Source organism: Pecten maximus, chromosome 3 (genome assembly GCF_902652985.1).
Source record: "Pecten maximus chromosome 3, xPecMax1.1, whole genome shotgun sequence".
NCBI lineage: Eukaryota > Metazoa > Mollusca > Bivalvia > Pectinida > Pectinidae > Pecten > Pecten maximus.
In genome coordinates this window covers 13,951,253-14,225,925 of record NC_047017.1, presented here as the reverse complement: position 1 = coordinate 14,225,925, position 274,673 = coordinate 13,951,253, and the positions used below count along the sequence as shown (strand labels likewise).

At 34.4% G+C, this 274,673-nt stretch overlaps 5 protein-coding genes and 1 non-coding gene across 19 annotated transcripts; 2 read left to right on the top strand and 4 right to left on the bottom strand.

Moving 5' to 3' along the window:
• Nucleotides 1–72,299: 72,299 nt before the first annotated feature.
• Nucleotides 72,300–80,047, bottom strand: LOC117323288 (paired box protein Pax-1-like). Its single transcript, XM_033878421.1, has 2 exons — nucleotides 79,897–80,047; nucleotides 72,300–73,877 (listed from the first exon to the last, which is right to left on the bottom strand). The coding sequence occupies exons 1-2, from the start codon at nucleotides 79,898–79,900 to the stop codon at nucleotides 73,072–73,074; spliced, it is 810 nt and encodes a 269-aa protein (XP_033734312.1). The 5' UTR covers nucleotides 79,901–80,047; the 3' UTR covers nucleotides 72,300–73,071.
• Nucleotides 80,048–119,277: 39,230 nt separating this feature from the next.
• On the bottom strand, nucleotides 119,278–128,735 carry LOC117323286 (solute carrier family 46 member 3-like). Of its 2 annotated transcripts, none has more exons than XM_033878420.1 (5): nucleotides 128,684–128,735; nucleotides 126,702–127,857; nucleotides 123,247–123,330; nucleotides 122,302–122,458; nucleotides 119,278–120,456 (listed from the first exon to the last, which is right to left on the bottom strand). In XM_033878420.1, exons 2-5 carry the CDS (start codon nucleotides 127,849–127,851, stop codon nucleotides 120,387–120,389), a joined length of 1,461 nt encoding a protein of 486 aa, XP_033734311.1. In that variant the 5' UTR covers nucleotides 127,852–127,857; nucleotides 128,684–128,735; the 3' UTR covers nucleotides 119,278–120,386. The 2 variants fall into 2 exon arrangements, with proteins under 2 accessions (XP_033734311.1, XP_033734310.1); XM_033878419.1 differs by lacking the exon at nucleotides 128,684–128,735 and adding an exon at nucleotides 128,158–128,270.
• Nucleotides 128,736–138,479: 9,744 nt separating this feature from the next.
• On the bottom strand, nucleotides 138,480–182,824 carry LOC117323284 (nephrocystin-1-like). Of its 10 annotated transcripts, none has more exons than XM_033878413.1 (34): nucleotides 182,696–182,824; nucleotides 181,481–181,569; nucleotides 181,086–181,146; nucleotides 177,862–177,936; nucleotides 177,135–177,196; nucleotides 176,921–177,021; nucleotides 175,041–175,182; nucleotides 173,986–174,220; nucleotides 173,602–173,696; nucleotides 172,383–172,452; nucleotides 171,782–171,818; nucleotides 171,474–171,528; nucleotides 170,014–170,056; nucleotides 168,579–168,584; nucleotides 163,770–163,854; nucleotides 163,356–163,450; nucleotides 163,138–163,213; nucleotides 162,772–162,798; nucleotides 159,408–159,460; nucleotides 159,071–159,145; nucleotides 158,529–158,601; nucleotides 158,196–158,233; nucleotides 156,233–156,256; nucleotides 154,273–154,355; nucleotides 153,712–153,791; nucleotides 153,347–153,449; nucleotides 152,125–152,237; nucleotides 151,450–151,467; nucleotides 148,572–148,645; nucleotides 146,581–146,625; nucleotides 145,796–145,831; nucleotides 140,742–140,858; nucleotides 140,128–140,290; nucleotides 138,480–139,738 (listed from the first exon to the last, which is right to left on the bottom strand). In XM_033878413.1, exons 1-33 carry the CDS (start codon nucleotides 182,759–182,761, stop codon nucleotides 140,138–140,140), a joined length of 2,505 nt encoding a protein of 834 aa, XP_033734304.1. In that variant the 5' UTR covers nucleotides 182,762–182,824; the 3' UTR covers nucleotides 138,480–139,738; nucleotides 140,128–140,137. The 10 variants fall into 10 exon arrangements, with proteins under 10 accessions (XP_033734304.1, XP_033734300.1, XP_033734306.1 ...); XM_033878409.1 differs by lacking the exon at nucleotides 168,579–168,584 and adding an exon at nucleotides 166,728–166,760; XM_033878415.1 differs by lacking the exons at nucleotides 145,796–145,831; nucleotides 168,579–168,584 and adding an exon at nucleotides 166,728–166,760.
• On the bottom strand, nucleotides 147,608–147,679 carry Trnat-ggu. The gene has a single exon. It is a non-coding gene; the product is annotated as a tRNA-Thr (tRNA).
• Nucleotides 182,825–187,753: 4,929 nt separating the features above from the next.
• On the top strand, nucleotides 187,754–264,298 carry LOC117323283 (HEAT repeat-containing protein 5B-like). Of its 4 annotated transcripts, none has more exons than XM_033878407.1 (39): nucleotides 187,754–187,846; nucleotides 203,126–203,280; nucleotides 208,209–208,420; nucleotides 210,953–211,061; nucleotides 228,363–228,512; nucleotides 232,097–232,268; nucleotides 236,600–236,754; nucleotides 237,158–237,407; nucleotides 237,634–237,786; nucleotides 238,144–238,394; nucleotides 238,856–238,967; nucleotides 239,840–239,992; nucleotides 240,322–240,421; nucleotides 241,051–241,160; nucleotides 241,734–241,897; nucleotides 242,406–242,438; nucleotides 244,737–244,811; nucleotides 245,265–245,471; nucleotides 247,215–247,283; nucleotides 247,480–247,601; nucleotides 247,805–247,964; nucleotides 248,313–248,502; nucleotides 248,716–248,885; nucleotides 249,209–249,536; nucleotides 249,879–250,011; nucleotides 250,294–250,412; nucleotides 251,537–251,640; nucleotides 252,173–252,250; nucleotides 254,798–254,866; nucleotides 255,191–255,367; nucleotides 255,726–255,906; nucleotides 256,444–256,716; nucleotides 257,191–257,353; nucleotides 257,771–257,883; nucleotides 258,041–258,349; nucleotides 258,873–259,097; nucleotides 259,779–259,930; nucleotides 260,277–260,490; nucleotides 260,851–264,298. In XM_033878407.1, the coding sequence occupies exons 2-39, from the start codon at nucleotides 203,152–203,154 to the stop codon at nucleotides 261,177–261,179; spliced, it is 6,213 nt and encodes a 2,070-aa protein (XP_033734298.1). In that variant the 5' UTR covers nucleotides 187,754–187,846; nucleotides 203,126–203,151; the 3' UTR covers nucleotides 261,180–264,298. The 4 variants fall into 4 exon arrangements, with proteins under 4 accessions (XP_033734298.1, XP_033734296.1, XP_033734297.1 ...); XM_033878405.1 differs by lacking the exon at nucleotides 187,754–187,846 and adding an exon at nucleotides 198,389–198,669; XM_033878406.1 differs by lacking the exons at nucleotides 187,754–187,846; nucleotides 242,406–242,438 and adding an exon at nucleotides 198,389–198,669.
• Nucleotides 264,299–269,963: 5,665 nt separating this feature from the next.
• Nucleotides 269,964–272,930, top strand: LOC117323282 (protein SPATA45 homolog). The gene is made up of 2 exons (XM_033878404.1): nucleotides 269,964–270,269; nucleotides 272,157–272,930. Exons 1-2 carry the CDS (start codon nucleotides 270,026–270,028, stop codon nucleotides 272,177–272,179), a joined length of 267 nt encoding a protein of 88 aa, XP_033734295.1. The 5' UTR covers nucleotides 269,964–270,025; the 3' UTR covers nucleotides 272,180–272,930.
• Nucleotides 272,931–274,673: the final 1,743 nt, after the last annotated feature.

Sequence of the window (274,673 nt, the reverse complement as noted above, 5' to 3'; positions counted from 1 at the left end):
GGTGATTTAAAAAGTTTAGTTAATTCATCTTAAATGATTGGTTAATTTAGTGTAGGGTTTTAAAAGTCATTTTCAAGAGGAGTTGAAAGACTTGATCAGAAGTTTAAATTGATGGTTTTAGAAGGAGTCAAAATTTATTGAAATTAATTAAATTTTTGGGGAAAACTTGGGATTTGGGTTTGTTGGGTGGGGGGGGGGTGTGGTTGGGAGGTTGGGTATTTCGGTTTACGTTTAAGAAAAGTTCAAAGTTTAGTCGTTAATTCAGGTTAGGTTTTCAGGGTTTAAATTTTTTGGGTTATCTTTTTAAAATATTTTGTTTTTTTGAATTTTTCCGATGATTAAATTTCGGTCTGTTGGGTTCCTAAATTTTTATTTTGTTGCTAACCGGTTTGAAATTTTGGGTGCTTGGTTTTATTGATCACATTGGATAAAAAAGGAAAATGTTGAAAGTAAAGGTAAGTGGAGGCGGCAGTTGCAATGTTATTGAAAGGGGGACGATGGAGTTTTGGGGGTGGTTAACATGGAATTTTTTGAGTGGTGGGGAATAGTTATGGTTAAGTCATTATTTTGAGTGTCTTAACGGAGTTTCAGTTTAATTTTAATTGATTATTTATAATTGAAAACCTCTTGGTTATTTTTTAAAAACAAGTTTGTAATTTATATTTTTAATTAATTTAAATTTTATTTCGTAAGTTCTATGATTTAACTTGTTCAAAAGTTTTATGATTTCGCCCTTTTTATATTTTTTTTACTATTTAAAATAAATTTTTATTTAAAATCTATTAAATTTATTTACAATTTAAATTACAATTGTTTAGATTTAATATTAGGGAATATCGAATTTATTTGTAGTTAGGGGTTTAAAATTTTTTAGGGGTTTTTTAATGATAACTTTTTTATTTATTGGGTGTTGACAGTATTTTCTTTTTATTTTTTATATAAAAATTTACATGGTGGTTGTAACTTTGAATAAATTATATAAGATATTGTAATTTTTTGAGTATTAAGTAATATAAATTTTCAAACGATTTTTTTGTCTAATAAGATATTTATAATTCAATTTTCATTAAACGAATATTAAATTATGAAAATAATCTTTAAAGTATATTGATATGAATTCAGAGGCCAGAAAACCTGGGTGTTTGAATGGGTATAAATAATGGGTTTTGAATGATACAGTTAAAAAATTAAATACAAATATTGAATTATGTTGTGGTTTTTGGGGCTGAGAGGAAAGAAGAAAGTTTAACGTACTGCCGGGGGGCTTAATTAAGGAATTTGTTGAAAAAACCCTTTCAATTTCTTGGGTGGCCGTGCGATGACGTGCAGGATTTTATTTATCGGTTTTGCATCGGGGAGTTAAGATTTTGATTTTTTATTTTTGAGAATGACTTAGAAAATGTTAATTTGTGATTAAATTAAAAATTGTATGGTAATCTGCTATTTTAGGGGCATTATTAAAGTTAATACGAATTTTAGATAATAATCGGAAGGAAATTAAAAGTTATTAATGCATTATTAAAATTTGAAAAAAAGTTGTTTAAAATTTAACTTCAATTTCCATTTAATCTCAAAATTAAGGGATTAATTAAAACAATTAAATATTTTATTTTGTAATCTAAAAAATTAATGTTTGCAATAACAAAATAATCATTAATGGAATTTTTGCTTTAAAAATGTTTATTGTACCCCATTCGTAGATTTACTTGTGGTTCACTTTATTTAATTATGTTTAGTACATTTTACATTTTCATATTAAATTTTTTCGCCACATTATCATTTTATTGGAAATTTTTGGTTTTACTATTTTTAAAAAACAGTACTCAAAATTTTATAAATTTTCAAAACATAAAATTTGGTACTGACTATTCAAAAAATAATGTTTTCGTAAATTACACTTTTTTGGATAAAATTACAATTCAAGTATGACGCATTCAATTAGTTATATTTTGAATTTTAATTTTAAAATTTTGAATGGAATTTAAATAATTATAATTAACATTATAAGAGGGTGGTATATAAAAAATTTAGTTCAATTTAGTCGTATGGGAAAATTTTTTGTTGTTAAAAAGCGGTAAGTCAGAATTAATCAGGAGGTTCTTGTACAAGTTTAAGCATTAATTAATTAATATTGTTACACGTATTGACATGTTTCCCTATCCTTAATTAAACGGAGGTTTCCAACGTAGATGTTATTTTAATTTAATAATTAATTTATAATGAAATTGAATTGGTTAACAGATGTTGTACTTTAAATTAATTTGTTTGGGAAATTAGAAGATATTTCATTTTTCCTTGTATTCATTACGCATATGAAAGTTCACCAGTATGAAAAATCGTCAAAGTTACGAAATTTTAAGGTGTTGTAAATAGCCCTGTTGGAAACCTTTTGGGATGAATTCGATGTTTTTTCCGGTTAACATTCCTTTTAAAGAAATTACAAAAATGAATGAAACCGTTTTACTTTAATTAAAAATTCTAGAGTTAAACTGGGAGAAAAAGATTTAAACCCATTAGAAGTTTGACTGGTTTTAAAAAAATTTTAATCAATTTAAGATTTAAATGAATAGACCCTTTTCAAGTTATCATTGTGTACATTAAAATATTTTAGAGTGGGAAAATTTTAAAACTTTCTCTTTTATGAGACACGCCAATAGTTTTTGGTTAAATTTTTAATAAAAATAGTTCATGGAGAGTACTTTTGATGTTCTAGTAACCATAGTAAATTACATCGTTTAGAGGTGGGTAAAAAATAATTTTTGAAATTCCTTTGATTTTTATAAATTTGTAAGTAATATGGTAAAATTCAAATTTCATTTTTTGTACAGGCGTAAATTAAAAAATTGAAATAAATATTAACTTTTGTCTTCGTTTAAAAAATCAAATGATTTGACATTAAATAAATTAAACATTAAGGAATTTCAGTTGGGGGAGGGGGGATTTTAAATAGATTCAGTTTTGAATAGTTGTATAAGTTAAGGTATGAATAGCTATTTTATAGGGGCAGGTAATTAAAATGTCTTTTTTTAACCAATTCAAAATTAAAAAATATTTTGATTAATTTACTTTTGCATGAAACACTGGACAATGTTAAATTTCAATAAACATATTATTCCTTGTACGCTTAGAAAGAATAAGTTTGGTAAGTAACAAAGTTTGGTGATATGGGAAGGTGCGACTTTTTTATTAACGATGAAAATTTTTAATTTTTTAAACTTAAAAGAAATGATTGTTGAAAAATTATAATTGGAAACCTATATTTAAGCATAATTGTAGGACATGTTTTTTGGGCATTAGTGGATAACACGTTTATTGGAGCAGTTAAAGGCCGAAGTTAACTCTTGGAACGTTTGGCATGTGAAATGGGGAAAACCTTAGTCATCAGGTTGACAACGTACTTAACATGCTATAATCAGTCTTCATTTACCTCAAATGTCAACCGAAGTGTAATTTTTTAAGTAATTTGAAATTTCAAAGGGGAAAGACGTATATTGGGTTTATTAAATTGTACAATTCAAAATTAGATTTTGTTTGGAAAAGTTTAATATTCATTTCAATCCATTTCACGGAGTAGTTAACAACGTTTGAACAAATCTGAAATTAATTCTCGATTTCCATGTTAATCAAACTCAATGTTGTATTTTAAATAATTGTTTCGAAGGGTTTTTTTAAGATTCATTTTCAATAAAGTAAAAATTCGTGAGCGGGGAACCTTTTGAAATTTTTATAATCTTTAGAATTAGAACATTTAAGGAGGTGTGGCTAAAACTCAGTAAAACAATTACGACTATTGCTAAAATTTTATTAATTTAAGAATTTAAATTAAAATTAGAATACCCAATTTACTAGTTTATTACTTTTGTAACTGAAGATATGCATTATTCCCATTGCTGAAAAATTAATTATCTTTCTCACTTTAAGCAATGGTCATGAAGATGTTTGTTAAAATTTGGAATAAATTATTTTTATGATTTTATATGTTATTACATTTAAATAAGATTATCCCGGGTTATAGAAGCTTCTAAAAAGTTATATATTCAATTAGTTATGTTAAATAGTATAATTTTCAAATTGTATGTTGGCTGTCGAAATCCCTTTATCAAGAACGAATGTTTAAATTACTTATAATTGATTATTTTGAATTACGTTTACTGATAAAATTAAAAAATGATGGACTTTTAAACAGTATATGCATTGTAAATTTTTGTAAAAGAGGGGGTGGGGTATATAGAGCAAAAAGTTAATTAATGGCCAATTTAAATTTAAAAGAATTTAAAGTTGTTAACGATTCCGGAATTAATGTTGTTAAACCGATTGTAACAGTTAGATGAATTTGTATTTATCATTGCAGTTTTAAACGTTCAATTTAAATTGAATTAAAAATTAGTAATTTTGGTTCGATGTTAGAAAACAAGTTTAATCGTTAGGTAACCACTTGGTATCGTTTGAAGCAGTATTTAAGTCATGTTAGATTTTATTTAGAAAGGGTTTGGACATAGTTAGTTTTCTGAAAATCTAATGAAATTTTCATACCAGTCTATAATATACATAATTGTTCTAGAAAAATAAGATATGCAACGATTTCATGTTAGCAGAAGGGAGGGTCGAGGTATGACTATGGAGCTTGTTCATTGTTAAATGGATCAGTAAATAGCTAACTTGTTGAAATGCCTGTACCTTAATTTATCAGCCTGTACATTTAAGTCATAAATTACAACCCCCGAGGGAGGTAAATTAATTAAAATTATAATTTAAAATTGCAAACCAAAAGAATATATGGTGTATTCAGATTTGAATTCAAAATAAATTTTCTGTGTGTGTTTAAGAAGATTTTATTATATTTTATTCATTGCATACGCAGAGTAAGTTACCAACGTTTAAAGAAACCTGTCCTTAATAATTATTAATTAAATTATTGTCCGAAATTAAGAGATGTAATCAAGTTTGTATTTGTCCATAGCATAACAAATCGTATGGGTTGTGAATTTTAACTTTTTTTAAATTAAAAGAAATAACCCGGCCGTATAATTACGTAATAGTAAACCTTTTGAAACCTAAAGGGAAGGGGGCAGAACAGATGAAAAAATTTAAATAACTATCCAAAATTTAATACTTTAAAAAAGGAAAAATTGAAATTAGAAATAAAATTTTAATATTGATTATTCTTTTTAGGAAATTTTTTTTTTAAAAAAAATTTTACTTTTTTACTTGTGAAGGAGCCGGAAAATTGTTTTTGGTTTTAAATTTTAAAATTTTTTTGTTTAAATTTTAATTTCCCCCATTTTTTTTGGATTTATTTTTTTAAAAATAAAATTTTTTTTTTTTGTGCATTAAAAAAAAAAATAACTTAAAATTTCGTTGTTTAAATTTTTAAGTAAAGTTCAAAGCTTGTGAAAAAATTTTTTTAAAAAAAAAAAATAATTTAATTTCTAAAGAAAAATTTTTTAATGTCTCTAAATCAAAGTAAAAACATGTAATTGGAACAATTAAAACAAAAGTATATGCATTGTAAAAGGGATTGGTAGGGGGGGGGGGGGGGGGGGGGGGGGGATAAATAGAGGCTTGGGAGTTTGAAGATAGTGGTATACAGTTAAGTGTATGGACACTTTAAGCCTATCGTTTAACGATGTCCAGGTAGTTAAAATGTCCTGTTTCAAACGCCGAGCCATGTACAGCATTTAGAATGATGATTTGGGTTAACTTTACCTCATTTTGCACGCTTGAAACACGTTGACATAATGTTAATATTTGTTCAATAACCATACGTACATTCTCCTGGTCCGTCGGACTGTTCTAGAAAGAAATCAATGATTTAAGTCGCGTTACAGTAACACGACGCTTTCGGGATGATCATTGGGACAAGGGGCGACGTGTTATGACGGCATGTGGAGATGATTTATTTATAAATGGATTTAGACATCATTTAAAGTAGTAGTTCTAAAAAATCTAATTGAAACCCTTTCATCTGTACCGATGGTCATAATATAGCAGGACATGTGTTCTAGAGTTCAGATATTAGTCGGAATAGCAACGATTATCATTGTACGCAGAAGGGGTCAGAGGTCAGAAGCTTAACTCTTAGGGAGCTTTGTTCATGTGACAACCTAGGCAAGCCAGGAAAATCACACTTGGTCTCGTGGTGGACACGTACCTTGACCACTGTCTATCAGTCAGTCTTCACATATAACGCAAAAGTTTCGCCACGGCGGAGGTGGTGTAAACCTTTTGAATTAAAAATTCAATAATTTACAAATTGCATGGAAAATCTGACAGATGATATAGGTGTAATATCAAGATTTGTACAATTCAAAATTAGATTTCTGTGTCTGTGTGCGTTAAGAAAGATATGTTTCATTATATTCAATGTTATTCATTCGCATACGCAGAGTAACGTTCACCTAACGTTTGAAAGCAAACACTGTCCTTGAAAATATTAATTGATATCTGCATCTTCCCAAATGTCAGATAGTCAGAAAAACTCCAGTGTTGTACTTTGTACTCTATGCGTATAAAAAAATCCGAATGCGGTTTTTTGGTGAAGATTTTACACTTATTTTCAAATAAAAATTTAAAAAATATGCAAATGAGCCCGTAACCAATTTATCGATTGATAGTAATCCCTTATGAGAAAAACACTGAAGGGAGGATGGTGGGCTAGAACAGACTCCAGAAAAAGATTTTAGACGTAACTATGCCAAAATTTTATATCACATTTAAATAAGGAATTTAAATATGTAAATTAGATAATATCCACAATTTTCACTAGTTGTTTATTCATTGCGTGTACGTGGAGCAGGATATGCTTTATTCGATTTGTTGAATCGAGGAAGTATTAAATTATCTTTTCTCTACGTTTGATGCAATCGGAGCCTCATGAAAGATGTTTTTGCTGTATAATTATTGTAATGGAATGAGTATATGTTTAATTTCATGGCGTATTGTTTTGTGGCATGTTACTATGTTATATCCCATTAATAAGATTATACATCGGTTATGATGTAGCAGTCTAAAAAAAGTTATATAGCTTCAATTCAGCTCGATTGTTAATATAGTATTTGGTTAAGTGAGATATGTGTCAGGAGCTTGTCAGAAATTCCATTTAATCCTCAAGAAAGGAGCTGAAATTTACTCTTACATCAGATAGTATTAACATTTTGTACATGTACGTCTAACTGCAACAAAGTAAAAACATGTAATTGGAACAATTAAAACAAAAGTATATGCATTGTAAAAGGGATTGGTAGGGGGGAGGGGGGGGGGGGGATAAATAGAGGCTTGGGAGTTTGAAGATAGTGGTATACAGTTAAGTGTATGGACACTTTAAGCCTATCGTTTAACGATGTCCAGGTAGTTAAAATGTCCTGTTTCAAACGCCGAGCCATGTACAGCATTTAGAATGATGATTTGGGTTAACTTTACCTCATTTTGCACGCTTGAAACACGTTGACATAATGTTAATATTTGTTCAATAACCATACGTACATTCTCCTGGTCCGTCGGACTGTTCTAGAAAGAAATCAATGATTTAAGTCGCGTTACAGTAACACGACGCTTTCGGGATGATCATTGGGACAAGGGGCGACGTGTTATGACGGCATGTGGAGATGATTTATTTATAAATGGATTTAGACATCATTTAAAGTAGTAGTTCTAAAAAATCTAATTGAAACCCTTTCATCTGTACCGATGGTCATAATATAGCAGGACATGTGTTCTAGAGTTCAGATATTAGTCGGAATAGCAACGATTATCATTGTACGCAGAAGGGGTCAGAGGTCAGAAGCTTAACTCTTAGGGAGCTTTGTTCATGTGACAACCTAGGCAAGCCAGGAAAATCACACTTGGTCTCGTGGTGGACACGTACCTTGACCACTGTCTATCAGTCAGTCTTCACATATAACGCAAAAGTTTCGCCACGGCGGAGGTGGTGTAAACCTTTTGAATTAAAAATTCAATAATTTACAAATTGCATGGAAAATCTGACAGATGATATAGGTGTAATATCAAGATTTGTACAATTCAAAATTAGATTTCTGTGTCTGTGTGCGTTAAGAAAGATATGTTTCATTATATTCAATGTTATTCATTCGCATACGCAGAGTAACGTTCACCTAACGTTTGAAAGCAAACACTGTCCTTGAAAATATTAATTGATATCTGCATCTTCCCAAATGTCAGATAGTCAGAAAAACTCCAGTGTTGTACTTTGTACTCTATGCGTATAAAAAAATCCGAATGCGGTTTTTTGGTGAAGATTTTACACTTATTTTCAAATAAAAATTAAAAAAATATGCAAATGAGCCCGTAACCAATTTATCGATTGATAGTAATCCTTTATGAGAAAAACACTGAAGGGAGGATGGTGGGCTAGAACAGACTCCAGAAAAAGAATTTAGACGTAACTATGCCAAAATTTTATATCACATTTAAATAAGGAATTTAAATATGTAAATTAGATAATATCCACAATTTTCACTAGTTGTTTATTCATTGCGTGTACGTGGAGCAGGATATGCTTTATTCGATTTGTTGAATCGAGGAAGTATTAAATTATCTTTTCTCTACGTTTGATGCAATCGGAGCCTCATGAAAGATGTTTTTGCTGTATAATTATTGTAATGGAATGAGTATATGTTTAATTTCATGGCGTATTGTTTTGTGGCATGTTACTATGTTATATCCCATTAATAAGATTATACATCGGTTATGATGTAGCAGTCTAAAAAAAAGTTATATAGCTTCAATTCAGCTCGATTGTTAATATAGTATTTGGTTAAGTGAGATATGTGTCAGGAGCTTGTCAGAAATTCCATTTAATCCTCAAGAAAGGAGCTGAAATTTACTCTTACATCAGATAGTATTAACATTTTGTACATGTACGTCTAACTGCAACAAAGTAAAAACATGTAATTGGAACAATTAAAACAAAAGTATATGCATTGTAAAAGGGATTGGTAGGGGGGAGGGGGGGGGGGGGGGGGGGATAAATAGAGGCTTGGGAGTTTGAAGATAGTGGTATACAGTTAAGTGTATGGACACTTTAAGCCTATCGTTTAACGATGTCCAGGTAGTTAAAATGTCCTGTTTCAAACGCCGAGCCATGTACAGCATTTAGAATGATGATTTGGGTTAACTTTACCTCATTTTGCACGCTTGAAACACGTTGACATAATGTTAATATTTGTTCAATAACCATACGTACATTCTCCTGGTCCGTCGGACTGTTCTAGAAAGAAATCAATGATTTAAGTCGCGTTACAGTAACACGACGCTTTCGGGATGATCATTGGGACAAGGGGCGACGTGTTATGACTGCATGTGGAGATGATTTATTTATAAATGGATTTAGACATCATTTAAAGTAGTAGTTCTAAAAAATCTAATTGAAACCCTTTCATCTGGACCGATGGTCATAATATAGCAGGACATGTGTTCTAGAGTTCAGATATTAGTCGGAATAGCAACGATTATCATTGTACGCAGAAGGGGTCAGAGGTCAGAAGCTTAACTCTTAGGGAGCTTTGTTCATGTGACAACCTAGGCAAGCCAGGAAAATCACACTTGGTCTCGTGGTGGACACGTACCTTGACCACTGTCTATCAGTCAGTCTTCACATATAACGCAAAAGTTTCGCCACGGCGGAGGTGGTGTAAACCTTTTGAATTAAAAATTCAATAATTTACAAATTGCATGGAAAATCTGACAGATGATATAGGTGTAATATCAAGATTTGTACAATTCAAAATTAGATTTCTGTGTCTGTGTGCGTTAAGAAAGATATGTTTCATTATATTCAATGTTATTCATTCGCATACGCAGAGTAACGTTCACCTAACGTTTGAAAGCAAACACTGTCCTTGAAAATATTAATTGATATCTGCATCTTCCCAAATGTCAGATAGTCAGAAAAACTCCAGTGTTGTACTTTGTACTCTATGCGTATAAAAAAATCCGAATGCGGTTTTTTGGTGAAGATTTTACACTTATTTTCAAATAAAAATTAAAAAAATATGCAAATGAGCCCGTAACCAATTTATCGATTGATAGTAATCCTTTATGAGAAAAACACTGAAGGGAGGATGGTGGGCTAGAACAGACTCCAGAAAAAGAATTTAGACGTAACTATGCCAAAATTTTATATCACATTTAAATAAGGAATTTAAATATGTAAATTAGATAATATCCACAATTTTCACTAGTTGTTTATTCATTGCGTGTACGTGGAGCAGGATATGCTTTATTCGATTTGTTGAATCGAGGAAGTATTAAATTATCTTTTCTCTACGTTTGATGCAATCGGAGCCTCATGAAAGATGTTTTTGCTGTATAATTATTGTAATGGAATGAGTATATGTTTAATTTCATGGCGTATTGTTTTGTGGCATGTTACTATGTTATATCCCATTAATAAGATTATACATCGGTTATGATGTAGCAGTCTAAAAAAAGTTATATAGCTTCAATTCAGCTCGATTGTTAATATAGTATTTGGTTAAGTGAGATATGTGTCAGGAGCTTGTCAGAAATTCCATTTAATCCTCAAGAAAGGAGCTGAAATTTACTCTTACATCAGATAGTATTAACATTTTGTACATGTACGTCTAACTGCAACAAAGTAAAAACATGTAATTGGAACAATTAAAACAAAAGTATATGCATTGTAAAAGGGATTGGTAGGGGGGGGGGGGGGGGGGGGGGGGGATAAATAGAGGCTTGGGAGTTTGAAGATAGTGGTATACAGTTAAGTGTATGGACACTTTAAGCCTATCGTTTAACGATGTCCAGGTAGTTAAAATGTCCTGTTTCAAACGCCGAGCCATGTACAGCATTTAGAATGATGATTTGGGTTAACTTTACCTCATTTTGCACGCTTGAAACACGTTGACATAATGTTAATATTTGTTCAATAACCATACGTACATTCTCCTGGTCCGTCGGACTGTTCTAGAAAGAAATCAATGATTTAAGTCGCGTTACAGTAACACGACGCTTTCGGGATGATCATTGGGACAAGGGGCGACGTGTTATGACGGCATGTGGAGATGATTTATTTATAAATGGATTTAGACATCATTTAAAGTAGTAGTTCTAAAAAATCTAATTGAAACCCTTTCATCTGTACCGATGGTCATAATATAGCAGGACATGTGTTCTAGAGTTCAGATATTAGTCGGAATAGCAACGATTATCATTGTACGCAGAAGGGGTCAGAGGTCAGAAGCTTAACTCTTAGGGAGCTTTGTTCATGTGACAACCTAGGCAAGCCAGGAAAATCACACTTGGTCTCGTGGTGGACACGTACCTTGACCACTGTCTATCAGTCAGTCTTCACATATAACGCAAAAGTTTCGCCACGGCGGAGGTGGTGTAAACCTTTTGAATTAAAAATTCAATAATTTACAAATTGCATGGAAAATCTGACAGATGATATAGGTGTAATATCAAGATTTGTACAATTCAAAATTAGATTTCTGTGTCTGTGTGCGTTAAGAAAGATATGTTTCATTATATTCAATGTTATTCATTCGCATACGCAGAGTAACGTTCACCTAACGTTTGAAAGCAAACACTGTCCTTGAAAATATTAATTGATATCTGCATCTTCCCAAATGTCAGATAGTCAGAAAAACTCCAGTGTTGTACTTTGTACTCTATGCGTATAAAAAAATCCGAATGCGGTTTTTTGGTGAAGATTTTACACTTATTTTCAAATAAAAATTAAAAAAATATGCAAATGAGCCCGTAACCAATTTATCGATTGATAGTAATCCTTTATGAGAAAAACACTGAAGGGAGGATGGTGGGCTAGAACAGACTCCAGAAAAAGAATTTAGACGTAACTATGCCAAAATTTTATATCACATTTAAATAAGGAATTTAAATATGTAAATTAGATAATATCCACAATTTTCACTAGTTGTTTATTCATTGCGTGTACGTGGAGCAGGATATGCTTTATTCGATTTGTTGAATCGAGGAAGTATTAAATTATCTTTTCTCTACGTTTGATGCAATCGGAGCCTCATGAAAGATGTTTTTGCTGTATAATTATTGTAATGGAATGAGTATATGTTTAATTTCATGGCGTATTGTTTTGTGGCATGTTACTATGTTATATCCCATTAATAAGATTATACATCGGTTATGATGTAGCAGTCTAAAAAAAGTTATATAGCTTCAATTCAGCTCGATTGTTAATATAGTATTTGGTTAAGTGAGATATGTGTCAGGAGCTTGTCAGAAATTCCATTTAATCCTCAAGAAAGGAGCTGAAATTTACTCTTACATCAGATAGTATTAACATTTTGTACATGTACGTCTAACTGCAACAAAGTAAAAACATGTAATTGGAACAATTAAAACAAAAGTATATGCATTGTAAAAGGGATTGGTAGGGGGGAGGGGGGGGGGGGGGATAAATAGAGGCTTGGGAGTTTGAAGATAGTGGTATACAGTTAAGTGTATGGACACTTTAAGCCTATCGTTTAACGATGTCCAGGTAGTTAAAATGTCCTGTTTCAAACGCCGAGCCATGTACAGCATTTAGAATGATGATTTGGGTTAACTTTACCTCATTTTGCACGCTTGAAACACGTTGACATAATGTTAATATTTGTTCAATAACCATACGTACATTCTCCTGGTCCGTCGGACTGTTCTAGAAAGAAATCAATGATTTAAGTCGCGTTACAGTAACACGACGCTTTCGGGATGATCATTGGGACAAGGGGCGACGTGTTATGACGGCATGTGGAGATGATTTATTTATAAATGGATTTAGACATCATTTAAAGTAGTAGTTCTAAAAAATCTAATTGAAACCCTTTCATCTGTACCGATGGTCATAATATAGCAGGACATGTGTTCTAGAGTTCAGATATTAGTCGGAATAGCAACGATTATCATTGTACGCAGAAGGGGTCAGAGGTCAGAAGCTTAACTCTTAGGGAGCTTTGTTCATGTGACAACCTAGGCAAGCCAGGAAAATCACACTTGGTCTCGTGGTGGACACGTACCTTGACCACTGTCTATCAGTCAGTCTTCACATATAACGCAAAAGTTTCGCCACGGCGGAGGTGGTGTAAACCTTTTGAATTAAAAATTCAATAATTTACAAATTGCATGGAAAATCTGACAGATGATATAGGTGTAATATCAAGATTTGTACAATTCAAAATTAGATTTCTGTGTCTGTGTGCGTTAAGAAAGATATGTTTCATTATATTCAATGTTATTCATTCGCATACGCAGAGTAACGTTCACCTAACGTTTGAAAGCAAACACTGTCCTTGAAAATATTAATTGATATCTGCATCTTCCCAAATGTCAGATAGTCAGAAAAACTCCAGTGTTGTACTTTGTACTCTATGCGTATAAAAAAATCCGAATGCGGTTTTTTGGTGAAGATTTTACACTTATTTTCAAATAAAAATTAAAAAAATATGCAAATGAGCCCGTAACCAATTTATCGATTGATAGTAATCCTTTATGAGAAAAACACTGAAGGGAGGATGGTGGGCTAGAACAGACTCCAGAAAAAGAATTTAGACGTAACTATGCCAAAATTTTATATCACATTTAAATAAGGAATTTAAATATGTAAATTAGATAATATCCACAATTTTCACTAGTTGTTTATTCATTGCGTGTACGTGGAGCAGGATATGCTTTATTCGATTTGTTGAATCGAGGAAGTATTAAATTATCTTTTCTCTACGTTTGATGCAATCGGAGCCTCATGAAAGATGTTTTTGCTGTATAATTATTGTAATGGAATGAGTATATGTTTAATTTCATGGCGTATTGTTTTGTGGCATGTTACTATGTTATATCCCATTAATAAGATTATACATCGGTTATGATGTAGCAGTCTAAAAAAAAGTTATATAGCTTCAATTCAGCTCGATTGTTAATATAGTATTTGGTTAAGTGAGATATGTGTCAGGAGCTTGTCAGAAATTCCATTTAATCCTCAAGAAAGGAGCTGAAATTTACTCTTACATCAGATAGTATTAACATTTTGTACATGTACGTCTAACTGCAACAAAGTAAAAACATGTAATTGGAACAATTAAAACAAAAGTATATGCATTGTAAAAGGGATTGGTAGGGGGGGGGGGGGGGGGGGGGGGGGATAAATAGAGGATTAGGAGTTTGAAGATAGTGGTATACAGTTAAGTGTATGGACACTTTAAGCCTATCATTTAACGATGCCCAGGTAGTTAAAATGTCCTGTTTCAAAAGACGAGCCATGTACAGCATTTAAAATGATGATTTGGGACTTTACATCATTTTGCACGCTTGAAACACGTTGACAAAATGTTAATATTTGTTCAATAACCATACGTACATTCTCCTGGTCCGTCGGACTGTTCTAGAAAGAAATCAATGATATTTAAGTCGCGTTACAGTAACACGACGCTTTCGGGATGATCATTGGGACAAGGGGCGACCTTTTATGACGGCGTGTGGAGATGATTTATTTATTATAAATGGATTTAGATATAATTAAAGTAGTAGTTATAAAGATTCTAATAAAAATCATTTGAAACCCTTTCATCTGTACCGATGGTTATAGTATAGCAGGACATGTGTTCTAGAGTTCAGATATCAGTCGGAATAGCAAGGATTATCATTGTACGCAGAAGGAGTCAGGGGTCAGGAGCTTAACTCTCAGGAAGCTTTGTTCATGTGACAACCTAGGCAAGCCAGGAAAATCACACTTGGTCTCGTGGTGGACACGTACCTTGACCACTGTCTATCAGTCAGTCTTTACATATAACGCAAAAGTTTCGCCACGGCGGAGGTGGTGTAAACCTTTTGAATTAAAAATTCAATAATTTACAAATTGCATGGAAAATCTGACAGATGATATAGGTGTAATATCAAGATTTGTACAATTCAAAATTAGATTTCTGTGTCTGTGTGCGTTAAGAAAGATATGTTTCATTATATTCAATGTTATTCATTCGCATACGCAGAGTAACGTTCACCTAACGTTTGAAAGCAAACACTGTCCTTGAAAATATTAATTGATATCTGCATCTTCCCAAATGTCAGATAGTCAGAAAAACTCCAGTGTTGTACTTTGTACTCTATGCGTATAAAAAAACTCCGAATGTGGTTTTTTGGTGAAGATTTTACACTTATTTTCAAATAAAAATTAAAAAAATATGGAAATGAGCCCGTAACCAATTTATCGATTGTTAGTAATCCTTTATGAGAAAAGCACTGAAGGGAGGATGGTGGGCTAGAACAGACTCCAGAAAAAGATTTTTTAGACGTAACTATGCCCAAATTTTATATCATATTTAAATAAGGAATTTAAATATGTAAATTAGATAGTATCCACGATTTTCACTATTTGTTTATTCACTACATGTACGTTTCACAGTAGGTGATTATTCAAATCGAGAAAATATCAGATTTTTTTTCTCTAAGTTTTATTTTCAACCTCGTGAAATACGCACATGTATGATAGGTATTTCGTCCTGTATAATTATTATAACGGAAATAGTTAATGTCTAATTTGATGGCGTTTTGGTTGTGGTATGTCATCATCGTAACATGTCCTATATGGGATAATACATCTGTAAAGGGGTAGCAGTTCTAAAAAGGCAGATGGTGGGTAGATCTTCGGTTTGGCGTCACAAAAAAAAAAAAAAACCTATCTCCATTACGACTGATCACTAGAACTTTATACTTGGGGTATGTGTTCACCTTATTCGATGGCACACAATTTCATATAACCTACCTTACTACCTTGAATATAAAATTCTTCTTCTGCATTGACGCTGTAGTCATATCGTGTGGGTTTGTGAATGACCGATCCCCCATAAAAAGATAGAAAGAAACACACACGCATAACAAGGTTCGTACAATGCTGTAAGAGTTGTCGCCCTTCTAACAATGTATTCTGCATACGTTTTGTTCATGTCTCATACGTTGTCTTAAACATTACCTAGGTTCTAAATAATATTCATCGTCTGATGAAAATAATAAAAACTGTATACATATAGTTTTACTTATGAGTTATTTAAAGACCGCTGTTAATAATTCATCATTAGATCACTGAGCGCGTGAGCGCGTGGTCGGTAGTCAATATCAAAGTGGATAGTAGTATGTCACTATTTAACATATAATATTCATAGTGTGATTGTCGACACAATTTAGTCAACAAACAGAAGACCTTATACCTCCGGGACACCTGGTGTTAAACTCATTAAATGTACCTTTACATGGCTCTCAGTGTAAATAATCTCATTCATTTTAAATTAGAACGGCTGTGATGTGTACAAGTTTTTTTTTTGTTTTTATTTTTTTTTCAGCATCGATTTAATGGATAATTATAATGTTATAAAGCTATAATCATATTGTGTCAATGATCTGTGCAAAAATCGCAAAATTAGATGACATGTAATCAAACAATATTATCGTCCATAACGGACAGTTGTTAATTTTGTTTCACAATCAAAAGGCGACACGCATAAACAATAGGCTTCTAAACAGATTTCCCACGTTGATATGTGACGTCATGCTTTGGCCTCCAGAAATGTTTTTCACATCCGCGTCTTTCAATTTGTCCCGTTGTTTCCAAGATTATTGTTGATGTCAGCTCCTATTCCGCTGTTGTCTTTCTGTGAAAAATGTGAATTGTGAATTTGTTCAAAGAACGATATTGACAATTCTATAATGAGTTTGATATAGGTACAATGAAATTAATATATACAGTTTATGATTAACAACGTACTGTTGAACTTTGTCCTTGTTCACTTCAAATTGAGAATGTTGGCCAATCATCATATCTTCATTCATTGTGAAATTTCTCGTATAAATGTAAAAAGTATATAAACAAGAGCTTGAACAAATATTCTGCACTGTTTGTTGGTTGGTTTTGTCGCCCCGTGAACAGCTATGGTCATTTTAGGGCCGGATAGTCTTGTAGTAGTTGGTGACTACCTCACTAAACATCCGACTGGATTGCCCGTCGCATGCCATCGATACAACATTTAGGGTAAACTATCTTGCTCAAGGACACAACCACGACAGCACAGACCGGCCCCTTTCTTGCGGTTACGAGGCCGGCGCTCTAACCGACTGAACTATCGCGGCCCCTATATTCTGTAAGGAATTACATAAGAGTAAAATCAAAACATTAAATGTTAAATTCTTAGCATAACTACAAAAAAGGGTATATTTGAATAGTTACCTGATATATACAATGTACCGCATAATCTTATGTCAGTTACAATATTATATGCATAGATTTTTTTTTGATAATGTTCATTCAAGTATGCATGTATAAAATGTGATTATTTGTTTTTAATTTAAAAAACAATTTATAAAACCCCTGGCGATAATATATCATATCAATATCATCAGATATGACAGACGCACGAGATAAAAACTATATATTACATAAAAACATACATTAAGTAAGTAACTATTAAAAAGCTTGATGCATGAAAAAGAACTTACGTATATTTTTGATGATTTCTTCGATAATGTTACGAACATTCAAAAAGTAGAGCTATTAAACTGAAGTAATAACAGTTTCACTGGTGTGTAGAATTGTGGTCAATTAGCCTTAAGTTTCTACTCTCAATGACCTTTAACCTTTGATTATCCTGACTTGACCTCACCCTGTCCCGACCTCCCCGCGCAGGGGCACCGGGTACAGAACGGTTAATTTGCCCCTATAGTGAAATACATATGTCGGTCCTGAGACAGGAAGTCTCATTATAAAATACAATGTACTGAAATATATACGCCATCTATCCTACGTTTGACTTCGAGTAGCTCTGAAAATGGAGAAGTTTTCAAACAAACACCGAAACATAATATTCTGCTTTGATATGGTTAAATACGGCTTGTCTTCCGTCTCGAAAAGGTCTCAAATGAGTACTTCTGTATTGTCATAGATATATGAACTTGTCACATCACTTGAAATATAAACATAAAGCTAACGAGTTTGAACTATGGCCAGGTCACGTGCTTAAATCTGAAAGTACGACTATGAATCTAGACCTTGCAGCTTTCGAGTGGCATACTACAGGTTCAAAATTGGTCATAAATCCATATTTCATGTTATAGTGTATAATTTGCAAGTGAACAAATATGCTTTCATTTTCAAATGTTAAACAGTAAAGAAACAGTTTTGTAAATTTTTATGGTTATCTGATTGGAATTTAATTTATATCTAACGGTTCTTAGTTTAAACAATATTTTATTCAAATACACTTACACGCTACAACACAATACAATTACATCTATCGATAGGATTGGAAAACAAGCTTTAAGCTTATACAAATTCGTCTGCTAAAATGATTCTTTATTGACCTTGGAAAATGAATGAGCATAATATGTGGGTCAATGATGCCAATTCTTTTATAATTATTAGAGATTGATTAAAAAACAAAAAACAAACAAACAAACAAACAAACAAACAAACAAAACAAAACAAAACAAAACAAATCTATAATCCTCAGTAAGTTGATGAGTCTTCACTAAAGATAGCTTCCGGTGTTTCCGATTATCTCGATAATGTGTTGTTATTCGAAAGCTGCTGCCGGTCAAGTTCATGTGTTGTTATTTTTCTCTTGTCACGTGACATATGACGTGTGATCTTTATCGTTGTTAGTGGTAGGTCTGTGGCCACTACTGTTTTCCCTATCTATCGCTATCTGTGTTTGTAATTGAATAATCTGACGGGATCAAGTATCTGGCCACATGCGATATCCGTTTTGTCTTATAATCCGCATAGAGACACCGCAATGGTGGACGGCAATAAAACTGTCGTGCTTCAGACACAACCTCATCACCGCCGACTACATCCGCCGGCCATTCACCGCCTGGGCTCCTGCCCCTATGCTCCATAATTTCAATCAAAATTAAGATAAAACTTACCAAAAGACAGGAATGTCAAAGGCGAAGTATATACAAATGAAGACAACTTTAAAAAGTACGGAAGTTTATTTACATAAATAATTTGACTTCTCTTTGAAACAGTTGGCGGCATGACTCACTGAAAAAATACTTAATAGAAGAAAAAGGGATTGTTTTTTGTCAGGACAATTAACAATATTATCTAAAAGTAACTTTAGAAAATTCCGCGCTTTATCGTCAGCTAAACAAAGGTAAATTAGTATAATAGGCTCTTATCAATGTTGACTTTGATAACGGACGTTTGGAACAATTATGTATCGTTTTCCTGCGCAAATTCTATACTATGACGTCATTGATGACAGTAAGCAGAATACTACGGACTTATACAATGAAAACTCACTATTATACTTGTACACAACCAAATGTGTTGTAATGCAATTTTAAAATACAGAGTGATTATCCAGTCTAGTATTGAGGATTTGCTATAAAAGCAATATTTCCTTTGTATAAAACACTTGTCTATGTCTCAGCGATAAACAGCCATTATCATAAAGACTGGCAATGCCATACATTAAACAGTAACTTTATATTAGATATTAAATAACATATAACTGATATAATGCTATACGATAATGGAATATTACATAGCAGATGATTAGGTTTTGGAACAGAATGTTAGATACCACAATATAAACAACGTTACATATCAAATTATAAATGTAATAACATTAAATATTAATATATAATATCAAAATAATATTCAATATAGTACTATGCTACGTACTACGATATTTTGTATTCGATAGCAGAAAACAACGAAGTTGCACCTTGCTTGTTGTATTGTTCAAAATATAACCGATAAACATTTCAACCTATATCAAATGTTTCTATATCATTGCATCAAGTTTAAATCCCAAATCTTAAGTAAATATTATAATACCAGATATTCATATCGAGCCCATGCGATATTGCTTATAAACAGCTTACTATGTTATATTTCAGAAGATAAAACATTTATTTTCCGTTATCGTTTTGTGTTAATTTGTCTGATCTGCATGTTGCCTCCCTTTTTATTTGTGTAAACCAACGCCTTTGTTTTAAATATGTGCATATACATATATAAAATATCGCAGACAATAGTAACATTTGGTAAACAACAATACACATGATAGGTACATATGTAATTGGTTATATACCGTTACATGATCTAAATTCGGTCACCTACACATCCCACTGAAGACCCTTGTAACAGGTGGCGAGCAGCCAATGGAAGCAGGTAAGGCTGTCACAAGAAAACACTATCCAGACGCCCTCGTTACTCAACAGTGCCCCGAGGGCGTCCTGCCGGATCCTCCTCCAATGGCCACACTCCTCTGCCGTCCCTGATACACAATAAAGAGAGTAAAGTCTGCCCATCTCTCGTCAGGGGTCAAAAGCTTTGATATTCCCTGCCACAAGAAAATACAGGATGCGTTTTTCACACAAGAACATTTTTAATCTTATACATAGCCATCTGAAATCTTATCATGATCTCCGAATCCCTGCGATTGGAGTTTGTTTTTCCCAGAAACTAGTGTTTTGCTATTCTGAATTTGGTATATAGATTGATCATTAGCGATGCTCTTTTTTTTTCTCCCACTGAAATGCTCACCCAAAGGGTTACTGGAGATAGATAACACACTCACGCGAAATGTTGTATATCAATCAGTGGGAAGGAGTTGTATAGCCGATAGATTGAGAATAAAGGACATTTTGTCCTGATGCCAACATATCACGTGACAAGAATTGTGTTTAGTGATGTATGTTAAATTATTTGTTTCCATTTAACACTTGCAGGCCCCAGTGGTTACAACGAAGGATGACGTCGGCTATGGGCCGTGTCTAGGTCTGCACGGGACCGCGCGCTGTACGGAGCGCGGCGTGACCCGGATAACGACTGCTGCGGTCCGGATCAGCGACAACAACGCTAGTTATGCTATTGATTCTAATAGGATACGATTTACATGTATACGGATCACAAATCTGCGTAATGTATTTCTTCCAAGATTCACCTGGGACAGAGATACTACTGTTAGCCTCAGGTGGTTAAATACCAAGTCTGTGGATGGGTTTGCGTACATAAGAACAAACATTGACCAAGTGGATAGCCTCTTAAATCTAAATCGTATTGGTGCATTTCCTTTCTAAACGGTAAACCAGAAGTATCAGGTAGTGATGATAATAAGATAAAGCTGTAATGTTAAATCATGATTACAATGAATTCTGGTAAAGATAGGTAGTGTAGTTGTGTTTGAAATTGCTTAAATAGTATAGTACACTTTATCAACTAGATATTGAACAAACGGCAAGCAATCCTTTGGTCATAGATTATTTGTCAACTTCACCACAGCATTTGGTGTTGTAAAATAAAGTATCACACAAAGTGTAAAATGAGTCTGTTCCAGTTGCATGAAAATGTATTAATTTCATGACTCGATAAGAGAAACTAGTTCATGGCTCAGTAAGAGAAAATATAAAATTCAAAACATTGAATAAATATTGAAGGTACTATTTTTGAATCCAGACTAATTTATATTCAGTTTCCAGATTTACTGCTTGTGGAATATACTATAGAAGAATAAAGAAAGTACCGGTATGAAACACATATACAGGAAAATGTATGTTTCAATATTCCGAAAAGAAAAGAAAAACAAAAACAAAAACAAAAAAACAAAAAACAAAAAGAACACACATTTGAGTGAGTTGACAAAAAACCTATATTAATATTTACAGGTTTTTGATAGCGTTATGCGTATAGAAGAACGCCGTTTATCTACTGAAATGCGCATACGCTGTCATATTCAAATGGTTGGTGGAAACTTGATGAGGTAAAATCACGACAAACTATCGTCACAGAGTGTAGATAGATAAATATTTGTTGTGTTCTTTGAATTAATTTCAGTTTATGCCAGGAAAAGACACATCTTTATTTGAAAACATTTCCTAATCGAAAAAGAATCATATCTCATTAAACGTCATCACTTTACGTAGCGTTACCACGCAACAAAATGACGTCATCAGTTTTGCCACACAAATTGCTGATGACGTGGTGCATTGGACTCACCATTACAACGTAGAAATAAAAAATAATCATTGTTGTTTAATGTAAACAATGTATGTATTTATATTATTGATTTTATGATTTGCCATGTTATATTCATACTGCTTTGATTCTAGTATTTTGTTTTATTTTTCGTATTGTCGTTGTTTTTTGTTTTTTTTGTGTTTTTTGTTTATTTGTTTTTTAATTTTCCTTTGTGTGTTGAGGCTTCGGTAATTTTTGTACTTATTGGGTACATATTGATTGCCATAAACAAATAAACATTTACACACATGTGTATTTTTGCCATCATTTATTCTTTATAATCATTATGTTGTGTAGATTAATATCTGATCATCTAAATGATATATGATTTTATTTAAGGAAGCACGATTAATTCATCCCATGTGATTAGTTACAAATATTTAAATCAATGTTGCTATTGAACTGTTACAGCAGTATGCGTGTTTTCCATATCGAATGGTATCCAGGATAAACCATGATTCGAAAGGATATTTTGATTATGACAAAAAATAAATAAATAAATAAATAAATAAAAAATGCCATTACATAACATGCGTATAAAAAAACCTCCAGGTTACCCTGGCATCCACGTAGGTGTTATGTCATCGAAATCGTCAATCCTAATTCGATTTTCCACTGACGTATCCAACAATTTAACGAAGTTAAATTTAGATAATGAGAGTAAAACTGCAACCAACAGAACATTTTATTCCAGTCTGCGTCTGTTGTTAAAGTCTAACCAGTATCATCTGTATATATGGCTTTAACACGTGGCAATAGCACATTGTGGTTTCATTAACGAACTCATTATGGTCGAGGTGGAATCGGCCTATTATTTTGTCAATATGTTTCATTTCGAGAATAGCAATAAAAACGTCATGTATCAAATGCTGATGTATGTGTAAGGAGCCTGATGAACGTCTGCAACCTTTTAGATGACTGAGCACAGATACTAGTATATGAATGGAAGCTATGAGAAATGTTCCTGCATTCTTAATACGTTCGACGCAAATGGTGTAGTTGGCATTTTTATTGTTCTTTAATAAGACGCTCAGAGCGTCTGTGTTTTGTAATACTAAATTAAGCATATAGCGTGGGTGTAAAAACAAAAGCTCTGAAACATGGATGATCGCTCTGTTTTAGAAACATTAATGACACCCAAGCAATGTTTTTATCTTAGAGAACTATTTCTGATTATCAAGAAATGCACATTTCACAGGCTCAAGGTTATGTGTGCATCCAACGTACTTGTAGATTACCATCGCCCCTCCCCCACAGTCTCAGAAATCTAAGTATCCAATCATGTTACGTAATCCTGCTCCCATGCTAGCTGATCGTGGCGCAGTAGATGCTTACTTCTGTGCTGCACATTTGGCCTTCAAATCACCCCAACCGTGACCTATATGTGCATATCGAATGTTGTTACTCTTCCACCATCGCCAAATGCTTAAGAGGGGCTACGGTCTTACTAGTTTACTCATTTAAACATTAAATGTACATCTTGGTATTACAAATATTCGGTAGATGCCCCGGTTTGATGTTCACCTGAAGGTAAGACGTACCATGTAATCAGTATGCACTCAAAATAGATCCGTTTTTACCAGGTGCTGGCGGTTCATGGCGAGCTAATACATCATAACATTTCGGTTGAAAAAAAAAGATTCATCTTATTTCCCCAGATTTCCCAGAAGCTGGGCTCAGATGTAAAGTAATTACATTTATGGTAAAAAATAAATATATTTAGGAAGATTGGAACTAAAACTTTGTTACTTTATTTTTAACAGAGAAGATTTATTTTCCAGAAAATATTTTTTTAGAATGGCCATATACTCTAGTTAAAAATGTATTTCTCTATTCCCTTTATGTTGGACAAAATAACGCATGTTAGTGACCATAGAAATGATTTCATTACTTTTATCGAATAAGAATAGGATTGAAAATATCTGATAAAATGGCATTTTCATGGTGAAAAAAAAATTACTATGATATAAATTGTTGCTACTAGCTACTATATTTGTCTTTATCATTGGTTTTAATACATAATTACATAATAATAATGATATAATATGCTTCATCACAAATTTCCAAGGTTTTCGGGACGGTAATGATTTTCCTTTATTCAAATACAAATATATTAAGATATAATGTTTCGATAATATACTTCAGCTAGGTATAAATACTAAATATATATATATATATTCTTCACTGACAAAAACGATTTTGAAAATATTCAAAATTGATATTCTCAAATTTTGAATTAAATGTGAATTTATTTGTTCTAATAGTATTGATAATTTAAACAGAGTCAATAGAAGGTTAAAACTTGTTTAAAATTAAAAATTTGAAAAGACAGGACAGAAAAAGAAAACATCAGATGTCTAAGCATTAATATAATTTATAAATATGTTAAATATTTCTTATTGATTAATGGTAGAAGAATAAATAACCTTAAAGCAGTTTTTTTAATTGTGAAAATGAATCATTATGCTAATGCAAAATTTATTTTACAAAATGGAAGGATATAAAAGAATTCATTCATATTTATTTAGCTTTTACTATGAATGGATTCACTTGGAAACTTTCCAAAATATTGTACGTTTATAAAGTTCATAAAGATATTATCCGTATAGCCCAGCTACGAAAATATCGAATTGGTTAAGTACAAACGATAACCTTTGATGTACGAGGGAAATCATTACCTGTATGCGCATTGGAGGAAGGAAACTGCACACAAATCTTCTCTCCGCTGACCGAATTATTTTTCATAGTACGTGCCCTGATGACTTTGCTGAGAGCGTTTTCCAGGGAAATTGCAATTATGATGGATTATATATTAATTCCGGTTGATATTCTAAGCAGTCTTCAGACTTTAACGTCATTAAGACATTGTTTATTACCATAAAGAAACATTTAAAAGAATTCAAAGGCTGAGACAAAGTAATCTGATCAATGATACAGTTTATGTTTGAGTCTGATGTTATTTCCTTGGAAATTTGACATTGTTTATAATTGCATGATCTCGTTGACCCCATTAAAAAAATGACGCGAGGTTCATCAGGTTCACGGGAAATGTGAGATCTGCATCTGTTGTTTTGTCCCTGTTTACTCCGTCCAATAGCATTGTTTATCTTTCTAGTAAACAACTCTAAAGCAATGTGAAAATGAAAGATAATTGACATGTCTGAAACTATTCATTTGCATTAGGTAAAAGACCTGCTCATAGAGTAACTTAGAACATAGTTCGGTCTGATTGTATCGTATCACACAATAGTCAGAGGCACATGATTTTCACATTCGCTTCTCGTTGTTCAACATCCATGGTATTTATTTAAGCTTTTGCTAAGGAAATGTCAAAACATGTTGATGTACTTTGTGTAACGACTTGGGTGTTTTTAGGAACGGTAAGTGTTAACGGACAGGACGCTCTTCTCATTTGTGTTGAAAACGAGTAAGCCACGCTAATGTTTACAAAATCCAGTGAATAATTTAGGGAACTATCTTCTAACGCTTTGCAACTAATATTTATGAAAACAATATAAACATGAACAATTCCGTCGGCAAATTAAAATGTTATAGTCACAATTTGTCATTTAAGATCTTAACAAATATGAATTCGAAATAAAATTAGAGTTTTGTTAAGTTTTCTTTTTTTTTATTAGAACGCATATTTAAAAGGAAATGCGAAGTATCACAGGAAAGATCTTTGTAGAATTTATCTCGGTTGATCGTATAATTTAAAACCAAATTTCTTCAGAAATGCCAACTTCAATGCATCAAATAGCAATTGTGGAACATTTGAAAGACGTTTTAAATCATTTTAATATATGAATTTGAAATTAGATGCAAGGCGAAAGAAATCAACTAGTTAACTAAATTTATTTTACTTCTCTTGAAACATATTATATTTACTCTAAGCTTTATTTTGATATATTTATATATCTATATATTGCTACCAAATGGAACTCTACATCCTTACACAATGCAGGTATTTTTCTTTGATTTTGCAATATATATATAATGTATAAAGATATAGATGGCTAATAATAGATTTAGGAAAATCTTTGACACAAATAAAACACGTTGATATAACATAGCTAACTAGACAATAAATCGAAAGAAAAATCAAATATCAAAAATAATTCCTCGTCGGAAATTTCAATATCGTTCATGAACATATGAAAGAGTATTGATAACGGTTACTATGATACTGAGTAAAAAAATATTACATCTTTAAATCAACTAGTATAGACAAGGCATTTCAGAGAAAGATATTTCTTTTAAAAACGCATAACCCATCAATGATTTTGAAGAACTTAAGTTTATTTTCTTGCAGGTAATAATAAGTTTGATTTCTTTAAAAAAGTTAACATGGTGCTAACAATGTTATGCTAAATGAATATTTTTGCACAATCGGATGCACAAATTATGAAAAAGAAAATTCAGTTAAACGGTTTATATATATATATGTATATTTAATAGACTGAGTTATGTTTCAAGTTAAAATGATTTAACGTCCTTGCAAATCCATTCATGTTTATGTAGATGAAGCTTAAGCAGTCACATTTGCAAATTTAGAAAAACAGATCGATTTCTCTATAATGAGATTCCTTTTGTCTAAGATATTACCATAAATGTAAGCATTAATTAAAATAATCTACCTTCCCTTTACTTTCTTCGCGAAATATTTATGTATATAATAAGTTGTATTACTATTCATATCACTTAATTCTTACATGTTTTAAGTATTGGTATGTTGTTGCATAGTTTTTGTTTACCTATATATGTTTTCAATTTCATTTCCTAGAAAATCTGTTTACTCGTATACATAGACTTTATCTCTTTTTGAATATTCACAATCGATCTAGACAGTGTAATATTTCATATGTATCAAATCTGTTCGTTAAATTTCACTGGGAAATAATAATGTTATGCATATCTGCCTAGTCTAAGAGTATTGTTTTATTTACTAGAATGCGTACAAATTTAAAATCATATCAAATGCAAAAATCAAAAGAAATTTAACAAATTTAAACAACCATTTGAAAGATGTCATTGTCAAAACACCAAGCACTCTTTCTCATTTTCATTTTATTTCGTTATACTTCGTATCTACAGGACATACAGATGTCTTATTGATTAATCAAGATTTATATCATCAATTATTCTGTGATAAAGCATTTGTTTAAAATTGATAAAGAACATGGATAACGGTATGTGATAATGTGAGATGAGACAAGTTTAAAACTAAATCTACCAATAAACAATATTGATCTAATTAAGAGAAGGCAAGCAAAAAATGCCTACAATGTTAGATATTCACTGGAATTCGACTGATTTATATTAAGTTCAATATTATTTTGTCTTCACATGCAATTCTTGACAGTATTATAGCAGGACTTTCAGAGAATCTTTTTTCTTCTTACTGGTTTTTTTTTGTGTGTTTGTATTTTGTTTGTTCTTCATTATGTTTTGATGATTTCCGGAAATATATTCACGGACTCTCTTTTTATATCTGGATCTCTGTTTTTCTTTTTTGTCTGATTTCCTTATATGCATTCATCGATTGCTTTTGTCTTGTACTTCCTTCGTTCTTCATTATGATTACATGACATCCATTCATGACTTACTTTTACACATCTGTTTTTCATTTATTTCACGTTTTCTGATTTTAATATATGATTCAATGATTTTTGCGTTTAGTGTTTGATCTTTTTGTTATTTTTATTTTCTTGATTTGATGATTTCCAGAAATGTATTCATCCATTGGTTTATTATAGTTTTTGACCGTCTTAGTGATTGAGTTTCCCTGTTTTCGTTTCCTTTCTGATGAGCATTCATTGTTATTGGATTGAATTGTTTGATGTGATTTCCTGATTTCCATAAATGATTTGATCATTGATTATTTTAATTTGAATCATCTATATTCTTCTATTTTTTCTGATTTCCTGATTTCTGGAGTAGCCCCTTCCATGATTTCCCCAATAAATCACCCTATCGCAATTTATAAAACAAAATATTTGATACAGTTGAGTTTGTAATACTTGGTAGTAATAAAACGACCGACATCATGACCGATTCCATATATTGTTTACACGTATATATGACCATACAAATACACATGGAATATGTAACTATTTGATTTGTATTTTTTTGGGGAAGTGCAGAATCGAGCTTAATGAAAATTGATGTTTCTGATTAGTTTTTTTTCTTTTCTTTATCTTTAGCTTAATACATACAATGCGTTACTAGGCGTTTGTTATGCTCTAACTTTGAATTTCAAACTAAAGCTGTTAACTCCAAACGATATTTGTGATGGAACCTTATGCGACACAAATGGAAAACACAATATATAATTAATCAATACTTTATGCTTTATTTGAAATTGATTAACTAAAAAAATAAATTGTAATTTTATTATAATTGTGGAATAGATTAAAGGGGGGGGGGGGGGGTGTTGTTATATTTGATAAAGCCGGAAAAGGGATATCAAGGTTGACGGAGACGGCATTGTTGAAAACTGAATGTGCTAACCATTGTGCCATCCGAGAATCCAAAGATCAACCAATTATAATTTGATAAACTCCTCCAAGGAAACAAAAGTACAAAAATTGTCTTTATATTTGAAAATTATTGAAATGATACTCAGTTAAACCATCATGTCGAAATTTATGATTTTTCAATATCTATATTTCTTACTATCAATCCAGATATGTAATATGATGAACAGATCTTCATGACATTGATGAGAATCAAGCTTACTTTTGTCTGATGTTTGTATATATACATATATATGTATAGTTTAAATTGATACAGTTTCCATCTGCAAGATGTAAAGGAGTGGCCCAAAAGTCATTTAAAACAAATTACTTAAAAAAATGATAACTCCACTTCAGTGAAACTCATCTAAAATGCATGAAATAATGTGAAAAGAAAGAAGAACTTTTGCCAAAAGTTAAAGTACAAATGTACATAACTTCTGAAGTATAGTTCATACAAAATATGACTTATTGTTCTGTACTTTTCAGTAAAGTCGTCTGCTTCGCTTATTTCTAGATACGTCAGACTGATGTCATTTCCATTATGACAAGAGTTTGACCTTGGCTTTAAGATTATTGATGTGGCTAGGGTCATTGGATCCCGCCCTTGGAAAACGTGAATAATATGTTTCGGAAGTATTAAGTAGAATAGAGGTGCTTAAATGTATAAAAACAAATGTTAATGATGAGATGATGATGCAGTTTGAGCCATTGCAGTGTTGGAAAGGTGACAAGCCACATGTTTAACTGTCACAAAGGTTCATACAACATTTGCTCCATGTTGTATCACTCCTAAGAGATACAATCCACTTTGAGAAGAACTTTGAGATCAAAGTCAACATCAAGGCGAACAAATCCATCTAGTCAGGAGTAAATCATACAACAGAAACCCAAAGCTCCTCTATCTCCCCAGAAACTGAGAGGACTCTGATTTACAGGCAAAAAATGAGTATGAAAATGAAATATTGTGGGTATATATTTATGTTTTGACGTGTGATGTGGCCCGTTTGTTCAGATGAGAGAACTCTACCTCACATCTCTTGCTAATGGCGGATTGTAGTGAGGGCTTGCTCCCAGGAAACACATCCGGGACACAGGTGGAAATGGGCTGAAACATACTCAAACAACAACTACCGACACGTTTCTATGGTAATATATTAATTTTCCAGAAGGAAACCCGTTCCGATTTAATAAGGCTTCTAAAGTATAACTATTTATTTCACCAAACGTTTTTCCAGCATATACGCAGAGATGTTATCACAAAGAAAACAGTTATGATGCTGGTGATAGATTTAGAAATTCGTCGGTAGGTCATTTTAATTTTCATACCAAATTCACAGTTTTTGAAAATAATGATTCAAGTAAAATTTAAATCATACGAAATGATATATTGTCTGTTTTCTTATATGTTTCTCTCGTTATGCATTCCTAGCCATTCGATGATTCCACTACAAATAACACAATTAATGTCAAATATTACGATGCCGTCATGATACATTTCAATTTCCACAACAATCTATCTATTAAAATGATTAGTTCTTTGTCAAATGCATTAGATATTTCTTTCAAAAAACTATACTTATATGTTGGTCACATGTACCTTGTGTTGTTTTGTTTGGCAAACGACAAACAATATTCTTTTAAGCATATAGAAAGTTGTGAAAGTTTATTCAATGTACTGACTATTGACTTGAATTTACTAGAAATGTTGTTTGTTTTCATTGAAACTCTCGTTATTTAGTTTCACCTTTATGTTTTGCGAAGAAAAAAATGAAGCATATAGATTGGAAAAAATAAGCAAACGAAATTGCATATATAAAATTTTACGTGTTAATACAAAGGAACCCACGCTTAGGTGGTAAAAACAATGCAATGAAGAGAAAATATAGTTTTAGCTTGTATATTGTTATCATTGATATTGCATTTTTCCTAGTTCAATCGTTTTTCAAATATCATTATTCATTCCTTATTAGTGCCTTTTTTGTACCATTGTTCACCATCTAAAAAGGTGTTTATTTTTTTATATTGTTGTTCATGATTGATCATCCTTTTAAATTTTTTTTCAATCCTGGAATATCCTAGAATCCTAGAATATGTTTAGGTTCTACTTTCGATTTTAAAGTAAAAATCATTTCAGCCCTTCTTAATAAGTTATGTAACCGCGATGGATTTTATTGTTTTCAACAATGTGGGCTTACAGAAATGGAATGATGACCACAATCAGTTTCTTCTTACATGATTAATTTGAATGCAAACTTATATTTTAAACAGAAAGAAAGGACCATAATGAGCTACAAAAACGTTTTCTATTTCTCGAAAGATCGACCCTAGATCAATAATAACGATTTTCTTGTTTTGTTTGAATTCCAAGGAAATCTTATGGTTTTGCGACATTTTTATCTTAGCATCATAAGGAGTGTTCAAATATCAAGTCTATGTTGATTTAACATGAATAAGAAATCAACATTAACCTTATTTCGTTGAAATTTAAAATATAATTGCATTTTGGTCATTTCTATATTTACGTCAATGTTAATATGCACATAGCGTTATCAATGAAGACACCTTTAAGTTATACAATGTAAGAGTGTCTTGTATATTTTTTCCAGAAACAACGAGGAGAATAAAATAAGTTGCCATGATTAACAAGTCTCGTTCACAATATCTGAAATTGTAGAACCAAATTTAGAGTTCATGCATAATGTACTTCAATGGAGAGTCAAAATTTCTTACACGACAAATACATTTGTACATTAGACGTTTATCCCTGAAACGTTTACTTATCATTTCGTCTTTTCGGGGTTTTATGTTGTCTGATGTTTGAAGAATCAAATTCGATTTGCAATTCGATTTATAGTAATGAATTATAATATTGAAACAATAGATCATGAATTTCATTTCCTTGTAGTGAAAATGAAAGTTATTTTTAGGATAAACCATTATAGAAACAAATTAATATCCAAAATTATCCTATACCATAAATAAGTACAGGGATCATAGTCCAGAAACATAGCGCCGATTTGAAAAATATTATAAGTTCACTTACTGTAACTTTCGAAATGTTAAATATGTATATTGCAAACAATATTCTGATTGACATCCAATATGTTAAGTTAATGAATAAAGGCATTTAAAATCAAAAACGATAAAAGATAAAATCAATAGAAAATAACTTTTACGGCGAACTTCTCATCCTTGCTTAATTCCAGATTGAGCGATAGGAACAAACTAACAAAATGATATATATATGCCACCAATCTACTGTATTTTTAAAATGGAATCAATGGTATATGAAATATGTTACTCCATTACCGTCAAAATAACGACGGTCAAACTATTCAAACTTAAAATAAATAAAACGAAGGCAACATATAAACAAAATTAGAAGTTTAAACCGAGTAAGGTGAAAATTTGTGTTTTCTTTCCATAATTGTTGATACTGTGTTATGTCACATCGGAGTAAGTGGTTTATTTTGAAAATTCGATGAAAACTGTGAATATGCTAAATGCAGATCTTTATGCAACAAAAATCGTAACTTTCATCAATCAGTCAGAAAATATGTATATTATCTCAAACTTACGCAATATGGAAATATTGTGCAGTTTCATTCGCTAAAACTAGAAATCAGTAGGCTTTTACTTCACAGAGAAGTATTGCTGTTCAAGGTTTATGATGCGCAGTAATAAATGGCAAGATATATTATAGAAAGAAGATATATTTCGTCTATAGAACTTATTTTAAGGATTTTAATTGGAATATGATATATATATATCATTTAAACAAATTCTAGACTAACTAGAGTGATGTTATAAAAGCTGAATTGGTATGATTTAAAACGAAACACTGATATGCGTTTTTGGGACATTCCTCACAAACTGTTGTCATCATTTCTTACAGAAAAAAAAATCTTAATGTAGTATTTTTTAATGACTTAGTTTGATCTTTATCTGTAAATATTGTTTTCTTAAAGCAAAATTGTCCCATGTATCTCATCGATAAAATAAGTGTCCTTCTAGAGAAATAAACCTATTTTGGTTAATAGCATGCCTTAATAATAATGCATTTATAATTGTGACTAAAAGTATCAAATATAAGATTGTATTGCTATCATCAAGTGCTGTATTGTGTATCAAAAATTTCTCTTCAGTCAAGTTTGATTTTTTACTTTCATTTAATTTATGCAATATCAAATTTAAATATACGTCTATACTTTCTGCTCTGTTCTAGCCATTGTCTTCATCAATCCATTACTGTCTACAATTAATTCAAATGGTACCAAAGGGAATCCTTGTCTAATACCAATGAATGCAATTTAATTGTATTTCGTAATAACCACACGAAACTACTAAAAGTACAATTCAATTCGCTTATTACGTGAAATTGAAACTTACATGTCAAATATTCTTTCTACGATTGTTGGCAGTTAATTAATGCAAATGAATAATAAACCGAAAGAGCATGTAATTTAAAGTTTATACTCAGAGATACAGGTTGATGTTGAGATTTGATGAGAAGCCAGGAAAAATTAAAAGAATGTTCCCAATTTGCCATACAGATATCAATCGGTATCATTGGGTAAATTACATTGTAACGTACTTTGAATGAACCTTAAAAATCATACGTGTCTGATGATTTAAAGCGATTTTGGAATATATTGTAATCGAATAATCAATGCAAATACGGAAAAACAGGATCAATATATTAAAAAAGAAAATGTATTAAGCTTTAGCACGTAACTTTCTTGCAGCTGAAACTATAAATAGTATAAATTTGATTCAAACGACGGTAAGATATATACAAATATAAAAAAATTTGAATAAAGAATTCTGAAAAAAATACCAGGAGAATATGACCAGGTGCTCTGAAAGAATAAGCGTCTTCTGCTTCATCAACGACACCCTCCATACAAATCTAGGTCAAATGATATTTAGGTAGGTAACAACGGGACCAATAGGCAAAGCAACAGGCAATCAACACGCCTGACTTCATATCGGATGAAGAATACAGAAACTTTCGAAAGAGTCGAGTACCATCCTGTTGACATTGTATTATCCACACATTACGTACCCTTGCCCTCTCGGAACACATTATCTTGTGTTTACATTGGTATCTATAACAAACTCTAGTTGTTGCCCTCCTTTTGTCGATATCAAGTTAGAAATACGGCTTCCTTTCAATGTCGGCATTATCTGTTGTTTTAAACATTTTTTTTGTGTACTCAACTCATATCAGTTCATGTAAATTCAAAACAAGTGCAATATCATCAGATTAACATTTTAATCTCAAAGGGAGAGTCTATCCTTTTTCACGGATATGTCCTATCCTTGTTGACTGATATGTCCTACCCTTGTTGACTGATATGTCCTACCCTTGTTAACTGATATGTCATACCCTTGTTGACTGATATGTCCTACCTTTGTTGACTGATATGTCCTACCCTTGTTAACTGATATGTCCTATCCTTGTTGACTGATATGTCCTATCCTTTTTGACTGATATGTCCTATCCTTTTTGACTGATATGTCCTGTCCTTGTTGACTGATATGTCCTACCCTTGTTGACTGATATGTCCTGTCCTTGTTGACTGATATGTCCTACCCTTGTTAACTGATATGTCATACCCTTGTTGACTGATATGTCCTACCCTTGTTGACTGATATGTCCTACCCTTGTTAACTGATATGTCCTATCCTTGTTGACTGATATGTCCTATCCTTTTTGACTGATATGTCCTATCCTTTTTGACTGATATGTCCTGTCCTTGTTGACTGATATGTCCTACCCTTGTTGACTGATATGTCCTGTCCTTGTTGACTGATATGTCCTACCCTTGTTGACTGGTATGTCCTATCCTTGTTGACTGATATGTCCTGTCCTTGTTGACTGATATGTCCTACCCTTGTTGGCTGATATGTCCTATCCTTTTTCACTGATATGTCCTACCCTTGTTGGCTGATATGTCCTGTCCTTGTTGACTGATATGTCCTGTCCTTGTTGACTGATATGTCCTACCCTTATTGACTGATATGTCCTATCCTTGTTGACGGATATGTCCTACCCTTGTTAACTGATATGTCCTACCCTTGTTAACTGATATGTCCTGTCCTTGTTGACTGATATGTCCTACCCTTGTTAACTGATATGTCCTACCCTTGTTAACTGATATGTCCTGTCCTTGTTGACTGATATGTCCTACCCTTGTTAACTGATATGTCCTACCCTTGTTAACTGATATGTCCTACCCTTGTTGACTGATATATCTTGTCCTTGTTGACTGATATGTCCTGTCCTTGTTGACTGATATGTCCTGTCCTTGTTCAATGATATGTCCTATCCTTGTTGACGGATATGTCCTATCCTTGTTCAATGATATGTCCTATTCTTGTTAAATGATATGTCCTATTCTTGTTAAATGATATGTCCTATTCTTGTTCATTGTTATGGCCCGCCTTCATTCTGACCAAAAAACCAACTTTAACAAGTTTCGTGATATTTTTTGAGAGGAATATTTCTTTGATACAATCACGATACCAAGAGAAATCAACCGTTCTCTTGTTGTCTTACTTTTGGTTATTCATTTTAGATTGTTGTATATTCTTTTCTTTTGTGAATTCGATTGCATCTTATGTCCACATTTAAGTTGATATTTTTTAATGATTGATATTTGGAAGATATTTTTCGACATGTGAAAAAAAATCAAGGCTACAATTTCATTGACAATGTCCTATAAATACTTTGTCTAGCAGTGTTCGTAAAAGCTCTTAAGAATAGTGAACTAATCAAAGCGACAGCACACATATGTTATTGATATTCTACCACAGAATGGCTTTAAAATCTACCCGAACTGATAACATAATATAAGTTGCCATAGTTGGATGATAAAACAAACCAGTATATATGCCTTCGCTCGCGCAACTATATTGGAAACTTTATTTAAGATGGCTTTTCCAATAGGTGGATACGAAAAGAAATTTTATATTATGATATTTAAATGAAATCGAACCTGTCGTATTTCACGGGATTTGCTTTTTAGTTAATACCTAATCTGAGGCATTTTGAAATTGATCATATTTTCATATAATGACAAATAAACCGATACAATAACATAAACAAGATTATTGACTGATGGAGGAATTATAGCCCAATACAAAATGTTGATAGACATAAAGACAGTGCACATATATCAAATTGAATATCTATTTGTCTGATGCGTCCTCCTATTGACATAATCAATAGACTATATTTGTATACAAGTGTGTTTTCAGCAATTTATCATCTAAGATAACAGTTGCATTATTTATCAGACACCTTGCGTCCTAAAGCGGATCTGTATTACATATCCAAAAGCTGAAATGATCATTAAATATGTGAACAGTTAAAGCTTTAAACCGTAAAATACAGCTGTGGCTATCATCCATAGTTATTTGCGGTCTATATCCAAGATAATAAATACATAACCTGTAATCATCCAACAAGTTACCTTTATATGTCTAATAAGTAAAGGAATGCATAGATAACTTATTTGACGGCTACATATAACTTATTGGACCACTTAATGTAAACGTTTTAATGACTACATAAATATGTTAGACAACAGAATAAACGTGAAAATACATATTTCTTAAATGTCACACAGAATTTAAGTATAGACATTGTTAAAGTACATCCAGTATTTACATTCCCATAGTCAGAGTTCGCATGCACAATAATTTTTGCTTTAACTGAATATTTGAATCACGGAACACTCTTTTTACATTAAATATACATACATGGTATACATGTAAATTTGCAATTTGTAATTTCCTTTGAATTCTTAATTTTGGCAATAATATTTTGCAGTTGAAAATTTTTCACAATTGCGGTGCACAAAAGTTCTTTCACATCATCCCTTGAGGTGTTCGTGAATAATCCCAGAAATATAGCTGTGATTTATACCCTTCATGAAAACAGTTTGCAGGTGATGTTGGAATATTTCTTTTTCACAGTTAAATTGTGTGATTTCTTTCATTTAATTCTTTCAGATATATAATCCCAGAAATACATTTTGTATACTGTAATCAGTTTCTTATATAAATCAATCACATTATTTAAATTTAATCCATTTCAATAATGAATGCTGGAGCTCAAAATGTACTGCACATGGACTTTGTTGGAAACGCCTCTTCACTTTTTGACATTATTCAGATGAGGCCAACTTCAACTGTATAATTCACTCTCCTGTGATGCATGCTGTTGTTCAAAATCATGCAATTGAAACTATCCAATATTAACACAGATAGGGATATATTTATAAGTAAGATATAAGCCCTAAACTGCCCATTGTGTAAAATACTGGCCAGACTTCGGCACTAAGCTTTTATCCTTTACATATTGGTTATGAAGCCAGTTATTTCATCTTTAATGTATATACATTAATAATCTTAAATAGTAAAAAATACTTCTATACCAGTGGAATATAAACGTCATAGGATCAGTCATAATGATAAAAATGAATTTTCAAAAGTAATGTTTGGGAATATTCTTTTGTTTTATTGTAAAAACATAATTGTATCAGTAAGTGGCAGGTTGCATGCTTAATAGAAGAGAAAGGAAAATGAACAAATTAAACAGGAGAAATAAAATTATATATTTTTTAGTTTTTCAAAACGTCCTTTTAATTGAACTCGTGTAAAAAAGCCAAGGCAAATCAGAAAACGCAATAATCATACATTTGTAATAATGGATTTTGAAATTTTGTAAATGTATACATATATATTGAGACCTAAAATTTACTCTATCATAACTATTTTGGAATATTCACATCACAGTTATGATTGTAACGAAACCCCTGTAAATGACGCATGGTGCTAAATCTATTATGTAAACGAACAGTACTGTAATTTTCAAAGACTACAAATCTTCAATTGTTTCCGTACATACGTACGTTAACATAATAATAATATACTCCACAGACAATGGCCTCATTAAGGTGTTCAACATGTGTATTTACATTTCTATGGGCTGATAAATATCCCTCCTTTTATTTAATATCTGCAAAATCCATGTTTTGTGGTCTAGGAATTGTCACGATATAAAATTATATTTCAATTTGCAGATTAAAAGTAAATAAGTATGCATATATCTTAGAAAGGAAAAAAAATATTTCTTTTCTGAATGCTTTATTCTTATAATCTTTGATAAGACTTAAATTGAACATACGGAATCCCCCTCCTAATCTCTTACACATTTAATAGATATCAGCGAGCTGTTGATATGGAGGTACATATGTAGGTGACATCCAGTATCCCATTAATACAAATAAAATTAAACACTGCCAAACCAAAGCAATGTGCTAAATAGTTGTTGTTTTAGATAAATCTAACAACACAATAGCTTACTACCTTTTGTTTATTAGAGATAAGAGAATACAATAATGATTTATCTAGATGTGAAGTAAATATGTTTCGATATTCAATGTATTTCAGATTTGTAATTAAGATTTCGTTTGCCAATAATTATTCTTTGCTTCTTATTGTTATTTGTAAATTATTACGCAGTTTGGTTTCGTTCCATCCGTACAAATAGTGTTGTTATCGTGTTTTAAAACCATATTTACTATATAGTCGACGGCTATGTCATGATCTACATATTTCTTAAGCAAATTATGTATAAAACCCCATTTCACAATATTTTTTATATTTTGTTCTATTCCTTTGTCATATATCTTTGCTGAACAACTGATGAAAAAACTAAAACAACAAAACAACAAAACAAAACAAAGCGTCCATGATGTTTATAGATCTATAATAATGCCCTGTCGACTTATATTACAATTACTACATCGAAATTCATTTCCGGCATTTTATGCCAAGAAATTTTAGAATGAATTATTTTTACTGTTCACTGTTTGTGGCAGTAGATACACAAAGGTTGAGAGCAATAAACAATGATAATTAATTGATTACCCTCACTTAGAGTTAAAACATATATTGATATGGCTACTTACCGTCTTGGAATTATTGATGACCCGTAATATATGCATTGATAGAGCTCGGATGAGTTTGAAAGTAAAAGAAAATAACATTTCAAAGCATTTTCTGTAACAAACATCACCGATGTAATTACTCAGGTAGTAAATTGTTTAATATAAACCGAAAATGACACCTTACAAGCATAAAGTCATTGTGTGTCAAGCAAACAAAAGTATCGCCCATAGGAAAACGCTACCACAATACGGTCATATCAGCATGAATGTATGTCGTTATTTTTTGACGTTATAATTTAAGATTGGATAAGAATGACCTTCTCTGAAAAATGAATGTGATCGGTTCATTAAACCAGCTACGCTCTAATGATCCAAACACCGAGCTGTTGACGTGTCAATCTTACTTGAAAGTCTATGAAATTAGAATATGTTAAAAATGGCATCAATATACAGTAAACTAAATGATCTACTTCATTCTGCATTTAGAGAAATTCGAATGTCATGCGATAGTTACCAATTCAAAATGAAAAACTAGAGAACTTCCTTCTTGGAATTCGTCATTTCAACGTGGCATCCATGATAACTGAAAACCAAAAGAATGAAACAAAATGTTTTAAAAGTGCATGCCAATACCGATACATCTACATTGCAGTTAACACATATGGTTTACATTAGACATATTTTATTAGAAATATTCAAAAGGAATCGGTCATTCTAGATACGGCCTTGCCATCAACATCAACATTGGTATCATTCGTACACTTGCTAGTGTATATGATATAATTATATAGTAATAATAATAAAAAAAAAACCCCAAAAAAACCCAAAAAAAAAAAAAAAAAAAGTATAAACATATAGATATACCTTTGGGGAGAAATCATATATGGTGGTGCAAGAAACTTCCATGCCAAATTTCCTGTTTATGTCTTAAGTCATGATATTGCGCGTTGTCCATTGTGTCGCTGGTGTGTTTTTTGATGATTTACCTTTCCACCTTTATCCACGTAGTTCCCGCCGTCCTACAACATTGTAGTCAATGAGATAACCACTACTATCATAGTGTTACGTGTACTTCAATCTAAATGATTGTGGATTCTAATTATAGCACTTATTGTGTGTGTGTGTGTCTGGTCACTGTCTGTCCAAACAACTAGTGCTCTGGGTTCAATAAGTAGTAAACACACTATCGGGTTTCTTTTTTCTGCATAACTCGATATATATCATAATATTAAAACCACAAGTGCGTGTCTTCAAAAACATTATCATTCATAATATTACGTCATCAAAATATTGATTCGATAAATACCACCATGCAGCCATAACATTTCTGCATAGGAAAAAGTACGTTTCTTTCAAAAAAAAAAAAAAAAAAAAAACCCAAAAAAATTAGCTGCTAACATTGTTATTATTACAATATCGATAGACAAAACATTTCTAGATACAAAAAATAAATCTGTTTCATATCAGTTACAAACATTGTATAAGAATAAGGGTATCTGGTATAGATTTGTAAACAATACACTACTTAGGTATATACCAACAGTGTCAATAACAACACGACCTGAGGAGAACCCCAGAACATCTACACACAAGATAAACAGGCCGGCGAACGAAAACAAACATGCAAGTGCATAAATTAGAAGCGATTCCATTAACGAGAGAACATGATTTAAGGGTTTACGATAACTGAATTACTACGCGTTTAACAAACTAAAAACTACATAGCTGTGCAATGCCTACAAAAATACACGTTTGAAATTTGACTTTTACTGAATGAGGAATAAAAAATATATTGTGTATGTGTGTATTGTCTTTGGGTATTCATGTAATAAAAATGTCTTAAAACATACAAATATATATATAAGAAATCTAATCAAAGTTAAGAAGATTTTTTTTATTTATCTGATCGATAGCTGTTAAACGTGGTCATACATCTGAAATGGTGTTTTAGAATGATTTCATAACACCATTATTATTGACATTGACACATTTTATTATCCTTGGAAATGGACAATAAATAAATATCTAAATTGGTAACTCTCGATATTTAAATATATCTATTTAATAGCATCTCTCATACCTACAAAGGATACCTTCATCAAGCCCGTACCATTGTTACAGCCAGTTCCTGTCAATCTTTTGTCAGACAGTCATCAACTTCATTTTATACTCTGTATGGTCCGAAAAAAATAATGAAAATTTTTACCCGTTTTTCATGCATTTGAGGGACATTTCTGTTGCAAACCTATATCTTTACTTTTATTCATTAATTCTTACTGTCGTATTACTTCTATCAAACAATTAGATTGATTCTTTAAAGTTGTCTCCATCTCTGATGTTTTCCGCAAAAGACAAAAACAAAGGGTTTTCAATTGTATTCAAAAGGAAAAATGACGCTGTCAAATATAACAAACACAACGCAAGGGCGATAGAAATTTGATAATTCAAATCAATCTGTGTATATCGAATCAATATATGAAAATGTAAGATATGTTATTACATGTTAATTGGACAAAATATACAACAGCAACGACAACACGTAATTACGACATGGAATCGGAAAGTAACCAAAGAGACATCAAATACCTGCAAAACAGGTCGCCATACTTCTCAGTGAAATGTTTGTAACCGACCAGTGTATATCATATCTTCTTAATCTTGAAAAACAGTTAAATCAACAATAGGGTTTAACAATTACGACGTTGAATCGGAAAGACGACAAAGAGTATTTTGGGAAAATTAACCAGAGACATCAAATCCCCGCAAAACAGGTCGGTATCCGCCCAGTGTATACTATATCTTTTATATCTTGAAAAACAGTTTAACCAACAATAGGGTTTGTGGAGTAACATTTATTTTCACGATATTATTTGTAGCATACGCTGACTAGCTTTTGTCCTTCACTTTGAACATTTTATTTTTGGTTGTAATACAAAAACTATTTGATACCTATTTAGGTAAAAACACATAAATAGTAAAACAATAGATTTGATATTTTTCGTTGTACAACCAAATACAGCAATATATGTATGAGTTGAACAATAGGAGATCACACCAAAAATACCAAAGTGAACAAGGGATATTTGATTTAGGAAGAAACACCTTAAAATGTCACTCAAAGTCACATTTAATTAGTAAATATCAATCAAAATTACAACACTGACAAAGCCACTACTGTAATGGGTTATCTCCCCTGTAGCTGCCTCTCCTATCTACGATGATGAAGTATATGGGGTATCGTTTTGCAGCAATTTGTCAAATAAGCAATGCCACTGTTTCTTCTGATTAGAAGCATGTGTTTCCCATAACTCTGACGATAAACATCTTTTTGAATGGAAACGGCGAACTACGGCAGTACGGGCACAAACTGGATACACTGACCGTCAGAATCAGAGTCAGCTGCTGAAACTGAGGAAAAGAAAACTGGAAACGTTAATTCTTGGAACTATTTGGACACCCAACACAGAAATATAATATATTAAAGGTATACTTATAGAGTTGAAACCACGCAATTTAATCTGATTATTAGCTAACCGTAGCTAACCGTTTATGTAGTTTGCGGAAGATCATGTAATATACAAATGGTGTTCAACTATCTTGGATTTACGTACTATAATTTTTTCTTCTTCAAAATATTGCTGCTTAATCCTGTAGCCTTAGAGTTAAGGATACATTATTCATGAATAATGATTTTGACCTTTTGACCTTGTGCCATAGCTATTTGTCGACCTATAGCAGGAAGTTCGTAAGATTTCTGACTTTCCCGATGTGAAATAGATGATCTACCTAAATATTTCTTTTAGATCAATTACTTTTTTTATTACTTTTCTTCCTCAAACACCTTGAGCCACAACTCGAAAGAAAATGCAGACTAAAACTACTTGAAAAAAACACCTACCGAACAGCAGGACAACGTGGCAGAAAACCTATCTAAAGACAAGTTCAGAATTAAACTTGATGAAAAGCAAATCTGACCATCTCTTCATACCAGATCTCCGACCACCGCGCAGGCACGTTGCAATTTATGATTGTTTACGAGGTTGCTACCGCAATGCTTGCCTATAATGCTGTGATATTTCCGAGAACAATAACATGCATGTGTGTACCATGTATACAAGTCGCCTAGGTTTATTGAGTCAATAGTTGAGGGCGAGATTTAGAGGAATGTTATGACGTTCTGACACCGAAGGTGGGGGAAACATGTGAATCTTAGGCAGACTAATGATAACAAATGGTGTAAACCTGGATAGTCAGATAAACGACCAGCTCAGAGGGGTAGTACCATATTGGTGATGGCGTGAGCCAGACAGAGACATTTAAACACCGTTAACTATGTAGAGGTCCTGATTGTTTCTGACAGTTAATTTTCTGCTGGGTGCTAAAAGTCTTTGTTTTAGACTCCATTTTCTACGACAGAGTGCTATTCAAACGACCCTTTCACTACAACCGTCTAATTAATTCTACTGCTCTATGTTGGTGTTCACGTCACCGGTTCGACTTACCCGACAAAATACAGTACCCGCACGTGAGGATAAATCAGCGGCTTGTACTGTTTTGTTTCTCTCAAATATCATATACACAGTTACAGAAAAGATATATGCACATATACACGTCATATCGGTTCTCACAACCCCAGCGCCACCTGTCAACGCCGGTAACCGGTATTATCACTCATGGCGACAATGGTGCGGATTAAAGCGGTGCGTGACGTCATAAGTCATGTACGTCATAACTTTGGTTTGGCTTTATTTAGCAAGTCTAGGTAACAAGCTGATGGATGGGGATCAACATTGTCGATACTAAACTGGCTCCGTTGCCTGCTAACATTGGATTGGCAAAAACAGTTGTGTGCACAACGGTATGATGCATACCGACTTTTATGTAAAAAGAATGAACCATGGGCTTGTTTTGTCAGTCCTGTTCGCGCATGATCACTGAGTAAATACGTGAACTGAAGTGAGACATTCATACATTTTTGTCTGTGTAACAAAACAACTATAATAACATAATTTCCCGTTTTAGTTTTCGGTAGGTCTTTGCATACAGTTTCCAATCATTCTACAGGTTGATTATTCAATGAAGATTTCAGTTCAACACGTCTTAATGAATTCTTGCGTTAGATATTTTGAAAATCACGATAATCTTTTTATTTCAATGACTTATAGAAATATGGACGATTATCATTGTCATCAGTTAAAAAAATGTTGGCTATTTAATACTACAGGCATATTGCTGGTCATTTTTAATATAGTTTTACGATACAATGCGGGGTGCGGGGATGGGGGTGGGGGCATGTTTACAAACCCACGGGGAGATAATAGCTGAAGCACCGGAACATGGTCAAATTCTAAACGCATGGTCTATATGATGTGATCTATATCTACATGTGATATATGTGGACAGTGGGTTGGGAATTTGTGCCAATTCCCTGTAGTGTGTGACGTATCCACGTTAACAAGTTGATGTGACATGCGTGACAGTATAATGTTGAAATTATTCAACGAGTTTGATAATTCAATATTTCATCGACACGAGTTTAAGAGTCTATCTATTACATTACTCACTATTTATGAAAAATACGCGAAAACCCGATTTCTTTCCCTGTAAAACTGTATAATTCTGACTCTAACGGTAATTGTTTTCCTCTAAATCGTTCATTTATGACGTCACAATAGTGTAATTATACGCATGTCTTACGATATTGACATGACAACAGGGCAGTTTTGTGATAAACAGGATTATCCGACATCGTTTACGGATTTCGCTGTAAAGCATAAACTGGATGGTGATATCCATTAGAACAGTAAAAAATAGTGTCCAGTCAACAAATCTATGTCACATCAATATATGTAGCCGATTGCCCTTGATTTAATGAAGCATTTAAAGGATTTAAGTAAAACCTATACTAACATGGATTTGTTATAAATATTAATTCATATCAGTCGGACACAATAATGAAACAGCTCCGTAACACCTATCAACAGGTGGCCATGTTACATCACCATGTGGATAGAGTCGAATATGACACGGGTCAAGCTTGACCATCACAAGGGTCAAGTCCCTTGCCCTCATCACTGCCCCATAAAGTTCGCCCAATTATCGCTAGATATGGCGGCGATGTGCCCTGGACGTGTAAGAGATAACACCTAGTCTTTGATATCCAACATTTACCCTGTATTACCAGTCTATTAAGGAAGAGACTTAGATAAGCCAAATTGCGGAATGGCATATAATGGTCAAGTCAATTGAGTCGGCGACGTATCAAAGTCCAGGGAGACTCATTCACAGATAAGAAATGCTCATTTTAAAATAGTATACATTGCTGATTTGCAGTTGTCGGTCATTTACTCTGAGCTTGATTATATTATTTGACTTTAACTCCAGACGACATATTTTTTCGTTAAAAAAGAATTCTGAAAATAATGTAGATCATTTGCCGCCAAACTCGTCAGCCCTGTCCATGCTCTGTTGAACCTAGAAACCAATTTAGATAATACTTATCGCTCCTCTATAATATGACTGACCATTTAATTGGCACCCTGCGTAATTCTGACATTTAATTTGAACGCTGAAGCAAAGTAGAGAAACTTAAAATTAAAAATACAGAATGTATAAAGTAAGCTATTTCTTCTTTAAAAACGAAAACGCATTTCAATTCATTACTGTCGTATTTACAATGCAAGACCTTAGAGTAACATATGAGGCGTTCCGATTGTCTTCGATAGCATGGCTATTTTGACATTACGGCACTATCGGACGGGAACACTGAAAAGCCCTGATCCGTGTCAGATTGGAAAACTGCGATAAGGCAGCTAGTTAGAAATATTCACGACAGGTGGCGCATGTCCATGGGTCCTCGACTCCTATTTGCGGCCGCCATGTTTGACAAACTATGAATGGGTACTGGCGTATCTAGAGGGACTCTGTCAAGCTCGACCCAAGTCAATATATCAACACTGATAACCGATATCTAACATCAATCTGACTAACCAATTAATCTACGCTCTATATTACCGTCCTTGATGTACAATCCGCATCACGGCTTAACATACAGGGTAGAAAACAAACCTAAAATTAACAAAGCAAATAAGTTCTCGCAGCTCTCTAACGCTTCCAATTGATATATTCATTTAATTATTAAAGAAATAAACAGTCTGAAGTGCTCCAACGATGGAGCGAAATCGCTAATTTGTGTCTGTGTCGGTTTTTACTATTGAATATATATAAAATGTAGATAGTAAAAGAATCTTTACCACATACTGCTGTTATAGTTATGTTTTGGTTCAAATTGTTTCGAAAAAAAATGTTGAATATTCAATAACGTAGGCATGTTGCTGGTAATTTTAAATAGAGTTTTACGATAAAAAGCAGAAAAAACATGTCCAAAGGAAATTAAGTTGTATTTTTTCGCGGATATTTTATTTGCTCTAATAATTTTATGTCGCTGATGACTTTTTCTCAAAAATAGTTAAAAATCAACCTTAACAATACACATTTTAACAGTATATATCAGGTTTAATGTCTAAGTCATCATTTTATTATTAACCTTCCCAAATTATTGTTTTGAACTTTGACATTTTCAGATGACAACTAATGTATATTAATAGTTCTCATAACTAACGAGAAACATAAGCACAATGTGTCCTATTCGCAATGATAAGTCTTCACGAAAACATCACTAATATCATTATAAAGCTGAGTTAACATATTTTGATTCATTGATGGTCAGTGAAATGACAGATGCACTCTGTCTCTAGCGTTCCATCCACTGACCAACGGTCAGGGTCCATCAGTCACGTGACCAATGGTCAGTCTGTCAGCGATTGTGGCCATGTTGTTGCCGTCCAGAGGACGTCTGTCGTCGGACAATCATGTCTGACACTGATCGTCTAACCAGACTGACCAACAGTGTCCGGTTAGGATAATCTGCCGTGTCCGTTCAGCCAACCGTCCTCGTCTGTAAAAAGGCCTTAGTAGAAACCAGCGATATAGAAAAACAAGTTTCCGTTCGATTCGCTCGAGCGTTCTGACACGAGCTCGCTGTGTCCCCATATGACACCAAACACCATGATATTTGGAATCACTTTTCTGGAGTTTGCCCGTGATTTATGTTTTATTGTTAACAAGCAATTCTAACTTGAGAATTCTACCCGCCACAGAGATAGACTGGAGTGGTTTATAAATTTAGATCCACAAAATTATGCGGACCATACAGCATAAACAAGTCCTAACAATCTAGAAATTTACTAAAAGAGTCGTTCGTCATCTGTTATAAACACGGAAATAAAAACAACAAAGAATATCAACATGACAACGAAAACAGGTAAAACTGAAAATGGAATTAACGATATTAAAAAAAATATATAAATAAAAGTACAGATTTGAGGGAGACTACTGAAACGTACAAGGACCAGGTGCCCCGGAAGAGTAAGCGCTCTGTTTCACTGACGACACCATATAGAACTGGCGAGATCTTTATTTAGTTGTGTTTAAATTACAATGCAAATATAATAAGGAATATCTTTATTTTGCGTTATTTTAGTTCCTCTAGGGTTGTTATGTAATTTATTGTTATTTACTTTTATTTATTGACATAATGTGTAAAAATGTGGATTACAGAATATCGAACAAATAAAACAAAAATCAATATCATATTTAAAGAGGCGTGCCCGCAGAGAGATCAGAAAAATTGGCTTATAGAAAAAGATTTTTTACACATGACAGATTGTTGGAATTGTTGAGTTTTTTATTTTATTTTCCTTATAAAACGCTGAAAAGTGATATTAAAACCTCATTTTCTAGGTATTATTTATTTAATCGCAACCCGCAATAAGTCCCCGCTATAAAGTGGAGTCTAATTTGATTGACACATCAAAGAAACAAGCACGTGCACAGTGCCGCACAGTGATAACTTCAAAGGCAGCGGCGATTTACAAAGAAGATTTGCCGTTATATTCCATACATTTCCCTCTCAGGTTGAGTTTTAAAACGTCTTTTAAATACATATTCTGTAATTGTTTTCAAGAAATAAAGTCGGAAAGCCTCTAATATTGTCACATAGAAACGTGTACTGAAGTTTATTTAGTGATTGGAGATGTGCCGTTTACCGGTCCGTCTGCGGGTAAGCCTCTTTAAATATGACACAAGTGCTATGTAAAACTGCAATACAGTTTAATCCTTCTAGGACTCTTTATTGATGTTAGGATCACTATACAGCTGTTTATTTCTTCTATGACTCGTCAGTAATGTCAGGGACACCATACAGTTGTTCAGTCCGGTCATTGATGCTATGGACACCATACAGTTGTCCAGTCTGGTCAGTGATGCCAGGGACACCATACAGCCAGGGACACCATACAGTTAGTTTTGTTTTAACTGATATCTTGTTAGTTTTTTGTACAATCTTTATACAGACCTGGAAACTTTTAACAGAACTAAAACATCACATAAACAGTTGTAATGAACCAGAACGAAGAAATGGTTGGAATTAGTTGTTCAATGTGTTACAAAAATAATAATTTCCTTCTTGATCGTCCATATTCTCTCACAATTATGTCTTCAAGATTCGCTCTTTGCTTCAAGTGGTAGCATTAGGGTGGCGTGTTAGAGTGTAACTTCCGAAAATAATAATCCCCTATGAAAATTAAAAACGCACTATGCTGAAGTTCAACACCTGTCAAGTATTTCCGTAACTAGGAAATCTTTTCATGTCATACCAGAAATGTGCATGCTGGACATTATGAATGAAGACCAGAGCGCTCCACTTTGACGTGGACTAAACGGCGGCAGCGATATCTTTTGGATGAAGGGGTCATAGCGTACAAACTGGGACGAAGGTCGTAAAATGTGAGGAACTATCTTCTCAGGTGTTCTGGCGTAATGGATGACAGGTGGCGCTGAAAGGGGGAGCAATCTGACACAACCGCTCCCATGACGTTGCACTAGGTAGGTCAAAGGTCAGAAAATGTTGTATCCGGGTTAAAGGTCATTCAAACCCCGATTGAAGCCCTTTACACATTCTTTATTTAGAACATTGGATTATCAACATTTGCGGTCTGATTCGCTCTGGGAACATAAAGATTGGTTGTTGTGGAGATATGTTTTGACTAGTCTATGACACGTTCACAGGTAAAGATACTCTAGGCCACTTTGCCACTTTGCGTCAAAGTTTAAATATAGGGGTTTCACAATCATTACTAATTCCGTCCAGTATTGTATAGGCAGATAAATTTAGTTTAGCAGCATGACATGTTAATGAAACACACGTATATAATATGAAAAGGGGGTGAGGTGCTATTCTACCACATGTTGAAGTAAAATATTTATTACCAATATAAAACCGTTGTCTTGCCTTGTCCTTCCTTAATTCTTAAATGTTATGTGAAATGTTTAAATACAGTACACCTTTATCTAATAGAAGGATGAGTTCATATAGTCATTGAATTTTTCTTACCCCCCCCCCCCCCCCCCCCCTCCCTCCCTCCCTCTTGGGTCATATCAAAATACATTTTTATTCATTATTTAGCTTAATACTGTTATTACATTTCAGTTTCATATTATATTTATTTGGACAACAATTGATGATAATGAAAAACACCATTGTAGTTAAACGGATTTATCACCTTAAGAAAATACATTTTACGGAAATTTGAACTGAGAGGGAATTTTCTACAATAATAGATTGTGTGTTACTTTTACGTCTCTGATAAAAATTCTTGAATAATTATGTTGAAAATGTTTGATTAATACGAGTTATGTCCTTCAATCTAATAGCAAAAATTGATATTGGTAATGAAGCACTGTTATAGTGAAGCCTTACCCTAAATCTATCAGGTTCATATTATATTTATTTGGACATTATATATATATATATTGACATATTACGGAAATTTTGACATATTATATATAATTGGACATATTGTATTTATGCATTGTTATATACATAGGAGGGTAAATAAATTGCCAGAGATAAATTAACAAAATGATTATAGGTAACGTGTTTTTGACCTGCATTTTTTATTAAAGCATTTTTAGGGTCATTTTATACTTCTGACTTCCCTTCTGACGAATCCTAAGAAACAAACAAAAACAAACAAAAACAAACAAAACAAAACGAAAAAAGAAAGAGAGAGAGAGAGAGCGAGAGAAAACAAAAACAACTACAACAACAACAACAAAACCCAATTGTACGACACAGATTTGTTTTCATTAATCATTCATTATTTCTTGTTCTGTATACATTACTATAATATTCATTTTATCTAAATTTGTTTGTCCTTTATGCAGAGTATTTATTTACGATGTAGGACAATTTCTACTTTTATGCATGATTATATAAAACGTAGTATAAACTTATTTAGAGAAAATATTTTTTTTTATAATTTAAACCCTACGCTTTAACTATTTAAGATTTTGCAATCACACACACACACACACACACACACACACACACACACACACACACACACACACACACACACACACACACACACACATATACATGTATATATATATATATATATGTGTGTAACCTTTAGCGTGTTTAATGTTTACCGAAAGCATTGAAATTGAGCACTGTATATTCATTAATAACATTATAAACGTTTTATTTTTGTAGTTATGTATTTTGAAATCGAAATTGCAATATTTCTTAAAAGATTAAAATCATACATTTTTCGTGTATTAATTTATTTGACAATTTTAAAATTTTCAAAAAGTAATTTCCATGTATATATACGAATTCTACAGCTCTTGTGTACACGGTGTATGGTGGGTATTTTGTCTCTCTCACGTAAAGCTATCATTTCCTGAGGCTCTGTCACTTACGAGTAGCTACAAATGAACTTGAACATTCTTCAATTAAAAAAGTAATCTTTTCGCTAAGATTTATCATGTGAAAGTTTTCAGTTGTACAAATCTTATTTTTCTTCAAGGGCACATAGTTTCCGTTTAATTTACCCATTTGTTGTTTCTCAGACTAGCGAAAAGTAATTATTGTAAAAAAAAAAAAAAACTCTTAAAAAAGCAGCCAGAAATGGAAATGTTAACAATTAGGAAGTTATTTTTGTGAGGGATGAAGAATTTGTGTGATTATTCCATACATAACACTTGGTTCCGGAAGTAGGTTTATACATATCGGTGACAGCTCGGGTTTGGGTTGAAGCAGCTGACGACTGCCGTCATACTTCTCAGACAAATTGGTTTTTGTGTATCACTTTCATCTTCTGGCCCGATCGACGTTAACGGCGACGAAATGAAGCTTAAAGTATGGTTAGATTTATTAGATATCAACTAATTTTAATACATAAAGAACGAAATAAAACCGATATCTTTGGTAACATTTAACATTATTATTATTATTATCGCACAAATATGTATTTCAATCAGATATAACCCATGCAGTTCGGAAGGTTCTTTTGCTAATTGCAAACAAGAAAAGTAGCTAGCTATTGTGCTATATTGTACAAAACCTAGCATGAGATTTAGACCCTCTACATAGCGTTGAAGATATCCAGTGATCTGTGAGAATACCTTTCCGGCTGACGGCCAACCCCCATTCTATGGCCGCTTCACTGTCACAAATCACTGCGCTCGCCACTTGCGCATGCTATGTTCAACAAAACAAACATTAGAAATGTTTGCAAACAAAGTTATTTGTGTGACTGACAGACACATACACACCTTATTTGAGATAAAATATTTGTTTCATAAAACGGTAATGAGTCGTGGCCAGGTATTCCAATGCTACCGTTTCTCCGAGATTAGACACCACTGGGTTTAGGAGCTGAAGGCTAAAGCAATACTCACGCTTGCTATCTAATGTATATTTGCTCTTCAGTTGATCAGTTTGTGATTTCCTTTGGTGTGGTATAAAACACACAAAAAAACACACACAAAAACACACAAAAAACCCCATAAAACAGCGGTGTTTACTGTACTTATTAGATCATTCACCACTTATCAATCCCTGTTTGAAATGTGGCCGTCAAAACAGGCGTTCAAGATTCCGGACAAAGTAATACCGTCTTTTGCATTTACAATTGAAGTCTCTTTATAGTGTTAGTGTTAGTACTACCTGACAGAATCTAAGCGCTAACCTAACACATAAGATGTAGGGTTCATGTAACCGATAAAACCCAGGGCATTGCAGCTGTACTGCAGCCTTGTAAAATGTCTGGATAAGAGGTATTTATTTGCAGGAACCCCACAAAGCCAGAAACATTCTATATGTGTACAAAATATCAACAACTGTGCTTTCGATGCAGGAATTGGACACACAACCCGGGTACTAGACCCACGTGGGGGAAAGAGGGGAGGTAAAAAGAAATTGCTGAAGTCTAAAAGTCGCAAAAACACAGAAAAAATATTTAACAATAAACAGAAAGAAAACAAAAAGTAGTAAATCATTTTTTCCGCGTGCTAACATGCAACAGTATTTGATCAGCCTTTAGATGGGTTTCGTTGTGTGAGTTGCTCCTTTGACTGGGTATAGGGTGTACGGCGCGGCGCGGCGAGCACTGAACCTCGCGATATGGTGAATATAGTAGATAAGGTAACATGGCGGTCCAACACAGATGGCAGGGCGGCGAGATGTGAGGTGGAAAACGATCCATCAACAAAGCAACTCGCGGCCATTTCAGAAATGTACGCAATGTTACTCATGGGAAAATCATTGAGAAAATATTACCGCATTTTTAGCGATATTCGGCGAGAAAAATGCTCACTTTTCTCAGCTGTTCCTTTTTCTTTCAGCATCAGAGAAGCGATAAGTCTATTTGTATATTACCAGGTGTGGCGAAAGTCCCGAGTAAATGGCTAAACCAGACACTCTCAACGTTAAACTCTCCCAACGCCAGGCTACACACAAACAAAAAATGAATTTCTTTGTAAGTGTAAAATAACGTTTTCCTGATTCGAAAGCCAAATGCTTCATTTTGTTGCTTTTATAATGAACCATTTCACTTTAAGCAGCCAGCATTCCTAACCAGTAATCGACGACCATCGTTCATTCTCGCTTTGATGTGTACCCGCTTATCTGCTATCGTATTGCCGCGGAGATGTTCTGCTAACCTTTCTTCTTATATAAATGACTCTTTTTGACAAAAAAATACATTTATCATGTATATGTTTATTACATAAACAGTCACGAGATTTTTCGCGGAATATAGATTAGTAGTATGTAATCTGAAATGGTCCGAGATTATCAATCTTTGTTCAGGCTGCTTGACTCGCCTGGTGTGAAATCTAATAATACGGAGAGACGAGTTCCGAATGTCAAACCATGATATACAGATCAACAAAAAAACAGTTTGACAAACGAATAGACATGCCTGTCTAACTGACATGGTTTGAATGTCGACCCATCTAGATATAACAAGTGCTTAACGTTTCTGATTTCAGTAAAGAGTTGAATGAAATACGTTCAAAAGAAAAATTTTCCTTCTCTCATCTACTGACTTGTGGAACACTTTACCCGCGGATATCAAGAAAACCCTTCTTATAAGTAATCTAAAAAATTACCTACACAGACACTCCACCAATAATACATCCTTATTACTATTTTGGAAAACGATTGACCAGGTCTCTCATGCTAAATTTTTGATGAACTGCAGCTCTTTAAGTGCCCAACTTTATGATCGAAGCTTTGTTGAAATTCCTTACTGTTCCTGTAGACTGGCACATGAAACTACTGAACATTTCCTCCTGGTCTGTCCTTACTATACGGCTATAAAGAACGAGTGTTTGATAAACTTACCTGAAAACGGTGATCCTAATGTATCTATTGATGAGAACGAAAATATCATCAGATGCATCCAACTATTCATTTTTAAAATTTCGCATTTTAACACTGCTGTCACACGGTCCCAATCTGTCACATAAATTGTATCATCTTTATGTTATACGTTTTTACCTATATTGGGTTTATTCCTATATTATTACATTGATTGTATGTACTTTTATACCATCGGTATCCAATCAAGCTATGACATGTAACGTCTATATCATGTGAACAATTGAATTGATTCATTTGATTGAATTTAAATAACCAACTGGAGTACCATTTAGTATCGAGCCCCCCCCCCCCCCCCCCCCCCCCCCCCCCCCTTCTCATTCTCTAATTCTCTGTCCCCTCTCTTTCTCTATATCATAATTACACATGACTGTTAAGCTTTATTTTGTGTTGTCATAACTCTGTCGAATCCTTTAAGAAGAGAGATTTTTATAAGTATTTAACACTTTTTTTCGAATCATTTTCCTTATGTTTGTACTTCGTGTTGACACAGAAAGGAAATGAAATAAAATATGTTTAAACTAAAAATGGTTTCGGATTGAGTTTTGTTGCCTCCTATTTCAAAGAATTGAACAAAATCTTGTTGTTCTCTTAGTAACGTAGGTGACGTAGTTGTGATACTGCTGTTTCGTCTTTCTGGGACTCGTCAGTGACGTGAGTGACCGAGATTGCTAGGGACATCATACTGCTGTTTCCTCCTTCAAGTATTTGTCAATGCTATATTAGCCCGCGGTCCCTTGATTCCTATTTAAAATTTGAATTGTCCGTTTCTTTTCTTTCTTTCTTTCCTTTTTCGTTTTGTTTTTGTTTTTATTTTGTTTTTGTTTTTTTATTGTTTTTTAGGTGTGTGTGTGTGTGTGTGTGTGTGTGTGTGTGTGTTTATATCAACGCACAAACAAAACACTTCATAGACGATAGCAAAAACTAAAGCAAACAAAAAAAGCAAAAAACAACAATAACAACAACAAAAATTCAAACAAAATCGAAACAAAACACAACAACAACAAAAAAAGATGTATGTGTGTCTCGTCTTGCATGCCAGAGTGTTAGAAATGAAATATTTTGTAAATAAACTTCGATCAAATAAGATTAAACTTTTCCTGACAAATTCTAGACTGTTAATGACATATTTCCAGAAAAGATGACAGCAAACATCAGCGGTGTTCTAGATAAGACAAAATGTGTGAATTGTGTAACAGAAACATGGCATTGGTCGGTTACGATAACAAAACAACTCATCTTAAAACCGACAACATACAACAATGATGACAAAAGAGGAAGCGATTGGGATCATGATGGCCACCATTTACATGTAAAAGTAAACAGTTGTTTATGTTACTGACACGACCTAAGTCAGAGAGTGAGCCAGTCTTAAGTACCCAGAACTATTTCATCAAAGAGATTTTGCTCATTGCGTTTTTAAACCTAATTCCATTTTGATTGTTTTAGTTTTGGAAATCCTTTCCCTAATAAGACCATGCGTTCCAAAAGAGTAAACGTCTTCTGTTTTACCGAGAACTCCCGCCATACAAATCCAAGTCAAATCCATAATCAGTCGCATTCTCAAAATGATAATAAGGGTAGTGACAATTTGAACCACTAGGCATATCAACAAATATCGAACACGTCTCTCTTCATATCGCACAAAGAAATGAAATTATTTCCAATTAAAATTATGATATCGACAATAAAATTTCCCCATTACCTTCATCATCCAGCATCTCTCGAAACCTTGTGTTGTTTATTTCTCCGTCAGAAGTTGACGACATCTGTCACGGAAATCGTGATGATGGGAAAAAAACACCATAGATAAGGTAAACAGGGATGCTACTATCCAGAAATGGGAAATTAGCCATTGGGAAATTGAAACCATCAAACTTGTCATACAGCTTAATTGTGAGCTGTCCCTGCTGGTTACGGTGTAGTTCAAGTTTAACATGGTATATCCGATCGGCATGGCCACGTTTATGTTACTTAAACATAGCACATCCTAAATATACATACAGGTGGAAATGAAGGACTTTTTGAGGTCTCTGTTACCTGGTCTGATAAGTTCTTCAATATCATTAGCCTCTTATAAAGGGCATAGATTTTCACATGAAACATTGATTAAATGAATTCAAACAACAAAATTAATGAACATATGTTGTAGAATTATACAGTGTACATGGTTTTTTTTTATTGTTTTTTAGGTGTGTGTGTGTGTGTGTGTGTGAGGGTGTGTGTGTGTGTGTGTTTATATCAACGCACAAACAAAACACTTCATAGACGATAGCAAAAACTAAAGCAAACAAAAAAAGCAAAAAACAACAATAACAACAACAAAATTCAAACAAAATCGAAACAAAACACAACAACAACAAAAAAAGATGTATGTGTGTCTCGTCTTGCATGCCAGAGTGTTAGAAATGAAACATTTTGTAAATAAACTTCGATCAAATAAGATTAAACTTTTCCTGACAAATTCTAGACTGTTAATGACATATTTCCAGAAAAGATGACAGCAAACATCAGCGGTGTTCTAGATAAGACAAAATGTGTGAATTGTGTAACAGAAACATGGCATTGGTCGGTTACGATAACAAAACAACTCATCTTAAAACCGACAACATACAACAATGATGACAAAAGAGGAAGCGATTGGGATCATGATGGCCACCATTTACATGTAAAAGTAAACAGTTGTTTATGTTACTGACACGACCTAAGTCAGAGAGTGAGCCAGTCTTAAGTACCCAGAACTATTTCATCAAAGAGATTTTGCTCATTGCGTTTTTAAACCTAATTCCATTTTGATTGTTTTATTTTTGGAATTCCTTTCCCTAATGAACATTTAATTTCTTTGATTGACTCTTTGAGGTAGTGCATCAGAAAGGGCCGTCTGGCAGTGATGTAATTAACTCTATCTGAAGGTATAGTGATAGGAGAGGTTGAACCAGAAACCCTACAGACTGTTCAACTTCACACAATCCAAAATATCAAATCCCTGTTCGAGCTCTCACTATTACAGATGCAGGCATTTGTTAAAATCTTAGTTGTAAAATTCATATAAAGTGTTTTTATCATTTGGAAAAATAAAATTCAAAAATGGGTACTAATCTAAGAAAAATATTGTGTTTGAAAATATGACCGGTAACTAACCAGCCTTACTTATTGTCGGCCTTGACGAGTAACAGCAATTGTCTCCATTCTTCTGGGAGCTTCTCCAACCACTATGTACAGAGTCAAACGTCATGTTTGTCGTGGGTAGATGTCATGTGCAAATGCGCGTGACAATCAGCAGATAAGATGTTTATTAGTATGTAGGATCTTCAAAGCGCCGGGCTGACGAGGCTGCGAGCGCGAGACAGTTGGACCGACGTATCGGGCCAGCGATCGACATACGGGTCTCGGCACTACGTTATTCCGCTTTTGTTTCAAACCTGTTTTTGTGATTCCTTCATCTTCTATCTTCATCACTTTGTATATACATTCGAGATTTCTTACGAATCGAGGATTCCCTTAAATTTGAATTTAGATAAGGAAGAGATTCCTACAGATAGCGATGCTACTCAGAATCTAGTTATTGAACCTGTTTCCCAGCTTCTAATTGTATTCTAGTATTTACTAACTACCCAAATTTACATGTTCTAAAACCATGACACGGAGTTATTCTTAAAATTTTCGTTGTTTATACAATTGCAAACAGATACCTCCGTGTGTGTTTACATGAGTTTTCAAATATTTACCTCCAAATATTTCATTAACATAGACTATTCGGTCACCCTTTCAGTTACCATAACTCTACCTCAACATAGATAAAATTGTTTTTGAAAATGGGCACCAAATATTTTAAAAAAAAAAGTTTAGAATTGTATATGGAGACATTTGTATATTAACAAAAAAGTATAGAATGGTATATTGAGACCATTGTATATTAACAAAAAGTATAGATTTGTACATGGAGACAATTGGACAAGTGAAAGGAGAATAAGACCATGCGTTCCAAAAGAGTAAACGTCTTCTGTTTTACCGAGAACTCCCGCCATACAAATCTAAGTCAAATCCATAATCAGTCGCATTCTCAAAATGATAATTAGGGTAGTGACAATTTGAACCACTAGGCATATCAACAAATATCGAACACGTCTCTCTTCATATCGCACAAAGAAATGAAATTATTTCCAATTAAGATTATGATATCGACAACAAAATGTTCCCATTGCCTTCATCATCCAGCATCTCTCGAAACCTTGTGTTGTTTATTTCTCCGTCAAAGTTGACGACATCTGTCACGGAAATCGTGATGATGGGAAAAAAAACACCGTAGATAAGGTAAACAGGGATGCTACTATCCAGAAATGGGAAATTAGCCATTGGGAAATTGAAACCATCAAACTTGTCATACAGGTTAATTGTGAGCTGTCCCTGCTGGTTACGGTGTAGTTCAAGTTTAACACGGTATATCCGATCGGCATGGCCACGTTTATGTTACTTAAAGATAGCACATCCTAAATATACATACAGGTGGAAATGAAGGACTTTTTGAGGTCTCTGTTACCTGGTCTGATAAGTTCTTCAATATCATTAGCCTCTTATAAAGGGCATAGATTTTCACATGAAACATTGATTAAATGAATTCAAACAACAAAATTAATGAACACATGTTGTAGAATTATACAGTGTACATGTATATATTACGTTTGATAAAAAATAAATCTGAGCCTATTTACAAAATTTAGTTTGTGAATTTAATGGCGACTATTTCAAAACTGCTGAAAATGTGAGGATTTTGGAGATAATGGTCTGTGATAGTTAGATAATATCTTTCAATGACTGGAATACATATACAGGCTAACATCGTCGATGTTTAATTTATATTATCCGAGGTATTTTAATTTCTATAAAATATTGGCTGAAAGCCGACACACCGAGACATCTTAGGAATTTTGTGCGTAGAAAGATTGAGAAATTCTGACTATCACCAGATCACAAAAAAAAAAAAAAAAACATTTAGCGGATTGAATACAGATAATCAAAACCATTGAAGACTAGGCCGGGGTATTCAAGATGTGATCAACAAAAATCTGCGAACCATTTGATTCATTAACACAAAATAGTGTGTATCTAGAAGGCCATTCAAATTAGTATAAAATCGTGTGTGTTTTAAAATAAAATTCTAAAATGGATATATTATACCAACACGATGAATTTTAACCAATCCAAAAGACATTGTTGGGAAAATGATGGCCTCTTTTATTGTACAATGCACTATAGACATTCAATTCATAACAAAACATACCGTATATTGTATGCAGGTGACTACTGGTACCTAAGTAGCTTAATTCCGCACGTCATGAAAGTTCTGAGGCCCGGGTTCGAGTCCTTGTCTGGTCTTTTGTAATTAGAGGGAGGAATGTGTGGTACACGTTTCCAGCGAAGACGATTCATAGTCCCTTGGCCTCAGAACAATATCTATGATAATTAAAAACAAATGAGATACCGCCAACTCGCTAATTGCTATTTTCAGGGGTTTGTGGATAACTCAAGTTTTAAAGAATAGCTTAGGATGTCGTTGTAAAAGAAAAGGGCATAGGGTCCGGACCAGACCACACCAGACCTGGCCAGTCCGTACTACACCAGACCTGACCAGTCCGTACTACACCAGATCTGTCCATACTACACCAGACCTGACCAGTCCATACTACACCAGACCTGACCAGTTCATTCTACACCAGACCTGACCAGTCCGTACTACACCAGACCTGGCCAGTCCACTATATACCAGACCTGACCAGTCCACTATACACCAGACCTGGCCAGTCCACTATACACCAGACCTGACCAGTCCATACTACACCAGACCTGACCAGTCCATACTACACCAGACCTGACCAGTCCATACTACACCAGGCCTGGCCAGTCCATTCTACGCCAGACCTGACCAGTCCATACTACACCAGACCTGACCAGTCAATACTACACCAGACCTGACCAGTCCGTACTACACCAGACCTGACCAGTCCATACTACACCAGACCAGACCAGTCTATACTACACCAGACCTGACCAGTCCATACTACACCAGACCTGACCAGTCCGTACTACACCAGACCTGACCAGTTCATTCTACACCAGACCTGACCAGTCTATACTACACCAGACCTGACCAGTCCATACTACACCAGACCTGACCAGTCCGTACTACACCAGACCTGACCAGTCCACTCTACACCAGACCTGACCAGTCCACTCTACACCAGACCTGGTCAGTCCATTCTACATCAGACCTGACCAGTCCATACTACATCAGACCTGACCAGTCCATACTACACCAGACCTGACCAGTCCATTCTACATCAGACCTGACCAGTCCATACTACATCAGACCTGACCAGTCCATACTACACCAGACCTGACCAGTCCATTCTACATCAGACCTGACCAGTCCATTCCAGACCAGACCTGTCCATCCTACACCAGACCTGACCAGTCAATTCCAGACCAGACCAGGCCACGTTTTACGCCCTATACACCTGGGTTTGAAAAAAAAAATCACTTTTTAAATGTCCTGGTTTACCTGAAACCACGGAATCTCGTTCTTACAATATATATTACTGATAAGGTCATGGCAAAGCTCAAACGCTTTTATAAATAAATCACTATGCTGGGAAATTATGCGACGATCCACTTTAAAGAAACTTGATTTGATTTTAATTATCCCAGATAAAGCAATACTCTGTGTGATAAACACAAGATCTCGTTTATAACTAATGGCATTGTACTTTGTGCGCCTACATCGCCATTGTTTGATATAAACATGGTATATAATTCACGTGTACTTTAGCGGGTCGCTTAGCCTTCCGAATATCGACACACCTCCATATATCTGTTCTTCAATACGTCAGCTGCAGGGGGATGGTAAAGTCACGTGGTGGGGGTCACGTGTACTTTGGTCCTACTCATCGTGTGTCAGGTGGGTGACCGCGGACCTTACAGACCGCTCCCCCGTACAATTCAAAGCTTACACAGGGACACGTGTTATAGCGGGTCTGTGTGACCTATCCCGAAATGTATATTTATTAGATTCATGTAGGTTGTTAGCCGCCAACACTAGATTAAAACACGATATAAGATATAATGTAAATACATGTACGTAAGGATGAAAAATCGCAACGCTTAACTTTCTCTTAGACATATCCCCGTAAATTTCTTATAATAATAGGTATCTATCGCTATTTAATATAAGTGATTCCCATGTCCCTGTGCGTGTACAAGTAGTAATTAACTTCCAGAACCCCGCCCCGCGGGAGAGGTCAATGTTCAGTATTTTTGTACAGCAGTCCACTATATATATATCTAAACTATACAAACTTATTAACCCAACCAGTTGTAAGGGTTTGATTTACTTCAAGGTGTGACCATTGTAAATACAGACTTCTCTTCATGAATGTTAAAAGTGAAGTGAGATCCAGGTATTTGAACCAATCGTAAATCTTCAATAGAAATGACACGGATAAGCGTAATGATAAAAACACGGCAAAATATTTCAACTTTTCTTAAAATCCTTGTCCTAAAAGAGAATGTCATCTCTTTCTCGAAAATTCGTGATGAACATCGTCTCCTGTTTTAGTTGTTGACTGCTTGTGCTAGAAGACCGACTAGGGTGTCCTACTCTTCATCTTCCTCAACATTACTGAACAATCGTCCATCATTACATTGTGTAGCACAATTACGGAACCGCCCCTTACTTTATGTTAGACCTTTTATTCTCGTCCATCCTACAGTTGGTAAAGTCGTATAACGAAAATGTATAGTATTTAACCACCTCGACCTTTAGGTAATGTATCGTAAAACCGTAAGTATATTACTCCCCACTACCTAGCTGTATGACTAGAACGCCCCACCCTTCACTGCCTCACCCTGGTGAGCTGTACGACCCCGGAACCTCAACCTTCAACTCACCCCCACCAAAGTTACACAACCTATCTATATACTACTGCTCTCCATTCATAAATGGTAAGACAGTCGGAGCTGAATGCTCGCCAGGTCTGTAATTATACAGCGATCAAATACACAGGGTCGCCAGGCACGAAACACACGTGTAATCATCATACAGGTTCATGTTATAATAAACATCTCCGTCGTGTAGAAAACACGCATAATTCACCGCAAAAAATGCAGTATGTGGTATTCAACGTATTAACATATGAAATTGCCATATTGGATAAATTGGCTCAAAGCCTCTTTACATTTCCTGTAAATAAGTGTATCCCTCAATCATACCAGTGTATCTCTCCATCATTTACTAGTGTATCTCTCCATCATACTAGTGTATCTCTCCATCATACTAGTGTATCTCTCCATCATACTGGTGTATCTCTCCATCATACTAGTGCATCTCTCCATCATACTAGTGTATCTCTTCATCATACTAGTGTATCTGTCCATCATACTAGTGTATCTGTCCATCATACTAGTGTATCTGTCCATCATACTAGTGTATCTCTCCATCATACTGGTGTATCTCTCCATCATACTAGTGTATATCTCCATCATACCAGTGTATCTCTCCATCATACTAGTGTATCTCTCCATCATACTAGTGTATCCCTCCCTCATATTAGTGTATCTCTCTATCATACCAGTGTATCTCTCCATCATGTTAGTGTATCTCTCTATCATACCAGTGTATCTCTCCATCATACTAGTGTATCTCTCCATCATACTAGTGTATCTCTCCATCATACTTGTGTATCTCTCTATCAAACTAGTGTATCTCTTCATCATACTGGTGTATATCTCCATCATACTAGTGTATCTCTCCATCACACTAGTGTATCTCCTCATCATACTAGTGTATCTCTTCATCATACTAGTGTATCTCTCCATCATACTAGTGTATCTCTCCATCATACTAGTGTATCTCTCCATCATACTTGTGTATCTCTCCATCATACTAGTGTATCTGTCCATCATACCAGTGTATCTCTCCATCATACTAGTGTATCTCTCCATCATACTTGTGTATCTCTCCATCATACTAATGTATCTCTCCATCATACTAGTGTATCTCTCCATCATACCAGTGTATCTCTCCATCATACTAGTGTATCTGTCCATCATACCAGTGTATCTCTCCATCATACTAGTGTATCTTTCACCATACTAGTGTATCTCTTCCTCATACTAGTGTATCTCTCCATCATACTAGTGTATCTCTCCATCATACTAGTGTATCTCTCCATCATACTTGTGTATCTCTCCATCATACTAGTGTATCTGTCCATCATACCAGTGTATCTCTCCATCATACTAGTGTATCTCTCCATCATACTTGTGTATCTCTCCATCATACTAATGTATCTCTCCATCATACTAGTGTATCTCTCCATCATACCAGTGTATCTCTCCATCATACTAGTGTATCTCTCCATCATACTAGTGTATCTCCCCATCATACTAGTGTATCTCTCACCATACTAGTGTATCTCTCTATCAAACTTGTGTATCTCTCCATCATACTAGTGTATCTCTCCATCATACTAGTGTATCTCTCCATCATACTTGTGTATCTCTCCATCATACTAATGTATCAATCTCATTAAGATTTCTAAATCTGACATTAGCAAGTCTACGCAACCAATGACCTGTGTGATATTCCTTAATTGTGCAAACATGTGTAATCATGGTAAGTTTTTGATATACAGATCTTAAATAACGCATGATGAAAATTGATAAATTATATTTATTGATTATAGCTATGCACTATTTATGATTGTACATTGTAGCTATGCACATACAATGAAATATAACTATCGTCACTTTGTATAAGAAATAAGAAGCATAATTCAAACAAAAGAGAAATGGAAATCTCGTGGGGACTTAAGTTAGCTAGCTACTATAATTAAAATACCATTAGATCAGTGGTAGCGTCACATATCCGTATTTGATGGAATCCCAGTGTTTTGCTCCGGTATCAACAGAGCGCTGTTATCTCTGACATGCGTGATAACTCAATTAGCTCTCTACCGGCCGACAGACGGCAGCACCTGTATCGGCCCTGCGATTGGTCATTTCGCTTTGATCACCGTGTCGGATGAGAAAACAAATTCTTCTCCCCTTGATAACGACTACTTTAGAGTAAAGGCCGACATTTTGTATCGTAAAAGATGAAAACCTTACGTCATGGAATTATTTGCCGCCATTTTGAACTTACACACGTGCATTTCGTTGTAAAATTGCCGACCTTTTTTACTCATAAACCTTACTTGGTGCACCTGTGCATAGAATCCGTCTTGTCACAGTTGGAATATCAGTTTCTTTAAGCCGACAAATTTGTCATGGAAATATTTTCCATTAAAATACCAGCAAGTGAACAATGATTGCTTTTCTGTTTCCCTGACCAGAGAGTTCCGTCCAGAAGATAAATGGTAAAGAGGCCCTCCGACGGGGAACAGATTCACAGACAGACAAATCATACAGAAGATGCCTAGTAACATGTGCAGAGAGTAAAGAAAGCCAGCAAGAATGTAAAATAAATCATAGAGGAAACGTAAAAACGACAACTTGAATATGACGTATGGCAACAAGACCGGTTGGGTATGTAAGGAAGGCCGAGAGCATTGGTACAAGACCAGGCCGTATGACATTGCAAAAAACACACGGGCATTAACTATATTGTAACGGTGCGTTTTATAACATTTCAATGTAAACTAAAGAGTTATATTGCCTTCGTTGATAGCAAGGAAATAAATGATTTTAGTTATACTGGAAGGTTGCAATAATACAAACTAGAAGCGTTAAAAGCCACACAATAAAAAGAATACCCAGCATATTTAAACGGAACAAACAAAATAATGAAAATTTGATTAAAGTCGAACAAATCATATGAAATGTCACTGTCATTCACGATCACAGCTACAAGTTAATCAATATTTATTAGGTAAAATATCCCATTTGATGTTCAAGCGAGGAGCAACACTTAAATATCTGATAAGACTAAGACTAATGGTTTTGTCACACGTAACAAGTTACGTCCCGGACAGCACCTCAATCCAGGTGTACTATTTAATGGCGGACGTGTACTCACTGATCCATCTGCGCCCTTGGTAGGAGGGGTACAATCCCATAATTCATCACGACCCTTATCAGCCCCATTTCATTCCCACGACCCATGGACGGTCGAAGTGTACATATAATTACCACTAATAATTGGTAAGTATATCGTTTACATAAATCAACAGGTGAAATGCATTGCTTACCTATTGCAGTCATGACAACACGGCCACGTTCGGAAGACCTCGTGCCCCGAACCAACGATAATGATCCTTAAGAAGATGTCCCCTGCTTCGAATGATTTAAGACCATGCGACATTTGGGAAGTTCGTAATGTAGACTACCGAAGTCTATCTAGGCTATGCATATCAACTTGAGTAAGATATTCTAACTAGTGTGCATGTCTTCTCTGAAGTTGTCTACATTATAACAACCATATATAAAAAATATATTGATACTTGAGTAACACGTAAAAAGGTTTCAAGCATCTTATGGCGGTTTTAATTTTTTACATACGGTATATCTAGTGTTATATTTTTTTATTTTCTTTGAGTTTGTATAACATACCGACCGCAAGTTTACGACGAATGACGAAATCGAGACTACGACCATCAAGTCCTAAATATGTCACAATTGCAAAAATACTTCGTAATAAACAAAATTCGTTATATCCGAACTCGTTATAGCCACAGCATAAAGGTATGACTACGTCATTTACGTTGGCGGTGGCCGAGTGGTTACGGTGTCCCGACACTTTATCACTAGCCCTCCACCTCTGGGTTGCGAGTTCGAATCCTACGTGGGGCAGTTGCCAGGTACTGACTGTAGGCCGGTGGTTTTTCTCCGGTTACTCCGGCTTTCCTCCACCTCCAAAACCTGGCACGTCCTTAGATGACCCTGGTTGTTCATAGGACGTTAAGCAAAATAAACAAACATAGGACGTTAAGCAAAATAAACCAAACCAAACCAAAACAATCCAGCAATTTACTGTCTATGTTCGGTTCAGCGTCAAACTTAGATTCATCCAATCGGATGTTAATTAAGGGTCCTTTTTAGGTAAGCCTGTCATTGTTTAAAGAATCTATTATGTTGAAAACTTCCTTAGCGGCATAGTTCTCTTGTTCACAATATAACTGACGGACATTTTTATAGTGTCACCATACTGAACTATCCCACTCGATCATGTCATATTGACTTCTGGTAAAGTAATCATAGAAATCACCTCAAATTTGTATGTATAAATAGATAGGGAAAACATACACCAGTATAGTTCAGGATCACTTTTACTATTTCACTTCATAGCTGCATCGCTGCATGCAAAAAAGTTATAAAAAAAACAAACATGTATGCGATCTATATTGGGTTTTTTCTAATATCCGTTAGAATCTGAGTATAATGATCTCCCTCGGTTTTTTCCCTTGCTATTGAAAAAGGGCTGAACATGTCCGATTGGTGGAGGGGAATGGATACGGGCATGCGCTGTTTATGGTTCCGAGTACTTTATTTTTAGTCACATTTTCATTAAAGCCAAGATTAAAACAACTTATTCTTTTTCGACAATATCAAAGAAATCTTTTCAAACGTAAAAACTGCTAAAGGTACCACCGGCTTATGGCATATGGCATTGTAGTGTAAGGTGTACTGTAGGTGTTAGCATGGAACCTCAATGTCATGTATTTCACGTGCACGTGGGTAGCACATTCGTAATTGTATCAGCTGCGGTAGTAGTGCATTGGCAGATTTTTCGGTAGGAACACTTTCATTCCTCTAAACAGCAGAACCTGATCGCTTTGAAGTTGAAAACAAACATGTTTACTTCTGCAGATTCCAGACGAACTATATGCACGTTGGTTGTTTATTTGATTTGTAACACACATAATTGCACACATATTTAGCGCGCAGTACCGGTCGGACTCCCCCTCCCCGTCCAAGTGTTGGCCAGGTGTGGCACACGCACGTATACACATACACACATATATATGCTGGTAATGAAAAAATATGGCGGCAGTCCCCCGTGAAGGCAATTCCGAGGGGAATGCAGGGACAATAAACAGTGGTACGGAATCATAGTGTATATCTATAATATGCCTGGTGCTTGGTGACATCTGAACAGCAACATACTGCCAATCTAAATCAGCTGTTTGTCATACGTTAATTATGCAACGAATATCCCACACACATGCATGTACATGTATATACTTTCTAGCGACACCTAAAGGTTGGTCTCTCAGATATCTCTATCTTCTGCGAATGCTTACATTTCTATTATGCTTTTTACGCAAACGTCACAAAAGCATCGACTTAAGTCCTTATTATGGAAATCGTACGTCTCAATTTAAAAATCTATTAATAGATCTAACTAATAAACAAATATTCACGGAACCGCGATTGCGACAGAATAGGTTTACATTTTATTAACCAAACAGTATGAAATATTTGTGAACATTTTAAAATCGACAAGAAATAAGCCTAACGAAGCAATCAAAATGCAATCCTCGAAAAAATTATATCAGCAATCCTCCAAACAATCTAGAATCCCTGCTGTGCTATATTAAGGCGGTCTAACTATATGTTGGCCGCTGGTATTCCTGCCTAATTCGCTTGTCCGAACTGACCACAGGAAAGATATTTGTATGCCAGTGATAGCTTTAAAAGTCATTAGCAAAGAGTTCTTCAAGAATGTAGAATGTTCCTTTAACTAATGTTTTTATTTTAGATTCGATTACAGCAGATTATTTTAGAACAAATGTAAGATAAAGCTGAATTTAAAACAGATGCCATATTTAACGAAAATAAAGCAAACAACAAAAACTTGATGGTAGTTGATCAACCCGTCTGTTTTCCTGAAATGTGTAGTGCCCCGTTCGCAGTTTTTCAATCAATCCATTTTACTGTTACTTGAATCTTTGCGGCATTCAACACTGCATATAACATACATGATGGCTTCGTCATTGCTATATAATAACACATTTTAGTGTCAGAGAGTTTCACTAAAGAATTATGCGACGTTAATCATCGATTATACTGACATTTTTCCCCACAGTGTAATTTTGGCGATATAACGAAGCTTTACATCACAGCTAGTGACACATTTGCATTAGGGAAAAGACAATAACTCTATGATGGCAGTGAAATGAACACAACGATGGAATTGTATAAAGGGGTTTGACAATTCAGGATATTTACTTCCTCTATCATAATTCACTTAAAACTTTTGAAGATGGTTTGTCTCTAAAATGCTATTTCCTTCTGTAGATCTTCAAACGTATAGATTGCGTCTCTCTACATGTAAATGGGTCACTACTTATCGGTAAACTGGACATGACCAATCAAATAAGACTGTCGATAGTGTTCTGGTGTTTAATACCATTGAATACCGTTAGAACCTTACGGGGTTTACATGTGCAAGCTGATTTGATATTCAAGGACTTGTTCCCATTATCACGATTTCATTGACAGATGTCAACTTTTAATTGAAAACAAATATTTACAAACGGTTTCGAGAGATGCAGGTTGCTGAAGACCAGGGTCGGGAATGTTTTTGGTGGACATCACTTGTCATTTGAAATACTTTATTTCCGTGTGCGATATAAAGTCAGACATGTTTAATGCTTGTTGGTATGCCTAGTGATTCTGTTGTCACCACTATAGTTATCATTTAGGTTATGTGACGTCACCCAGATTTGACATAGTTGATATGACGACTACTGTGGATGCAATCGGAAAACCACTCGAGCCCTTCCGTCATATCTTCGGTACCACTCGGGTCTTTCCGTCATAATATTTCCGAAGATATGACGAAAAGGCCCGAGTGGTTTTCCGATTGCTGTGGATAAAGCGGAAAACGCTTATCCTTTCGGAACACATAGTCTTAGTCTCCTTACGCACATGCAAACCTATTTATATATATATTGTTTTAACTATCTCGATTACGTCATGATATAGGTATTCTAGGGTTTTTGACATCATGACGAATAACATTTCGTTTTTAGGAAAAAACAGTGTCTTGAACCAACCAAGCTACAAGTATGACGTCAGCAAACACTGCCCTGTTTCCTCAGATGAGAATAACTACCAAACTTAGTTAATATTCAAATGGGGTAGATAAGGGTATTCCTAATTTTAATTTGGATGGAGTTGATTTCCTTTTAATCATTTCTCGAGGAACTCTGACACGTAAATGGCCGTGAGGAACTCGTATTTTTTATATGAAATTTTAAAATGGCCATTTCGACGGCCATATATCATTGCCTCGGGACCCTGAACAATGGCCGTGTATCATTGTCTCGAGACCCTGAACAATGGCCGTGTATCATTGTCTCGAGACCCTGAACAATCCATTCTTACATTGTATGAAATTCAAAGTTAACATGTAAGGAAAACTTTCCGCTACATAAAAAAATTGTTTATGTTCTGAAAATAAAAAAGAAAGATTTTTTTGATTTTTTAAGTTGTCAAGTTTTATGTTTCATCGAAGTGTAGATTATATGAATGATTTGAGGACTTTACCGTATATATATTATAGATTATTAAATCTAGTTTTTTCATTTGGTCGATTCTTTTTCTTCTGACAGGTTGACAATATTGTTGATTTCTAGAGATCTAGTGTGTATGTGACGGCATTAAAAGGAATGGTTGCTCTATAAGTTTACACATGTCAAGAGTTATTTTTAGTAAATGTTAAAACGTATATCTCTTAACTCAATTATCTATCAACATTGAACTTTTAGAACCACCAGGAGTCTGTTTTGGATGTTTTCCGAATTATTTTCTCGGACTCTGAAGTAAACAAGTCGGTGAGCGAAGGAGGAGGAGGAGAAAAGAAGAGGGACGGGGTATGGATAAGGCTAGTGGGAACCAGGGGTGAGGGGGAGTATTAAATACTAGGCCATGTGGGTCCCCGGGCTCACCAAGCCCACACAAGTCAATCCCCGCGTACATGTGTGTTGAGGTTCAGAGGTCAGGGGATTATTGCCGGCTGGGGACGGACAGGCCCCTATCGGGTTTGTGTAGTTTAGGGAGGGGGTAAGGCACTGCATTCCCCAGTGTTGTTACGCTATGCCGTACAAATTGCGGGAATTCGATATCTAGATTGGGGGTGAAGCGATAACTGTTATGAACAACCTGGTAACATACAAGTAAAGAGTGAGAGGGAGGGAACATGGGAGTAGGGAGGGGTACCGACACTGCTACCGTTCGTATTTCACCAAGGAACAATGTAATTCAACATTTACTGTATATTATACAATCTCCTTCATTCAGTAAAATGTCGTGGGTGTTCGCCACTTTTTATGAATTGCGGCACCAGGAGAAATATATTTTGTTTCAAAGTCACAGTTGGTTGCGGTTCAGTATTTTGGGATCGGTTCCGATAGTGCCAGGTTTGTACTATGTGTAAAGGTCTTGTCAGCTCGGAAGATTAAAGTGTCTTAATAAATCCTCAATTTTCAGATTTGTTCCGTTTTTACAGAAAACCGATGTACATGTCTATACCTGACTGATATATACTACAAACAGACGGTATTACTAATACAATCGTACACGTAATCTCAAATTAATATCGTTTAGAATCTTTGACAGATGATTTTAGAGTTAATGATGATTTGACAATTGAAATAACCCATTAAACAGTTAATATTATCAATTAAACAGTAAAACTTATTCATTAAACAGTTAAAATTATCTATTAAACAGTTTAAGTTGTATCCATTAAACAGTTAATATTATCATTTTAACAGTTAAAATTATCCATTAAATAGTTAAAGTTATCCATTAAATCGTTAGAACTGACCATTAAACAGTTAAAGTTATCCATTAAATCGTTAGAACTGACCATTAAACAGTTAAAGTTATCCATTAAATCGTTAGAACTGACCATTAAACAGTTAAAGTTATCCATTAAACTGTCTCCCTATATAGATAGTATTTCTAAAGAGAAAAAAATGAACATATATGATATATCTATTGTAACCTACAGAAAACAGGGTTTGTTTAAAACTAGATGAGAAAGAGGGAAGCAAATATCAAATAAATTCAGCGAATGAAATATTTTTCTGCATACAAAATCAAATATATATCTGTTTTGATTGCTGATGTCAATAAATTTTTGAAGCCATGATATAAAACATAACGATTTTGGGAATAGTGGAAAAAGAAAACTGTTTCGTTTGAAATATGTCAAAATGTTCAACTTTTTAATGTTTGAAACTGATATAGTATTTACAAGTCCATGTAGGACAATACAAATTAATATCGTTTTGTTTTTGTAGGTGCCACATTGTTTTCCCTCAAGTTGTTATTAAGGTAGAGAGTCATGTGCTCTACATGTTGTATCTCCAATGAAAAAAAGAGTTCAAAGTTATTCGGCATTTTTTCCTGACTTGAATTTGATTCCTAATTACTGTTACTAGCAAAGCTGATCGTCTTTCCACAAATAAAATTGAAATTGACATTAGAACTCCAAACTTTATTTATACCCACATTCGCTAACCAAGGGTGTTCAATACGATCGCTAACCAAGGGTGTTCAATACGATCGCTAACCAAGGGTGTTCAATACGATCGCTAACCAAGGGTGTTCAATACGATCGCTAGCCAAGGTTGTTCAATACGATTGCTAACCAAGGGTGTTAAATACGATCGCTAGCCAAGGTTGTTCAGTACGATTGCTAACCAAGGGTGTTAAATACGATCGCTAGCCAAGGGTGTTCAACACGATCGCTAGCCAAGGGTGTTCAATACGATCGCTAGCCAAGGGTGTTCAGTACGATCGCTAACCAAGGGTGTTCAATACGATCTCTATCCAAGGTTGTTCAACACGATCGCTAACCAAGGTTGTTCAGTACGATCGCTAACCAAGGGTGTTCAATACGATCGCTAGCCAAGGGTGTTCAATACGATCGCTAGCCAAGGGTGTTCAATACGATCTCTATCCAAGGGTGTTCAATACGATCGCTAGCCAAGGGTGTTCAATACGATCGCTAGCCAAGGGTGTTCAATACGATCTCTATCCAAGGTTGTTCAATACGATCGCTAGCCAAGGGTGTTCAACACGATACTAACATAGTATTGAATACCCTTGGCTAGCGAAGTTGGCTAATACCACTCTGCAGTAATTTCAAAATACTACAACTTCCTGAAACCAGAACTTCAATATACAGGATGAAAATAATTTAACAGGATAATTACCCTTAAAAGCTTGTGTACAATAAAGATGACCGTTCTCCCCTGTAATCTTATCAATTCCCTTTTGTTTAACGTTACATACGTAATCTAGACAATTAAATGTGCATCAGTATCGCCGTAGTTCCGGTCCATGTGTTTCTTGGCCATTATCGGTTATATACATGTATATATACCATCACTATCCTACACGTAGGTGACGATATACATATCTTATATATGTCACGGCGTGAAAATCACCAACGCGTGTTGGCATATTGATGGTGATAAGGATGTGCGGCCGTTGTTTTTAGAGTTATTAAATGTCGCTTCAAATCTTATTTAGATTTAACTGGTGAAGTTAGAAGCTTTATAATATGATACAGTATGGTTTTATAGTCTACCTGATGGAAAGCTACAATTATAAGTATAGTATAGTTGTATTTAAGATTCGTAAATAGCTGATTATATAGATGTTTGCTGTCAATAAAAGTTATAAGCACTTGCATATTCGAAGAATTCTAGTTTCGTTTTGCTAGCAATCAGTAGTCGAAGATCATTATAAGGGGGTAAATGCTTATGACTTTTAATTAAATTCAGGCTACTGAAATTGAATATTTTTTCATAATCATATCTCTATTCACCACGCGTGAATACACGATAATCCCATTGTTTGGTATTGTATTCACGTACGCGATGATTAACAATTAGCTTACGCCTCGTCTCAATCACATCTATTACAGCGAAACAGCAACAGCAAATGTCAAAACGACAATAAGAATACGATTTTTTTTTAAATATTCAGTTTTTATTACAATCGATATACATTTATTCACAGATTCATTCGCCACAAACAAAATTGTTAGAAATTCAAACAAAACAGTTTTGAAATCAATGATGAAATCATTTCCGAACATTTAAGACATATTGTATTGTTACGCCTACATATTCAATGTGTCCTTTTTACGTGTCTGACACATACACTGCTTCTTTGATCCTTGGATGTGAAAAAATTTAAATAAAATGTGTTTGCATATGAAATAAAATTAAATAGGAACAAAAATGAGGTTAATAAGGAACCTGAGGATAAGCCATACTGAGAACTAAACAGACGGAAATTGAATTATTTTGTGTGATGAAATTAAATTCCACTACAAATCGTCCCCGTGAGGTTTTGACGAACAACTTTCACCTTTCCAAGGTGTTTGTGTATGTCTAAGCATGCATGTTGATATGTTACACATGTTTCTACTTGATTATGATCAAATTTGCAGAATGAAACACATATTGGTGTAATTTCCGGGCTTGTCTACTCCGAATGTTTAACACTGGGGCGAAGAAACATATACACAAAAACACAGATCCCAAGCGTCCACTCGACCAGGATCGATTGTGCGCATTACAAATCCGGAAGCAGTTCCATATTATTTGACATTGTTACCCACAGCAACAGAAACTTCCTGAGTGATGAATAAAGGGTAGGATTCCTCCATGGACGGATAGTTAAGAATTTGGCACTTTTGTCAAAAAAATTAGGAGTATTTCTTGAAAAAAATATTAATGAATGCATCATCTACTTATCGCTCAGCATGTCTCAGCTTTGTAGGTACATTGGTGATACAGTTGGTTTCATGCTGTAGTAGTTCATATTGTAGTTCTGTCCTATACTAGGTCCGTTTTCCGCCTGTATGGGTTGACCCATACCTTGGGGGACGCTTCCCCGGAAACCAAGAATGTCATTAACGGAATGTGAAGATGCAGCCCATGCTCGCATCATACAGGGAGTCACACAGTTGGTGGTGGCCTGAGGGGGCCGGGCCGCCCCCAGGGGTGCAAGTGTGTGGTGCTGAGGGGCCATTTGAGCGGTTGGAACAGCTGGCATGGAAGGTGGTGGACATGAGTAAGGATAAAATTGATTATAAATAGGCGTCGGGGCAGCAGTGCACGGAACAACTTGGTTCTTGCTTTCATACGTTGGGCTTGGATTCTGTGGGGTTGGGCCGCCACCTATCTTGTTCCTGAGAATACGACTTATTGAGCTTACTGAAGGTACATTGTATTTGTCACATACACCGTCCGCCAGTAATTTGTCACGAATCTCCCAGGCGAAAATCCCGGGGTCCCTTTCTTTGTATACCTTTATATGTTTCACGACATTTGGGGTAGTAACTCGAGGTTTACTGCCACCAATTGCCCCTGGTAAAATGGACCCCGTCTCGTTATAGCGAGCTAGTATCTTACTGACACAACCATGGGAGACTCTGAGCTGTCGACTGATGTCACAAGGTCGTACTCCGAGCTGAGCCAATTCTACAATCCTCAGACGAATGGCGTTAGGTAGGGGACGCCCATTGACGAACACACCTCCCAGCTGGTTCACCTCACCAAAAGTCGATTGCTCTGAAAAAATAGAAAGGGTGATTATTTCAAATTGTCGTCCATATAGAAAATCTTGAATACCTGTTAGCGATGAGAAAGGTGATGTAAGGTGTTATGTTAGCAAAAGTCCTTTTGAATCAGCCTGGTTGTAAGGTATCGACGTTGCATCATTTCCAATTCTTTATTAGTCTTAAGAGTATACTTTATTCCTAGTTATTATTGTTTCTGGGTACAAATGATATTATAGCTAAAGCGATGGTATGTCATTATCTTACAATTATAGTCCTTTGCTAAGGTCAATGACTAGTATTATCAACCAGAGAAAAAGGTCAATATCAACCGATGATATCTTATTCATTGACCCTCCATGCAGGGCAAAGTTTTGAAATCATCTATATAGCTATGTAAGGCCTATTAATTCCTGTTAATTAACAGTTTTAACTATTAAACATTTAAAATGGTTAAGGATAGAAAAGTGATATGTTAGGGTTTGAAATATTCTTATAAAGCCTTCTGTACAATTGTGATACCTAAACCTATTTATTGAAGCATTTGAATGTGAGATGGACCAGTGTTTCTTATATCAATAGCTATTGATATATAAAACTACATCCATTGCTTTTTCTTTAGGTTGATTAACTATTAATTTATCGAAGTTGATCGCGTTATCAGTTGCTGTAGTAAATTGACATCAATATAGAAAATATTTATAAAGTCAAATATTGATAATAAACATGTCTTAAAAATTATTTGGATAATAATAAAATGTTATACCGGTATTTCATATAATAAGAAATGTTTTAGTTTTATTCAGAAATTGAAACTAATTGTGATTGACCTATTTTGGTAACTAACACAGAGATTCAATTAAGATATGATTTTAGTTTTTTCACCATAAACATTCAATGTTGATTTAAATCACAACCATAACATATTTATTTGGCCACATGTTCCGGCAGTAGAGGGTTTATTTGAAACGGAATCTGTTTTACTTCCACTAGTATATTAATTTTATAATGCATACATATGATCGGCGGGGTTTCTAATAAATATATTTCACTCAAAATATCTTTTTAAATACTTTGTTGCTATAGATGTAGACCGTTTAGTCATATTTTATTCTATTGAGTTTGTACAGGGGACGTTTAAATATCCTATTAACATCAACTTCTCATTAAATTTTAACACTAGACCATGTATCTAAACGTTCGTTTGGGTAGTTTAATGTTACGGTTACTGTAGTAATGAACTTACTTATCTATTCGTTTAAATTTTTCTTGTTTTCATTTTTCAAATCAAACAAAACAAACTCGTCATGACAACAAATAATGTTCAAATTACTTCCCCGATACCAATTCTTTAAAGATTTTTTTGTTTGTTTGTTTTTTGTTCTTTTGTTTTTCTTTTACTTTTTCTAAAAAAAAACATGTTTTATATCAATGTGTTACCTGGGCGACCCATTATAATAAGTATAATATAGCTAATGTTTTATACTTATAGTTAGATTAGTAATTTGTTGTGATTTTGATTTATATGTTTTTTTGACACGTTATATTTATTTTGAAATAACGCTCATTTTCATGATTTAGATAAGGTTTTAACGAATTTAACAATTGGACTGTATGTCTTATGTTAAATTATTCGTTACTCTTTCATGATCTCGATATTTTTATGAAATATTATCCTATAAATTAAGATTCTCCTATTTATACCAAAATATATTTGTATATTATAATATATAATAAAAGCTACTTTGATTTTTCATAAACTGTGGTATTTCTTATGCATAATATTTTAAACAATTACTGACTTACTATTGCATATATATACTTTTATATATATTAAATAAAGCTATGAACTTATTATTTGTACACTTTTACATGCATAATACAAAGATATTCAGATTATTTATGCATTTTTACAATCTTGTGTTCTTTATCTATATACTGACCATTGGTATACAGTTATATTTTTTAAAATGCATTAAAGATGTTATACTAAATATATCTATTAATATACTTTTCCATGCATTATAAAAACGTTAGGCTAAATATGTGTATGCTTTTTTACGTGCATTATATGAAAGTTATACCGAATATCTGTACTTTTACATGCATTATAAAAATAAACTAAATTATATACTTTTACGTGCATTATAAGTTACACTAAGTATTATGTATACGTTTTCATGCATTTTATAAAATGTTATACTAAATATTTAAATTATTTAGAGTAGTATGCATATATTATAGTTATACTGATTTCTTTTTTATATTTCTACCTATAAAAAGGAGAATTACTTGTAAGAAACTATGTACACACATTCACTGTTGTTATAGATGCTGTTTACTTCTAATTACCAGCGTGAGTTTAAATTACACATTAACAATTTAGATTAGTTATGAACTGGTATGTAGATTAGGAAATTGCATACATTTTACATATTATGTAGGAAAGGAAAATTAAATTACTAAGGGAACCAAATTCCATGTAGTTGATAAATCATAATTATACACACACAAAAAATATTGAAAATTCACGATGGTAGTCTGTAACATTTAATTAGGGTGATTTTTATTTTTGCAGTAATGATTTATGTATATGTAGCGTTCAAATTTGAAATACCTTAGTTTGCTATTCAAACGTTATGATTAATTTCATTGAAATTTTGCAATTGTCCAGATAAAACAATTTGGCCCGTTTGATGAGGAAATGGTTAATATGCACGATTTATCATGTTTATACGGAAATTTTATAATAGCTGAATATTTAAGAATATTGTGAAATACACTTAAGATTTATTACATTCAGTGTAAATATCGTATGATGAATTATATTGAGGTTTAACACATGTATTCCTAACAACACAGTTTAGAAAACAGACATGAGGAAATATGAGGAAGTACTTTTTGGCAGGTGCCTGAAAATATAGATAGAGATAAACCAGACATTTGTTTGATGTTGAAGAAAACTGATTATTTCTAGTAAATCATTTATTTGAATTATTTGTGAAACCTGTGGACGGGTTGCCATTTTGTCGGTGAGACCGTAGTAGTACTGTCTGGTAGAGCTCACGTACGAACGGGGACATAAAATCTAGATACGCTGGCACGGAACTGTATACTATACATGGGGAAACAGGGTTCTATATAGAGTAGGAAATCACAACAAAAGAGTTGACATTCGTGGCAGACTGCCACTCGAAACTAGTTGGAACTTTTTGAGTGAGAGAAGTACCCGCGTATGCACAACATACGTGGTAGGAAGAATGATTATCAGTAATGTAAAACAGCGCTTACCACAGCGTGGTTAGATTAACACGGAAATAAACATAATATTTATTCCCAATAAGTTATATAAAACTGACTAAAATAACGGAACTTGGATTCAAAGTAGTCATGTTAGGAGATAAACACTGAAACCGTCATCCTACTTATCACCCTACCGAGAATAAATCCATTTCAGAATATATGCAGAAGCTAATTCGTGAGTGCAGCTCTGTGATGTAACCGGCGTGTTGCAGCGTGACCTAGGTGACACTGCCTTCCGTCTGACAGCGATACAGCAACGCTCCTGCACCATGGTCAAATTACCCCATTATCTAACGGCTTGATGCACCCAAGGTTTAACATGTGTTGGCCCGACCATCATTTTTATCTTCTTGCATCATTCACATAACTTTTTTTATTTCCTTTTCCCTTCTTAGCAATTATGGATTTGTTTAATCTGTTGGACAGTTTGTGTTCGCCCTACAATGTGGGATTAGCTAGAGAAAGGCTCTGGCGCTGATCATGCTCAGTAGAATGTTGACCGTATTCTTATCTGGTATAGTTTGATGTATATGGTTTCGGTATATTTTATTGACGTTGGCTGGTCGTTTCAGTAAATCTTCCAAATACATATTATTTATGAGTTTTTTTTTGTTTTCACTGGCATTCTTGTGTTTCTTCTCTAGATTTATTGATTTCTGGAATTTGTGTTTTTTTCACTTCACTGTTAATGAGAAACAAACCATCATAAGATATTTTTATCATTGCAAGAAATTTAGATTTTTCGTTTTTTCTTCTTAATACACCGTAGTTTCTATAATAAAATTATATAGATATGTTGATAAAGAAGGGAAAATCCGTTATATTCCTTTCTGTATTATTTTTACGTCTTCAGCATTTTAGTTGTTTTGATAATATTCAATTTCCATTAATTGAAAAAATAGATATATGATAATTATTGATATATTTTGAGTGCCTGATGATACTTCATTTTCATATATATATTGTAAAAATCAAAAACTACAATAAACAATCACAGACAATTTCGATTAATTTTAAATCGTTTGTTGGGGATAGATCAAGACAATTATTGTATTTATTCCAATAGGTTATTTTAAACAATAGTTAAAATACTGTGTCTGAGCAGTTTGTTTTGCCTATAACTTTTTGCCTTTAATTTTTGGGACAATGGCACATTACTATTTATATCATTCTGTTCAGGCTTTTAAATACATTTGAAATTAAAAAAAATATATATTATACAATTATTTGATTAATTATTTCACTTTTTTTTTTATAAACAATGCGTTTATTAATTTATTTATTTATTTTGCATCAAAAGTAATAAGTATTTTTTCTGATTCGACTTATTGAATACTTTTTGATAGTGTGTGACATTTATTTAACTTGAAATAAATATACAAGGGTACATTTTCCCAAGTTTAAACAAACTAATACTTTAGAATTAAAATTGTAATTGAAGATGTTTAGTTATATTTAAAAAGAATGATCAACTAAATTTTATGGAAGAATGTTTTTTTACTGGATGCTTTGTTTTTTATTTTTCCATTATCAATTACATTGATGTCGGATTGCTTTTTTTTCTAACAAGCGGAGACGGCATATTATCATGTAAAATATAATTAAGTAGTTACCTGGAATTTTCGTAACCATCTTGTCCATTATGGTATATTTAAAGATATCTAAATTAAACAATTATACATGGTGCCTACGGGTGCACGATTCCTTCTGAAGTCCGTCCATTGCGATAAGAACAGAACATTTCCCCCACTGATACACTCCACATTTTATACACTTGTAAATGTTGATGTTTATCCAATAAATTGTAATTATCTAAGCCAAGATCGTTCAGTTTATGTCGTACATTGTCACGCGATATCCAATACGTTTGAAACTTGTGGAGTCGGCCTCTGTCGATATCACCTTCTCTACGAGACAGACGTGAGAAAGTACTAATTCGCCGTCGCTTGTAATTACTCGAGTGCGTTATCAGTCTAGCTGCCCCAACAGGGGATACTACTGAGCTCCCAGCGGTCAGTAATTGGCCGTAGTAAACCCCTTGACCACAGCTTGATCACTTGTTTCCATTAGGCCCCTCTGATACTCTTTATTCCGTCTCTGACGATTTTATGCACTTTTATCTCCGTAAATTTTCACTTTGTTGCATTTTCAGTCATGCGAATCGCGTGATTTAATCCGTGAACCAATTACAAACTTTTTTTTCGCTTTCTGTTAAATCACTTTATGAACAATTCCATTTTCACAGTGATTTGTCAATATGTAGATAATGTTAAGCTTTAAATATCTGTAACAAATATAATTAATATAGTTCTGTATGAGAAATGATTTAAAGTTGAACGAACCTTCAATAGCATTGTTCTACCGCATCTCAGAACAAAATTCTCTCTCCCTTACAACAGCTGCCACCCATCAGTACTATTTGTTACATGAATGAAATTAAGAAGTGATTTTGTTTTGGGAAATTTATTTTCTCAGTGACATGGTCTGAGTTTGGTTTGTTGATTTTTCGCTAAAGGATCCCGGTTTCAACATCTGGAAGTAGTATGAGTTGTGTATCATATTTGACCGGCAATCTCTCCCCCGTCCTGTTTCTAAACGTTGCTAACCCGAGCTCGGACACCTGTGTTGTTTGATAGTAAGCCAGTATACGATACATGTGCATATTTCTTTAAAAATTGAACACTTCCTAATATTTCATGATAAGCTTGTATACCCCAGCGCGAACTTACCCATGCAAACGGCTTGAATTTGTAACGTCTCCAGATTGAAATATTTGTTTCTCCAATACGAATATCTTTTTCACCTAATGGAAAATAATTGTCCAGCAAGTCCTTGTCTATCCACAGGTAACTTCCCCGTCACATACCGTAAGAACACCTCTTGGCGTATATGTGTGTCAATGATATTTGGCTGTGACTTTTGGGTCTACTGACAACGAGCCATGGGTCTGTGGACGGGCCCCCGGTTCCTTGCCCCTTCGTTCTAGGCCTGTGATTGGAGCGCGCCTACCCACACGTCAATCTCGCTCGGCCTCGGTACCTCCCACGGATCACTGCGACTGGTTCCGAGCTAACGAAAGTGCACTCGGCCAGCTACCAAACTCATTTACGATTTCTTCCTCTCACAACTTTACAAATTCATGCCCATTTATCTTTGGTCTCTAGCCCTATCTCATAGCATGACAAAATGCCCCTAAATGGACGCAATGGCGTTTTCTGGAAATATTTATAGACTCATCACCAATAAATGTACTTTGTACCAATCTTATTTGTTATCTAAATGTTTCTTTGAATTACATTTAAAAATTAACCTTTTCTGTTTTGCTTTAAGCAGTAAGAATAAGACTACTAGTAACTCATTGCACGTGTTCAAGGTAGTTCTTGATTCATCAAAATATGACTTGGTTCTCGTTGGGAAAATGGTTATCGCAATGAGGTAAAGTATATCGCGTGTATTTCACGAATGGTGACGTTGCGTCAAGCCCTTTGGTCTCGCGTCGTAGCCCATGTCCGTGCTACATGGAGACCCCTCAAAGACCCAGAGAGCGAGGTGTCTTGTTGTTACAACTATCCAAAGCTCGTTTGGGCGGCCAAAGCGGAACAATGTGACTCCACAACGCTGTCATGCCAGGGCACACTCGGATTCATGTAATTTGATTGTTACGTGAGCTTCCATCACCAAGAGTAAGCGATGCCGGCGGACCGGCACGAAAACTATCCCACATCTGCGAACCGATGAGAAAGCCAGTCATATCTTCAAGCTTCCATATAAAATGGCCGGTACTTTTATTTTTTCCATTATTTTGTTGATTTGACACTGTACAGACTATGGAATTAACGGAGTATTTAGCGAGATGAGGAATATGTAACTGAGGCTGCCAAGTTTGGATCGACCAGGATTTCAGACCAGCCATTTCTCTTGTCATCTGTACAAGGTATCGATATTTGATGGCCACCATCCCGCCTTTTTTTGTTTTCATCGCCTTCCCACCTCTCTAAAGCTGTTGTTCAGAGTATAAGATCCCCTGTATGTTTCATTACTAATTATATCATACCCATACCCATATTCTACTATTACCCACCTGTAGGGATGTCTGATTGATTGATTTAATTAACTTTTAACACATGTTTTCTATGTTTTATTGAAATTCCGGACATTATTTGGAAAATCACATTTGTTTTGGGACATTTATGATGTGACAGGCTTTCATTATATTCGTTTTCATATTGTACATATTGATGCTATTTGTTTGTGTTGATTTATTCTATATTCTATTGTTTACTATTTTCCAGTAAATTAAACGACTTCTTGATGTTATTTACTTTTCTGTATTTATACATTTTAGAAAATATGTTGATATTTTTATACTTATCGCCATAATGATTTTAAAACCCTTTCACCCAATCACATTGACGATTCAGATAACAAAAAATTACCATTATAAAGATACAACTCTACATTTTGAATTGTTTGTTTCCGAGTAGTGGGATAAAAACATCTAAGAGTTTTTGTTTTGGGCAAATATTATTTTTCGAACATAGAAATCAAATTACATTTAGCATAACTTATTCTGAAGTTTAATTTTGAATATTTTCTGTATTTATAAGTCGGGAAATACTTCTTTGAGGAGAATATCAGTATTATTTGTTAGGTTCCGTACAGTAAGTCTTGAATAAAGCCCTTGCTAAGAACCTAGTTTGATAATTACCATAATTCCACAGAAAAGATCAATTACAATAACCTATTTCTCACTATCTATGCAAACTATTTCACTTATTAACAAAATGTCTTATCTCAACTTTAAAATGACTCTTTCTTATGTTCTTTTAGAAAAATGAATATATTTGCATATTAATTGGATAACTTAGTGTTTCTTTATATTTGATAGGTACCCTGGCCAATTTTACCTGTGACAGGAAGGATATTAATACAAGGGTTTGTATGCGGACCCTCGCTCAGGGAGAAACGACCGATAAACCAGCGAAGATAAGCTTGGAACGAACGTGGGAACGTCCATTGTCCAACGCAAAACAATTAAATGTAGGTACTTACCTCTTTTGATTTGACGAAAATATTGAATTTCATTAGACTGATGGAACTGTCACATTTCGTTCACATTTCGTTCTGTGTTTTTCTGTTTTCTTCAGAACAGCAAATTGGTTTAATGTTTATAAACAGTGAAAGTATCCATCTATGAAATATTCAAATAAAATCACTTGTAAAATATTTGTTAAGTAGCAAACGTTATAGCTGATAAGAAATTAAAAAGCAATAATTATAAGACAGTTACTAATGAAATAACTTGTCTTTTCATCTTTTTATCAATTTTGATCTTCGTATTCAAAGTATCTATGACCTTGGTACCTAGTAAGTATAGGATGTAGGTAAATCTGCCAATGCTTCAAATGTTTCTTTTGAAAATGAGCACGGCTTTCTTGAATTATAAGGAATTATAATGATTTATGTTAAATTTACAAAATAATGATAATAATAAAAGTAAAACAACGACATATATCCAGGATAACAAATAATGTATTTTCAACTTTTCGACGAGTAGGTTTTACATTATCTGAAATTTAGCTTTATTTCGTATAAATTCAAATTTGAAAATTAATCATTTGAATTTTATGATGTCAATTAAATCGATTTGAAAGATTTTGCAAGGTAAAGATTCAAATGAATTGCTTTCCTTATATCTTATTGTCAATTAATGTAAAAACCAAAGGACTTGAAAAATCAATTGAAGTCATTATTGTTTAAATGAAAATGATATTACTTGTCTTAATCATATTAACGTGTGTTTAAAATCACATGCTACTTGTATGTTATATAAAAAGAATCTTCTTATAGATGAAATTCATATTTTCATATGATAAAGATTTCATTTTTTTTAATTATATGTATATAAAACAGGAACATAATTTGAATTCCTAACGTATATACTATGTATTATATTTGTGGTTGCATAAATTATAAAGAATGTTCTTGCTCAGATTATAAATTTGGTTAGATGTATATCATTAAATACTTAATACGCAGTTAAGAAAATATTTGGCAAAAATAAATAAAGTATTTATACGATGTATCTTTGATTTTGCATACACAAAATATATTTTGCAAGTATCAAACTTTGTCTTATATAAAGCATGTACAGTATGTAAGATAAGTTACAATATATATGCAGAACTGTACAAAATAATTATTTACATGTGTGACAGGAATAAGCTACAAGCATATCGTTATATAATATTTTGTTATCTTATAATCTATTACATGATACTACTACTGACTGGAACTTATCAATATGTAAAGTAATTGTAGGAATCAAGGTAGTAATTGTTAAAATGACCGGTGCTGTGAAGGCTTCTCTCCCACAGGGACCGTTGCCGACAGTTTACGTTTCGTTGCTTGTATTAATAGAAATTTACTGTATTATTTTTGCATTATTTTATTTTGCATAATTGTTTCCTAATTGTTTGCTAGAAAATGTGAATGTACGCACCATGATCAAGCTTTTTTTTATCAAATGTTCTTTTGAATACTTGAAACAGTTTTCTTATTTTGATTTGAAATGGGTTGGGTTTTTTTTACATTTTATCTGTAGAATTTACACCCACTGTTTTATCTATAAAGCGTTAGTTATTTGTATATAATTTTGTTTCTGAAAGTATTAAAAGTGAAAATAATACGACACATTCTTGTTTTCTCTTTAACAGATTCTTTAGTATTTGTGTTCAAAGATATGTATTAATTCAGTATCACTATTTTATTTGTTTAGGGTATAGTTGAATATAAGCCATATGTTAAACCATGATAATAGAGATGTTAATAAATCAAAATTACGTGTATGTTACAAAAGAAGGCATATTATTATAATATTATATACAAGAAATATAACCCGGTCGCACATATCTAACAGCTGGTATGCATGTGTTTGAGATTCTATATAAACTTGCTACTTATGAAACAAAATTGTTAAACGATATTGCATGTGAATTATTGCCTGAAACAGTGCTTAAACATGCATACTGTTTTCAAGTTTAATGTTCCATCGACATTAAAAATAAGTCAACAATTATATTTCGGTAGGTATTTGGTCAGAATGGTTAAACAAATGTTTCATGTATATATGTTGCTATTCTTAAACGACTTTTCCGAAATAACACATTTATTGGCACATTCACAAACATATCTATTTTTCCAGTAGATAGTTCCATGCAAGAAAAGCCGTTCAGTGAAACAAAATACGTTTGATATTAAGATGTCTTAAATATCCCGATGTTGGCACATTTAAAATTTGACTCTATGCCACCAGATTGATTGCGCAATATCTTAATAAAAATGAAAAGGTAAAAATCTAAGGTAAGCCGATATATTTTTGGCGTATGTCCATACTAATTTAAGGGCATTTCGTTGACACAATAGATCTAATCCTGTCCCATTTATTTGCCAACAAAGAAAATTGGCATAAATCTAGTTATTAAATAGTGTATTTATTGCTTTTCCAATACTGTTGGTCACATTCCAATTACTTAACAATAAACATTTATTGTTTAATTGTTTGAAATGCTGAATGTCAATATTCTGCCTGCAAAAATACAGTCAGTTTGTTTATGTATGTAAACTAAACAAAACATTCAGAAAACAAATTTGTTTTATACATTTGAAATAAATTGAAATAATTGTGAAGATTCGCTTGCTTCTTATATAAGCATAATTTTGGTCCGAATTTTTTTTAAAGACATTAAATTTAAACTCAATTAGAAGAGAAATGTTATTTAAGGGCAATAACATCTTTGAAAATAAACCATAAAAGGAAGTTGAAGATCAAAAGAGAAACATCATATCATGGACAATAAGTTTTCTCCAGCTTTATTATGAAATTCGCTTATTTTGATACATTATATTTAAATTCCACAAAGGAGAAATTTCTTTATATTCAATGTAATTTATCTCATAATTCTGTACTGAATATATATTGTTATTATAAATGAAACGTAATGCTATAAAAATATCGCTGTCGATATGCTTCTAAATTCATTTTGCTAAAAGAGCTGTGATATGCTACGTCTAGCATTGGTCAAACATTTGACTAAATCAAAACTCAACATGTTTCTTTTTTCATATCGATGTAATTTAGTGTATTCTATTGAACTATTGACAAAGCTAATGTATTGAACATTTATATCTAAATATGATTAATTTAACGATGGTTGCAACCAACAACCGTAATCAATTTCTGTAAACTTTGCTGAATGGTATCATATCCATTTATATGTGTAAGACATTTAAAATGATATTTTCGCATTATCTATCATCAAATAAGATTGTGTTAGGGAAAGCTGCCAAAACCAGAAAGCTGAAACAATAATAATCCCATTATGAGAGATACAGAATGATTAAATATAGATTTGAGTCGTTTATGAAAAGGAATACGAAATTGACATATTGAGTACTATTATTAAATATCGATACGTTTCAATAGACAAAACTCTAGTTAAACAAATAAACAATTTGCGTTTGATTACAATGTTACCAAAGCTCTGAGTAACATTTACATATCAAATTAAACTACATAATTATCTCTCTCAAACAAATGATACCGAAGAACAGTTTGATAAAAATATATTCAAATAGCATGAGTGATACAGAATAACATTCATGCATATTTAATTAAACGTAGTATTAATCAATCCATCAAATAAAAAATGTTCGATTCCTTCATAAAACTGGCTCATTACCGTCATCTACATGCATAAAACATTCAAACTTATAAACAGTGAACGCTGAAGTTTCCATCAAGTTGAAAATAAATCTCTTTCTTAAGGAATGCATTTTCAATTCATATTAAATATATCACGCATAATGCATGCAAAATTATATGGCAGTGTAATTATTTGAAATGATTTTATTACATAAAATGAAAATATACTAAAATCAAACTTTTCAAAAGAAAAAAGCTAACTTGCAGGAAACGCCCATTTCTGAAAACTAAACAAGGTTTTGCTCGTTTTAAGTTAAAATTGTGGTGAAGCTGAAATATTCAAAACATTGGATAGACTGAAAATGCTCTTCTGAAATAATCAAAGAACAATTTTATATTCACTATTTGTCTTTTTTTATGGTCCTGGAACAATACACACTTTTGGAAATTATGTTTATTATGCACTCATGTTCTGTATTTTGTTGGAAATGACGATTCTAAAACTTCCTAATTGTAAACAACTGTCTATTTTTTTTTTTGGACACATTTCTATATCAGACAATTTACAAGAGACACGTTGGTAAATAGTAACCCCAAATATGAATTTAGTAAAACAAACACCATATAGCCAGTAAAATGTTGACGTTAATTGAAATGGCAGTAGGTGAGACAACTGCGACATCAATGTCATTAAAAGATTATTTATGACCTTATTTAAGAGGACGTTGCATCTTTTACTTTTCAATATCTTGACATTACCAGCGTATAATGACCGCCATTTAAAAACAATCACAATCACAATACAGTTCCTATTACAAACTTGAATAATCCAAATAAATGTATCACAATCACCTGTTGACATTGACGTGTAATAAAATGTCCTGACACAATGACATTGAACGATTCACTGTGAATCTTTATCCATTTCCGAGTAATTATACTAAACACATTATTTAATGATTTCCTGTACAAAATCTCAAAAATATCACCTCCTTTATTGAATTTCTCATATTTTTACTTATGCGAAACATGAGCATTCCCTTTTCTCCTCAGATATTGTCATCAATTCAAGAGCAATTGTCTTATGAGTATAACATGCAATTCTGCCGTTTTCCTGTCTACTCTGCTGAACCGATAAAGATAGATGGAACAAGTGCCACAGGTTAACTTTGATCATTATTTTTGTCTCAGCATTATTTTGAAGGTCATTGTCAAAAACAATGCCTCAAACACAATATAAGAGCATATGTTACAATATAAATCATGTGGCTCAATCGCACCCCCCAAACTCTATGCATGTTGTTTTTTTCCGTAATATTTTCTAGTCAACATATCAGAATACCCAAAACAGCCGTACACGAAACTTATAAATACCCAGTCACCTTCAAACACAGGCAAAAAGCATGCTCGAATACCATAACGCCAACACATAATGCCAATGCCAAAGCTCAAAGATGACGGCCAAAACTGTCAACAAACAGTTCTTTCAACGATGCTTAATTCATGTAATAAAGTTTCGAAAAATAAAAAAAAAAAACAAAAAAAAACCCACCTTTCTATAAGGCTTGGCTCAGACCGTTAGTAGAGGATATGCATGAATCAGTTACGAAGCTGTTAATTATTTCAGATTTCCTGAACATCCATAACATGCAATAGTTATTAGGAAAATGAGACCATCTTTCATAGTCATTCATTCATTCCATTTTTCTCTTAAATCCTGTGAAATTAGTTGATTGAAAATCAAAAACTGCCCCGGTTTCATCAAATTTTCTTAGCTTAACGAAATATCTTAACTTGAAATTTTCAATATGAAAGCATTACAGAACTAAAGAAAAGTTCCTCGGCTAAAGCTGTTTCCTGAGATACAATATCTTACGAAAAAGTTTAAATTAAATAATTTCCCTAACTGAAGGATAATTGATGGAACCAAGGACTGGTCTCTCCCTGCATTCACTTCGAGTAACATTGATAATAGCTGGTCAAGGCACATTGATGTTTGGGGTATTTTCTCGTCTATCATTTTTTTACAGAAGAAAAATAAAGCATATAGATAATATTCAGCTGTTCAAAATAGTATCAAGCTTTGTTTTGTTATTTGTTGCGTACAAAATATATTTAAGAATGAAAAACTTATTGGCATTATCTGAGCCATCAGAAATGGTATGAACCAGGGTTGACTATTTGTTACTCCGATCAAAACATTTGAATCATAGCTATATCTTAATGATATTTCTATGTAAAATCAACAGGAGAATATATGTAAACATGATGTGTTCAGCATTGTTTTATTATGTAAAAATATATGAATACAATGGTCGTGAGAACTAAAACACAGGAAATGTATCTTAAAAGAACTCGCTTCATGTTAAATTCAAACATATAAGCTTAATAATATTAAATAATCAATTCGTTAGAAATGAAGATATTACTTCCAGTAGCACAGTAGTACATTTTATTGAAATATGTGGGGACAATACACAAAAATCTTCAATAGAACTTTAAGGAATTTCTAGTTTTTAACTAGTTGCAAGATTACAATGACTCTTCTTCTCACAAAAGTGAATACATTATAAAATCACACAATAATGAATGAAATATAATATGGATTTTGAAACACTTCAAATATTGTTTAATATCATATGACACTTTAATGGCTTTAATATACATGAATATACGCTATATAAGTATTTATTTGGTTGATATTAACCTCTTGCCATATTGACATTCCTGATAACTAAAATGTATTATGTTTATGACAAGATTTGTCGATTAAAATGTCAGTTCAATGATATTTTACAATATATAATTGATTGAATGATACTGACATGAACATATGAAAATAATTAAATGCAAAATATATTAACATATAACAATAATTATTTGCTCATTGTTCTTATATTAACCAGAGTAAAGAGTACTTAATTACTCACTACTTTTGATTTCGTCACTATTGAGATATTTTCAATAAGGACTTATGTTAACTGCTGTTTTGTTTCCCTTTAAATAATCTTATGAAACAAACATTCTTGGATCAAGATCAAGGAATGAAGCCGTTAGAGCGGTAAAAAAAACTTTGACGTTCCGTAAATACGTACAAGACAGACGGAGAGGAAACCTATATTGTCCCCGCGGTTTCACCGGTAGGAGACTTATAGGTACCAAATAAAGAATTGTTTTTCCATCGACTTCAGCGTTAATGTTTTGGAGTAAGGCAATTTTTTTTTTTTTATCTCGGGCTCAATTTTGTATATACAGGGGCACGTTTCAAAAGTCATTTTTTAATTGGTTAGTTGTTTCCTTTTAGTTTAGTCGTGAACATTTTCTAAATACACGCAACAATAAAAAATCACATATTGAGGACATTTCAACTTAAAACATCCAATCTAAACCAAGTTCAACCTTTAACTGTTGAGCACCTATCAATTGTGTAACAGCATAATTTGTATAGTTGATAACCATACTCAGGAGTTAATGTATACGCCTTATGAGAAGGAAACAAACTTAACGTCAATATAACAAAGACAGAAAAGACACGAGGACACCAACGCAGGGGAAAAGGGTATCATAAATTTGAACTGAACTTGCTGCCAGGCGTTCCATTAATCTTAAGTTAGAATACTTACTAGGTTAAAAAGAGAGCAACTGCAGTGTAAAACAGCTTGATTGCCACGAGAATAACATTTGAATCTTTCTTGAATACATGGTTACAGATATTTAATATCAATACTCAATGGACAAACAATGTAATGCCTTTCTTATGTAAAGACATCGCAGAAACAGTGACAGTTAGGTACAATACACAGTCAAAATGGTCAACGTGTTAATATGCATTGTAGTACAATGGGTTTAATGGTTTGATCTAAGAAAATGCACTTTGGTGGTCTCCCCTGTTCACTGAGATTTGTTGAATAATACAAAACAGTGTGATACATTGCCATTATTCATTTTAACTTTGTTGCTATGGAACTACCAACATATCTTTACAATCACAGTATTCTTTGTTTCAGGCAATGATGACGTCATGTTTACTATGCCATCAACAATAAAATGTTGCCCAATATACTTGGCGGTATTTATGGTTGCGTGTTCATCTTAACGAACAAATCGCATAATAGAACGACTTTGCTTCAGTAGTGCTGTAATGACCTGATTAAGCGTCTAGAAATGTACTAGAAAGTTTTTAAATTAATCTATATATAATCGATAATCGATTGATCGTACATGTATGTGTTGGTTGAACCATTTGGCTAGATGCTAAGATTGTGTGGATGTAACATACTTTAAATGATTGCAGCGTAAACGCTCTCCATGAGCTAAATAAGTTTTCTTAACGACTATTCCAGCCACAATTCCATGTGTGAGTAACAAAATATAGTCCTTTATGCAGATATCTAAAGTAGAAAAAATGTTGCCATCATATTGAAGTACTCTAGCACCAACAAGGATAATAAGTCCGGGCCCGACACAGAGTATGAGCCTGAGCCTGAAAACAACAAAATGGTAATTCAAAGAAACATGGACACTTTTGTAGATATGCGCAAGAAACGGCTATTTGTTTATATGAAAAGAGGACGTTTTGTCGGATCTTACATATTGTAATCGAACTGATTTTGAGACATGCTTCTGAAACTATAATGGACGGATTGTCGAACGGACAAAACAAATACAGAAACAACTTAAGGATAAGAATGGCATAATCAGGGGAGGCAGGTACTTGTTTTCTACTACTAGGGAAAGGATATTTCACGATTGTGAATTTAAAGTACAAAAAATCCTTGATACATTTGAAAATGAAATCTATGTCCTTGAATTTAGGGTATTACATGCATGCATCACATCAGAATACCCTTTGGTGTCTTTTTGAAATGTTTCGAAAATCTTGAACAAAACCTTACCGTTAGATTATACTCTATTGTTTGTGTCTGAAGAGACGTATTATTTTTAACTAATTTAAAACAAGATGAATTTGTGCCGCTTAGCTTCACAAAAAACTGCTATTCTGATATTCTTTGATATTTTATTTTTGTTAAGCAGTTTACGATGTTGAGAAATTCAAACTTGTAACTAGTAGATAATTGAGAATCCAGGTTTCCAAAGTTGGTTTCAAAATCCACATTTGGTTAATAACGCTACTTGTATTCATAATGTGGACAACATGGTAGGTTAATTCATCAAGAATAAGGCTTCTAACCATTTCAATCTAGAGAGAACCATTCTATAGATATTACTAACATACAGTATTTGACTATATTTTATAAAGAATCGACTGTTTATTGTGAAGAATGGTAGAAAATAAAATGCATATAGATAGGTGATGCATATGACGAAGGTGATGCCAGATGAATTTAATACCTTTTCGTCAATAAGTATCTGCTTAAAAGCTTTTCGATTGTTATCGGAAGACTTTTTTTCGGGCTTGGCTAAGGCTAGTATACCTGTTGAATCCCTCACTTGTACGAAGAGTCCAGTTTAGCCTTTTTGCTTTTGTGGACTTATCTTTTATAGGTGCCCCGGTCGAAGTTGTCTATATCGACTGTGAAGTTCTATTTTTAATTTTTCATGACATTATCTTACTTCACATCCGTTCAACTTTATATTCTGAGATCTGATCAAAAGAAATGAAATAGAAAACATCCTTTTAAAACCAAAAGCGGTGTATTTTTCGGCATTCAAGTATTGATAACGTGTAAGTGTCTATCTCAAATGGTTTATATAAGCTAGATACTGGATGAATATTTAAGTTAAACGAAATGTCCATAAATTACAAGCCGGTATCAACCTGTAGAAAGTCTCCACATTCAGTAAATACAAGTTAAAGATGTGACGTCATGATTCTTTTTTGGGAAAATATTGATTTTGGCTGGTAGATTTACAATTATGTAATTTGGTAGTTATTTAAATGTGTCGTTGGTGCCTCCTGTTGATTCTTCAAATCAATTACTTATTATCAGTACTTATTATAAATGTATACAACTAATTATCACACTTAATGTACCTATCTATCCTTTGAAGCTAGCTCATGATGCTTAGCTGACAAACGTACGTAAATATTCAATTGTTTACTAAATAAAACAAAACATCGAAACTATGAGTTACAGATTGTCATTCCTTCGTCTTTTCTTTGTTTTAACCCTTTAACTTGTTAATCAATCAAATAATTGTTGACAGCAGTTCACATCATCATTATATGTGAAAACACACATGAAAACAATTCCAGATAAAGTGCTATAATCGCCGCTAAGAAAACAATTGGAACTGTTGCCTTATTTTTCCCGGTCTGACGGATCAGAAATAGGTCAGTTTGGTATAAAAAGAATAAACCTGATAGAATATATTGCTTTTGTTTAATCCAGAGCAATATCTGGTCAAAAGGAACATAAATTACCTGATCCCCTATCAACCAATGCTAAGATTATCTGTAATAAATATAAACTCTCTAGCATTTTTGTCAACTACATATATGTAATAACTGCCTAAAAAGAGAAGTAGGTAGCTTTAATGAATTAACACTCCAAATAACGCAAAAAGTGCACCAAGACTAAAAAGTTTTTTTTATGCACACATTATCATGAAACTGAAAAGGAAGCAGACTTACTCATTGTCTTCGCATATCTGATAATACTATTCGAATACTTAGTTTGGCACCTTGAAGGACCAATAAGAATGATTCATAAGATGACAAAACGGTGGTCCATAACGGTGATATCAAAAGAATCATACTGTCTAAAGCTAAAGCTAAATACAAAAACCCTGAAACTCGAACTTGTCGAGATATTATGTCTTGTATTGAACACGCCCCACATCCCGATGCGATTTAGTCGTAAAGTTGTAAATATAGGCAATAATGCAATAATCACATATTAAGGACACTTTATCTTAGTACATCCAATCTAAGCCAAATTGAACCTTTAACTTTTGAACACCTATCAACTGTGAACAAGATAGTTTGTATAGTTGATGAATATACTCCCGTCTAAACCTCTACGCCTTTTAAGAAGGAAACAAACAAACACAGTCAATGTAACAAAAACCGAAAAGAAAAGTGTTACAGAGGAGACACCAACGCAGGTAAAAAAGGTATCATAAATTTTAACTGAACTTGCTGCCAGGCGTTCCATTAATCTGAGTTAGAATACTTACTATAAACAATATAATATAGGTTTAAGGTATGCCTTACTGTTCCATTGTGATTGAATCGTATACAAATAATTACCAACTGTAAACGGGTACTGTATAGATGTTAATTCTTACAGGGGCTAATTTTTCGCAGCTGTCCCACTCGACGCTAAAGCGCGGGTATTAAATTTCGCGCATCCATGTCTTGTAAAAATTTTGAAGTAAGCATATCTATATTCGCCGGGTATTTATTTTCGCGCTATATTTGATGACAACAAATGTAGTGAAGGAAATCTTCAGCGAATATCAGCAACTGCACAGTATATAACAATGTACTATGAAATGAGACTTTTGTATCGACAGAAATTGAAACTTTTTCAAACAGCGAATACCAAGGGAGATAATTTGACCCAGCATACGTAATCTTAGACAAATAAAACCAGCTGCATTAATTTCTGTAAACAGTAAGTTAAACATATCAGGATTTATTAATGCAACCTGTTGGTACGTTTAAACTTCGATTTGTATCGTCAATTTTGTTCGCGATGCCAGCATATTGTTGTTCTAATACAATTAAGATACCAGAAAACTATCAATTTTCAAACCATACTTTGTAGTTATAGAAAACAGTTACACAGTTGTCTTAATACTGTATCACTGCGAAGTCTCTAATCTGCCCGGAAAAACAAGCTCAATTCAACACCTCTTTTAATGAATTTGGTTAAAGTACTAATACCCCATTACGAATGTACCTGGGCGGATATATAGGTTAATGTAATCGTTATGAAACCTTTATCATGACCATGTGTCGTTGTTATTCCATTGAATCCCAAAGCCTTGTTATCTTTCACAATTTTTCGGTATATTTGAATTACTTATTGAAATGAAGAATATCAAAATCATGAAGCTCGTTAAAACAAAAAACAAAAATAGAAAAACTGTCTGATAATGTGGATATATTGGGAATTTCGGTACACGAGTTCAAAGTTCTGAAGAAAAAAAAATATATATATATTTGTTAAGCTGTAGATATGAAAAAGAAAATCCGTACTTCTTCTAAAGGTACAAAATTGTTGTGTAGGCTGTTTTGCAGACATCTCCCACTCCCTCTCACCAACAAACCAAACTTTACCAGACATGCAGATTCCGTGAAACACTTTATATTTCCATTTACCCTAATGTGCTTTTAATGAATAACAATTCATCTTCGACACCAAAACTGAGTTCCCTATGGCACCCTGTCTATTACTGATGTATGACCATATTGAACTTCTGTTTCCCGACAAAGGAGCATTAACAAGATTCATTCATTATTTGTCATTTTGCCTCGTGATTGATGACTGGTACAAACAGGTGTAAGTTGACAATTATACAATGATAACAACAGGAAAAGAACTTAGCAAGATACAAAGATTTCGACAATTGGAATTTTTTTGAGAATACACTATCTTCATTTCCGTGTCTTTATGTGCCCGACTCGAGACGCCATCTTTGGCAGTAAGACAATTGCATTGTACTTAGATTTTTCGTAGTCTTTTATAAGTAACACCATTGCCGGTACTGAGATTGAGTTTGAGGAGATATATCAAATACAAAGAATACCTTTCATAACCGTTTAGGTTATCCCAACGGGAAAAATGAACTGGTCTAATATTTTTATTGGAAAACAACATAATTACGGCGCAACTCATGTATGTCATATTTAACAACACGCAATAGATTGCAGCGCTCCAGTCACATGGTTTTATCATGACGTCATTTGTTTACACCGATGTTGCATGCCAATTTCGCTCTGGATGAACTCATTCACCTGCAGCTGTTGTTAGAAATATTTGCTCAGGAAACACATTCAGTTTTTAGCCTTGAAAAGTGCAACTGCAAAGATTCATTAATTTTGCTCCCGTGTCATATTGTGGATGGCATAGTAGCTAGAACTAGGTTTTGTTTTATAATGAGATGTTTGGTACCATATTTGATGCAATATGTATGATCTATTCAAATATTGGTGTAAATAAGAAAGGACAACGGTCAGTTTTATTTTAATGATATAACCGATTACACCAAAAGATGTTTATATAACTAAACCATTTATATATTGAAATGTATATCCTATTACATTGTTATTAAAATCTGGTAGCAAGGAAAACATTATATTTCATCTTTCTATTGTGCCGTTTACGTAATGAAACATTTTGGTATAACTGTTCTTAAATATTGTAGCAAAAACAACATTTTTGCAGTAATAAGGAAGCCTACCATTACCATCAGGTAACAATAGTGAAGCACACGAAGTTTCCGTTATAGCTTAAATTTGACGTCATAGCCGATTTCTCTCTCAGTGTGACGTAAACTAGTTGTGGTGTTGTGCTTCCATTGGTATGTGTATACGAAAACTGTTCTGTAGAGAAAGAGGAGTATTTGGGAATTTAAAAAAAACTATGTATTTCTTAAAACGATTTACCAAAGCCAAAGAAGGACCTCATAGCGGCGTTCATGTGATGTTAACATAATTCAGCATTTCACGATACGAAAGTGTCATGAAGTAATACTTCCTTTCGGTCTTTGGGTCGTGGCCATGCTTCTGTAAGGCTTATGATGTCATTCTTTATGTTAAGGTGGAGTTCCTATCGATTTATTGTTCTGAGAGTTCATATTTACGCTGTGTTGACGCTTACTTATGTTTTACTAGACTCAACAATTTTGAACAATATAAGCAATGATTAATACCATATAAGGGATAACTGATGTTAAAGTGACATGCATTAGCTGTTTCTATTTGTGGATTTATTATGTACTATGTGAATTAATACCGAGCATAATACTATTTCTCTGACACAAGCGAAGTCAAAGTCGGCTCCATAAAATGAAATAAATAAGTCATCTGTCAAAAAAGATATCATTACTATACTAAAAGTAGTGTAAAAACAAGTTTTGTTTTAATAATTTGCTTGCAAACGTATAATCACCAGTCAGTTAATTGTTAAAAAGAAAATATATGTTTCATTCTACAACTTTGCGCTTACTTGGAGTCAAATTGGAGGATGACTACCATTAAAAACAAGAGAGAAAACAACGCCATGGAATTGTAAAATGATGAACAGATCTTAGTTCAAGCAGAAATAAAAACAGCATCTAAGATATTTTGTCGTTCAATCAAAGATATATGCAAAGGAAACGTATCATATCCTTTTAGAAGCAACCAAGAGGTGGATCCCAAAAAATGCTAATGATTGGAATTCTCCGTTTAAATAAACATATCTTGAGAATGTCATAAATGTCCTATATGTAAATATATTATTTTAACAATGCAACTCCGCACTTTTACCAATATATATCTCTAGTTCCTATTGACTCATCTAAAAACAATCTTTGAAATTTTGTTTATAGTTAAGTTAGATATGTTATTTATTTATACCTTCAATACGAATTTGAAATACTTGAGATAAGGGATATATTTCATGATATAGCAATTTCAATGAAATGAGTAAATTACAGATTAGCGTTTTTGATTTTGTTTATATTGGTAATAGAATATCTTAAACATAAAAATACAAATTAACATTAATTATACCTTATCAATTGGGGCGAAAATCATTGACCAGTCAACTAGTTTCTCCATGTAACATATTTTTTTAATTCATCTTTTTTGGATCGTTTCTGCTAAACAACATTTATACAAAATCATTGCTGTCCCTTCGTAGCTAGAATTTAGTCCGTCACAGTACATGGAGGTGCAAGTTCTGGAAAAACGTATCGTATGTATGCAAAATATGTTAAATTTCTGAATCTATAAAGGGTTGCTTGTTTTTGTTCTTTGTTGCAATTCTAAGTATGCTTCAGGAACAATATACATATCATTTCTTTGTTTACATTGTTTTCTCCGTCAAATCGCTAAAGGTGTAGATATTCAATTTCTAGTCTATGATTCTATGCGTATTAATCAAGTAACATGATCAAGTTATTATTTCTATTTAAAATTTAAGATAAAAGATATTTGGATGCAAAGATGCATACCCCTATTAAGTAGCAGACCTAAACAAAAGCAAAATAATGCTCCATACACACTGCCCTCCAATAACAACTTTGACACCTTATCTTCTTTCGATGTATGGCATTTAAATACGCCCTTAAGCTGTCGCATCTTCGTCAATATCTCAAAATTTTCAAAGATACGCTACCTTGTGGAAGTTACCTAAAACGGGGTTTTTTAAAATATTTTTTCTGATGAAAGGCAGTATAAGCCAATACAGTTTACACTTTTATCACAGTCGTCACATTTTATAAAGACGTCGTATGTTTTGAATTTTAAAATATGTAATTTCTATTGTTAACAACAGATTTATGAATTTCAAAACAACATAGAAACAAGTTATAAAATTGCGGTCTAGGGATATCATTAAAAGGATGATTATCAATCATTATTTCTACTGTCAATCAAGAACGATGAAGACGTTCCATATCGATGCATACACTTAATGGTATAACAATTTGGCACTTACATATGATACACTAATATGTTGTGTGGCATTTGTACAATCCAAATATCGAAGCACACCACATTCTTCAGACATATTCTCTATCTATGCGAAACATTATCAGTACGTCTTAAGTATAAAATGGTATTATTGATTGGTTTGGGGAGTGCTTTGTAATATTCAAATCATCAATTGGTGCTTCCTATAATTTAGTACGGTGTCACATATAAGATCATTATTTTTTAAAGTGAACATTCCAAATGACACTACCGCCATTGATGTCTATAATTGTTTTCAGTCTTTCCATTGTTAATCAATAATGCTACAGAAGAAAAGATATTGATATAATTCAACGTTTTCAATTTTAGCACTAATACATCAAGCAATACAGAAGCCAATATCAGACAATATCCAAAATAAATGGTTTTAAAGAAGAAGTAAGAACTTAGAACATGCATCTGTTGGTTCTTTATTGATAACTACCAAGGTGCATTTTGATAGTGAATCGTTCAATGTAGTCTTAACAGATATATGAAAGGCGTTAACTTATGTACTGGGCACCCATCTTATCATTTTTAATATGTGCATCAGGGGTATTAAATGTGATAAAGGTATACCTTCATCACTCAGAAAAGGGAAGTTGTTTGTCTCATTTATCTGTATTAATGATCAGGTTTACAAAAATAACATGTCTAGTATACACCTATGTCAGCAGTTTCACGTTAAAGGGTTTTCTATTGTGTTATTGGTACAGATTTATAGATCTGTGTCGGTAAAATAGGATATATATATATATATATTAAAAGTATTCATGATATTGATAACTATGACATATTTTATATTTCTTTCTGTGTACTATTTCATCATCAATTACGTTAAATTTTATGTTTTTGAAATCCTTTGCTATAACAATACATTAATATCAACTCCGATTATATATAGATAATACATTGCAGTAAATGAGTTTTTACAGAGTTTCTTGAATTATTTTGCATGTCCTCTAAGGTTTGTCACAGGACTCATTGCCAATTAGGTATCCATTTAAAAAAAGTTTATTACACTATTTGATACAAGAAACAATATGTTTGATGATCATATTTAGCCCCATTGGACAGATTTAGTCACAATATTGCATAAGTAAAGTCAATGAATTCTGAAATTTCATGATTAAGTTTAAAAAAGCAATACAATTTTGCAAACAAGTTTTAATGCTTATCTTCATTCCTTGTCATACATATCTACAAACGTCAAATTTAGTGACATGGTAGCTTAAATCGGAACAAAAATCAACCTTAATGCTTCTGGTACATGAATCTTAATGTTAGCGGAGAACTGATTATAAGGAGAGTTGTTTCATTTAAAAAGATCAATTACGTTGCAATATTCTAATGCACGAATAACTGATAATAATCAATTGTTTGTCATGCAGATTAGGTAGCATGGTTTCTTGAGTAAAAACACAAGAAACGTCAATTCGTTACTGTATCCCTTGCTATATTATCCATGTAGTTAATCTGTAGATTTGTTTATTCTAATGTATCAACAGATATTAGTTAGTCATTGCTTGTTTTTACTTATATACATACACTTTTTATGATAAGCTTTACATACGGCTTAAACTGGCATATAAAGGCAATCTTTGAGATTTACTACTAATTTAATAAATATTATAATATGGATAGAAGAAGAAATAAGTTTTAATCTATATTAAATTTGATGAATAATAAATATATTATCTTATTCCTTTTTTATTGATGTTTCATTTCCTGTATAATCTAAGACGGATAGAGGTCAGCAATTTACATAGTGAAACTCATGCCCTCTGAATATTTGTCAATCATCCACTGTACCTACACATAAAACCAAACTAAATTATTAATCTGGGTTGAATAAATAGATTGAATAATAAACTGAAAACGAAACAAGAAAAGAGTTGAATATAAACGAATGGATGACATATCAAATTATATGAAACAATGGAATGAAATGGGTTAATTAATCAAGGACTGGATTTGAGACTGTCAAATATTATACATTTTGGGAAACAAAGTGAATAACTATTTTATACATTATAACAACTCTTAGATATTGTCCTTTCTTCCAAACTCAGAATTAATATCATTTTAAAGATTTTACAAATGTGCTTCACAATTTCACAATACCAATTTGCTATATTATATACAAATATTCATCTTAACCTTTAGGCGAGAACTAATATAGATTATACATATTGTTCAATCTTTATTTCTAAATGAATTAAATTTGTTGAAATTTGAATTGAAGAACGCATGCACGACCATCCCAAATAACGAAATAAGTTTTAATACCTTGGCTTACTATCCAATCAAATACTTTCCTTAACTGCTATGCTAATTCATCAAATTGCACCACAAAATTAATGTATTCAAAATTACTTCAAAATGTAACTTATTGATAATTTCATATTTTCAATATTATCATGTAATCTTATAACTTACTGCAATAACCAAAGAGGGAAAATACTAATACTTACGATGCTTTAGAAGTTTAACTTTAGTCCGGCAAAATAATTTTATCTTATTTGTATTTTCAATTATACAACCAATATCAAAGAGTTAATAACTTTGTTTTAAAGGTTTCGCGTCTATTTTAACAGCTGAACATTCAAAATTAAAGTTTCTTTGTCAAGTAATTGTTTTCGAACTAACATAATATAAAGTACACAATTCCCAGAACGTCAAATGTTGTTGCACCGTTTGGAAAATTATATTTCATATGTTCAGACTATAAAATGAATTAATGACCGACAATATTGTAGACACGAGACTGTCTGTGATCATCTGGAGAATTGACTCATAGACACCATTGAATCGTAAAACTGCCAGTCGGTAACCTTTGTCTCAGACAGATCCTCACATCTCGCTAACAGGAGCTCTTCCATGTTTGGTTTCAGTTAAAGATGAAAATAACAACGTTTTTTTCCCTTACACGTTTGGAAAAAAATCTGAATGGATCACGTGATAAGCAATATCTCGAAACGCTCAGCAATAGCAGTACACGAGGATGTAGATCTCGAAATTATTGTTTTATTCCAGGTATTGGAACCTCAATCTGGTAAGAAATAAAGATCATCATTACACATTACGGCATAATGCATTGTATAGCAATGATCTGTATTTTAATCAAATTGTTGGAATCTGTACTTCAAAGGTAAAACCATATATTGATTGAGATTAAGATACGAGTGTCGATAGGTTTAATACGCGTTCATAAGATATATATGACTAAAAATAATATGTGTGATGTCAATATCACATCATGGAAAAAAAGATATTCATAGTTTTACACTCTGGATACACCAGTGAAATATTTTCATATAATCTTTATAACATATTATTAGTATAAGATGGATATGCATAGCATGGTATAATATATATTAATAATCTATATTATAATATATCAGTATCACTCATATATCTTCATTTAATTAGTTACTTTATCTAAGAAACCGTTACAAGGTTTTTTTTCTAACGAAGATCATTAGCTTGTGGTTTATATAATCAAGCATAGTTGTGAGCATCTTAGAAAATATCAGATGCTATGAAATTGTTTCTTTATTTATTAGCTTTTTTCACATCATTTACTTTTATAGACATGTTTATCCGTAGCCATAATGACTGCATCAAAACTTTACACAATTTATACGTAAACATGATCACAATGCTATGCAGTATATCCGAGTAAAATCTGATATATGTATAGAAAACATGTCAATGAAGTGTTTTAAAAACACACTATCGTGATTAAGTACATAAATGACGTCACGACATTGTACAAGGTGCGACACTGTTGCTCCAGAAGTGGAGATGTTCCGTCACTCATCGTCCCTACATAGAAAAGAAACGTTGAGAAAACATTCATCACCAGGTTTTATCGGATTGTATATGGAGTCTTGCACTCGTATTATGCAATAACTTAATAAACTCTTTCAGTTAAGATATTACATGCATTCGTGTGTTAGCCCCTCTATTTAGTTATATATAAAAGTGAAGTAAATAGCCCCTCTATTTAGTTATATATAAAAGTGGAGTAAATAGCCCCTCTATTTAGTTATATATAAAAGTGGAGTAAATAGCCCCTCTATTTAGCTATGTATAATAGTGAAGTAAATAGCCCCTCTATTTAGTTCTGTATAAAAGTGAAGAAAATAGTCCCTCTATTTAGTTACATAAAAAAGTGAAGTAAATAGCCCCTCTATTTAGTTACGTATAAAAGTGAAGTTAATAGCCCCTCTATTTAGTTATATATAAAAGTGAAGTAAATAGCCCCTCTATTTAGTTACATATAAAAGTGAAGTAAATAGCCCCTCTATTTAGTTACATATGAAAGTGAAGTAAATAGCCCCTCTATTTAGTTATGTATAAAAGTGAAGTAAATAGCCCCTCTATTTAGTTACATATGAAAGTGAAGTGAATAGCCCCTCTATTTAGTTACATATAAAAGTGAAGTAAATAGCCCCTCTATTTAGTTACATATAAAAGTGAAGTAAATAGCCCCTCTATCTAGTTACATATAAAAGTGAAATAAAAATAGCCCCTCTATTTAGTTATATATAAAAGTGAAGTAAATAGCCCCTCTATTTAGTTACATATAAAAGTGAAGTAAATAGTCCCTCTATTTAGTTATGTATAATAGTGAAGTAAATAGCCCCTCTATTTAGTTATGTAGCCCCTCTATTTAGTTACATATAAAAGTGAAGTAAATAGCCCCTCTATTTAGTTACATATAAAAGTGAAGTAAATAGCCCCTCTATTTACTTCACTTTTATACATAACTAAAGCCGTTACCAAAAGTTAAAGCATAAGACGCACAAGTATTTTTTAAGCAAATCTTAACTATATACTTAAAAACAAAACCCAAAAAATCAAACAAAATTACGCAAAAAACAACAGAAAATTTTGAAATATAATAATCTTCAAATTAGCATGAGATACAATCAAAAGTAGTTAGTAATGGTACTAATATATCAATGTAAAAAGGCATTTCCATGTTCTCAAGAGCGCCAAATCAAATTATTTCCGCAATCGGCTAAATGTTGCTTTCTGGTTCAGTGTATCTGTGGCAACAATATTTGGATATTTGGAAACATTCGTTATGATAAAAAGCGAAAAATACTTTTATGATATAACCAATTTTCGTTTTATTACGGTGTTATTTGATAAACAGACAGTACATGGCGTCGCTTTTATGTTGCCACAAGGTCGTGTAAACAGGTTGCGCCATATCTGTGTCGGTGCAGCGAGATCGTAATCTCTCATTAAGGATGTGTATTTATATCCCAAAGTTACGCAATCACTTCCAAAAGAGGAAGAGGGGTAACAGGCTGGCGAGTCACCTGGTAAGGGAGGGGCTCAGACCGAATTTATCCGGAAAGGCTAGCGGACTTTGTTTGGTTCGCTAGGTCCGTGTTTTCGCTAGTGATGGTTCGACCTATCAGACAGCAGGTTTTTCTTCGATTAGTTTCTATTTCAGTGGCAAAGCTCTTCTGTGTGATAAAACATAACAAATTGGTATAATTACCGCCACGTAGGCTGGCCACAGCTCGAACTGACGGCGAGTCAGTCTGAGGCAGTACGCGGCGCTTGACAAGCATGTGCTTTTCACATCACCTCCTATCCATGTGGCGGGGCAGGGCCATATCACTTACAGGTCAAGGCGGTGCACCACCCCGCGACTCCACAACTTTTCAAGATGCTCTTCTTCTGTTTCCTTTGAACCACAGGGGCAGTGCAAGCTCTCTCGCTCTTGTGGGAACTCTACTTTATAAACCTCTATATCTGCTACATAAACCGGGCTTATCTACTTCTTAAACATCAATTTCTTAACTTTCACAAAAAGAAAAGTAATTACTCAGAAATATGTCCATATGTCAGCTTTCTCATGGCCACAGCAAAACTATAGCGGCGATAAATGCCTCCAATCTATTTCGGTATAATTAATGGCATTTGTTTACTAGACGCTTGGGACTGGTCAGCACATTACAAGTTCCATTAAGGACACATTCTAATTCCGAATGACATTGATATTCTTAATCCAATATTTCGGAGGGTAAAATAGTGGTTATGAGGTGCCAAATAAATAAGATTTATCACTAAATGAAACACAAAGTTGAAAGATGGTATCTAATTCAAAACACCGCTGTATTTTCGATTAAAATATATATCTTATTACGTACAGCAACCAAAGACAGCATCTGATTTTGCTTCGATACTGTTTTCATTTCAGATATATGTGTGCTTCTTACAGTTGTAGTAACTACGACATTTTCTCACAAAAGCCCTCGTCCATCTTAATTGATATACTTATATAATGTGTAACGAAACGTATGATACTTTCCTTTACACTGAATATTACGCGCAAAATGCGATTCTTGTACGTTGGATATGGGTTTGTTATCATTATCGGTGCGATATTAATGAATTGGCGGAAAACAATAATCAATATATCCATAATTATTAGTTTGACAGTAAAACCCAAACAATATAAGGTATAACTTTAATTCATTTATCCAAATTGAGATTAGTTTCCTTGAAAAATGAACATGTTTTTTTCACGTGAATATCGTAGACCCTATGACTTTATGCATTTAGACTCTTATTTGAAATAGTAAATATCAATAAGTGAAATGGATAAATATTTTTTCTAATAAAGTTTCAATTGTTGGTGATTATGCTGATTATAGTTTAAAAAAAATAAATCCTGGTAAAACTAACTTGAATTTTATGAAACTATACCACTCGTCAGTCTCTTCCTATCTGTCTATCTTGAAATAAAGGAGAAATGAGATGTTCACTAATCGAGTGATTATGTTAATCACCTTTCGAACATCTGGGCACAGATGGAGTTGATGTAACCATTTATAAAGTGAGATCATTATCGATACCAATAAGATCCGGAAGTAAAATCGGTGATTACCTACTCCAGTGATACCTCTAAGCGGTAATGCAAACATGACTAGATTAGTTGTTTGGAGGCTTCAATGGTGTTGCTACGAAGACATTTCAGAATTCCTCTATCAATGTTTATATTGTCCATGTTAAAAAAAACAACAGAAATTTCTCCCAAGAAGAGATAACCGAATATTTTATCTTGTGATTTCATGAAATATTTAAAACATGTGCATGTAACCTTTTCCATATATATATATCTGAGATAGGCCTGAAACCTTTACTTTGCACATACTGGCTGACGAGGGGGAATATTTCATTTTGTTGTTGTTTAAGTACCTTAATGGTGCATATTGCTTCATTCTAGAATGTGTTGCCGAGAGTGCTACATATGCCAAGCTGGGAATAACGCCAACATCTACCAACATCTGTAAACCGATTTAATTCCTTTTTACAGCTAGGCCCTGGTGACAAACCGTTAACCAGATGCTGTAACTGTGTTCATAAACGCAATATATGTTACACAGAGGTGTCACGTCCTGTTGGCAATATCATAAAACACAAGGTAAGTATATTGGATTGTAGGTGGTCTCCCCTGGGGATTACTTCCTCGCCGGCCCCGGGATGTTAGTGTCGTACCCACGGGGTCAGAGAGAGTGTATACAAATAGATGGTAGTATTTCAGTCCTGTGGGGAAACACAGGGAGGGAGTAATGGTGTTCTTTTAGAAATGAAACATGCATTTGCTAGCTTGTAATCAACACCATTTTGCACATATGGAAAAAATTCTGAAATTCCCCCTTTTTTTTTTAAATTGTGTGAATTTTATATTCAGTTTACAATTCTGTTCGATGTTTGATAAGTAACTTGCAAATAGTTATCAATCAAATATGATAGTACCAAGGTCGCAATAAACATAAATCTTAATTAAAAGTAGAATAAATTATAACCTTTATCAAAATGGGGAAAATACGACATTAATTCATGTTTCATGTTTAGGTAATCGTTGATTGATTATGCAATATGATTATCATTCATGATTTGAATGTGAAACTGATTATTAAATCTATTTTATTGCATTTTTGCCAGTGAAATATAGAAATTATCATTCTAATAAATTTTATATTTTCACGCAGTGGTGAGCAGTGAAAAGATAAAATTTTGCAGTGAAAATATAAGAGTTTGCAGTGAAAATATAAGTTTTGCAGTGAAAATAAAAGTTTTTCGTGTTTGACCTAATCAGAGCGAACCTTTGTATTCACCTCATTGAAACCTTCCGATTTTTCCAACCGAAGCGAAGGTAGATATATTGGTTATTTTGCTGTATTTCTGAAATATTCTGATTTTGACAAAATACTCACTTGAAGTCAGCAATTCATGCACGGATTTTCCGATAACAGCAGAAAATGCTCAAATTTCGTTGATCAGTCCTTTCAAAATGGCGCCGTCAAGTTGACGTGGAGTAACGTCACAAAGAGATGACGTCATGACTTATGTAACTGATTCCCGCACTTTTTGACACTATTAATTTCTCGATGTTTTTGTTTTCATTTTTAAGTAGATTCTATGTAAAATGCAAAAAAAAGGAAGAAAATTGAATGGTTTCCCGTTTAATATAACTTATATTTCACTTGTATGACAGAATATTTCGATAATATCGATATTCTGTCATACTCGTGAAATATATGTTATAGTAAACGGGAAACCATTCAATATTTTCTATTTATTTTGATTTTAGCACTGTTATATTCAAACTAACTCCGTAAATGAAGTAATTTAACCAAAATTAATACAAACTTTTCACACCAAACCCTCAAGAAAACACAATCAATTTTAAGTCATCGTCGTTTTATTTGTATATTTAAGTATATGAAGGATATTGAAAGGCTTCAAGACAGAATATCGATAATTTTCACGAGTTAAAAATATATTTTGTCATTATACAAGTGAGATGTATGTGATATTAAACGGAAAACAATGAAATTTTCTGTTTATTTCATTTTTAAATGTAAAAAAATAACAAAGTCTATACGTCGAAAAAGGGCGGGAATCTTTATGACGTTGCACTTGACAACAAGGCGCCATTTTGAATAGGCTGTCTGAGGTAATTTTAGTGTTTTATATTGTTACAGGATGCTTTAAGCTTACAAAACTTTCGTGAAATGAGTATTTCATTAAAAACCGAATGTTAACTGCAGAGGTTCATCAAAATAGTCACTCATTCAACCTTCGCTTCATTTGGAAAGACGGATCTTAATGCGGTGAATAGAAAGCGTCGTTCTGATTGGTCAAAACCAAAAGTTATATCATCACTAAATTCTTATATCATCTCTGATGATGGTAAGCAGTGATGAAGTTTTATCAAGTGTGCAATTTCTCATATTCAACCAGTATAAACGGAACAAAAATGCATTCATCCTTATGAAACAAAATTATATCAATATTAATTAGAATTCTAACTTCAAATCAAAACGAAGAACAAATGTGGGGTTATAAAAATAAAAGCAATATTCATTATCGACAAAATATCAATAACACACCCGGTAACAATACATTGCTGCAAAGGTCAATTAATATATAAAGATCTGTATAAAAGGCACACACTATATCATCAGCTTTCAAAACAAAGCTGAACCAACATGAATACTGTCGTTTCGTCATTCTCCTTCAGTGATGATAAGGGCCTAAATCATTTATCATAGGAAGCGACCAAAAAACTCGAAAATGGACAAAAAAATTAACCAAATCTGGATGGGAGGTGTACAAGAACCATATTTCTATATATTTCATAATTGTTATAATTGGATTTTAAAAGAGCGTTAAGTATTTTGTACATTCTGAGCCGTATCACTATTTAGATGTAAAGAATAACAATATCAAGAAGATACTATACACCATCTAAACAATCGAAGTCCATAATTAATGTCTTAGAGTCAAATGCTTTGTTTCTTCTGATTTAGCCTATGATAAAGGCAATAGATTTTAAGGACCCCCTTTCCATCTATTGTAAAGGAAAATCAACAAGAAGCCACCTTAAAGCTTCTTCAAAGACCATTGATTAAAGTCGGCATTCAAAGCCACTTAAAGTTTTGAAAACGACTAAAAGCACAGTGTTTTGTTTTCCCGAGGGAAAAATCCAGACACGATGTTTACGATAATTTGTAATTAAGATATAAACACGTGTTAACATGGTTTTTGTTTATGTCGTTGAAATGATATTAAATGCAATATTTACTAATACGTTCAATTCTGACAAAAAACCGCACAATGCTCTGTATGTAATTAATTGCTATCTTCACTTTGATATTGTCCAATTCTATTTTACTGTCTTCAAATAATAAAAACTGGAATTAAAAAAAAAGTAGAAACAATTAGATTTTTTGCACGAAAATATGCAAGCATATTTCATGAACACTTCATGTTGTGAAACTTAGACAAATTCTGTATGTATATCTATTTTTCTAATATTGTGTATACCTTTGAAAAACGCAATAGAAAATAGAAATTCATAATATACGTTGTATTAATGATAAAAATAAGGGTGGGTGAATATTTTTGAAATATATATTAATTCAAATAAGACTATCTTCCCTGGAATGCGAAATGGAAACATTTCAAATGAATCCCTGGGGAACTATAATACAGATAAGTACTAGTACGATGAGACATTTATTAAAATGTATCTAGTCTGACAGACGATTACAAAACCAATGCCTCAATTTGGTATCTGTCTTTCACAAATTGCAGCCGCCTAATATTTCATTTAAAAAATTTAATTTAAATAAAAGTTAATTCTCATAAAACCTCAGGATGTATAAATGTGGTTTTATTGCTTTCTTCGCCCTTTAACTTCACGTGTGTTGTCGAAATAAATGGTCATATAACCCAAAGGACCTTCCTATCATTGCTTGTGCACCTAAGCTATAAACACGGATACCAGGAATGTGTCAAAGAAGTGTCCCTCTTTCACAGACCATTGTCAGAAGATAAATCCCCATCAATCGGTCAGTCTTAAAACATTCCCTCAACATACTCTCTTCATGGCTGCCACTTCCAATGTTATTTGTTTACACTGGGTAGCTTACAAGTCCAAAGTTTGTGTAGAAGATCTGCCATTGATTGCAGCCCTTGCCTCCCATGATTCCGCTGATGAGTTATGTGTGTTATAGACAAACTGTCGTTGAGGACTAGAGTGGCCATGACGGCCCTTGCTGGGCGCGTTCGCCTGTGGTAGTAACTGTGGTCATTCATAAAACCTACTGCCACAACACGTAGAGTGGCTGAGGAAACGATCCAGAACGGCTCAAGTTGTGTACACCTTGTCAACCCCTGTATATCCTTTACTGGACCTGCCGGGGCTTCAATCACGTCCCCACGGTGTTTCCGATCAGGAGTCAAGAAGCCATAACCCCACAAGTGGAGCCACCGTGTATAGTTGTAACATTACGGAATCGGTAATTACCGGTCCAGGGTCACCCGGTGCTGACCTTGGTCACAAGAGAATCATATCAGGTCGGGAAGTGCTGGCAGGAGGCAGGCTCAACAACCACAGTGTTTATTTACTTTGTAAACCACATTTGACAACATGGATACAAAACGTCAAGTCTATGACTTTGATTTTCGTTATGTCAATAAAAAGAACTATCTAAGCGTTTATGAGTAGATATCATTTAATATATCATGCGAACTTTATCACTACTTTTAACAGCGGCGGGAGTTAATTTTATTGATTGAAGACTATGTAAAGAATATTGTCCCTTGCAAATTAAGGCGTGCTCTTGTGCAAATTAAATATTTTGATTAGTGAGTTTTGACTACAGACATCTTATCTGGAAATTAACAACTCATTGTAAACATTAAAACAGCTTTTTGTTTTTATATGTGAACATGAATAAACAACCCATAATTACAATTTATTTGTTATTTTCTTTTTGTTTTGTTTTTTGTTTTTTGTTGTTGATTTTTTTTGAAACTTTATTCGTTGAATCGATCGTTCTTGCAAGTTTGCCTACATTTGATAATATTTTTAAATTAAAGAACGACAATTGAGTTAAATATGAAATAGTTCAACGTGGACATGGTATTTGTTATAATCATACTGCATGGTAACTAACCAAGGTATAACTTATCCTACAGTTAGCGAGTTCTACCAAATGATTCAGTAAAGATTTGCCTCGTGATGAAATTATATAGATTAAAATTATGCAAAAAGGCAATTATCACCATGACAAGTATCACCAATACAGTAGCTATGAGAGGTAACATCAATGACGTGCTAAGTTGCTCGGACATATGTCGACGTAAATGTAATGATTATATGAAGTTCGCTAATTTTTTGAAATATTGTTTTTAAAAGTCAAATAAATCAAATTCACAGGATCAACAATCGATTTTGAATTGATGTAATTTCTTGATATCAGATTGTTTTACTTCTGAAGTATATAATAAAATTATTATGGTTTAAAACATGAAATGCATACATAACTATTAATGATTATGTGAAATAATATTGCAAATAAAGTGAAATATTTTACCTTTTCCACGTGCCTGATTACTGTCCTACAGGTCCTCACGCCACCCCGTCACATCAAACGGCAGACCCGAGTACATACCTGTGTACCTCCGAGACAAATCACTCCGCGGGCCAGGTCGATGTTTGCTCCCTGGGGAGATCAACTGTGGGTCATTAAGTGTAGTTCTACATTGGTGTAAAAAGTAAACAAACCAAATCTGCAAACTATTGAAATAATTTCATACCTTTGAACGCAGAAAAAAATGTAAAAAAATTGTTCATATTTATATGATGAAAAACCAACTAAACTGGGCTATAGTTAGCAGTTATATCATATATTACCTATTTATAACACACAAATAAAGCATCTGGTCACAAATAATCTAAAAATATTAAACATTTTCGTATAAAATATCAATATTGTCTATTTTTGCTTTGGATAAGTCATATTCGAGAGTAAATGACAACAATGGTCTTGAATACCGAAAATATTTTTTTTTATAATAACAACTGTAAAAATAACAATTGAATATGATGCCGATATTAGCAATGTTTTCAAGGAGGACGTGAAACCATGTCCTATATCTTTCCAGCGACATCGGTTTTTATTCTGGAATAAGTACATAATCACATTTTTTGCTACTGTAAATCTGTTTTTTTAGCCGAGATAAACTATTTACTTATTGAAAAATGACAGAAGTGAAAGGGAACAGCGTGGTCGGAAACACGTAAAAATTGTGACTGAAGCATATTAAGTGAGAGGGATAATTCATCAAACGCTTTAATTCTTCACTGACGACCGAATTTCGAAGGATATGAAGAACACAAATTCTTCTTGAAAAATTCTTTATATGCCAATGAATATTCTCAATTGGGTAAGATTTCATGCGGGATATGTGTACTTTTAAAATATACATGAATGTCAAATAGTTTAGGTGGGGAAATTTGAACAACTTATCGTATACAATGAATAATCCTATATAACTGGTGGACGAAAATATAATCCGCTATGATCATGTTACGAGATTATGTTTTAGGAAGGATTGTGAGTGCGTATGTTTTTATCATTTTTTTAAATTTAAATTTCATTTAGTTTAAACTTTCTTTTATTTCATTTCAAGCATAATGATACATTGAACAAGATACACTGGGAAATAGGAACAAGTGTCACAGACACTTGGGTAAACCTATCACCATTACTAAACAGCAACGTATAACTTCAGTAAATGATGACACCATTCATCCACAAACACTCGCAAACGTGTTTACCAATGGTTAATTGCAACAGCATTAGTTTAACTTAAAGTCAAGTTTTGGGGTGAAATATAATCATATTATACATGCTTCTAATGCCATGTTAATCTATTGAAGAAAACCTGCCAGTTTTAAGTATATAACTCTGTACAGCTAGAAATATTATATATAGATTTCAATTGCTTTGTTCTGTTTGCATTTTCGAATGTATAATAATAAAAATGTATACTTTTACACGTGTATTTATTTTATCTGACCAGCACGCGACCACTTAATGCTCAGGTTCTCCATCTGAAATACCAGATACCAATGGACGTTGCCCTATTGACGTTTATGTAATGGCTGCAGTGTGGAGTAGGGAAAATAGCACACAAGTTCTCCTTAGTGTATGGACAACATCAGTCCATGTCGCTAATCGTAGATGTGCACTCGTCAACGTTCAAGAGGATTACAAGTATGTTGACACTGATAAGATTATACGTTGGCGATCTGAGAGTGTCATCCCTCAATCACAGTAATGGGATAACCATAGGTAGCATTACACTTCAGAAAGTCTGAAGTAGTCGACACCCTGGTCTTAATAGATATAAAAATAACGTGCATTAGTAACAAGTGCGATTATAACTGAAAACGCAGGAAAGGTTAACAGCTGAATTGTTCCTAATAGGAATAATCAAAAGAAAAATGAATTGCTAGAAATGATTGGAAAGTGTTACTAATGTTTACATTAAAACATAATTCGTTTTTCAAAAAAGTGAGGATATCAGTTTGTGAGAGAGATGTTCCAAAGTCTTGATTTTTAAGATGGAGGTGGAATATTTATAATTATATAAAGAGTATCTTTCAAAAAAGGCATCCGTACTCCCGAAATAAAGATAGCAAATCCACATTCTGTGAAAAGAGAACTTTCAGACGTAATTCATATTTCTTCAATTATGTGTAAAATTCTAAGACGGTAGCTTGTGTTAAATAACAGGAAGGGCAGGGTACTGGTTTTTTCTTGACCGGTTTCTTGTTCATACAGATTGTCTCCCGTTGTTCATGTGCCGGAGAAATTACGAAATATCGCTATTCTGAATTTTCTCGATTATAGTTCATGTGACATCAAGTCACACACAAGGCCATCAATGTCTATTTCTCAATGTGATCATTTCAATGTCCTTGTAAATAAATAAACAACACAAGTCGTACATATCACTTGAATAAATTGTATTAATAATTCCTCTTGCATCTGTGTAAAAGCATCATTGACGAAAATAGTCTGTATAAAATAATATGGTGAACAAACAATTGAATTTATATCAAAATGATAATAATAAATATTGTATATATAAACGTGTATATCGCCTTAAACAATGTAATTAACAACTCAATAATGCAACAAGTACGGATGTTATTTAGGCACAACCAATATATAACACACAATTTCGGAGCACCATACACCATAAACAAGTTGTGTTATTATTTTCTTAAAGATAGGAGAATAGTTGGCGCTTACCAAATCCTCATAGTGTTTAAATGGAATCAATGTATGCACGATTCAAACTATTTCACAATTCGGGGCAAAAAAAACCCATACACGTGCATTTAAATAAAATAATAATTTTTGAGTCTGTTTTATCGAATCATACCCCATATTTTCGTTATATAGAGCGATGAAAGAATGATCCAAGAAGCAAATTGGTCATGTCAGCAATAAGTGCGAAAAGCATTGTTACATATTTTTCAGAATAATACTGAAACAACAAAATAATACAAAACCGACATTAAAATATAGAAACAGTAGAAAATAAAAATTGAAAGTGACATATGATAAAAAGTTTTAACAGAATTGTTTATAGCTGTTTAAAACAAATAACAGGTCATTTCATTTTTTCAAACTTAATTACGTAGAACAAATAAAGAGTGCCGTCAACATGCAATAATGAAAGCAGAATTCAAAATCAATATGGGAACTCAAGAGGACTGAATCCAAGGAGACAAATAACGGAAGGAAATATATCGGAAATGCCCCTTATCAAATGCAACCAGAGAACACTGATGAACAACATTTCAGCAAAACTGTAACTTTACTATCTATAAAATAGACCACATGAGAAAGCTATAGACGGAGACAATTGATGACGTACACGGAGAATAAAACCGGGTGTTTGAGAGAGCACGCATTCTGTTTTTATTGACGACACCGTTCATGTATGTATTATATACTGAATGTTTTTATTGGCGACACCGTTTATGTATGTATATACTGAATGTTTTTATTGACGACACCGTTTATGTATGTATATACTGAATGTTTTTATTGACGACACCGTTCATGTATGTATATACTGAATGCTTTTATTGTCACGTCCTTAAGTTGAAAGACCGCGGCCATAACAAGAAAACTACCAGTTTTCTGAAGGGCATGAAGTACTCTTCATATCTTACAAGAAAAGTTCACAATAACGACCCTTAATGTTCCCTATCATTGTCACCAACTTTCATCTCTAGAGCCCTGTGTTAGAAGTTTGTCACACATAATTGGAATCGTGATATATTCGGGATTACCCTTGAAGATGGCATAAACTAAGACATGCGAGTATGGTAGGAGGAAACACGGATGCTACTACTGAGAAATGAAACGGAGGATTTTAAAACCATTAAGCTGCTCACAAATTCGTATGTATTTCATGAGTATACCTGAAGATTTGGAGAAAGACAGACAGAAAATCTCAAAGACAACAACACATCATCAAAGTTGTTATTCAAAAATGAAATCGATCACTTTGGATGGCCTTTGCTACCCCGTCGTTGCACATCGATGAATTTAGATTTGCAGGATAACAAAAATAAATCACCAAAACGAGGGTTTAAATTACCTTTCATCAGCATATTTCCTATTGGCCTGAGTGGTATATTTACTTCTTTAGTTACCTAATTATATAACGACCTGGAGTATTTTCACTAATTTCGCTTGTTCTAAAATCTTGAAGCGGACATTAGTTTGAAAGGAAGAAAGTGTTCTTATAAGGTACAGAACGGTCACAAATTTAGAAACTTAAGCATGTCGTATAGAGATTATTAGTGTTGACACACAGTAGAATGAAATTTTAGCAATACAATTGTATATCCTTAATCTGTAATACAATTGTATATCCTTAATCTGTAATACAATTGTATATCCTTAATCTGTAATACAATTGTATATCCTTAATCTGTAATACAATTGTATATCCTTAATCTGTAATACAATTGTATATCCTTAATCTGTAATCAGTTGTTATTAACTATTTTACAATAAAAAATATAATATTCACATAGTAACAAGGTAGACTCCTCCAAAACGTTTTATATCTTACAAGTAAATTTCAACATTCAAAGTCTTAAACAACTAAACAGATCTTAATCATTAATACATAAAATGAGTTAAGAACAAACTTATCAAAAAGTTTAAAAGAAAAACAAAAAAATGTTTGAAATAAACATACATACTAGAAATGGCGACTAGACAAAATAATGAACAAATGGTAACTAGCGTTAATATATATAGTAAAACATTTTCTTTACATGAGCATGACCAAAGCGGTACCATAGCGGTCGTGAACATGATCACAACGATGAAAATAAACAGAATTTCTTATTGAGCTATGTCATTTTCATTACTTTTGCGGTCATTACATTTCCGTATTCAAGTGAAATTGGTCATTTCTAAAGATATGGGCACATTCAGATCGTAACAGACAATTCAGAAAATGTAATGAGAATTGCTTGTTTGTATACATTAGCGTGAATTAAATGGAACCATCGAAGAAAAAAGGAAGTCTGCGATACAAATCTAGAGGTAGATTATTGCAAGACTAGAAAAAATATTCAGTGGTTTGACGAAAAAATAAATTTGCTAAAGGCAGCTATAGTAAACAAAGTACGGTGTTTGAACAAAAACTTTTATTTAACTGTGGCTTGGAAAGAATATATAATCTGGAGTCATGCTCAGCTTAGGGAAGATTTCATTCAATTAAATTCCCTCTTGCAGTGTCTCATGGTCAACAACGAATTACAACCACTTTGATAACTGGAATAAGAATACAACAAACACCAGTAATTGGTTTGACAATTCCTCCAGATTTCATCACAATGGTTTAAAGACTTGCATCAATTATGTATTTAATTACATATAACTTAAATAATGAGCACTTGTCACAATATGATACATGTTATATATATATCTGATGTGATCAGTCAAATGTACGGCTGGAAATCTTCTAGCAATGCATCAGAGAAGAGGTGACATATTGCATATGGTCATGAAGATGTGAATATATAGAATAGTTGGGCAGAAAATACCTCTGACTTATTCTATTGTTTTAAGTATTAATATCCTAGCACTCATGATGACAAGATTTCTATATATGATATGATCTATGTAATCTAATGCCTTCAAGCATTTGACATAAGTGTAGTGACAGTAGTGTTAGAAAGCTAAAATATCAAACAAGCTCAGGAGCTTTCCACAGCATTTTTTAACAAAAAAAAAAAAAAATGAAATGAAAAACACAGGAATAGTTTAATAAGATTGAAGATTTTCCATAGTAGTTTGGTAAACCTTAACAAGGTCAAAGTCGTTTATCTTTTGATTCCTGTGTTCCAGAGTTCTATATAATGATGGATGGGAGGTAATTCAAACTACTCACCAAAAGTACATGGGAACCTTTTATAAAACACATAATGGACATATCCTGATGACACAATAAAGACACAAATCTACAAATATTTGGTATTAAGAAATCTACACAAAAATAAATATTGGACTTCATATGATGTTTTGGAGAGAAGGAATGTAGGTGTTTTTGCTATGAACAGATTAACTTTTTAGATTCAAATATTATATTGTAAATGGCAAGGAAAACAAAATACAACACATTGTATTGCAATCATGCATAATTAAATTGTAATTCTGGGAATTAAAAGATATATAACATTATTTCAAAAGATCATTGATTCCATACAAACAATATTTTAAATTGTATAATATCAACTAAGTTATATGTTTTAGGTGATACAAATGGTGATATAGTGCAACCAGATCAATAACAGCTCCCCCGACACAAGTCAAATGGCAGCCAAACTCTTTTGCAGAAAAAAACTAGATTCTTACTGAAATGGACTATTAATCGCATGGAATAGTACCTTGTTACTACTTTAAAATTGATCTAAAAACCCCAGGCTGATTCACTTTAAAAGATCACCGATTCCATACCAATAATTTAGATAGAGACTATATCAGGTGATCACTCAGTCAGTGTATACCCCCTCACTCCAAAAAGTAAACAAACAAAAATTCTACCATCGAGTCAGATTTCCCTTCTCTTCTCCATAGTTTTCAAAAAAGGTTTCTTAAAATTTCAAGGTCAATTTTGAAGAAATGCTAACTCATCATAATGATTTTTATTTTGTTTAATCATGATATTTATGTTTTTTCAACAGGATTCCTCTTCTCTGTAAAAGAGCCCTTGATATTCTGTAACTCAGTTTCTATAATGATAAATTTCTCAGACAGTTTTTTGTAAGAACATTTGCTTTAGGACTCACACAACTAAATAATTTACTATATGTTATTACTAGTGACCCAATCCCTTCATTCGCTCAGTTGAAGTTCAAATGATGTGAAATTTATATCAAATCTAAGTTTGAAGTTTTTTCTATCGGATAAATGTTGTTATTGTATAGATTTAATAGCATATTAGAGCACACGGGTACTCGAAAGACAGTAACCCTGACATTTACAGTACACTGGGGAACCCCCACCTGGGAAATTCCCGCCTTTTTACACCTTGAATTCACGTCATTCTATTTTCGGTAGGAGTGTATATTTTTGATTTTCCAAATCTCAAGACCCTACTCTTATTTCTCGTATATAGAAAGTACCCATTTCATGTTATTTACTCAGAAAAACAGCTACAAACCTTAAGAAACACATTTTCCGCAGGGACTTGGTTCAGGTGAAACACCAGCTGATATGCTGATTTAGTTGTGCGAGTCCTTAAGAAAATTTTCCAGACCTGACTTCAGTCTCATTTTCTCAAGTCCATTCTATGTCGGAGTTGTTCCTGCACAGAAGTTTGGTTATCAAACTGACACACAATGGTAATCTACTTAAAGTAAGTCACCTGTTGATATGCTAAGCCACTAAATAATATCACAGTCTATATAAAGTTAAATTGGTTATAATACAATTATTTAAGATCATTAGATAAATGACAAGATATTGCTTATAAAACAACCATGAAACTTAGGATACCTTGTCAGTCTACATTTTGGTATCTATGTTTCTTGAAGAAGAGTATCCATACAAATATAAACACACCATCCTTACCATATGTTGAGTTACACCATTAAAAGATCATCATAAGCACACCATCCTTACTATACCATTAAAAGTTAACCATAAACACACCATCCTTACCATATGTTGAGTTACACAATTAAATGTTCACCATAAACACACCATCCTTACCATATGTAGAGTTACACCATTGAAAGTTCACCATAAACACACCATCCTTACCATATGTTGAGTTATACTATTAAACGTTCACCATAAACACACCATCCTTACCATATGTAGAGTTACACCATTAAAAGTTCATCATAAACACACCTTCCTTACCATATATTGAGTTTCACAATTAAATGTTCACCATAAACACACCACCCTTACCATATGTAGAGTTACACCATTGAAAGTTCACCATAAACACTATCCTTACCATATGTTGAGTTACACCATTGAAACTTCACCATAAACACACCATCCTTACCATATGTAGAGTTACACCATTGAAAGTTCACCATAAACACACCTTCCTTACCATATATTGAGTTTCACCATTAAACGTTCACCATAAACACACCATCCTTACCGTATGTAGAGTTACACCATTAAACGTTCACCATAAACACACCATCCTTACCATATGTAGAGTTATACTATTAAACGTTCACCATAAACACTATCCTTACCATATGTTGAGTTACACCATTAAAACTTCACCATAAACACACCATCCTTACCATATGTAGAGTTACACCATTGAAAGTTCATCATTAACACACCTTCCTTACCATATATTGAGTTTCACCATTAAACGTTCACCATTAACACACCATCCTTACCGTATGTAGAGTTACACCATTAAACGTTCACCATAAACCCACCATCCTTACCATATGTAGAGTTATACTATTAAACGTTCACCATAAACACACCATCCTTACCATATGTAGAGTTACACCATTGAAAGTTCACCATAAACACACCATCCTTACCGTATGTAGAGTTACACCATTAAACGTTCACCATAAACACACCATCCTTACCGTATGTAGAGTTACACCATTAAACGTTCACCATAAACACACCATCCTTACCATATGTTGGGTTACACAATTAAATGTTCACCATAAACCCACCATCCTTACCATAAGTAGAGTTACACCATTAAAAGTTCACCATAAGTCAAAACGACGAGAAATGGATAATTATATGATAATTAGCAAATTAGGTACTGGTCTGGAGAGTTGTTTGGCAGTGTACATGTGTCTAGGTACTGGTCTGGAGAGTTATTTGGCAGTGTACATGTGTCTAGGTACTGGTCTGGAGAGTTGTTTGGCAGTGTACATGTGTCTAGGTACTGGTCTGGAGAGTTGTTTGGCAGTGTACATGTGTCTAGGTACTGGTCTGGAGAGTTGTTTGGCAGTGTACATGTGTCTAGGTACTGGTCTGGAGAGTTGTTTGGCAGTGTACATGTGTCTAGGTACTGGTCTGGAGAGTTGTTTGGCAGTGTACATGTGTCTAGGTACTGGTCTGGAGAGTTGTTTGGCAGTGTACATGTGTCTAGGTACTGGTCTGGAGAGTTGTTTGGCAGTGTACATGTGTCTAGGTACTGGTCTGGAGAGTTGTTTGGCAGTGTACATGTGTCAAACTTCATCAAAAACACATAAAAGTTTCAAAAGGTACATCCAGTGAAAAATTGGTAAATAAACTGACCGGGGAGTCTTTTGACATATTACTATAAAATATAATTCAATATATCTAACAAAAATGTCACATTCTTCAATTTCATATAGATTATCATTTTTCTTTTCATTAAGTTTCATCTTTAATGAGAAGCCATTTTTTTACAAATCCAACTGTTATTGCCTTATATAATTAAATAAAGTCTGCCTTGTTCAGAATACATGTCAACTTATAACAACAAAATTTTGGTCAACAATTCTGAATACAACATATTTTCAGTTTAAGCAATACATGGAAAACTATCATGAAATAGGTTAAACTAGGAGAATCTACCGGGGTAATATCAATTCAAAATATCCTTAGGCTCAAAGTGCCCATGGTGTTTTCGTCGGTCATTATATTTTTTGGCAGAGGAAATTTTATCATCCTTAAATAAATACATCTCTGACAAAACAATAAGTTGCATATATTCTTCACTGAAATTTTGTTTCTATTCCATACCAAGTTTAACAGGTTTTTTTAGAATCTGGTACTGTTGTTTAAACCTATATTAGTTTTATGAACAGTTAATTATAAGTTGTCAGAACAAAAGAATGAGCAAAATAATGCTAGTATCAACTATCAACCCAGTTTTATATTATACAAATATATCATGGGTGGTTCGGCCTCGTGCAATAGAACATCGGCCAATTACCAGTACCGAGGGTCAAATATTCTGGACTATTGCACAGAAATCTCGACTTTCCTTCAGGCCTAGAAGTCGCCTAGACTAGACTGTCGCCTGGCAGTGTTGACATCTGATTGACTTAGATGCTTTAAATGGAAGCACTAAATACCGGAATGTCACAGGTGTTCAATAGTTTGCATGTGACCGTGCAATAGTCATTTTAGCCGTGCAATAAATCAAAATATACCTTGCGCATGGTTAAGGAAAATCAAATGCATTATGTAATAAATATATATAATGTATATAATTATGTTGACGTGATATAGAACAGATCCTTATCAACTCAGATCATTTTCATTTATAACTGAAGGTTTTGCTGATTATGTATAATGACATACGATGACAACAACAAACAGTGGTGTATCACATTTCTATGATATAGTGTACCTTTCTAAACCCTGTGAAACCCTGTCCGTTTTCTGTATATTATACATATTTTAGGGATTTATCTATAATGGGACTATGGATTCCATAAACTTAACAATACTGGTTTCATGAGTAGTAATTTAGCTTTCTGCTTCAATGGTGATGTCCATTTCTCTACCATGCCAATCTTTCATCCACACATTCAGAAACCTAAAAACAGAAGAAAAAAGAGTTACAATATAAGCCAGCATGTCTTTATACAATTTGTCGCACATTGCAATTTAAAGGTAGACAACTCCAGAATTTTGGCTATGAACAGTATTTTTCGTGCAGCAAAAGAAGTCGGTGGGAAAATGGCAGTCAATTGAACAATCTAAGGATAACAATGATCAAATATGTAGCCGGTTAATATGAATTTAAGTTTTAAGCATGGTTTTATCGTGGTTCAGAAAGGCTTATTTTTTTTAAAAAAAAGGCAGATTAACATATATGTAAATGTAAGTATAACTCTTTTTAGATTGTATTTACTGTCACTATAGATGCAATCTGTTTGACAGATAAATATTCATGGTGCTAGGTGCCATTCTATCACCAAGCTTGCATTTATAATGACAATAAATACAATCTAACAAATGTTCCAGTCTTATCTCCGGTCAAATTATAACAAAGCTGTAGTAGTACTACAGTAAACAACAAATTGCAACAAAGAATATGTATATAACTCATAATTTCATGATGCCAGTTTTCATTTACGAGATTTTTTTTTTACAATTCTTTTTTTTTACAATTCAAGACATTTATGTAAAATTTTAAGATTTTCAGGGTATAACAATGAATCCCATGACTTCTACAGACAAGGGCTAATATTCAAAGACTTTTCCAGACAAGGGCTAAAATTTAAAACTTTTCCAGATAAGGGCTAAGTGAACCATATTGTTTTACCATATCAATTAATTACACACAGAAACCTATCAAATTTTACTCTTAATCTTTACGTTTTACCTATCAAATTTTACTCTTAATCTTTACGAAAACCAGAGGACCATGGGCCTTAGCGGAGATTTGAAATATTTCAGTTAATTGACCCTTTTTGGCCCCACCCATCAGTCCATGGGGTCAGTCAGGGCTGTGCATGCCATTAAGCTGTCATCCCATGCTGATAATGTTAACAAAGTTAGAATAAATTCCAATAGAAATCAAACAAATGATAGTCAAAAATGTGATTTCCCTATATAAACTATAGTAAAGTTTACCCCCTCCCCAGGGCAAACTTAAGACCCAAGGGTCATGGAATTCACAATTTTGGTAACACACTTTCAGACCCTTCCATTTATGAAGAGTATTTGATTCTACCTTATTTGGGTATTGAGAAGATTTTTGAAATTTCAGTCAATTCTACCCGTTTTGGCACCAATCATCAGTCCCTGGGGGTTAGTAAAGGCCAACATGTGCATACCATCAAACTGTCATTCCATGCTGATAATGTTAACCAAATTAGAATTAATTTCAATACAAATCCAACAAATAGTAGTCAAAAATGTGATTTCTCTATATAACTATAGTAAAGTTAACCCCCTTCTCGGGGGTAAACATGAGACCCCAGGGTCATGAAATTCATAATTTTGGTAAAGCACCTTATAATTAAGACCCTTCCATCAATCAAGAGTATTTAATTCTACCATATTTGAGAGTAGAAAAGAAGATTTTTGAAGTTTTAGTCAATTTGACATTTTTGGCCCCGCCCCTCAGGCCCCTTGGGGGCGGGGACCATATAATTCACAACTTTGGTTGATCTTTAGCCATAGAAGCTTCCTGCCTAATTTCATTATTGGGTTCAGCGGTTTTGGAGAAGTTGAAAATATAAATTGTTTACAGACGCGACACACGACCACTAACGAAAGGTGCTTAGAAATGGTTACTCGAGACATTGTCTCCGTGAGAAGTCTCAGGTGACCTAAAAATCCATAAACACCTGTTTTTCAACATCCTGTCTAATCTGACCTAAATGTTATGTTTTGCTGGGTGTCAGATTAGGCAGGCTTCTTTAGTACTTACGCTGACAGAATTAATATAATCAGTAAAAGTCCCGCTATGACTAAGAACACCAATCCAGGGAGGAAGGTCAAGCTATCTTTGTATATTTCTCCAAACAGTAGTCCTCCTAATGCAGACACAAGGTGTTCCATGGCGGCCACTCCAGCGAACATCGCTCCTAAATACAAATACAAGAAAAGACAGACCAATGGGCCTTAATGATCATCTGACACTAAAGACCCTTGTACTATTGCAGTATATATGAAGATATACTCAATAGCTTGTATAGTGGTATTGGTGATTTTGGACGAACCAGAAAAATAACAACACTTGTTTAGAACCATCTCGGGATCATTGTAGCCAAGTTGAAACCTGAGAAGTTTAAAATGGGTGTTGTGCAGGAAAACCATGATTGCACAACCATGTTACCAAGTTTTTAAGTTTTTACAAGGACAAAACAACACTTTGTTGGCTCCCCTTCCTTAACATCCTCACCACTTTCTAGCTCAATGGCACCGATCGATGGAACTGGAGAAGAAGTTCGAAAAATGTTCTTCAAGATTCATGGCTGCCAAGTTTGAGCTGAATCCCACTGGTAGAACTTGAGAAGAAGTTTGAAATTTAAAGGTTTAGAGGCAGACAAATGCAGACAAAGCATGATGACTTTAGGTCATCCTGACCCTTCACATTGCTCCTAAATACAAAATACACTGATAAAACTCTCATACAGTGGTACCCATAGACACCATGTCATAAGGTGTTCCATGACTGCCACTCCAACATTAACAAACATGGTTCCCAAAAGCCCAACACAGTAGTACCCATAGACACCAATAAAAAATGCAAGTCACAAGGTGTGATACATATATACCCGGGGTAAAAATTAACTTCACTGAATTCACCACAGACCGTTACCTCCACCCGTTCTAAAGCAATTATATATGCATATAAAAATATGTACAGTACCTTGTTCTTCTGAAGAAACCAGCTTTGACAGCATGGACCTGGAAACTGGGACAACAAGAACAGAAAAAGTCACTATCACCATATCTGAAAAATAAAAAACATGAAAAGCATACAGGCACTGTTAAATTCTTGGTGGTAGGGGAGACAACCTCTGCAAATCGTTGTTCAACAAACATGTACAGAATGTGCAATACAGTCGAATCTGTATTAAGCGACCACTTCAGGGAAGTTGAAAAAGATCTATTTAAAAGTGGTCTCTTAATTGATAGAGATTGTATCTTAGAGTTAATACATGTTCTTAAGCTTTTTATTCACTTTACAAATTGGCGATAATGATTTATATTATATATGAAAAATAAACCATCCATAAATTTGAAAAAAAAAAAATTATATATAGTTCCATTTTTGCTCCTTCGCCATTGTGTTTTTGCTCCTTCGTCATTGTGTTTTTGCTCCTTCATCATTGTGTTTTTGCTCCTTCGATTAGTGTTTAGGTCAAAGGAGCAAAGAGGAGAAATTGGAAATTTGGCATGAACGGAACACCATGCCATAGTATATGGCCCTTATCGGAAAACCTGTTAGTGACCTCTCAATATATAGCAACCAAAATTTGAAGAAATTGTAGAGTTTTGAAGCACATCTACATATTTTCCTATATATTTGTTTGAAATTTTATTGAAATCTGTTCCCAAGTTTAGGAGGAGTTCTCTGGACAACTTTTGCAGGTGACAGATCTAGACAGACAGGCTCATTCCAGTATATCCGGATCCCTAATCCCCCTAACTTCGTTGCAGGGGGTATGATTAACAAACGTTAGAACTGCTATAAGATAGTATGGATTTTTACATCTGCAATAGAAGAGCTGAGGATAAATCCATATACCAAATCAGTCAACATCATACATGTTGAAACTCTTACCTGGATATTTTTGGTTATCATGGAAAAATACTCACATTTAAGCTATACCGTATAGCGGGAAATTTTAGCGGGGCTTTAATTTGGCGATTTGGCGGGTCCGTATAAAGATAGCCAAAATTTAACCCGTCAAATTTTAACACCGCAAAATAAAAAGACGAGAAAATTTCAATTTACCCAATAGTTTCCGTTCGGCCGCCATTTACCTTTGATAACTCAAGAGAGTAACGACTGGTAGTAACGTTGGATGTTGCCTGGCAATTGTCGGCCAAAATGCTGATAGGTACATGCGAATAGCTAGTGAACAACTACTCACGATACATGTATAGCAACACAAGTATGATATATATCGCATCATAATTAATTTCTGTGAAAACAAAGCCATCTACCCATACCATTCAATGAACTGATGTTAACACTTTACCTATAGACTAATTGTTCAACTCACCTGTACGTATACACATCATACAATAGATGACCATGGCGATATCTTACGGTTGATTAAATTCTCTTTGTCTGTTGCTTGTACACATACTCATATAAAAACTAATTTGACAAATCTACATGTATGTGTTCGTCTGAATTTTTTTGGTAATAATTTCCGGTTTCTAGGCAGAGGATCGATAATACACAAAACACTTAATAAACATGGATAGGTTGTATGGAAATATCATAATTATCTATATATATCGGTAGGTAATATATATGCTCAACGCCAAATTAAAACCATAGATTTAAGGAAATCGCCAAATTTTAACACGCCAAAATTTAACTTTCAGTTTTCATGACCAAATCGCCAAATTTTATGACCGCTAAAATTTCCCGCTATACGGTATTACAAACAAGTTTTAAGCTGCCTCTCCCAACAATGGTTCAAACCGCATGTGGACCAAAGCGATTATATCATGACTATTACTTAGATTTAACCTTTAGGAAATGGAGTGTTCGGCCAATAAAAACAATTAAATACCCAAAATAAAGAGATACATCAGCTTATACATTCAACTATGCTGTTTTTTGTAATATTTTCGGGGTTAAAACATTGCTCACTTCGACTGTAGCTTGCATATAGTGATCATCATCATCATCATCATCATCTTTAATTTATCATCATGTGGAATCTACTGATGATGATGAGTTTTAGCAAAATGTTTAATTTTTGGAAATCATAACATATTGTTTATAGTTTTCGGAATGATCCAGTGTGACTGAGTGAAACCATGTGCAACAGAGTCAGACAGCATATACATTTTTGTATATACATTGTATATGTAAATAGTCGTACCTCAGTGCCTTCAAGTCAGTCGGGTCCATGAAAAACTTTGAGACATCACAAGTATTTTAGGAAACTAAGATTTATATTTTATATTATAGGGTTTTTACTGTCAGAACTGAATTTATACTTTGCATAAATTAAAGCATAGTTGTGTTATCAGAGTTGAAGACGGCAAAATTTGACTATATATATATGCTCCTGATGTACAGTGTTATCATGACAGAGCAGTTTATATACTGTATATATATATATATGCACTGATTAAACTTTAGACACATCTGTGAATCATAAAGTCTTCATACTACACATACATTATTCTATACATGTATGACAGACATTAGATCTCCTTTAATAATGCTCCAGATTACACATACTATTATATCTGATATCTTAATTTGTTATGCTAGGGGTTTAGGTCCATATTTTAATATACCACTTAATATCAATCACGCTTGTTGTCCCAGATGGAAGTAGGTGAGGGATCTTATCATATTCAGGCGCGTAGCCAGGCGTACGCTCGTACGCCCGGGTGTCCACCTCATTTTTTTCAAAAGAGTCTTTTTACATCCCAGGTCAAATGTATATCGATGTCTGGAGATACTCTTTTGTATGCCCGTCACTTCAGCCTCGGCCGAACGATTGGTCAGCATCATGCGCAGGGTAAAATCCTATCTGAGGTCAACCATGCGATGTGACCGGATGTCGTCGCTTGCATTGTTGCATGCATATCGAGATTTTGATGTAGACCTGGACTTGGTAGTGTCCAGGTCCAGGCGCACACATCCAAACAGGCCCTAGCTACGCACCTGATATTATCATTAGTGAGGGAGGAAACCAGAATACCTGGAGAAACACATGTGGTTGGGCAAGTGACCTCGTACCTTTTCATGTCTGGTTAGGGAATCGAACCCCGGCCGTCTAGGTAAAAGTGTGTTAGTGTTACCACTGTGCCACCTGAACTATATGTAATTATATATATGTAAAGTACCTACAAAACTAAACTCAATATAAAGGGACATTTAACAATATAGTCAGTGTATAAAATATTTTGAAATTAAACTACATATTTTAGAGGCCTAGTTACTTTGACCCACCTTTTCACCCATTGTTGGTAATGTAACTTGGTATTACTTGCAGTGATTGCACAACTTGCATGTAGTCTAGATGTATGCACAAAACATGCGAACACTTAGTCGATCAGTCTCAGGCACAATAGATATTGCACTGATTAGTATTTATATTTGTTTTAAAGTTAAATACTTACACAGATAGATCATCCAGTCATATTGGGCAAATCCTAGGGTAACAAAGCCAATTATTCCGATGAAACAGCCCAAGGAAAGCAGACTCACGTCTCGCATCCAATACTGTATCAATCGAAGAAATGCGATTCCTACAATCCAGTTGATGAAGATCTGAAGGGAGTTCACCACACTGATATGGACCTCGGACCAACAAAATGGTTGGCCCAACAGGAAAAGCGTTGTCACATTGGATTTCGACGTTAAGCATGTAGCAGTCATGACCAGAATAATTAAAAGAGCTACCATTTTACCTCTTCTTTTCTGTGTTGTCTCTTCATAGTAAAATACAAAACATCGCTTGATGATGTTGATGCTAATCCCACTTTGGCTGTGGTTCTCTCTGAACGGTCTTGTTTCCGGTACCGCCACTAACCACACTATGATGGTGACCACAGAGAGGCCAGTAGAACACAACATAGGAATGAGAAAGCCTGAGTATTTGATCCAGAAGCCCCCTCCCATTATGGCCAACCCTACACTTGAAGCAAGTACCCCTTCCATTACTGCTATCCTGAATCCACGTTGCTTCCCAGGGGGTGTGACATCCGCAAGCATAATGAATGCCGTCATTATGGCACAGGACATGTACCCAGTGATTCCCTCCAAGGCATTCCCAATGTAGAGATAGGCCAGAGGGGCTTCAAGGTAAAATACAACAATATATACAAGCTGGTGAAGTAAAAGCCCCAATATGGTGATCAAAAATGAGACCTTTCTTCCCCATCTGTCTGAAACATATCCGAGGAAGAATGTCGGTATGACAGCTGTAAAGCTACTGACAAAAGACATGTACATAAGTTGGTTTGAAGCTTCCTTCTGAATATTATTGATGATATCTGACGTCTCCGAGTCGTTCTTATTATCACAAATACTAGCTTCATCATTCCTGATGTAGTTTGGGATTCCATATGACTTGGCGACCTGGTTGTATACATAAAACTGACTTATAGGAACAGTGATAACATTCGCAACAAAGTACATCGAAATAGTAATTTCAATGATGCAGGGGCACATCAATCGTCTGGGTATATCTGCAGGTGGATGTGACCGGTCAACTGAATTCTCCCTCAGCAAAGAGGAATGTTCGTCGCTACCTTCTTTAGTCATCATTTCATCCTGAAATTTTAAAATAATCAGAACAATTAATTATCTAAAACTTCTTTTTTAATTAAGCATAACAGCATGAATTTGATAAGTAGAAATTTGCTTATTAATTCATTTCATCAAAGATGGTTAATAAATAACAATCAGCATAGTCAATCAGAGACCTATATACTAGTATATAGGTCTCTGAGTCAATAAACTCAATCAATTCATACAAACTTAATTGCCCCCTTTATAGCTTGCAATTATCTTTCAATCTCTACACAATCATAATTCTTACAAAGTTCAAGCATTTGAAAGCCATATACATACTTCTTATAATCACATTAAATTTCATTTATCACTTTGCTGTTAAATATCCGTGGTTTTAGGATTCAGCAATCACGTGCATATTGTGACGTCTGTTGCATATTGTATCGTTAAATCCAACCAGTTATAGATATCTGTACAGTCTCTTTGGACCTCGCGTGTCAATCGTCTGCATGTATGCGTCATGGCAGGCGAGTCAAAACCGTAAGGTGCATACATGTATATATATGCTAATAAGATGGCAGACGAGTGAGCGCATCTTGTCATATCATATAATACATTGCATCTTGATCTACACTGGTCCTGCGTTCAACATGTTCCGATAGATTGATCGGTGAATATCTGGGACAACGTAACGTGCCCCTTGCTTGAACTTTACATGAACTCATTTTATCCTTGTCAAATACTTATGTTTCGGTGGTAGACTGGTACAGAATGTGATAAGTGCTGCAGAAAACAATGCATCGCGTAAATAAAATGCTACTATATTACCGGAAACACTTCAAATATACTTCTGCTTTCTACTTACTTTTCAAGCTTCCAACTCAGTTACTCACGTGTTTGCTAGTTTTGTTTTGTTGATTGATACTAGGCGCCACCTTGTGTACACCTGTCAAATTCAGTCAAGGGCTATAATCTCTGACGACTTGCCACAGTCAGCTATATGACTGACTCCAATTTCCGGAATAATTTTTATTTAGATATCCATAGATTAAGCAGAATATAGGTTATTTTTTTTCCCGAAAGCAGACTCTAACACAATGCAGTACAGTACTAGTACTAGCCCGAGTTTCTCTGGCCCCGACACAATATCCGCCGGTGTTGGGCCCGAACACCAGACAGGGCCAGAGGAAACTCGGGTTAATACAGTACCGGGCCCATGCTCTAACCTACCAGGTATAACCAGAGACATATAATAATCTTATTATATGTTCCTGGTATAACTAGCTAAAAACTATTTCAAAGTACTAAGCTAAAAGTTACGTGACACTGGAGTGTGCACTACATACAGTATACAGTTACAGATAACTCAATGTATATCATTATAAATATAGATGGTCATGTTGGTCCAGGGACGTATATATAATTATATAAATATCAAAACAAGATAATAAGAATGAAAACCAATAAACTGTCATTTTATTAACTAAATTGTTAAATGACTAGCGCCTTTAAATTTGACCAATCATATAAATTAAGGACATCATCCCCCCCCCCCCCCCCCCCCCCCCACCCCCACCCAGTAGCTTTTGAGTGGGAGCAACCGTGCAACAACCCAGATTTTATTTATACTATAATTTGTTCATTTATTTCCATATACATGTACATGTATATATATTTCATGTATTCATTTCCAGTCCCCAGGGTAAATTATATAATAATAACCTTTCCACGGTGGACAAAAACCCACTGGTGGTAATTAACACCAGTAAAGTAGCTAGGGCGCCCCACCCGGGATTAAAATTCCTGTAACCCCATGGTATATCATGGATGATATTTAACCTAGACCTATCATGTCCCAAACACGTGGTGTCATATGTATATATTGTTAAAATATTGTCTGTATAACAGACGGTGCCATATGTATACATATATTGTTAAAATATTGTCTGTATAACAGAGTACTAACAGAACAGAACCTAACGGGTTCCCAGGCCATTTGCCCACCATACATCTTGCTGCCATATCGACTATAACAGCATTAAAACCACTGTTCATTGCTTGAATATTGTTAAAATGTTGTCTGTATAACAGATAGTGTCATATGAATATATTGTTAAAATGTTGTCTGTATAACGGGTGGTGCCATATGAATATATTGTTAAAATGTTGTCTGTATAACAGATAGTGACATATGTATATATTGTTAAAATATTGTCTGTATAACAGATGGTGTCATATGTATATGTTAAAATGTTGCCTGTATAACAGATGGTGACATATGTATATATTGTTAAAATGTTGTCTGTATAACAGATGGTGTCATATGTATATATTGTTAAAATGTTGTCTGTATAACAGATGGTGTCATGTATATATTGTTAAAATATTGTTTGTATAACAGATGGTGTCATATGAATATGTTAAAATATTGTCTGTATAACAGATGGTGTCATATGAATATGTTAAAATATTGTTTGTATAACAGATGGTGTCATATGAATATGTTAAAATATTGTTTGTATAACAGATGGTGTCATATGAATATGTTAAAATATTGTTTGTATAACAGATGGTGTCATATGAATATGTTAAAATATTGTTTGTATAACAGATGGTGTCATATGTATATATTGTTAAAATATTGTCTGTATAACAGATGGTGTCATATGTATATGTTAAAATATTGTTTGTATAACAGATAGTGTCATATGTATATATTGTTAAAATGTTGTCTGTATAACAGATGGTGTCATGTATATATTGTTAAAATATTGTTTGTATAACAGATGGTGTCATATGAATATGTTAAAATATTGTCTGTATAACAGATGGTGTCATATGAATATGTTAAAATATTGTTTGTATAACAGATGGTGTCATATGAATATGTTAAAATATTGTCTGTATAACAGATGGTGTCATATGAATATGTTAAAATATTGTTTGTATAACAGATGGTGTCATATGAATATGTTAAAATATTGTTTGTATAACAGATGGTGTCATATGAATATGTTAAAATATTGTTTGTATAACAGATAGTGTCATATGAATATGTTAAAATATTGTTTGTATAACAGATGGTGTCATATGTATATATTGTTAAAATGTTGTCTGTATAACAGATGGTGTCATATGAATATATTGTTAAAATATTGTTTGTATAACAGATGGTGTCATATGTATATATATTGTTAAAATGTTGCCTGTATAACAGATGGTGTCATACGAATATATTGTTAAAATATTGTCTGTATAACAGATAGTGTCATACGAATATATTGTTAAAATGTTGTCTGTATAACAGATAGTGTCATATGTATATATTGTTAAAATATTGTTTGTATAACAGATAGTGTCATATGTATATATTGTTAAAATGTTGTCTGTATAACAGATAGTGTCATATGTATATATTGTTAAAATGTTGCCTGTATAACAGATGGTGTCATATGTATATATTGTTAAAATGTTGCCTGTATAACAGATGGTGACATATGTATATATTGTTAAAATAGTGTCTGTATAACAGATGGTGTCATATGTATATGTTAAAATGTTGCCTGTATAACAGATGGTGACATATGTATATATTGTTAAAATAGTGTCTGTATAACAGATGGTGTCATATGTATATATTGTTAAAATATTGTTTGCATAACAGATGGTGTCATATGTATATATTGTTAAAATATTGTTTGTATAACAGATGGTGTCATATGTATAAAATGCATATATGGGTCAAGCTTTCTTCTCATATGAATCACAGGGGACTGTATAACTATGATCACTCCCATAAAGCTGGGATTAATTTTTCATAAAAATAAAGAAAAAAAGGATCAATATGAAGTCAAATGTACCTTGTATACATAGTAGAACCATATAGTGACACTGACACATCGGGAACAGAAATGAAAATTAAAGTTTACTGGGGAAAAGCCGGACCATCCACTTTGTTTGAACTCCATTTTAATATTTTCAAAACTTCAAAACTTCAAAACTTCAAAACTTCAAAACTTTCCAAAACTTTCCAAAATTTTCGGAGTCGCGCCTACGGCGCTCGTGAATCCACTAGTAATCAAGTGTCCAGCTAGGTCCCAGCTGTGTGTTTGTGGGTGGTGTCACTCCCGGAGCCACGCTGGTTTCAGGGAGGGACTGCAAACCATCTATTGAAACTGCATGCGCATACTGCGTTAAATTTTGCGCCTTGGGCCGTACAACTCTCATGGATTGCCACGACACGTAAAAGGCTAATCAAACTGGAAGATATTGTGAGAAGGTCCGCTCGGCATTCCGTTTTTCCTTTAAAGGCTCGTTGCAATACTCCATAATGAAAAAAAACGAAAAAGAAAAAGATATTGTCATTTCCGGACTCCGATCACACGAGGCTTTCAGCTGAATTCGAACATTTCACTAAGGAGGGGGAACAAACACGGATTCCTGAAGTTAATGTAGTGAAGTGAGAATAACCCAGACAGAACCTCCCAGTTTTTCGCTGCCGGGACCTGTGGTAATTTGGGTGCCAAGGCAATGCGCGTAGCCAAGTTATTTTGTATGTGTATGTAGAGAAATGAAATGAGGGGTGAATGAGTACCGTATTATGATATACAGTTAAGTGTTTGGACAATTTAAGTCCGTCATTTAACAATGTCCGAATAGTTACGTTGTCCTGTTTTCTTGAAACGACGAGCCTTGTACAGAATTTAGAATGATAATTTGTGTTGACTTTGCCTTATTTTACACGCTTGCAACACGTGTACATAATGTCCGCATATGTGTTCAATAACCATACGTACATAACCATAGTCCATTGGGCAAAGCAATACCTTTCCTGTGGGAAGGGCTGTAAAAGAAAGGAATCAAGACCAAAAACCTGAGATCAACCTTGTATTTAAGTCGCGTTACCGTAACACGACGTTTTGGGATGATCATTGCGACAATGGATTGAATGTTTTCATGACGGTATGTGTAGGTAAAATTCATTTATATATATATAAGTACAGTTGTAGTTATAAAAGTTCCAGTAAATTCGAATTTAATTTAATATAAATGAAGCTTTCAACTGTACCGGTGGTAATAATTAACATAGCACGACATGTGTTCTAGAGTTAAGCTAAAAGTTGGAGTTGTGACGATTAGCATTATACTCAGATAGGAGTTGATTGACCAGGATTAATGTCCTTGTTCCGGTTATAGCCGAGCCTAGCACACTCTCAGATATAGGGGTCAGAGTTCAGAAGCTTATCTACCCGGGAACTGTGTTCATGTGGCAACCCAGGCAAGCCAGGAAAACCACACTTGGTCTCGTTTTGAGACGTTAATCCCACTATTTAGCAGCCTTGATATATAAGGCAAAACATTCGTGACAGCGTTGGTGTGCAAACCTAATGATTTAAAAATACATTAATTTACTAATTTCATCGAAGATTAGACAGAGGGTACATACATAATATCAGAATGTGTACATTTGAAAATTATATTTCTGTGTCTATCTGCGTTCAGAAAGCTGTGTTTCATCATATTCAATAACATTCCTAAGCATACGTATAGTAACGTTCACCTAACGTTTGAAAGCAAACGATTTCCTTAAAAATATTGATTCATTTCTGCATCTTACCAACTGTCATGTAGTGAGGAAAATTCCAATAGTGAAATGTGTACTCTATGCGCATATATAACTCCGGACCCGTTCTTTTGGTTAATGTTTTATAATTCATTTTAAGATTAACAGTAACAAATATGTAAATCAGACTCCACCTTGGTTTCCGGTTGTAAGTATTCCTTTATAGGAATGGCACCAAAGGGCGGATGGGGGGCTAGATCAGACCCCAGAATATTTTTTTAAATGATACTATGCCCAAATTTTAAAGCATATTTAAATGAGCAATTTAAATATGTAAATGAAATATTATCTCCAATTTTCACTATTCGCTCATTCACTACATGTACACGTTTAACAATAGATGATATAGGCGCTTATTTTACTTTTCTTAATTGAGAAAGTATCAGATTATTTTTTCTACAAGTTTCATGCAATTTGTGCCGAAATACACACACACATATTTGTTCTCAGTTTTTCTCGTTGTGTATAATTGTTATAATGGAATGAGTTAAATTATAATTTTATGTTGTATTGTGTTTCGGCATATTATCGTGATAACATATCTTATATAAGATAATACATTTTAAGGGATAGGAGATCTAACAATGCTGTATAGTTTACATTAAGCACGTATCTAAATATAGCTGTTAGATTGTCTGACATGTGTAAAAGAGCTGTCAGATACCCCTTTTTGTCGTGGAATCAATTGAAATATACTTTTACCTGAAATGGTTTTACATGTACGTCTAACTGCAAAAAAGCAAGTACGTGTACTTGAGACATATTTAAAAATATAAGCTGTTTAGTATAAAAAAAGATAATCTGAATTGTATAAAATAAATATGTATTGTAAAAGGGAATGGTAGTAGAGATAAGCAGAAGAAAATTAGGAGAATTCAGAAAATAATTTGCTCTATTTTGAAGGTACAATACCAAATAGACTGATTGATCAAGACAAAGAGAGGTGGAGGACGCCAAACCGGAATCAAGTTAATAATCATTTAGTAGAGTAAAGTTACACAAAAATATTATTGAAACATTCTATTTTTTCTTTCCATTTAAGTTTCCTGTATCTAGGACTTAACGTTTTTGTATCAAAGCTCATTTTAAACTTATCGAAACACTTTTAAGTCTATATTAAGTTTTTAAGTCTATATTAGTATATATATCTGGCATCTTTTTTATTTGACAACTAATTTTGGAATTATTTGGATTTATTTTCATTTTTCCCATATTTTGTGTAAACCGTTTGATATCAAAACTAAGTTTTGTGTGCTATTTAGAATTTGCTTCAACCTCTCATATATACATACATGTATATCTTGCAAATTTTGTATATAAAATGCATAAATTTGGCATTGATCTTTTTGGTCCTGACCCCCAGGAGAGAGTTGCAAAATACGAGTTGCGAGTTACAAAATGCGAGTTGCGAGTTGCAAAATGCGAGCTGCGAGTTACAATTTGGGGTGTTGATTTGAAATATACTGGAGCGTATTTCGTCATTAGCAAGATGAAATGATTGAATTTCTGGTTGACGAAATATTGTTGCATTAGCATTCCAACAGACTATTGGTCCACTGAAGTGGACAAACTGTGTCACTCTATTGGCCGATTTGATTTAGTTTGCATACGAGACCAAATTAACTGAAAGGTAATCAAAACTGGCAACGAAGGCATAAGAAGGCCTCAAATTTCACCCTCGGATTTGGGATCCATTCACCATGTTGATCGACACAACCGAAAGAACTTGAAATGAAGGGCATTTTAACATCTTCCCCACATATACGTAAAGAAACTAAGCAGCTTAGATAATTTACAACTAAGCTGTAGGTTAAACGTTGAGATCCATTTCTGGATAGTAACATCCTTGCTTCCACAACCTACTGTGTTTCATATCACATATGTCAACTGCCCACCATCTTCGCTAGCCAAGGCTTCTGATTACATAAACGTTACACTCGTGGTAACGTGATTACGTTACACTCGTGGTAACGTAATCAGAAGTCTTGACTAGCGAAGGTGACTGCCCACAAATGCGTGCTTATGAAGACTACGGGAAACGTTTATGATGAAAATCGGGATAAAATCTCAAAATAACATGATATTTGTATTCATTTTTGACATGGTTTTACCTATTTTAAGTTAGGATCACGTTATTCTCGCATCATATTGGTAGAATAATACAACTCTCCGTCACTTCTCCGAATTTCGCCATAACACAACCATTCGTGTTTGTGTAGCTGTTCATCACATTTTTATCATAGCGGTTTAAATTCCTATGTAAATCGTAATCGAGAAGATTGTCAAGTAATTTTCATTTGTAGTTGTTTACTGCTGAAGGGCATTGATGTTGTAGTAACAAAGTGTTTAAACCAGTACGTCCTATCGAGAGGCATCAGTGTTGGTGCATACCACTTGAGGTCATCATGATGATGCACTGATTACGTCTATGAGACTGCGGTGTCCTCCGTGACTCCATGCTTGTAAAATCAACACTTTCATCAATTAACTAAGTAATGACTGCGCCTCATGGTTCCCTGAAGGCGTGTTTGTAGTGCCATTATTACATTAATCTGTTTATATAAAACATTGCATTGTAATAGATAACAGAAACAATAAATCCCTTTTTAAATGCGCATTAGATTTGATATCTTGAAAAATAAAAACACAACTTGAGTGTCGTTTTTTTGCATCGGCCTTTAACCAGACTTCACATTACACTTATATTTCTGTTTTAAGAGTCCATACAGCGCGTTTTAGTCAATTGTTTCTGTTAACAGGTTATTTGAAACTATTTTTTTTGTGTCCGGTTATTTCTGATTCATATATAATCTTAAACGCTCAACTTCCTTGTCTTTAGAGAACGTCTGAACTTTAAATAAGTGTTCCTTCCTTGTCCTCGGGTGGTTAGGTGGAAACCACACCGCACTGTATGTACAGTATTTTAGCCTTATCAAATGACACATCAGAGCCATCTGCTACATTGAGTGTGATATTAAACTGACTCGTGTATACACGCATAACATGAAAACATAACAGTATTTTTGTACTATAAAATCTATGTAGTAAAACAACGAGAATACCAAAGCGTAATTCCTCCTCGATAAAAAGGCGACAAAACATTCGATATATCCCATCATAGCTTGATACACATGTTTATATGTATAAAGGGGTCGTGCTTCTGTCTTGAGTCTGATGTTGATGACAGAATCACCAGCATATCAACAAACACCGAACACGGGAAACTGCACGTGGCACGTGTACAAAAATGTTCTCGTTGTCTTTGTAAACATGCATGTCAAAAACCCATGTGTTGTAACCTTCAGCACACCATCATCTGATGTCCGACCGTCCGTCCGTCCGTCCGTAAACAATTTTTGTTATCACTATTTCTCAGAAAGTACTAACGGGATCTTTCTAAAATTTCACATGTAAGTTTCCCTTGGTCCCTTGTTGTGCATATTGCATTTTGGGAGCGGTCGGAAAACAACATGGCCGACCGGTGGCCATCTTGGATTTTGACAATTGAAGGTGATTATCGCTATTTTTCAGAAAGTACTCAAGAGATCTTTCTCAAATTTCATAAGTAACTTCCCCTTGGTCCCTAGTTGGGGATATTGCGTTTTATGACCGATCGGAAAACAATATGGCCGATAGGCGGCCATCTTTGATTTTTACAATGAAGTTTGTTTTCACTATTTCTCAGAATGTACTGAAGGGATATTTCTTAAATTTCAAATGTAAGTTCCCCTTGGTCCCTAGATATGCAGATTACATCTTTAAACAGGTCGGAGAACAACATGACCGACAGGTGGCCATCTTGGATTTTGACAATTGTAGGTTGCTCATGCTATATGGTTTTACATCAAGTATTAAATGTTTTGAAGGAAAAGAAGGGAAAATATCAGTCTTTCATTTGACTGCTATGAATCATTCAATGGTGGGTGCCAAGAACCGTCTGGGATCTCTTGTTAAAAAGCATTTGCTAGTTTTTTGGCATTTTGTGTTCAGTTATGCCTCTAAGCACCACAGATACCTGCTTCTGCTTAGTATTCGTAAAAAAAGCTAGATCAACGTAGGATTAGGGGCTAATATTTTTTCCATAAATACTAGCCAGAAGCAGACGCCTGTGCTAAGCACGTTTGGTCCAAATCTTCTCAACTCGACTCTTTCAGTTGTGACTAGATTCATTCTTTACAATTTCCTCAAGCTGTTGATGATCGTATGACTTGACATATGCCTGTTGATTCCTTAAGGAACAAAGGACCACAACAAAACCCTAAAATCTGACTCGTTGACTCTGGAAAATTGGATGATGGTGATGAACTTTGATAAGAAGCCATAGTAATGCGTCAGTTTCCAGACGACCTCTCTGTTCACACTACCAAACGTCCGTGAAAAAACTGGTCAGGGAGGTTTGTCACTCGATGATAATCCACTTTGTCGCGATGTGGTCAGTACAGGATCGGTCATGGTGGAAGCCTGCTGTTCATCTCTTAAGAGTCTTGTCAAGGGCCGTCTTCTGTCTTTTTAGGACGATTCTTATCCCAGGATGAACAGCAGTATCATCCCCCTTCAGTTGTTGCAGGACAGGTTCCCTTTCTTTGACAGCTTTAAAAGTGGGCTCTTCCAGTCTTCATCAAATGTTTCCGTATAAATGTGATGTAGTAATTTGCAATGTGCTTAACAGGCATTTCTGTCTTTAAGAACACTTTAGATATGTATCTCTCCATGCTTTTGACCTTTCCTACCAATATTCACTATAAAGTTAGCTATAGATGACTTTCTATACATTGAAAATAGGTTCTCCTTAATGTGACATTTCTAGTTATTTAACTTTATTTGGAACTACTTTTTTAGCATTCCAGTGTGATATGAAAATTGAAATCAATCTGTCTGATGGCTTCATTACCACTGCCACAATTCTCACTTTGAAAACCTTACATAACTTAAAAGTGACAAACTTATGGCTGTAGTCTCTACTGGAACACATGGCCTTACTATTCTTGTATTTTTCATGAAACCAGATCCTCGACAAAATGAAAACAAAGTTGCCTTGTTTGATTTTGGTAATTTATTATAAAATATAAAATGCACTGCATTTTACTATCACATACATATTAAGCACTCTAACAATAAATAATCGAACATCACAGATCTTTATAACAACATTCATTTACTCTTATTCACTCTTAGCCTCTCTCTCTCTCTCTCTCTCACTCTCTCTCTCTCTCTCTCTCTCTCACTCTCACTCTCTAGAGTAAATTGATATTATTCTAATAAATGTATTTTCCTGCTACAACCTCAAACCCTTCTTATGGCCAATTGACTATGGATATCTAAAATGTCTTCCCATCATGGACTGAGTACTGTAAATGTGAAAATTTATGCAAGGGGGAAATTTATGCTAATTACGCTGTGTCCTTTTGATCGTGAAATTTACCCCACACACATTATTTTGATTTCATTTCGCGTAATCTAGAACTACAAATGAAGGTGGATCGATCGTAAAAAATTCCCCCACACATATAGTTTACATACAGAAATCGCGAAATTAACCCCCCGCGAAAATAACTACGTTTACAGTATATGCTGTACCATTTTACTGGACAGCAAAATGTGGATCTAAGATTTTCTGTGATTTACCTTGTCTCTATGTGCCTCATTAGAACACTCAGTAGGGTTGCTTATTTTTTTTTTCTTTAGTAGTAAATTCACAGAAAATACATGTACGATCTTAAAAACTTAACCTCAATCATACACAAACTTTCACATACAATACATCCTTACATACTACATAATGTATACTGAAAGTTTACCATTATAACCATGGATTACTGTGGCCAATTCCTGATTTTAACAACATAAGAAAAATGTATAAGACTTACAAATTATGAAGATACCTTTCTTCCAAAGTGAACAAGTATTGACCAACTAAAAATTTATCATAAAAACTGCTCTATCTAATGGACGGTATAATACTTAATCTCTACTACATCTCATCGCAACTGCCTCAGTACATTAGATTTATGTCGTATCCTTTTGATATGAACACAGGCTTCCAAACTTGATCGTCTCAAATGAAGATAATTTTGTTTCCAAATTAGTGTTACGTTTAAGTCAGACCTTGTGAAAGTATTGTCATTCCTGTATCATTTTTCTGACCTAATCATCTGAACAAACTCGGGAATTATCTGTCGAATGTCTTGCGTATCTGTCCTATGTATCCAGTGTGACATCACGTAAATAGTATCTTCGCCTTTAATGCTTGGATCCTAAAGTTGTTTATGTTGCATTGATCTAAAATTCTATATCAACCTGGAAGGAAAAAAACAACATGTTATATTTTATTATCTCAAAGACCACTTCAAGGTATTTTTTCTTTTATTGGACAGACTTCATGTACATTTACATCTCATATTTGTAACATGTGTTATGACTAGTGACTAAGGCAATATTATGCTGTCCTAAAATGGTTGTTCTGGTAAGAAAGTGTTCATTCTCATTCCAAAACAATAACAACAGGACATATACATATTAATTAAACAACAATTTACATTGTCTTTTAGAAAAAAAAATCTTAAAGCTAAGGTGCTTACCTTAAACTCTGAAATTATTTCCTATTGGAAATTTCAAGTTAAGGAATTTTCTTTTCTTAAAGAATTTTGTTGAAACCAAGGCCTGATAAAAATATACGTAACGTGTACCTTTTTGTCACTAGGGTTGTAAACAATGAGGTCCTATCACATCAAAGGAAACCTCTTTGGGCTCGAAGGGTGAGAATTCTATTTCTGACGACAACATAAGCTGAAGGATCCCACCTCTAGTGTCACGGAGATTTAAGAACCTTTCAATCTCTGCATGGCGGGCCTGTGAATAAGATACATGTGTCAATAAAATATGTTTTGAATTTATTCTAAAGAAATATTTTCAATCCCTATGAATAGATTAAACAGCAGAGGGTATACCATTCTATAAGTTTCTTCTGTATATCTCCTACATTTCCAGATCTGTATAATGTGAAGTTGATAATTCTGTACTGCTAATAAATCACGGGTGCCACGGTCTTAACAAGACTGTGTCACTTAAGTATCCAACAAATTGACTTTGTCCAAACCATTTCCCAATCAATAAAATTTTGTGGCAAAAATTAAATATTCACAAATATTACCAACTATCCAGCAAGTTGCATCATGTAGTCCTGCCGGACAGACAGAAAAATGGACAACAACTTTTGCTTCCACAGATCTGATTTTTACTTTTCAACAACATTCCATAATTTACTCTAAGAAAACCTTTTCCATAGTAAGTGTAAACCGACCTGCTCTGCCTGATGGTTGCCTATCGTATAAGATGGCAGTGTTGTGGAATGAAGCAGTGGATAAACAGATTCTTTTACCACTTCCTCAAATAATTTCTTCATGTATTCATGGTCACGCTACAAATGAAAATGTTAGATACTGAACATCACGACAAGTTAACAAGGTAAAAAAAAAGTCCAATTTGATACCTCAATTTCAATGATTTTATGTTATAAAAATGATAATTCAGAAAGTAATGTGTACAATGTTTGTATGCATATAATTCTGCTATATATTCCATGTTTGATTAAAAAATATATTTGATAAATATTTATAAATGGTTTATATAACACACACAAACACACAAATTCTCGGTTCTGTTACTGACACAAATTGGAGAGTTTAATTTCATGAGGCTCTGTTAAAAGTCAGTATTTCAATCTCTAAACTGTTAATGCATGGTTCCAATGTTAATAAAAACAATAATTTACAAGGAACATGCCCCTATATAAATCACATTATTACAAATTTTTGTTTGCAACACCACAGGTAAGTGACCGAATTTATACAGGTAATGCCTTTTGTTAAGAAGTATTACCTGTGCACACTTAATGAACCACTTCCTTGTCTAAATTACAACATCTCCATATCTAGTCTAGCCATCAACAACCAGTCTATCTGGTGATTTATTCTGACAAATCACAGATTCTAATATCAAGAACTTCAGAAACAGTTTTCTTAAAATATAGCCACCAGCTCAAGTATAAATTGTAAATAAGTATTTTTTCTCAAATATTCACTTTTTAATGAGGCTAGAAAATCATATGAAAAACAAGAGGCTCAGAGGCTCACATGGCCAGTTAGGAATAATGGCAATTTTTATTTCCAAACAAGAGGCCCGATGGGCCTATATTGCTCATCTGGAATTCAGTTGTAATTCTCTCTCTGCCTTTCATTCAGTCAAAAGAACTTCATTCTAAGCTTTTAGGTAATCAGAATAAGTCCATCCTATGCTTGAACAATCTTACATTTGTGACCTTGAATATATGGTTCAAGGTCATTTCCTTTTGCAAAATTTGTTGGGCTCCATCATAGGAACCTACCAGCCAAATATCATGACTCTTGGCCTTTTGGTTAACCAGAAGAAGTCATTTTAAGGAATTTGATTCCTGTAAACTTGAATATGGGTCAAGGTCATTTGTTTTCTCAAACTGTTGGGCCTCATCAAAGGAACCTTTCAGTCACGAATCTGGGAGTCTGGGATTGTGAGAATAAGGTGTTTAAATAGAAAAGTTGACACGGAGGATGACAGAACATGCACCATGGCATAAGTTCACTTGGCCCTTTGGGGCAGGTAGCTAAAAATACCTCTGTTGGTGTTTATGCTCAATCAAACATAAACAATGTGAAACCCATTACATGTAGCAATACGAAGCATGAAGTGAAGCATATTGTTAACCCTGTGTAGTAAATATAATATATGTGGTCACGTTTTTCACAACAGTTTTTATAGCACTCGATCCTTGTTAAATTACCTGCTGGCAAAATATTACGCATATTAATCTAGAATTTTGAAAGAAGATCATTGAAGTTTTTAACATATCTGACCCTGTAACTTTGAAAACAGGTCAACGTCATTGGTATGTAGAAACTATATTTCTCCATAGCAGGTACCTACTGGCCAAAGAACAGTACCCTGGTTCTTTTAGAACATCGGGAGAAACTTTGCAAAGGAATAATTTACCATTTGACTCTGTGACCTTAAAAATATATGTCAAGGTCATTTATATGAGGAAACTTTAATGTATTTAATGTACCTTCCAGCCAAATATCAGTTCTCATTGTGCCATGTGAGCTAAAATAGAGTGTTGATCATAATGTTTATCTGAGTATCTTACGTGAAGCATACCTTTAAGGCAATATAATGATAAAGAATGATCTATTACATACCTTTAAGGCAATATAATGATAAAGAATGATCTATTACTAGGAGATTTACAAAAAAACTAATTTCTCAAATTTTCATATTAAAATAGAAGAATAAAGCAATTTAATAATTTAAACATTGCCACATAAAATTAAAATCGCTTTTAATGCCTCGGTCTAGATGTGAAAATGATAAGTTAAAGCGTTCAGTCATTTTGATAAAAATATGCAGAGAATTAAACAACACAGCTTGTAACCAAGCAAATGAAAGTTTACATTGTGTGATCAGTGAAGCATGAAGATTTACGACATCGATACAGATATATTTTTGGAAAATTTCTATTGTGTTTAAAAGCAGTGTGAATAAAAGTTCGAGAACATAACATTTTTTTCACAATCTTTTGCCTCACAAGTATTTATAAATCTGTGTCGTGTCAGTTTGTCAGTAGTGTAGTGACACTCCAATGCATTTAACATTAAAAACATTTAGATGTGACATCCTAATTTTCATATGACTTGTAAATCTCAGAAATTAGTAGTCAATCTATTTCATATCCAAAATGAACAACACTTAAACACACTAATTGTCCTCGTTAAAGATCACACAGTACTTTTTTTCTTTTTTTTTTTTGATAACTTATAAAGTTTTTATATGTTATTCGTTGATAACTTTGTTTCTATATATAAGATACATGGCCTTTGATTATATATAACCTCCAGTGAAACACACACAGTCAATTAGATATCATTAAATGACATAGATTAAGTTTGATCACTGTGGTATAACCACTGTTGTGCATTGGTTACCGGTACAAAACGAGCTTAACAACAAAACAAAACACCATGCATGTATTAAAAACAACACATTTGGCGAAGAAATACTTACAACGAATGGTAGCCATGCACATGCATGTCGGGTAAGAAAGAAACGAACAAAAGAACAATGTCAATTGAGGGGAGATAATTCTCAGAAAAAATTCAAACAGGTCTATTTCCTCCATCCACAGAGTCTAATATGAAAACCCCACTAAATGGATCACTAGGTAAATTACACATATAATATGATAATATTGAGATCAAAATGTGTGAATGTTACGCAAGAATTTTAACAGGCTGATATTTGTTTCCTAGATGTAACATATTTATGTATTTCTATCTTAAAGTGTTTATGATTTTGATGTTTTTGTTTCAAAATTATCTAAGATTAATGATAATTAAAAGTTAAATTTTAACTGTAACATTGATTATATATATATATATCAACCGAGTGTGTCACTCACAGAAATGACATCTTTTAAAACTTCATAACTATTGGATTCTAAATCACATAATATAATGAACCCTGGGTTTTAATTTGTGTCAAGTTCCTGTGATTGACAATATGTTATGTGTTCCAGCTATTCATACACCTGTAGGTACCACTCCCACCTATATGTATAGGAATCGTTGTTTAGTGCAGGACTTTGAAACATTGACTAGTTTTTGTCCGTAATGTAGTACCAGTCTCCCCTTCAAGCTATTAGTCCATTTGTGCGTATCTTACCTGATGTCACCATTCAGCAGATATTGATTATTTTGATTTCCGTATAGTTACATGTTTATAGCTGGTATGCCATAAGCAATTTCAAAAAAATAAGTGTCTACAGTTATGGAGTGGTGTAGGGGTCCCGATGGTTCCATTGACGTAAGTATTTATATCTACAGTTTTGGAGTCTTGAGGGGGTCCTGATGGTTCTACTGACATAAGTATCTACATGTATATATCTACAGTTTTGGAGCTTTGTGGGGGTCCCGATGGTTCCACTGACATAAGTATCTACAGTGTATATATTTATAGTTTTGGAGCTTTGTGGGGGTCCCCATGGTTCCACTGACGTAAGTATCTATATATCTACAGTTTTGGAGCGTTGAGGGGGTCCCGATGATTCCATTGATGTAAGTATTTATATCTGCAGTTTTGGAGAGTTGTGGGGGTCCCGATGGTTCCATTGATGTAAGTATATATATCTACAGTTTTGGAGAGTTGTGGGGGTCCCGATGGTTCTACTGACATAAGTATCTATATCTACAGTTTTGGAGTGTTGAGGGGGTCCCGATGATTCCATTGATGTAAGTATTTATATCTACAGTTTTGAGCGTTGAGGGGGTCCCGATGGTATTCTGACACTACCAGACAACTACTATACAACACCAGTTTGATAGTCACTCCCTGGACCTTAACTAGTTTTTAAATTTTCTTAAATTCTTTTCTTTTAACAAATAAATAAATAGGATCATACTGCTTCAGAAATTTCAATTAAATTCACTTTCAATAATGAAATTTTACCCATGATGCATGAATTATAAATATTGAACTTTGAACCATTGTAAGGATATAAAATAGAGTCTAAATACTAAGATAACACTTACAGATCATGCAGTTACCTTCCTTTGATGACATTACTATAAAAGTTACGGACACTAATAGACATATATATATACAAGGTATATCCTACCTACATACATGCTGATGCATCGTATACCAATAACATGTACCAGGTTCCCAAGCAAAGCTTTTAATTTGATAGGCACTAAGACTACACTGGTTTCCTTAATATACCTACCAAAATATACTGGTATACACACTATCACTAATAAAATATATACCTAGCTATACATATAAGTTAATGTTAAACATTTTTATATACCTAGCCAACCACACCAGACTGGGACTCTAACGACAAGCCATACTATCTAGTTAAGCTCATGTTGTAACTATACACTTATAAACTTCAAAGCGTCCAAATTCTGAGTGCATATTTTGAAAATTTTTGATACATGAAAAATGACTTTACAACTACAATGGCATTAGCTCCTCCACATATTTATGAGAACAGTAACATGCCAAAGCTAAACAAATTCTTGGTCTTCGATATTTCTTTAAAATTTACCGCCAAGCAACATGCCAAAGTAAACAAAACAAAAAAATTGGTCTATGACTCAATATTGTCAAATAAAAAAGATTGAATTCAAAATAAACGCCTAATTTATCTCAACGTTGAATGCAGGTTAACAAATGCAGATTTATCTATGTATATATATGGCTAATGCAGACACTGAAGACGATGACAAGGTTATAAGGTCAGAGGTGACATTTGACGGTAATTACCATAACTGACAAATAGGATGGAAGGAAAATAGAGCTCTGCAAGAAAACGTATCAAACACATTCAATCAATGTGAATAGAGGGAGAATGCATCGTGTGTGATTTCGCATTCTAAAAACTGATTTTGTGTACAACTTGGAAGGGGAAAATAAAAAACACAACTTTGATAAAAGCCTATCTATTATGATGAACTGAAGTTATCATTAATATTTTATATAGAATTGTGAAATTCTGAATAAAAGTTTTGGATCTCTAATAATTCTATAAACAATCTCCTGCTGTTAAGAAACATTCTATTGTTAAAATATTGTGACTGTACTGTGATATAGACATTTGTGTCAAACAGCAGTAAGCTAAAATATTTATATGTGAAATTAAATTCAATATATATATCTATATGGCTTTTGTGAACACTTGTGAAGTTATAACAAAATTAAATTCAATCTTAATATGCTAAAGCTCTTTGACAATAATGATCAATCTAGCAGGATAATTTGCAACTAGAACCAATATCTACTAGCTTCGCTCCTTCATATACATGTACATGTATTGTCAACTTAATTATAATATATAGTGACATTTAAAATCCAAAAATAGAAATGTATTATCTTCTACAAATCAAAGATTAAAATTAATTTCATTGTCTTGTTCACAATGGACAGAGTAAAAATAGAAATAACATTTATAACTGAACTACACGTTCAAACAGAGGCCAATGATTGGTGTATTGAAAAAAAGGGATTTAAATATTTTCTGTCATACATAAATATTTGTTCTAGATACTCACCGAATCAGCCTTCTTTACTGTTTTGATCTTCTTCTGCCACAAATCCTACAAAACATCACCAAAACATCACCAACACAAAATCCAATGATCAATCATGATGTACAAATACCATGAGCCATTTCTAAGGATGATTTGTTTTAAGAAATAATGAGCTCTATTATAATTTACATAAATTAAAGAGTATATGTATAACAAAGATTCCATGTGAATGACTGATAATTTTGGAGCTCCTTCCATGCCACCATTTCTACTCTATCATCTAAATAATTTTTAAATGTACCGTATATGACCTAATAAGGGGCTCAGGGCGCGGGTAATTGACAGTGGGGGTGCCCTTATTAAGATTCATTATTCTGAAGTTTTATGAAACAGACTATACCTTATAGCAGAATACCCAGGGCTGTGGAAACGGTAAAATCAAAAAATATTTTGGATGAAGATATCTATTCATTATCAAGCTTAAACATCACTTGAATATTCTTGTAAACTTGTAAACCATGTCAGCTGTCCTTAGGCCAAAGAACTTGTGTTCCACCATTTATGTTCAAATGGAACTCTTTTGTGTTCTATTTATAGACACAGGTGATTTCCCAGATCATATCAGACATTGTTTTCTTTGACCTAATAATTGATTTACAATGTCTCTTACTAGATTTCTGTTCTGAGCAACAGTAAGTTAACAACATGAATGAAGTCTTTTACTTTATCTTCAAATAAATATTGTAAGTTATTATTTGTATGTATGTTTAGATTCGGGTGCACTTTGCACTGACATGTTATCTGTGTAACAGGAGCGGAGAAAATGTAGCGGCCAGACCGTGGTTCGAACCCGGGACCTCCGAACACTAGCCGGATGCTCTACCAATTGAGCTACCTGGTCACCGATGATCGACCCAGTCCAGTCCCGCTACACAACTCCCTCCTTTTTTCCAAGTCTTCGCCCTCGAAGACACACGAGACCCTTATACCACCACCGTGGGTATTTTAGTTGGGCGCCAATTTTGTAACAGGAGAGGAGAAAATGTAGCGGCCAGACCGGGGTTCAAACCCGGGACCTCCGAACACCAGCCGGATGCTCTACCGATTGAGCTACCTGGTCACCGATGATCGACCCAGTCCAGTCCCGCTACATCTGTAGGAATAACTGTTAGACAAAATGTGGCGAAAACTTGTGTTCCAGTGACTTAATTTGCTGAGGAAAATTGAACACATAAAGTAGCAAAACATTTCACATGAATTATTACTTTTGAACACCATTTTGACACTCAGTTAAAGATTTTTTTCTTGGAAAAAAGGTAGGGTAGCCCTTATTAGGACAGGCGCCCTTATTAGGTCATATACGGTTAATATTATTTTTTTGACAACAGAATTATGAAACAAGTAATATCAACTTTTATTAATCACTCATATTGCCCCAGATGAAAATGTACAAGGGAGTTTACTGTGGCAGGAAGCTGAGCACCCACATGGGCAGGTGATACCATTCCTTTTTACATTTGATTGGTGAATCAAACCCCAGATGTCCATGTGATAGGCAAGTGTGTTACCCGATCAACCAAATGAAGACCTCTTTTCTATTTCTAGAGAACATGTACGTCTTGGATCTAACTTTATACATCTTACCTTAATGCTAACCCATGGATGATAACCACCCCTCATTTAGCCATTTTGAATACTACCAATATATTAAAGTCTCCTCAGCCTTATTTTTAAAAGATTTTTTTAACATCACCCTTAACTTATCACCTGCATGGAAAGTAACTTTCACTGAAAGATATGGACACAGTAATAGGATTTATAATTCTTAGACAAGCTATCAAGCTGTATAGATATTGTATGGAAGATTTGCCTGTAAAATTTTTCATGCCTTGCTTGTCTAATGATTGTGCTGAAAACACAAAGAAATACTTAAATACTTTTTACCAATTTGTTTTGTTTGTGTTATCACAGAATTATATTATTTTGTGATCAATGTCTGAGGTATTACTTACTCTGACGACTCTCATCATGTCGGACTGGTCAGCTACTTGGGGGAAGGTGGTCAGTACCGGACTGTGGATCAGTTCTGTAAACATCACCATGTTAGAAACCATAAGACTTTTTATCAATCTTATCAACTTTCTTGATTTCCCATTGAATTATGATCATGATTATATTGTAAGTTCAGTAGGATATAAATGTATAAGTAAATTGCTGTGTTAAATATATTCTCAACACCTGACAACAGTCATATGACACCAGTCTCTGATCACTGAAAAACGATAAGGTTCAATTAATCATTTTCCATCAGATATTTTCCTTAAGAATCAATATATCAAACCCTTAGACAGGTGAATAAGCATCCAATAACATCGGGTACAATATTATTATAATCATCCAGCAATAAGCCCATGTCTGCTAATAAGCCCGCCCATGTCTATTTCAGGTATCAATATTTAAATTGCTGACAAACACGTTGTCTTCTAAAAGCCACCCCTACTTTTAGTCAAAATAAGTCATTAGTCATCACAGGATATACAATTATACACTGACACAGTACCTCAAAGTCTTTACACTTAATCTGCTTACAGATACTAGAGACTATATCAATAATCTGCTTACAGATACTAGAAAATATATCAATAATCTGCTTACAGATACTCGAGAATGTATCAATACAGTCATCGCCAGATGTGTGAGAGAATTACTACTGTTTTCACTGAGAAAAAAAATTAATTCACAGAGGCATGATGAAATAGAGCTTGTTATCGAGAAGTTCAGATAAAAAATATATATTTGTAATATACATATTTAAGTATGTTTGGATTTTTTTTCTTTTTTACATGACTTTCAAAATATTTACATTAACACATCAACATGTCAAACAGGAATGATTAGTAAACAAAACAACATTGTATGAGTTTTGGCAAAACACTTCATCATCTACATCTGTTTAGTCATATCTCTGATCTACACAAAAATAAGAAAAAAATCTAATGTATCCAAACTGTTTAAGCTCATGAATACATAATAAGACCATTTGTCAATTCTATCAAAATAATCTCTTTTCCACAGAAATTATCAGGCACCATTTAGCAATACCCTAATGTAGTTTACTATAACATAATATATCAACATTTATGTATACATGTATTAAATAGATGACAGTTTGAGTTGTATTATCAATGATATAATGAATACAGCCCATGTAATTACCCACCACTGTGAAGGTGTGTAGTATACGTATCATATACATGTTAATCCATAAAGGTACATGTGTACCGATATCTCCTAATACATGTGTATACATATCATATACATGTTAATCCACAAAGGGACATATGTACCGATATCTCCTAATACATGTGTATACATATCATATACATGTTAATCTCCTAATACATGTGTATACATATCATATACATGTTAATCCACAAAGGGACATGTGTACCGATATCTCCTAATACATGTGTATACATATCATATACATGTTAATCCATAAAAAGACATGTGCAAGGATATCTCCTAATACATGTGTATACATATCATATACATGTGTATACATATCATATACATGTTAATCCACAAAGGGACATGTGTACCGATATCTCCTAATACATGTGTATACATATCATATACATGTTAATCCACAAAGGGACATGTGTACCGATATCTCCTAATACATGTGTATACATATCATATACATGTGTATACATATCATATACATGTGTATACATATCATATACATGTTAATCCACAAAGGGACATGTGTACCGATATCTCCTAATACATGTGTATACATATCATATACATGTTAATCCACAAAGGGACATGTGTACCGATATCTCCTAATACATGTGTATACATATCATATACATGTTAATCCACAAAGGGACATGTGTACCGATATCTCCTAATACATGTGTATACATATCATATACATGTGTATACATATCATATACATGTTAATCCACAAAGGGACATGTGTACCGATATCTCCTAATACATGTGTATACATATCATATACATGTTAATCCATAAAGGTACATGTGTACCGATATCTCCTAATACATGTGTATACATATCATATACATGTTAATCTCCTAATACATGTGTATACATATCATATACATGTTAATCCACAAAGGGACATGTGTACCGATATCTCCTAATACATGTGTATACATATCATATACATGTTAATCCACAAAGGGACATGTGTACCGATATCTCCTAATACATGTGTATACATATCATATACATGTTAATCCACAAAGGGACATGTGTACCGATATCTCCTAATACATGTGTATACATATCATATACATGTTAATCCATAAAAAGACATGTGCAAGGATATCTCCTAATACATGTGTATACATATCATATACATGTTAATCTCCTAATACATGTGTATACATATCATATACATGTTAATCCACAAAGGGACATGTGTACCGATATCTCCTAATACATGTGTATACATATCATATACATGTTAATCTCCTAATACATGTGTATACATATCATATACATGTTAATCCACAAAGGGACATGTGTACCGATATCTCCTAATACATGTGTATACATATCATATACATGTTAATCCATAAAGGGACATGTGTACCGATATCTCCTAATACATGTGTATACATATCATATACATGTTAATCCATAAAGGGACATGTGTACCGATATCTCCTAATACATGTGTATACATATCATATACATGTGTATACATCCTGTCTCATTGTGTAATGTTAAACTTTATTTTACTAACACTCAGTTGGTCAGCTTAGTTAAGGATGTGAGGAATTAAGTCAATATTATATCATCAGACAACAATGATGTTATGATAATTAAACCACATCAAATCACATTTCAAATTACCTGTACTTGGAATAAATTCTAAAAACAAAATTATTCATTTGATAAAAAGAACATTTTTGAAATCTCTCTTTTTACAGTGTAGTTGAACAAATCCAGCAACGCACCTAAAATTTACATAAAATCAGGTTTTAATGATAAAATTAATTTTAGTAAATACTGACATTTCAAAAATTATAGTGTTGATTTAGCTGTGTTCAAAGTATCCATTAATTGTAAAAGTCAAAAGTTATCTTGACAGGAAATCTTTTGTGATCAGTCGAAAGTTGGGAAATATTTATTTTCTACCGTAAGAATAGAGCATTTTAACAATCTCTACCCAACAGCTGTAGAACAAAAATGATACCATTTCCATTTACTTTTTCTATGAAGTCAAATATTTCTCATTGCTAGCTCTCCCTAACTTAGCTCTGTATTACATCATATTGAGAAGATCCATCATTACTTTTGTTGGCATCAGATATCACACCATTTCTGATATTGTCAGAGTTTCACAATCTTATTGTTTGTGATGCAAGGGAGTTGGTACAAAGAAATGATTTGATACAATAAAAATAGTCTCTGAGTGACCAAATGTGTTGATAGAAAACATTGATGCTTTATTTAGCTGGTGTACCAGCTGACGTCTGTCATGCTAACAAAGTTCGGACTTGTAATTATAACCGTGAGATAACATACCTGTGGAATCGGGATCAATTCGATCGCGGATCAACTTGTCGGCGAGGATCTGTCTGTAGAATGAGTAGAAGGGGAGCAGACACATACTCCCGACAAACACATCCGGTAAAGTCCTGTTAAAATAGTACACAATATCAGGAATAATACACAATGTCAGGAATAATTCTGGTAAAGTCCTGTTAAAATAATACACAATGTCAGGAATAATATATCTTCAATGTACTCTCAAAAGTCATATTCAGTAAATATTCTCTCTATTCAAACACACTTAAACTCCAAAAAGTCCAAAAAGCAAAAGAAAAGCACTAAGGTTTATATATATGAGTTCTACAAAATGGTTTAAAACACAGAATGCTTAAACTGGCAGATTATGGGGTAAACATGGACATTTACAAGCACGGAGGAAATTAATGCTGAACACTCGAAGTCCTATATGTTATTTTCTCTCATCCCTACCGGTATCATACTGGTCTGTCCAGGTAAATACACCCATGCTTGCTGTGTGTGTATTACCTCGCTTCCGGTGTAGGATAGCCACGCACGCGCAATGATACAAAAGTAGGTCGCCGAACCGAAAGTAGATCTATCTATAGATCTGTAAACACATCGTCTGCTCCATGTTATGTAATCAGATAATAATTTTTTTTATTTATGATATAAATTATGTAAAAAAACACGTTCTTTTATTGTTTTTTATTAATAAAATATGGAACTATATTTTCACGCGAAAGGACACACTAGCTTGGCCGACATCAAGTGATTTGGCTTTGCTTCCAATGACAGGGCTGCCGAAACAACGTTAGACTGTGGAAATGAATGGTTTCCTTCGTTTTTAGAACAGCAAACGTTGTTTGCATATATGGGGTATGGTAAATCAATTGGCGCTGTTCTTTTTTTATTATATGCAGTAGAAAAAAAGTTTGGATTGAGAAAATATTGCGTCTATCTGAGAAAGCTATCGACAGATAGTGCCTATTTTTGCATATTTTAGGTTGGGGAATGAGAGAAAAATACTCAATCATATGTGGTTCATGTAGGATAGGGATATTTCACCCTTTGGGTCACAAAATGTGGTAAAACCCTCGGCGGAGCCTTGGGTTTTACCACATTTTGTGACCCCTCGGGTGGAATATCCCTATCCTACATGACCACATATGATAGAGTCTTATAATCTTCAATTAGATTTTGTCTAACAAAGCCTGTCTTGATAATGCTATCTTACTGTAGTTGGTCTTTGACATCTTTCTTGCTGGGAATGGCTAACTTTACGTGAAGTCTTGGCTGTTTGTTTCCGGACAGTAGAGTCATGAAAGCATTAGAGCTCGCTGTAAGTAAAAAGGTATCAAGTCTCGTTAATAAATAGAAACTTCTTATATCAATTACCTCCGAGTCAGTATTCTGCATAGAGACAATTTTATATAACACTCCCGAGTCAGTATTCTGCATAGAGACAATTTTATATCAATCAAATTAAAAAGATTTCAATGAAACAGTTCATTAGATTAATCACTAGAAAGTCTAGAAATAGTCTTTATCAGATCAGAGAAATCTAAACAGTTACCACATGTGTAACAAACCATTACTCACTTCTCCTGGATATTTCCGGGTCCACAAACACTCCCTTCTCATATGGAGTACCACCATGGACTTCCATTTGATCAAATTGTCTGGAAAAAAAATATCGTCAGTTGAAATCCCAGCATCAGTATCAAAGTTAAGACATATTCTTCTTAACCGAATAGTGAATGATTGTTACAGAGTTTTGTTTGTTCCAAATCTACCGCTGCACCTGCCCTGTAGTAATGACACATGATTTTGTCAGACATACATCAAATGTCCGTTGGTACTAAGTACCTATTTGTGATATTAGATATTTGTGAATGAACTATAAGTTGAAAATCGGGATAGATTGACACAGTACAGAAAATGACTAACAACAGTGGTTGGTGGACTTATTATCAAATCAATGTGACCTGTATGTCACGATTGTCACATTTTACCTGTAATCCTTTTGTCAAATCCATTGTCATCACCTTTACCTACCTGTTGCCTTTGACATTATAATCAACGTCACCTACCTGTTGTCTTTGACATTGTAATCAACGTCACCTACCTGTTGCCTTTGACATTGTAATCATCGTCACCTACCTGTTGCCTTTGACATTGCCATTGTCCTCTAACAACTTAAGATGATGCCAGCCACAACTGAACTCTCCATACTCCTCTGTACTCTGCAGCAAAAAAAATGACAGATGGATCACCTGGCTGTTACAATTATTTTTTAAATGGAATTAATACCCCTCACCCACATTAAACTATATAAGGAAATCATAAACAGAGCAGACCTTGCTCCCATCAACTAATGTATCAGACCTTGCAGGAAAATGATTGGAATGAGAAATCAATTGTAAATGATGAGGTAGCCTGAGGTATTGATCACATTAGTCTCATAATACACTGTAAACTTCTGTCATGTTGATTCCACCAACCCCACCTCCTACACTCACCCCCCCACACCCCCCCCCCCCCCCCCCCCCCCCCCCCACACCTCCAACACCCCCCCCCCCCCACCTCCAACACTCACCCCCCACCTCCTACACTCACCCACCCCCCCACCCACCTCCTACACTCACTCCCCCCACCTCCTACACCCCCCACCTCCAACACTCCCCCCCTCCTACACTCACCTCCCCTCCTACGCACACACTCACCCCTCCCCTACCTCCTAACCCCCCCCCCCCCACACACCCACCCCACAACCCCACCTCCTCCACACCCCTACCTTCCCCACACCCCCACACCCCCAACCCCCACCTCTGATCCCCACCCCACCCCCACCTCCCACAAACACACCTATGGGTGTTTTTAAGAAACTCCATTTTAACCTCATACATAGGCTGTAACTCTCCTAATTTGGGTAACAACAATTTATATACATATATCCATAAGTACCGATAGTATAAAACACAGCTGACCATGATTAGATGTCACATAATCACAATCAGATTACACATACAGTCAAACCTGTCTACAAAATAAGAATTGTCAAAAGACAACGTATATAGCTCGCTGAGTGGGGTGAAATTCAAGTATGTCAAATATGAAATCCCTATCTCATACGGTTAACATACTGTGGCCAAGGTTAAAGTTTTATCAAAATTAGGTCAAAGACCATGGTCAAGGTCAGCAGGTCAACAGATATAAAACCATTGCAAACGACTTGTCACAAGGAACATGTCCTACGTCAAACACCGAAGCTGTGCCCTCATTAGTATTGACACTATACACAGTTGTATGAAAATTCAACCTAACAATCTATGGATCCTGATGCTGTCGACGTCGGAAGTATAGAACTTAGTAACTCTCCTGGACTTCGTCCTGGCAAGCTAATGACCATTATGGGCAAGTGGCCTTTATAGAGAGGTTCATATCCACCGAGATGTATTACATTGGGAGTCATAAAAGGTGGTCATCACGGACAGGTTTTTGCTATATGGATGAATTTCAGGGCAGGTTTGACTATAATTACTGTAGATAGCAACATTTCACTATGGTAGATTATAGTATTATGGCTTGATTACAGGTATGTAACACAATTAACGTAATTATGGTCATTTCAAACACAGTTAAAAAACTTCGGCATGCTTTCAAAAATGTTAAAATTGTAAATAAGAAGAAAAAGAAAAAAAAATATACCACACACATCAACCACAGTATCCATACTGCAATTAAGTCTACAGAAAAAACTCCACTTAGCCAGTTCACAAATTATAATTCATTAAAATATTTTAGTTAAATTTAAATCATTTTTAGTCATGTCAATATAACAATTACAGTAAAAGTATATTTTTAATAGAGAGTAAAATTTCTCACACAATTAGTATAAAAGACAGAAGAATAAAAAAGCAATAATTAACCAATTTCATGGCAATATTACACAGGGACTTGTAGTAATGATTGACACCATTACAACAGACGACCATCTACAGGAAACAAAGAAACACGTGTATGTGATAAGTAAACAAACGGTGTTAGCTATATGAGGCACACGCAAAACTGTTAGTTCTGTGAATGATGAAGACAGTTCCTCTAGTTGCACTCTACTCACATTTTCTTCATTTTCCTGTTTCAACTGAAGTTACAATCCTAATTTACTTACAAACACATGCACGACTGATAACTACAAAACAATCCAGCTTGACGTGAAAATGCAAACATGATGATCTACTCATCTAGTAGATAATAATGACTGAATTTCGATTGTAAAAATTCCACTTTTTCCTTGCAGAAAAAGAAATGGTAAATTGATTTTCATCATGAATACTTAATTGTCTAACTTGACAAACAATCAAAGAAATATGATTTTTATAATATTTTTTTTTTTACTATGATTTTATTTGCTTGTACAGGTATTATCATCAGTCGGTATGTTGAAACCTATGTGAAAGGACACTTTGTATACATACACATGTGTTCAGAGGTTATCTTGGGTGTCTGATAATCTAGCAGTATGTACAACCAGGGGGAGAGGTTAGAAAGTCATTAACATGATATCAAGTGTCGAGATTATGTTCATGTATAGTAACATTTAAGCGAAGGGAGGCAACTCAGACTGGTAAGTATATAATACATTGAAGCAGTATGCATAACTGATCTGTACATGTGATATAATTAACTACCATTAAAAATAAAGCAACATGCACCTGTTGATGAATGTTTTTTCTTCTGAATCACTTACACTTTAAATATTTTTAACGTAAACTGACACTGTTTTAAGCAGTAGACATCCAAGACATTAAACAGAAAAAGATATTGATAATTTTAAAATGTAATGATTACAGATCCATTTTGTTACTACACCACCTTTAGCAGCCTATACAAAATTTGACCTTGACCTCTGACCTCATCACTAAACATATGACCTTGACCTCATCACTAAAGTCAACTTTCACCAAGTAAGATTTGACCTTAACCTTTGACCATACTTATGAATTACCTTGGTGCCAACATCTTTTTATAATGCCATAACAAGATGTTAGAAGATACAAAATCTGACCTTGACTAATGACTCATTGACCTTGAGTTTGCTGCCATGTGAAATGAGGAACTTTTTAGGATTGTGAGAAAATCTAAGGAAATTAAACTGTGGACAGCCAGCCAGCCAGACAGACAGACAGTCAGACAGACTGATAGACAGACAGACAGACAGACAGACAGCCAGCCAGCCAGACAGACATACATAAAGACAGACATACAGACAATAACTATAGGTTAACTGTGTCAACTATACAGGGCCCTAATAACTACTGTATCGTCAGTTCTATGTAATTCTAGGAAGTGTATTACCAAAGTATATCAATACTATATTTTGTCATATGTAAGACAACAGTAATAATTAATTTACTATTATATTAACTGCCAATATCTATCAAGCCATGTTTACGGTTATACAGGGGTTTGGTAATACATTGAAGAAAACACATGGTGAAATTTATATGAAAAACATGAAGGAATATGGAAATTTTGCCACATATTACCAATAATTAATGAGGTATTCAAATGATGGGCACTAAAGTTTTACAATAGTGATATCACTAAATACTAGACTAGTGTCATGCCTAGCAGTACTACAAGGTATTGTAACTATTGTAGTTTGTGTGAGTTAATATGACAGTAGATGTTGTCTAACCTAGGACTACTAACTTCTAACTCCTGTTCATTACAAGGGACTTTAATATTGGCAACAATTTCTATAAAAACTCGGAAATAATACGAAACACTGATTATAAGTCAATTCTTCGATAGATCTACATATGTCAGTCTATCAGATATTGGAATACACTTAAAACAGCATAAAAAAAACCAGAACTTGTTTTCAGAAAATACGAAATAAAGGACAATAAAACAATAACACACATGCAAAAATGGATATGAAAATGTTTTCAGTTTTCATAGTATGCCAAATTTTCTGGTTAAGTTAAAAAAAAAAAACTGCATTCTGAATATCTGATATTTTCATGCTAAATAGCGAAAATTTCCTGTAATCGATTCATAGCTTGAGCAATACTTACCGTTCTCACATATGACATGCAAAGCTCAAACAGGATTCCTATTAACAGAAGAAAATATCACAATTATTTTAAAAGTATTTGCCCATATATAATTTGAAAAGTATCACAGAGCCTTTAAATGTACTGTATTTACTTGGCAATTAGCCAATAACTGCAAATAAGGCCACCTGATCTATGAGTCTTTTGCAGAAAAGTCAACCCCCACCCCAACAAAAAAAAAAAATAAAGTACATAGAGGTCCTCTGTAAACAATCAAACTTATTTGTTAAGTTGTTTATAATAATCTTAACTTATCATTATTGTGAACAATTCTAAAATAGAGTGCATGATTACCTATATTTTCATGTACACTATTCGTTCTGATGAAGAATTCTGCATGCTGAATGGGGTCCATCTGATTATATTCCTGAAACATCAAAAATATACATGGATTCATTGTGATGATTGGAAGGAGCAATGGGAATTGTAAGTTCTCTGTAGAGATAGGAGTCCAACAGTCTCTCAGATTTTGATTCTGAACGGAATGCTGATTCCCTAAAAAAAAGTCAATTTTCCAATAGATGTTTGTCCTTACCATATATATTGTTCAGATTATATAGAATCTTACATGGACCTGTTCTGTGGTCAGGGATAGCTCAACCTAAGTCTAAGAGTTCGGCTGGACAGCATGAAAATGGCCAGGCCCTTATACTCCTTACCCTACTGTTGGATTGGGATCCCTGACACAGACCCACCCTCTACAGCCCCTCATACTTACCCTACTGTTGGATTGGGATCCCTGACACAGACCCACCCTCTACAGCCCCTCATACTTACCCTACTGTTGGATTGGGATCCCTGACACAGACCCACCCTCTACAGCCCCTCATACTTACCCTACTGTTGAAGTTCCACGTCCTCTGATCCTTGTCCACAGTGGCAACCTTTATTGTGTGGATGTTACTCAAAATCTGAAACATATGAATCCAAGTTCTTTATATCTGTGACTTAAAATGTTCAAATAGTCATAAACAAGAACAGATTTCATCAATTTACAACTTTGTAGAGTAAAGAAAATGTTTTGTGCCTTAAATTGGACTTCAAATACGTTTCTTGCATAAGGTTTCACAGTTTCTGTTCTGCAAACATTTTTTGAACTTAAAAATTTAAAAACTGACGCTTTTATATCATAATGTGTGAAATTAAAGAATATTATAATATATATTAACTTACATTTTGGCCATCAAATAGACAGACTCGCACATGTCTTCCTTTGATTGACAGACCTGTAAGAAAAAAAAATTGATATCATTTTAAAAATGTAAAAGTCTGTAAGAATGTTCCTTACATTGTTTCAATCCATTATGACTTACTTGTGAATTTCTAAGGCCAACTTATTTGGAGAAATGAAAGTATTTTGATATAAAAATTTCACCTAAAACAAAAAAACAACAAAAAATTTTTTTTTTATCTTATCTTCATGTTTGTTTTCAATATCCATTTAAAACATTTTCTTAGGAGAATGTCAGACATCAAAAGATTCTCTTTTTTTTGGCAAGTAAAATAAGTAAAAGTTTGGTTAATAGAAAACAACAATTCCCCAGTGAAAAATAAAACTGGTACAGTCAATTCAACAGTTTTGTGTTTATGAATTAGCACTCACAAATGTGTCTTCTGAAGAACAGTGAAGAAGGAATTGATACTCTAAGTACCAGGTATATCTTTTCAATGAATCAAAATTTAGACCTTGTAATCAAGTAGTAAATACACAACACAATGTATTTCATGACAACAAAGATATTGTATTCAGAAAAAAACAAAACAAAAAAAAACCTATAATTTTTTCTATTCAATATCCATGTAATGTAATACTAATAATGAGCACTGTTTTCCTCCATTTCATCACTAAAATATTTATATAATTAATTTTTACATTCTTTATAAATATTGTTCTGGAAAAGTGCTCACTACAATTATTATGTCCTTCTAGAAATGTTTTAAAAATCATCCAAATATTATAATTTATCATGGTGACAAACTGTATGAACAGTGAATGGCTATAATTCTTTTCTTAAACAAGAAACAGATATTTCACTGACTTCTCTAGGTCTTATTCTGGATTTTAATGAAAATTCTAAATGCTTTCACGTGTCATACCTTCTCCTGGACACGAACTCTAATACCATGTATAACATATTACAGATCAGTAGACATACATTTAGTGAAATCATTTCTGTTACACATCAAGATAAAACAATAAATATTATTATGTACCGCCAAATGACATACAGGTAGTTATTTTCCCACTATTTTACAGATTTTCTGTGAGAGGCAAAATATCAAAGTCAAACGGCCAAGCTAAATAATAGCACAGAAGTTTTTTGATTTGTTAGAAACTGATTTCAAATTGCTGTTAGTATTTGTGGCACCCCACTGTAACACTTAGTATTTGTGGCACCCCACTGTAACACTTAGTATTTGTGGCACCCCACTGTAACACTTAGTATTTGTGGCACCCCACTGTGGCACCCAACTGTAACACTTAGTATTTGTGGCACCCCACTGTAACACTGTAGTATTTGTGGCACCCCACTGTAACACTTAGTATTTGTGGCACCCCACTGTGGCACCCAACTGTAACACTTAGTATTTGTGGCACCCCACTGTGGCACACCACTGTAACAATTAGTATTTGTGGCACCCCACTGTAACACTTAGTATTTGTGGCAACCCACTGCAACATTTAGTATTTATGGCACCCCACTGTAACACTGTAGTATTTGTGGCACCCCACTGTAACACTTAGTATTTGTGGCACCCCACTGTAACAATTAGTATTTGTGGCACCCCACTGTAATACTTAGTATTTGTGGCACCCCACTGTAACACTTAGTATTTGTGGCACCCCACTGTAACACTTAGTATTTGTGGCACCCCACTGTAACACTTAGTATTTGTGGCACCCCACTGTAACACTGTAGTATTTGTGGCACCCCATTGTAACACTTAGTATTTGTGGCACCCCACTGTAACACTGTCGTATTTGTGGCACCCCACTGTAACACTTAGTATTTGTGGCACCCCACTGTAATACTTAATATTTGTGGCACCCCACTGTAACACTTAGTATCTGTGGCACCCCACTGTGGCACCCAACTTAAATACTTAGTATTTGTGGCACCCCACTGTAACACTGTAGTATTTGTGGCACCCCACTGTAACACTGTAGTATTTGTGGCACCCCACTGTAACACTTAGTATTTGTGGCACCCCACTGTAATACTTAATATTTGTGGCACCCCACTGTAACACTTAGTATCTGTGGCACCCCACTGTGGCACCCAACTGTAATACTTAGTATTTGTGGCACCCCACTGTAACACTGTAGTATTTGTGGCACCCCACTGTAACACTTAGTATTTGTGGCACCCCACTGTGGCACCCAACTGTAACACTTAGTATTTGTGGCACCCCACTGTAACACTGTAGTATTTGTGGCACCCCACTGTAACACTTAGTATTTGTGGCACCCCACTGTAACAATTAGTATTTGTGGCACCCCACTGTAACACTTAGTATTTGTGGCAACCCACTGTAACATTTAGTATTTATGGCACCCCACTGTAACACTTAGTATTTGTGGCACCCCACTGTAACACTGTCGTATTTGTGGCACCCCACTGTAACATTTAGTATTTTTGGTACCCCACTGTAACACTTAGTATTTGTGGCACACCAATGTAACACTTAGTATTTGTGGCACCCGACTGTAATACTTAGTATTTGTGGCACCTCACTGTAACACTTAGTATTTGTGGCACACCAATGTAACACTTAGTATTTGTGGCACCCCACTGTAATACTTAGTATTTGTGGCACCCCACTGTAACACTTAGTATTTGTGGCACCCCACTGTAACACTTAGTATTTGTGGCACCCCACTGTAATACTTAATATTTGTGGCACCCCACTGTAACACTGTAGTATTTGTGGCACTCCACTGTAACACTTAGTATTTGTGGCACCCCACTGTGGCACCCAACTGTAATACTTAGTATTTGTGGCACCCCACTGTAACACTGTAGTATTTGTGGCACCCCCCTGTAACATTTAGTATTTGTGGCACCCCACTGTAACACTTAGTATTTGTGGCACCCCACTGTAACACTTAGTATTTGTGGCACCCCACTGTAACACTTAGTATTTGTGGCACACCAATGTAACACTTAGTATTTGTGTCACCCCACTGTAACACTTAGTATTTGTGGCACCCCACTGTAATACTTAGTATTCGTGGCGAGACTGTAACACTTAGTATTTGTGGCACCCCACTGTAACACTGTAGTATTTGTGGCACCCCACTGTGGCACCCCACTGTAACACTAAGTATTTGTGGCACACCAATGTAACACTGTAGTATTTGTGGCACCCCACTGTAACACTTAGTATTTGTGGCACCCCACTGTAACACTTACATCTATATAAAATATGTTATTAATAATCAAAGAAAACATGAGAAAATCCAAAGTTAACAAGCTTTACATGAAATCCAACCATCAAACACACTGGTTAAAACACACTACAACTCATTACTCACTGGGTTCTACTTTCTTCCCCTTCTCATCTGGATAATTCACAGTTCAATGATTATCATAATATTATATTCTATAGGCAAAGTGCAAAATCTAATGTGTTATCATATGCATGGAAAGCCTGTTTATTATCATGATTTAAAATAGTTTTTGTCAAATTGGTTTCAGTAAATGATAACTAGAGCTTAGAATGAGTTATAGAATCAGGTTTTGCCATCGCTGCCATAGTTATTTGAGTTTATGTAAAGTTTTTTTTCATCTCAGTGAAAAAATATAAGGTTGGTGGAGTTACCTCCCTTTATATATGCATCTATACACACATTGAAATGATTTTGGTGTACAATGACCTTGTCAGAGACCACATGACTTACCTGTACCAGGGACAGGGATCTGTCTACAAGCTACTACAGAGACCAGCCTCTCTATCCTGGAAGGGCGTGGCCTGATCTGTAACCATAGCAACAAAAAAATATCATTGGAACTTCCTACTTCGCTTAACTTAGTCAAACAGGTTAAATACTTTTATTAGTGATCTCTTAATATATCATTATCTCCATTTTTAAAACTCAAAGAATTATGATATACTTACCTTGCCTACTTTAGGATCAAAGAATAAGTCAGCATATGCCAGGTTCGAGGGGGCCAGTTTGGGGGCCAGGTATCTCTTCATGGTGAATTTCTCATCTAAGGACAAAAACAAATAAAGAATGTAAAAGTCTGCTCACGAAATATACAATAAAACATGGTTTTTACAATGTCTGCTCACAATAAAGTTCATTTTCTATCAACAGGTAAAAGCCCATCAACATTAAAATCCTAGGAATCATGCTGTCTCCTGGCTAGGGTACTTTGAGTCATAACCTTGTATTGCTATTCATGTTGCCAAACTTGTAACCAGATAGATTTTCTAATGTTTTTCAATAAAGCTAGTCTCTTAATATAGGTGGTCTCTTAATAGAGGTGGTCTTAAAACACAGGTATCTGGCCTCACCAGGAGACTTACCATCATGGAACTTTGGCCCCAGTGTGGATGGTCTGAACCCGGAAGGGACTGCTCCGAGGGCATGCAACACATCTGTGACACTAGTCTGAAATATTCAGAGAGAAAATGTCAAGTTTCTGGTAACATTTTTAAACTGTAAATATAATGTACATACCTATTATCCATACACTTTACACTTTTTAACGTCACAAAATCATAAATATGTGTTATAGACACAAAATATTAAATTTTATATAACAAATAGGGACAAACATGCATTTAGTTTCAAGGATTATTAAATAATTACAATTTGTTATCTTTAAATATCAACTGGTTCACAGAGCATTATGTGTACATCACAAAACAAAAATGTTACAAAACAAGGTCTTACAAACACTTAATTGTGGGTGATTAAACCATATTTTAAAATGTACTCATTCAAATTAGACTTATTGGTTTACTTATAAAAGTTAAGGTAGAAAGGTCAATTATATTTTAACAATCATGTAGATGATATTAGTAGAGAAAGGTGTAGGGATGAGTTTCAACACAACTTTTCTAGCTACAGAAACCATTGCTGTATTGCATGCATTATTTACAGTAAGTAGAGTATCATGTGATGTTTGTACAGCACTTTTCGAATTTACATCAATATTATATAAAACTTTCATGTAAATTTGTAGTGTATCAGTTTGAGGCTACCTAATATCGAATTTGTCACTTTCTTACATACTGAAATGATTTCTGATAATTATCTATTGGAAGAAGCTTGAAAGAAATCAAAGCAAAGTATTCTGCCTTGAACTGCATATCCTCACAAGCTGTTTGACATACAAATGTGTCATAATTATTCATTGTTCTATAACTGAGATTAAAAGTCATGCTATGTTTATAAACTTGATGTTAAACACAACACAGCCCTCTACCTAGGTCTGACATCACTGTAATGGTTACATCTACTGATACCCAGCCGATAATTTTGTTTGTGGCACATTTCAATGATGCCCGACTGATTTTGATAGTGCTACATTGAAAGAATGTACAAATATTAATTTTGATAATGAAATGCCTTGAAGATGAGTGGACGTGATTTTGATAATGTAATGTCTTGAAGATGAACAGATGTGATTTTGATAATGTAATGCGTGCCTTGAAGATGAACAGATGTGATTTTGATAATGTAATGCCTTGAAGATGAGCTGACGTAATTTTGATAATGTAATGTCTTGAAGATGAACAGATGTGATTTTGATAATGTAATGTCTTGAAGATGAGCAGACGTGATTTTGATAATATAATGTCTTAAAGATGAGTAGACATGATTTTGATAATGTAATGTCTTGAAGATGAGCAGACGTGATTTTGATAATGAAATGTCTTGAAGATGAGCAGACATGATTTTGATAATATAATTTCTTAAAGATGAGCAGATGTGATTTTGATATTATAAGGATGGCCATAGATGTAGGCAATGATTTTGATAATGTAAGATTTTAAGACACACAAACCTTGATTTTTTTTAGTACAATATCTTAAAGATGCACAGACAATGATTTTGATAGTACAAAATTTTAAGGATGCATAGCTAATGATTTTGAGAGAAGACTCATTGCATGATGGATGGAAGATAAAGAAGTTTGAGGATAAAGACATCATTTACAGAAGAAACAAGGACACTGAGCCATGAATGACTTGGAATGGAGGACACACCATGAAAAATGTGTAAGGTGAACAAAATGAGATAAACTCTCATCAGATGGTGTAAAGGCATGCTGAGACAAGCTTGGTTTTCAGAAGGTGGTATGGCCATCATCGAGGATAAAACTAACATCAACTGATAGAACCAAACTACATTATGAAGATGTGCATTGTATGAAGCATAACAGGTCTGTTGTATCATTGGTTGAACATGCGTGTGTCGGACAAGCACACAATTATTTTTGGCTATTTTTTTATGTCCTACATATAACGGAACCTTGCTAATTTGGACTGTTTTGATAAGGATATTCAGAAAAATATTTACAAAATAATGATGTTTCATGCAATTTATGTTTACTTAAATTTTATTTTCAAAGGAATTCTAAGTGTGTGTATCATTCTTATGCTAGAATTTGTGAATGTATCAAAACTGAAATCTTAAAATATTTGCAAGGAAACGTCAGGTAGTCTGAAGTACTATAGGCTCTGCTGCATCTCAGGAATGCTTACCTGGTTCATTAACTGAAATTTGTAAACACATGGGTATTGTAATGACAAATATTGTCTGAAAGTGTACTTATTCTTTACTCATAGAAATATCTGCTCCAGTAGTAGTTTCCTATAAAATTTTCATCCCTAAAAAATATGCATCTCAGGACCCTAGACCTTTTTTTCCCATTATTTGTCAAAGGTATATAAATTTTTTTAATTAGTAAAGTTTTCAGGAGTTCACTGTAAATTTAAACAAAAAATTTGGCTTCAATATGAAAAATATGTAATTCAGTTAAGAATCGGGCCAATTGTCAGGCCAAATCATTAAAGCACTGTCCCCAGGGGCTGTGTCCCCCTTTATGTAATAAGACTGTCTGTCCCCGGGGGCTGTGTCCCCCTTTAAGTAATAAGACTGTCTGTCCCCAGGGGCTGTGTCCCCCTTTATGTAATAAGAGTGGTATGACAGTAATACCAGGCATGTGTAACCCAACACCAGTGTCAAGGGATTCAGTTGTTAGGAATGATCATGTGACAGATGCAAATTAATTTCCGATTCCAATAAATGACAAAATGAAGATGAGAGATTATCAGATATAGGTACAATGTAAACGTATGAGAAGATAAGTCAGACAAATATCGTAAACTCTCATGTTAATGAATGATGAAAAGAAAATAACTGTTTAATTAATATTGATAAATAGAATATGCTTTGTTAGTTTGGTAACCATAGTAACCCTCACTAGACAGACACAGATGTGTCACTCAGAGACTTGATAACTAATTATTTACTTTGTGTAGTCTCATCCCTCTTTTTGCTATGTTCTGAAAGTCACAATTATCAAAAAAATTATAATAATGAAAAGAAATCAGAGTTAATTGTATAAATTCAGCAGAAACAGCCACCCAGTAGCTAGTCCTCAGCTGGTCCCCCTATAATGAAGCGGCAGTTTTGACCTTCAAAAGAGTACAATTGTATATGTAAACTTCAGCCATAGATCTACACCAGCCATGCTCTTCTAGACCTGTACACATGCAATTGTAAGATACAACAATATATCAACAGACCACATCTCACCTTTATTCACACTTAAAATTCACTCCATGAAAAAATTTGTTCTGCCATTTTCCATATGTATGTATTGTTATGATAATTTCAGAAATGTTCTGCTAGAAAAGTACATGTAATACTTTTGTTAGAAAATATAACTCCAAGATGCGACATAATCTTGTTTTGACCTTTGACTCCTGGAATGGTTGAATTCCATGACTTCAAAATTTTGTGTCAGAAAAACAGACAATATTTCATATGTCATTTTTTTTTTTTAATTGTTTCTTCAAATTGAAAAAAAAAAAAACATAATGTAAAGATCCTATAGCTGTATCAGTTTTGTTCAGTTCTTCAATTATAGTAAATTTGACAATTTGAAAATGGTGCAAATTTGAAGCATTATGACCCAATTTTATGTCACAATGTCCAATTCAAATAAATAGGCTGACAAACGTGTGTATATTTAGCAATGTATACTGCTTTGTGTAGTGAGGTTTACACTATATATAAATGCCATGTGACATTCCAGAGTGGTGATACAACTGTCCAATAATTGTGAGGTATTTAGGGATTTGTATGTGTGTGATATACCTTCTCACAAGTGTTAATATCATGTAAACACAATCACATGGCAAACACAAAACATTTACTGGTGATTAGTTAGCACTGCAAAACATAAAATATACAGAAAATTAACTGGGAAAATGGGAATTAATTCAGGTTTTAAACTACATGTATCACTAACCATAAATCAACTGGGATTCAGGTGATGTTTTTACACTATAAATGACTAAGCGTATCTTTTGCGACTATATACATGTATATATTTTTTTAGTTATGAAAGCATAAATGTATGAATTTCTAGACTATACTATAACATTAACTAGTTGTTAGGCTATCAATATATTCTATCTTGAATAAACTTAAGATAAATTCAATTCTGCTTTGATTTCAGGCTCTGGTTTCACGATATCATTCCTATATAAAGTTGTGATCTTAGGCAAAACTTTCTCTACAGGAAGAAAAGACTGAAGTAAGGTAAAATCTTGGTTACAATATTTAATGAAACTGTGTTTATATTATGATAGGTGTCCTGATATTTCTGATTTCCTAGGAACCTACTACTGTAATGTCTGTTTAACTACAACAACTGATATACCACTATATAGCTGTACCACTGTGGGGAGACAGTACGATACACAGTGACAGGCACGACCAGGGACATAACGGTCATGTATGACTCCAGTAGTGTTATAACACTTATTATACAGTATATCTATAGCAACAAAATAGCAAATACTGCATGATTATTCTATAGATATTTAAAAAAAAACTTCCATGAAAGTTTTCTTTTGTTTTTCTTTTCTGCATTTTTTTGTTTTTTTTTTTAATTTAATTTAATTTTTTTTAATTTTTCCGCTTTTTTTTTTTTTTTTTTTTTGTTTTTTTTTTCAAATTTATTAAATAAGACTTTTTAATTTAAGATGGGAGCCCTAAAATTCACAATATACTTAAAACTACACAGCCAAAAAAATTGTGTCACACATGAAAGTTTGTCCCTCTTAACACATCAGCCAACAAACCATACTTACAGAAGGCTAGAACAAATAGACACACAGGTTATATATCAGAAATCCGAGTACAAAAGTTACATCTACTATCACCTACAGATCTATACATCTTAGTGACATTCAGAACTGTTAACCCAAGAATCACAAAACTTTCTTTTGAATGTAAAAAAAAAAAAATAATTAGTCCGTAAAAATTGAAAAAAAAAAATATAACTAGATGCTACAAAATCATATCTTGACTTCCAAAACAGACAAATTAAGAAGGTTAAAAGATTTTCTTGGAGATTACAAGTCTTTGTGATACTAGGGCAAAACTGTTCTTTTAAAAAGTTGACAATAAAACATGCTGAAAAAAACATTTAGCCCAATACATTAAGATCTGTAGTTTTAAGATAACACTCTAAATGCTGATGCCAAAAATTTTCTTAATTTGCATCCAACAGCAAATATCACAATGTCACATGCATATACAGTAGTCTGAAAAAATAATACTCAAACTTATGGAGAAATACTTATTTGCAAAAACATAACTTTTTAATTTGTCGCCTAGGTCCCATTTGTGTGCATACATACATGTGTGGAACAATGCACAAACTTGGTATACATGGCTATTGAACGGAAAACTATTCTTATACTACTCATATCTACCTGGTATTATCTTTGAAAAAGTTGTTATATATGATGAACAAAGTCGAATGGGGGTTTCTATCCATGGTCAAAACATTTTCTATTTCAGATGAACTATCAAACCAATGTTCTTACATAAGATCTTCGATTTATATTCCAGTTTAACATACAATGTATTTAAATTTCATTTAAACATTAAAATCTTAATATTATGACCCTCATTTAATTAAAAACCTACCATCAATTTCCAAGATTGCCATTTTTTTTATCACATTTTGAACACATCTTTGTCATTAATAAGTATTTAATATCTTCATTGTATTAAATTTATTTTTAATACAGGACTGTAATAATACATGTATTTCAGAGTAAGGAAGAGATAAAAATAATCTAAAAACGTGGCTACTATTCCTGGCTTTGTAAAAATGAAAATCAGGAATGGTAAAAAACTTTATAATATTCACTCGACAAATAATAACAGGATTTTTTTTTTTCACTCGACAAATAATAACAGGATTTTTTTTTTATATACTAACAAGATTCTGTTGAGTTAGAAGTTTTGTTCATACAATTTAGTTTTCCACTTATAAAAAGAATCATAAAACTAAATATTTTATCAATCAAAACAGAAAAACACACTAAAAATGAAAGCTCTGCAAAAGCAGCATGACTGTATTTGTGTAGCTACTCGGTAGTTAACACAACAAATATATTTAAAAAATGGTGTACAAAATAAAACCCACAAATTTAAACTGTAGAATATCTATATATGATTTAAGCAGCAAACATCAACACACTTCAGTATACTGTAGATATCGCCTTTACTTACCTCTTGTACCGCCTTCTTGATAGGCGACCACAACTTCTTCCCACTGCAGAGAAAAAACAAAAAATGTATATTAAAACTACCAGTGAAAACTATGACCACATAAGACATATCAATGTTCGCTAGTAAATTTAATTAACAATTAAACGCTTGGTAGATTGTATTTATTGGCAAGATCAATGCAATCTGGGTGACAGATAAATAGAATGACGCCCGTTAGCGTTTAATTGTTATATTGACATTAAGATATGTTAAACTTCAATTTCTCTTTGCTAAATCTGGGGTTTAAGTTCAGCTATTCCCCTGTTTGTTCAATTCAAAGAACGACACATGTGAAATCGATTTCATTGCAGTGCTTGGTTTGCATTCAAATTGATGTGTAATACAAAGCCTCGGCGTGACTATGATCAACAAAGCACCAAAATGACGTCATATTTACACGATTGTTCTAAGTTGCTAGGTTTGATTCACCCGCAACGCATTGTCAAACATTTTTTTGACGCTGACGGAAGTGACGTCATGTGATCTGGGCTGCATTTATATGGTGATCAATGCCATCTGGTTTAACACAGGGAGTAATGGGAGACTGTCACACAGATAATATAAGATTACAGAATTTTATAGATGGAAGTCACCTTTAATTTCAAAACTTGTTAACATTTAAACTCTTCTCTAGGTGAAGTTCTCTCTCTGTTGATAAGTACTGGCAGTGTTTAGCTTCTTATAAAGCATGATACGAATCTTTTCTTTCTGATCAAAGTATTGAAATCTTTCTCAAGTTAAAGCTAGTACATTTTGCTGACACAGACTACGACAGTCCATCATAAGATGGCATGGTCAGTCTTGATTAGTTTTACAGAAATTTAGAAAATTCAAGTTTGTCGTATTTTAATACCGTAAATATGAATAGTTCACTAAACTGTAGAGTTTTTATCAATTTATATAGTATTTCATAGTTTGTGTGTAACAACTTCATAGAAATTATATTTTTTATCGTAGATTATGTACAACTTCCATTAGGCACATAGGGATTCGTCTCAATCACCTTAAAATAAAGACAATCCATAAATGCTTTAGTTTTTGTTTAACTTCCTATTAACAGCCAGGGTCATTTAAGAACGTGCCTGGTTTTGGAGGTGGACAAAAGCCGGAGTACCCAGAGAAAAGCCACTGACCTAAGGTCAGTACCAGGCAACTGCCCCACATGGGTTTCAAACTCACAACCCAGAGGTGGAGAGCTAGTGATAAAGTGTCGGGACACATTAACCACTAGGCCACATTGGCCCCCTATTCTTAAATGCTTAAAGAGTTTAGAAAATTTGTTTTCTAAAGATTGATCTTAGTTAAATTTCTTATTAAACTTGCATTTTACACCAATGACCTAATTATTAGGCTGATAAGATACGTGACACAGAAAGTAATGATCACTACATATGTGACAGATTCAGACTCTGTCCACTTACCTTTTGGCTGTACCTGGTTCATCTTCATCTCCCTCCTCCTCATCATCTTCTCCCTCTGTCAAATACACAAACCATATCAGATCTTAGTATTAAACAAAGATTTTGGGTAGGTAGGGGTCATAAGAGTACAGTTATGTTTTCACAATATAACATATTATGGTAATAATTTATGACATAAACTAACAATGATTCCATATCTATACCCAAGGCTGAATACAATTACAATGTATTTACCTTTATAAAATTGAACAAACGTTTGCACAAGTTAAAGGGACACCAACAGTCACAAACTAGCAGCATAAACTTACCATCATCTTTCTGAATATCCTTGTATTTGTTGTGCATCTATCAGACAAAATAGAAAAGAAAAGATATTTATACATAGGTATGTGTGAACATGTCAATATGAATCTTATTTAGCATGAATTTAAATGTAATTCCAAAACCTTTCGATATGAGTTTTTTTTTTGTCTCATCAAAGAAATTACTACTGAATAACTTGTTGGGCCAATATAAAGCCTGTCATTCGATATGTGTCTGGTGCTGTTTGTCTTGTTTTGTATTGTTGAACATCCTATCAACAGCCATGGCCTGGTACTATATTTATCCCGTAATAAGCCCAGGGGTCGACACAGAAACTTGATGATATATCAACTGTACTCCAATAGACATATGAGCCTATTACTAGACATTGGCTTATTGTAAAATAATAATGATATCCAAATTATATCTGTGATGCACAGTGAAAATTCTTTAAACTGAATCCTGACTTGTGCTAGAGATTAATAATCATATAGATATTTGAACTGACCATGACTTCGACTTCTACACCTGAATATATTTGACTGACCTTGACTTAATCATACACTATAAACATCTAACCTTAACATATCATGATAAAGAACTGACCTTGAGGTAAGTTGAGGGTACAACTCCAGATTCACCAGCAGCATTTTCAGCCTCCCACCATCCATCATCCCTGTAAAAACCATTCTAGTTAACTAGCTGTGTCATTATTTTAGAAATCTACAAGTTATGTTAGAAAACTTAAAAATCATAAACAAGGGAGAACAATATATTGGGAATTATTCTTCCTAGTTTCACTTTCACTTACTAAATACAGTATGTGGCTCTACAATTTATGATTGATAGATGCTTTGGAGTGGTTTTTATTTACATAGTACTGATAAAAATGCATGTACTTACTTGGTATGTAATTTAATATAAAAATGATAAAATAACTCTTCAATATTGAAGTATAAACTTTTTGTATATTTCATCAGAATAAAATTTCATGTGCTTATTTACAGACTCACTAGATGATTTTTACAATGAGAATTTATTTTCTATTGTAAATCAGCTTTTTAAACATAACATATATACATATTTCTAAAATCAAGTGAAATAAAATCTGTATCTAGATACAAAACAATTAACAATATTGAACATGAAATGAACAATTTTAAAATTAAAATACAACACTTCAAAACAGGATTTCAAAATAATATCATTAACATGACATTGTGTGAATCAACTTTAATTCTAAACAAAGATTCAGTGAGAAAATGATATACATGTATTCAACTCTAGTCAAGTTACATCGACCTTACCCCTCAGGCACACTTCAGGAAAAAACAGGAGAAAAACAGGCCATGAATCATTGACAAAAAGGGTTTGTAACACATATTTCAATTTGAAGTTTTTTTCCTATTTTCAACCTTCCTGATTAACTGCCATTCATAGTCAAATGCTATTTAAGTGTTGATGTCAATTTTTGAAATTGATTTTCAAAATTTGAAACATGCTTTCTGTACAATTCAATTAACTGATCTTATAAGGGATTACTTTTCACAAATTTATATGCAACGTCTCTGGCCATATTGAGACAGCACATTTTTCACACAATTTTTTTCTTTTTTTTATAAGTATGAAAAATTATTCTCAACCAATCAGAAAGCCACATTCTGCGTTCAAACAATGGAAATTTAATCATAAGTTAGTGAAAAATTTCATATCATTTAAAAAAAACCACGGTAAACTTAATTTGAAATCATTCAGAATTATTTTAATTTTCTTTTTGTTTCAGAAATTCTGTCCATAAATCTTCAAGAATGCCAAAGTTATCTACCTTGTCTGTAGAATGGTCAAGATGTCACCTTTGACAAAGCTAAGGTCTCCCTCGGACTCCCCTTTGAAGTCACTGATGGCTTCAAACTGCTGGCCCTGGAAACATACAATGTCAACTGATTTGAAGAAAAAAAAAAAAAAAAAAATAACAAACACCTGTCAGTACTTCTGACAAGAAACAACTTCCATCTCCTAAATTCATCAACATCCTTTCCCTTCAAATTTCATTTTTTTTTATATTAACATCACTGATTTTAAAGCATTATACTAGTTACATTTCTAGAGAATACAATTTTAGATATTCAAAAAGAAATATATATGTATCAATATTTTAAAGATAACCAAATGTTTGGATTAAAGTGATAAAATCATCATCATTACTTACCGCAGCAGTCACACCTAAGTTTGTATCTTCCATCTTTTCTTTTTCCTCATCTTCATCTTCTTCCTCATCAACTTCCTCTTCTTCAACCTCTTCTTCTTCACCTTCCTCTTCTTCAACCTCCTCTTCTTCTCCTTCTTCTTCCTCTTCTTCCTCCTCCTCCTCTTCTTCATATTCTTCATCATCATCTTCCTCCTCCTCTTCGTCTGCATCTGTTTTCATTGTTGGTGCATCAGTTCTAAACATTCAAGAACATTCATTAATTCTGATACAGCTACATAACATGCATAATATTTATTCCAAGTATATATTATTTCAAAACCAGCATTACAGTATCTCTTTGTCCCTGCATTGCTGGCCTACATCCACTGCCCACAAAAAAAGCCCACTTTTTCATTTTTGCAGAATCAGAAAATTTAAAATAGTAAGCAAAAAATGGTTCACAAATAAGTCCTCCTCAAACTTAAGATACTAAACTTTTACACAAGGGGAGGGGCCTGTTTTAGAGGATAACGGATCTAGAGGCCTATCGGCCTTAACAGTCACCAAGTTCTGTCAGTCGATTTGGCCCTTTTTGGCCATGTCTATCAGCCCCTAGGTGTTAGTCAGGGACAACATGTGCATACCATCAAACTGCCATCCCATATTGATAATTCTAACCATGTTTGTATTATTTATTTTATATTAATAAATAATGCTCAAAAACGAGATTTCCCAATATAAACTAATCACAGTTTACCCCCTCCCAGGGGCAAATATGAGATCCTTGGGTCATGAAATTCATACTTTTAACAAAGCACATTAAGACCTATCCATCTATGACAAGTATTTGATTCTACTTTATTTGGGTCTGGAGAAGATTTTTCAATCAATTTGACCCTACTTGGCCCCAACCATGAGCCCCTGGGGGTCAGTCAGGGCCAACATGTACATACCATCAAACTGCTATGCCATACTGATCATTCTAACTAGGTTAGAATTCATTCCAATAGAAACACCATTAACTAACCACTGCAACAAGTTTATGTAACATTTATAATATTAAACACAAAACTTACTTCATTGTTGTTCCATCTGTTTCGTATTCTTCTTCATCATCATCCTCTTCATCTTCTTCATCTTCTTCATCCTCTTCCTCTTCTTCCTCCTCCTCCTTTTTCTTTTTTGACTTTGATGGGCCGGCTTTGGGTTCCTCTGATTCTATTAAGGTGAACAATACAAATTTCTCATTTAAAAAGCATGTACTCTATCACAGAGTATAGTTCTAAAACAGCTTGTTTCTTTTCCTTTGTTTTTATAATTATACCTGGAATATTTTCAGCACTACTTGGTGCTTAATTTCATAGTACTGATAAAGAAACAATCCACTTTTACCCAAGTAAACTGCATATGTTATAATCCTCAGTACCTGTCTCCCTAGTATGTTATAATCCACAGTACCTGTCTCCCCGGTATGTTACCTGTCTCCCCAGTAAGTTATAATCCTCAGTACCTGTCTCCCCAGTATGTTATAATCCTCAGTACCCGTCTCCCCGGTATGTTATAATCCTCAGTACCCATCTCCCCAGTAAGTTATAATCCACAGTACCTGTCTCCCCGGTATGTTATAATCCTCAGTACCTGTCTCCCCAGTAAGTTATAATCCTCAGTACCTCTCTCCCCAGTATGTTATAATCCTCAGTACCCGTCTCCCCGGTATGTTATAATCCTCAGTACCCGTCTCCCCAGTATATTACTTGTCTCCCCAGTATGTTACCTGTCTCCCCAGTATGTTATAATCCTCAGTACCTGTCTCCCCAGTATGTTATAATCCTCAGTACCTGTCTCCCCGGTATGTTACCTGTCTCCCCAGTAAGTTATAATCCTCAGTACCTGTCTCCCCAGTATGTTATAATCCTCAGTACCTGTCTCACCAGTATGTTATAATCCTCAGTACCTGTCTCCCAAGTATGTTATAATCCTCAGTACCTGTCTCCCCAGTATGTTATAATCCTCAGTACCCGTCTCCCCAGTATGTTATAATCCTCAGTACCTGATGTCTCCCCAGTATGTTATAATCCTCAGTACCTGTCTCCCTAGTATGTTATAATCCACAGTACCTGTCTCCCCGGTATGTTACCTGTCTCCCCAGTAAGTTATAATCCTCAGTACCTGTCTCCCTAGTATGTTATAATCGACAGTACCTGTCTCCCCGGTATGTTACCTGTCTCCCCAGTAAGTTTTAATCCTCAGTACCTGTCTCCCCAGTATGTTATAATCCTCAGTACCTGTCTCCCCAGTATGTTATAATCCTCAGTACCTGATGTCTCCCCAGTATGTTATAATCCTCAGTACCTGTCTCCCCAGTATGTTACCTGTCTCACCAGTATGTTATAATCCTCAGTACCCGTCTCCCCAGTATGTTATAATCCTCAGTACCTGATGTCTCCCCAGTATGTTATAATCCTCAGTACCTGTCTCCCTAGTATGTTATAATCCACAGTACCTGTCTCCCCGGTATGTTACCTGTCTCCCCAGTAAGTTATAATCCTCAGTACCTGTCTCCCTAGTATGTTATAATCGACAGTACCTGTCTCCCCGGTATGTTACCTGTCTCCCCAGTAAGTTATAATCCTCAGTACCTGTCTCCCCAGTATGTTATAATCCTCAGTACCTGTCTCCCCAGTATGTTATAATCCTCAGTACCTGTCTCCCCAGTATGTTATAATCCTCAGTACCTGTCTCCCCAGTATGTTACCTGTCTCCCCAGTATGTTATAATCCTCAGTACCTGATGTCTCCCCAGTATGTTATAATCCTCAGTACCTGATGTCTCCCCAGTATGTTATAATCCTCAGTACCTGATGTCTCCCCAGTATGTTATAATCCTCAGTACCTGTCTCCCCAGTATGTTATAATCCTCAGTACCTGTCTCCCCAGTATGTTATAATCCTCAGTACCTGTTTGTTGTGTATCTAACATTTCCGTTGTCTCTAATTCCTCATCTTTGCTGTCATCTTCCACTTCTTCTTCTTCTTCCTCTTCCTCCCCTTTCAGCTCCCTATAAATATTGTTTTGTTTATTACATATCTTATCTATTTAGTACAATACATGTAAATACCATCTATCCAAAAAAAAATTCAGACAATTATTCATCATGCTATACAATCTTACTTTAAGTATTCTGCTCCTTTTTCGTCTGGTAGAAGTTTTGACATGGCAGTTTCAAGCTGCCCCTGCAAAGACAAGTATCATTAATTACTACACTAATTTTATGGATAAATGATAGAAAGTTGATCATAAGGTCCCATTCCAAGGAAATATTAATTAATATTTGGGTTCAGTAAAAACTACCTGATAAGAATGAATTCTCATCATCAGAGATTGATATATTTTTTTTCCTGATAAAGGTTTTCTTTAGAATAAGAGCACAACATGACATTGATACATGACATTGATACATCCCAATTCTATGAAGTAGTTTGTTTTTTTATAGTTTCCTAGTCAATCTTTGCATAAGTTGAGAGAAAACATTAATGAAAATTTGGAAAATATTTGCAGTAAATGTTTCTCATTTTGAGAAATTAACACTTTCTAGCTAGGGGGGAAATCCTGTTTTCGGCTGTAAAACTTCGTGAAACATACCTATAGTCTGTTTTCCCTCATGGTTTTACTTAAGCTTTACTAAAGTTTATCTATCTAACAAAACCGCCAGCAGTTTTACCAAGATATTAAATTAACCAAAATGCCTCTGACCACATGCACATGATCTTTACTCATATTCACACAAATCAACTGCTTTTAAAGGATTCCATTAATATATATGAATATTTGCATCTATTATGTGCCAGGTAATTTCCAAGTAGTCACAATGCTATGCTCATCATTTAGATTTATTTACCTTCCAAGTAGTTATTCTGCTAACTTCATGTTTCTTCTTATTTTCAAAACCTTTCACCTTAGGGGGTTCATTTGCCTGTATAACAATAAATACAAAAATATACTGGGTGATTGCATGCCATCACAGAGTGTTAGACCTTAAGAGTACACTGTATATATATCTACACACTGTATATATCTACACACTGTAAATATCTACACACTGTATATATATCTACACACTGTATATATCTACACACTGTATATATCTAAACACTGTATATATATCTACACACTGTATATATATCTACACACTGTATATATCTACACACTGTATATATATCTACACACTGTAAATATCTAAACACTGTATATATATCTACACAATGTATATATCTACACTGTATATATCTAAACAGTCTGTATATATCTACACACTATATATGTCTACACACTGTATATATATACACACTGTATATATATCTACACACTGTATATATCTACACACTGTATATATATCTACACACTGTAAATATCTACACACTGTGTATATATATACACAACGTAAATATCTAAACACTGTATATATCTACACTGTATATATATCTACACACTGTATATATCTACACACTGTATATATCTACACACTGTATATATATACACACTGTATATATATTTACACACTGTAAATATCTAAACACTGTATATATATCTACACACTGTATATATATCTACACACTGTATATATCTACACACTGTATATATTTACACACTGTATATATCTACACACTGTATATATCTACACACTGTATATATCTACACACTGTATATATATACACACTGTATATATATCTACACACTGTAAATATCTAAACACTGTATATATATCTACACACTGTATATATATCTACACACTGTATATATCTACACACTGTATATATATCTACACTGTATATATCTACACACTGTATATATCTACACACTGTCTGTATATATCTACACACTGTATATATCTACTGTATATATCTACACACTGTATATATATCTAAACACTGTCTGTATATATCTACACACTGTATATATCTACACACTGTCTGTATATATCTACACACTGTATATATCTACACTGTATATATCTACACACTGTATATATATCTACACACTGTCTGTATATATCTACACACTGTATATATCTACACACTGTATATATCTACACACTGTATATATCTACACACTGTATATATATCTACACACTGTATATATCTACACACTGTATATATCTACACACTGTATATATCTACACACTGTATATATCTACACACTGTATATATATCTACACACTGTATATATCTACACACTGTATATAATTCACACTGTATATATCTACACTGTATATATCTACACACTGTATATATATCTACACACTGTCTGTATATAATATTACACACTGTATATATCTACACACTGTATATATATCTACACACTATATATATCTACACACTGTATATATCTACACACTGTATATATATCTACACACTGTATATATATCTACACACTGTATATATATCTACATACTGTATATATATCTACACACTGTATATATATCTACACACTGTATATATCTACACACTGTATATATATCTACATACTGTATCTACACACTGTATAAACTGTATATACACACACTTTATACATTGTATATACACACACTTTATACATTGTATATACACACACTTTATACATTGTATATACACACTTTATACACTGTATCTACACACTTTATACATTGTATATATATACACACTATTTACACTGTAAATACCCACACTTTATACATTGTATATACGCACACTTTATACACTGTATCTACACACTTTATACATTGTATATATATACACACTATTTACACTGTAAATACCCACACTTTATACATTGTATTTACACACACTTTATACACTGTATTTACACACATTTCATACATTGTATATACACACACTTTATACATTGTATTTACACACACTTTATACACTGTATTTACACACATTTCATACATTGTATATACACACACTTTATACATTGTATATACACACTTTATACACTGTATCTACACACTTTATACATTGTATATATATACACACTATTTACACTGTAAATACCCACACTTTATACATTGTATATACGCATACTTTATACACTGTATCTACACACTTTATACATTGTATATATATACACACTATTTACACTGTAAATACCCACACTTTATACATTGTATTTACACACATTTCATACATTGTATATACACACACTTTATACATTGTATTTACACACACTTTATACACTGTATTTACACACATTTCATACATTGTATATACACACACTTTATACACTGTATTTACACACACTTTATACACTGTATTTACACACATTTCATACATTGTATATACACACACTTTATACATTGTATTTACACACATTTCATACATTGTATATACACACACTTTATACATTGTATTTACACACACTTTATACACTGTATTTACACACACTTTATACATTGTATATACAAAGTACACTGTCTAAACAAGATCCTGCCCAGTCCAAGCGTACTGTTGACTTCACAATTTGGAAATCATCATATAATAATGATGATATAAATTGTAGGAAACTATCTGGTCCAGGTTGGAAGGAATTGAGTGTTTATATTTAACATGACATCATAACATTTTAAGGACGGATGTGGTCAATACATTTATGTGGTAGCACACTACAGTAGGACAGCCTGGCCATGGGCGATTTTTTTGTTTGTTAAGCAAATAACTCCTGTATTATGATATGCATAAAAAATAAAAAAAATAAATGTACACTTTTATTGGTATGTTCATTATGAAGTAGTACATACAGGCTTCAGATTTGTTAAAACTAAAATAAATAAATTGGTTCCGAATTTTTTTCTAGATTTTCCAAAAGTGTGCAGTGTTTACACAGGAAATTTAGTTTTGCCTACAGGAAAAAAAACAGAGGCTCATAATCAAGGTAAGAAAGCGGGAAAACTCAATGTACAACATGTCAAAACAAGATTAATTCTGTCTTTGGGATAAAGATAATTAATTTCAAATATGTTTCAGAAAACAAATTGTGTAGAGAATTGTGTCATTTTGGGTCAAATATCATTTGAGAGAGCCATACAGTTCAGGTCTTTTAAATTCTATTACACCATATTAAGATGAATTATAAACTTTTAATTACCTCTTCAAGGGCTTCTGCCTCTGCTAAAAGAGTTTCTACAGGTTCAATCAAATCAAAACATCTGGAAATGAGAAAATTTTAGTTATACGTATTGCATGTTATTATCTATAAATAACGGTTATAAATTACTGTGCCATAGTTAAACAGCCAATGGTTATAATGTAATTAACAAGATCCCTGCACCCAGGCAGTATAGTTATATATATTCAGTATAACAACAAAATTAACATGATGCCATCACATTCCGAAGTCAATATATATGATAATTGGTGTCTTATTATTACAAGTCAATGTCAGTGTGGATGTATAGCCTTTACTAACGTGGATTATCAAACAAGTATTTAGCTGCTGAATCAATACAGAAAAAGCTTTAAAAAGCTTGTTATAATTCTTACCCTTTGAAAGCTTCTTTGAGTTTTACTTCATCATTTTTTGTCTTTGAATTGCTTGCAGTCTTATTACTGTCTTTAACCTGCTTGTCAACCTAAATAAAATGAATAACAAAATTCAATATTTAATTAACATGATCATCAGTACAATAACTATTGCAGCATTGTGTTTTATTAAATCTACATTTTATGTTTCTCAATTAATATTATACAACATCTAAAAATCAGAACTTCCAATCACTACCAATTACTTTTATATTAGCTAATTATATAATGTACAATAATTAATAACACTACAGACAAGTAATTTTTTATTTTTTTTTTAGGCAATCTGACCCTTTATCATGCAAGACATCAGTAAATTATAAACGATCACATACAAACATAGAATATGAAACAGTTACAAAAGTTTAGGAGATAAACAACAAACAATAATGATATGTTTGTATTAATGATCCCTTCAGTCGACAATTCATTTGCAGAAGGCCTATTGTAATTGATAAGATAACATCTTAGGTGTACAGATTGATGCATAAATAAAGGGCTTGATAAAAGGTTATTTATGTATAGGTATCTGATAATCACCAACTGATAGCTATATAGATCTACAACTTTCGTTTTGATATCTCCCTATTCTATGTTATCAACAATAAACCGACAACAGAACATCGAGTGGAGAATTGACTGAAGAGAGATGCACTGTACAAGCTAATCTGATATCTCTCTAGACATGCTGGAGAAAAAATGTAATGCACAACGTTAACAGATATATTAATCTGCCTAATGCCTATGTGCATCATAGTTTTAGTAAAGTGTTGACAAATCGCATAATGACATGATCGATCACATTCGACAAATGATTTCATTGATATAGAATCATGTCTCAATGTGGCAGAAAAATACAAGAGAAATAACTCTTGCATATCAGCATGTTTCAACTTGCAAATTGACGCCGATTTCCTTGCAATTTTATAACGTGTCTTTATATACCTTCGATATGCAAGCATGTCATCGATATATCGTGCAGACATTCATCATGATTTATTTATCTTATTGAATCAGTGAAAGGTGGTGATATAATTGAACGCAACAACATGTTTGAAATATGAATTTAAACATTCCCGGTTTTGCCGACAGAGTAACTGGTTATGTCAAAATTGCCGTTTCATCGACATCTGATCTTTATTTCATTTAAAACAATCACATGTAAATAAGAATTACCTGTTTCTTAAGCTTGTCTGCTTCTTTCTGCACCTTTACCAGGGGTGTTGGCTCTTTGGGGGCCATTTCGTTAATCTGTTAGTTAGTATCCTCTCGATTATCCGCCATTTGCAAACAATGTTTATTGCGTCGTGATGACCCACAAACTAATTTCTTACCTCATTTTTACATATCAAAATTTTAAAAACATAATAATAACTTGATCATGAAAATAAAACAATATTCTATAATATTTGAATAATACCGTCGAAGTTAATGAATAAATACAGTACCACACTTTTAAATAAATATGTGGTGTATCATTTAGTACTTATTACCTCCCTTTGACCACTGAGTGTCGTTTACGAACTAAGAATATCCAGTGATTTTTCCTTCTCTGGTGCAAATAAACAGAAGTAACTTGGCTAAATTATGTATTATGGTTAACTATGGGTCTTACTATTGACATGTAACTTGTTAAGCTGTCTGTTAATTTCGACAAAACTTATACAGTAAAATTAAAGTTTTAAGGAGAATATGGCAAGCCGTTTTAACATTTAACCCATCCGTTCCTCGTAAGGTAAAATATGCTTTAATTTCATTTCACTTAAGTGAAATACTTTTAACCTTAGGGTTAATATACTCCTTTTTGCATCATATTTTATTAAACTTTTAAAAGTGAAAAAGAATTTCACTTAATGTGAAATAGATTCTATTCATCTGAAGTAAGCTCGTTTTTCACTTAAACCAGCAATCAAAGTATAAAAGGAAATACAAAAACTGGCCTATAGACAAAATGGCCAGTGTTTAGGTGTCAGTTTGAGCAGAGAAGATTTTTGCATGTTTTTGCTGAATATCAATGATTTAATGTTCAAATGGATCCCAAACATTTTTACATGTATTTATGATTATAATATGAGTTAATATACGACTGAATAATGAAATTTGCAAAAAAAAAAAAAAAAAAAATAGATAAATGATCAATAAAAAATAATACGAAAGCTTCAATTGAAACACTGAGGGTGGAATATCTTCATTAAGATTTGAAAATGCCCAATATAAGGTGGTCACCATCTCTCCAAGCTCCCCTTCTGGACAACTGAGTCCAAGATCATTTGTATCTTGCTTTTCTGATCCTTGAAATTCTCATGTGTGGCCTATCCCCACTCCCCAGCCACATACGTCTGTCTGAAGTAACACATGGGATACAGAAACAATCTCTACATTCATGTGGATGAGGTGTTTCTCCCTCTATTTATATTAAAAGCGATTTATTGCAGGAAGCCAAAAAGATGCACCGTAGAAAATAGTGTTAACTTATATTATTGGAAAAATAAAGAATTATTAAAGATTCTGTAGCTGTTCAAATATATACACGAACAGAGGACATTATCACTCTGGCTTCTCTTTGATTTAAAATAGCCCATTCTGTATTTTTCCAACTATTTACACGTATTCATCCGGACACATGGGAAAAGAGAAAAGGAAGAAATGAAAGACGAAAAAAAAAATGTATATCTCATGTAATGGCATAAAATTCCTCTCTAATCTTTTTCTTCTAGTCTTTTCTTCTCTCCTCTTTTCCGAATTTCCCCATTTTTCATCTATACAAATGTTACATTGCTCACTTATGTATTCTCCCACTTGGTGCCGTTTACTTAATGTGTCATAAAAGGAGACGGATTAATACAAGTCTTATACTTGTTTCCGAATCCCATCCAATTTATGATTGTATGAGTGTGTAGTGTATATGTATGAATTGAATGAATAAAATAAAGTTTATATTAAAGAGGAAAAAGTAATGAAAACAGAAAGAATGTATATGTGTGACATGGCCTACATAGGTTTCAGTACTATTAGGAATTTATTAGGAATTTATTAGGAAACATTATGGACGCAGGCTGAAAGCCTCTATATCCATATCCAGTAAATTACAAAGAAATAATAATTAAATAATAGCAGTCCAGTGCAATGTACATGTAGCATTTGGAGATTATTGTTCTTTATATATAAACCGGTTATTTTCCCAATAATTGTCCAACAGGATTTCAAACTGATAAACAGTTTCTGCATTTATGACAGGTTGGAGAAGACTGTTCCAGAGATCAACAATTCGATAGCTAAAGAAGTGTTTCCTTGCATCCCGTCGACATCGTTTTTTGAAAATTTTCTGGGAGTGACCTCTAGTTCTGTTGTTATTGTCCATTTGGAAAAAGTTTTTCGTTACTCGACTATCATATATATTGTTCATTATTTTAAAAACATTGATGACATCTCCTCTAGTTCTCCGATGTGAAAGTGTTGGAAGATTTAATCTTTCCAAACGTTCCGAATACGATAGCGTTTTAAGTCCTGGGATGAGTTTAGTTGCCCTCCTCTGCACATTTTCAATCAGATCAATATCGTTAATTTTGAAAGGGTTCCAGAGGCTCGCAGCATATTCAAGATGGGGCCTTACTAGTGCTTTAAATAGTAATGTAAACATTGATTCATCTAAATACACAAATGATCTCCGTATCAATCCAACTATGCTATTTGCTTTGTTGACACTTAATTGTATGTGTTTTTTTAAAGTTCAAATCTTCGTCGATCATGACACCAATATCCTTCTCACACGTAATGTTTTCTAGTTGAAATTTTTCTTCACCCGGTCCTGACATGTAGTATTGTCTTTTCTCAGAAGATTTAATTGAGAGAACTTTACACGTCCTTAAATGACCCTGGCTGTTAATAGGACGTTAAACAAAAACAAACAAACAAACATATAATGCTACACTGACATTGAACCAAGGACCTTCATTTTCCACACAATTATTCTCCAAACAGAGATAAAATCAACAATATATATATATATAGTTTCTGTTTTTCAAAAGTACAGATTTATATAAAGTATACAAGCTAAATTTATAAAGAAGGGGCTTTTGTCCTAGGGCTAATGTCCGGGGGGCTAATGTCCGGGGGGGGGGGGGGGCTTTTGTCCTAGGGGCTAATGTCCGGGGGGCTAATGTCCGGGGGGGGGGGGGGGGGGGGGGGGGGGGGGGGGCTTTTGTCCTACACTCATTTTCCTTGATATTTCATACATGGATGTTCTTATTTTTTCGAACTGATTATTACAAATACACCATTTTATATATTTGAAAATGGGCACTTTCAAACACAATACGTTCTAATATACCATAGAATAGATTCATTGTGAATGCACCTTAGTGAAAAATCTGCCTGCTTGTTGCTGTTGCTTCTATGTCACCCGGCATGCACGTTAATTGGCTACCTCTATCTAGATGTCACCATCTTACCGCCCCCCCCCCCCCCCCCCCCCTCCCCTTTTCTGGCAATGGACGGTGTTACCTACAACTTATACATGTATCTTCAATACCAGTACAGGTAGGACTGTAGATATAAAGTTCTCTGTCTGCAGTTCAAAGGAACCTTGCAACTTACCTGTGATGAAATTTACAACTTACCTAGCTGTGATCGGGTGACATGTTGGCAAACGGTGATGAGTACACAAGCAAATTAACACATGTTCCTAATAATCTGACATTTGCATAATTGTCTGTAGCCAATTTCAGGAGGTATCAAATGCTATTTTTATCAGCGGTATTATCAAACAGTCTCATACACAGTCAAAATTTTCAGTAGTGCTAAAGTGTCGGGACACCTTAACCACTCTGCCACGGTGGCCTCTTCACAGGAGATACAGATTCTGTACCAACATGTATATCTATAAAATGGAAAAAAAACAATCAAAAGCACCATTTCAAATACGATATTGAAAATGATAATGGATTCAGGAAGATGGATAAAAGTCTAAATGAATTACTTAACAAACCAATCGATATATAGATAGTAATAAAGTAAATGGTGTTACATGTATTTTGGAATTACTGATTTACATGTATTTTGGAATTACTGATATACATGTATTTTGGAATTACTGATTTACATGTATTTTGGAATTACTGATTTACATCTATTTTGGAATTACTGATTTACATCTATTTTGGAATTACTGATTTACATTATTTTGGAATTACTGATATACATGTATTCACGTCGACTGTAACTGCAGCGTTTGGTGTGAAACATGTTGATTCACGTAATTAAAAACAAAATAGAAATCTTTTTCAAGTGATTGGAACAGAATGCTTAACACATATTGGTATATATTTTTCTAAAAGTGTTCATAATATTGTCGCTGACGACAATGTGTTCATGGCTGAAGCAAAAACATGTCAACAGAATGCACATAGTTTTCAAAAATACTGCAAAAATTGGAAACTAATTGTCAATACACAAACACACACACACACACACACACATACACACACACAAATGGGATCAAAGTTGCTATATTTATAAAAAGGAAAATAAAAAGTAGAAGTACATATTTTTGTTTTTAATAACAATAATGAACCACTGATGACCGTAGACTTTTACTCTTAACATGGTTATGGTATATTGTTTATTGGTATTGAGCTTAAACTGTTTGACTCACTTGTATCATATATTTTACTGTATGGCTGTGAGGTATAGGGTTTTCAGAATGTGGCAAGTGTTAAAAACATTCAACTGAAATTTTGCAAAAGAATTCTTAACCTGAGAAGTAATATTCCAAAAAAAAACCTAATTACTGTATTTTATTCGATATATATGACGTGTTGTCAACCAATCTCGGAATCATACTCATCCGTAGTTGAAGCTAAAGATGTTAAGTAAAAAGAAGGTTTGCCCTGCCCTTAACTTCATTTGACTGATATTCAATAGAAGAACTTTTTTTTATTCAATTACCAGTGCTTTGAGTACGGGTATTTACATAAAAATCTGATATAATATATTGTTACTATACAGTATTTATTATTGCTTCCTCACAATCGGTACATATTCTATTTATTTAGGGTTGTTTGGCTGATCGTTTGCATTTGCACGCTTTTATATAAACGGACAAAGTATGTACCTCATTTCTCAAATAGAAAGAAGAAAATAACTCGGTTTGCTCTGATCGAACGCACCCACTGGGATGCTTAATCAAGTATGACGTCATCCTCCCACTTTGTTGGGGGCATTGAGCATGCGTGAAATAATTGGAAGGAAGTGGATATTTAGCATCAACGTGAAACACAAACATGAAGAGTGGGATGCTTTAAAATACTCGAGAGAGACTTTTCAACTGTAAGTATGAAAACATTATAGTGTGTTTGGAATAAATTGTCAAGATAAATTATATTTCAATCGTAAAATATATCACGGGGTCGAAATACACAAGTTGTCCACTGTCATCGTTCACGATGTCACTGGCCGTATATTGCCTTTACAGCTACGGTAGGCCTAATTACCTGATTGTGGGACAAAATGTCAAGTCACTGTGAAAATGCTGGACACATCACATAAACGGTAGTTCACAAACCAGTTTAAATAAGAAATTGAATGGGTTTTTTTTACACTTTTAAGTGGGAGGGTAAGAAATAACACTATAATCGACCTACTTTCGGACCGGCGTTTCAGCCTTTAGTTAGCCTATATAGCTGTGACAGGTCAGATGTACACAACCCTTTATTAGGTCAGACTGTTTCAGGTCAAAGGTGTCGACGTAGTTTTGTCTGTGATTCCGTAGAAATTCTAATAGGTTGTTATTAACAAAACAGACACAATGCTAATTTTGTTTGTCCAAGATTCATTTTAAAAGTTTGTCTTGCTTGATCACATGAATTAAAAAATGTCACAGGAAAAAAAAAACCTTTTTAAGTGAAGTCCCACATTTTTTTTCCAGAATATGTTAAATCAATGCATTTCTATGGACATGCTAATTACCACTGAAATTTCACCCAAAGAAGTGTAAAGTTCTCTCAATTAAATCTTCTCAGAAAAGACAATACTACATGTCAGGACCTCAACTAGAAAATATTACGTGTGAGAAGGATATTGGTGTCATGATCAACGAAGATCTGAACTTTAAAAAACACATACAATTAAGTGTCAACAAAGCAAATAGCATAGTTGGATTGATACGGAGATCATTTGTGTATTTAGATGAATCAATGTTTACATTACTATTTAAAGCACTAGTAAGGCCCCATCTTGAATATGCTGCGAGCGTCTGGAACCCTTTCAGAATTAACGATATTGATCTGATTGAAAATGTGCAGAGGAGGGCAACTAAACTCATCCCAGGACTTAAGACGTATTCGGAACGTTTGGAAAAATTAAATCTTCCAACACTTTCACATCGGAGAACTAGAGGAGATGTCATCAATGTTTTTAAAATAATGAACAATATATATGATAGTCGAGTAACGAAAAACTTTTTCCAAATGGACAATAACTACAGAACTAGAGGTCACTCCCAGAAAATTTTCAAAAAACGATGTCGACGGGATGCAAGGAAACACTTCTTTAGCTATCGAATTGTTGATCTCTGGAACAGTCTCCCCCAACATGTCATAAATGCAGAAACTGTTTATTAGTTTGAAATCCTGTTGGACAATTATTGGAAAAATACCGGTTTATATATAAAGAACAATAATCTCCAAATGCTACATGTACATTGCACCGGACTGATATTATTTAATTATTATTTCTTTGTAATTTACTGGATATGGATATAGAGGCTTTCAGCCTGCGTCCATAATGTTTCCTAATAATTACCGTCCACAATTGATAACAAACCTTGTAAAGCCTGTAACAGAAATTAATCAGCTGTTGTGTGTCGTATGCATGGACCCCAGATAATGTGTCCAGGGCAAGATTCCTGTCTGAAAGTGAAAATTAACTTTATTACAGACATTAATTCACATAGAAATGATTAAGAAAAATGAAAAAGACAATTAAGTGTTGGTATATACAGGTACTGTAAGTACTAGCAATGCACAAAACAACAGAAAAAATCTCTAGATTCTTCATGAGATTTTAAGGTGCACATGGTCGGCGCGTTTTGGATTACTTGCAAAGTTCAGTGTCTCTAATTATTTTTACATTGTTTGATTTTTTTTTCTTCACATTATATCTGAAATCTTTACTGACCTTGATTTAAAAATAAAAACAAATGTGTAAAAATACTATTTATGCATCATTAGATTCTTTCCATAACCAGATATATTATTATATGCATCTGATGAAGGATTGAGACATTTGGTTTGCAGGAAACAATTTCTGATTTACTCTAGCTGGTAAAATAAATAGATTCTGTGTGGGAAATGTTTTGATGCCAAAATCCCTGATAGTATCAGGGATTTACCGGACGCAAATTCCTGCGTATATTACTCCCAAAAAAGGTCATAGGACTCTCATATAAAATACCTCTGCGTCCCATGGGACGCACTTATTTATATTGGTGTCTTCCCAGATACAATGTCTTTGTTGGATTCATGCTATATTTGCATTTAACATTGATAAATTGAAGCGGTCTTGAAAAATAAAATATACATCAACTGTTTGGAAATACCTGTTTCTATTTATAGCAACAAATGCATTTCCGTTTCAATTGCCTAGTTGTGATTATATCTTGGTAAATTGCTGGCAAAACATTTTGATCAAGTGCTAGACAAATGACAAAGGCACCTGAAAGAAATTAATGCCAAAATCCATCCAAGAAAAATTGCATGATGCTGATGATAGTTCCGACTACCTATTCCCCCAGGGGAAATAACTCTGAAAAGAGTTAGACTTTTTCAAGTTTTTTTGTTTTTTTTTCGTTGATAATAAATGAATTGTACAAATTTTACTACAGTTAGTAGGTATAGTATATCTGGGGGAAGCAAGACAATATGATTGAAAATTATAAATAATATTTCAGATCTAGATATCATTAAACAAATTAAATAACCTGCACTGTACAGATTAATTTTAATGAATATTTAAAATTCTGAAATGGATTCCACCATGTATTATATTTCATGATCATTGGTTTAAAAAAGTGAACTGTATGGTTTTTACTATCGAAACAATTCTCAAGGTTGTTGAAAGGAAATTTCAAAACACTTGGAGAAAAAGAATAAAAAAGAATAACATTTATTCCAATTAGAATCTGCAGTAACATAATTTAGTCACCAAATGAATCATATTTTGTATAGTACAATAGAACATGTGATTATCAATGATCACATAATGCATACTTAATAAAAAAACATCCTACCTACCTGCATGTAATAATATACATAAATATATTATTGAAACTTAAATTAAATATTAATTCATTTTCATATAAAACAGGAACCAGTCTTACATAATGGATAATGGTTCAACAATTGGTATTTAAAATATTAATTTCATCCAGCATTTGATAATGATTCAAGATGGCAATAATATGCCAGACTGACTTATATATAGCAGAGTTATTAGCAAAAACAGCAATGTTAATATGTGGACTCAGGGACCCTCAATTTTTTTGGCTGGCAGTCCCAAGGACTCCCAGTTTTAAAATGTGAGGTAAATCCCTGTAGTATAGATATATAGTATTCATTACTTGAAAATAGGATTTACATGTATGCATCACAAATTCTAGTTTTGTGCAATGTTTTCATGTTAATCTGCAGTCTGACATTATTGATATAAGTATGTGAAGTGCTTGTCTTTGTTCATATTGTTTGATTTGGCCCGAGTATGTTAAACTGGGTTCTGGTTTTTGTTGTTATAACTATAATTATAAGTTATTACAACTTAATGAAGATTTCTTCCATCTTCCCGTGTTGTACTATTGTCATATCTGTTTGATGCATATATATATACCCAACTATATAATTTATCCTCTGGGATGAACACCCTGCCTCTGGAATTGATTTATATGAACTGACTGGATCATTTAATGTATGTCAGAAGGGAGTTTGGTCAATTAATAGCTATATAGAAATACAGAGAACTAGAATAAATGCACTAAACAATTCTTGAATACTGGCCTAAAATGTTTGCTTTTATGATGACCTGACCTGAAGTTGGGGTTGAAGTTAGCTTGTAATTGTTCCATGATTTTCCATCTGTCATGCATTTAATTTTTATTTAAACAAATTGCAACTTCTAAAAAATCAAAAGGCCTGTCATCATGATGTTAACTGCAGATTAAGGAAGTAGAACAGAAATGACCTGATACAGTCAAACCTGTATTAAGCGACCACCCAAGGGACCGACAGATATTGGCTGCTTAAGACAGGTGGCTGCTTAAACCAGGTTGGCCAGCTGAAAGGGCCTGTTGCCCAATTCTTTTTTCAACAGTTTATTGAATGTATCATATTATAATGCTCTTTCTGATATTGATAACAATATACCATGTACAGTGTATTTTGAAATGAAAACTAACAAAGATCAAAGTTTTGATGAATTTGATTAAAATACCTGGTCATGTGATCATCGCAGATGGCTACTTCCGGACAAAATGGCCGCTTAATACAGGACGATACAACGACTCGGGGCAGATTTTTGTGGCCGTTGGCCACGTTAGACAGGTGACAGCTTATTTAAGGTTCATTATATAGTGTTTTCCATTGGGCGGACCACAGACTGACCGCTTATTCAAGGTGGCTGTTAGAGCAGGTTTGACTGTATATGCAAAGTGAAAGCTGTCTATTCAAGACCTGCAGTCTGCTCCAAATGACACGATTCAATGAGTTCAACACATATTGTTTGAACACAACTGCATATAAAGTTATTTCATATTTGTAAATATGAGTACAATTTATGCATGGGTAGCTTTGGGTTTGGTTCAATAGTTATAGACGGCTTTCCTTTGTGTGTGAGATGCATGTTTGTGGTGGGTGTTGTGGGAGGCTGCAGTGTATTTGTTTGTCTCCTATACTGATAACACAGAACAGGTCTTGACTTTACAGTGCTTTATTATATGATACATAATCATCAAAATGTAGAAACTGGGCAATGACAATACTTCGATCAGTAACTGTACACTTAAGTGATCATATCAATGCTATAAACCAATGGATACTGTCTTAGATCTTCGACAGGGTCTGATTCTTGTGCGATGTATATATGTATGCCATTGTGTCATAGATCTTTGACAATGTCCATTGTTGTGTGATAGATCTTTGACAGGGTCCAGATTCTTGTGCTATATAAACATGTATATGCCATTGTATCATAGATCTTTGACAGGGTTCTAATTCTTGTGCTATTGCCACTTGTAATGTTACAGCTAGTAATAGACAATAATACCAATGTCAGATGTACGTAATACAGTAATACTTATTCTTAAAGTAGGTTATTTTGAACAAAAGTAAATAAATGTTGATGAACCTGGTCGAATTATTCGAAATTATGCTTCAGAAAATAAGCCTGAGTTCCGTGGTGATATCAGAGAAAATCTCAGGAAAGAGTAAAATCATCATCACAAACACATCCATTGTATATCTGATACATTATAAATAATGACGGACTGGACAATGGCACATGTATAGATAAGTAAAATAATAGTATTTTATTTAATTCAATGTTAATTGATCGTTAAACTTTCTTCATTTCAGGATAATTATAATCGTTACTGTATATTAATCACAAAAGTCGTTTGGGCGGTCACATGAATGCTTGTTTACAGCTTGATTGCTCTTTCCATGCAAGCATATGAGTGAACGAGATGTATATACTGTCAGTCACGTACACTAAGTACAATAATAAAACAACATGGTACACACGTCGTGTTTGACCAGAAAAACAGCACTTTATCACATCTTGTATACATCTTGTCATATGTCATCTTTAAAATTTCCTATAATATAGCTACAGTACAGTAAATTAAATGTGTAAGAGTTACCAGAAATCATAAATGCATAGGTTAAGGATGCGCATTGAAACTACTTGAAAGATCGCCAGCTCATATACATGTTACACTTGTTGTTGTTAGTTTTCCTGTACATGTACATGTAAATCTGAATGAAATTAATAATTAGCAACATCTTTCTCATTGTGTTGTATTCATAGAACAATGGGTGGACCAATAAGCTTTGGTGTACTGTACAGTACTATGGATATTTTTTTACGTCCCACAGCAGAGTTCGGCACCAGAGATCGGTTATCTGGTTACGGTTTGGTTAGCCGAGTCAGTTATCTGGTTACAGTTTGGTTAGCTGAGTCAGTTATCTGGTTACAGTTTGGTTAGCCGAGTCAGTTATCTGGTTACAGTTTGGTTAGCCGAGTCAGTTATCTGGTTACAGTTTGGTTAGCCGAGTCAGTTATCCAGTTGGCAATTTTGCTAGCTGTTCCAGCACTAGTTTAAAAGTAACCCAAAGGTCAAGGTCATATCATTAGTGGTCAGAGATCTAATCAGTGCTATGTCTATATTCACAGAATGACAATCATTTCATAACCATTGTTACAATTTGCATGGTCAGCAAGTTTAATAATTTGCAAAAAAATCGAAGCAAGGGGAAAGAAGCAAAAGGGACAAGACTAACATGTTTTGTCTTCATTTAATTAATGAATTGTCTAACTATGAGTTTAAAAAGTTGCTGCAACTGAGAAAAGCATTCATGTACAATTAAAATGCTGTTTGCAGTGTGTTTTAATATCGTTTGTAAATATTTTATCACATGCCTGGGCCTAATTTTGTTTTAAGTTCAGCATCTGAAGTGCTATTTGTATTACGATACTGTTCTGTTTTTACATTTTTTTTTAAAACTACAGAACACATGTCATGCCAAATTAGATTTATATGGATGATTTCACCAGAGAATTTGTACTGCAAATCAATAATTGCCTGGAGTGTGTTTTCTAACACAAACCATGAAATCATGTTATTGAATGACGTATTACAGTGATTTAGTTGGTTGTGAACTAGTTTTGCTGCAACTGTCATTTAGATAAATACAGGAGGGTTGTAATTATATTTGGTGAGATTGCTAATGGAAAACATGAGGTAACATAGATAATTTCATCTGCTTTAATTTTGATATACATAAATAGTTATTGCAATTATTTAGATTTAATTACAATTATGTTTGCAAGCTTATTTAATTAAAAACAGTCAGAATTTAATAAAATTAATTTGTCATTTAAAACTAACACAATTTAATGATTATGATATAGCCCTGGTTTTATGACATTACTTGATAAGCTTTAAAATGGAACCATATATGTACAGCTACTTAATACAGATTCACTGCTAAGCTGGACAGTTACAGTGTAAACTTATGATAATTAAAGCCGTCTCTAATGGTGTTAGCTAATGAGCGGTGATCGAAGCACAGGATGGCTGTACTTGGGAACAGTGGAATCTCCTGTGGAGGTGTACACTTCAGGTATTTCAAAGCGTTCCTCATGTCTACTCGTCCTGCCAACAGCTTCCTATGATGAATCAACGCTGCTGTTCCTCCCCACTTGATCAAGTTTCCCTGGAGTGGTTCAGTTACTCCCCATCATTTTCATACTGACAGCCGTCATGGAAAGTCGTATAGGCTTATAGTTTAATCTGTCGTGGATGGTAGTGCTATGTGAAAAAACCTCATGGGATTTAATTTGTGAAGTAATTATATGATAATATTTACACTCCAATGTTGGACCAAACTGTTGGAGTACTATTTTAAGGGATGTATAGATTAAAAGCATACTTCAGGAATATACTGAGCACTGATGTAACCATGATAGGTGAGTATTTAGTATTTTAGGGATCTGTCATAACACAATGAACCAGGCATTGGTGGTATTCTGATGTAGACTATCCCACAAAGTGTGGCACTTTGAATAATATATCAGTTTGGTTTGGTTTATCTTGTTAAACGTCCTGTTAACAGCCAGGGTCATATAAGGACGTGGCAACTGCCTTTTGTGATCTGGGACAAAGACAAAATGCTGGGGTTCACTTGCCTACAAGATAGATTTTTTTTAAAATGTGTTGTGATAGGTTGTCAAAATATTACAAGAACAGAAATCTAGCAGTAATTAATGAAATTTACTAAGGATTTTTTTTCAAATTTAGAAATTGGCAAGTAGATATTTTGAATCATGCAGTTATTCTTTGGTTTCACAGCTAGACTCAAAAGAGTTAATTTTTTAAAAGTGTTCTTGAAGTTGTCTAATGTAGCCCTTCATATGAATGAAAAAAAAATTGTTGTGTTACACAATCTGTGTTTTTCCCCCTTAATTTAATTAATTTCACTTGCAATCAATTGGATTTCAGGAACCCATCATTATGCTTTAAATATCATAACTACCAAATTACAATTAGGAAAAAAGTGAGGAATGCAGAAATGGAAGTCTGAAATATTCTTTAACACACCCAAGTCTCATAAACACTGTAATCATATCATTGGGAAATTTGATAATGGTACTGGATTTCATGAGAATTAGAAAAAGTGTTTAAGTCTGGCTTGTGTCTGACATTGCAGCTGAGGAGTTATCTCAAATGTCAGTTGATATTTCAGCATTCCTTTGTGATTTCATTTATAGTGCATACTCTTTGTAATTTTCCATAAAAAAGATAAATTAAGGAAAGATATATGCTGCAGTGAAAATCTATCAAATGAAAACATTTGAAATCAACTTTAAATATAATGGGTATGTACGTCATGTTATTGGTAACTATATAGGTATTATGCAATTCTAGGTTAACATTTAATATTCATATTATGCAGATACTTAATTGTACTTGGTCTCTGGGAATATTGTATACAACTTGTGCCGAATCCATGATTCCAAATGGCTAACACATGTAAGTTTTGTAAAATTTAGGTAAATCCATACATGGCCAGTTGTTATATTTATATGATAGGGAAAAAATGTCCGTAACAAAGATACTGATACTGCATGGTATTTTACATATCAGAGTTGATTTTCCTCGAGTGTATAATTATGAACACTCAATTCTTACATCAATAGTGTTATACCTAAGTTTTAAGTGAGTGTCTTTTGCAGAAGTTGTGAAAATAATTACTTGTTATCTCATGTCCATATGTGGAAGTTGCATTTTACTGACATCGAAAAAAATCTACAGTTTAATCTGCTGTTACGAAAAAAAAATCAACAGTTTAATCTGCTGTTACGAAATTGCTCTTTTCCTATATCTCCTCGGGTTACAAATTGTGTAACAATGCTACAATGAAAGAAAGCTTTTAAAGTTGAATGTTAGACAATTTAATGTCTGTAATTTGAGACGAAAACAGAACAATTGATAAAAATACATCTGTTTGTAAATGTCAGGACAAAAACAACATTCAGTGTGAGTGTAATCAATATCCGGCTTCATGTCCTTACAGTTCGGATAACATCAGAATAGGGGTATAGATGTATTACAGACTAAAAGTAAAATTGTCATCTTGAGGGATATCCCATCCACCACCACAGCTGACGTTGCACAATAGTTCTACCATATCAGTCTTGCATACACATGTATGCCAGCATTGTTGAAAGTGACCAACTGCAATAGGATCTTGAGTTTAACAAAAAAAAAATACATAAACTTGAGCAATCAGCTGCCTCTATTCTAGTTACCATGCGAAGATTTCGAACCTCTATAACACTTAGAGCACCTACAAATCTTAAAGAAAATCCAAGGTATTAACTTGGTACAATATTACAGAATTGGTGGTTAAATCACTCATGGCTTTGAAAGCTTGGATCATTAATTAGAAACTTCTTTTTTATCATATATGTCATGCTTACTGGGCATGGCAAGAATAGAGTATATACACGACTTCTTTGCCAAAATATATAAAAAGGTATCATGTATTGTTTTAGGACTTTGCATATATCTAAAAAAACTTGTTTTGCTGTACATGTGTATATGTTGCTGGTATATATAGTGAACCAATGCAAGCAGCTGTTGTACACATAACATGGAGGACAGCATACCTTACTCTTGATCTGTATAGACAATATGGTAACAAAGATTATATCAGCAGTACTACTAGTACATATTTCAGTAAAGGGTACTGGGTGTATTGGACTCATGTCATTGATGATTTCAATTTTTAATTTAGTGCAAAAAAACTTCATTGAAAAAATACTATTTGGTGACTTCAAGATATGCAAAATCTGAATTTATGATATCAATGTATTCAGTCTTAATAAACAGATCTGGAAACATGATTATGCTGAGAAAGCGCAATAACATGTCACAATTGTTTAGCATCATTATATGGTACGTGGGGAAACTGCCTTGGTACTAATGTAAGAGGTTAAGCTGTCATGTTTAGTTACACAACATAATGCCATGTATCTCGGTATTGTTAAAATACTGGGAATGAGGTGGGCACATCAGCATATTGAATGTGATGCCTGACATTATCAACTTAAAGGGAACAGAGTCAGGTCATGACTACCAAGCTGGGCTATAGTATTGTAGGTGGAGGGGATATAAAATTTTGTTTAGTAGGTGTTTTATGGAGTTTGTACTGTCCCAGGCCTTGTCTAGATAATTAGGGAGACTAGACATGTGAGAAGGTACCCTGTTGATAAGGCACACAATGATAGTGTTTCTGTGTAACTGAATCCATACTCACTTGCCCCAGCTTCATCAACTGGGCAGACAGGCTGTCAAAACCAGGACATGTGATAAGGTATTATCAGAATCTAGACAACACAGTTGGGCTTTGTACCTCTACTGTGTACACCAGATCTATCATCAGTACCAAGGTACCAGTAGCCTTGTAACTGCACCGGAGGAGAGGGATGATGATAGACTAATAGGTACCTCTATTTATCATTAGTCTGTTTACATGTGTGATTTACACATAGGTGGTGGGGGTACATGTGTGTGTACCCAGCCTCTGTATCCTGCCAGTACTGTGCCAGATCTTCCAGTAGACATTCAACTGTCTGTGGACTTTGGATTAACCTAGAGTGTTATCAGCAGTCTTTTATCCAAATAAGGACCAAAACAATTGCTGGACTTGAAGTGGGAATTTATATCAAACCTGTACTCATGATAGGATAGATATTTGTTTCATGGAGATATTTGATCAAAGATCTGGATTAGCACTCCTATGTTTGGCTTGATTCTGAGTGTTTGCAGCATTTTAAAACGATCATGGACACACCGATTCTTGAAATTGAAGAAGTTGAAGGTGACTAATATTGACTATTCACAAGCTTCTATTTTTTGCCTGGGTGTATGTGTAGAACATTCAAAGCTTAAATAAGGAACCGGATGCATGAAATAGATATATACACCTTGTGACAAAAAACGTATCTGTAGTTGAAATTCTACTTTGCCTAGACTGTCCTACATTAACTATAGACAGAAATACCAACAAATATATAAATTTATCTGATGGAGATAACGTTTTTTTAACCTCCACCATATACTTACTTATGAGGATTACATTTATAAGCATGTATTTAATTTCATTCTTCAATCATTATGACAATTATGCATATGTGAAATTATTTAATTAGGGGTTCTTGAACTTAATTAAAGTATGAATTTATGCAGATTAGTATGTAAATTAAACAATTGCAAGATATCAAATATTGGAAATAAGTTATATAAAAATGTTACTTTTAACAATTTAATCAAAATCTGAAAATTACATTCCTCTTTAATGTATTTTTATATCATTAATGAAAATCTTGCCAGTGAAACAATTGTGATAGAAAGTTACAAGAAAAGCTGGAATTTTAAAGATGTAGATCGTTGAGGCAAAAGTATTGGCTTCTGTATGGCATGAAAGGAATTTAAAATGCTTTTGCACAACTTTAGGATCCAAACCTGGTTTTTTATGTGTGCATGTTTCAGACAGATTGGTCTGAGAATGTTGTCTGCTTCCAGGCATTCTACCGAAATGAATTGGCAAACTGTGGCCCTGTGAGACAGGCACCATTAGTGGTGAAGGCTGGAGGGAAAGGGGAATGAGAGAGAAAGAGAGAGAGAGGCTGGAGGGAAAGGTGAATGAGAGAGAAAGAGGCTGGAGGGAAAGGTGAATGATAGAGAGGCTGGAGGGAAAGGTGAATGATAGAGAGAGAGAGGGGCTGGAGGGAAAGGTGAATGATAGAGAGAGAGGCTGGAGGGAAAGGTGAATGATAGAGAGAAAGAGAGAGAGGCTGGAGAGAGAGAGAGAGAGAGAGAGAGAGAGAGAGAGAGAGAGAGAGAGGGGCAGACAGACAGAAAAAGACAGGCTGGAGGGAAAGGTGAATGAGAGAGAGGGAGAGACAGAGAGACAGAGAGAGAGGAGAACGAATCTGGCCAGGTGTTTCCTCAGTGATTGTTATACCTGCTGGTATAGGTAGCCAGAACAGGGATATGAAGTCCCACACAGGAAGTGCTGTTGGTCTCATCAATCACAGTACAGGGCAGCAGATCAGGTGCCTTGGTTAAAGGTCTGGTAAAATTAATGGTGGCATTCATATCAAGATCACAGACATTTAAATCACCTAGTTTTAATGTACTCTCATCTGTTTCTGAATATATCTGTAGATCAGCCAAACTACAAATGGAATTATAATGAGTTATGTAATCTGGTACGATAAATACATTATAGTTGTGTACAAAGTAAATTTAAATATATGACCTTTGGTGTATATTATGTTTGTATTATAAAATTTCATATAATGTAAAATTGTAGATCAGTCTGGCCAAGCAAAATGAGAAAAAAATGGGATTTTTCATACTCCTGATAGAAAATGCCAAAATTCATTGAACAGTTGCAATTGTATATGTTTACATAGATGATCAGGTGAAATACATTTGTATTGTGCGATTTGATGCAGTATATAAAACTCTTGTTTTGAGATTAAAATTTCAAGTTGCCTGCAGGTATATAATATAATCTTATGAGGTTTTGATAGTTTTTGAGTGGTAATGATAACATGATTTAATTAATTAGAATTTTATCAATATTGCAGTAACTATATAGTACTGTCTAAAGTTTTTATGGTAGGCTGGAACATGTGGAGCTAGTTTGTGTAAATAGGGGCAAAACTGGGTTGGTGTCCTGCTGTTGTGGACCTCATGATATACAGTAGTGTAGGCATGCTGCTTAAATTAAATTAACTGTGCCACATTTTCTTGCCATGGTTGCAGAAAATGTTTGATCAATATGGCGATGAAAAAACAGTAAAGTTGACAAGGAAATTTGAAGTATAGATGGTATACTGTGTGTACAGCTTGGGGAAGACAAATAATTTGATGTTTACTTTTCTTATACAAAGTAGTTGTGAATAATTCCACCACATCTAGGGAAATGGTATTCCCTGTTCTTCTGTTTTTGATGTACCTACCTAGTTTCAAATGGTGATGCTTATTTGCAGTAAAGTACCTGGTTCTGAGTGCCAAGTGAGTGGACTTAAGAATGTTCACCCATGCATGTTTTCAGACAAGTACCAATGCTAGCCCTGATTTAATTACCATGGAACTCTTTTACAACTATCAGCTTGCCAACTATTTTCAGCTCTGAATTCAGAAAATTAAGATTTTCAACAAGTAATGAAATTTCCAAGACTAGTGCTTTCAATTTCTTCATTGACACTGTGCACGTTCATGTACTGGAAGAGTATGGTATACGTGTATATATATACATGTACCAAATATTGCCTGCAGATTAGAATCAGGTGCTTTGGCAGTAAGGCGATAAAAAAAATGAATTGTGGATCAGTATGGTAATGAGAGAAAAATTTTGGGGTGTTGAACTGAACAGCTATCAGCTTATCTGTATTAGATCTTCATCTTTCATCTAGAACATGATGGAGTGTTTTGATTGGGAGGAAGTCCAGTCTTGTTGAATGATAACAGATGTTTGCCTAGACTGTGTTTACTGACCGCCAGAGCTGGTCAGTACATGCATGTGGCTAAACAACAAGAGGTTGATCAGGATTAGATGACCTCACCACAGGATCACCTAACTATATGTCCATGGAGGTACTGTGTATAGACTGGGTGACAAGAAAGAAAGTTTGGGTGACAGGAGAGAAAGTTTGGGTGACAGGATAGAAAGTTTGGGTGACAGGAGAGAAAGTTTGGGTGACAGGATAGAAAGTTTGGGTGACAGGAAAGAAAGTTTGGGTGACAGGATAGAAAGTTTGGGTGACAGGAGAGAAAGTTTGGATGACAGGAAAGAAAGTTTGGGTGACAGGAGAGAAAGTTTGGGTGACAGGATAGAAAGTTTGGGTGACAGGAGAGAAAGTTTGGATGACAGGAGAGAAAGTTTGGGTGACAGGAGAGAAAGTTTGGGTGACAGGAAAGAAAGTTTCGAGATGTTTCGAAGAGAATTCTTTCCCTTCAAAGGTTCCATCCCTTGTATTCCAAGAATTCTGTTTTTCATGCAGAAGTGTACTGTGTGTGGCTATTGCTATGATGTTGTGATTTAGTTATGGTTTTCCCAGTATACTTATCTATAGCTGTTTGAAACACTCCTTCTAAACTCTTAATCACTGTATGTGTATGACCATGAAGTCTAAGGGTCTAAGATGGCACAGCCCAATGTGTATCTTTATCATGGAAATATGAATCAAGATCATTTTATATGCTAGAAGCTGTTGTCCGACTCAGGGTGTTCTGGTCGACTATTCTAACATGTATTACACTGAAGGTAATTATGTTTATAATTAGCAAATTAACAGGGGTCATTGATCCAAGATCTAAATTTACCAAATATTGACTTCAGTAACTATCGCTCCAAGATGTCACAGATACCATTGATTCTGATATAGATTTTGAATGTAGCATTGTACATCTTCAGTAAATAAAAGGAATGTCATTTTCAGCCTTTAATGAATGAAAAATATCTTTCAGGGAAGGCTTTTAACAATTATCCACAACTACTTCCACATATACGTACACATACAGCAAACTATTATACATTACAGTAGTGAGCAATGTATAGCAATTTTATGTAATGGTATGTATGTTTACACGAGGGACATTCCTGTGTGTACAATTGTACAGCCAGTGTTGTGGTTTAGCTGTAGAACAGCCAAATTAAACATTCCACTAATGTCACTGTTCTCACTGTGTGTTCAGTTATATAACATGCTACATGTACATGTTAGAATTTATATATGAAATGTACCATTTTGATGAGGATTGTCTATTTAAAATCTTTTGATGGATTGTTTTACATGAAATATGAAACTACATCATACAGTCTCTATATTGGTAGAGGTCAACCTCAGCTTCATACGCTGGTATTCTCACGAATGGGCACACACATTATTGTGTAATTTGCCTTAATATGTTAGTCATGCAGTACACATCTATTTCTGGAAAATGAATTTTGAAACCAGAATTTTCATGTGTCCGGTTATAGATTAATACTGAGAGGAGTGTTCTGGAACATATTTAGTAAACTTTCCAAAGTATGCAGGACATTTGATGTACTAAAGATAGTTTATTTTGTGGATCATCCCAGTTTGAATTGATGGTATTTCTCTCGGACCATACTCATATAAATCTTTATTTTTATCTTACTTTTGATGATGTCTATAAAGTGAAAATGTTTAATATGTTATTAAAATGATAAACAGGAAATTGTAATGTCATTTTTTTCCCCAATGCATTGACATTCATTGACTGTGGTTCTTTTTTAGATCCAGAGGACAGTTGTGAACATTCAATGATGGAACTGGCACACAGCCTCCTCCTCAACGAGGAGGCACTAAAGAAAATTCCAGAGAACAAACGACCAGTGTTTGTCTTTGAATGGCTCCGGTTTCTGGATAAAGTTCTCATAGCTGCACAAAAAGTAAGTATTATTTCCTTCCTATGGCCAATTAAAAACAGTCTGTTGACTTTAATTTGTTTTCTGAAGATAACAGTTAAATAAAATAGATACTGTTTTGAAGCGATGAATGGTAACTGCAGATTCAGAAATGGTAAACATGTGATATTGGTATGTTTCAATTCCTGAGAGGATACATGAAAACCAGTCTCTGTCTAAACCAGTCTATGTCTAAACCAGCATCTGTCTAAACCAGCCTCTTTCTAAATCAGCCTTTGTCTAAACCAGCATCTGTCTAAACCAGCCTCTGTCTAAACCAGCCTCTGTCTAAACCAGCCTGTGTCTAAATCAACCTATGTCTAAACCAGCCTCTGTCTAAATCAGCCTCTGTCTAAACCAACCTCTGTCTAAATCAGCCTCTGTCTAAACCAGCCTGTCTAAACCAGTCTCTGTCTAAACCAGCATCTGTCTAAACCAACATCTGTCTAAATCAGCCTCTGTCTAAACCAGCCTGTGTCTAAATCAGCCTGTGTCTAAACCAGCCTCTGTCTAAACCAGCCTCTGTCTAAATCAGCCTCTGTCTAAACCAGCCTCTGTCTAAATCAGCCTCTGTCTAAACCAGCCTGTCTAAACCAGCCTGTGTCTAAACCAGCCTGTGTCTAAATCAGCCTCTGTCTAAACCAGCCTCTGTCTAAACCAGCCTCTGTCTAAATCAGCCTCTGTCTAAACCAACCTCTGTCTAAATCAGCCTCTGTCTAAACCAGCCTGTCTAAACCAGTCTCTGTCTAAACCAGCATCTGTCTAAACCAGCATCTGTCTAAACCAGCATCTGTCTAAACCAACCTCTGTCTAAATCAGCCTCTGTCTAAACCAGCCTGTCTAAACCAGCCTCTGTCTAAACCAGCATCTGTCTAAACCAGCATCTGTCTAAATCAGCCTCTGTCTAAACCAGCCTGTCTAAACCAGTCTCTGTCTAAATCAACCTCTGTCTAAACCAGCCTGTCTAAACCAGTCTCTGTCTAAATCAACCTCTGTCTAAACCAGCCTGTCTAAACCAGCCTCTGTCTAAACCAGCATCTGTCTAAACCAGCATCTGTCTAAATCAGCCTCTGTCTAAACCAGCATCTGTCTAAACCAGCATCCGTCTAAATCAGCCTCTGTCTAAACCAGCTTTTGTCTAAACCAGCCTCTGTCTAAATCAGCCTGTGTCTAAACCAGCTTCTGTCTAAACCAGCCTCTGTCTAAACCAGCCTCTGTCTAAACCAGCCTCTGTCTAAACCAGCCTCTGTCTAAACCAGCCTGTGTCTAAATCAGCCTCTGTCTAAACCAGCATCTGTCTAAACCAGCATCCGTCTAAATCAGCCTCTGTCTAAACCAGCTTTTGTCTAAACCAGCCTCTGTCTAAATCAGCCTGTGTCTAAACCAGCTTCTGTCTAAACCAGCCTCTGTCTAAACCAGCCTCTGTCTAAACCAGCCTCTGTCTAAACCAGCCTCTGTCTAAACCAGCCTGTGTCTAAATCAGCCTCTGTCTAAATCAGCTTCTGTCTAATCAGCCTCTGTCTAACATCAGCCTGTGTCTAAATCAACCTCTGTCTAAACCAGCCTGTCTAAACCAGTCTCTGTCTAAACCAGCCTGTCTAAACCAGCCTGTCTAAACCAGCCTGTCTAAACCAGTCTCTGTCTAAACCAGCCTGTCTAAACCAACGTCTGTCTAAGGTAGCGGTGTACAGTAAAAATACCCAATTTTGAAAAATATGACACATGTCTTAGATATGTAAACATTGCCAGTTAACCCTACATATAAACTCTAATAAAGTATATTATATTTGTAATCTGTACAACATTTGCAATTTTAATACAGCTCTGAAGGATAAGTTAACTGATATTTTCTGTGATTTTTAGAGCTGTGAATACTATGGTAACAGCTTAAAAAATGCTCAAAACTTGCAAAATATTATGATATTTGACCCAAAAAGACACAATTCTCTACACAATTTTTTTTTTGAAACCCATTTAGAATTAAATATCTCTATCCCAAAGACAGAATTAATCTTGTTTTGACATATGTTGTAAATTAAGTTTTTCCGCTATCTCGCCTTTACTGTGGGCATCCATTTTTCGCTGTAGGCAAATTAAATTTCCTGTGTAAACACACTTGCGGAAAATCTGGAAATTTAAAATCCGGAACCAATTTATTAATTTTTGTTTTAACAAATGTGAAGCCTGTATGTACTTCTTCATACTAAATATATACCAATCATAGTGTACATTTATTTTTTCATTTTTTATGCATATCATAATACAGGAGTTATTTGCTTAACAAAAAAATTGCCCATGGCCAGGCTGTCCTACTGTAGTGTGCTACCTAAATCAGCCTCTGTCTAAACCAGCCTCTGCCTAAACCAGCCTCTGTCTAAACCAGCTTCTGTCTAAACCAGCCTCTGTCTAAACCAGCCTCTGTCTAAACCAGCATCTGTCTAAACCAGCCTCTGTCAGCCATGTTATGTACGTAGCCACTGTCTGATCCCGGTCACTATTTAAATCTTAATGTGACCATCTTTAGTATAAGGCCCTGGTGTATCTTGTTGTAAAGAAAATAAGGAGGGCAGAATTAATATTGAGGATAGTTCTAGATACATCTGTTCTGGAAATAGTAGATTGTCAAATTCTAAATTCTTGTTAGGTCAGTCAATCCTTAAACATTGGTTCTGGTCGTGCAATTTAACAATTGGTATGTTTTCGTTGAACAGTGCTTTATTATAAAATATTAGTATAACATATATGAAATAAACTACTTTGTATCATAATCAAGGGTAGAAATTTTCAGACATAGTGTCTCACTGTTTCAAATTAAATATGACATTTAAAACCATTATAATGTGCTTTAATTTGTAAGGAGATTCATTAAACAGAATAGAAGTTATTCTCAAGAAAAAAGAAGAAAAATTCAAATATAAAGAAATTTCTCTGAGCTGCTGTTTGTTTTGTTCTTTATATCGTAATGATTCATGTATAGTTACTAAATATTGATATCAAGATGAGTTCATGTATCAGTCAGATAGCTGCTAGGTCCCTAAGGAAGCTCCTTTTGACAGATCTGTCTTGAGCTATAAAGCAAGCTTTGAAAAAGCCCAGCCAGCAAGGCTTGGAAAACTGATATATTCTTCTATTATGGATTCGTAGAAAGCAAGTGCTTGACTTCTCATTATACAGATCCAGAAGATTTGCCCAGCATACCATTAAGCTAATACCCACTTTATAATTGATTTGCCCTGTCAACTCACTAACAAAGTCCAGGATCACACTATTATACCACTAGTGGAGATGACTGAAGTCCGGCTATATAGAAGTGGGCTATAACATGTATGGGTATTATCTATATGATGGTCATTGATACTTATTGTAGCCTGACCACTATACGGTGCTTAACTTGAATGAGGATTTAACTTTTGTTAATCAGGGATTAGATTGTAGCTCATTCGATACATTAGCAGAAATGATCAGTGAAGTTTTAAAATGATATTTTCATAAACGTTTTGAACTGAAATTTACAACATTTTAGAATTCAAAATATTTAAGAATCATGTAAAATTTTGTTTATTAATTACAACATATTGTTTTGCAGGATACAATGCATGTAAGTTGGGAAATTAACTCAATATTTGCAAGCTAGTGTAGCTTGGTTCAAGTATTCAATTGCAACAACTATGGTCATATGAATGTTCAATTTGAACTTCCTTCCGTCTACATCTATCGTCTGTATTGGGTTAATTTAGGAAATAGTGGCTGTAGAGGTGTACATGGATAATGTTTATTGATCCTAGCTTAGTTAGAATAATAAAGGTCAAAAGATAATTTCCAAGCAATTATTATTTATTGATCTTCTCACATAACGTGAATTATTACTGGTGCATTCTACATGTACTTTATTTCATTGATGAGATGTACAATTTGGCATAGTTTTAAACTTGGTAATTTGAGATTGTTAAGTCTGTACATTTAAAGATACGTTCTCTTTACTATGGGAATTGTGAAATAAAGCCCAGTATACAGTATATGCTATGGACCTGTTTTCAGTAATTTCCCGTTTATAAAGTTTCCAATGACATTTTATCCAAAAGCTGATAGATTTCAATGTCTGACTTAAGCTTTGTCTCAGTATAGATCAGTATAGTTTGAGACAGGTACTGATATTCCTGAATAAACATTTCTAATTCACCTTACAAAGAAAGGTTATCTGTATGTGTAGTGATAGTTGTATAAGCCTATTATAATATAAACTTCTTTGAAATTGAGTGACCTTGAAAACTAAAGTGTTTCTTCAATTTCAACGATTTTTGTTTTACTTTAAATAATCACAATTGGATTATTATTTTATTTAGATGGGTTTAACTTTGTCTATACTGTCTGTATAACTAACACATTCTACTATTATACATAAGGATTGTTGTCCTTTTTGCAATTGTGTAACTTTTAGACATGAAAAAATATTGTTTTATACCAATATTGTGAAACAGGAACATTCTGTATCTGTGATCTAACGCCATTTTAAGGTTAATGGAGGTGGTTGTTATATAGATTGGTATAAATCAGACCCCAAAATCCAGGAGGTTACAGAGGAATAATTTGGATATAAGAAACCACCTGTTAAGATGGTATAAAGGTAGAGCAGTAGGGGAACTTCAATAGATGTTAAGGCTATTTGTATCTGTTTCGATCTCCAGTGTGTAATCTTTATCAAGATAACTGGGTCATGTGAATAATGGCTGGGGTTACGGAGGCTGCTTGTGATGTTAATGCTGTGTGCAGGCATTCATAGCTTGATGCCCACAGGAAGTTACCCCACTGCCAATAATTACATGTGATACACGCAACACAGGCCGATTCCTGCCCCACGGTTATGTTGTATGGCGTCCAAATTATAGGTATTTCTTTTTCATTATGTTTTTCAGTCGGACATTAAAGAGAAACAGAAGAAACTTGTGGAACAGTTGACCAATCAGATCAGTGAATCTCCGGGGCCGCCAAGTCGCAAATTACTGGCACGGAACCTTGCCATACTGTTTAGTGTGGGCGATACCTTCGAACTTTTTAACACAATTAATAAATGCAACGACATCATCAAGAACAAAGATGATTCGCCGAGTTATCTCCCAACACGCCTGTAAGTCTCCAGGAAAATAAATCATCCACAAACAATGTATACTTCATATAGGGAATATACTTCATAGAGAATTTTCCATAATTGATAAAGATAAAGCTCCACTCTGATATTGTAATTGACCTTTGTGCCCTTTATCCTTAAAATACATGTTCTTCCCTGACATTGATTGGCCTTGGTGTTTATAGCATAGCAGTGTAAATATTTATAATAGATTCCAATTTGGATTATTTTTAGGTAAACATTTATCCTAAGCTAACCAATTAAAGTAATATAGTGGCCTTAACTGTGGTTGGTGATATGAAATCTGCTAGAAATTGTATAAATGGCATCCACCACAAGACATATTTACTTATGTTGCAAACATCCTACATTATAAATATTGTAGAAAAGATTATGGAGGTGATTCCTATGTAAATTGAGCAATGCGTTTGTGCTACATTTGTATTGTAATCAATCGAAAAGAAACCTTGTATATTAAATCTAAACCTGTATAATCCTCCAGTTGGTCACTTTGTAAAGATTTATCTGTCATAGAAAGCTGTATAATTTACAAACCTGTGTTAAACAGACATTCATTAAGTCCCATTTTAAACATGTCTGTTGAACCTGTGCATGTATACTGTAAATCACTTATATTTCGTGTGGGATTTATTTTCGCGTTAATTCGCGAGGAGAGTCAAACGCGAATTCAAATCTCTCGCGAATATTTGTATAAGAATGACAAAAATACTAAATGGCGTCCATTTTGAACCTACTGTAATCTTTAGTTCGTGAGCAAACATCGCCGTTAAAGTAATGATAGAGTGATAGATTATATACTTATATATCAGAGTGTTTTTATATCACAAAACACCGAAATTTCACACACAAAAAAAACCCACTGAACACTGATATTGTGGTTGAACTAGGACCTAATTAACTTCTAGACGACGTTTTACATGTAGTTAATTTAAGTACAATAGGTACTGTCCCGAGGATCCCGGATGGTCACCCGGAATACGTCGTACTTTATTACCCATGCTGTTGTAAGTTATGTTAGGTTTCATGTATATATAGCACTTCACATCGCTTGATTCTCGAAAAGATATTTAACATAACAAAGTTGAAATCAAACAAATTATTTATTTAATTCAAACATTCAGAGCAAATGATCGCCTGGAGTATAAATCATTCGCAATAGACTGTCCATAATCTGTAAACCTGTATATGTGCAAAATGGAACTTTGGAAAGTATATGCCTGCACCTATATAATCTGCAAACCTCTATAAACAAGATCTTATTCTACATATCAATTGAACCAATATAATCTGAAGTATTTTAATTATGAAATTATGTAAGAGACAAAATATGCTGTATTCAAAAGGTACATACAAGAAATCCTCTTAATTTATTTTTTAGACAACGCCCTTACGATTACGTCATACAGGACCACAGAGTGTTAATTGAAGCTGTTTTTAACTTCCACAAACAGCATTTGATTCCAATACCCTGACAGGGCCAATGTAAACACTCAGAACATCCCTTCACAGGTTCCCCAGCAGTTGATACCAGGCTAAAACATCTTTTGATTGAGTTGCTAACATAACCGCCCTGTCTCGCTGTCTGTCCATCTCTTGAGGCCCATAACACAAGTCTCTCTCCAGGATTTCTGGTTGATAGTGTGTTCAACAATTATAAAAAAACATACCTGAAATATTGCACCCGTTGGATGCTGTGAATATCAGACAGGTGTTTGACGGCTAGTCAGTGCAAAATTATATCTCTACAGGATTAGAACCCGCCATAAATATCTTAAGGTTGACTATGTAAGCTTACTTTATATAAAAATGTAATCTGTTTATAGATAATTTGTACCGATTGACTTTCATTACTTGCATTATTAGAAGTGAATGAAGATAAAGAAAAAACTTGGGAGATCACAATTTGAATCAGTCTTGCATTGAGCCACAGGTGGTCTTTCAGGTTTAACTGTACATATGAAATCAGGGAGATGTTCCAATGAAGACTATAATCTGTACATTTTAAAGGAATGTTTTGTGGATAGGAATGTTATGCAGAAATCCATAATCTGTATAATGTTTGACGAATTGCTAGAATTACAAATTAAACTGGATGTGGAGTGACGTATTGTTACTAGAGTATGGAAATAAAGCATGATCAAACCAGTAAACATTAAAAATATAAAAATATTAAAAAAAAAAAGCATTGTAAATATAAAAAAATTCCAGGAACCTTTGAAAGGAGTTCTTAAATTGACTAGTGTAAAAGTGAAGTTTTCCACAGGAATAATTGAATACAGTGTCAAATATGTACATTGTACCACTAAAAATTAAGAATTTCCAGTCGCTGGGTATACCCAATATCTTTAACAATGACAGCATCATTTATTACACAAAATTGTTCAAAATTGCCTTTTATCGGTAGTGGAAATAGTTGTAAATTGAAAAATTGTTGTTTTGTTTGTGAGAATTACCTATATTTACTGTTAAGACTATATGTGTAATAACTTTCGTCAATTTTGTTATTGACAGTGCAGCCATTGCATGTCTTGGAGCCATGTATGAGAAGCTGGGGAGAATGACAGGCAGATCTTACGAGGAAACTGTACAGATACTCATCAAGTCCCTCAAGAATGCCGAGGTAGGACATTGACTTTTGTTGTCAAAAAGGTTTAGTGTGCATGAATATAGGAGTGGAGAATGGGTGTGTAAATAGGAAACATTCTTCAGTTGAAACGTCAACAAAGGTATTAAACAATTTGTTTTACTGAAATAAAGATGAGAAACTATCTTAGTTATTATATGAATTTGATATTCAAATATATGGATTTAAAAATCTTCTTAAAACAGTATTTAGCTTTTTGTGCTCATTTGTTTCATGTCACAATTTTTGTCATAAATCTGGAGATTTTTACACCAACCTGTCAGCAGTCAAAGATTATGAGAAATTTTTGTTTAGCAGTTTGAACAAACATCATTAATTTTAAACGAAATCTATTAAGTACAGCTTTTTTAAACTCTCCACATTTGTAATGTAAATGTTTTTATGAAGTCTTCCTCAGACTACATAACCAAGTCAGAAAATAAATTGCTTTGGTGAAAGTGCCTCGTGCCTTTATAATGAAACATGAAAAAATGTTGTTGGAGAGCTCAAGAAAAGCAGGAACATAATTGTACACCTGTGACTTCTGTAAACCATTGCACACGTAGCTGTTACAGCGACTTAAACCTCAAAGCCATGGTTACAGACGGATCGTGAATGTAGGCTTAGCCTTACCCTGTAATAGCTAATGCCAGGTAGACACTTTGGGGCAGTCATTATCGTAAAACCCAGTGATTATCTCGTGTAAGGTACACAAAATAAGGGCTGTTCAAGCGTCTAATTGTTAAAGCACAAGACAAAGTGACATGTATGCATATAGGCAGGGTGCTCTGTACTAGGTAGGGGTTTGCCTGGGAAAGTTATGCAAGATATGACATGGGGTTTTTGAACACAGGCCAAGTTCGCCCGGTAGGTTTATAAGTAAGAGGTGTCTGGTGAAAAACGACTTCCAGATTTCTCCTTTGGTATGTCCTATTGGCAGGATGAGGCAGGATCATTACAAATGGCTTTCAGGCTGACTGTCACTCACATTCCTATTGTGATTATATATACAATACAGTGATAAGCACTTCACAAGAAGTATTTTCCTTTTTGCAGAATATCAAAAGAATAATAGGGAGGAGAATAAATATACGAAAATAGGAGCTAAGAACACTTTAGATTACATGATGCGTCTCTTTGGACCAGATTCTAAATTTTTAGTTCAATTGAACCAAAGTGCAGGGGAGCTAGTGTTATACTCCCAGAAATAGCCAGGTCAGCGTTTTTATAAAACAGTGTTTTGGCAGAACCAATAAGGATACTGCTTAGGTGTTTCTTATTTGTGTTCCTTGTGACAAGACTTTGTCATTGGCACTACATTTTTAGACCTGTTGTTCTTGACCACGACCTTTGACCTACTTTTAAAAAACTTATTCTGCATTTCAACCTACTTGGCGAGCTATGTTGTCTTCTGACATTTCTCGTTTCATGCTTGAGAGAAACCACTCTGTCAAAATATAAAAATGTATTTATCATAGGGTATAGGTCAGTTGTAAGTTGGTTTGATGTATTATTGTAAAGTAGATTACAACATAATTTGAACTGTTTTATGCAATGAGATCTTTAAATTTTAGCAATGTTAAGTCATCAACAGAAAATCAAGTTCTTAAAATTGAGCAATTCCTTACAAAAGACTTTTTAGCTTTCTGCTGTAAAACATTCTTTTCCAAATTGATGTCATTTTCAAAGCTGAAGTCTCAAAACGTAGATTTTAATGTTTTTGAAAGTATCAGCATAAAGATGACATTAAAGCAAGTTTCGATTCCATTCGAGCTTCCGTGAGAAGCAAATATTCACTCAAGTTTAAACATTTCTGCTTCCATGCCATTGTCATATAACAAAAGCTTGGCTGCAAAGTAATAGAGATGTCTCAGTGAGATATAAATCTTAGCCTTCTTGTCCCCTACACAGTTGATGATAACATTCTATCAGCTGAATACAGTAATATTGGTCATGGCATATACTCATCAATCTAAGAATGGGATATCATTTATTTTGTAATGGTCATCTAATGATGATATATGCTCTAATTCCCCGAGTTCTTCAGGGAAAATGTATTGATTAGTATATATGAGAACAGTGAGCCACAATTCTGGGTCTCTTTTTCCCCGAGGAATGCTATCACATTGAACAGCTACCTGGTATAATCACTGTCCTTTGGATGTTACAATAAAATTGATAACAGAAAATTGACTTAGCCTTCACTGTTCTTCGCAAGTTACAAGAAAATGTTAATTGGAAAATTGAATAAGCTCTGTCTGCCTTTTACAAGTTACAAGAAATTACATCAGTTATAATGATTGTACTATTGGTAGCTTAGGTAACATTTGGCAGGGTTCAGAACTTGTCAACTATACTAATACTGCTGGCTATGGTCACTGATAAACTTGTGACTCATCTATATTGGATATTACCGATTGTATTGGAAAGAATGGACCGTTTCAACTGTACTTCTTTGGACAATGGCTTTTTCTGTCAATATGTTCTTATTTTGGATGAAGGCATGGGCTCAATATATCATTACCTGTGCAGAGCAGATCAGTGTTAATAATAATAAAGGCTCATGTTGAATATTCTGTTAAATTTCTGGAGTTTATTGGTGTTTTGGGGTGGTATTTGATATTTTCCGGTGTCACTTGCTGCTAAGAAAATTGGTCTTCCTTAAACACTTTTGTTGACATCTTCATGTTCTTTTAGTGTTCAATTGATTAGCTGTTTGGTTTATATTCCTATCTGACTGAGTTATATACTTAAAGAAATACAAAAGTAGCCAAAAAGGTCATTGAGGAGATCTATACTAACTAACCCCGCTACATTTGATGTTGATAAATGTTGATGATACAGATTATTCTGACTGTACAGATAGATTTAATTTGGTTCTTATTCATTATTGTTCTGATAAAACTTCTCAACAAAAAGACTAGATTCTTATCCTTAATCATATATCAACTGTGAATCTGCCATCCTCCAACCTGGTATCAAATTCCACTACCTGCTGCGGGCTTATGTTTTCTATATGGCAATTTTATGGTGTTGTAATTGTCTCAAGACAGCTATACAGTTCTGTGGAAGATATCAGCGGTTTGGCTGAAGTAGGGTGATCTTTGGATGTGAACCTGGAGAAAAGTCAATCCTAATTTCCTGGTAAATTGTCCCACTCACGTCTTTGGGGACCTATTTTTGGTACTGTATATATAACTGGTGCTATTGATTGAGACCTTTGCAATTTTGTAGCCACGGGAACTGTTTCAAATGTTGAAGCCAAATGTGAAATATAGCCATGCTTGTCTGGAGTTGGTCTTCAAGCCCTATTAGGTGATGAACGTTGAAACTTTAAACTTGTTGATGTTTTCATAATTATCTAAACTGAAAATAGAATTACCTTTGAATTTGAAATGAATAGTTTGGATAATATGCACATTTTATGGGGACATATTTAAAAAGAAACCAGTCTGTAAATAAAACTTCATGTACCTGTACACTGAACTGGATATGAAAGCTTCTTTTACATGTAAATCATACTAGTGTGTAAAGAAAGAAATAATCAAGTCCATTTCTGTTAATCTGAAGCAGGCCATGCATGTGACTCAAATTATCTCTCTTAATGAAAGATCCTCTTGTAGTTTAGATTGCCTTTTTGTGTCACACACAAAGATTGAATGTCTGTCCTCACTATTTTCAGAGTTATTGCCCCTTGCTCACATTGCATCACATTTTTCCAAAGCATCTCTCTCATACTGAACCACTTATATTGATAAGATTTTGTGTAATGATAATGTGTAATGATAATTTGTAATGATAAGATTTTGTGTAATGATAAGATTCTGTGTTTGAGTACTGCCTGGCCAGTTGGAGTAACAGCTTTGCTGTATACATTAATTATTGTATGGCCCTTTGAATCGCATGGTTGTTCACAACTTTATATTTGATTTTGCTTATCATAATTATCCCATTGGTTGAAGGTCTTTTCCAGAAAAGATTCTCCTGTTTTGTATCACTGTGTTCATATCAAGGTTTGAACACTGTGTTTCCGATCATAGCTAGGGCATTTTTGTCACCCCAGTTATTTAAACCTTTCATATTGTTCACTGTCTCATTTAACTTGTTTCCTTATAAACATTTATTATCATAGCAAAATAGCACTTAAATTTGCTCATAAATTCTGACAAGATTTTTATGATAGCATTTCACATGAGCTTTTCTATGATGTTGTAATTCTCTGCAGCTTGAATGGATTCATTAGTGATTTTAGTTGTAAGATATCTAGTGAAAAATCCATAAAATGTTGCCTGATTTCTTCATGCTGCTAAACAATGAAATTGTTATAATTACTGTATGGTTGTATGGAAGTTGATCACTGCCAGACTTCCTCCCTAGTAATACCATTAACATTTAATAAGATGTCTTTGACATACTTGTGTTTTATGTCTTCTGTGAACATATTGAAATATCTATGGTTAAATGGTAGTTGAGCCATGTGATAGTTGTTATAAGTCCTTTGATATTTTCTCCAATCAGTGCTGGCTGGGCGGGGAGTACTGATCATGAGATGGACCCCACAATTTATATCTCCTCGTAGTCCCACAGGTGGCGCTGAAGTATCCATGCACGCTTCCATATGCTGTTTGATATATATTTATATATTGGCCACCAAACTTTTTGGTGATGCCAATGGTGTATGAAAGAACTTGGACTGAGACCAGGCTCGGAATTCTGAGATATGATCTCACAATGTGATTAGAGCTTGATCTTTGGCGTGTATCATACTTGTTGACAGTACAGCAAGAGTAAAAAAATGTTTCGCTACATTGGGAATGGGTGTGAATGTTTTTTTGCATGCATGTATGTTTGATATGGGGCATATTGTTATAACGGGAGCCGATTTATTCTGGAATGCTGGGATCATATCTGTGTGTGTGATATATGTTTAGGAATGGGATGGTCATAGTCTGTAGGTAGATGTTATGGCTGTGACTACTTACAAATATATCACTGCTTATAGTTAGTCAGTAGAAAAGTCAGTCAAGAGCAATGACTATCCTTAATCATCAGTATGTGTCGTATGAAACCAATACTAAACACAGTATTTCATTTATATTTGAATTTACTACCAGGCAATGCATATATGTATATTATGATTATGAATACTGAAATTTACAGAAATGTTTTGTATGGCATATGCTTTTACTTTAAGTTGTTTGGAGTAAGTCAAACTGTAGTGGTGTTCCGATTAATTGAGTTCGTCGAGTATCACTTGTTTGAGACGTTTGATCAATTAATCGAATAAGAAATCTGTAATCGAGTTTCGTCGGAAGTGCCCTACATCAGGTTTTATGAAAATATATTAGCCGGATTTCAGATAAACATAAGCAAATTCAGCTTGACAATGTCTACAATACAGTCGCTTGCGAGAAATGGTTATGCTTGTATCATGCAAAATCATGCATCGCAATAACTGGTACAGTGTTGGAATACTAGGAGGAATGCAAACGTACCGATGACTAAGATTTTGTTTGTGAGAACATAAACGACTAGCTATGGAAGCAACGTTAACGTATACGATCTTTCTTCCTGGTAAACGCACAGGGTCTGTTTTATGGAAACATTTTGGTTTTTAATGAAAACAAGAAGCAGAAGGTCCGTTAAGTACTGATACTTTAAATATGACGAAAATTATTTGTAAAATGTGCAGAAAGTCGTATTCCTTCAATGGTAATATAAGTCACAGTTCTACTTTCGTTTTCAAAGTAGATTAGACTTTCGATAACGGATGGATTAAAGCATTTTACATCCCATGCAAAAATTTCCAGTTAGCTTAAAATACTCCAATGAACAATCCTTCTGTTGTTTTTTTTCTGTGTTGAATAAAATTATTAAAAAAAAACAATTTTGGTTCATTTTTATCTGTGTAATAAACAAATAAACACACAGGAGATAGTATACATGTAGGTGTATCAGTTTATTAGTTACTGAAATTGTTGTTGAAAGCATTTCACAAAATATTGAGACATGAATACAAAAAATACATTTGGAAATTAATCGATTTTAATCGATCATCGATTGGTTACACACAAGTGATGATCGATCACAAAAATTCAACCGATTCCCAACACTAAGTCAAAGGAAATGTGTGCCTATTTGCCAGGAATTTAATGTTGATAAACATTAAGAATGTGATAAACTTATGTGAAAAGTAGAAGTGCTAACCAGCTCTAAGTGTTGTGTATTAGGATCAGTTTGATGGGAGAGTTAGCGGAGGGGATGTGTTAATTATCAACTAGTCTTGTGGCAACATCAGTCTGATTGAGGTAAATCAGATGTACCAAGCACTCCCCTTCCACATCTCTGTTCCACCCTCACACAATCTAATCTAACTTCTATTTCAGTTTTAAACTTGTACAGGAAGCTAATCACCTCACTTTGATATCCTGCCAGAATTATAAAACCTCGGTATTACAGTGATAATAGTTGAACACTTCCCAGGTAGAATATATCTGTGACCAGAGGTTTTCTACTGAATTTCATAGATACCCTATCTCTATGAGGTATCTGGTGACTTCAGTTATAGCATGAACTTGTCATCTTGAATTAGCATCTCTCACACTAAAAAAGCTACTTACACATTTCAACTATAAAAAGATTGGACCGAAATCTTCCTGAAATTCCTGAGTCTGAAAACCAAGATTTGTCTTGTCTTTATCAATTTTGAAAAAAATTTAAAATCACACAAACTTAACGAAGTATATCCTGAATCAAAAGAGTCTGCATGAGTATGTATTTATGTGTGATCAAAGATCGTAAAAAATATCTGGAAAACTACATTCCCGACCCTGATCTGTTATAGACAGATATAAGATATATTCTAAGACGACCTTGCGATGAAATAGACTTTTAAGCTGTAATCTATATTAGTTCTGTTCAAGTATATTTTTCAAAGATTCTTAAATTTTAAAGTACACCACACCTCGCAATTGATAGTCAATACATGTATGTGTATACGTAGCTATATATATAGCTAGCCGACTTGTATAATTTGTATCATAATGATGATAATATCAAGATTGAATATATCATCAGATACTTAAGATATTTTTGTATTAGACATTTGCTGGTCAGTGTTGAATAAAGCTGGTGTTTCATCCAATCTCCATCATTATACTCTCTTTAAAGCATCACAGGAGGAATTTGGTAGTTTGTAATCATAAATAATGATTGAACATTATTTGACATTTGATGGTTACTGTTGATAATATCATGTTATGAATTAAACATGGCACATTTTATCATCCTAATATTTATGATCAGAAACCAGAGAGGTCTTGTCTGTTATCATTAAAGTTGTTTTTGTTAATAACTGAAAATGTATCCAGATAATGTGCAATATAAATGAATCATAAGGAGGGAAATGTATATAATGAATCTATTTATGTAATATATAGCTGATGGGAAGGTCCTTGACTCATGTTTAGTTAGCTGACAGATCTAAGTGTATAATGTGATAGGTTCTGCAGTTTCCTTCTTTTATTTCTTTTTTAGTTACCGTACTGAATGTAGCCAAGTAAATGATATATAAATGTATTGAAAAATAGTAAAAATATTGTTTTGGGTAAATCCATAAATCAATGTATAAGTGTCTGAAACTAAGTATGAAGCTGAACTGTGTGTGAGTATAAGCCATACTGTTGTTGGTACAGAGATATGTGGGGAGTGGTTCATGTGTCGGTATACAAACATAACAACAATTCAGGTGTTGGGGAGACTGTGGGGGAATATATACAGGCTAGTGTACAGTACTATACAGGCTAGTTCTCTCTCCAACCCTGGTTTGTGTTGTACAGTACTATACAGGCTAGTTCTCTCTCCAACCCTGGTTTGTGTTGTACAGTACTATACAGGCTAGTTCTCTCTCCAACCCTGGTTTGTGTTGTACAGTACTATACAGGCTAGTTCTCTCTCCAACCCTGGTTTGTGTTGTACAGTACTATACAGGCTAGTTCTCTCTCCAACCCTGGTTTGTGTTGTACAGTACTATACAGGCTAGTTCTCTCTCCAACCCTGGTTTGTGTTGTACAGTACTATACAGGCTAACTGTCTCTCCAACCCTGGTTTGTGTTGTACAGTACTATACAGGCTAGTTCTCCAACCCTGGTTTGTGTTGTACAGTACTATACAGGCTAGTTCTCTCTCCAACCCTGGTTTGTGTTGTACAGTACTATACAGGCTAGTTCTCTCTCCAACCCTGGTTTGTGTTGTACAGTACTATACAGGCTAGTTATCTCTCCAACCCTGGTTTGTTTTGTACAGTACTATACAGGCTAGTTCTCTCTCCAACCCTGGTTTGTGTTGTACAGTACTATACAGGCTAGTTCTCTCTCCAACCCTGGTTTGTGTTGTACAGTACTATACAGGCTAACTGTCTCTCCAACCCTGGTTTGTGTTGTACAGTACTATACAGGCTAGTTCTCTCTCCAACCCTGGTTTGTGTTGTACAGTACTATACAGGCTAGTTCTCTCTCCAACCCTGGTTTGTGTTGTACAGTACTATACAGGCTACTCTCTCTCTCCAACCCTGGTTTGTGTTGTACAGTACTATACAGGCTAGTTCTCTCTCCAACCCTGGTTTGTGTTGTACAGTACTATACAGGCTAGTTCTCTCTCCAACCCTGGTTTGTGTTGTACAGTACTATACAGGCTAGTTCTCTCTCCAACCCAGGTTTGTGTTGTACAGTACTATACAGGCTAACTGTCTCTCCAACCCTGGTTTGTGTTGTACAGTACTATACAGGCTAGTTCTCTCTCCAACCCTGGTTTGTGTTGTACAGTACTATACAGGCTAGTTCTCTCTCCAACCCTGGTTTGTGTTGTACAGTACTATACAGGCTAGTGCTCTCTCCAACCCTGGTTTGTGTTGTACAGTACTATACAGGCTAGTTCTCTCTCCAACCCTGGTTTGTGTTGTACAGTACTATACAGGCTAGTTCTCTCTCCAACCCTGGTTTGTGTTGTACAGTACTATACAGGCTAGTTCTCTCTCCAACCCTGGTTTGTGTTGTACAGTACTATACAGGCTAGTTCTCCAACCCTGGTTTGTGTTGTACAGTACTATACAAGCTAACTGTCTCTCCAACCCTGGTTTGTGTTGTACAGTACTATACAGGCTAGTTCTCTCTCCAACCCTGGTTTGTGTTGTACAGTACTTTACAGGCTAACTGTCTCTCCAACTCTGGTTTGTGTTGTACAGTACTATACAGGCTAGTTCTCTCTCCAGCCCTGGTTTGTGTTGTACAGTACTATACAGGCTAGTTCTCTCTCCAGCCCTGGTTTGTGTTGTACAGTACTATACAGGCTAGTGTACAGTACTATACAGGCTAGTTCTCTCTCCAACCCTGGTTTGTGTTGTACAGTACTATACAGGCTAGTGTACAGTACTATACAGGCTAGTTCTCTCTCCAACCCTGGTTTGTGTTGTACAGTACTATACAGGCTAGTTCTCTCTCCAACCCTGGTTTGTGTTGTACAGTACTATACAGGCTAGTTCTCTCTCCAACCCTGGTTTGTGTTGTACAGTACTATACAGGCTAGTTCTCTCTCCAACCCTGGTTTGTGTTGTACAGTACTATACAGGCTAGTTCTCTCTCCAACCCTGGTTTGTGTTGTACAGTACTATACAGGCTAGTTCTCTCTCCAACCCTGGTTTGTGTTGTACAGTACTATACAGGCTAGTTCTCTCTCCAACCCTGGTTTGTGTTGTACAGTACTATACAGGCTAGTTCTCTCTCCAACCCTGGTTTGTGTTGTACAGTACTATACAGGCTAGTTCTCTCTCCAACCCCGGTTTGTGTTGTACAGTACTATACAGGCTAACTGTCTCTCCAACCCTGGTTTGTGTTGTATAGTACTTACAGTGTTACTATAGTATGTGGTACACATCTCATCAGGTCTGGTTAGCTTGGCTGATATCTGGTGCTTGCAATATCAATTTCATGTATTTTTTATGAGGATTTAGGAAAATGGCAAAAGGTAAACTTGAAAACAAATTATACTTAAAAGGACCATGGCTCACAAGACAGTTGTATTATGAATGATCATGAGAAGGTAATGATATAGATCCACAAATTTATCCCTGTTTAAATTGAGACAAAAGTCTTTCTAGTAATAAAAATTCCAATTTGAAGAATCCGATATTATGCAGATGGAGACAATGGTATGTGGAATTGGTTTCTGTGTTTGTAAAATACATATGTACATTGCCATTGTTCTAAATATAGAAATAATTTACACCTACATTTTGGTATTTTATTTCCTAAATGATGCAGATACTTTTGAATTAGAATCCAGTCCGCTATTGAAATGACATCTTAACTGTGGAGACATTTTCTGTAGTTGTTATTAGACCCTGGCTTCATCAAGTTCCTTGTTGCCTAGTTTCATCAAGTTCCTTGTTACCTGGTTTCATCAAGTTCCATGTTACCTGGTTTCATCAAGTTCCTTGTTAACTTTTAAAGGAATCCTTTAACTTAATATTTAATAGGAAATCAATATTGGATTTCAGATAGCATTACACATTTTCATCCTAATGAAAAAATGCTCTCCGATGGAAATTTTAAGTTATCGTAAAAAGATCTTTATGTTGATTAAGGAAAATTGATGAAACTGAGGCCAGGGTGAGAGTTAACTCTGATTGGGTCTGTCTGAAAGCTTACTAGACTGAACTCTTGATATGGACCAGGAGATGATGCATCCCCTAACCACAGGCTGATTACTGATAACATTTGACCTCTACACATTCCTATACACTCATGGGCTGCCAACAAATTAAGTGGTATCTTTTTTGTACAGTAACCAACATTTATAGACTTTTAATCTTTGACCATTGGCAATAATACGAGAACCATTCTATTAAAACTTTTGCTGCCATTTGAAGTAATATTATTCTGGTCGTTAATTATAGAACCTTTCACACTTTATCATAGATGTTTGATGAAGTACCATGTAGAACGCTACGGCCTCCAATAATATTGAAATGTTCAGCAGAGTAACATTGATCTAGTGATGCATTAATTGTCCACTTAGTGTAATTGCTTCAATTGACAGTCTGTAAATGTTGATTAATATAGTCAATGGAGCTTTGATAACACTGGCAATAATTGAAGAGATGAAAATTCAATTATGTTGGTTCTAGAAACTTTAATTATCTCTCTGGACTGTGATTATAGAAAATAATACTTCATGAACTCAAAAAACTTTCCGCAAGCTGAAACAATAACAGCCCTGAAACAGTGGATCCTTCTATAGTACAAGTATGCTGAAACTGATCATTACTTCCATGCTAAGCCTATACAAATTCAGTGCATGTCTGGTGTAACATTGTCATGGCACCAGTATGATGAAACTAAACGGTTTACAATCTGAATGGTCTTCATAAACTAAATGGTCTTCATAAACTAAATGGTCTTCATAAACTGAATGGTCTTCATAAACTGAATGGTCTTCATAAACTAAACAGTCTTCATAAACTAAACGGTCTTCATAAACTAAATGGTCTTCATAAACTGAATGGTCTTCATAAATTAAACGGTCTTCATAAACTGAATGGTCTTCATAAACTAAATGGTCTTCATAAACTGAATGGTCTTCGTAAATTGAATGGTCTTTATAAAACTAAATGGTCTTTATAAACTAAATGGGCTTCATAAACTGAATGGTCTTCATAAACTGAATGGTCTGCATAAACTGAATCGTCTTCATAAACAAAATGGTCTTCATAAATTAAACAAAATGGTCTTCATGTACCGCCGTATTTAAATCTTTAAGTTTAACTTATTAGTCATTTACTCAGGTACTGAAGGTATGCAATGTATTTTCTACATTTTACGTGAAGGTTGATTTCTTAAAATAATGAATATTTTACTATTGTGATAAATTTTTGAGGAGATACGATCATGACGTTACTTCATATTACTTCCATTCTCCTTAAGAATTGCCCTTGGACATTGCATTGAGGACTAGAAGTCATAAAACTAACGTGATTTTGAGAATTGAAGACCCAATTTCGGGAAGCAACCTTTGCTCCATAAGTTATGCTTAGATGGATCAACTTTCCTTTCATACAGAAATTTTCATTTATAATGGATTGGAATAAGATTGGTTTTAGGAAAAATCATAAGATAAATAATTTCATAACAAAAAAACAGTGATATAAACAGAGCAACACATACTCAAATGAAATATCACAGCATGTTAGCATGCTCTTTAGGGGTTGATAAGAGTCCATCTTCTCAAGGGTAATTTGAAATTTATCAAGAAGGCATGTACATTAGTAGACGGTTCGAAAGAAAAAACCAACGTTCAGTGGGAGCCCTTATCAAACATTTAGCATAATGTTTCTGAGAGAGAGAGTATTGAATGCTGTTGAATTTTGTAGGAAATGTCAGGAATGCAGATATATCTTGGACAGATTTATTGGACGGCTGCCCGTTTTAACATTCTGCTTTATGCAAACTTGCACAATCCACTGATGTTGGAGGAATATTGTGAGAATATAAACATTACTATATGTTATGGACATGTTATAGATCTGTAGTAAAACTGGATTGTAATTGTAAAACAGAATATAAAAATGGTATGTTACTCCACAGATATAGCCAGGGATTGATTTGGCCACAATTTATAAATAAGATGAAATCTACAGATACCATTATTATAATATATAGTTATCTGTTAAGAAGATGTGATCATGAGGTGCTTTTCCAAACGTATTGTATTCTTTGGTTGTGGTATGATAACTGCAGAGCATTTTATTTGAAAACTACATTTTTATATACAAATATGTGCAGTCCCATTTGAGGAAGCTTGCAGTACAACACACATTTTTATAGTCATGCTTGTGGTATATGCTGGATCATAACTTGATACAATAAATTGATTTGAAATATACATGTATATATATAAAAAAAAACTTTTAGTTTTCTTTACTTGTAAAATGATGCATTTGACTTTAAATAGGTTTCCACTCGTTTTGTGATCTTGAAGAACACAATACTATTTCACTCAATAGTACCAAGCTCTGAAATTGATGCTGGTGGCTTTTTCTTCCACAAGTATTGGATTGTCACACAGAGAGCAGTCTTTGATTGCTGTTTAACTTAAGTTCTGAGCTGAAGAAGGAACAAATCTGCCTATGATGGGGATCATTTCTCAGTTTAATGGTTTTCATTGATTTCTAAGCAATACGTTTATTTCCATAAGGGTTAAAATGACGACTTTTCTGCCAAGAATTTTACATGATTCATTGATCATGACTGTTATTTTTGGTTTTTGTGACAAGTAACATATCACAATCAAGAAGCAAATTTCATGCTGTTGCAAAATGAAGTTTTCAAAATGATTGAGCTTTCCTGAAAATTCCACTTTTAACAATCCTTCTCTTTTGTCATTTTCTAGCACTTGGTGCAGCTGCTGAACGATTATTTCTATAGAATGTGTGAAACAGGTGCACAGTGCTGTTCTGGCTTCAGTCCCTGTACAATCAAGTGTTCTAGATACATAGTAACCTAGTTCTTGTTGGGACCCTCTGCTGTTCAATAGATATTGTGCAGTCTAGTCAAGGTGGTCTGCTTTGAAATGATGCCAGCTACAGGGTCGGCATGTTCAGATGGAATTTGATGTCTTGGAACATTAACCTAGACTCGAAGAAAAGACCTGGTTGCAGGATGCTTATTGAAAAGCATTTTATTTACAAGTTTTAGTTGAAAAATATGGAAATGCTTTTATATTCAAATACACTGTACATTGAAATTACAAGTCTTGGTAGAAATATATGATAATACTATTATAATTAAAGTTTTAGCTGAAAAATAAGGAAACCTTTTTTTTACTGGCTATTCCTTCCTTTCTCTTCTGAAATTCGAATAGAACATTGACCAACAAGTCCACATTTAAAGTCTCAATATCTAGCTAGATCTTAATTCCTACAAGACTCAAGAGACATGGGCCAGTCATTTAAGTCACTGACATGGTATATCAAATACATACATCACTGGAAACTAAGTGAATAAAAAAATTATTATCAAACAGATATTCGAAAAATTGATTATAACATTAAAAAAATATTTCTGTTTAAATATGGTAAGGATTTAGAATTGTAAACTAGTATCATGATCAGATCAAAGTTAATTAATTTCCTAAGCTACTTGTGGAATATTTAGAAATCAAAGCCAAAAACTATTACTGATTTTGTTAAATACATATACGTGAAAAGGTGCTTAATGTTTTCAGGATACATGATTTTGGTATTCCTGAATTAAAGTAATTTGGTAATGTTTAAAAGATGAGTTTGTTCTTGAAACTTTTATCTGTTAATATCATCAGTGTGCTTTTAACGAGTCTGGCATACATTTTGCTGTACACATGATGCACGGAAGATTACAATTTTCGCCAAAACAAACACCTGACTATCCATTAAACTGGTGGGTTTACCTGATCTGTCTGATCCTGACTATGGTTTTGGAATCATTTGAGCTAGCACTGATACACCACACAGAAGCTGCCCTTCTGCCCAGCGATATATGTATTGCCAATTTGATTAATGATAATGAGCTAGTCTTGACAAGACTCAAATTTCTCGTTGCTGATGTAATTTGACATTTCTCTCCTCGTAAAACATACAAGCAGTGGTAAATTTATATCAATTTTCTCCACAATTAGAAGTAGAGAGATTAGCGAGACACAGGTTATGATATTTTCAGGATATGTTTCAGATGAATTTTATCCCTATTTCTCTGAATCACACGAAATGCCTTCATCCCTGTCCTGATAATCAGATGTCAGAGATCAGACAGATAGTGGGTGTAAACCACTCATATTAAAATTTTCTCCTGGTCTTCTTTATAATTTAGTGGAAATTTAAAAGGAGACATAACCTCATGATGGGGTTAAGTGTGGCACTGTCTGTTCCACTAAAAGGCTGTTGTCTTTGACTTGACTGATGTTTTAATGCATGTCTACAGACCCAAGAAAGATAATAATTCTCTATACTCATACACACTATGTGTTAATTCAGAGATCTAGATATATATGATGTCTCCGAAGATAATAATTCTCTATACTCATACACGCTATGTGTTAGTTCAGAGATCTAGATATATATGATGTCTGCGGAGATAATAATTCTCTATACTCATACAATGTGTTTATTCAGAGATCTAGATATATATGATGTCTCTGGAGATATATAATTCTCTATTCTCATACACACTATGTGTTAATTCAGAGATCTAGATATATATGATGTCTCCAGAGATAATAATTCTCTATACTCATACACACTATGTGTTAATTCAGAGATCTAGATATATATGATGTCTCCGGAGATAATAATTCTCTATTCTCATACACACTATGTGTTAATTCAGAGATCTAGATATATATGATGTCTCCGGAGATAATAATTCTCTATACTCACACACACAATGTGTTAATTCAGAGATCTAGATATATATGATGTCTTCGGAGATAATAATTCTCTATTCTCATACACACTATGTGTTAATTCAGAGATCTAGATATATATGCTATCTCCGGAGATAATAATTCTCTATACTCACACATGCTATGTATTAATTCAGAGATCTAGATATATATGATGTCTCTGGAGATAATTCTCTATTCTCATACACACTATGTGTTAATTCAGATATCTAGATATATATGATGTCTCCAGAGATAATAATTCTCTATACTCACACATGCTATGTGTTAATTCAGAGATCTAGATATATATGATGTCTCCGGAGATAATAATTCTCTATACTCACACATGCTATGTGTTAATTCAGAGATCTAGATATATATGATGTCTCCGGAGATAATAATTCTCTATACTCATACACGCTATGTGTTAATTCAGAGATCTAGATATATATGATGTCTCCGAAGATAATAATTCTCTATTCTCATACACGCTATGTGTTAATTCAGAGATCTTGATATATATGATGTCTCCGGAGATAATAATTCTCTTTTCTCATACACACTATGTGTTAATTCAGAGATCTAGATATATATGAAGATTTTCAAGTATTTCTCCATGATGTACACCTTTCTTTTAGAAGATGATAATCAAGTGCATCACTGGATTTCAATAGCATGATGGACTTCAGATCTTTATCACTAATTCAGTATTATACGGGTGTTTGAATCTCATAACATGCCTCTCATCACCATTATGAGGGATAAGGTTTGTTGCAGGGTTTTGTTTTGCTGTAGAATCTTTTTGATTTTGTCCTGGTTTAAGAGGGTAGATTTTCTGAGCCATTAAAGGAGAGATAAGGTTAATTTATTAAGACGAAACTGTCTGGCTTACAGGGAGTGAGAATGGATCGTCGGTGTTGTAAATAATTAACACATGTATTTTGGAGAAGTCTGAGGGTAAAACAGTGTTGTTAGCCATGTGGTACTGTAAATTTGTATACAGTATGTTGGCTAATGATATGACATGTGTTATACATCATCGGAGACTTTCTCATATCATTAGTTTGTTTATTTATAGCAATTTTATTTTACACAGCTGTGATATCTGCGTCAGAAATAATATTCATAGATTTTTGGCTGTGTTTTAAGCTTACTAATACCATACAAGTGACATTGTTTTTACTCTATGACACTACACTCCAATCAATCAGTTTGTCCATCTGTGGTCTGTTGTCAACTTTTCTTTAAACTAGTTTAGTCTAGCTGAAGAGATTTTGGATGAAAAATTCAATAGATTATGTCCCTGTGCAAAGGATATATTTAGGGTATTTTATACATGAAGGGTTTTGGATGATCCATCAGCCCCATGGTTATTGAGAGGACAGGCTTTAAGCCATGAAAAAGTATGACTCTTTTAATGACAGATGTTTTGCTTAATTATTTGGAACTTATAATTAAATTGGTATGGAATATTACCTGAGCTATAATTAAGGTAAAACTTGATGTTAGGGCCCCAAGAAGGCGAAGCAGCAGGCTGCTTGTATTAGAATGTATGCTCTTTGATTAATTCTTTGAGTGAGAAGGACTTTAACATAATTTTGGATAAAGTAGAATCAAATTCCAATAAATATGCATTTGGAACTTGTATCCATTTTCGCTAGACGTCTATAAACAATGAATAAAAAGTGAAGCCTCCGATAACAGTGTTATACACCTGATGAGTATATTCAGTTTTTGTTTAATTCCTTGTTAATTTGAACACTTTTGATGTATTATACTTAAGGGTAAACGATTACAAATTTATTTGTTCATACTTGTTTCTTTCAGTCCCAGGGTCGAAGTGAAATCATGATGACACTGGAGAAAGTTGTGGGTGGTGTAGGATCGGCAGGAAGTGGCACCTTTAAGGATGTGTACAAAGCCACAAAGCAATGCATGACTGACCGAGCTATGTCTGTGAGATTCGCTGCAGCCAAGGTAGGTAACTCTTACTGACCTTGACATGGTAGTACACTTCTCACCCATACACACACCAACCCTGGCAACAGGCATCTCAACCCCTAACCCTGTCAAAAGGCATCTCAACCCTAACCCTGTCAACAGGGATCTCAACCCTAACACTGTCAACAGGCATCTCAACCCTAACCCTGTTAACAGGCATCTCAACCCTAACCCTGTCAACAGGCATCCCAACCCTAACCCTGTCAACAGGCATCTCGACCCTAACCCTGTCAACGGGCATCTCAACCCTTACCCTGTCAACAGGCATCCCAACCCTAACCCTGTCAACAGGCATCTCAACCCTAACCCTGTCAACAGGCATCTCAACCCTAACCTTGTCAACAGGCATCTCGACCCTAACCCTGTCAACAGGCATCTCAACCCTAACCCTGTCAACAGGGATCTCAACCCTAACACTGTCAACAGGCATCTCAACCCTAACCCTGTCAACAGGCATCTCAACCCTAACCTTGTCAACAGGCATCTCGACCCTAACACTGTCAACAGGCATCTCAACCCTAACCCTGTCAACAGGCATCTCAACCCTAACCCTGTCAACAGGCATCTCGACCCTAACCCTGTCAACAGGCATCTCAACCCTAGGGGGCCGCGGTTGCCGAGTGGTTAAGGTGTACTGACACTTTAACACTAGCCCTCCACCTCTGGGTTGGGAGTTCGAAACCTACGTGGGGCAGTTGCCAGGTACTGACCGTAGGCCGGTGGTTTTTTCTCCGGGTACTCTGGCTTTCCTCCACCTTCAAAACCTGGCACGTCCTTAAATGACCCTGGCTGTTAATAGGACTTTAAACAAAAACAAACAAACAAATCTCAACCCTAACCCTGTTAACTCACCTTCTACATTTACTGAACCCCGACCCCTCCAACAGACCTGTACGAAGATAATTAACAGACCGTTACCTTTTGAAGTTAGTTCAGTCCTTCCAGCATACCTTGTAAAGGTAGCCAACCAACCCCAATCCTTCCAATATACCCTCTAAAGGGAGACAACCCTGAACCCCTTCTCTTACCCTTTTTACACTGAACAGGATATATATCATCCAAACAAACTCACATAAACACAGGTGCAGCTAATTATTGAATTAGTTACATTGTAATTAGTGATTACTCAAGGATGGCAAAGTGCAGATGTAAAATTTGGCATTATTTCTGAGCTATAATTCAGTATATATCCAGCCAGCCAGCCTGTAAGAGATGACTACCTTCTGTGAACGTGTCTGAGCTAGGTGATTCAGGTGTTGAGTAACTCACAGTCTCATTATGGTATTAGGCCATTATCACGGGCCTAATTGACACTGATATAGGCATTGACGTAATGCTAATTTTGTTGTTAACATAATGAGCCAATCTTATCTGTACATTTGTCTGTTGATTAAGAAGTAGAGGTTGTTTAGAAACCCTACTTTTAATTACTCAGATCTTGATGTAGAGTCTTATAATTATATTAAGGTTAAACTTGAATGGTGTGATTTTTCCTCTAATACTACATTACTGTACCTTTTTTTCATTAAATGAGATTTTATGATGCACAACACTGACTTTCCCTCATTTTAAACTTATTATTCATTTCCTTTGGATGTCAAAGTAACATGTGTTTGTTATATGTGAGAATTTACAGAACAAGGTGTTTTAAATGAATTTATCTTAATGCATGCTTTATCTTCCTCGTATTTACAGCTTGATACATTACCATGATTTTGATGTCTGTATTACATTACTTTAAATGCTTCTACACTAAAAAGCAAAATATATTTTGTAAAGGTGTACTGGAGATATATTATCATCATTTGGACTTTTTACCATTATATATGTATGTGCGATGTAAAATTAGTTAAAGAAATGTTATTTGTGAAAGTGGACTGTTCTAGAATTTGTCTTATGTAAATCTAAATGTTGCCCCATATATATATATGTGTGTGTTTGTGTGATGTACGTTTTAACTTTTTTTTTTGGATTTGGCCCTCGACCATATAGATGAAGACTGCATTAAAAAGGCAATTGTTTCTTCCCTTTGTCTGCCCTTTAGAGTTTAAAGTTACATGATCCGAAAACACACTCATACAAAACCTTGTTTTTCAAATATCTCATATCTTAAACAATGCAAAATAACTTAACTTTGGATTCCGAGCCATGTCGGAATTAAAGGCAATGAACTTGATGACAGGAAAGCAGAAGATGCTTTAAACCTCCAACAAATATCAAACTACCATATACAGATTTCAAACCTGTTATTTCTACTGCCATTCAAAGCACAGTAAAACTTGTTTCAAAGTGAAACCTGGAAGAAAAAAGGGGAATTTATTGACGCATAATTATATTAGATTTGTGTGAATATGTGTACAGTTAAGGAACATCTTGGACGATGAAGATGACATACCTATATTGTATCTTCTTCAGTGGAGCAGTGTTCTGAAGGACCAGTCTTGAGGATATTTCGCCATTGATGACAGCATCATTATGTCGGGTAGTACTCAAACTACATATCAATGTTTTGAAATTCTGTGTAGATTTATATATTCAACTGAGAACGTCCCACAGAAACTGATCAGTGGCATTTAGTCATTCGAATCCTATGTCAAGAAAGTATCAGTAAAGAAACGGGTCAGAATTGCTTTAAAAGATACAAACATTTACAGTGTTAGTTTTCGTGTTGAAAGCCTAGTCTAGCCTAAATGTGAAATTGCATGCGGAAGTGTTAAACGCTAACTAGGATGTTGAGCTTCAGAATTCCTCATTAATGAATTGTTTATAACAAATTATTTCTCCAGGTCCAATGAAATTCATTGTAGCCAAGTTTTACTGTAAATGGTAGCAACCCTGGTCTCTCAAGACGAGCAACAAACTTTATAATGTACAACTGAAACATTGGTATGTCTGTGGGGGTGTTTAGGAGACACCTTTAATGGTCCCCATTACAATAGTACTTGTTGCAGGTAGTCACCAGTACTCTAAATTAAGTGTCTTATTGCAGGTTGTCACTGGTACTGAAGATTAAGTGTCTTATTGCAGGTATAGTCACCGGTTCTGAAGATTAAGTGTCTTATTGCAGGTAGTCACCGGTACTGGAGATTAAGTGTCTTATTTCAGTTAGCCATCGGTACTGGAGATTAAGTGTCTTATTGCAGGTAGTCACCGGTTCTGAAGATTAAGTGTCTTATTGCAGGTAGTCACCGGTACTGGAGATTAAGTGTCTTATTTCAGTTAGCCATCGGTACTGGAGATTAAGTGTCTTATTGCAGGAAGTCACTGGTACTGAAGATTAAGTGTCTTATTGCAGGTTAAGTCACCAGTACTGAAGATTACCTAAGTGTCTTATTGCAGGTTGTGACCAGTACTGTAGATTAAGTGTCTTATTGCAGGTAGTCACCGGTTCTGAAGATTAAGGGTCTTATTGCAGGTAGTCACCGGTACTAGAGATTAAGTGTCTTATTTCAGTTAGTCACTGGTACTGTAGATTAACTGTTTTTGTACACTTTCTACAGACTTGTACATTTTCTATGAATTGTGTGGATTATTCCTTTTGATTTCCCCTATCTTTGTAGTGTATGTACCAGCTTGTGAACGAGGCTCCATTTATGTGTGCCACTGAACTGGAGACTGTGACAGCTCTCAGCTTCAGGTCGCTGGATGGCTCAAATTATGATGTCCGCTGTGCAATTGCAAAACTCTTGGGCAATCTTCTGGCAACTGCACTATCACCTAAGACTATTTATGGTAAGATTGCTGAATACTTTCAAAAATGATACATATACAACTAGTACTGTATGAGCTGCAGCGATATACGAGATCTATGAGATCTGTGATCTTGTTCTGTGTATTTTCATATTGTCATTGTTTGTCAAATTTTTTCTTTTGTCACTTTCTCATTCTGAAGTATTTAAACAACACTGGTGAGACTTTGAAAACCATGAATGACTGGCAATTCTTTCATCCTGTGCAGAAATTGATTGTTTGCTTCCAAGACTTTATTTGCAAACCATCAATTATTTCAGAAAACTATTAAAAAAATAAGCAATTACCCTTTCCTTTGATGGTTAGTTTTTTTAGGCAAGAGAATGTACAATCGAACATCATGAAAAGTCTCCCTAATTGAATGCCAATGTATCAGTATAGTGGTAGCTCAGCTGACAGAGTTATTCTCTAAATGTACCTCATGGGGGCCAGTACCTCAGCCGCCGTATCTTACTGTGTAATTACATTGTCAATGTTGATGAGCTGCTGAACATATTAGACTTTTCTGTAGAATATAGAATTGAACCAACTATGGGCACTTGCACAAAAATTTAACAAATTAACTCAGGGAAATTGATTGAGGGCATTCAACAATACCACATCACTTATGCATTTTCCCCAAAGTGATTCGATTTCTGCTAGTGTTAGAGGTTTAACCGTTTTTGTTCAAGATTGGCTTGTTTTTAAGCTTACCTGGTCTGAAGGAATGACCTTGACGGACATTCAAGGTTATAGGGGTAGAATAGGCTGAAATGTTTAAATGATTTTTTCTCATTAATCAATAGGCCCTGGGGTCTTTCCCCACCCCAAGGGACTTTGTTTCTTTAAAACACTATCATAATGTAAAAACAATTCCTGGGGTTTCTTTTCACACCCCAAGGGAGTCTGGACTTCGTTTCTGGGATTTCTCTTTGAAGCAGTTGTGATCCCTTTCCCATAAGTGTATAGCATTGTTTAACAAATAAAGTTATTAACAAATTGACCATGAATAGATTTTGACGTTTGGTCAAATCCAACCAGGTGAGCAATACAGGCCTTCTTGACCTCTTGTTTAAATAAAGATCTGATAGGGCAATTTTGGGATCAGAAAAAGGAAGACCACTGGTTGGGAAAACATGGTAACGTGTATGGTTGGGACAACATGGTAGTGGGTATGGTTGGGACAACATGGTAGTGGGTATGGTTGGGACAACATGGTAGTGGGTATGGTTGGGACAACATGGTAGTGGGTATGGTTGGGACAACATGGTAATGTGTATGGTTGGGACAACATGGTAGTGGGTATGGTTGGGACAACATGGTAATGTGTATGGTTGGGACAACATGGTAGTGGGTATGGTTGGGACAACATGGTAGTGGGTATGGTTGGGACAACATGGTAGTGGGTATGGTTGGGACAACATGGTAGTGGGTATGGTTGGGACAACATGGTAGTGGGTATGGTTGGGACAACATGGTAGTGGGTATGGTTGGGACAACATGGTAGTGGGTATGGTTGGGACAACATGGTAATGTGTATGAATGGGAAAATATATAGCTGCCTTGCATTACTAAGGTAAATAACATCTGCAAGGGACTTGCAGAATTGTGCAGAAGTCCGTTCAAAATAATTCTGTTTTGCTCTTAAGTCAAGAAAAGATTAAGTTGTCATTTCATGATACAGAACCCAGTCATCACCCCTTCAAGAATATGGATGAATTCCTATACATGTTGGAGCTCAATATCAGACAATGATAGCACAGCTTGGTATTAATGGCCTGTAGTAAATAGAGAACTGGGCCAAATCCAAATTGAAAGTCATCATTTTCCTCATTTCCTCATAACAGGAAATAAATAAGACAATGCATGGATAAGTTGTCAACTGTATCGTTAATCACACCTTGGTTTGGACTGTGATGAAGACTTCAGCACCAGATTGTAGCTGAGTAGGTCAGCTCTACCCTATTACAATCAATACTGTAACATATTGTGGAATAGTCTGTGTTGGCTTCCTGTTCTTGTCTGCGCTGTCTTCCAGCTAATAATGGTCATAATCATTTTGTCAGGTTATGTTAGTATTGTGCAACATTGAATAATAAATGTATCAGAATTTTAAATATCACTCAGTTTATACAGAAGCTGGTAGTTAATAGTCAATGTTTGAACATTAAAGATTATTGCTATTACACATAGGAATTTAGTCTTATATCAAACATGTCAGACATAGATAATTCAAGAAACAACTTTAAAAATGATTCTGGAAAAAGAAATACAGGACCTTCCCTAAGTAGAGATACTAGTATTTTGTCTGATAAACTGATTTTTGTGTCACCTGCGAAAGCAGGAGACGTATCGGGACCACAATGTTGTCGGCGGCGCCCGCAATAGAGTTTTCTGTGCGATAACTCAACTTTCCTTGGGCTAATCGAACCCAAACTTTATACAGACATTCCTTACCAAAATTGATTGCATGGGATTGTTTTTTAGACCCAAAGGTCCAAGGTGAAGGTCAATATTACTAAAAATAGGTAATTAGTTCCCATGCCATAACTCAAGTTTCGTTTGGCTGATCAAGCTAAAACTTCATACTGACCTTCCTTACCAAAGAGGCTTGCTTTCCAGGTCTGAAGGTCAAAGGTCATGGCCACTGTTGCTAAAAAAAAAAAAAAGGGTTTCCGTGTGATAATTCAAGTTTTCTTTACTTTGACTGATCAAGCTTAAACTTCATGCAGATCTTCCTTACCAAACGTGCTTGCATGAGATTGCTTTTTCAGACCCGAAGGTCAAAGGTCAAGGTGATTGTTACTAAAAAAGAATATTTGTTTCCCTTGTGATAACTCTTGTAATCACCCAACTTTTTGCTCAGTCGTCACTTCTACTTCCATGGAATTCTTGTTTTTAATCAGCAATCAAACCTGTGTTTCTCAGTTGTACTTTCCACAATTTTCCTTGATTTGGTAATCAAAATTTTACTGGCCATGGTATGATTGCAAATAAACAGACATTTTGATTTATTGATCTAATCATATTCAGTCAGGGTTTTCGATGGATTCAATGTAGGTTGTAAAATTGATGGCAGCATATTTATAAAGTTGGCAATAGATCAATTCTTTCATAGTAAAAATTGCAACCTCAAGCCATCAAGCTCTGATATCAGAAGTTACTTGCATATGTGAACAAATAATATTTCAGTCTAAATGTATATATAATGTCAAACCAGATAGTGTTGTGATGTAGCTTGTCAAACCAGATAGTGTTATGTAGCTTGTCAGACCAGATAGCGTTGTATGTAGCTGTGGATGGATGGTTTATATTTTGTCTGTCTAGTTGATATGGCAGAAATCCATAATTTATACAGAATTTTGGTGTTCAATTACCCTTTTTTACAAAGAATAAAGATGTTTTCAGCTTCCTGTTTCATAGAATGTTGTCTAGTTAATTATTGTGTTGTTATTTGTTAGAGAATCTAAAACGACTTTATTAGTGGAACCAGTCTAAAAAGTTTGGAAATCTGGATCTGCTGGACTGGTTTGATTTCTGTTAAAAAAGTTGTTTTTGATAGAGTTATTTTTATTGATGTTGATCATGCTGTGAAATCTCCTTAAAAAATCTGGACTCCTTGTTCTTGTATAACATTGAGTTTGTGTGTTGTGTTTAATAGAATAAAAAGGAAGTTGTTATCTTCTACTTTACTGCCAACAGGATATAAGTGTTGTGTGAGAGGATGCCAGAACTACTGGATCCAGAACTTACCAGAAGATTAAATATGTCATCAATCTTCAGACAAAACAGTTTTCAGGGAGGAGATATATTCGTGTTTTGTATTAATTTCCTTCAGGCCTATTGAACTTAATACAGTACAGTAGTTTATTGATGTTATGGAGTTTTCAGTGAAAACAAATTTGTGGTCGAAAGTTTAGCATTTGGCAATATGGTATGATATGGTTGATACTCAAAGTTTATTTGATAATGCTTGGTTGTTATGATGTAAATTATGTAATACAGAATATATAATAAGATACTATATACAAACTGTAGTGTGGGAGAAATATGTGTATTGTTAAGAAAGGTATTGTAAAGAAGATATGTTTTTGCTCTATGAATGTTTGTTTCATGCCAGATTATGTTTACAATTTCGCTTCAGGTGTAGAGGAAGAAATCCACCAAATTGTTGCAACTGCTGGTAGCCAATATATTCCTTTGTATAAATTGGCTTGTCATCAGTGTAATATATATCCATCTTGCTACAAAGTGAACCATTAACTTATTAGTTAGATAGATATGGTAAAAATTAGTTATCATGATAGTCTCAACATTTATTGTTTCACTTGCAGGAAAGAACAAACAGCCAAAACTTGAGGAAGTATTGAACCTTTTGGCATCAGGCTTCATCAAGGGAGGTTTTGGCTTCCTGAAGAGTTCCACAGCAGGGGAAATGATTAAAGGCAGTGGAGCCATTAATAGGGAGATTCGTGTTGGTGTGACCCATGTAAGTGTGGATGTTTGCCGTATACTTTCTGGTAAACTTTCAACAATCTCATTTGTAGTACTGACACTAGATATATACACATCTACCAGTAACAATAGGTTTATAAGGAAACTAGCATACAATAAGCTCTTTGATGTAACAAAAAAATTCAGATGGTACTAATGAATTTCAATCATTGCTTTCAAATTTAAAAAATTAGAAAATATCTTCTTTCTTTCTTACATAAAAATTACTTGTACTATTCAATTGAATATTATCCAGCATGAGTAGATTCATGTTTTCTGATATGAATTATGAGTAGGGATCCACTGAGTATACAACTTGAGTTATCCATTCCTTCATTGCTCAATGAGTACCCAGAAAGGAACCACTCTAACAGTATATCCTATGTTATATCTTGCAGGCATACATTGAGTTCGTGAAGTGTATGGGAGGGTTGTGGCTGGAGAGGAACATCTCTATGTTCCTGAACCATGTCCTTGACCTTGTGGCAAGTCCCAAGTCTACACCCACACATGTTGATGCTGTGTATGCACGAAAATGCGTCCTCTTCATCATCAGATCTTCAATTGGAGGACTGCTCGGTGAAAAGGCACAAATTGCTGCTGCCAAGGAGATATGTCAGATCATTGTCAAACAGATGAATGCAGCAGGTAGCTATATAACACCAGAAATATCTGCAAAGATTTGTCAGTTCTCAAATTGTTTTGTTGTATAAACATTTTTAACTTTTGAAAACAAATGATTTGGTATATTCCATATGTTCTAATGATGTTTGGTATACAAAACATGTTTAACAAAAATATTTATTCGTGATAGTAAATATAGATTGTTGTATTCTGTTTACTGTTTCAACCATAGATATCTCTGTCACTTTAGGTGAGGCAGTGGCAGACTCTGTAGATGGGAAGTCCCAGAACTGGGATGTGATGGGCAGTCAGCATGTACTTGTGTGTGCTTTACATGAACTAGGCAGTTTGGTACTGAGGCTGGGAACGTCAGCCAGTCCACTGGTGTCTGAACCTGCCACAGGTAAGATCAGGGCCAGTACTTCTGTACCAACTAAAGGTATATTTCAGTGATATGCATCTCCATTTAAAAGAAATTACATTGTGTGAATTGTTCTTTATCAATGGGTAACGATACCTAGTTATAATTAATTTTGATGATACATTTGAAAGGTACAAAAAAATTAATAACACATGAAAGATGACTGGAATTACACTTTTGAAATTAAAACTGTACAAAGTAAGTATACATGCAGTGATAACATTCAACTAATATTTAATTATCAGATGATGCAAATTTTGACATCTTTTGAGGAATATATGTATTTCTGTGTTCTTGAATTTGAAAGTAAAAAATAAAAACATCTGATATGTAATACAGGTATAATAGAGCCTGTTGTGTCCGTGCTGATCCATCCATGTCATGCGGCTCGACTGGCCGCCTCCTGGTGTCTGGGCAGTATCTCTGTGGCCCTACCCTCACAACTCACACCTCTCTTAGATCGCTGTGTGGAACGCATGGAGAAACTCAAGTCCTCGCCTGAGGCTGTGTCAGGCTACAGTAGTGCGCTGGCTGCCTTGTTAGGCAGGGTATACCAATGTCCACTGGGTATCCCCCACGGCAAAGGCAAGGTAAGAAACTACTGACCAGTATACCAATGTCCACTGGTTATTTCCCATGATAAAAGAAACTGAGTTGTGAAATGAAAGGTAAATTATATATGTAAAAAGTAAACCGTACGGTAATAATAAGGTACATGTAAACTATATTTCAATTTTACAGACTTGTCAGAATATCAAGCAGATGAAATAATCAAATATTAATTAGCTCCCTGAAAGTACATTCACTCTTTAAACAGCTGAGAAGATTTCACTTGTTAAATTTTCTCTCAGACTTTATCCATTGAAAGTTGTTGGTCTGTTATCAGAAACATGTAATTGAATGCTTAGATTTTCTCCTTTTGAATTTTTGATCCATTGAAAATTAAATGTTGCTATCAGAAAAATCTAAATCAATTTACAAGTATTTGGTGATGTTTAAATTGCTTCATTTTTTAATTGAGTGTTTATTGATTTTATCAACCTGTTTGTAGCACTTGTTCAGCATAGCCGAGGAGTTACTGCGGACAGCCTCACAGAACAGCCGTCTTTCCTTACAGAGAACACAGTCTGGATGGCTACTCCTCGGCTCACTGATGACATTAGGTATACACATCTGCTTCATCAGCCTAACATCACAAAGGACGCTTATCTGATCATTTGGACCCAGTAATAGTCCCATTAGTGATCAGCAAACGTATTTAATTATTCACCAAAGTATTATCGTCTCGGCTTTAGATACTGCTTTTGCTGCAGATTTATTGAATCATAAAAGGTGTTTAAATTTGTTAGATGGAGAGGCAAATTTTGTATTTCAGCTTGATAGCTGATTACTTCTTAAATCAAATATTTAAAGTATTGGTAGTGTCACCAAGGAGGTTGTTATCTCATTCATGATTACTGACTGTACAGGTTTACTGTGTATATAGAGGTTTGTACTGCTATGTGTACACTGAATCTCTGCATCCTGTGTAATGTTACTAAATACAGTAATCTTGGTGAAAACCACCATCACCCCACATAAAACATAACAGTTTGATGATTTGTAAGTTTTACATGTTGGTGCATACCATAAGGGGCTGCGGTGGCCGAGTGGTTAAGGTGTCCTGACACTTTATCACTAGCCCTCCACCTCTGGGTTGCGAGTTCGAAACCTACGTGGGCAGTTGCCAGGAACTGACCGTAGGCCGTTTTTTCGCTCTTCGCTTTCCTCCACCTTCAAACCTGGCACATCCTTAAATGACCCTGGCTGTTAATAGGACGTTAAACAAAATAAAACCAAAAACCAAAGTATACACAACATAACGAAATACCTAATTAAATTAATCCTGGTCTGTTTAGCCATGGATGTCATTAAGCCAGATTATCATTGTAGGGTTACTGGTAGTTCTATACTAAAATCTCTCTAGACCACGGATACCACATACCCAGATATGTAAAATTTGTCCCCATATTATACTTGACTTTTCACCCATCAGGGCCCCCTGTGGTAAGAAACCATCTACCCCGTATGCTGTTATTATGGAGGAACGCATTCCCACGTTCCACCAAAGAATTAGAGGCAGAAAAGATCCGAGGCGACTCCTTCACATGGCAGGTCACTCTGGAGGCTCGGGCGGGTGCACTAGGAGGTGAGTTCTGGAAACTTCAGAGTTACAAAATACAATAATGCATAATAGTTTATAAAGGGATTTCATGATCCCAAAGCAATATATGTTGTAGTTTCATAAATTAATTACTAACTATGCTGAATTTGCATCTGTTTGTAAGTGAAATTGCCTGTATATATTTGATCGGATATTTCAAAGCATCTTCTAATAAAGAGACTGAGAATGATTAAAATGTAGTTGATGTTAAAAGTATTGGAAATATCATTGAGGAGTTTGTCATGTTGTGATATTAGTTTTAAAAAATATGGAGTATGGAGTAATTCTGAAATTGATTTCTGGTTCCATTTCAGCCATGTACAGTTTCTTACAGCACTGCCGTGAACTTGTCACGGAGGACGTTATTCGCCGACTGTTGGCGCCTCTGGAATGTGCTCTCCTCATGTTTTCACAGTAGGTTCTCATCACAGTCTGTAGACCTGTATGTATTATTGACACTAGTCAGACTTTCATCACCAATCAATAATGAATATGGTGCTCCTGGCAGCATAATTACGTAACCATTGTGGCGTGTCCAGTACAACACAGGTTTACACTGTAATGTTACACATCAAAGCTTCATTATGCTGTCTGCTGGTCATGTCATTATGAAGGAATGTTGGTATTGATTTTCTGGAGATTAAACAACATTATTGTAATGCTGAAACACCAGGTGACATATGATTGAATGATAATTTCAGCAAAAATTTAATTTGAAAATAGTAAATTTAAAATATTTGATATGTATTTGTATCATTTTCCATTTCCTATAAAAATGTTTATTTCAAATTTCAATGAGTATTATGTGTGTTTTGACATAGGATCCTAAGTACTATAATTATCCTCAAAATCATTGATAAGCCCCTGTTCCTAGTATAAAAAAAGTTCAGTATTAAAGTTTTGGGAGGACTTATTTGAAAGCATTGATGATTTTGCAAAAATTAAGAAGGGAACTTTTTTGTGGGCAGAGGCTTGTTTATTGATAAATATGGTAAAGTTGTTTAGACAGTTTAAATTATATGATGACATTTCTTTGTCACCAGCCTGCCAGGTGTGATCAAGCATTATGGGACCCAGCTGAAGGCCAGTGCTGCCATGGTCCGACTGCGGCTCTATGATGTCCTGTGTTTATTGCCCCCTGAATCATTTGAAGGTACAGAGGTTGTGTTTGCTACAATGTCCTAGCTTTCTGTCAACAATAAATTTGATGTCCTTTTAGAACCATAAATAATGCGGAAAATAGCATGAAAAAATGTGTTTCTTGAAATTTAAACATTGTTTTTGATAAATCCTTACTGGGATATATAAAAAAGTTCAAACTGGGGTGTAAATATCGTCATTGTCATCAATGGTCTATATGCCTTCATATGTTAAACATTGTAAATGTGAAGAAACCGACATCAATTTTTTTTCTAGCTTGGTTTAATACTAGAATATCAATGATAATATTAACTTTTAAACATTCTTACTCAACACAATCACCCTTGAAGTTTACTACAACAGATTAATAAAAGTCAGGAATTTCATGAAGTTATATTTGAGACTTGGTTTGCTTCACAATATATCTTATCTATAGGAAAATAACAAACTCAGAAAATGACATAGTGTTTTTATGGCCTCTGGAAATTGCATCTGTAAGCTAAATTCACTGTATATCATTATTCCAATGATATAATTAAATGTTCAGATGTAATTTACTAGAATATAAACATTTGTGTTTACACAGGAACATACACAATGTTACTGAGGGAATTGGTGGCGGAGTTCACGCTGACCGACAACCCTGCCAATACCACCACCTCACTGCTGCGGTCAATGTGTCACGTGGATGACAGCGTTATCCTGGGCTCCTGGCTGCAGGAGACTGACCACAAGGCTATAGAGGACCAGGTAAGGCAGACTGACCATATCACTAGCCATCACCAGGTCACTAAGTTGTCTGACCGATATACTGTAGATCTTGCACAGTTATAAGAGTGTTGTAGATCTTAATTTTGAATAGTTTGGATAATTTTAATCAGACTTTGCATTGAAACCCCACAGTACAGAATTCTAAATATTATTTTATTAACACAAACATTTTCTTGTTTTTTTTTTTGTTTTTTTTTTCAAATATGGTCTCAGATTTGAATTAAACCATAATTATATTAATAGAGCAAGCATTAACACATACACTGTTCAGAAATCAAATTAATTCAAAAGCACACCAAAAGATATATCTTCTTTAAACTTGACTGTGGTGTTTGCAAGAATCGCACAGAACTAGCATCCATTTAATGCCATCATTATGATATAATAGCCTGTTTTGAAAATTACGTTTGATTAATGATGCAGAGAGAATTTGCAGTCTCATTTCTTTACCTATTCCGATATACTCAGTTGACTGTTATGATTTTAGTTTGAACCCAATCGTAAAGTGGATAAAGAAATAGTAAGTATCTTGGGAACCGTGTCTTGACAACGGATAGACATCTTGGTTTTTGACGCGGGAATGCAAAAAGGTGTTTTTGTTATATAATAATGTTTTCTTATAGATATATAGTCTCTCAAAAATGCATGGAGACCATTAGCATATTTTGCCACATTTTTTTCCTAGTCGGGATGATCCTGCGTGAAGAATGTCATCAATTTCCGTGTCTGCCTAACATGTGTCAAATAAAAGAGTTTCTAACATATGACCAAGATTGTTGTTTACATTTGAGCAATGCAGGAAATATAATTGAGAAAACGAGAATTTCTAAACTTGTTATTAGATTTAATTTCATATGTAATCAAAGCTTATAAATACTAGTACTGGTAGTGCAAATATGGCATGTACGCTTCAGTGGTAACAATGTCTATAGATTAATTTTACTCAAACAATGGAGTGTAAGATGTTATTAAGGAACGGTCATTCTGATGACTAAATCACATTGAGTCAAGTGAGACTGTGTGACATTGAAATTCAGGTTACAGAAAAACCTGCCTTGAGTGACTTCAGGAGGGACTGATACACTTACTTTGATAAACCTGCGTGTCGGTAAACTCAGAAAAACGGACAGGAAAACAATTTACTAACACTAGAAAGGACGTGGATCATTTAGGTCAGAGAGACAGAAAAACTTATCATTTGGGATAAAAACTTTAGTGTTGGACATTTGAGTCCAGTTTCATTAAATAATCCCATACCAGTGAACCGTGAACAATGAAATATGTTTCCTGTCTGTCCGTCTTGTACACATGTAGGTTTTGTAAGTAAAGCAAAGTTTGTCAGCGCTCTAGTGGTTTCATTCCTTCAGGGATTTTGATCAAACTTCACATAATGATAAAAGACTATAATGTCTTGGAAAAGTTTGAGTTTCAGGGATTTTGGGTTAAGGTCAAGGTTGCTGTTACTATTTTTAGCAGGGTCTAGTATGCTTGTTGAAGTGAGATTTCAATATAGGAACATTCTTTTAAATATTGCAAGTACCAGTGTATCATATTTGATGTAACAAGATTACCAGGTATTAAATTGTCAACTGTTCGAGGTCCTTGGATCTTACGATTTTCTTCCTGTAGAGATACATGGTGTGTGAATACCCATATACATGTACTACGAGTTACGTACATTGACGAGTTTCAAGCAACATGGACATCACCTGATCAAGCACATACGAGCGTCCTGAACATTGTCCAATAAAGTGAATGGTGTTGTGCTAGTCATTGAGATAAAAGTTAATGTATCTATGAAAAGTTACATTCGATGAATTACTTAAATGATAGATTTTGATTCACCGGTGGTTGGTTTAAAGTAGAAGTGCTTTGTAGATTATATTTGAAGCCTTAGTTCAGTTGACACTTGATGATCAGAAAATGTCTTGAACAAATCTCACTGATGTATTTGTCATGTTTTCTCCATACTTTCATCTCTGTGGGTCTTTGAGAGGTTTTAGTCATGAGACTGTAAATTTTCCTCTGTATTCCCTTTATCTAACTGCTAACATTTACCTCTCTCTCCTGTGACTCTTGCATGTCAGCAAGTTAGACCATCTTCACATCAGTACGAATCAACCACACATGTACACTTAACACAACAGCCAGGTTTGTCTACATATTTTGTCAGCATTTTGATTTCTGATTTAAATATTTTGCATGACTTGATCACTTTCACTAAGGATTCCATACTGTAAATCATTCCACAAAAACAAGAGTTTCAATATCAATCTCACAATGGAATGAGCAGACCCGTGAAGTATGACAAACTAACTGCATTTTTGAAGTGATTGTTGTGACATCGCCTCTGTCTTGCCGCTTTTATATACCACACAGAATGTAGCAGTAGGAAACTGATCCCATCTGTGTGACCTTGACTCCTGACCTAAAGTGTGTGACCTTGGGAGATTTAAATATCTTGAAAATGAAAAATCCCTGAATCTAATAATATTCAAAAGAATTATTCTTGAAAATGAAAGTTTTATTATCAACATATGAATCTGTTTCCTTTTTGTATACTGAACTTTTGAATAATTTTCTCTGTTTTTAAGAATGGCCAAGGGGATGTTGCAGAAAGCTGGAGAAAATTATTTTTACTTCAATGCACCAATATCAAGTATCATGACATTCATTTAGAAATTTAAAAAGTCATTCTCTTGAGAGAAAAAGGATTCATTTCTGTTTCATTTACATTATTTACTTAGGGGATACATTGTATATCAAAGGGACATAGATCAGCTATATGAGGCTAGTACATGAGTATTTATTTTTATAGTTGCAGCCAAACAGTGCGTCAGGATCTGGAGCCCTTGAACATGATTCACAATCCCTGTACGCACGCTACCCCCCTGTAAGTATACATTACTTATATATACGAAATCATAACTTCTCAGGGCTTTCTGCCTTCAGTTACATATACCTACAGATTTGGCTATAATCTCTTATCCTATTGAATAACATTATTGCTTTACCTGAGCACAACCATTTGGAAAGAACAGTCAAAGGGTAAAGATGACCATAACGACGTTGTTATGGTCATCTTTACCCTTTGACTACTAAACTTTACGGCCCGACTCTTGTATTCCTTGTGGAATCCGTCGGCTGGGTAACACAGAACCATACCAAACTTTTAACACCGACGTTGGATCTCCCACCTCCCGTACATTTGGAAAGAAATAAGGAAGTTTTCATACCAACTGATAGATAGAGATATTGTCCAATAGATGTGATTTTTGAATACATTGTAATGTGAAAACATGTGTTGGTGTCCAAAACATATATTATGCAATGATATTCTTTACAGAGTGAGCCAATCCCGGGCCCCCTTCCCTTAGGTGTGGCAGTGATTGACAGTTCGGTGAAGTTGTATGGTCTTGTCTTTCCTCGGGTAGCTAACAAACACAGGTACCAGATGCTGCAGCACTTTAACGAGTGTATAAAACAGGCAAAGGCTTCCCGTCAGCAGGCTGTGCAGATGAATATCTTCACTGCTGTACTGTGTGCTCTCAAGGTAATCAGTCTCTCTTTGTTTTGTCAAAAGGAAATAATGGGGATGAGGGTCGATGACAATAAAAGGACAATGAATTAAATGAGGATTAGAATGCCTTTACAATCTGGGAAAATTTGAAAGCAAATATATTGTAATTTTTGCGAAAAGTAAATGGTTTCTATCAAAAGATTTTTAATTTACTAAATCATGATAATGGAGGATGAATTTTGAATTACAACATTAGAGATCAATACAAAGAATTGGAACCATTTTATCATTGTCCAAGAAATAAAAAATCACCAATCAATCAAACATTTGTTATTAAATAAATTGTTTTTAGGTCACCTGAGACGAAGTCTCAAGTGACCTATTCTAATCGCCTTTTGTCCGTCGTCGTCCGTCGTGCGTCGTGCGTCCGTAAACTTTTTACATTTTCGACTTCTTCTCCAAAACCACTTAACAAAATTCAATGAAATTTGGCAGAAAGTTTCTATGGCTGAAGGTCAACCAAAATTGTGAATTATATGGTCCCCACCCCCCAGGGGCCTGAGGGGTGGGGCCAAAAAGGGTCAAATTGACTAAAACTTCAAAAATCTTCTTCTCTACTCTTTATAGATGAAAGGGTCTTGTGTTGCTTCACCAAAATTGTGAATTGCATGACCCTGGGGTCTCACGTTTGCCCCTGGGGATGGGGTAAACTTTACTATAGTTTATATAGGGAAATCACATTTTTGACTATTATTTGTTGGATTTCTATTGGAATTCATTCTAACTTGTATCAAATTATCAGCATGGGATGACAGTTTGATGGTATGTACATGTTGGCCCTAATTGACCCCCAGGGGCTGGTGGGCGGGGCCAAAAAGGGTCAAATTGACTAAAATTTCAAAAATCTTCTTCTCTACTCTCAGATATGGTAGAATCAAATACTCTTCATAGATGGAAGGGTCTTAAGGTGCTTTACCAAAATTGTGAATTTCATGACCCTGGGGTCTCAGGTTTGCCCCTGGGGAAGGGGTAAACTTTACTATAGTTTATATAGGGAAATCACATTTTTGACTATTATTTGTTGGATTTCTATTGGAATTCATTCTAACTTGTATCAAATTATCAGCATGGGATGACAGTTTGATGGTATGTACATGTTGGCCCTAATTGACCCCCAGGGGCTGGTGGGCGGGGCCAAAAAGGGTCAAATTGACTAAAATTTCAAAAATCTTCTTCTCTACTCTCAGATATGGTAGAATCAAATACTCTTGATAGATGGAAGGCTCTTTAGGTGCTTTACCAAAATTGTGAATTTCATGACCCTGGGGTCTCACGTTTGCACCTGGGGAGGGGGTAAACTTTACTATAGTTTATATAGGGAAATCACATTTTTGACTATTATTTGTTTGATTTGTATTGGAATTCATTCTAACTTGGTTCAAATTATCAGCATGGGATTACAGTTTGCTGTTATGTACATGTTGGCCCTGGTTGACCCCCAGGGGCTGGTGGGCGGGGCCAAAAAGGGTCAAATTGACTGAAATTTCAAAAATCTTCTTATCTACTATATGTTAAAATCAAATACTCTTCATAGACTGACCCCATTAGGACTGATGGGTGGGGCCAAAAAGGGTCAATTTAGTTGGCCGAAATATTTCAAATCTCAGGTGACCGTTAAGGCCCTTTGGGCCTCTTGTTATGTTTAACTGACATTCTGTCGTAAATTGTTTGACATTGGTATCCGATGTTATTTTGTAACAATGCTGTTCACAACAGAGCCTGTCGGATACCAAGTCCAGTATGGGACCTGATGAGGTGAAGAAAGCTGCTTTCAATCTTATTATGGTAAGTTCGCATGTGATGTGTTGCATATTATAATTGGCTGTGACAAAAATTACCCTTATCCTGAATCCAGTATTAGAGAGATCCAATCTGTAAATTGTGTATATAATGAATAGCTGCATGTGAAGAGTGTCAACCCTATCCCAAGTCCAGTATTTTTATGAAGGTCCCATGTTTAAATGTATATTGTGTACTACAGGGAGCCCTGAGTAGTACCAACCCTATCTTGCGATGTGCGGCTGGAGAGGCTCTAGGTCGAATGGCACAAGTGGTGGGTGACAGTCGCTTCATAGCCGACATGGCCCAGTACAGCTTCAACAGGTAAGGACATTCTGTGTGTGGACCTAGGATAATACTGTTTGGAGCGGTACATTTGATTGATAAACTTTGTACCTTAGTAGGAATTAAAATTTGTTTTAATAAATTAGCAATTGTTATAAATTGAATTTATATATAGGTATATATTTGTTAGATTAAAGAGGTCTCCAAAATGATATTGAATTTGTTGGTTACGTTTGTTTCAGTTTGAAATCAGCACGCGATGTGGTCAGCAGAACCGGTCATTCTCTGGCCCTTGGCTGTCTCCATAGATATGTCGGGGGTATGGGGTCAGGTCAGCACCTCAACACCAGTGTCAGCATCCTGTTGGCTCTCGCCCAGGACTTTAACTCTCCAGTCGTACAGGTAGGTAGTCGGGTGTGCCAGGGATTATAAATCCTTGAGAGGAATTATTTCTATCGTGGAGATTAGATAATGAAAACCCAAAATGATCATTTACTTTAATTATATCAATGTGTTTAATTCCATATATTTGTTAATTCAAAGATATTAAAGATAATTCCATATATTTGTTAATTCAAAGATAAGATAATGACCATAATGTAATTTATTGTGTTGTTACTGCAGGATAATTACTTCACTGAATCAAAGATCAATAAAAGATATTAACATTGTTGGTGAAAAAATAATATATGAACTTTTAATTTGGTAGGTTCTGTAAGATTTTTCTGAAATGCTCCTTTGGTAATGTAGGTGTGGGCATTACATGCCTTAGCCCTGATAGCGGATTCTGGTGGACCAATGTTCCGTAGTTATGTGGAGCCCACACTGTCACTAGTACTACAGCTACTACTGTCTGTACCTCCCTCTACTGTGGATGTCCATCAGTGTCTCGGCAAGTGTCTGTCTGCCCTCATCACCTCGATAGGACCAGAGCTACAGGGTATGTCACATAGCATAAACACACACCAAAAAGTTGGTCAATGGATGTATATAATAAATTTGTGTAAAGGAAAGATTGTGACAATAGCAAAGAGTATACCATGTACATACTGTGTTGTAATCATCATCAACTAAGGAGGAGAAATTCATAGAATTTATCTAAAACAGTACACGTTTACTTAAGTTACAAATTACTCCTAAATTTGATTTGCAGGTAACAGTGGGTCGATAGCCACAGCTCGGCTGTACTGCCTGGTATGCTGTGCCATTATGCAGGACCACCCTGACTCCCTGGTCCAGGCCGAGGCCATCGCGTGTCTACAGCAGCTCCATATGTTCGCTCCACGTCATGTCAACCTCACTTCTCTCGTCCCTCATCTCTGTGTAAGTTACCAGGGCAAGATGGACTTAAAGTCTGGTTAAATGGAAGACATTTGGTACAGTAGACCAAACAGTAGCTGTAGTAGAAGACGTTTGGTACAGTAGACAAACCAGTAGCTGTAGTATAATTTTGCTGGTACAGTAGACCAAACAGTAGCTGTAGTATAATTTTGTGTCTTTTGTAGAAGTGTTTGGACCTAATAGTATTTGTAGTGAATGTAATAAATAAATTAAGATTTTTAAAGAGAAGCTGAATGAAAAAACCTTTGAGATTTGAAATGTCTGTGTTGCCAAATGGAAGTTTTTACCATGAATTTACATTTCAGGAAACGCTCAAGAGTGCTCACCTACTACTACGACGAGCAGCTGTTGCATGTCTACGCCAACTGGTCACACGAGAGGCAGAAGAGGTCAGTGAACAGGCTCTCAAGGTCGTTAATGAGACAAGTAGCCTGTACTCAACGCCGGCCAGTACTACGTCTGTTAATGAGAACGGTGTGGAGGGTCAGCTGTATGGTATGTTGGACACAGAAATTGACGGCAAGCTGATCTCCGACGTCCAAGATACTTTGGTCAGTCTACTTCAGTCCCTGGCCACTCGGAACCTTACCCGCTGGCTCATGTTACTGAAGGAGGTGCTGTCAGCATCAACAGGTAAATTCTCTATTCTGAATTTTTTGGAGTTGAGAGGAGGAGGGGAATCATAGCGTCGACATGATGTACATAACATAATGTTTCATGTACTGACTAAATATTACAGCAAATAAGGATAAGTTTTATGACTTAATATTGTAGTACATTTTCTCTAAAATATTGATGTTCTAAGTTTTGCAAATAAATAATATTTGAATGAAGTATAACCAATTCTAAATCTAACACAGAAGAATTGTAAATTACTGAAAAGAAAATTTGTCCTATTTTAACACAATTTCAAATGATGTGGCATGGGTTTAATTTAAAACTGCTTGGTAAAAAAAATGATCGTCTATCTTTCAGACACAACCAGTAGTTTACAAGAAGGAGTGGTGGAGGGTGATGATGATAAAGATGATGAAGATGAAGATGAGGGTGCTGAGTTTGAGTTCAAGGCTGCGGAAGCTGATGTAACACATCCAACAGTTGCTCCTAGGTATATACTATTGCGTCACTTTATATCATGCTACAGCTACAATTGTTCAAGTATTAGATAACCTGCGACACGGCCCAAGGTAGAAAATAAAACACCATTGTGAATGATCACTGGATTTGTGATATTTTACAGTGATTTCTATGACCTTGAACACAATATATATATATATGAACAGTAACATTTAACTGTAAGAAATTTCCTCAAGGTGTGGCTGATCTTTTAACATATAAAATTGCTACACGGATATAAGTAATTAAATCTGATATATGTTTTTCTTGATAGGTGGCCCACACGAGTGTTTGCCACCGACTGCTTGAGGAAGATCATTATAGCCTGTGAAGTGGACGAAACACACTACAACTTAGAGAAAGCTAGAGAGTTAAAGGCAAAGACCAGCAATGGTAAGGGGAATGTATTAGAGAAAGCTAGAGAGTTAAAGGCCAAGACCAACAATGGTAAGGGGAATGTATTAGAGAAAGCTAGAGAGTTAAAGGCAAAGACCAGCAACGGTAAGGGGAATGTATTAGAGAAAGCTAGAGAGTTAAAGGCAAAGACCAGCAATGGTAAGGGGAATGTATTAGAGAAAGCTAGAGAGTTAAAGGCAAAGACCAGCAATGGTAAGGGGAATGTATTAGAGAAAGCTAGAGAGTTAAAGGCAAAGACCAACAATATGGTAACGGGAATGTATTAGAGAAAGCTAGGGAGTTAAAGGCAAAGACCAACAATGGTAAGGGGAATGTATTAGAGAAAGCTAGAGAGTTAAAGGCCACGACCAACAATGGTAAGGGGAATGTATTAGAGAAAGCTAGGGAGTTAAAGGCCAAGACCAAAAATGGTAAGGGGACTGTATTAGAGAAAGCTAGAGAGTTAAAGGCAAAGACCAATAATGGTAAGGGGAATGTATTAGAGAAAGCTAGAGAGTTAAAGACCAAGACCAACAATGGTAAGGGGAATGTATTGGAGAAAGCTAGAGAGTTAAAGGCAAAGACCAACAATGGTAAGGGTTGGTATTAGAGAAAGCTAGAGAGTTAAAGGCAAAGACCAGTAATGGTAAGGGGAATACACAGATTGAGGCTTTATATTGATATCAGATGGGGGCTGCAGTAGCCGAATGGTTAAGGTGTCCCGACACTTTATCACTAGCCCTCCACCTTTCAGTTGTGAATTCGAAACCCACGTGGGGCAGTTGCCTGGTACTGTAGGCCAGTGGTTTTTCTCCAGGTACTCCAGGTTTCCTCCACCTCCAAAACCTGGCACCTCCTTAAATGACCCCGGCTGTTAATAGGACGTTAAACATAAACAAACCAAACTAACCAAAGTTGAGATCAGATTATATACCACACTGACAGCTAGCACTTAGTTATAGAAATGTAATCATTTATATCTACTTTACACAAGACAATATATTTCTGTCACATCTGGTATAAAAAAAATTGACACGTCCCCATTATCCAAATTTCAAGCATGCATACATTCATTTTTGGTGCTGTGATTTGTAATTATATTTTATTTCCCATGTTTGCAGTGAACTTCTTAGTGCTACATTTGTCGGAGCTGGTACGGATGGCATTTATTGCCGCCACCTCTGACAGTAACCAACTGAGACTGGCAGGCCTGTCGGCACTACAGGTAAACACTGACCTCAGGAAAAACAATCCAAGCCTGTATATAAACATGAACATAGACCTGAATTAGATGTTCTGATTTTGTATTAAATCAGAAAATAAGCAGAAAAAAGTTTTCAGCTTGCAGTAAAAAATATCTGGATATGTTAAATATAATAAGCTTGCTTTACTTTTGATTTAAGGGTAGATTTAAGGGTAGGGTAAGATCTTTTCTAATATAAACATAAATTATTCCTTTATACAACATATCAATGTCTTCTGTCACATAAATCTATAACATATTCTGGTTGGTTTTCTGTGTACGAATTTCACTGTAATTTATAATATATTCTCACTGGTTTTCTGTTTACGAATTTCACTTTTAATCTATAACGCATTCTGGCTGGTTTCCTGTGTACAAATGTCACTGTAATTTATAACATATTCTCACTGGTTTTCTGTTTACGAATTTCACTTTTAATCTATAACGCATTCTGGCTGGTTTCCTGTGTACAAATGTCACTGTTTATAATTCCAATGTTTTGATTTTGTGACAGGATGTTATAACAAGGTTTGCAGCTGTACCAGAACCAGAGTTCCCTGGTCATGTGATATTAGAACAGTACCAAGCACAGGTAGGAGTTGTTGTAAGGATGTAGAAATCAGACGATAATATAGACACATCACACTTCTCTAGAGATAGACAGGGTTGCCAACCTGTAAGTAGCCCAATGTGGGAAATCTCCCACATTGGGCTCTTCCAATGTGTGAGACTTTTTGACGACGTCGCGGCATCACGGTGTTTTATTATTTGATTAAATGTTATAGAAAAAATATCGGACATTAACAGATATTTAAGCCATTTATTTAATATAAGCTTATCTTCTTGCTTTGAAATCTCCTCCTTTGGAGCAAGCTGGTAGTCAGTAATTTCCTCCTCAAGTGAATCCTTCTCCTCATCCTTGGTGACATTACATGTAATCTAGCTGCCAGTTGTAGAACTTAAAGAACTAAATAAGTTTCCAATAGTTTTTGTAAGTTGATTATTAATAGTTTTATTCAATAGTTTAGGGTTAAGATTATAAAATGTTTTGAAGCAATGGATAACTGTTCTATTTACATCATGTAGGCGTTTGAGATTTTTGGATTTAATTTCTAGTAGATAAAGTATATAGCTCTATGGCTATGTACCAAAAATCCATGTCAAAGAAGGATCATGCAGGGGGAACTTTGCAATCATTTTGTCTGTCACTGCCGTATAGAATTTCCCGATTGTCTTGCAAAAGTAAAAATAAAATGCGATTACTTATGAATTATCTGTCAAGAGTTTAATTTCTAGCTGTGGTAATTATATAAACTTTTACCTGAAAAACCAACTCAATGCCAACTGACAAAATGTGGCGTTTTATATCACATACTGCGATTGTTCTGATCGAAAAGTTAGCTTTAAACAACTTGCAATAAGCATGCTCATTTCCGAAAAGACTTTTAGAAATCCAATCGTGATTTTTTCCCAATGGCGATTCTTTGAACTTGGCGAGCTTAGTGGACCAGATAGCGATCTTTTTCCTTTTAGGCGACGGCATATTTCACGAAATATCAAAAGGATTGTTCAGATATAAACTGAGAATGTGAATATTACTCACTATTTAATCATAGATACAGTTGTTGTACAGGTGTAGAAATTGGACGACAATATAGATACATCACACTTTTCTGGGAATAGATGTCAGTCTTGTGTTTCATAATACTACAACTGCAACTACTTCAGAAAGTGGTATAGGCCTGTTGATGCTCAAACAATATGAGATACCAACTGAAGGTGTAAAGTTTATATAGTTAACTGAAATTAGTTATATATTAAATTCTTGTGTATATTGTCTCCACAGTTTGAGATAACTAACAATATGTTTTCTGATAATCATACCACAATTGTAGTACAGTGGAACCTCTATAAACCGAACATGCATGGGACATGACTATTTGTTCGGTTTATAGAGGGCTCGGTTTGGAGAAGTTGATCGAAAAATGACCGGTCAAATTCCGGATATAATTGGTTGGACGATGTTTTATTAGAATGCACCCGATCACAAAACGGCACGTACATACTTAGACAATTTGGATTGTCTGAATAATATGCATATTATGAAAGTTAATCAATGTATATATTGCAGAATATATAAGAAAGGCAAATGACTATAACAATAGTTTTAAACAGTATTTTCACATGTACAACTACACTTTACGATCGGCCTACATTTTGTTACATCCGGTGAAGCCTCGTCATGTAGATGGGGCCAATAGTCCGATACAGAATATTTTACACATCAAATAATATTAAAGGGTGTGAAGATGTTTTGTTTCAATATCAATTACAATTGATCAGATGATACTGGTCGTATTTCCGACATCGCTGTTGTCTAAAAAAAACATCACGGGCTTCTTTACGAAAACAACCCCTTTTGGGCCTCATTTAAATTAAATGCGAAACTCAGGCTTCTAGCTCTACTTGCATTGAGAAGATAAACGAACCGACGCGCTTCAATGAAGTGTGGCATTGTTTCATAATTGTCGTGTTGATTATACACTAGGCCTTCCGTCATAATGCCCCCTTGGGGTATATATTGGATACCTGTACAAATCACCTACGTAGGTCCCGAGACAATAAGGCTTCACACAATACCCGTCACAGTTGTTGTTTCACGGTTGACTGGCCTGACCTCGTGTCATAATCGCCCAGGTAAGGCCGGTTTTCAGAAGTAATTTTTGGTATATTTTAACAGGAACCGGACAAAAAATCAGTCTGGTGTTCGGAATTCAGAGGGATCGGTATTTGGAAGTTTTTTAATACTATAATAAAGAAGGACCAATTCCGTACAATGACAATTCGTTCGGTATTCAGAGGTGTTCGGTTTTTAGAAGGTTCGGTTTTCGGAAGTTGCACTGTAATTATTGTCCACATTGTAGTTCATACAGTTGATAATGTTCATTAATCTTATTACAAGGATCAGACTTTTGTCATCATCTAATTATCATATGGAGAAATTTGATATATTTATTATCTAATTATTGTATGAAGAAATTTGATGTATTAATCCAGGTCAATCAGATATACAGCTATAAGACTTTAGGTAAAACTCCCCAGCTTTGTGTGAATTACATAGACAACTTTGTGGTTTTAGGTGAGTGCTGCCCTGCGGCCGGCTTTCTCCCAGGACACGCCCTCAGATGTTACAGCAGCTGCTTGTGATGTAAGTTAACTCAAGATCTGTCACATTATCTAATAAATGTCCTATAAATTAAATAAGGTATCATATATTATAGAAATGTAATCTGACTTGTAACTGGACCTTCAATTACCAGCAGGTATTTCTCATATTAGTATTAAGTAAAATTTCATTCAAAATTGAGGATATATTCCTCAAATGGATGATACTCTTTATGAAAAGTAAAGAAAATTACATAAGGAATTTGTTTTTTGTTTTTTTTGTTCTGTTCAAATTACATAAGGAATTAGAAGTAAATTTAATTAGGTATTTTTTTTTGTTCCCAACCTGCTGTGTTTTCTTTTTAAGGTGTGCAGTACATGGATAGGAAGTGGTGTCGCTCGTGACCTCAATGACCTCCGTAGGGTTCACCAACTGTTGGTGTCTTCATTGGCCAAAATGAATGCTGGGAAATCCCAATCCATGTTGTATAATGAGAGTGCTGTTACCATGGAGAAGCTTGCAGTATTACGAGCATGGGCAGAGGTGAGACTTCACAGATTTAGGATGTTTCATACATAAAGAACTCAAAACTAATGATTAAGAAGAATTTTTACTGACACTATGAAGGTATCGCTGAATCTACAGTCAGAGTGAACAGTAAACAGTGAAATGTTTCGAGATAAAATGTAGATTTTGGATATGGAAGTAAAAATATAAAAAATGCATGGAAATGAAATGCCTTTAATTTGGACTGAAAATGTACTATTAGTTTGAGAAAAAAACTGAAATAAAAACAACTTGAGTTCATAGTAATAAAGTTATATGATGAATAGCTATATGATGAATAATCATGTATGTGTGTACTTAAAGAGGAAGCAACACATCTGTGATCTTATTCCAGGTGTATATAGTGGCCGTAGAACGAGAGAAAACTGTACAGCCCAAGGCTAAGAATGAGGAGGATGATTTTGGTGACAGTCCTAGAGAGAGTCTTCTGTCTTTGGTACAGCCAGAGTTACCTACACTTAGTCAGAATTGGTTCAATGCCCTCAAAGATCACGCTTACTTATCCCTGCCTCCAGGTAAACTTCTAGAGGTCCTGCTAAAGACATGAAATGTATCTTGTTCATCTTTCTTTGACTGATGGTGTACGTAGTTACCATCAGTGAATAACAGTCGATATATATAGATATAGACATTATTCTGCTTGCATTATTTGTGACACTGCATGGAAATTAACCAGACATTAAATAAAAGATTTACATCGCTAACAATGAATACACCGCTTTTATCACAAAAAATGTATAAAATGGCACTGGATAAAAATGTGTCTAATAAACAAATAAAAAATAGAAAAGAACATTCTGATAATGATTTCATAGAAGTCCATAAGTTACATTACAAATATAGAGGAGGAGTACAATCTCATCTGGATGCAGTTAATTTCATTTTTGAGTTTAATAAAAAAAAAATACGAAAAGAAGTGCAAACTTTCAGAGGTTGGTGATACCTTAAAGTTTTGTAATTTTTGGTATCTTATGAAAATTTACATCAGCCTGCTCTTGTTTTCAATCTTTGTCAGTGATGCAGCACATTTAATTTGGTTTTGACTGTTTCAGAATACTCCGGACAGCTTCCATCAGATGGTGGTATGTTTTACCATCCTGAGACAGTGGACTCAGCTCGACCCCACTACAAAAAGTCATGGCCATCCATCCTTCATGCTCTGGCAATCTGGCTGGATGAATCGTCTTTTCTACAGGTAGAAAAAGACCACAGTAAGGAAGCAGCCAATGAGAAGAAGCCAGGAGGTCTTTCTCTAGCTCCGGCCAATGCTCCCGCCAACATGAACCCAGATCAGATCAATGCTGATAGATTATACCTCATTCTAGGTATGTCCTTTAGATGTTAAATACAGATCAGATCAATGCTGATATATTATACCTCATTCTAGGTATGTCCTTTAAATGTTAAATACAGATCAGATCAATGCCGATATATTATACCTCATTCTAGGTATGTCCTTTAGATGTTAAATACAGATCAGATCAATGCCGATAGATTATACCTCATTCTAGGTTTGTCACTTAGATGTTAAATACAGGAAATAGAATTTATGTTTTATCGATGACAGCATGCTCAAATTTTCCTGCACATGCTGATTCTATTCTCGCAGATCAGACCTGTAAATTTTATGGATCTCCTTCATCCATTTCAGCACCCATGCTGGTCATTATTCAACTAAAATGTGACCTGCTACCAGGGTTATATATAATGTTACTTGTATAATCATTGGACTTACTATAAGATTGTCTGTATAATGTGACTCGTTTCAAGGCTGATTTTATAATGTGACTCTGTTCCAGGTATTTGTATGGAAGCCCTGTCCAGTAATGTTATCGTGATGTCAGAACACATGGTCAACAGTTGTCTGAAAGCCCTGTATGCTCTGCTGAACCCCAGCTGGCCCCGCAAGGCTATGGGCGAGGACCCTGTTCTATCGCGAGAACTCCTCAATGTTATGCACAGGTAAGAAAAATACCAGTCATACATGTGCTTGGCATCTACTATTAAAGTCTTCTTTTAAGTCTGAGCCTGGTCTTGGTTTTCATGTACTTTTGTACTAACTCTTGGATGATTGTCAGTACTTTTTATTAGCAGATGAATTTGAAATATTCATCAAATTGAATTCGTTGAATGCATGGTACATTATGTAGATTTTTCCCAGAATAAGATGATTTTAATATTCATTTTTGGATCACTCAAATAATTCCCTGAATAACAAATTTCATGATTCAGGCAATGACAAATGAAATTATATTTGAAGCATATATGAAGGAGAGGAACTGCAACAACTAGTTTGATTTTCAATGTGGGAAGGAATCTGAAAATTATCATGACCTGTCAAAGGTTGTTATGTTATGTGTGACTATTTGGATTTCACAGAACGATGTTGACAAAGGATAGCATCAACACACAGCTCCTAGCTATTGAAGTGGTAAAGCAGGTTCTCTATGCAGCGAGGGAAAACCTTGACAACGAAAAAATTAAACTCAAAGGTTGGTAGAAAAAATTTCAAGTTTAGCAGAAGACTGTTTCTTGTTTACAAAATCTTCCACATATTACTGCATAATAAATTTAATAAAAAAACCACATGTAATGTTTTGACTAGATAGGAAAGATGGGATATTTTATCTCGAAATATTGTTATTACAGAAAAGGAGATTGAGACTCCAGTAAGCACAGCCAGTAGTACAGATTCTATGGACACCACAGACAGTACCCAAGTGTTTGGAGAAGGAGGCGAGGCTGGGGATATTGTCCCCGGCAAATCTGTGGTATATGCCACCCTGGAGGTGTGTCTGTGTGCCATCTCTCGCCAAATCCCTGCCCTCAACCCTTCAACCCCTAGCACAGGCTTCCAGGTGCCCACAAGACTGACCAAGATGTCCGATGAATCCTGTCAGCTCATCGCCAACACAGTCCTCATCCTCACAGAACTGCCAAACCTCTGTTCACCTCAAGGTATGGTAAACAACTTTAACATTATCTGGTTTCATGGTTATATGCCATTTCACACAGTATTGAATTTAGGAGGGATGTTTTAATAAAGATATACTGAGGGGTGGCAGGGATGCTTTTATTACTGATTTTATGGGAATCTAGTTTGTGAAGTACAGAGGCAAATAAAATTGAGTTTTACACAGGTTTGCATCCTTGTAACCCTATTGGGACACAAACAATGGCTTAACATAATACTCTCTGTAATCATTGTTGACAAATGTAGAAACTAGTTTTTAACTCTGACAATGATTTTTTTTTCAAATTCTAACATGACCCTTGCATTTGGACTTATTGTCTCATGCAAAAATAACTTTGGTTTTGGATTAAAATTTTACTGAATAGCAATTTATATGCATGGGCTTATTTTAAAGAATGGGTTATTGTCATATACAGTGATAAAATGTTTTAAATGGTATGACATGTAATTATAGAGGGTGGTAGAACAATATGTATTCATTGTGTTCTATACACTTGTTACCTCCAGGAAGTATAGCTATCCTACCTACAGTGTTACACCTGGTGACAGGAGTACTAAGAGAACTGTCGGCCAAGTCGTCTGAGAGGCGGTCACCTGTGGTTGTCAGTGCCTGCCTCAGCTCTCTCAAGGCTCTGTGTTCCTCACCACTGACCACTGATGAAGCTGTGTCTGACAGTTGGATACAGCTGCTGCAGAGTGCTCTCGCTACTGTTCTTCATTATGCAAAACCCTGTAAGTATAACGTGTTTCTATTATGTTGTGTAATATGATCAATCTTCAATACTTTTACTCTAGTTATCAGTTCCCTACCAGTGAAACCTGGGGACTATAGGTTTCCTCCCCCTCTGTCTGTCCATATGTCTGGCCCTGTCTGTCTGCCAGTCCGTCCACTCAGTTTTCCACACTTTTCTCTGCCATGCTTCTAGGTATGTTGGTGGAAGTTGGTACTGTAACTTTAGAAGAGTAATTACAGATCAAGTTTGAGTTTGAGAGTTTTTGGGTCAAGGTCAAGGTAACTTACTGTTTTTAGTTGGGGTCGGTAGGGGACATGTGTTGCTTTTAATAATATCAATCATGCTTGTTCGTCTGAGTTGATATCCTAGTGTTCCCTGCTTCAACCAGTGGTACATGTAATTCCTGAATTTTGTTGGACATCCCCAAGTTTTGTCTCAACTAAATTGAAGTTGGCTTTCATTTTGTAGTTGCACTCATTAAATGTGAAACTGGGAATAATGAGTGAAACTTAACCTGAGAAAAAGAATTTGACAACCAAACATCAGAGCATGAAGTTGAATTTAAACATGTACCCATTCTGTTCAACAAGCTCAAAATGATTCAGAATTAAAATGTTGATGAGACTTGTCTTTAAACTTAGTATTGTTACGTTATCTTCATGATCTCTGTATTTGACAGCTGAAGAGAAGCCAGGTATGGAGGATGTGACACTTCTAGGGGTCATCACTGTTTTCATTGCCTGTGCCCCCCACCAAGTGGCCAACATACCTTCTCTCAAAACCCAGTGTGTACAGGTGTTCAAAGATACCTGGGATTCTGACAGTAATGAGGTGAGTCTGTGAAGTATTCAGGTATTCTGACGGCAAATATGTAGGCAATGTGATAAATGAGGGTAAAATATTTCATACACCTGGGAGAAAATGTAGAAAGTTTGATTTGTGTGGGGAAAAAACCTCCAGCAATAGCCTTATAGTTTTGAGCAATAATGGTCAATAATGGTAAAATTGACAAGTTTTTGACACTGGGGACCCTGCAACCTGGTACATTACGGATTCATGTGATATTGAGGGAGAATATTTTTGAACAACCTGGTACTTGTTTTAATTGTATTAAAAATGGACTATAAATGGTTTCTGTGATCTGTTTGTGAGTGAGAATGTTGTGGTGTATTTACAGGTGAAACTGAAATGTGTTCAGATGTTTACATCCGTCATACAACACCTGGACCGGGACAGTGCCACGCCTTATATACGCAATGTCGCTTCTAAGATTCTGGAGTATTTATGTAACATCGGTGAGAATAAGTGCAACATTGACTCTGAAATTAACCTCATCAAGGGTTCTATACACATGGCTGTGTCACTAGTTGCCATAGCTGAGGAATCCAGACGTAAGTATTAATTAAAATAAATAGCACCATTGATTATCATATATATCTGGCAAAAATTAATTCTTCATTTGTAATAACTAGCCCAGTCATATTTCTTTCTGTTCAGTAGAAATTCCTGTATGTATCATTTCATTTCTCTGCAATAGCCTTGTCCTTCTACATAGCTCTAACCACATTCAAATTAAATGGTAATTACCAGTCACTTGTACATATTATCAAATCTCTCGTAAATAGATGATTTAGAAATGGCCCTTACACAGGAGTCTGTTATTTGAAGTTGTTTACTACCAGTAGCTTATTCTCAGACTCTGTCTTATCTGCATAAAATGTAAAAATTAATTCACCTTTCTATATTTTCAGGTTTGACTCTTTTATCTCTGTTGATGCCACTTCTTGTTTCATTTTTAATGAACGAACAAACAGCGAACTCAATGTCTAAATCTGCAAGGTTGCTACATGACGAAGCTCTTCAACGAATCACAACAATCGGTCCAAGATACCCGGAGCAATTTAGGACAATTATGAGTAGTCAGGCAGAGCTCAAGTTAAAACTAGAGGCAGCTGTGAAACTCAACCAAGCCAGTGTAAGAGCAAAGCAGTCTTTAGAGAAGTCTGCAAAGCTACCACAGAATCAACCTGCAAAACCTACCATAGCTTTGAAAACAAACTTCAGCAATTTCACTGGATGAAAAGAGAGGCATTACTTTGAAGGACGCAACTCTTAAATATAAACTTAATCTGTGATATCATAAAATGACAGACTTCCTGTGCCCTGCATAGGGGTCATCTGTTACTGTTGAACTATTGATATATTTTATATAACCGTGTAAAGCTCAATTGTATACAGATTATAGCGGGGCTTTACACTCATAAATAGTTGTTGATGTACAGTTTGTATGGGAGGCTCAAGACTTTTCATATATAGTATTCATGTATTCTTGTTAAGATGGAGATCAAAACTTTAATCTGTACAAATTTTGTAAAATTATAAATTCATTGATTGTACAAACTGCCACATTCACATATCATCCAGAACTCCTTGTACCCTGTCATCATGTTATTTGTAATAAAACACAGATTGATATTGATAGTATTTTTGAAATTGAACTTTTAATAGCTGTTGTAACTATCCATTCAGATATTTATCAAGTGTTGAACTAAATGCTACTTTTATACTGCCTGATAAACCATACATGCAATTATGGTGGCACTTTTGTATGAAAAGTGCATGCATGCTCATTCAAGAAAATGTTTCTAAAGGAGGGGATTTTTGAAGGATGCTATAGTGCTAGCATTTCATTAAATGTCATTATCTGCATGTTTTTTTTTAAAGAATAACAGTGTTTAGTAAAACCTATTTCATTGCAATGTTAACTTACTGACTTACCTGGAAGAGAAATTCAAAAGTTTCAGGGGAGGTAACTACTAACACCCGTGTGGTCTTTCATTTATAGGTTAAATATGTTTGTGGCCACAATGTGATGGAATCTGTAAATCTTTTATATTTTGAATCTGCTTACTTTACAGTTCATAACAAGTTTATGCATTATCATTTATTTGTCAAATTTTGTTCACATTTGATAAACAAGCAAAAATCATTGATTGATTTAATGTTTAGGGTGTCATCATACTAAAATACAGTAACATTGGCGCTCACTATTAAAATATGAATGAGAAACCATGTATTTCTTTTGATATCAAACACATCATGCAATGAAAATTTGCAAAATTACAGTTAATGTTAATTTGAATATTTGGATATAAATTTAAAAAAAAAAAAAAAAAAAAGGATAAAAATTGGGGTTTAACATGTATGAAAAATGTTGCTATTCAGTGCTGTATTTTATCAATATAAAGGGTTTGGTTCTTTTCTATGAGGTGCAATTTTAATCCTGAAAAACTCCATCTGTGTGTTTCAAGGGAGAATACTCAAAGTGGGAAAAACATTTCTGGGAAGGAACTTTTCTTTATGGTGATAACTAATGTGGTGGTATACTGTATCTTATTAAATGTTCTGCAGGAACAGAAAACAGTAAAAACACAATGTTTTTTGTAGTGTACATAATTATATTAGTGAGTGATTACGAGACACTCAAGGGAGTTAGGTTTTCAGTTAGACATATTTTTCATTCCAGTCACACTATGCAAAAATCAGTTACAAAATATTCTAGATTTACAGATTATACAGAGTACAGAAAAAATGAATACTATGATGAAGAGAACTGTTTTGTGAATGTTTTGAAGATATTGATATTCGTCATAGTTGTTGAAATGTTCAGACATCTTGAGATTGTGAGTGTGGTGCGATGATTATTATTATTATGATGTTTTTAATCCTGGAGAGTGCTGCAGTCACCTGTCGTTTATAATCTAAGCCAAAGTTAGCCCGTGTTGCACTGTTTTACATACCAAATAAATATTGTTTGTGATCGCTCAGTGTTTTTCATATAATGCCATGGCTCTGCATTCCATACATGTCACTGTTGCTTGTTTTGTCAGTGTTGTTTGTAAGTACTCCAGATCTGCTACATTTATATAGATTCATTTTCAAGTGAATTTTCTCATTCCCCCTTTCATTTCATTTTACAATTTTTACCTGTGGAAATTAGTTTTGTCAGGGCATGTATTTTTTTTACCACTAAAAGTGGGAAAACCTACTTATTTTATTTTGTAAATAATAGTATAGAAATGTCTAAATATAGAAAGTTGTGTATGTTTATTTATAGCTAGATTTGTTTATATAAATACACTTGAAACACTTATGTCATAACACTCACAACCAATACTGAGTTTGTAGTATTGATTGCTGACTGATTAATTTAAAGTTGTGATTAACTTTCATACTAAGCATTCATTTGCATAAAAAAATCTAAAATGTCATTATTCAAACAGAGGAGTTGTGCAATGTTTTACAAATGAAAAAAATATTGAAAGTATTTTTGATGTATTTATCTGTATTTGAAATACTGTATATTAAATTATTTATGATTCATAAGGATGGATTAATAGTTTTTCCATAAAAAATCTGCAAAAAGTTTAATGATCTGTTTATTGGGCAAACAAGGTCTTGGAAGGATTATTTACTTCAGTGGGTTATTTTTTCCTCAACTTACAAGGTAACATTATTCAGATGTTTTTGCATATTAAACAAGTTTTTTAACATTATAACATTTGATAAACAATCCTAAATCATTTTTGTAAAAATAATATATTGGTCACATTAATGAAAATGAAGATAGAGAATGCAAAGAACAGTTAATGTAGTAGTAACCGCCAATGTTAAGGTGCTATACAGCTTCTTAAGATGAATTTAGATAATTGTTAAAAAACTGGATTACATTTTTTTTTAGAAATAGGTCTTAGTTTTAAATTATGACAATAATAAAGAAATGCAAGATTAATTCCTATATCAACCCTGGGGCTTGATATTAATTCCAAACTGGTGTTCCATTTATATGTATTAGATACATACATATATATTGAAGATGGTTTAATAATTTGTGTCATGCCCCTGTGTATTTTGATAAACAAAACTGTCTGTACTAAGAAACATGTTGCTCAAAGCAAATGTTATAGGTTTAAGTTTACATATTGTGTGTTCGTAGAAATTCAGAATTGATATACTTTCGTACATCTGCCCAGTAGAAAGTTCCCTATTAACATGGTTCTGAGAAGTATTTTAGTCAGTACGACCCCTATTTTGTTTTGATTGGTGCCGAGTATAGCTTCCATTACAATGCCAGCTGTTGTAATGATTTGCTGCTTAACTGTTACAGATGATCAATAAAAATATCTACAAGAATCTTAACTTGTGTTAATGGTGTTTTGTTTTATTTTGTTTTTTGGTTTTCAAAACTGGTGAGTTAAAAAAATTAAAGTTCAGGTCCGATCCGTTGATTAGTGGAGTATGTAGAAGCAGATTTTGTTGTTAATTTTTCTGAAATGACAAGAATTTAAATAATTGGAATTGATTTCAACATATTTGATCCACTACAATTAATCTGTAATTGTGGAAATTTTGAACCACTACTGTGTATTAATGTGTATACTGACTTTTACCAATATACTGGAAAACTTCTTATCACATCACTCAGAAAACTGGTACTTTGACAGATTTAAAGTCAAAATGTGGAAGACGTTAATCAGGGACAGCCAATTTCTAGCACCTTTCACAGTTCAGGACATCACATCATTGTCCATATGAATGGCACAACCAAATGAAATCACACCAGGGTATATTACACTAGTGACATACAAAACTATTACAGGACGAATTCACTGGATAACAGGCCGATTATATGATAAATTATCAAACAAACTAGCTTTGGAACAGTTTGATATCATCACTGACTAAAATTACTCGCTATATCGGAGTTATGGTTATATAAACATGCACAAAATCATGATTCTAACTTGGTATGGATAAAACAAGTGTAAATATAAACAGATGATAAACTTTATAGACCTTTTATAAGGTGATAAATATATGATACGACCATTTGTTCCTGAATGATAAGCATCTTCTGTTTAATGGGTGACACCCGCCATAGTCATAGTGATATAACCATTCCTGTCGACCATAGAATTTCCCAATGGTCTTCGTTAACCTGTAGAGATTATAATTTACGTAAATGCTGAATTGTTATGCATCGGTTACAAGGTTTCAACATCATTATGTAATACATTATTATGTGTCGTAATGATATTGCTTGTGTTGTGTCCTCCGCCATCTTGTCATTCAAGTTGCAATATGTATACATATTATATGAACATTGTGTTATCCTATATGCTGTGTTGCATTTGGAATAAATAAATTGAAAAGAGATTATAATTTATAACAGTTGGACGTAATTGACGCGGATTAGTGTAAGTAACAGATGGAATGGCTCAGAAAAAGAGGTAAATTACTGGTACCGTAGGTATACCTACAGGGTGTAACAATCCACTTTGAAAAGAACTATTTTAAAAAAGGAGATTTGTATTGTCTTAGGATGAGAAGGGCACTGTTTGAAAAAAAAAAGAAAATATTAAAATTGTAATTTGTGCTTAGTCCTGTGTATTTAAACAAAATTGAGGATCTCTGTTTAGAGAACATATTGCTCAAAACAAATGTTTGGGTAAATAGTTTTAAGTTTACGAGGGCTGATTGATATGTTGTGATCCTCATATCGAAGGATTTGAATTTTGCCGGACATATTTTATTATTTTTCAACATAATCCCTTTCAGTATCTATACACTTTTGGCAGTGGTGTTTAAGGGCCTCAATGCCACTTTATCCATTGCATGTATGACGTCATCATCGGACTGAAAGTGGGTGCCTGAAATAGCTGTTTTCAGTTTTGTAAATAGATGAAAGTCTGATGGAGCGAGATCAGGTGAATAAGGCGGATGTTCAATCAATTTAAAGCCACAATTGTGAATGACAGCCATGGCAATGACAGACTTGTGAACAGGAGCATTGTCCTGATGGAATAACACACTTTAGTGAGCTTTCCCGGCGCTTAAGTTTAATAGTTTCCCGTAACTGCCTCAGAAGTGAAGTAGTATGTGTCATTGATTGTTTGTCCCTTTTGGAGATAATCTATCGGCAAAATACCATCTGCAACCCAAAAAACCGAGGCCATAACCTTCCCAGCTGATGGTAGACTTTTTGCCGTAATTCTTTGGCGGGGAGAGCCATGGTGCTTCCATTGTTTCGATTGTTGTGTGGCCTCTGGAGTAAAATGATGGACCCATGCATGTTTCATCCATAGTGACAAATCTTTGAAGAAAGATGGCAGGATCTTCCTAAAAATGTTTAAGATTAGCACGCGATAATGTGTGCCTGGTGTGCCTCTGATCATCTGTCAGAAATCTCGCATGGTACCCGAAAGCTTTCTCGTTGCAAGATCCTCGGTCAGAATGGAATGTACTCTTTCCTGTGAAATGCCAACTTTACTGGCTATATATATCTTTCTGTGACTCGTCTGTCAGTCACAACAATATCATGAATTTTATTTTTATTGGCCATGTTCGGGGTTATAGGCCTTCCAGGACGAGGGGTGATTCCTCAAGGCTCTGTCAGCCATGCTTAAATTCAGCCACCCACCTTTTCACTGTAGCATAATGAAGGGGCATCTTTCCCTAGTGTTGCTTCTATATCATTATGGTATCTTTAGTTGTTGAACCTTTTTTATGCAAATAATGGATCATTGCCCTTTCACCGATTTTGTCCATTTTGCAAAAAGCCGCCTGTCTTGTTTACTTGTCTACCTCGTCGATATAAATAAACTAACCAGATGAGACCAGTCCTTGGGTATACGGCCCTATATATAGTCAGAGAATAGTAGGACTGAACAAGAAATATCTCTAAACAAGAAATATCTTTAAAAAAGATAAACGGCATAGTTTTAATGCTGGTGGTTATAATGTAAAACTGCCGGTGAAATAAATTAATGAACTAATTAATAAATGCGTTTCAGCACGGATTCAACATTATATCAGTTTGAAACATTTTTTGGTGATAATAAGAGTGCATTAGAATCAGGAATATAATTTTTGATAATGTGGCATTTTAATAGATACATCCGCTTAATTATTCAGCTTGCATTCAATCTTAACTTTGTTTCGTCTTTAACTGCATATCTGCATTTTGTATTTACCGCTACATTGACCAATCACATTCTTCATCTTGACCAGTAACGCCACCTTTTGCGTCATATCCGGGACCAAAAGAAAATTAGACGGCTATGCCGAAAAAGATAAACGGCATAGTTTAAATGCTGGTGTTTATAATATAAAACTGCTGGTGAAATAAATGAACGAACTAATGTGTTTCAGCACAGATAACAAAATGATATCAGTTTGAATCATTTTGGTGATAATACCATGCGCGTTGCCAAGTTATTGTGTATGTGTATGCAGAGAAATGAAATGAGGGGTGAATGAGTACCGTATTATGATATACAATTAAGTGTTTGGACAAAGTCCGTCATTAAACGATGTCCGAATAGTTACGTTGTCCTGTTTTCTTGAAACGACGAGCCTTGCACAGCATTTAGAATTTGTGTTGACTTTACCTTATTTTGCACGCTTGGAACACGTTTACATAATGTCCGAATATGTGTTCAATAACCGTACGTACATAACCATAGTCCATTGGGCAAAGCAATACCTTTCCTGTGGAGGGCTGTAAAAGAAAGAAATCAAGACCAAAAAACCTTAGATCAACCTTGTATTTAAGTCGCGTTACCGTAACACGACGTTTTGGGATGATCATTGCGATAATGGGTGGTGTTTTCATGACGGTATGTGTAGGTAAAATACATATATAAAAAATACAGTTGTAGTTATAAAAGTTCCAGTAAAGTCGAATTGAATTTAATATAAATGAATCTTTCAACTGTACCGGTGGTCATAACATAGCACGACATGTGTTCTAGAGTTAAGTTAAAATTATAACGATTATCATTGTACTCAGATAGGGGTTGATTGATGAGGATTAATGAGATATTATCTCCTATTTTCACTATTCGCACATTCACTACATGTACGTTTAACAATAGATGATATAGGCGCTTATTTTACTTTTCTTAATTGAGAAAGTATCGGATTATTTTTTCTACAAGTTTCCTGTAATTTGTGCCGAAATACACACACACACACAAAATTATTAGAAAAAAAGTTTTTCTCGTTGTGTATAATTGTTATAATTTTATAATTTACATCATAACTTATTTAGCTTGCATTTAATCTTAACTTTGTTCCGTTTTTAACTGCATATCTGCATTTTGCATTTACCGCTACATTGACCAATCACATACTTCATCTTGACCAGTAACGCTACCTGTCGCGTCATTTCCGGGGACAAAAGAATATTATACGGCTATGCCGAAAAATCCAGCTTGCATTCAATCTTAACTTTGTTCCGTTTTTAACTGCATATCTGCATTTTGCATTTACCGCTACATTGACCAATCACATGATACTTCATCTTGACCAGTAACGCCACCTGTCGCGTCATTTCCGGGGACAAAAGAATATTATACGGCTATGCCGAAAAAGAACATCCTTAAGTACCTCCTTCAATACGAGGCTCACAACATATCAATCAGGCCTCGTACATATTGTGTGTCCGTAGAGATTTATATTAGAATTGATATACTTTCGTACATCTGCCCAATAGAAAGTTTCAAATTAACATGGTTCTGAGAAGTATTTTGTCAGCAGGGCCCCTATTTTGTGTGCGTGCGTGTTGAATACACAAAACCTGAGATTCTATTCCGACGACACCCGTACGTGGTGAACACGGTCCAAACGCTGTCCAGAAGATAAGAAGGCAAAGGAACAAAAATCAGCATCTAACTCCTACATTTCAACTAATCTTGACAAAACAAGATGATCAGTTTAAAACAGAAAGTAAATGCATCAGGTGCATGACTTCATGAGTATATCGATTTCAGATTAAATACAGTAATAAGATTTTATGAAGATCGATTTAGTTTAGGAATTTAATTGCTTTTGAAAAAAGCAAACATTTCTAACAATGCTTAGAACATTTTAAACAGTTGGACACAAATGTGTTGTCCTTTAAAATCAGAGACATATAAAATACACTAATGCGTTTCAACATCATGGATAGAATATCTGTATGAACTGCCACGAGTGAAAGAAATTCAAGTCGTTTCGGTATTCAGTACCGAAACGACTTCCGACAAGTACCGTAACAACTTTGTTTTTGAAGTACCGAAAAGGCCCGCGGTACCGAAACGACTTTGCCCCGAATATACTATGCGTTATTTTTAGAGATCTAGCGAGAAAATTATCTCTACGTACGCGCATGGTTGCTTCACGTTCTATTTTGTTACATATTTTACTTTGCTTCAGGCTGAACCTGTTGTCCAATCCCTTTTGCCAACACCAAATCTTTATGATATTCTATGTAAAAAAAAACAAACAAAAAACGACATGTTATTATACTTGTTGTGTTGACAATAAAATATTTTGGAAATATTTTACTTATGGATTGGTGACATATCTGAGCAGATTTAGCGGAAATTAAATGAAAATTTAATATTTATAAACGAAAGCATATAGAGGATTTAAATAAGATATATAACAAATTTAATTGGTTGGATAAACAAAAACAATAAAGAACATTGACATAATGACGAAACCATAATCCTAACTCAAAACAGAGAAAATGAATACAAGATATGAACAAAAATGCAGAGGTAATTTATGACCGTTGGGCCGTTTTAGTGGTGTGCGACCTACAATGGACTACTTTTCAGAATGTATACTTCCGCATTTTGTTACGTTATAGTTCTCCGTTGCATACATTCTTTTTGGAAAGAAATACACTATTATATTTTTTAAGTGATACATTTAAACAATGATGATTTCACGACAGCGGTTTCATTATTAAATTATTGCAACAGAGTTGAATAATCGAATTATAGTGACGTCGTAGCAACAGCGGAAGGGTATAGTATCACGGAAGGAGTGATTAGTGATTGATGGTAGAAACATTTGGCTAGTAAGAAAATCATCAACATGACTGATCAAAGCGAAAGAAAATTGTCGCCAGCTGCAGCTAGGAACATGGGGTTTAACAGAGAGTCTTGGTGTGCTGTCGAAATGAAAAAGGAACAGAGTTGGGATCGAAAGGTACGAAAACATCATCCTCAACAGTTCAGTAGCTCCGTTTTCGACAAGCACCAACCGGGGTACGAGCCCAGATGTAACTTCAGAGTGGATGCGCCCACACACCGAGAACGAAGACACCATCCGGATCAGTGTAAGCTATTTATTTGTAGTATCACATTAGATTCGTTTGCTGTGGGTGAATGGACAAATTTCTGACGTGGGTGGTCAGCAGACATGTGGGCCCAGTTGTTCAAAAGGTGATTAGACTAATCACATTTTTCAAATCCTGTGATAATGATTTCTCGTAGAACTAGAATCTAGCATGTCTAAACTTAACACTCACGGGTTTTGCAATAAATGAGGAATGCATTTTCACTAATCAAGTGATTAAGCTAATTACCTTTTGAACAACTGGGCCCAACTGAAATTTGTGAAGGAGTTCATCAATGATTAAAAATAGTTTAATTATTTCTCAAATCTTACTCGACACAGGTGTACTAAAGCGGCAGAACGATTTACCAAAAAAACACCCCAAAACTACCCAAAAACATCTCACAACATCAACACATTATATGAAAACTTCATTAGAAATTGATATGTATATGTTAACATATCAAATACAGCTATTGATACCTTCTTTTGTTGACTTATCGGCGAGTAGGGTTTTGACGGCGAGGGAGATAACCCTTACAAACAGTCATACAATAAAACCGGCAAGACAATTATCTAGCGTAGTTTGTCGATTCACGCACATTTATCTTAGAAGGTATCAATAGCTGTATTTGATATGTTAACATATACATATCAATTGCTAATGATGTTTTCATATAATGTGTTGATGTTGTGAGATGTTTTAAGGTGTTTTGGGGTGTTTTTGGGTAAATCGTTCGACCCTAGTAAAGCACCTTAACTACAGTACAGTAGACTTTGACAAACAGAATCAGTTATTGTCTCTAGATCCTTACATGTTAGTTATTGTCTCTAGATCCTTACATGTTACAGTTATTGTCTCTAGATCCTTACATGTTACAGTTATTGTCAAGATCCTCACATCTTACCATATACCAGTTATTTTCTAGATCCTTACATATTAGTTATTGTCAAGATCCTTACATGTTACAGTTATTGTCTCTAGATCCTTACACGTTAGTTATTTTCTAGATCCTCACATCTTACCATATACCAGTTAATGTCGAGATCCTTACATCTTACCATATACCATTTATTGTCTAGATCCTTACATCTAACCATATATACCAGTTAATGTCTAGATCCTTGCATCTAACCATATACCAGCAATTAAGTAAAAATAATCATTTTGTAGATCTGTATGAAGTACAATAGTAATAAAACTTAATATTTTCAAGTTTACTATCACTATGACATCACTTCCATATCAAACCAAAGAACTATGGAGCAGAACAATATACACGTGTCAAATGCCATATACTGTTTATATATGTACTATCTTGATAGCTTGTATAAAGCCGAAACTTTAAGCCAAAAAAGTTTCAAAGAAATTGTACACGATCTCAAGACAAGATTCAAATACTAGAGGGGCTGTGCTAGCCAGGTGGTTAAGGTGTCCTGGCAATTTATCACTAGCCTTCCACCTCTGAGTTGCAAGATCGAAACCAACATGGGGCAGTTGCCAGGTACTGACTGTAGATTGGTGGTTTTTCTCCAGGTACTCCGGCTTTCCTCCACCTCCAAAACCTGGCACGTCCTTAAATGACCCTGGCTGTTAATAGGACGTTAAACAAATTAAACCATCAAGTACTAGAAGTATACAAAGAACAATAACTTCTGCAAAAATGATAGATCTAGAATCATACTTTTTTCAGGGTAGCATAACTTTATGTCATGACTATAATACATTCCGAGTTTCAAAAATTAACCAATTAACCATTTTAACTAAGTTTATATATTACCTCATGATTGACCAGTTTATTTAACAATTATATATGATTTTGTGCTTTGCTTTGGTAATGGGGCTTTTTGTTTAAAGCAGTGTGTTTTGTCTCTTGATATATTACAGACACCTGTCAAATGAAGATTTGATTCAACATCCCATGCAGAAATGATAGATGACAATTTCATGTTGGTTTCCAAACTGTACATCATTCCCATGCTGTCTGAAGATTGGAGTTCACAAAAACAGAAACGAACAAAAAGACACACATTGAAATTTTGTGAAGTGTGAAATTTAAAACAAAAACCTTAAAATTCTAAGTCAACATGTGTGAAAATCATATTTTCCTGGAAGCGTGAAGTGAACATTTTATTTTCAATTTAAAATAGGAAACATAACATTGATTTTAACCTTGTTACATCCTAGAGGTGTGTATCTGTGTGGATATCAGTATTACAATATTTGTTTATGCATTGTTAAGATATTGAATAATTGTTTACATGTATCTGGAATCTTTTTGTTACATGCAAGTTTGAAATCAGTATTACATTGTACATGTTTGTACAGTTTATTTGTCGTAGAAGCACATCAGTATTATATTTTTGTATTCATGTCTGCATTGTCTTATTTATGTAGGTTTAAGCATGGACTTTTACATTTCTGTTAATTTTATCATGATTTTTATAAAACATATATATATATATAGTCAGTTTGTAGGTTTTCTATTGTTCCTGCTATGTCACAGTATTAACAGTTTATTTATGATGTATACATGAAATAGTCCAGTTGCATTGCTTTATTCTTATCTATGGATCTTTATATATATTCATCTTAAACATTTGCTCAAGTGCAATGTGCGCCAGATTGTGGGTGTTCAAATAAAATTGATGTAAAACAAAACACATCTCGAGATTCCTTTAATTAAACATATGAATATAATGTGTCTCTCAAAATCTTACCACTGTTATGCTTCCAAAACAGATTTTATGTGTATTGATGAATAGCTGTGGTGATGATCATGGATGATCATAAACATTTTACAATTGGACCTTTACCAATACAATACAGTGAAACCTGTCTAATCTCATCAAAATGCATACCGATATATACTGAAACGAAAAAGAAACGCAACTTCAAATTGTAGGTTTAATAAAATAATACTTGTGAGCATTATGTTTAAATTTCATATGTAATAGTTAATATTGAATATTGATGTAACATCCTTTAAATGTTTAGAGATTTTTAAGAACAGGTCACTTTGCTAGAAGGTCATGATTGGTAGTACCCTACGTGAATCCAAGTTGAAATGGCAGCAGTTTTGAAACCGTGCACTAATATCGTGTGTGTCCTCCTCGAACAGTTATCACATCTCTAATTCTTTGTTGCATTGAGTTCATCAGGGCATTGACTTTCCGTATTGGAATGTTATTCCATTCTTGGACGAGTGCATTTCCTAACTGAGGGAGGGTATTTGGGGGGTTACGGCGATTTCGAATTCTTCTGTCTAATTCATCCCACAAATGCTCGATTGGGGACAGGTCGGGGCTATATGGAGGCCAATCTATAGGAACAATGTTCTGTGTCGCAAGAAAGTCTCTACAGACTCTTGCAACGTGTGGTCTCGCGTTATCTTGCTGAAAGGTTAGATGATGCTGCCTAACAAACGGCACAACATGGGGCCTAAGGATCTCATCCCGATAGCGTACGGCCGTTAAATTCCCATTGACTATCACCAAAGGCGTCTTCAAACCATGGGAGATTCCCGCCCAAACCATAACTGATCCACCCCCAAATCGGTCGTGTTCCAAAACACAGGCGTCAGCAAAACGTTCGCCTCGACGCCGGTACACACGTTGACGGCCATCTGCTCGAAATAACGTGAATCGAGATTCATCGGTGAAGAGCATAGACCTCCAACGTCTCATAGGAAAACGTCTGGGCATATGTGCCGTTGCCCATTGCATACGACGTGCTCGACGTTGCGGTGTTAGTGGTAAACCAACGTACTGTCGCCTTGCACGCAAATTAGCCTCACGCAGTCTGTTGATCACTGTTTGGGGATGAATTCGACGGTTATGATTACCAATCGTATTCCTTGCCGTTTCAGCGGCCGTTAATCTCCTGTTACGCAGGTGTGCCAACCTAAGAACCCGGTCTTGACGTCGCGACGTTACGCGTGGACGTCCTGATCTCGGCTGGTCATCGACTCTTCCTGTTGCGTTAAGACGTGAAACTAATCGACTAATAGTCGATTTGTGAACTCTGAATTGTCGAGCGACGTGAAGTTGCGTGTTCCCTGCCAGAAGCATCGCTATAGCACGTCCTCTATCAACCTTTGATAACCGTGGCATAATTGTAAAAGGAATTATTGTTTGCAAAAGTATTGGCGATGATGTGGCTCAATGTTAGTGATGAATTGATACTGGTTTGAATGAAAAAAGAACGCATATGTTTGTACAGGCACGGTTTTTGATGTTTTTACCGCGCCGGAAGTGCATAGGTCTCTAGTCACACTTGGGTGATTTTGAAGATTGGTATGGGTGTTAGGCAGGGTGCATGTTTATTTCCGCGATTTTTATACAGATATGTATATTTAATACAAAATTAATCACAATTTTCCATGTTGCGTTTCTTTTTCGTTTC

Excerpts from the sequence above, each read along its gene's own strand:
- LOC117323286 (XM_033878420.1), bottom strand. The coding sequence starts at position 127,851 with ATGATGACTAAAGAAGGTAGCGACGAACATTCCTCTTTGCTGAGGGAG. Across the intron at positions 123,331-126,701 it reads TGACTGGATGATCTATCTGT|ATATGGTGATAGTGACTTTT; the intron begins GTAAGTATTTAA and ends TTTATTTTTCAG. Across the intron at positions 120,457-122,301 it reads ATTATATTAATTCTGTCAGC|GTTTCTGAATGTGTGGATGA; the intron begins GTAAGTACTAAA and ends TTCTGTTTTTAG.
- LOC117323284 (XM_033878409.1), bottom strand. The coding sequence starts at position 182,761 with ATGGCCCCCAAAGAGCCAACACCCCTGGTAAAGGTGCAGAAAGAAGCA. Across the intron at positions 163,855-166,727 it reads GAGGGATGAGACTACACAAA|ACTAGTGTCACAGATGTGTT; the intron begins GTAAATAATTAG and ends TGAATATTTCAG. Across the intron at positions 159,146-159,407 it reads GTCTATTTGATGGCCAAAAT|ATTTTGAGTAACATCCACAC; the intron begins GTAAGTTAATAT and ends CATATGTTTCAG.
- LOC117323283 (XM_033878405.1), top strand. The coding sequence starts at position 198,633 with ATGGACACACCGATTCTTGAAATTGAAGAAGTTGAAG. Across the intron at positions 247,965-248,312 it reads TTAACTCTCCAGTCGTACAG|GTGTGGGCATTACATGCCTT; the intron begins GTAGGTAGTCGG and ends TTGGTAATGTAG. Across the intron at positions 248,503-248,715 it reads GATAGGACCAGAGCTACAGG|GTAACAGTGGGTCGATAGCC; the intron begins GTATGTCACATA and ends TTTGATTTGCAG.
- LOC117323282 (XM_033878404.1), top strand. The coding sequence starts at position 270,026 with ATGACTGATCAAAGCGAAAGAAAATTGTCGCCAGCTGCAGCTAGGAAC. Across the intron at positions 270,270-272,156 it reads AAGACACCATCCGGATCAGT|ACACCTGTCAAATGAAGATT; the intron begins GTAAGCTATTTA and ends GATATATTACAG.